The sequence below is a fragment of the Amblyomma mixtum genome, chromosome 5 (genome assembly GCF_055824585.1).
Source record: "Amblyomma mixtum isolate Tamu chromosome 5, ASM5582458v1, whole genome shotgun sequence".
Classification (NCBI taxonomy): domain Eukaryota; kingdom Metazoa; phylum Arthropoda; class Arachnida; order Ixodida; family Ixodidae; genus Amblyomma; species Amblyomma mixtum.
This window is the reverse complement of record NC_143016.1, coordinates 21,952,151-22,194,340: the sequence shown is the minus strand read 5'-3', so window position 1 is coordinate 22,194,340 and position 242,190 is coordinate 21,952,151. Positions and strand designations below refer to the sequence as shown.

Sequence of the window (242,190 nt, the reverse complement as noted above, 5' to 3'; positions counted from 1 at the left end):
ACCCACGACCTCCGAATTACGCGTCCGGTGCTCTACCTCTGAGCTACGGCGACGGCTGTCAAATTTTCTGCTTTCGGGGGTATTTATGTTTACAAATAACCTAACCTTGAGAGTGTTCACTAGCGCCACCCACGTTCGTAAGCGGCGGATGTAGAACGCCCTTAGTTACCGCAGGGGTGACATAGAACGTCATCGAACGGCGAGGGTGGAAGCTGTGTGAGAGCCCTCTTATGGCGTCAAGGCTGCCAGAACCGAGGCCCTCGCTTATGAGAGAAGCCAACAGCCGCAGAAACCAAGGGACACAGGGGATTTTTTTAATTTATTTATTTATTTTGTGGTGTTGATCAACTTAGAATATTACTGAATATGTCATCGCTTAAAGCTAATTGATTAGAAAAGCAGAAGAAAAAACAACCACATGCCGCCGGTGGGATATATCTGTTCAAACCTTTTGCATCAATTTTATTTACCCTATTTCATTGCACGTCCCCTTATGTTAAAAATGGACACACACGGTTTCAATTAAAAACATTCGCAGAAAAGTTATCACAGCTCGCGTAACACTATATTGAGCAAAAAGCTGCTTTTAGAAAAACGAAGATGAGGTTTTTAACAATGTCAAAGATATAAAAATAATTATGTCGAAGCATGAAATGCACCATACTCCTGTATGGGGCACTCCTAAGACACAGTGAGGTCTTATATTTTCTGCGTTACTGCTCTTCTCTTTTTTCTTACTCCTTTTAGGCAGTTATATCTGATGGACACTAAGCCCTTTGTATCTACTGGTAATAATTGGTGATGCAAACCCTCCTGATTAATAGCTTGTTAATTCTTTATGATATCCGTACTATACCTGCTTCAAATATTGAAGTTACCTAAAACATGATGCAAGTTGGCAGCTTGCTAAATGATAAGCCCATGAAGCACTTATCTGCAAGTCGTATTTTACCGTATAAACACTTATGCAGGAGTTCTCCTGAGCACGGATCACTGACTAGAGCTTTGACATTGTTAATCATCTCGTTTTGGAAGGCTCTTTCGTGCGCTGAGCTCTCTTAACCCAATGCATCTTTAATCCACTTAAGCCCTTTGAACCAGGTGGTACAAGCTGCGCCTTTGATGATCGTGTGCAGAGGTGCGGTGAAAGCGTCTGGTTGGTGCGGCTTGATTGTTTTTTCAAAGGCCTCCTGCTTTAGTTCGTATGGCGGTGCAGTAGCAATCTGTAGCCTACCAACCATGGCATCTGTCATCTTTCCGTTACCACTGCCTTCACATACTGTCTTCAAGATTCGCACATTCCTTTTGTGGCCTTTCTCAGGTAATACATGTAATTAGCGAAGCGTAAGTATAGCAGATAACAAGAAAAAGTTAAAAATAAAATAATAGGAGAAATATTTACTTTAGCAAATTTGAATTGGCGACTTTAGAGACGACAACAATTTAGTTTCGGTTTTAAGATACACGTGTAAAAGTTCTACAACTGTCTGTAACTTCCAAGTGAAGCGAGGTACGGATATAATTTCTTTCAGAACCTATTTCAGAATAATTAGGGATGTTTGAAACATAATATGTAGAAAATCGGTATTTTATACAAAAATTATTGAGATGTTGGAAGGCAGCATTTCTAAGGGCGAATGCAACCTGCCGTATTTCCGGCATTCTGAGTATTTGACGCTGCACGTACCGGTTTGTGCAATTACTTTTATATTTCGAAGCCGCAATCGCCGTATTGTACTAGCTACACAAGCAAGTAGAATGTTTTTGCTTCAGTATACGCTGACGCGTGTCAAGATGAGCAAAAACTACCAAAAACGACTAGTTCAACACACACACAGCAAAAAGAAGCAATTACCAGTCCACGACAGCGGAACTCCTCGACTTTTATTTGTTCTTCCGTGGCGCACAAATACCACTGCGTGATGAAGTGCACGGAGCCCGCAACTTCGCATTCCATCTCACACCACGAGTTTAATGGACGCTTAAAGGCAGCCCACGTTAATGAGATCGCGAATGCGCATTTGTGCGCCTAGGTGAACGTAGTTTGCTTTTCTTTCTCGCGTCCTTCCAGCTGTTTTCTGTCTTCTTCTGGCAGCTTCTCCTGGCTTGCGAAGAATGTTCCCCCTCGGGAAGGTTGCGATGTGGAACTGCGTGCGAGACACAGCATCGCTTATCTTAGTTCATGAGCCGTAGTGTGTGGCTGAAAAGCTAAGCACCGCAGTTCCTATTTCTGTTAAAACTTCTCAGACAGCGCATACCGAAATGTGATGAACCGCCTCAAGAAAACTTCCGCCCAAGAAAACTTCCGCCCAGAAACGCAATGCCGTTTTCGGGTGGCAGTGCTTTCGGCCAGAAAATTCACGAAATACCTCTGGAATTGAAAGCTACTCTAATTGACTGAACATCGTTGGCCTTGATAGCGTTCCGACGTAACCTTGAATATTTATTTTACCCCTCCAAAGAGTACGTTGAAGGTATCATTTGTATAGAATAAAAGTACACCGAGAAAGACAAACAATATCTTTGTCCCACATGCCTCAGAGCAATCGTTGACTGAAGCCTATAATGTGTTCCGTTATTCGACCTGAACATGTGATACGTCTGTCTGGAATCCTGAAAGTTCAGTTTGGCGGCATGGAAAGGTTGCATAATATTAACAGCTAAACAAATTTCAGTTCGCACTAATGATTCCAAATCAATGAGCTCATTAGACCAACAAGCCTGGATCGAATGAATGTATACTTTAGATTCGTCTTTAAGGTTTCTGTAGCAAACAAGGAAATACTACATAAGGACCACTTGACAGTTGCGAATGCAAAAACTACATTTCGCAAAAGTTTCTGGCAGCATTTACTAAAACGTAGTGCTAGTTCGAATTGCAAGCTCAGTACTTGTGATTGCTCTCTAAGTAGTGCAACAATGACACATTATCGTGTAAGGAATCGGGTTACCAACACAACATATGCAATTACTTTTTGTTTTTCGCGCAGTATATGCCAGGTGTTCCAGGCAAGACCGCGATTAATTTTTACAAATAGGCTTTTCGAGCAAATAGGATGGCTTTTGCGGCATAATAATATCGTGTTGACGGGCGTCAGAAGAAAGGTTATTTATTTTAACTAGTCACCTGGTTAACTAAGTTCTAATATTTAACATTTTTTTAACTATTACAGATAGGCACCAGGCTGAAGTAATATATTTGTAGCTGGCCATCAGTAACAGTCATATTAGTTTTTTAGAATTTCGAAAACGCGGTTACACTCGGCGCTGTGGCGCAACAAATTTCGGCACTTTCATGGGTGACTCGAAACTCGCGCGCCGGCGGAGCGGCCCTTTGCGCGAAACGCCTTCAGTCTTATTCGGGCTTTGGTTATTTTCTCTGGAATGATTTTAGCGGCGGGCAACTGCTTCTACAATGTTCCAGATTGTTGCACAGGTGCTGCAGGCGCCTTATCTCGAACGTTTGTCAGCAGATCCCGGGCTTTTCATAGGTTACCATATGCTAATGAAACTTGCGCTGTAGGTTCTTCTCTCATTTCCGACTACATCCATGAAGTTTGGCAAGGATGCCAAACTTGCCACCTTTCATACCGGCACAAACCAATTCTAAAGTTTGGTTTTCCGTGGTCTTAGTTTGAATTTTTACGAGCAACACTGCATTTTCGACGTCACAAGTATTCTTGGCACGTTAATACCCGCTCCGTACTAAACTAACAAAAGTTTGAAGCCTGAATTAGGCAGTCCCGTCCCTTTGCGAAACAAATCATCGTTTCAGTTTCTACTTCATACATTCAACGCGCGTACGAACATTTCTGGCAGTTTGTGGCGTCATCGCGGCATCACGAGAACCATCGTCCCTGGTCACGAACAGAGTTTCGGTTTGCTTTTTCGTATTCCGTATTTTGAATAACGGTTTCTTGTGGCGGAGAGAAATGACTTGCCTTCTGTAGTGGCTGCCATCACAACCACGTGACAAACGTGGGACGCTCCCAAGGAGGAAAACAAACTCGGGAGGGAGTCTGACGCCATGCTACCAGCCTTCGCAAGCTAATTAGCGTCAGCTGCTCACTCTATAGACGCGGGTCCGGTCCCGGCCGCGGCAGTCGCATTTCGAAGAAGGCAAAACGCTAGAGTACCGTGTGCTGTGCAACGTCAGTGCACGTTAAAGAACCCCAGGCGGCCGAAATTTCCGGAGCCCATCACTAGGAACGACGTCCCTCATAGCCCGAGTCGTTTTGGGACGTTACACGCCCATAAACCAAAGCAGGAGTGACAGGCAGGGAGACATGATCTCGCCAATGCTATTCACCGCCTGTTCACAAGAGTTGTTCCGAGGCCTGGATTACGAGCAGTTCGGGGTAAGAGTTCATAGAGAATACCTCAGTAATCTACCATTCGATGATGGCATTGCCTTAGGGGTGTGCGAATATTCGAAATTTTCGAATATAGTTCGAATATTATATTTTTAGTATTCGTATTCGATTCGAAGCCCAAGTATTCGTGTTGTTTCGAATATTCGACACGACGCGAATATTCGTATCTAGCCGAATATTCTATTGCGTGCACCGGCGTTCATTTCGGTCCGCAAGTCCTATCGACAGAGACATAAGAACATGGCGGCGCCAGAGCAATGCGTAACGTTGGGCCATGCAGTAGCTGACTGCACTGGTGAGCTTCTTTGTGGCTATAGACCAGATTTTTGAGCCTCTCCTGGGCGCGGCCATTTTGCACCGACTGGCGCGCCGCGGTGCGGGCGTTTCGTTGGGGACTGCGGGGCTGCGGCAGTTCCGCGGCCGCGCCTGCATATAGCCGCGCTTCGGGCGCTAAAAAAACATTGTCGAGCATACTTACGCTGCGTGGCTGTGTTGCAGGAAGCATTTACGTTATCAAGGCGATAACATTGACGCGTTTTAATGACATTTAGTTTGACATTCAGGTTAATTGTGCCGGCGCTTAGAACGCGCTCGTGCTTAATCGAATTCCGTCTTGGTGCTCCACCGCAAAGAAACTTTTTATTCAATATCAAGAATTAGGTGTGAGGCTAGTATGCAGTTCCAATTCCCATGCACTCTTATTCCTTCCTGCCGTCCATAAAGCTCCCCCCCCCCCCCCCCCCCCTTCCACAAACGGCTTTCTTGTCGCCGCGCCAGTTTATCAACAAATTACCGCTGTGAGCTCAACTGAGTCGCAGCGCCAACAGAAAACAAATTTTGTCATGGTTTATGCAACCTGGTGCATAAAAACGTACTTCCGCTTAATTTATAAAAGCTTGAATAGATATGAGCAGCTAATCCAGCTTTCACTAATTCTGAGGTCCGAAGTCGCGTTATTTTATTCAGGAGCTCTCGCCGCGTGTGAGAGCGTTGCGTAGGCGTTTGGCTAAGTGTGGAAAATGTAATGAAATCGCGCATATTTTCCTATGAATAATGTAGATACCGCACCGCTGCGGTGGCTCAGTGGTTACGGCTCTCTGCTCTGGCCCAAAAGACGCGGGTTCGATCCCGGCCGCGGCGGCCGAATTTCGAAGGAGGCGAAATTCTAGAGGCGCGTGTACTGTGCGATGTCAGTGCACGTTAAAGAACCCCAGGTGGTCGAAATTTCCGGAGCCCTTCACTACGGCGTCCCTCATAGCCTGAGTCGCTTTGGAACGTAAAACCTTAATAAACCAAACCAAGCTAAGGTAGATACCAACAGCAGAAAGATACTATAGATAAACCTTTACCCCCCAGATACCTCTGACATGTGTGCGGAAAAAGCAGCTGAAATCGGTAGCGGTCGTGCTTACAATCCTGTGCATGAAATGTTCTGAATGGGAACAAGAGCAAGCTCAGCGCAAGAATGCTGAACACGTACTGGTGATCGAAAACACGCGCTCCGTCGGGACAACCTTCAGTCTGCAGCTCGCCTATCCAGTTACTACTCCACTGAGTCAAGTCAATAGATCTACATTCTAATGCATAATATTATCATAGATGATATCGCACGTAAAAGGCGACAACAAACGACACGGCAGCGCAGAAATCTGCTTCGAAGTGCCGGTTTCCAGTCCGTACACTACCTGGTCGACTACCCTCGGATGTCACGTTAACGAGTAACTGCGCACAAGATAACCGCAGCACTGTCTGGAAGAGGGCAAATGTGAGTAGTGACGCACAGCACACACCCTCATACGTTAGCTGATGGAGCACAAAACGGCAGAAGCGAACACGTAAACATGCGTTCTATGCGCGGCGCCGGCGCGACCCGCAGTCCCTCGGGCCGCGCGCGCCGACAGAAGCCGACTGGCGTCGAGAGTAGGCGCGCGTCCGCAGCCTGCGTGCGAGGGTAAAAAAATCTGGTCTATACCTGCGAAGCTGGTATAGTCAGAGCTGTGCACGAAATACCTCGCAATACGTGCCAGTTCAGTGCCAATTGAGAGGGCATTTTCTGTGGCTGGAGAAGTCGTTTCAGCTAAGAGGGATCTACTTCTGCCTGACCATGTGGAGCAGCCGGTTTTCCTTCACGACAACCTTTTATGTTCATCCCAGCAACGCGCTTTTGGCTTATGGCAAGCTAGCCTTGATCAATGCTGTGTACTAGCCATCTTCTCTGATATTTCCGCTCTTCTAAAAACAATGTTCGAGACTTTGATACTTTTTGTGCAGCCACACACACCTTTTGTGCTCAATACATCACTGATAGTTGAACTGTGATGTTCTTGGGAGCTTAAATAAGTGTTTTGTTGTGGTTAAATGCGTCTGTCCTTGATTATTCGATATTCGATTCGATATTCGGAACCAAGTATTCGTATTCGATTCGTATTCGAAAAATTTGATATTCGCACACCCCTACATTGCCTTGCTAAGTCACTCAGAAGATGAACTGCGAAGCATGATCAACGAGACAGGCAGAGGAGAACGGCTGGTCCAAAAATTAACATGCAGAAAACCAAAGTAATGGTCAACAGTCTTGCAAGGCAACAGCAGTTAACAGTTGGTAGCGAAGCGCTGGAAGTGGTAACGGAATAAGTCTACTTAGGGCAGCTAGTGACCGCTGATCCAGATCATGAGAGGAAAATAACTAGAAGAATGGGATGGAGCGCATATGGCAGGTTCTCTCAAATCATGAATGGCAGTTTACCAATCTCGCTCAAGAGAAAAGTATAAAACAGCAGTATCTTACCTGTACTCACCTATGGGGCAGAAACATGGAGGCTAACGAGAAGGGTTCAGCTTAAAATAAGGACAACAGAGTGAGCTATGGAAAGAAAAATGATAGTTGTAACGTTACAAGACCACAAGCAGGCAGAGTGGATGAGGGAACAAACACACGTTAATGACATCCAAGTCGAAATCAAGAGGAAGAAATGGGCTTGGGCAGGGCATGCATGCAATGCGAAGGCAAGATAACCACTGGTACTTAAGGGCAACGTGGAATCCAAGAGAAGGCAAGCATAGCAAGGGGCAGCAGAAAGTAAGGTGGGCGGATGAGATTAATAAGTTTGCGAAGATATGGTGACTGCCACTGGAAGGACAGGGTTAACTGGAGAGACATGGCAGAAGCCTTTGTACTGCAGTGGGCATAGTCAGGCTGATGACGATGACGATGAAATGAAACCAAACCAAGTGCCCATGAAGCTAGTCCCTCTCCCGTATCTCGCTCTCAGAGTCAGTCCCTAACATTTTGGTGTTGGTATGTTTTAGTGCGCGCGTCTGCACGGCCATGGCGTGGGTGTCTACAGCAAGGAGGTTGAGCTACAATCACTTTGTCACGATCATCCATACATGCACGCGCAGCAGCTATCACATGATGTGATCATGGTGGAACCAACTCTCCTCGTTTTACTCTTCATGACTAGGCTTCAAGGTTATCGCCGGACGCTCCCGCCAGTTTTTCTTCTACCATGCGTAAGCTGAGGGAACTCCTTTCGCGGCTTGCTTTCCGAAGGGGTTTGCCACCAAGCACATTGAAGTGGTTCACATATACAGAGAATTGCGTTTTTATGTGCGGGAATTTAAAAAATTCCTGTGAGCAAACTACTGGCCTAATCGAGAGCAAACTTCGCTCACGGGGTAGCATATTATGGTCTACGTTATTTGAGATGTAAATAAACGTCGATACTTGCCTGCATTTCCTGAAATTAAGAAGAAACTGCTGTCAACTGCGAGAAAAGCTGTCGCAGACGAGAGCTATACGCGAGCCGAACAGCTGGTTTGACAGGGCACGCCATCTGCCGGAAGGCGAGGCAAACGCGTCAAACCAGCTGCTCGGCTCGCGTATAGCTCTCGTCTGCGACAGCTTTTCTCGCAGTTGACAGCAGTTTCTTCTTAATTTCAGGAAATGCAGGCAAGTACCGACGTTTGTATTGAGCGGCATTGCCATCGCTTTGTGTGTGTGCTCTTGGTGCTCGACCTCTCAAATAACGTAGACCATAATATGCTACCCCGTGAGCGAAGTTTGCTCTCGATTGGGCCAGTAGTTTGCTCACAGGAATTTTTTTAATTCCCGCACCATAAAAACGGAATTCTCTGTATATAAGTACCTACACAGTTTCGCAAGTATGGCCAAGTGGTCTAAAGAGTCATATGGATCAGCGCTGGCATTGGCTGGACTAGCTTTCGGAATGCACAAAAAGTTTGTTTTATTTTTGATATATAAAAACATCTGGAATGATAACAGCGTTTGCGGTCGCGGCACATTCTTGGTGTGCACATTGCAAAAGGGCACTCAGGAACATTTGGTGATCATTTCTCATCCCTCATACTCAATAGAGCAGTCATGGAGTGAAACAAATTGGCGGTAGGCGCCCAATGCACGTGCCCTGGAGCAAATGTAAATGTTTTTCTTCGCCATTTCGGGCAGTGCCCACTGTGAGGTGCTCTAGTTTCATGTTCAGACACCTAGATTGCGACATTACCTAACCAGATGTCAACGCAGGCATAGTCATCATCCCCGGGGCCCTGATGTAGACACTAGTAAAAAACGTTTGGAGGAATGGTGGCTTAAAAGCAGAAGAATGACTTCAAGATACAAGTTCAGATTTTAGAACTTGTATAATGTAGCAGCAAATAGAATTACTACTTAAAAAAAAGAAATTTCCAGGTACAAGTACCTTTACAAGTTTGACAGATTGGTTAGAAAAACAAAGAAAAATAATACCGAGCATAGTGGCAGTTGTCTCCCCCTTCCCCTCCCCATTTTCAAAGGGGATGCGTCTAACATCCATCCATGTACTATCGCGCTCAATATGAGTTGCAACGCGCAATCATCGACCGGGGCTCGTTCCGCGGTGTGCCTCCTCCAAACAGTCGCTCGGAATTCTGGGATAGTACATGTGGTAAGCACTTCATGAGGAGCATAGGCTGTACAACTATCTCTGTAAAAGCCCAAGCATAGTTCAAGCCATACTTGTTGAAAAGGCATGCACAAACGCAACAGCAAAGGAGTAGAGACCAATATACGAGACTACAGCGTTTAATCAGTACACCGCACACTGCGGATTGTGCAGGATTATTTACATTCACATACTGGCACCGGCACATTGTAAGAAGTGGTTTTATACACTGCAGCCTTTTGTAGGAAATGTACTGTCAACTCCACATCCACCTGAGAGGTGCAGAATGCGCAGGGTGTTTACAAAATTATCGTGAAAAACAGAGGACTGAGTGAATGCACTGAGCTGCCGTAGTAAAGCTGAAGAGAAGATAAAAATCTGAAAATGAGAGAAAAATTACTTATTTTTAAAAATGAAATGAAACTAAACTTTAGGCAAGAGAAATACAAAGCTACCAATCATTGCAAAACATATCAAACAAGAAAGAACAACAAAAATAAGGTGATACGGCCAATTCACCGCAGTTTGTACAGAAAAGATGCCTTGCACAAAGAAAACTGAGAAAAATGTGCACAGCCACTTCAGGTATGTTGGAAGAGCTGACTCTGAATGTGCTTAAAAAGCAAGCACTGCTCCTCCACTGCTGCCTGGTAGGAAATGAATGGCATTGTTTGAACAAATCTATCACAAATGGAGGATTGTGGAATGCTGCAATGCATGATTAAAAGTATTACATGCAATACAAGAAGTGCAAAAACATAATACAGGAGAGCAGGAAAGTGCAGTTCACCTGCACATCAGAAATACTGTGCATTTTTGATGGGGGAGATTCAGGAGGGTGCTTCCGTACGCAAAGTGCTACACAAAGAGTATGAACGCCTCCTAGCAGGGAGATGACGAAAGTAACAACCAAAAAGAAATGTTGAGGCGAGGGCACACACTTTGCAGCTGCAAAACGTATGCCTCCTATCTCTGGAATGCTTATCGTATGTCCACAGCAACACTGCTATGGCACACATAAACACACACACTAACCCTGACTAGCTGTGTGCTCAGTAATCAATGCATAAACAAAAAAATTCTGTCAGTGATCCTTTAGCACATAATCACCTGAACCCTCTGTTAGTTCCCAGGCAATTATTCTTTGTATACATACAAGGTATATTTATATAATATATATAGATCTATGTATAAATTTCTTTACAACCTAAATACATACAAAAATACTATAAAGACCTTCCTGAGGTAAATAGGCACACTAGACACACACCCAGCACACATCAAAAGGAAGTTGAGAGCAACCATTAAAAGCTACACACAGCTGCGAAGTGTCGTACTGGACGCGAAAGCTAAAAGAGCCAAGTGATTAGCAGGTTAATGTCAACAGTGTATGCACCTACAGTAGCCCTTTACCAGTGAGTAAAGGGTTAGCATAAATAAAAAGCAAGACCCCTTTTCATCTCTTCTTGCATCGCAACTGACAAAATGTAGTAAGAGTGCGTATTAGCAGATTGACAGCCTTGCTCTTTTGGCACTTTGAGGAAGAAGAAATTAGCATCATAAAGATTCATCTGAATCAACTTCCTCTATCAATTACCAAGAATTAAAAGAACTGTTTCTCACTTCTGAAAAGAAGGAAGTCTTAACAGCCGAAACTGCCACATATTACTTTTGTCTTCACGTTTCACGTTCCTCCACAGAGCAGTAAAACATGAGTCCCTAAAACCTGCTTCTGCACTTTCACTATTCTCTAGATCTTACCCTATCCAACATTTAAGACAACACCACATGTTAACATAGGGCAATCCCCTAACATGACATACAATCTGGCAACAAAGACAATATAATTACATAGACTCTGATGTGCAACTGGCACCACATTTTCTCTGGTGTTCATTTCTTTTCCCTAACAATCAATTATTTCATGTCGCTCCATATGCTACACATACTACAAGTGCAAAAGAGGCTTCATGCCAAGCAAGTATAGCTATGACTAAGATACAGTAATACTATACTAGTTGAAAGTGCAAGTAGACTATTTTCAAAACACAGAGCAGTCAGGCGATTCACAACGCCTAACAAGCCCTCATCAGCTGACTGGCAGAACGAAAGAAATTGTGCAAAGCTGTGGCCTCGATTGTTCCATAAATATGCCACGTTAGTGCGAAGCAAGAGTTGAAAAACGCGAACAAGCAACTGTACAACAACTTTTGCACGAGACGCATTTGCGAAAGCAACCGTGTGGTTGGCTGCGAAAGGTTATAGAATGCAAGAGCCACTGATGTCAATATTAAGTTTTAGTTTCCTTCCTACTGCTTAAATTTTGAGCACACCACCCCAGCTATCCCAGATCAAAGTCCTTCCCCCAGATAACAGCATAATGCTTTAAAATTCCACTTCAACAATTCTTGCCCAATAGACAAGAGAATTCAGTTCATTGAGAGCTTCTGTAATCCAAAAACTTTCATAGCCAAGATATGTACACAGACACAGCAACGTGAAACAAAAAAAAAGAAAGCAAGCATCTTCATGATGCTTCATCTTCAAGATGCTTGCTGTAAATTGGCATTTTAAATGTCTCTGTAGTGGCACCCCAACACAAAAGTGAGTTTACGAGCAATAAGTGACCATAAAATTCCTCCAAGGATAAGACACCCTATGCCCACATAAGGCTGCATGTTAGCCCATCACTACTCTCAAAACAATTCAACCAAAAGGACAACCCCTTTAATGTGAATGGTATTTAGAAACATTGCCAACCCTCCTTGAACATGGTACACAACCAACAGAAAATGCTCGTGTCACGGTCTCGAGACATGTGATGCAGTTTGTTCCAAACGTTTTGTGGCACAAAGGTGCAATGCATACCTGCAAAATGTAGTTGAAGAAGGTCCTCAACTATTATCATTGCTTCAGAATGCAAATAAACTAAGGCAAAGTCTTGCTTTGAGTGAACTACAGGTAAGCAATGACAACTTTGCACAAGCACATTTTCTCAATGCATGCAGCTGCAAATAAATGCACACACAAAGAAAACAAAAAAGTAGCAGTCTCTTCTTATTTGAAATGGCAACACTGATTGTGCTTAATGTGAAACAGTTTTGCAACTCAGCAATACTCATCCCAAGGACTGATGAACACTGTGCTATGGTGATAAGAAAGAACTTCTAAATAAAATCGAGTGCTTCTTTCTCAAGAAAAAAAGAAAAAATACAAGCTCAACTTTATAGCTGACCTTGGAACACAAAAAAATACTGAAGACAACAATAAAATAAAAAAAAATGATCTGTTAAACTGATGTGTTGGGAATGCATGTTGGCGGTTATGTGCACAATAATCAAGTGGAACGATGGCAAGGCAAGGCACAGCGACAAGTCATTGCTGCTGCCCCTAAGACTTTGCAGTGCTGTTGGGATGCCCCTCGTGGAGTGGGGGGAACTCCTCGGTGACTGAACTGTCCGAAAGCAGTCCCTGCTCCACCCTGCGGTCCCAGTACGAGGTGCGCTGGAGAATCCCACGGGAGCCCGCAACTCGAGGTCGACGCTTTCCACCCGACGACTGCCGCGGAGCACCGCCACCACCGCCAAGCGACGAGCTGGTGGAGCTCTCGTCGGACGCATAGCCAGGGGTCACGTCCCCTCCTCCCGCTGTTTCCATGGCCAAAGAAAAGGTCACGTTAGAAGCCATGCCAACAAGGCACACTGAGACAACGACAGACGTGGAGCACAAGCAGCACAAGCACTAGACTAGACAGCATATACAAGCATAGCGCGTATATGCGTGTGCAATGCTGTCTGTTAGCTGTTGTTTTGCTGTTTCAACTCCTAATTCTCACTCCTGCTGAGAAAAGGCAGCCATGCCACCCATGGCAAATCATACAACAGCAGCAGTCCATCGCATCACACTCCAACTGCTGGCCCTCTCACACTTCTGTAAACCTAAAATGACTCGGCAACCATGACTTCAATCTGTACAGCTCACTGTTTCACTAGGTTTAGGGTTGTCATGTGAGCATTTATTGTTTTTTGTTTTCCCTTCCTTTTCTGTGCTAAAGTAGACCATGAAGCTGTACGGCCGAGGCCCAGTGCATCTTTGCACACAGTATTCGAATACCATTTTGGCTCTGGGGTGCAAAAAAACCTCATCGAGCAGGCCCTTACTACAGAGGACACACTAATGCCATGGGAATGCACATTCTGTATCCTGTCCCAGCGTAAAAACAAGGGTGCATTGCTCTGCAAATTTGCCCTTAAACATCAAGCAAGCAGCAACCACGCATGGCAGAAAAGCAGGCAGATGAGGCCAAGGAAGTGGCGGACGTCCTTGTACACATTGTAATCTTCCTCAACTCCACTGTACATGTTTCTATCAATAAGCAACTTAAGGGCAGACAAAGGTCTTGAAATGAATATTTTTGTTATAAAGATATCGCAATGAAATCATGTTGTATATGAGTTTCTTCTTCCTGTTTTCTAAAATATAATTAGTTTCAGTATATCTCAATTAGTTCCCATATTATGAGAAAATAACTGAAGCCTAATTAGTTGAATTCTTAAGGATCATTAAGACACTTTGTCAAATTTTTTTATTTCGATTGAAACGGGGTTGTAGCCAAAGAACTGCCATCTGGAGCTGTGCTAATTATATTGTTATTGAAGTACCTCTACAAAGATGTTAAGTTTTGTCTAAGCACCATAACTATGAAGTAGGTGACATTATGTTCACAAAATTTGAAATGTTTGACTCAGCCAAACAAAAACAGCATAGCTGTACAGTTCAGTTCTTTCTGAATTCAACAGTATAAGATTAATTAAAATTGCACCTTAAAAGCATAACAAAAACTTTTGTAAGGTTAGCCACGTTGGCAAAAAAAATGAAGCTGAGAAAATCACATTTCAAGTGCACGCGCCAGCCATTTGGAGGTCATTGTAGAGGCCACAAAAAGCAGTGGAATGCAGACGTTCCAAACGTATCTCACAGTAGTGAGTAATACCAGGTAGCGGGGAAGGGGTCCAGCTTACGAACGAAACCAATATGGCGGCCATCAAGGACGCGGTTGTGGAAAGCGATGGGTGTGAAGTCCTGCCACATATCACTCTGAAATCATTATTTCCGTGCTTTATAGGCGAACCCGCATCTTCCCTCAAATAAATTGATCTCTCTTAGTTCGAAGTGGCCCATTCAAGAGTCGTGATAAGCAAGGCAAAGATTGGTTTATTGGTTTATTGGGGTTTAATGTCCTGAAGCAACTCAGGCTATGAGGTACGCCGTAGTGAAGGGCTCAGGAAATTTCAACCACTTGGGGTTCTTTAATGTGCACTGACATCGCACAGTACACGGGCCTCTAGAATTTTGCCTTCATCGAAATTCAGCTGCCGCGGCTGGGATCGAACCTGCGTCTTTCAGGTCAGCAGCCGAGCGCCGTAACCACTTAGCCACCACGGCGGGGCAAGGCAAAGAGGCAGGACTCACCTCCACCAACAAGAAGAAACAGCCCCATTCACTTCTAAAAATATATACTACAGAAGTTTTACACTGTCAACTACAGGAGGTGGTGGTGTTACTTATTTTAAGATGCTGCAGAATATTGAACTGAATTGAATTTATTTTGTCCAGAACTGGAAGGATTTCCATAACAGTTCCAATATTCCATAACAGTGCTGCCATTTGCACAATTGAAGTGTCTATATTACTTGTATTACAGTAAGCTGCAATTCTATTTTGTGTGTACTCCTGTTGTGTGCAATACTAGTTTGCACAATGAAAACTTGCAAACAACTAATTTAGACATTAAAAATTCCAAAAGCCCCTCAAAGGCGAACTGTGCAAAATAAATGCAGAGAAAGATCAAAATTTGAGGCTAGTGCTCACTGAATTTCGCCAAATTTATAGACACAAAGAAGTCAAATTATTAACTGCAGGACATTATTACTGGTGGGTATTACACTCTGGAGCCTAAAATTGAAGACCTACATATCTTCCCCCATCATGCACATTTTCTCTTGACCAGTGCCTGATCAAATAAATGCAGAGCAGTTTACGTACATTACAGAAGCCATTGTGCAAAGTTATGCTGACCTTGAACATTACAGAAATGGCAAACAAAATTGCAATCAAATGCCTTCCTTAAAAAGGCTGGTTACCAAGTGTTGCAAGTGATGGGGATAATTTATAGGAATAATTTAGCAGCTGGCCAGATTACAGACAACAGCATAATTAAACGGCCAGTGTGTATAACCTCATCCGAATTTTCTCAGAAAAAGACTGATTCTAAGCCACTGAGTACAACTTCATCCAAATTTTCTTCTTAAAAAAAAAAAAACAGATTCTATGGATTCTTTTTTGGGTGCACTCATGTTTGACCGGCTGCAAAAGACACATTTACTGCTGTGAAAATTGCGTTTAAATGTTCTCCTGCAACTCAATTCATACTCGTGACACCTACGGTAGAAAATACTTTGTAATCACTGTTTTTAAGTGAATGGCACTATAGCCTGGCCTCTGGCATCCAGCCTCAAAAAACTATGCTAATTCAAGCAGTTTACTTAAAAAATTAGCTGGTGATGGAGGCATCTGTATTTCATTTTTTTTTTCTCCTTGCATATAAATGCTACATTTTTGATGTGAGGGAGCTCTTTGTGATTAAAATGCAGTAATCTATTGATGCAGGCCAGCTTTAATTTTTCTCAGCATCCGTTTAAGGAGTTAATAGATATTGTCTGGTAATGCAGTTCATTAGAAGGCATTCCTTATGAGAGTCAGCGTCATCTTGCAGGATAGTGAGAAAGCCCTTGTTGAATTAGAAGTCATGAAGATCCTTAAAGATAAGAGTGCATTGCACCTTAATGACTAGAAAATGCTTGTTGCTGCGCACAAGTTCTATTTCTACGTAAGAAAAAAAATTGCCTCTTTTTACATTTTGGTTTTACATAGAGTAGTTCTTATTTTGTATGTCTCACAATTCTTCACTCAACAATGAATGTTTTGCTGCATAGCTACAACACTACAAGGCGTTCGCAGTTGACTGTCTAAAGACAGACAAACTACATGGCAATAGCCATGTGCCTTCAGGATGACAGGGGAAATAAAAGAAAACAATGCCAAACCTGCAACGTTACTGTTGTTGCCATTGTTGGGTGGCGGCGCTTGCAAAGTTTGGTCACAGATGGTTGTCGACGCAGGTGGGGACGCTGGCGACTTGACAACGGTGCGGTTCATCTGGCGCGGAACTAGATTTCGTTGAGCATGCTCCCTAAACTCCCGAGGCAAGCTGCGTGCAGTCAGGCTGTGCACCTGAACAAAGGAGAATGAGCAAACCTAGAATGACTCAACTCAGACGGCAAGCCTTCAGGTGGCAGTCAGAGAAAAACAATTCAGGCACACAGATTTCAATGAGCCATGACACAGTGTTGGACACTGGTAGCAACTGCCCATTTGGAACCACTGGGCAAACAGAAAAACAGATTTCATGCTCTTGAAGACTATATCGAACACAACAGGACAGAATTAAAATGCAAAACAAACAAAGTTTCACAAACATGGCACTGAGCATTTAAAGCGTGGAGCATGCATAGCTGCAATTATTTGAGATGCATGTGCAGGAAACAGGGGCACAAGAGTATAGTAGCAACAAGGACTGCCCTCCATGCAGTGCATAATCCAAGAAGAGATTTAGAAGTGATGGCAAGAACCACTTAAACTTTAGGTGTATTATTTAACTTTTACTTAAATGTTTTTACACTGGTTAAAACTATAAAGAGGATGCCTTTACTACATCATTACGTAGTGTTATGACACTAACCAAAATAACATGGCCTAAGTTCCTTTGCTAAAATTTCAATCTATATCATCAGTAAAGCTGCAATGTAAAGAAAGAAATAACAGTCAAATTACACAGGCGTGCAAGCACACTAAACGACAACATGAAGAAAAAGCAAACAAAAACAAAACTGAACAATGGTAAGTATAAGGGCTCGTGCACATAAGCCTGTGCATGTGTGACAAGGCGGCCTTTGCAAGAGAGCAGCACAGAGACAAACGGGGCTTCAACACAGGGGCTTCAACAAGTGTCGGGAGGCAGGCATGCGGCCAAAGCAAAACACACACACATTTAATAAAGCATTGCTACGAACCAGGCTTTTTCTTGGCAGAGGCTGAAAAAGGCAATGTGTTCAGGTTAAAAAGCTGCAGAGGTGCCTTTAGCATTAGCAAAGCTTGCAAATGTGCGTATATGTATGTCGAAGGCGCACTGCGACTGACCTGAGGTCTTACTGAAGGTTCATCAGAATCCTGCAAGTCATGAACCACATATGGACACCTGTTAGCAACAAGGCTACACAGGGCGCAAGGCACAGATTGTTAGTGTAATAAGAGCACCCAACAAATTTAGCGGACCCCGCTACACCGCGCTTTGACATAACCCAACAACTCAGCCCACCCCGAGGCAACAGAAAAAGTAAACACTGTTTTGACATCAGGCAAGCAATAGAACATTTACGATCATGGCTGAAAATGTCTTGGGTAACTTCACCACACGTACATACCAAACATTTTTTTTTACATCGCCACAAGTTTGCCTTTTTCTTTTTTCGCATGTGATGCACTCATAGTGATACTGAAAATAGCCATAAAAAAAAAAGAAATTGTTTCCAAACACTGAAGAGTGCTACTGCTCTCCAAGAACCGGCCATACTTTGTGCTCAGCATTTATGTGCAGGCCTTCACTGGCTGGATTTACTTCCCGGCCGAGCGCGGTCACTTATATAGCTTCTCACAAGCCAAAAAAAAAAAAAAACACTACCTGCGAATACATTAGCTCACTACCAACACACATTACTCTCAAAAACTGTTCAAATGGGCATCACCTTCTTAATTGACCAGGCATCTTGATTCTTGGCTGAAGGATGGCGTTCTTTTTGAGCCGAGCCTCCCTGGCCATTCAGGGCCTTCTCCTCAAGAATCACCTTCTTGTCAGGAAAAATGCTCTGTGGGGTAATTGAAATATATGCAAGCATAATGTCTAAACATAAAATTTCTTGCATAAAACTGTTAGAAATGCAAAGGAAAACAGCTAGGTTTCTAAACAGAAATCACAAAAGAAAATCAGCCACTCCCACATCAGGAGATGCCCCACAGAATGCAAGGTATAGCTGCCAGCAAAAGTTTACGGGTTCACTTGATTAGCAACAAATTTATTGAGCACAGCCTTGTGACAAGAGTAACCTGGTAATGATAACTACTAGCAGGTGGACCATAAACGTTCTCCCCTCATACGTGCAGACATTTCAGTTAACTGGTTTGCATGACTGTGCCAAAATAATTTTCTTGCACACACCCTCATCCCGAAAATTTTGCTGCCGACTGGACATTGTCAAACAAGACATGTACCTAAGTTTAATCTCGGTAATTAAAACTCACTTAATTCCAAACTCCAATTTATTCTCACTGACATTTTGGTGACATTAAAATCAGGCATATGATGCTAGCTCCCCTTCATTTGAATTCCACAAAATTCAAATTTTTTGGGCCTCCTTCAAGTTAATATATATACATTAATATATATTAATACAACATTACACGCGCGCACGCACGCACACGCACGCACGCACGTGCGTGCGTGCATGTGTGTGTGTGTATATACATATATAACAAGACTAACAGCACTACTGAATGTGAACATGCACCTCCATCCCTAACATTAAAACATGTACAGAAAAACATCAGCATCATGACACAGAGCTCTGAAAGAGAGTGATGAGATGGCGACAATTAGATACAGCATGACAAAGCATATGCGGGGTGCAGAAGCCAGTTAAGACGAAATGACAGTTATGAATTACCCACCACCAGAAAAAAAAAGAAAAAAGCTGCACCAGGGAACCACAATTGCATAACACATTGTATGAGCACTACACATCTAAGCCCGAGACTCAGGTGTGAAAGCGAAAACAGCAAAACACCAAAAAGGTGGATGGAAAAGGACCAAGTTCTGCCTTGACCTAGGAAAGTACCCACTACAAGCAAAGCCAAGCATGGGTGCTCATGGGGTTTTTTTTTTTTTATAAGAAGCAAGGGATTGCAAGCAAGGAGTACCATCAAAAGACCCAAACCATGACATAATGAATGTTGTGAAGCTGTATGGAGATAAATGTTTTGCTAAAGCCAATGTTTAGTCCACATCAAAAACAGAGACGGCATTTTAATGATGGAGCCGGTGTGCCATAAAGGTACTATCATCACACAAGCCTAAGGACAAAGACACCATAAGATGTTTCTTCTGTATGAGGAAAGAGCAATGAGACAAGCCAGCAGGCAGCTGGAAAGCTTTCCCATTTCTAGACAGCTGCATGAAACCTTGCATGAAAGCATCAGGTAGCTTTGATTCGAAATTGGACACTAAGCTCATATAGATGACAAGCAGGAAACCATCCCAGAAAGCGGAATGTGCAGCAGCAGCAGCATAGGAGAGGGAAACTGGCAAAGGAAGGCATGCTCCCACCAGCAGCTAAGCAAAAGATGCGCATGCTGACAATGACAGTGAACAAAAATTGTCTTTTAAGATGGCTGATGATTGCAAACTTGCTCAGAACTTAGTCAGCCTCCAATGTTGATTGTGTTAACATAGTCTGTTCATATTTTCTAGCTTTAAAGACCGAAAAGCCTAACACACCGAAAGCCTAGCAAGTTAACTGTGAGCTTTACAAAACTAAGCAGCCCTACATCCACAATTCTGGAAAGCTACCCTCATCTGCTTTCTCAATTATCCACAATAATAGGCATAAATAAGCGAACAATGCATGCTCAACAAGACCTCCCGAGTCCAACACCGAAACTGCCAAAGCCAACACGTTTGAAGGCACACCTGAAACTCTTGGCCAGGACTGGGAAGACTCTCAGGGTTGGAGCCATCGACCGCCGACTGAGCCGACTGGCTGGCAAACTTGAGTACCAGTTCCCTCACCGAGGGCAGAGAAGGGTTGCTCAACTCCGCTCCTACTTCTTCTTCACCTTCTGACCTCCGACGACGACGCCCCGTCCCATTGACAGTATCAAAGGCACCCATGCTGGAACCCTGGTGGCAAGGAGCCATCAGAAATGTCGCATCCCTTCCACTCTACTCAAGAAATGACTGCTGGAGCCCGCACATCATTAGAGAAAAAAAAATAAGAAACAAAATAAAAGAGCACCCCATTCGCATTACTGCAAAACAAATGACGCACATTTTGAAACAAAACAAATATTTACAAATATTTTTTAGCTTAAACAGCACATCCAGGCCTCAAGACAGCCAATTCGTTGGTTTTCCAATGAAAAGCACGAATGGTAAATTTCCCCCATTCACCCACGCACGCACATACGCACATGCATCATTCGTGATCCCATCCTCTGAACAGTGTTGTCGCTTGTTCGTCGCTCTCCTTCTATGTTGCCGCGTGTGACCTTAATTTTTTCTGGATGGTTACGGCCGCTTTTACCAGCCGTTGTGGTCCAGTGTGGTAGTACACACAATATTTTTACAAACCAACAAATTAGTTGGAAACCGTAATATTCAAACACAAGGATTTATGAAATCAAAACCCTGAGGATCATGGAATCATTGAGTTTCAAAGACGCACATGACACAAAACATCCAGAAAAAAAAAATTAAATACATTAGTACTGCTGGCAATACCTGTCTCCTTGAAAATGGTGGTTGACGTGCTACCAAGCTCACAGTTTCGTGAAATATTCTTCGCTACATTTGCTAGCTGCCACAAGAAATCCCCCTATTTGAAAATGACGGATGATAAATTAACTTGAAACAAAGACTATAGACAGACTACAGACAGAAACTCACAGATGTGTCGTCCATATTGAGGTGAGGAGTACTGACGGCAGCTGTGAGCGTCCGCACTTGTGCTGTCGGACGAAACGCCTTCCTGGGGCTCGAGTAGACCTGGAAAAGTGGCCAAGTGGATAAAGGTTGAAATGAAGTTTCAGGCCAAACTCTAGTCTTCCCACACAGCGTGCAGGGTAAAATGTTCTTATTAGGCAAATGCTGCACAGATATGAGTGAAGTTCAAAGCGTTCAAAAGACTCAAGTTCATATCTAGCGATGCACAAAAGCCAGATTTCAAACTGAGCCTTTGATTATCTCAAGAATACTGCTTAAAATTTTGGTACACACATTTCTACAACTTGTGAGAAAACAGTTTCCGTAAATTATATCTGTTAACACACTTGGAACATACAGAATTGACTTCTTCAACTGCACTGCATGTGAAAGTGTTGCATTAATTAGTACACGGGTGTCACAGAACTCATCCGTAAAATAAAAGCGCAATGTTGAGTCAATACAAAGTATTAGTAGGCAGTGAACTCCTAGTTAACTTGAACGTAATGAAAACATCCACCTTACTCAAATGGGCACTTTAGTCCCACCAAAATCAAATTATAATTTGGGGCTCCCTTTAACTTGAACTCCCCATAGTTCACATAAGTTTTTAGATTCAGAGTTCACATTGTCAAGGGTTAACTGTACTACTCAACGATAAGAAACACTGCTGAAGGAAGTATTTCGGCTACGGTTTCACCAATGTCACATAGAATGCTTTAGTGGTATGCTGCTGGTAAACAAAGTACTGCAAGGAACAAAAATTTAAAGCCAATTTTAATATTGCGGAGTCCCTTCAGTCCATCGATACCAACCTGTTCCTCAAATGAATGCAGGGTTTCCTCGGGATCCCCAACAGATGTCAATGATTTTGCGCTTTGCAATGATGATCTTCGTGCTGATGAAGCTTCCACTTGTGCCACAAGCTTTGGATTGTTGATGTAATAATCACGCAAATAGGATGACGGCAGCACTGGGGAGCAGAAACCATCTTCGTCGGCATCATCTTCGTGTGGTGTATCAAAAGATGACCCTGTCATAGCAGTGGCCAGAGAATCTCGGCGACTCTCAGCACGCCTTGACAAGTTTTCCACGCTGTAAGGGTTGTTCGGCAAAGGTACGGCATTTAGCCATTTTGCATGCTCACGCTCTGCAATCGTACCTGTTGTAGAAGGACAGCACAAAAAATAAATTCCTATTAATACACCTTACAAGAAAGACATGAGAATCGTGCTACTCGTCATGCCTCTTCAAGAAAGCATCGCACAGAGGGGAAACAAAAATTTCAAGAGAACCAACCAGGCTTTGGAGGTGCATTCAGCACTTCAACTGATGGAACAAGCTCGGTCTGCTCATCAACGTTCTTGAATGTTGATGTGTCATCGTAAGTGAGAGAGTTTTCCTCACTTGGAACCTGAAAAAAGCCATATGCCTGAGTAAAATGCTAAACCAGACAGCCTAAGCACATATTCCAGCAAGGCAATTTCTTCTCTTGCTTGTTCCTTTTCCTTTTCTCTCAGCTATGCCTTGCTTTGCTTAGTTCACAAACCAATGGAAGAATATATAAGAGAGTTAGGGTCAGTCACTGTAGGTACAGATTTTCGCAACCGCACTTCTGAAATTCAAATATGCTCGCATCACCAGAAAATGGACTCGGCAAGCTGCTGTGTCAAAGGAGAGAGAAGTAGACTCAAAGCGCACACAGATGAGGAAGAACTGAAGAAGACGGGGAACAACGTTGTGTTGGTCTTCTTCACTGTCAGTTCCCATCTGTGAGCACTGCTTGACGCTACACCATGGAATACCAACTTGAACAACAAAAGACTGTTCTCATACTGATGTAAGCTCGACAATATTTATTTTTTTCTGCCCGTTCCAAAAGCTCCCAATCCTCCAAGTGCACGCTACTGTCATTCAATCTCACCAGCAAGGAATTAAGACTACGGCTGAAGGCACGATACCCACAAAGACAGCATAGTCTACAGTAGCTATACTTATATGTATTTCAGTTGCTACAGGTAAACCTTATTACTGCCCTGTTGAGGTTATCACTCAGCTCTGGGGACTTGTTTACTTCCTACTATGCCAAGCATAGTGGTGAGATGTAGAGAAGTGAACTATGTCAAAGAGCTCAAAGAATAAACGAGGCCGTATATACACCCTTATAGCACTAGAATGTAAAAGCTAATCCTCTTAGAAAAAATTCCCTCTTGGTGCACAGCAAACGGCAAAAAACGCCAAAATGCCAAGCTTTTAAATGAGAAGTACACAGCCAAGTAATTGGGAGTTGCTATTACCATCAACAGGGGTGATGCTATGCAGAGCACTTATGGATAAAATGTTGGGAGTTTACGCATGACTCTCCTTTTAACATTCCCCATTTCACATATAAAAATTAAAGAAAACGCCATATATTTGGCCGAGTCTGTCAGACAAGCATTACAATAAACTTTTAATTTACTGACTTCTGCATTTAATCACTGGCTCCTAAGCATGCAAAAACTATGTTTCAACATTTTCCATGCTTCTTTCAATCAGTAAACCCTCTTTAACTCGAAATCATAAAAACCATGAAAAATTTAGACACACAAGCAGAGTTCTGAAATTTTCGGCTTACATACCGAGCTTTACATACTGCTATCCCATAGGCACCTTTTATGTACACAGAGAAGATCGGGAATGAATGCAATGCAGATCTGGCATTGCTACAAGGCCAATTCAATGGCGATCGAACCCAACGCAACTTGGCTCCAAGCTGGTTCCTGAAGCGCGACTAAGGGCTGCTACCATCATGCTCGGGAAACAATCAAATACAAAATAAAAATGAAATGTGCAGGAAGGTAGCCATACAACAGTACAAAATTTTAAAATGTTTTATTTTTTTTTTCCAGTGCAGCCTAATTTCCAACATTGCGTTCGCATTCTCAAAGCTTGCCTGGGAAACAAACACGGCACCCACGTGCACGAGCCAGTGGCAGAGTGATTGGCATGTGTCTCATCACAAGTGGTTTGCTTACTTTTCCTTCATTACAAACACATTTGTTTGCCAACATTTATACGACCATATGAGCATCTAGTGCCACCTGTCATTTAGCAGGCCAACTCGCCGATCAGGATCGAGTTAGAACGTGCAATAGTGTTGGAAGTGGAGCACACTCCGAACTTCAATTGGGATCGGACTCAATTGGGACTGGACTCAATTGGGACTGGACTCAATTGGGACTGGACTCAATTGGGACTGGACTCAATTGGGACTGGACTCAATTGGGACTGGACTCAATTGGGACTGGACTCAATTGGGATCGGACTCAATTGGGATCAGAAGTGTCTGTGTAACAGCAATAGTATTTTACAGTGGAAACCCCACTACAAAAAAATAAATAAATAAAAGTCCCGTGACATCCTTGTCGGCCTGCCGCATCGCAAGTGCGCAATCGTGCCGATATTGCAACAGATGGCGGCAATACATATCTGCCACTACCTCCACTGCCGCTACCTCCACTGCCGCTACCTTCACTGCTACTCATACAGTGAAAGATGGAAGGTGGGGTGAGGGCACCCGGTCCGCACACAGTCTCTCGCAGCCTGGCCAGTCGACATTGCCCAGGGAAATGGACTTGAGCTGTCCTTAACCTGCGCCGCCTAAGCCTGTGACGAAGGTGCCCGCCATTGGCACCAATCGTGTGAAGTACAACGCGGTACAAAATGTATGTCAGCAAGGGGTGCATGTTGCAGCACGCCCAACTTTGGGGCGTAACTTGGCCATGCAGGATGCACGCTGATGGCAGTTTCTTCGAATTTTCACTAGCCAGACCTCAAGGAATCAAATTTCGTCACAAAGGCATTTTGAGAAAAGCGGTGACAAATGCCTGATGCCTACTGCACAGCATGAAAAATTTTCACTGAACGATATTTCGAGATATGCATGTTCGAGTTAACGAGGGTTTACTCACCATCTCTCCAGAAGCAAATAAACCTGTAACCCAGTTGTCATGCTATTTTTTCATGTAGGGGAGGTGAAAGCAGTGCCGGCGGCTTCACCACAAACACACAGCTCGTTACTTCCACGTTATGTGCCACGCTCTACTGACCACCGCAAGCACCCAGATCAAAAGCCATGGTCACACAACCTCAAGGCTCAAGACAAAAAAGGAGGAAAACAAATGTGTTAATAGCACTGAGTCAGCTTTACCTTAGCAGGCTGCATCGCTGCTTGGCGCTCAGCCCACGTGCGCTGAATGACCAGAGGTGGGTACCGCCCGATTGGTGGCTGCTGCCACACGGGATTTCAAAACCGTGCAAGGTTAGTGCAAAACCGGCGAGCCCAGGCAAAACCTACACCACACCCGAGACACAAAACAGCAACCAAAGTGCAGAAAAGGCAAAGCAAGCATGCAACAGCTGAGCAAGACACCCCAACCCAGTGTAAGCCACAAAAAGCATAAGCCAATTATGCAACTCTAAGAAAAACTGGCTCAGAAAACAACGTAAATGCGGTGCAGAGCAAACCTGCGTTTTTACATTTTTTGTGCAGCTGTAGCAGTAGTCGGCTCATATGCCTACAGCTTATGAGGACTAGGTGTAAATGTGGCCAAATCAGCTCAGTGAAACAGAAGGGTACTCTGAGGACCCACTGCCTGTATAACAATTTCGGCTACCCCAAAGCTGAGAGGTATGCAGTCAGCACACATTAATAAGCTTATATCATGAGTTTCAGCCTTCTCCCTTTTGTCACTCCACATATAAACCTTAAAACACAATGGGACACCTAAATTCAGCAGGTATAGGACGGACTTCTTCACTTATGAGTCACTATCCAGACCGAATAGTCCGACCTGGACATTGTCATCAATACTTCATCATCAGCCCTTGCACTGGCTACAAACAAACATGTGACAATCCCAATAGGTAGTGTGAACACAGGACACTGCAGCCATCCTTACCACACTGCTACAGCTATAAAGAATCTATCAAACAGCCTGGATAAAACAGGCATCTAAAATGTGCAACGCGCGAGCACAACAGCATGTACACGCAAGACATGAAAAATTTTCAGGAATAAATTCTAGTTTTGCTGCATCTTCCTGCTTTTAAAGTGAGCTTTAAAAGTTTTAAGATCTGATATGTGAGAGAGTTCTCTCAGTTTGGCACTTGAAACAAACAAATCTGTTCAAAAGAGGAAAAAAAAAACTGAGCCCAAAGCAGCTTAGCAAGGAAACGTTTGCCACCAACAAACGCAGCGATCACCAGAACCCTTAATGAAGCTCATTACAAGCAAAGGTTGCTGTACAGCATGCATGTAAGAAACAAATATCAGCGCTCACAATCACATACAGAGCAGGAGTACCCTAGCTATGCCTTCAAGTACACTGCAGAGAAACCTTGTTCCCATACATCAGCTGAACCAACACGACAGCACATTCGCACCAAATTGAGGCAAAGCAATTCTTATGAAAAACGATGCCTACAAATGCTTGCTGCTTTCAGTCCATTATTTTTCACAAATAATAAGTGTAATGGTATGAGCTTCAAACGCAGCATTTACATTGTAATAACGAAAGCCCCTCCCCCCCGAACCTAACAGACACTGCATGTTTAGTTAAGGCAGCTAATGGTAACACTTAGAACAAAAAACTAACCAAAGCCAACTTTTCAGGCTATCATGTTTTAAATTTTTTTAAAATTTGTTTTAACTTCATGCCCTTAAATTTCAATATTCAATATTCATTTCACACGTAGCTGTGCACTGTGAAATCTTTTACAGCAAAGTATCTTTTGCCAAACTTAAGAAAAAATCTTCCCGTTATTTCCAGATTGTTTTCTAGACCTCACCTCCAATTCTGAGGCCCTGTCATGAGACATTTACTGCCTAAAAGTGTTTCTTACTATTTGTATTATGTGCATGTCTATTAAAACTATTTTAAGCTAGATGCTATGAATTTCTGAAAGTTAGATAATGTTGAATAAACCTGATCTCACTGGCCTGGTACAGCCATTCCATGCTAAAATTTTATTTAAATGTGCCTGTTTCAGCCAAATGCAAGGCTCCCTTTAATACACGCAGAGTATAGAAAAAAAATACACACCTTCAATGATAGCACATTATACTAAGTAATTTCCACGCACTCCATGTAGTGTATACAACTGTCAAACAAGCAAACAAAAAAATGCAAGCACTGCGATTCTATCTCTTTTACCCCAGGCTTCAGAATCACGCAAGCACTGTAAACATGCAAAGCTTGAGCACATTTTGAAGATTAAGAGAAGAAACGTAATAGCAAGAAAAGCTTACATTTTCGACTTCGACTTTTTCTGTTGTTTTCTTCAAAACATGAGAGAACTGATGATTTGTGCAGGAGCCAGCTTCTTTAGCTGGCCGCTTGGAGGTTTGCTTCACCTTCAAGTCAGCTAATGCAAGAAGAAAACAAAACAAAAATAGGCATGCAGTTCCCTTTCTACACTTGTTTTTGTTCACAGAAAACATGGGATCCCTCACCAACCAAGAAAAGCTTGTGAGGATGATGCTTAAAAAGTAATAAAAACATGCACTTACATATGCGGAAGGTGATAGAGCTTCGAGCCTTGCCTACACTGTTTTCAGCCACGGCGATGTACTCTGCTTCATCTTCAGACGTTGGGCTTTGCACCCTCAGACACCATTCGCCATAGCCCTTGTTCTCTGCCACACAAGAAAGAACACACAGCAACAAGAGATCAATTTTACGCACCAGTATTACAAGAACAAATTCACTGTGTTGAAGACACATGCACAATGCAGACAATTGCATGCCTAACCACGAACTGAGTACATCAACTCTAGATCGGAGTGCTCATGCACTGAAAGCCTCGTTATCTTGAATCTACATTAACGTTCACTCACTCTGCACACTGACATGAAGCCTTTATTTTAAGCACAATTTAATCCAAGTCCTCCTTGTGCACAAAATAAGGAAGAATAAGAAGGAAAAATGCTGCTTGAGAAATAGCACCATGAAACACAGACAAAAATGTTCAGTGGTGCACCAAACCTTTCCACGTTTCTCAGCACAGCTTGGTTAAAGTTAACCTGCAACCCATATTCTAAAAACTACTGCAGCAAACCAAACCCAGGCTAAATAGAATGAACAAGCAAACAGAATAACGCTTGATTCAACATAAACTTCATTCACCATTTATTCACCATCAAAATGCTAAAAAAGTTTTGAACAAGGAAAAATTAGTTCAAGCCTGCACTTTTCAATGTGAAACTAAAAAAAGTAAGTTCGCAGTAAATCACATGTGATCAGAACTTATGTTGCAGAATGGCACTAAACAAAGCATCTCCAGAAACTAGTCACTGAATAAAGTCAGCTCGGTTTTGATTTAGGTTCGGTTAGGTTAGGTGGCTACCAGGAACAAGAACATAAAAGCAGGTCAACTCCATTGTTGCGAGGATTTCCTTTGTGGGGCATTTGCTGCTTTGTTCTCTGGTTGTGTCTGACTACACAAAGCTTAATCTGATAATCTGGAGAGTAAATTGTAACCCATATACAACTGTCCCAAACTTTTTGCACCATCAGCAACAATCTAAAATGCCAAAGGAAAACACTACCACCAGACAAGAACATAAAAATATTAGCTGCTGGAGAAAAAATACATGCAGTGCCTATTTATCCTTCCATGCCATCTTTGCACCATCAAGATAGTGGAGTGCAATGACAGTCTGCCTCAAATAAAATTTTCTCATTTTGCTGCTCCGATTCCACTTTTCTTCGCATTTTATGCAGCATTGACAGCACACACAGAAACACATCAGCCTTCCAACATGCAGCAAATGCATTGTGACCCCCTTACAGAAAGCCTCAAACATTTTTTATACAGCAACACATTAGCCTCCCAATATGTAGCAAATGTCTTGAGCCACACAACAGAGAATTGCAGATGAAATGCAGACCAAAAGTAACCCGAAAGAATGAAAAGAAGTAATAGGAAAGACAGCAGACGTACACTCAGCCCTTGATGAGAAAAGCTAGACAGCAGTCAGCAGCAGCCAGGAAGGAAGGAAAGAGGAAAGACATATGAAAGGACAGGTTTGCATCCATAAAACAGGCATCTGAAAAACAGCTTCACTAGAGGCACGAGCCAAAACAAGCAAGTTAGAACAGCACTTCATATCATAAAACATTAAGGAATGCAGGTTACCTCAACTGAATATTTCCAAGATATAATTTTATCACATTATCAAAAGGTACATTCATTAACTTCTAAAACTTTCACTGAATTTCACTGTTTTTCACTGTCTATACTTGATATGTTATCAGCCAGTAAACCATCAGCATTAGCCTCTACTTTTACTACTGACTTCCATTAAGCAGAGGCATGGGTTTCAAAATGGAAAATTTTTATTAGAGATATCATAATGAAATTAGGTGTTTGACTAGTATTTGGTATTGCTCCTATTTTCAAAAATATAATTAGTTTCACTATATCTCGTTACTTTATATATTATGAGAAACTAACTGAAGCCTAATTAGGCAATTTCCCACGGGTTGTTAAGACACTTTCCCTCAATGTTTTTCTATTTCTGACTGAAATGGAGCTTTAGCCAAAGTCCTGCCATGCAGAGCAGTGCTAGTATGCATATCCCCTTCGGGCGCCGTGTCCACGATTGTGGACGCGAACTTCGCGCGCGCTGGTGTGTAAAAATACAACCAAAAGCACTTTTTTGAATGTACTAAGACACGCCCCTTGAGCCACTTTAACGGACATGTGGCGCCATCCCACGGGATGTCAACAAAATGCTGTCGAAAAAGCGCGGGAAAGTATGGACGCGTCTACCTTCTACGGAGCGAAGAGTAAGTACTTCTAGTTTTCTTCCGTTTTTCACTATTCCAAATACAAACTCACCGAAATATTGGCATTTACGTATCAATGTAAGGTCCTGTGAATGTGAAACAGCTGCATTCATCCTTCTTGTGAAGAAATTCAGCCCTGCATGCAGTTCCAGAAGTTAGCGTCCACATTTGTGGACACGGCGCCTCAAATCCGCCTTTCCTAACACACGCTTTTTCCTGAGTTCACGGCGTTGCTCACGCGCTGAAATGAAGAAAACCTCTCTTTTTCCAGGTATATCCAAGCATGCTACTGAAAGAAGGCGCCTGGATGATGACACAGCCGAAAATATATTTAGAAGAATTCAAGACGGTGATATTTCTGACGCAGATCTTTCTGATGACGAGTACACCGAGCAGGACACACAAACTACGGTAATTTTGTCTGTTTTATATGTTTAGTTAGAAAATAATGTGGCGTATGTTGTGTTTTTTCCTCAGACTCCTACAACAAATGGCACTGCCCAGAGTGCATTGTTATTGCCTGGAACATCAAGCACGCAGGACAAGCAAGTGCCAGATGTGCCATCGAAGAAGATGAAGACCTTGAACTGGGTTGAACAACCTCTTCAACCTGGGAACACGAACTGCACCTACCAGCTTCAAGGTGGATCAATCCCTGAGGACCCATTGGCATACTTCAGCCGGTATTTCTCACCCATGCTTTTTCGCGATCTAGCCACATTCACTAACATGTACGTCCTGCAGAAAGACGGGAATGTGCTTGGGACTTCTGAGGAAGAAATCAAAATTTTTTTTGGAATCCTAATGCTCATGGGAGTTCTAAAATTCCCAAGAATTCCTGCCATAGCTGAATCCATGACAGCAAAGCGATTTTTTAGGATTAGAGCCGCGCTTCACATCACGGACTCGAACGCTCCACGGGACCCAAACAGCCAGGACAAGTTCTGGAAAGTGCGCCCTATCATAGAGGCAGTGAGGTCACGGTGCTTGCAGCTAGAACCCTTGGGGCACAACAGTATAGATGAGCAGATGGTTCCATTCACTGGCCGTGTCCCCGCCAAACAGTTTGTTAAAGGAAAGCCAAACCCAGAAGGGGTGAAAGTGTTTGTCCGCTGCAGCGCCGATGGCTTAGCACATGACCTCGAGCTATACCAAGGGAAGGGAACAGGGGTCAGTGCACAGCATTCACACCTCGGACTTGGCGGATCGGTTGTCATGCGTCTTGTGGAAGCAATGCCTAAGGAAAAGAACCTGAAGTGCTTCATGGACAACTACTTCACCTCAGTGCCATTATTCCTGGAGCTGAAGCAAATTGGCATTCTCGCCAGCGGGACGATCCGAGCCAACCGACTGCTCAAGTGTCCCTTAAAAAGTGACAAAGAAATGAAGAAAGAAGGACGGGGAAGCATGGATCAGAAGGTTTCCGCGAATGGAGACATTGCCATTGTGAGATGGCAGGATAATGGAGTCGTCAATATGGCATCCACACAAATTGGAATTGGGAATGTGGGAAAAGTAAAGCGATGGAGCGAAGCAACAAAGCAACATATTGAAATTGACTGCCCAGAAGTTATTGTGCAGTACAACGCATACATGGGAGGTGTTGATAAACTTGACTTTGTGATGTCACTGTACCCGCTTACGGCAAGAACCAGAAAGTGGCCAGTGAGGGTTATTTCTCACTTTCTGTCTTTTGCGTTGTGCAACAGCTGGATAGAATATCTACGAGACGCGAGTGCCGAGAAGCTTCCACAGAAAAGTACCTTGGATATGATGGCATTCCAGAGAGACATTGTTAACAGCCTCATCGTATGCAGCAGAACAACCCCGAAAAAGCGCGGTCGGCCAAGCAGTGAGTGCCCAGAGCCTGTTGCGAAGAAGGCTAGCCCGCATTTGCTACCCACCGCAACCATCAGGTACGATGGCTACAGTCACTGGCCAGAGCATGTCAGCACACCAAACGCGCAGCGCTGCCGCCGTGAGGGATGCACAGCGAAGTGTAGGATTCGCTGCCGAAAGTGCCACATTTTCTTTTGCCTCTCAGCTCAGAATGACTGCTTTTACCTTTTTCACAACAAGTAGATTCTAAAGTGCTTGATTTTGTTCACAAATCAAGCAATAAACCTTTACCCATGTTTTGTGCCCCACGTCATGCTGAGAACACTGTCGCACTTTCTTTTAGTTGTGTGCCATATTTTTTCTGTACTGAGGCGCTGTGTCCACAAATGTGGACACTCTAAAATTCTAAGAAAGAATAAAGTTTTTGTTTCAGTCTTTTAAAGACTCGTCATTTGCAGCTTGGAGAACACAAAATTGTGCTCACATATTTTATTTGTGTCACAGATTTTTTTCGCGCCTGAAGGGGATATTGTTCCTGAGGTACATCATATAAAAATTTTCAATTATGTAGAAGCACCATAATTATGACATAATTATGGTGGAATTATAGTTCACAATATTTGATATGTTTGACTGTCACACAAAAAATATCACAGCTCCACAGTTTGTTTTTTCTGAATTCAACAATACAAGATTAATAACATGGATAAGTCTATTCATGTTGGCAAAAATATGCAAGTAAAACATATGAACGGTGAGGCTTGACTCTATATGTAAAGCTGGCAACGAAACTTTGCAGGATGCGGGTAGGAGGAAGAAAATTTATTTCAGCACAATGTATTATGTAAGGCAGTCGCCTAAAATTCCTGCAAGTATGAGGGGATGCACATGTTCCATTTGGTGGTAGACGACTGGACCACCAGACAGTGCAACAATGACCAAATGCAAACCAAAAGCATTCTGGAAGTGTGCTGTACATGTCCCTGCACTCTGCACCCTGCAACCTGCACCCTGCACCCTGCAACCTGCACCCTGCAACCTGCACCCTGCAACCTGCACCCTGCAACCTGCACCCTGCAGCCTGCACCCTGCAACCTGCAACCTGCACTCTACACCCTACACTCTACACCCTACACCCTACACCCTACACTCTGCACTCTGCACCCTGCACCCTGCACCCTGCACTCTGCACTCTGCACTCTGCACCCTGCACTCTGCACTCTGCACCCTGCACTCTGCACCCTGCACCCTGCACTCTGCACCCTGCACTCAGCACCCTGCACCCTGCACTCTGCACCCTGCACTCTGCACCCTGCACCCTGTACTCTGCACCCTGCACACTGCACCCTGCACACTGCACCCTGCTCAAAAGTTGAAATAATGAAAGAGCTGGAAGTCAGCAGAAGCTTTCCCACCAAAAATTGAATCAACAAGACTGTGATAATACTAAGAATCCAGGAAAAAATGCACTCTTTTAATTGAATGCAGAAGGCAGCATAGGTGTCAAGTCCACACACTCACCTACACAGAACCTGTCCTCTTCACTGTCAGGAAGGGGCAGGTCGTCACGCAGAAACCAAACTCGTGGCTCGGGGTAGCCACTCACAGTGCAAGAAATCTGCACCCAGGGATCTCCGGTCAGCTCCACCACGTGCGGAGCTACCGTGAAGTCGGGTGCATTCGTGGCACGGCTCGTGGCTGCAGCAAAGGATAACGACAAACTCTGTGATAACCTGAATGACGATGTTCAGCCCATGGAACATAGAAGCACTCGTGACTCGAGCAAAGGCAAATGACACATCATAATAAAGAAAACATCACTTCTTTAGGAAATGAGATGCTAGCCATAAATTCAATGCAATTTCAGTGCTAATGAGCTAGTACAGTGGTTATCGCCTGGCTGTTTCCCTTATCAAACAAAAATGACCATTAAAGATCGCAGAGTCGTTGACGTCCCAGAAAACTGCTCGCTTTAGCGAACAAGCATGTGAGCCATTCTGGAACTAAGCCACACGTCACAATAAAGACACCCACCTCTAACTGCCAGGGCAAAGTCGCACCAGACCTCGTCCTTGTCGGTATAGGCAACAGCAGAGTAGCTGCCTTCGTCACTCTTGCTCACGTCGTAAAGCTCCAACATGTACTCCTTTCCACGAATTTTCGTTATACGGCAGTGGTCGTTTGGCACCAGCTGCTCTCGGCCATGAAACCAGGCCACACCTGCAGAAAGGATTTGGCAGCATTTTGAAACATCACACTCTGCCACCAATGGCAGTGTACTGTGCACAAAATGTTGAAGAAGAAAGGCAAAACCCAAGCACTTGCCTAGCAGCTTGGGTGTTGACACTTCACAAACAAACTTGGCAATCTTCCCTGAGTGCAAACTTGTCCTTGCTTCTGGCTGCAGACTGAAGCGCAGAGAGGGGTCCTTGCACTGTTTTCTTGCACCGGGTTCAGCATATGTGGGGACTCTTAACTGCTTTAAAATTATCTTGGCGGCAGAAATGTGCTCTTTTTTGTCTTTCTTGGGAGTTGATGTTAATGGCCTCGCAGAAGAAGTCCTGGCGCCTTGCGTCTGCAGCGAAGCTCTGAGCTGTGGCTTTGGCTTCGGAAAACTCCTCTCATCCGTCTGATCCTCAGCCAAGGACTTGTACTTCCAGTTGGTCTAAATTTGGAATAAGAAGGCAGAAGACATCAAAAACAGAAGAATCAGTAAATTCCTCAGCAGACATAAAAGAGGAGACTAAAGTGTAGTTACAATAATGAACTGCTCCTTTGACGAAAGATTTTACAAAAGAAATAATTTATTCCAGCTATTACCGGAGCATCTGCAGATTTTGTTGGAGCAGCCCGAAGTTTGGCACTGCTAGCCACAGTAGCTGTTTTGGCAGGCTCCTTTTCAAAGACATCTGATGCAGCTGTTGCGGTCGAGTCCTCTTCAGAGTCTGATGCACTGGACAACTCCAGAGAACCAACAGAGAGTTTTTCCGACATTTCAGATAGCTCATCAAGGTCCCTGCAAGAAACAAACATACAAAAGATGGGCACCCTTTTTAAGTCAAATTATGGACAATCAAAAAATCCATGCATTACACTAAGGAAGCACCATCACTGAAGAAAAAGAAAAGCACAAGCATGGACGAAAGCGCAGTAGCTGACCATGCACACAGTTTACTCAACTTGTCATGAAAAACTATGTGACCTATGAGCTCCTGTGTTCAAGCACACATGATGGAAGCACTAGCACATTTTTATGGAAAAACTTTGTCATTTGTGTGCATCGGACTATGAGTCAAGCAAGTGCACAATAGAATACTGCGTGTTCAAAATCAGCCCGAAGGAGAAAGACAGTCACCTAGCTAGGCCCAGCTGTTGTTTTAAATGCAGAGCTGAGGGCCATAGATTGAAAGACTGCAACGGTAACATGCATCGTTTGCAGTGTGAAGGCAGGTATGTGAACTCCATCTGCAACCAGACCTATCGCTCCAGTAAAAGCTGCACCAGTAAGAACATCGAAAGCATGCAAGCTGCAACATGAGGCACCCAGTAGTCAAATGGACCTGCAAGTGCTGCTGCAAATGTTTTGAGCAAGGTTGCCGACCAATAACTCGTCCTCTACTTCAGGAGCATCTTTGACAACAGCAGTCAGAGGATCTTCACAGGAGAAGATGTATCCATGAAGTTTAGGCCTGTATCCTTCACAATCCATCGATTTGGCTATCAAGGTCCCTTTCAGGCGTGCTATGGGATCACTAAAGGGGAAGCTAAATTTGAGGCACTGTGGAATTGTGTGCAGGGATGGATTTATGGGTCACTCTTAGAAAACTGGTTCGAGGGGGAGGGGGTTCCATTTAAACCATGTACTGCTTCAGATTTTTTTTTTCTTCCATCAAAAAAGCGGGGCTCAGCACGCGGTTTTTCTATGTAAAATTTCCAGTTTGTCACCCAATTTTCCATTCAATTTCAATCAATTCATTTCAGTCATCAAATCCCGGTATTCCCCCAGTTTATCTAGTACAGTGAAAGCTCGTTAATTTGAACCTCGATAATTCGAACTTTCGGATAATTCGAACTACACTACTTGGTCCGGCCAAGCTCCATAGAGATCTGTGTATAAAAAAGCCCGTTAATTCGAAAGCGAGCCGGTTCCGCTACAGATAATTCGAACTTCACGCCGCCGCGTCTGGGCGGCTTGGCACACAGCACGTGGCCAAAAAAAAAAGCACCTCCGCATAGTTAGAGGCTGCGCGCGTCCTAAACGCGCGTTCTAAACGGGGAGGGAAGATGGAACTAGATAAAACCGTGGAAGAGTGGGAAAGCTTAAATGGCGCCATCACTGGCGTGGCGGCCGGCGGCACCGGAGGGTAGGGGTTGGCGACCGCGGTGGCGGCTGCCTATACCGCGCAACCTCCGGAACTCGCAACTACTCGTTAATTCGAGCCCTGTTAATTCGGAAATACGGATAAGTACTGTCAGCGCGGTCCCAGCCAAAGCCCATGAAAGGCTATGAATTCGGACGGGCGCTACAAATTACGTGCGAAAAAATTTTTTTCTTTGCGAGTGTCGTCCATCCTTCCACCCATCAGTCGCCAATGGAAGCACGCGGTCCGCCGCGATCATGACGCCGGCTTTTAGCATCGTTCCCTGCAAAAGGCGTTTGCTGCTAACCTGCTATTGCGCGTTCCAATGATTGAGTGGCGTCCGCCCCAAAATCTCCCGTCACGATAAGGCGAACCTACTGAAAACGAGGCTTGCACCCCCGGACAAGCGCTGGCACTCTGCCAAAGTTTGCTTCCCCCCTTGCTAGAGCTAACGTCAAAAGTAAACACACTGTGATGTTATCGCTGCGCAGCATCATGGCACACTGCCAAGAAATGCGTTGTGGACCATGACTGAGCGGAACGGAGGGCAGCGTTAACGACTGACGCTTTTTTTTTTTTCCAATTCTTAGGCAAAAATACCGCGTGGGTGGGTTCATTATGCGAGTGGGTTCACTATGCGAGTAAATACGGTGCATATACTGTAATGTAAATGGTTCTTGTCAGTTTTTTCGCGGCCATTCGATAATTCGAACATCGAATAATTCGAACTTTTTTCCCGGTCCCGTGAAGTTCGAATTAACGAGCTTTTACTGTATTTCCACCCATATGCTTTCGCTGCTCTCACCTTAAGCAGCTACGTTTGTTGTAATAAAAGGCTGGCACTCATTCTTAACCCCTCAAAATCACTGTGGCTCTCAAAGCTAGCTTGCAAAGACAGGAGACTTTCAAATGTTCCGATTTAAAAAAACCTTTAGGCATTTACCAAGTCGGGTGCTTTCTGGGAGCCTACAGGAAATTTAACTTATCCAAACGTCAATGGAAAGTTCCCGTTGGAGCGTATTCCTGCTTCCTAGCCGCACTTGGCCCAGAGGCGCCTGCACTGCTTGTTACCTGCTTCCCAGTCGCACCCGGCCACTGCCATCATCCGCTGGGTTGGGAATGACCATGTTGATGGGGTCGTAGTAGGCAGCGTAGCGGCCGCCCCGGAAGGCGCCCAGCGCAGCACTGCGCTTGCGCTGCCGAAACAGCCAGTTGTCCTCCCAGTCCTGCACACACGTGGTCCACACACGGGCAGGTGCGTTTTCATCACTGCCCTCAGCACCCCTCCCCTGCCCATCGACGTCATCCCTTTCTTCTTCCTCCTCAGAGTCCAGGGCATATGGCATCACAATGTCCACACCCATCTCAGGAAATGGAACCTGTGTTACAAAAGGAAGAAAAAAATAACACAGAACCGGAAATATGCGACTGAAAAGAGCAGCTCATACAGCTGCATGTGCAGCAATTTTTGAAAACACATTTGAATCTTGCAAAAAAATAAAAAGCCAGCAGACAAGGCTTTGCCCCCAAGTCATATTTACTTGGTATTTAGTACCTCTGCCTCATTTTCAAATGGTGAGTATCTATTATGTCTCTGAATTTGTAGATTCCTTACGATATTTACCTATAATGCTTTCGTAGTAGGCAGCCTTTCAAAAAGAGTATTTGTATAAATGAACACGCGAATTTCGATTTCGCCACCCAACCTGGCACAAGACAGCCCATAGTAGGATACAACTTTTGGTAACAATGGGCCACGGTCCGCGGCACCCAGTACTACTCCGCTAGCCAATCACAACAGTAAACGAGCCATCACGAAATTATGCAGATTTTGAGTTACCAGGAGCCTTTTTAATACACTTGATGCTGACTGGACTAAAGCATATCAGTTTCAATAAACCAGAAGTCTGAATAAAGCGAATTCAAATAAAACAAGATCTGCAGTAATAATCTCGGGACTTTGCGTGCAAAACATCCACACATGTGCAATTTCAAAATGCTTCCAAAATGTCAAATCATCAACCTCAAATTGCAAACAGCGAAAAAAGAAAAAAAAAGAAAAGAAAAGAACAAAGTTCACAACACAGAGGCACCAACCCTGTGCTCTCGAGACAAGTCCAGGGTGAAAGGGACTTGCATGCCTGCAGCATTGGCACACTCCTCGGGATCAGACAGAGCTCGGTTCCTCTCATCATCAGATTCTGTGTAAGCCTCTGTAATCTCCTCCTCAATTTTCTCTTCAATCTGTGGATAAAAAAAAAAAAAAAGAACCCACATTTTCCACAAAAAACTGCCTACCAAAGCAAAGATGTGCGAAGGCTGGTGCCATTGCGGCCACATTTTTTTCAACAAAGTAACTGATGCAGAGGCTCGGAGGATATGGCATTGTGCTGCGGAGCTGAAGCTAGCGGGCTAAACTCCAGAAGAAACAAAAAAAAAACGCTCTTGCACTGAGGTTTTAATGCATACTACAGAACCCCAAGTGGTTGAAATTGATCTGAAGCCCACTGCTAAAGTATGCCTTACAGCATACGGTATACCACATCCACACAACAATCTATGAATTTATTTGCCAACGGTAGATTACTTTCTTACTTTAGATTTGTGCCTCTCTAATAGCGTTACCAGTTCATGTAACATTTCTTGCTTGTCTGCTCTGCATTCTCACTGCACTTTTCGGATACACATTTTTCCATCTTAAAGTCACCTTTTTGGACACTCTTGCGTGAATGCATGGTCTTACACAGACTAAAGCTAAAATGAGATCTGATTACGCGTTTAATGTACGTATATGCTGCCTAAACTCGCCAAATGATAGGATATCTCGAAACATTTTAACTTCAACATATCTCTCAAAGTTTCTAGCACTATTGAATCCACACACAGTGGGCCCCACTTATTTGTTACTCCTTTTTTTCTGAAGCACTTGGGAAACGCTTCAGGTACTGAGAGACCTCTCATTTCAAGAAAAGGGCTCCAATTTAACAGTTACTAATGCGTAACCTGGAGGAGCCAAATTTCTCTATGCAGTAAAAGGTTTTTAAGAAATGCTGAAACCACTGCTTTTCAGTCATAGAAGCTTGCAGCCATCAATTCAACCCTGGTATTCTTGCAGACTAAACAGTCAAATTCCTTTCAAGGATATCAGTTGCCACTATTGCACTTACTGAGAATATCCCATTTCCACAACGTGCAACCAGTAGGATAAAACTAAGATATTGTATATATTTGAAGGCTAAAGTTACTTTTAAACTCGGCAACTCGTCAAACAAACCCAAACATAAATTAAGAACAATTACCATTATAAAGCTGCAGAGTCATAATGTAATCTTTTATTATACATCAGCAAGAAACAGTTGTCAATGAACAAGTACCTGCTTGACTAAACTGTGCCCTCAGTAAACATGTCATCCACACTCTGATGTAATAGCATCGCTGACACAACCTAAATTTACTTGGTAAAACTGTAGCGATAACAATGAAATCTCTGTACTCCATTCAGCACCACAACAATTACAGTCGAGCCCACTTATAATGTCCACAGTTATAATGAACACTCACTTATTACAAATGAGGGTGGTACTACCCTCAAAATATGCATTAGAGCAATGGAACTGCACCTCAGATACAACAAACAAACAAACAACCGTGGCGCCACACCTCGGTTAGCATGAACAAAGAGGCACCGCAAATTCGGCCCAACAACCGAAAAATCCACGCATCTGGTAAAAGCGGACTTTGAAGAGTGCCTCCGAGAACCTGTGACATCAGGCCTCGAAAAGAATGTGAGGAACTGAAAATGCAATAAGAAAGGCAAGACGCTGCCGACAAAGCGAATCAGTTTTACAAAATGGTGCAACAAAAATGAATGCCTTGAAGGGCGACATCTGCGCTGGTGGAAGGCGGCAAACTGTCACGTTAGCTAGCTTGTGCCCATGAGGATGAATGGCTGCCACCGGCAGCTGTCCTCTGTCATCGAAAACTAACTGTGGTGACAATACTATTCTTGCTACTGAATGAAAAGCGTAAGATTAACCAGCAGGACATGGGCGTTGTTCACGCAATCAAGGTGTCCTAGCATCAGCATTACAATAAAACATATGATGATAGCAACTGAACTGACATGCTGGGTGAAGCCATTCCTGTTTGGATAGCTTTATTCGCTGCCATGGAAATGATTAAGGCAGTGTGCATGGGACTGGCAGCAGAGTGCATAGGAAATTGCTTGCGTAAAGCATGGTTCAATGGCCAAGAAACGACTGAAGACGTTGTTAAACATCTGCATGATTAAACAGATGTGGTTTGGTAACAACGCGTCGTTGATGCAGACACGGCAGGACATGACTGCACTGGGGATGACTTACTGACGTGCGGATCATGATGCGAGCAGAGGAAAATGATACATTGTTGAAGCCATTGTATGTGAAGTATGAGCACTTCTCGACTGACAAGAATCTGATGACAAGGAGGCCAACCTGCCACCGGTTGTAGTGAATAATTTAACTGCAATTAGTTAAATCGTGTTGTTAAAGCAGCTTGTTGCTTGGCCTTGGCAAGAAACACACATATGACCACTCTGCAAAGCTTGGAAAGTGCCATGATATGATCTGCTTCAAAGGAGCTGATTCGCATAATGCTCTTTACAAAGAAACAAATGCCAGTTTCGTTGGATTTCGTATTTCTGGCTACAAAATGAAAAGTTCAGTTACTATGAACCTCGGATACGTAATCCGTGCGACCATAAAGTTCGTTATAAGTGGGCTCGACTGCAGTGCCTTTACACATTACAGCAGCTTGAATTAACAGCAGGAATGCAAGAAGCAGGCACAATTAGACACATGAAACTCACAACATATTTGAACGGGTCCTCTTTAACACGTGACCAAAAGAATTCATCGGACTCCGTTTCTTCAGTGAACTCCTCCTCTTCTTGACCTGAATCCGACAATGGAATGTCCGACTGGCAGCCAACATCAATATGATCTGTAAGTGAAGCATGTAAACATAAAGGAAGTCAGCTCAGTAACAGCAGAGTGAAACGACAGCACTATGTGCTCTTGTAGACAAGCATAACTCTAGTATGATACAACAGTAGCAGCAGCCTCAAATTCACACCGCTAAGGCAAAAGACACAAACAAATTTGTTTTATGCACTGAAATACAGCCTACTACTAAGACTTCTCTCTACTAGATTGAGGAGGTTGATGATTGTGCATTTTAACCTGCACCGCTATACTTCATTTCACACTTAGCGTGCACTGTTGCGGAAGCTATGCGAGTACTGTGCCCGCAAAAGCATATCACTCCGCCGTGTATCATTTGTACTTCTTGAAGCCTCGGTGAGGGTTTTGTCAAAAACATGGCACGGTTTAAGACGACATGCTTAGCATTGCAAATCATGGGCAAGGCAGGTAGGCGTTCAGCTATTCAACCCTTTCGCTATAACTTTTGCTGATGATGAAGTCATTTTTGGGCCTGCATGCCAGCCATGTATCACTTTGCCACATATCTTTCATACTCCTCCAGGTCTCAGTGATGGGCTGGACGGAAACGTGATAAGAAGTAAAACGAAGCGCAGGAAAAGTGCATTAGAGGAAGTGCAGGCTGTCAGTCGTGGTATTTAAGCTTTGTTACAATGATAGATTTTTAGGCACATGGTGGATAAGTGACGAATTACTTTTCGGGCGTGGACATAGCCAGCACGAAGAGGTGCGCTAGCTTTTCAGTGCGGCATGCTAGGCATAAAACGAAGTATAGTTGCTCTCAGTTTTTCCATAGACGAAAGTCAAGTAAATTCAGGCTGCCCATAAACAATGCTCCACTGCCTATCTAAGATAGCTCCCCACCTTTCTTAGCTGTCCTGATGATGTCAGGCTCACAGGCATTCTTCAGGTCACCAGGCGTGGCACTACTTGAGTACTTGCGCTGAGCTATTTCAATGGCCTGTGAGAAGAATGCAAAACACAAATGCCTGGTCACACAACACAAAGTGTTGTGGCACAGATTGTATTATGCCATACAGTACGCACGCCAACACACCTTGTTGATGATCGCAACGACAAGAAGCTCCTCGTAGGTCTCGCACACAATGTCGTCGCCATCCTCGCTGCCAGAAGCATCGGAGCAAGCAGATGCATTTTTCTTTTTTGGCTTGCACTCCTCCTTGAGCAACAAAGAAATTTTGCCAAAGTTAAAAACCTTGAACAGAAACTTAAAGGGACACTGAGGAGAAATTGAAGTTGGCTTGTATCGACAGAATACCAGCTCCTGATTACAAAAACGCCACTCATACTGACAACAAAGCTCTTGTAACGTAGAAAAGAGCAAGAACCAAAATACAGGTATCGCCGCCACAGGCCAAACTCGCAAGTACAAGCGTGATGACGTCATAGGACAAAACAGTGTTGCTAGAACCAATGGTTCTAGCAACTCTAGGACCCGAGAAGCCACAAATCCCTGAGGCGCAGCCAATGCATGCGCAAATGTCCTTGACGTCGCCAGATGGCGCCACGTGCCCGGCAGCTACGCGCGCTCCTGAAGCATCGGGACCAATCAGCACCTGTTTTCCGGCGGTAGGCGGGCTCCCGGTATTCCGCTAACGGTAACAAGGTACACAGTATGCTAAAGGTGTCTATTTGAGAGATCTTCGTTGACGACTTCGAGAACGAGATCCATCATAACGCTGGCAAAACGCCAGTGCAAGCGTAATCGAAGCGACTGTAGCGACGGCCGCAATAGCCGATAGATGCCTTCAACGTGCAGCCGGCGGTAGCTTTCTTTTCGGCTGCTACTAGGCCGCACTGCTGGCCGCCAGAAATCACGGAGTCTGCGGTACGTCATGCGCACGTTATGTTTCACGTCACTTAGTCCTGTGTAGTCATAGGAGAATCCCAAGTTTGAATCAGAGCGGCGGGAAAAACTTTTTCAACTTCGAATCCAAATTTCTTAGAAATAAATGCATCTTTCACAGCCGGCCAAGTGGCAACAAAGCCATTACATGCCGAACTATCGGATTTTACTATAAAAAAAATATTAATAGTGCTCTCCTCAGTGTCCCTTTAAGGTTTGCCCTAATAAGACTGCCAGCAATAACCTTAAAAATCTCGGCAGAGTAGTTTAATTATACTCGTTTATGTTGTGGTTCCCAACATGTGCTGCCTGTGAATACTGCTGGCACCACTATCCATTCAGTACTTGTACAAATTAATAGAACCTCCTGCAAAGCCACTATCTTTCAATGTGTATCACCAAGAATTCTGTAGTGAAAGTTTGATTTGTGCTCTCTATTCACAAGGCTCCCAACCCACGGAAGAAAAAACTCTAATTCCAAGTACAAGCACATCTGGAGAACGCAGCCCGTTTTTCTTTGGAACTACGATATACATTGATTGTGCAAGGCAGAACGATGGAACAACTGTCAATACCTATATTCAAGGCTGACCCCCATCATACTATACACAACATACCAGAGCAAAAGCCAACAAAAAGGCCGACTGCAGGCTTACTAAAAAGGAAAGGTGAAGTGGCGCCCTTGTTTTAAATGTGCAGACTCCACTGCACCTTATGTCACAGTATGTAGTTCCAGAGGTTTCCAGTGTCAAACCTCACGGTTAATAGCCATTAATTCATTTTTCCCTCTTTCCATTTCTGCCATGTGCACTGCTAAGAATTGGCAACTGGAATATCCAATACCCAAGTGCAGTTGCAACAGCAACTGCACTTAGTTAAGCAAAGCTCATTCCTTTCCTATCACATAGTTGCCACACCCAAGCAAAATGCATGCGGTCAATTAGCTAGCTGCAAACTGGAACTTATAGGCTTACAATTGTTAGCTTACACCTGTTACGCAGAAGCTACAAAACTGATCACTTCAGAAAACATTCTATAAAAATTGTAAATTGTGGAGCTTCACGCCTCAAAGCAACACATGGGCTATGAGAGACGCCGTAGTGGAGGGCTCCTGATTAATTTGGACCACCTGGGGTTCTTTAACAGGCACTCAGATCATCCAGCATACGAGAACCTTTAGCATTTTGCCTGCATCAAAACAAGGCTGCCACAGCCGGGACCGAACCCAGGTCCTACGGCTCAATAGCCAAGCACCCTAACCACCAAGCCACAGCAGCGGGTAAGAAAACATGATATTTTCAATGGTTCAAATTTTGAAGCCCATCTAAGCTATAGGAACAACTACATACATCCCAAGCACTTAACTGCTGCTTTAGGATAAGCTGAGCCTCACAAAACATTGGAGAGGGCAGTACACAGAGCAACTCGAGCTCTCCTCTTGTGTCATGAGAAGCCAAATTTTGTTCTTCAAAAGTCTCAACGACAGAGCACTGGTACAGCTCACACCCTCTCCCTCGTGTGTCCAACAGTCGCACAGCGCTATCCAGAGAGATTGCAGTCAAAAGTACTGTCATGCAGCACAAATTACACCCCAAAATTTTAAGAGTCATTCCTCCGCTGTAGAACACCTGCACCAATGGGACCAATTACAGAAATCCCCACCAAAGATGTCACAGACACAACCAAGACTTGCTGGAAAAAAAAAAAAATTCTGCACAGCTGTGCTCAGCTACGCAAAAAACTGCAGCACAGAAGCTGCCAAAATGCATGACAGTATGCACTGCTCCAAACCTCAGTTGCTGCTAGCTTATAAGACACCATGCAAGAAGGACAAAAAATTACAAAACGCTCTGGTGCGGCGTTCTGGGTTGAAATGAAGCAGCGGTTGACTTTCTGAGTTTAAACTGCACCTTAAGAAAGCTTGCAAGTATCCACGTAAGATCTGAAAAACGGCCATGCCAACCTGCAAAAAGGGCAGAGACTCTGCATCCTTGTTCAGGTTGAATACCAGCTCCTTTAGCCTGGCGTGCGTACTGGTGGGTGTCAAGTCTCCTTCACACTGCTTACCTGTAGTCAAGATGAAAAGGTCAAGTCACTGAATCTGCTTGTGTGCATACTGCGCAAAAAATGTGTGGCCCCAACTAATATTTCTTCACTGCCCTTGGCCAGAAACCTCTCAAGGTAGAGAAACACTGCAGGTCAAACAGCCAAATACATCCCACACCCACATTGGTTTAGTGTTTTGTGCCTAACGTGCTACACAGCAACAACCAGAAAGAAAAGAGAGGAACGAAACGGCCAAGTATTAAACACCTTAATGACACTATAAAATGAGTGCCCATGAAATACTCCCCCAAAAACAAAAACACAAAAGGAGAATTGTAAGTAGGGCGCATGGCAAAACCATTTTCAATATCTTGCTGCATAGACAGAGCACTGAAGTGACAACACGACAAGAAAAAAGTTTAACAAGTCCATAATGGCTTTGGCAACCACAGACAAGAAAATTTACATCCAATATTTCCATAGCAGAGAGTTTCACAATGCCTCGACAAAAAGAAATAAAGCGACAAAAATCAAGCACGATGGCTCAAGAAGCGCAGCTAAAATGTAACACAGCAAGCTTTTCAGTGAACCATGCTTGTAGCTACCACTAGGCACGAGAAGAGCACATGGGCCAAAGACATTTCTCTTGATGAAGCCCCACAGCTTAACTACCACAAAAAAACTTGTCATGAAGCAATTTCATCTGGCTAGCAGCAATGCCTGGCAAGTTGTTTTTACAAAGCCAGAAGAAAACAAAACAAAGCTGAGCAGCAAAAGTGCACACACTCACCTTGCAAGGCAATAAGCAAGGCACGCGTAAACTGAGAAACTCCTTCCAAGAGCTTCCCTTGGTGGTCGGTGAAAACTTTTTCATCTACAGAAGTAGACACAGAGTGACACGAAATAAAGAAAAAGGGCAAAGTAAACAGCAAAAGGTGAACACCTTACACCTCAATGCCTCTGTCTACAAAAAAGAAAGCTTAAAAATTTTGCAATACTACGCAGATCAAAGAGTACAGAGGAATAAATATTTTCATGACTGAATTCCTTCACTTCCCACCCAATGATTCAGCGCCTCTTCACGACTTAATGAACTCTTTCTGTCATAACACATTGACAAAGAATACAATGCCTTGTGACCTCAAGACGAAAGACGGACAATAACGTCTTATGACGACTGAATATTTGTTTACCACTCTGACCAAAAGCGCACTCCAACAACATAACTAGGTGCTTTGATATCTCTTGGTGCTCACAGCGGCTCAATAAGAAGAACATCACTACAATTCATCTTTCACTTAGCATCTGCTGATGCTCCTTCCAAGAGCATGTATGCATGAAAGCACACAATGCAAGAGCAGAATAGACTGTAGAAAGTGGCTACTAAACTAAGGAATAACAATGAACAGCATTAACTATCAGCCAGCAGTACTACAATGCTGGCAATGGCAGCCGCATCTTATTCACCAACCAGGCAAACTACATGACAACAAGGAAACAGCTCAGAAACTGGATGAAACTCCTTTTGCAATGTTAATTAAAAGACTAGCGCATAAAACTAGGACAAAGACAGAGAAGGAGACAAGACGAGCGCTAAACATCAACTAAAGGTTTACTACACCAAACATGTACTTAAAACACTTCAGTGGCACATGCGCACACTGAGTTACAAAAAGACTAATCAAGAAGAGGCAAACTGTTTCGCAGATACATGGTTTCTTTCCTGGTCAGGGCAAGTGACGTCGTGCTTACACACTTGTCACCTTCCCTCATAATGTGATAAGCCTCACAAATCTCGCGACCTAACCTTGTGCCTCCCCTACCAAGCACACACGTGGCATCAAACGCCGGCACGCACCCGCACCGCTTACAATGCGTAGCCAAATGGCTGCCCCCCGCCAATGAATCCACCAGCGTGCGATGCTCTCGTAGCCGTTCATTTAGGCAGCGTCCAGACTGTCCCACGTAGCATCTACCGCATGAGAGGGGTATGCGGTATACAATGCCAGCAGTGCACGGAACGAACTTGCACACGTGTTTTATGGTGCATACCGGTTTCCTCTTCTCATTGACGGCTTTGCACATGCGCACCAGCTTTTCGGGGGCAGTGAACATGACGTCCACACCGCACTTCCCTCCAACTTTCCTCAGCCGGTGCGAAAGCTGGTGCACGTACGGTATAGCCGTACGCCTGAGCCTTTTGGCACTTTCTCTGGCGGCCACGCCAGAGCGGCCACCTGCCCTGACTTCCTTCAAGAGGCATTCCGCCACAGCCATCACTGTGTCGTTAGGGAAACCGGCCTTCTTCAACCGGTGCACTTGCGCTTGCAAGCTGTCCTCAATCTTATGCTGGCAGGACTTCTCGAGAGCACCCCGCAGGCAATTTTTTGCAATCCCCCGCTTTACCAATTTAGAATGGGCCGAATTATACGCTAAAATTTCTTTTTTTGTGCGAGGCTGGTACGACCAACAGATGTGCCCAGTGCCAAAGAACAAACTTAGCTCGAGGAACTGGAGGCACCCGTCCACTGGAACTTCATGCGTGAACCTCAGCTTGCCAGAACAATCACCGAAAATCTCTAAAACACTTTTTACAACCTGTGGTTTGTCGCTCTCGTTGTTAACATGCATAAACACAATAAAGTCATCCACGTACCTAAAACACTTAACAACACGCTTTTCGTCTTCAATGCACGCTGCAACGCGCTTGTCAAACTGTCCTAAAAAGATTTCACTAAGAATCGGGGCTATGCAAGACCCTATGCAAATGCCATCTTTTTGCACAAACAATCTTGCAAGCGCTTTTGCGCTTGCAAGCGCAAGTGCACCGGTTGAAGAAGGCCGGTTTCCCTAACGACACAGTGATGGCTGTGGCGGAATGCCTCTTGAAGGAAGTCAGGGCAGGTGGCCGCTCTGGCGTGGCCGCCAGAGAAAGTGCCAAAAGGCTCAGGCGTACGGCTATACCGTACGTGCACCAGCTTTCGCACCGGCTGAGGAAAGTTGGAGGGAAGTGCGGTGTGGACGTCATGTTCACTGCCCCCGAAAAGCTGGTGCGCATGTGCAAAGCCGTCAATGAGAAGAGGAAACCGGTATGCACCATAAAACACGTGTGCAAGTTCGTTCCGTGCACTGCTGGCATTGTATACCGCATACCCCTCTCATGCGGTAGATGCTACGTGGGACAGTCTGGACGCTGCCTAAATGAACGGCTACGAGAGCATCGCACGCTGGTGGATTCATTGGCGGGGGGCAGCCATTTGGCTACGCATTGTAAGCGGTGCGGGTGCGTGCCGGCGTTTGATGCCACGTGTGTGCTTGGTAGGGGAGGCACAAGGTTAGGTCGCGAGATTTGTGAGGCTTATCACATTATGAGGGAAGGTGACAAGTGTGTAAGCACGACGTCACTTGCCCTGACCAGGAAAGAAACCATGTATCTGCGAAACAGTTTGCCTCTTCTTGATTAGTCTTTTTGTAACTCAGTGTGCGCATGTGCCACTGAAGTGTTTTAAGTACATGTTTGGTGTAGCAAACCTTTAGTTGATGTTTAGCGCTCGTCTTGTCTCCTTCTCTGTCTTTGTCCTAGTTTTATGCGCTAGTCTTTTAATTAACTATGTCAAACCAACTAGCCCAGCTTTCCGCTTTGATTCCTTTTGCAAGAAAGTAATACTTTAATAATTTTCTAGAGGCGTACAGAAATTAATCTTACTGAAGCAGACAGCAAAACCAAAAAAAAAAAACACAAGGGATGAGTAAAAACATTAATTACATCACTAAATAATGCCTGCATTGAAAGCTAAACTAAGTATACAAGGTATTCAGACTTTTACAAGATGCCAACGAACCAACTACAATTTCCAGCTTTCTTTCGTAGTCTTCATTATGCATGTTTATTTACCCTGTGATGCCTGCTTCAGCTGAGATCTCCAACAGTCTACCAAAGAAGTCAAGTTACTTCTGTCACGAATCTCGTGGAGATGCAAAACAGCTGCTACTCTGGACAGAATGCAAAAGCTTGAGAAAAAAAAAACGTACATAGAGGGTGCCTGTATACATGATTCACAGATGCAGAGTCCAACGATTCCCCCAAGAGACTTTCAATAACAGATTCCACATGCTGCTGAACATCAGATTCTTCTTGCTCAGTTGCTTCCAGGTCAGATTCCTTGTCTGAAAAGATAAGAAAAAAGCCAGAGATGATGCTAAAATTATGCAAAGGTTAAAGAAAGAAGGCTACCAGCTTTAAAATAAAAAAATTAGATGCACATTACACAACAGTTGCGCAAGACCAAAAGACGGTCATCAGCTTTGACTTGAACAAGTACCAACATTTAACTGCCAAAATAGCCACGATTTGCTAAGCTTCATTTATGTGGCATTTACGATAAAAACGGAATGTTTAAAAGAAGTTTCAAGATATATCTTGAATAAGCAAATGTGAAACCTTTCTTTATATTAAAGAACTCCAAAGGCCACAAAATCTGGAAAAAGCTCTGCTGTTGAATGAGCATAGCTGCACAGCACCTCTGAAAGAGGACACTAACAAAAATTTCAAAGAGAACTTAAGCCATGCATGTTTAGCAGAAGCTTTCACAAACTGCTCTCTTAGGGAACTACCTTCCACAAACTTTTATGAGGGGCAGAGTAAGAAAAACGTAATAGGAATTTCAGACAACAAAGCTTTGTGATGCCCAGCTATCCACCACACGCTCCTCTCAATGCTCTCTGCCATGTGATTTACTCCCGCAGGCCTTCAAGAAGATGCAAGCCTGCACTGGAGCCCTATATCATGACTGGGCACTTTGGTGTCACCCATGATGTCACCAGCAGTGTCCAAGACGGCACATGGGGGGGGGGGGGGGGGGGGGGGGGGGGGGGGGAGAGGCCGCAAGACAGTTCTCCTACCCCTGAACAACAAAACACTGTACATGCCCTTGCTCTGTGGTTGCCTTCACCACTGGTAGAGAGAACACAAGCATCTTCCATCCAAATCTTAGTCCTTACACAGCAGACATTTTGGGCACAGTGAAAATGACAGTATGCACTTAATAAAAGTGTGCATGCCTGCTCAGGAAACCTTTCTGTATAAATGCCGACTGAAAGCATGTATACACAGCTCATCAATCACTTCACAAGATATGCAATCTAGACAGTATTTCTCAGAGTCTGCAAGCTGACTTGCCTGTTTTCTTTGGGCCATAAAGAGAAAGCAGGACCTTGGTACTCCCAAAATGGTTGAACTTCACCTTAACATTGTCGTAGAACCACTCGCAGGACTGCGCACGCAGGTTCCTGAGAGAAGAACAAAGAACGGTCATACCCAACTAAAGCAACAAACTTATATGCAATACAAATCAACACTTTGTTATATATTGGGCAAGACAAGCACACTAAATTCCGAAATGTCAATCTTGCCCCCATGAAATAAAGCAGCAGACAATGTGAAACCTTTTCTCAACAATAATTGTGGATTTGGTAAATGACTGTCAAATGGTCCTAAAGCAAGAGAAACCTGTGCCTGAGATTTAAAGAAAAACTGCAAACAGAAAAGGATACACCACACAATATTTTGTGCCAGCACCAAAATAAACCAGGCGTCTGTGGACTAAGAGCATTCCTTTATGATATAACATTTTCTTCAAAAAGTGGTGCACAGAAAGATTGTTTTTAATGCAACATAGAATGGCTGTTTCTCACAGCATATCTAACACATACTGTTTAACTACTAGCCCAAACAAAGGATATGTATAAGAGGATGCTCCTGTTCTCAAAAGAATGGCCATAATTATTCTGTTTTCAATTCAATTTTTTTAATTGATGACCAGATGAATCACCACAGAGATCAACCCTACTTTTGTCATATAAACAGTGCAGGTTGGTCACAAAAAAAAAAAAAAAAAATATCATGCACATAGCCCAGCAGTTTCGCACCTTGAAACATTCAAAACTTTGATGACCTGCACAAGAAAAACTAACAAAAAAAAACTAATCTTCTTGCCTCGTTAAATCTTCTCCTGCACAACTCATGCCAGCTTTTTTTATATTCAACTGAGATTCAGTATTCTCCATTGATATCGCAGCAGAAACAAGCCTCTCAAAATTGGGATGAATTCAGCGCTTCCAGAAAGTTGTGTGTTGTGTTGGGTTCTATGGAAGACTGCTTTTTTCTCGCTGTCCTCAGTTTTTCGCATTGCGCGAAAAACTGGAGTAAAGAAATGAATGAAATGAAATGAAAGCATTTAAGGTTATCATGCACCAAACACGAAGTTAGAACTGTCTGTTTATTGCATTAAATGAACTATAATTTACGAAATTTACAGTCTGTTTCATACGGTTGCTTTCTTGAGAAACCTAAAAACCATGACAAATCTATAAGCGCGCTTTCACCTAAAAGCAATATTGAGTGAAAAAAGGGATGTGCTCATTGTAAAATGAAGTAAAAAATATTTGTCACTTCTCAAGCTTTGTGTGCAAGAATAAAACATTGTTTACTCTGAGTTTGTCTCCACATTTTTAATATAGAGGTTTCTCTTGCTTTGCCAGTAAGAAGTTGTGTGTAAGGTGTGTGTGTCCAATGCAAAGTTGGCATAAAATTACTTCAATTAAATATTCCTAATGCCTACATGAGTTCCATTCTTCCAAGCACAGCCTTACGAAGTGCGGTTTGTTCTTTATTTCATTATCCCAAGCTACCTACCATTTATCCTTCAGTCTGTCTCTTGGTTTTTCCACTGCGAACTTGTGCAGCACATGTGTTTGCTTCTATTGCCACATATCCCAAATGTGAGTCACACCCACCTGTGTTATGACTTTTTGTATATATTGCATATGATGCTTCCTACCAAGTGTTCAACAGCACTTCTGGAATGTAGCACTGTGAGTACGCTGTGCTGCCTGGCCTGAAAAACTTCTGTGTAGTTCATATACTTTTCTTTAAGTCCGAGGCGTTCATGTGTGTTAATGTGAAGTCAAATACAGCGGGAAGGCTGTACCATGGTAGCAGTGGATAGTGCCTTGGAGCAATATCAGGAAGGGCATCTAATACTTCTAACTCTACGCATTTACCCTCAAAACATAGTAGCAAGGGCCTGATCGATTGGCGTGTATTGCTGAACTGCGTTCTGGGTGCCAACTTTGCAACTATGGGGTAGCAATGTAAGCCATAATGGAGAAAAGCTTGTTTAAGTGTTTCCCCACAGTGCACAGCAGTTGCAGTCCAGGAAACAATTTTATAAAGTACTTCCAGTCAATTTCAGCAATTAAATTACAAAACAGCATAAAAAAACGAGGCACACAAGTGGATGCAACAGTTCTCCAAAATCAATTTTTTGGCCCCTTTTTTTTTTCAGGTTTCAAAGCCGAATCCCCACCAAGGCATTACAAGGAACATTTACTTTACCTGCAGCATTACTGGCGACAGTATTAGTCACTAAACACTAGGATTCAAAGAACAGGTTACCATATGAACATTTCTGTCTGCATGATAACACTTCAGGCAGACAGTGCTAGTTCTCATTTTTAAGGCATCCAAAAGCAGGAGTTCCTACAGCGCCAAAGCCAGAGCAGAATCTGCCTCTCCAGGAGTGCAACAAATAGAAATAGAGACAGCTCATCATTTTTACAAATCTTTTCATGTTTACGGGTAGCTTAGACAAGCAAACGATTCATAAATAAAAACAAAAAGAGGAGTTTCAAAACTTGAGTTAGCAGGCTAGGCTAGCCACCTACTACTCTGCTTGCTTCAAGGACTCAACAAATAAACAGCCCACAAGCTTTTCAAAGTTTTGCATTTGCATTTTTTTTTTCTCCACACATTCACTTAGCCACTTTTTTTTTCCCACCCTGCTGTTCAACAAGAAGCTAAAAGTGAAAACGGAAACAATGCAGCAGCGCTGCACCAGGCCCTTACCGCTGCTGTTCGCAGATGCGGCAGTACCATCCGCGGTCCTGAGAGTCGTACGTGGCACAGTCTCGGCACACAAAGAGGCCGCACTCCCGACACACCAGCTTTCGGTTGAAGAGCAGGTTGAAGGTTGAGCCACAGTGGACGCAGCTCTTGCCCCCATCCTTGCACACCTCCCGCACATGGCCCTGCAGCTCCTCCTCCAGGCGTCTGCAGCAAGACCACAGCACTCTCACATCACTTCAGGCAACACATAGAGATAAAGGCCATGACACAGTAGCTACTAACCACCAAGACAAAAAGCGATCAGCACTACATGGGGTACATATAAGTGACTTGAATTTCAAAAAGGCACGCCACATGACCTTTAAACAAACCCAACAGGCAGATCATTGGTTTATCAGCTGACGAGACAAGCACCAATGTTTCCCACTATTACAGACATCCGAAAAAATGAAGATTTACATGAAGCAAGCAAAACTTGGACGTAATTGCAAAGTTCTAAATGTCATTCTAAAGCTTTCCCCTGATTAGCAGATGGGCACCCATCAGCATCAGTGACATTTTATACTGGTTCAAACCGCATACAACACCGACCACCAACACTTAAAGACACTCAACCTCTGATTTAAAACAGACATGCTTAGCTTCAGAAGTAGTGATAATAAAGTGCGACCATGACAAAAACAACCAGTTATCAAAACTTCAAATATATGCCAATTCAAAGTTATAGTTGTAATTTGTTGCAAGTCATCAATAACTTGTAACATGTTATACATTTTCTTTGAATTCTGTAATGCACTGATTACTTTTTTGTAAGCTGTAACATTCTCGGTAATCCAAATATTTTTTTCGGCAATGAATTAAATAGTAATCTGCCAAATTTTTTTTCTCCAAAAACAATTTGCAGCCAGTGGTATAACTTTGAGAAAATTACCTAGGGGGTAAGCACTCATGTAGCATGAAATTCGCAAACGTTAGAGCGACAACAGTCAAGCTGTAGCACACGCAAGGATGTCCACACATGCAAGTCCAAGTGGTACGCATTTGACTAGCCCTGTGTCATGTGCTTTACATTTCGGATTGCGCCACAACAGCACAGTGGAGCATCATGTTTACTGAGGTTGCGTTTTTGTCCTCTCAGAGCACGAACAACAGCGAAGCATGACGCTTTGGGTAAGATTATCGCATTTTAAAGCAATTCACTTCCCTCGGCAACGTTAAAATGCAGGCGCCAACCAAAAATAAAGAAAAACAAAACCTAAACATCTTTTTTTTCTTCACTTTATTTTTGGTTAGTGTCAGCATTTTAACGTTTTACTACGACCGTCCCCTACCAGAAGTGTTTCCATCCAACTCTAGACTTCAGCTTCAACCCCTCCGGTGAGTATATGAAGACATTTTGGAGTGTCGCTACTCATGTGTTCACAAGAAAATGTGGAAACAAATGCCAAAGAAATTACGAATGTATGTACTGCAAGAGATTGTTGATCAAGCAAGTCACACCAGCTCGTTCTCATCGGTGTATATTTGTGCTTGCCAATAAAAGGTGAATGAAAAATATATATGACATAATAGCAATAAATTACTACCCTGTAACTGTTCAGTTACTTTTAAAGGGCTGTAACCGACCTCTGAAATCAGATTTCAGATGAAGTCATAGTAATTGTAATCAGTTACTTATTTTCGGTACATGCACACGACTGTTCAAAACCTTGTCTGCAAGAAAGCAGACCATGCACAAGACATAACAGCACTACACAGGCATTCAGAGAACTCGTATATTTTACAAGCCCTGAAGCGGTTCAAGCTTAAACATAACCATAAATTCCTTTTTGATACTTTTGTTTGTTTCAGCATGATGCTTGCACATTCTAGATAGTTTCCACAGATAGTTTCCACCTCCGCACACAACGAATAAACAAAAAACAGCATACTGTGTGTGTTGTAGGCATCTCAAAACTTTCCTACCACAAGGAAGTTGAGAGCAGAAAAGGACATGAGACAAAAATAAACAACAATGAAAATGATAGCTTTAAATGTTGTTCAGAGCAGATGCAACAAGGGCAAACACTACTGACAAATGCCACGAAACAAACAACTGCACAGCTTTTGAAAAGGCACTGCAGGAATACGCAGTTTCAGCAAGCAGCATTAGCAAAATAGAAAAGGTGTTTCAAGTGGCAACGCCACAATAACTACTAAGCATAAAACCTGCATAGAAGCCATGCAAATTATGCACATCAGTGATGAGTGCTTTCTCGGAAAAGAAAGGCAGCAAGATAAAAATCTAAAACAACAGGATCAAAGCGAGGCAATTAGTATATATCATGCTAATTACCATATGTAAGTAATGCATGATTGCTGCTTTTTCTTGTCAGGCAGCATCGCATTAGGAATAAAACAGAAACTACTAGAAGAAAATAAAATAAGACCAAGCAAGTACTGAAGATAGCACACACACGAGAAACTAGGTCATCAGTGAGAATGCATTATACAAGATCCCATTTCCGTCCCAAACGCATCACCTGCCTGCAGACAGGTGTGTTTCAATATGAAAGAAGCAAGACCCTTACGTTTGCGGCACAGGTCCTTCCATGGCCAATTTATATTCATAAATAAATAATATCCTAAAAAATAAACCCCTCCACCAACAAGCTCACGACAGCAATCGTACCAGACGAAACCCTTGTGCTAGGCTGGATCAAACGATTCTCCGCAGACTGCCACTGTGTTTTTTTGCCCCTATATTTCACCACCTCTTCCCTCCTCTCCCCCCAGACCTGTCACTTGTTTGCTGCCAACAGGCATCGCCCCACAGCTGTTGCGGGTCGTGCTTTGATGGCATTCCTTTTCTTTTTTTCCTGCTGTGTCCTTTTATGTCCTCGGTTTGTGCTTTCTTTCCTTTTCTGCTTGTGCATGCCTTAAGTGATAATGAGCAGCAACCCTTGTACCCTGAAGGAAACTCACAAGGACCAGCTGCGCGGCTGTGCGGTTGCTATCGTCGACAAATTAAACATCTGCGTGTCCTGCGCAATGGCAGTGATTGGCGAGCATCACAGGATAGCCCGCTTTCTATGCCAGACAAGTTCCACAGGCGCCCTGAATACTCGCTGCCTTTCAAGGCGCAAAACAATTGGAAAAGCTGATTGGCGCTCGCTCTGGATAATGAATCAAAACAGTACGGCACAACCTGATGAGTCAACACAACAGGAATGAATAGCTGTGCAGTGTCTGAAAGCTTCGTCTCATTTTTGGCGCTCACCTCACATGTGGTGCAAGGAATAGCATAATCTACATCTAACAAGATGCTTATTAATAAATAAAGCTAAACCAAATACAGTTCTTTTTTTCACCACTGAATCTGCGACAAACAACAGACGTGAAGGCGCACTAAAACCAGTCGTTGATCTTTGTATTTATTCTTCAATGAACCCATTCCTCGGCATCAAATAACAAAATACATTTTCTGGAGCATGAAGTTAGATGGAAAGCACGTTCATCAAAGCATAATAAGCCAGTGCTGTTTTCAAACATGACCACAAGGAATGAGACTGCACTATCTTCTTTGCACGAGACAGGGATGTGGAATCCTAGCTGCAACACAATATCCTTTGGGGAACCTTACAGAGCTTGGAATGCAAAGCATCCAGCAACAACAAGGATTAAACCAAAGGTTGACTGCGTCGTAAACCCCACGTGTTGTCCACATAACACATGCGCCCTGAACCAGCAATCAGAGATAGCAGGCACTGTCCACAGAGGATAACATACTTGAAGGTATGCCACCAAGATAAGAGTGAAACGGATCTCCTCCAAGCAAACAAGCATGTCATGAGACACTGCGATATGCATGCTATGCATGTGATAAAGACGTGAAAGCGGGAAACACTTTCAAGTCTGTGGTGCAATCAATGAGCCTCGCGAGTGCTCAGTTGTTTACAGAAAATCTAGGCTCTCTCGTTGGAGAAGCAAGAGGTGCACTGAGGTAGCCACATACAAAATCGCGGACTGCTACATTCAATTCCAACATGTGTGCATACATCATCATCCGCAGCAAGGGTGCATCCACTGCAGGACAAAGAGTTCTCACTCCTGATATTCTCCAAATATTCCAGTTCCATGCTGGCCATGGGTGCCCGTCCCAGGAACTTTCTATCCCTGTCTCTGGACCTGACTTTCAGCCTCCCCCAGCTACGTTCTCCTCTCCTTGGAGTCCCCTCTATGACTCCAATAGACCATTAGTTACCTATTAACCACTAAATTAGCATTAACTGCAGATTGGGCCTAGGTCCATTCTTTTCCTTCTTGATTTCAGCCATATGTATGTGTGTACTGCCCGAAAGTAATTTAGTCCTTCACACCTGGCACCATCTGCCAAACTTTAGCACCCCGCTCTACATTTACCACACTGATTTTGTAGATTAAAGCAACTCTTTAAGCGTCATAACAAAGTCAGTCAATACCAAGTTACCTCCTTGAATACCAAACATGCAGATTTCACAAAAAAAAAACAAAGCTTTTGGAAGAGGGAACAAAACATAAATGTTAAGTGGTTGTGGCAACTTATCACAGTTTTCCACACTACAAACAATTGATCACACTTTGCGACACACAAGTGAAATGGCTGATCGTTATAAACTGCAAAAAGTAACCCTAAATGCAGCACGCAGCAAGATAATTGCTTGGGGCTGCTAAGTGGCCACCGTCTAATAAGCTCAAAAACACAGTGGCAAATGCCCCTCAAGGGGCACCCCCCAGCCAAAAGCATAGAACAATTGTTACGGCAGGTGCAAAAGGATTAACCACAGTGCCATGACAGTTGGTCGACACCACTGGCTGCAGGGCCTCTTTTAGGGTGCTCTGCCACTGCATCCTACAGTTGTACGCGACTTCAGCTCTTTCTGAAGAATATTCGAATAAAAGATGGCAAGAAAAAACAAACTATAGCCCCATAAAAAAAGGAGCCTCCCCAATTAGAACATGTTTTGATAAATCCTCATACTTGAAGTCACAAATTGCCGCACTGTGGCAAAGAAAGAAATATTTGTTCATTCGATTTTCAAGTCGAGGCCACTATAGTCCGCAGCGAAGTGAAGCTCCGACCACGTTTAGGACCACCACATAGAACTCATCCATGACAAAAATGTAGTCCACTGTTAAAACATTTCGTTTTACCTTTTTTCGGCTTTTCTTGTTACAGTTTTCAGCAATGATGCCCCCTGACGGCAGCCAGCCATTACCACACCTCTTTTATTAGGCAGCTTTGTGCATCACACAAACAGCAGGACAGTTATAAGGGGCTTAACTATTTGATTTTGATGCTACTAGAGAAAAAGCCCTTCGTGAATTCTTTCCTACCCCCTTAAAAGTACACCTTCCAGCACAGTGAACAAGGAATTTTTTCGCAGAAAAAAAAAAGACGTCAAAAAGATATGCATGCATACAATCAAAACAGTGCCTCAAGAACTACTATTCCAGTGAAATAATGCCCGAACTAACTGAATGCATTTCAAACTATATGCTCAATACAACAGCAACTGGCAACAACTGCACAACTCCAGGAAATGACCTTGACAAAAAGAAAGTGACGCACAAGGAAAACTCGACAGTTTCTTTTCCTCCTTGGATACTATCGATTAGTGGCAACGTACCAGAGATAACCACAGCTACCTAAATGGGCAGGAACGTAATCCAAAACCTGATTAGCACCTTATTAGTGCGTATTCTAGCAGATAAAAACATGCGCGGTGTCTAGCATGCTACTCTCTTCAAGTTCCGTGATTTTTCCATCTTTTCCCTGACTACTTCAGTCAATTATTCCCTTACCAATGGTGGAAATACAGTGGCTTATATGATAATGGACAGCATACATCATCCATTCACAGCAAAAGGACTACTGAAACTGCAAGCATTGCAATGAAAACAGATTTGCCCTATCTCTTTGAGAACAACGATTTTTTTTTGAAAGGCATCCAGCTTTACGCTGTGACTTATGATGCAATCATTGCTTCTCTTCCAGTTTTTTAGTAAGGGTGGCTACCCTTTTTCTTTTCTTCCTAGCATCTGATTTTTCCACTAAATGTGCCCGAATTTTTTTCTTTTGTTATGAAGCAGATAAGAGTAACAAAAATTGCTGCAAATAAAATCAAGTATTCCTCAATAGTTCAAATACTGAAACAGATAGTTTAAATTAAAAGACAAATGGGTTTCCAAAAATGCCGTGGCGAACAGGAACAGGGACTTGCACACAAATATATTATACCCCTGCTACACGGGCGTTTCGAATGCCTTCCAACCGAACGTCATTCGACTCGAATGCCAAACGTGCGCTGCTACACGACGTTTTTGAACGACATTCGGTTGGAATGACTTTCCAGTCGAAGGAGCTCCGCGGAGACATTCCAGATTTTGGAATGCCTTCGAAACGCGAACACAGCCCGAACCAACCAATAGCCGCCGCCGCCGCCGTCTCTTCGCCCCGCCCACCGCCGCGCGACTGCTTTCGGCTCTGCGGTTGTTCATTTCGATACCCGCTACTCGCTTTTTTCTGCTGTTTGTTTAGCAAATAGTTCGTGTTCCGTCTAGGTGAGTGCTTGCAGATAATAGTACACCAATGAACATTTACCGCGTGAGCATGAAATTTCCCCAGGAGTGCGCCGATGAGGACGACTGCAGTCATACTGCTGTTTACATTGGTTTACATCGCTTCGTATGAACAGCTTGTGCTCGTTTGCAAGACACAAAACGAAATATGCGCTTTAGTTCTATTAAATAATCTCTTCTCTTCTGTACCGGTTGTACGCGTGCTTGTTTACGCAGTGCGACAATCTGTGGGAAGCGCCGACACGATCGCTCGCCTGAGAAACACTTGACAGCCGGGTTGTTGACATCGGATGATCGGCGCTTCTCGCTAATTTTCCCGGCTTCCTCCAACATGCCCAGTACTTTATTTTAAGCTACTTTATCCAGAAGTATATTTGGTGACCGTTCGCGTTAACTGAAATGGCCTAACTTGTTAGTTACAAGCTAGCGACGGCGACGACTGCTGCTGGCCGTAAAGCACTGCTCGGCAGCTCGTGTCACACCGCCGCTTCCCGTTCATCGTATGCGCGTCCTGCGATGTAAGCAATAGTTGATTTCATGTCCCTGTTGTCAAAACTACACTCGTTGACCATTTGCATTCGCTAAAACTTGTGAATTCATTCTTCACAACCACCGCAATCACCGATCCAACCCTGCGGATTCGCTAGGCCTAGTCGTCGCTGAAGGGAACGGAGTCGTCGTCGACTGAAATTAATTTGGCAAGTGGTTACCGCTATCGAGTGTCCAAGTGTGCACATGTGAAATATAGCCGTTCGTTTCGCTTATTTCCAATGCGGATAATGTATAAGCGCGCATGTATTCGCACTGTCCCCTCATCAGCGTGTTTTCGCTCAGCCGCCGAACTCCCGAGGGCATATGAAGGCTGACCGTCCGCCGATCGGATTCGTCGGTGTCGTTTAGCCAAAAAACTTGTCCCACTACAATATTAAAGTGAACTGGGTAGTTCACTATAATCACATGATGCTGTTCACCGTGATAGTGCCGTCGTCGGACTAGTGTGACCGTCGTCGTCGTTGTACACTGAAAACGAGCCGAGAATTTCGAATGCGTTTGGAAAGTGCCGTGTAGCACCGCGGGAGTCCGTCGAGTTCGAATGCCATTCCAAGTCTCGAATGCCATTCGACTCAGATGTCATTCGAAAGTGCCCGTGTAGCACAGGTATTACTCCTCCTCATCATTTGTCACATCCCGGTTCCAGATTAGAAGCGTGAACTGCTGGGCAAGTTGGTCCTGCGTCCTTTTTTGCTGGTGTTTCTCACTTGGTTCCAGATTAATCTGTGAAAATTACTTCTCAACACAGCTGAGTTTACTCAAGAGCAACAACCAGTACAAAACGAACCAGTATATGCATTGCTCACTCGTGGCCAGCATGAAAAGAACAGCTAACATGCTCAAAACAAAGAATGTAATGCCAAAGTGATAGGACCACATGCTGGGCACTCGCTGTTATGTACCAATTCACAACAGACCATAGTACTTATTTCTGTCAGGCCTTTTTCCTGACTGCATCAATTTTTTTAATGGTAACCCTGACAAATCCCCGATTTTTTCAGGTGCTCAAAATTCACCTGATAATTCCAGGTTTCCCAGGTCTCTAGACATCCTATGTGAAGCAGGTCATGATGAGCAGAAAAGCCAGAAGCCCAAAGGTATAGGTGGCACAGTTGCCTCAGCCCTTTCTTTTAGGTCATTGGATATTTTTACTCCAAAGCTTAATATACTCAGACAACCTAACATCACGCTCAGTATCCATATCATACTTTATAACATGGTGTATGTCCCAGTATGTCAGTGCTGCGAAAACTATCTACTCACTTCTAAGATCTCCTAAACAAAGAGGACTGCCACGATGGAATCTCCAAATCAGAAATAGGTATTGTGCTGATGTCATACAGATACAGACAAGGCATTTGTATGAATTATATGTATGAAGCATTTGTATGAAGTATGAGACATTTGCCCATAGGACTAGTGACATTCTATGGAAAGTATTGGCAATCTCATTTCTGCCACCACCAGAAGTCCTTTGTTGAGCTTGATTACAATGACAACCATCACTGCAACAAGGACAGCCATCTTCGTAGAATACAAGATGTACAGCTGCTGCAAGCTGAAGCCTAGAATAATTCCACAAGGGCCAGGACACAAAGTAGATGATCATGAAAAGGTGCCTTTGAGTGAATACAAGGCAATCAAAAGGAAAATGCAACTTATGACAGTACCCAAGCACAGCAGCTACCCCTGCATGAAAATCGATTTTGTTTTTCCATTACTCATGGCTCAAAATTTTTAGCAGGTCAATGACATCGCACAAATAGCGTCACGCTGAGTCTCGTGATCATTACAACCAGGAGCTCTGAACTCTGAGCTCAGTCAATCTTGGGACTGGGCAATGCGGACAATGTACAGCTGTTCCAAAACGGATGCGTTGCACGTCACGTTGCACGTCAAGTTGCATGTCAAGTGAGCTGCTATCGGAAAAGGCAGCAGGATAAGACATATGCAAATGGGCCGAACCCCGCTACGCCCAGTGTTCTGCCAACACTGGGCCGCCTCGTTCTCTCTGCAGAGGCGGCCATCACTAGGAAGAGAGTGTTGAGGACGCAAGCTGTGACAAACGGTGGCGCAAAAAAATAGGCGGGCAGCCAGCGTCGCATGAAGCGAAAATAAAGGCATCTTGCCACCGAGCCTCGTCACGGCTGGAAGTACGAAACGCCGTTTCTTGGGAAACAAGAATCCAGAATGAAATAAATATAAAAAAAGTCGTGGTAGGCGCGAGGAAGCGAGGCAGGAGAAAGTGGTGCGGGAAGTTAAGACTACGCACAGCACAGCGCAGGGGGGAGAAAAAGAAAAAGAAAGAAAGGAACAGCAAAAGGCGGTAGCGAAGCGCCTGCTGCGCAAACGTATGCGGCGTCGCGCACGTTTAATTTTTCCTCCCTTCCTTCCTCTTTTTCCGTCTACATCGCCGTGCACGGCGCGGGCTGCGCGCGGCTCAGCCACCGAATTCTTTCGGCTCTCGGTTGCCGGCGTTGCAGGGCCTCTTTTTAATACCTGTCGGTCATTGACAAGCCGATTTCAATTGCCTTCGTCGACGCAGTTCATGCCTCGCATACAGCGCGGCCGGTTTTTCCTTGATTCGCACAGCACATGCATGATGCCATGCATAATTTCGTTAGCGCCCAGCGGCAGCCGATGCAATGTGCTAGAGTTCTCCGTCAAAATGAAGCCACTGGAGCAGGTGTCCCCAGCTGCCCGCGCGGCCGCACGTCACACGGTTCCATCGCGCAGGCGCTGTGGACAGCCATACAGTCCTGACAATTAAACATAACATTTTTGCAGCAATAACTGCATCAATGATCACGATTATCGGCACCGTCGTCGCCGTAGTAGTAGTCAAAATCCAATGACGCCACTACTCCAGTATCACCCCAGCAAACCAAAAACCTCTCAGAGACGTCTAGCTGGACGTATCTGAGAGGTTTTTGGTTTGCTGGGACGTCGTTAAAACAAAGCAACGACGCTCTCACCTTGGTGGACAATTAGAACGTGCCCCTGTGGTCATGTGAGCTAGTCTATAGGGAGCAGGCTACTGCTATTGTTGCTTCTTTCTTTCGAGAGAGGTTAAATTGAAATTCGAGCTGCCTTTACTATTACTACCCTTCGAACCACCGCCTTCAATATCGCCCGCAATTCTTACTACAGCACCCACAACCCAATGTGTCGCTGTTTCAATATACACCTATTTTAGGGGTGCAAGGGTGTGATTACACACAGATGAAAACACCCTGACGGGTGCAATTTTTTTTTTTTTTACGATGTACTTTTAGCATAGGCTAGGCCGAGAGGCCGATTCCAGCTGTAAAGGGGGCGTGGCAGCGCTTGTGACGAAGAAAGGAGAAAATTACGATTAGTATCGCATGGTTACATTGCCCCTGTAAAACAACAGCTTCCAGTAGAAAATCCCATAAATGGAGTGTCTTCCCTCAGCATCGATACGGTTCCGAAAACCCCGAAACCTAAGGGTCAAGACCCCGGTATGAACCCTAAACCAACATCCCCTACGTACGGTGCAGGACGTGTTTACTGGACCCGGTCACCCCGGGCCGGAAAGAGACGGCGCGTCACCAGCGCCGCCGCCAAGGTTAGAAACGACATTCGTTTGCAGCAGCGCCTGTCGGAAAGAGCGACGAATAACGATTCCCCGCCGATTACCGGCCTGCCTAATGACGGGAGGCAGAGAGAGAGACCCGAAGGCAGCAGCACGCAGCGTGCGCGTGGTCGAGCGGCACGGCAAAACGAAAAACGCGGATGCAAATGTGTGGGAAGAGGACGCCCGCCGCCGGGACGAGAGCGCATCGCATCGCTGATGGCGCGACCTCGGCAATCGGAACCTGCCCCGGGGTGCACGGAGGAGATTTATGAAACACGGGGCTCCACTTCCCGCGTTGGGTCAACGCCGCGGCGCGCTCCGCCATCGAACGAACGGTCCTCGCCGGGCTTGCGAAAGCGCGCGAAACGCGAGAAGAAAGAAAACAAAACAAAACAAAAAGAAAGCACGGCGACGGCATCTGGTGCGGAAAAGCGGGAATGCAGAACTTACTCGCGCCGAGTAAGCGGACGCAGCGGTGCATGACGGCATGTTCTACCACCGCACACACTAACACATATCAGGTATGCAGGAGGCGGCGGGCCAGCTGCCGCGAGCCGAATGTAACGGGGGTGACGCGACACAAATAAGCGGCTTCCTTTGCCCGCATATAACGCTGCTTCCCTCCCTGAGAAAAGCAAACGCGCCGGCGAAAGTAAACCGACAGGCTGGGGCAAAATGTATGACATCACATTCGCGGGTAGGGGAAGAAGGGCCTCCTGACAGGTGACATCAACTTCGGCAACCAGCGTAAAGATAGAGGAAAAAGAAGCGCACGTGCGTTTACAGGGGGGACACGGAAAGACTGGATTGATGATCCCCTGGCGCTAAGCTCTGCGTCTGCGGTACGGTGAAGGACGCGGAAAGCAGGATGACAAAAAAAAAATCTTTCCGCGGCGGACACGTCGTACCCCACAGCAACCAAAATCACTACCAAGAAAATATTGGAGATGCTGACACAGATACCTGAAGTAGGCTTTTCCGCACGTCACGCAATAAACGCTACGGGACTCAACCAGACCTTCGATAAAAGTTGCGGAAAGAGATGTGCCAAGGACTTCCTTTAAGAGGCGAAGTTTTAAAAATGGACACAGATGCTACAAGAAGACAGAAAGCACCTCGCATTATGCTCAAACTGTATTTCGACCGGCCACTCCCGAAGTATCCGCTAGAATATATTACAGGTGAGCATTTATATGTGGTCTTGCTGAGCACTCGTATTTTTTGACACGGAACGTTTAGTATGGGTCACAGCGAGTTTCCTCCGGCTCACAGAGCCAGAACTAGAATTTTCCCGAATTCTTGTATTGCGTAAATACAGTCGAATCTCGTTATAACGAAGTTGAAGGGGCCCGGCGATTACGTCGTTATGGCCGTTGCTTCGTTATAGCCCGTGTTCACGGAGCTTCCAAGAATCGTCATTCCTTCGTTACATACATTATTCGTTATAGCGAGGCTCGACTGTATAACGAACGATCTCAACGTAAACTCCGATTCAATCGCGTCAACAGCCAGGTGAACATGTCCTAATTTCAAAGCTGCCTGAGGTATTTCCAAAGCAGTGCTAGTCTCGTCCGTATTTCCGTCAAGGCAGCTCTCCAGGTAATCCCCCAGCTGCATAAAGAAAAACGGCAAGGAAAGAAAGCGTCTGCCGCACAAGATAAGAACCATTGTGGATGTCAGTAATTCTTCCAAGAGCTTGCGGGAAAAGCCTGAGGTATTTCCGAATGCGAGAATATGTACTTCAATTATAAAGAACATCTACTTTCTATGTACGTATGCTAAAATTTCAACAAGATCTCCGTACCTTTCGGCGTTGTGCCCAAGCAAATGGTATCCCAGATTACCGGAACGTTCTGTTACGGACCATTTCAGAATCGGAACGTCACGGCCAGACGTTCTAGAGACGTGCCCGTTGCCTGGTCGGAGGACAGCTTATTCAGTCGCTACGATCACAGGTCTCGGGCTGTTTCGATACCACCAAACATCCCGCTACTCCCTCCACACGCTTAGAAGCAGCCATAAGGGTATACGATTGGCCCTGTCTGCCCCAAAACAAATGCTAAGGCATCTCGACGACGAAACAGCACTTTTTTTTGGCCGGCTGCTCTCACCGGCTACTCTTGGCATCGGCCTCTTTGAGCGCCGCCACCAGAGACGAGGTCCACCGGAGGGCAAGGCTGATCAGCGACGTCCAGCGGGCAACCAGCAGCCACGCGAAACCGGCACCGGCACGCACCCACAGGCGAGGACTGGCCAGGACCACCACCCACGTGATAATCCACGAGCGGCTGCCGCCGCCGCATACTTCGGATGCCTTGGAGAGACGCCGCGACGGTGCACTCTTGAGCTTTTCGGGCGAAGACGTCAGCGCAGGCAGCGGCGCGCCGTTCGGGCGCGCGGCCTCCTCCTCTTGGGCCGGCAAGACGAGCCGGTCGCGCCGCAGGGCCCCCGCCAGCAGCGAGCCCAGCACGAACCTGAACGCTCCCCAAAGGCCCCACCCGAGATCCCAGAGCCGGATGCTCCGCCGCTGCTGCTGCTGTTGCTGCGGCCGGCGCCGAGACACTTCCATCTTCTCTACCGCAGAAGACCGCCGTCGCGGATGGCGCCACCGGACAGGCGACAATATCGGCGAGCACAAGCACCACAGGAGGCGACGCTGGGCATCTTCTCTCGTCAGTGCGCGTCAAGGATGCGGCGACGATGCGGGCGTGCCCGTGTGTACGTACGCGCACCTTGCTAGCCGATAACGAAAAGCGCGCGGCGAGGCGAAGACTCTGCCAGCGAACCAGCGCGCGAGACCGAAAGCGAAGTCTTTCTCGCGCGTGTACCTTGCCCGTCGTCCTCCTCCTCGCTCCGACCACGGAGAGACGCCGCCACCACGGCAGAGAGCTATTTCCCTTCTCGGCTGCTCCCCCGTTTGTTCCTCCCTTGCATCGCCGCTTTTCTCTCTGTTTATTCGTGCTGCTGCGAGGAGCCGCTGAACCGACTGAACTTTTCTATTTGTTCTTTCCTCCCCAGCCGCCGCGGGGAGGTGGGCGGGGAGGCGCGCGCACCTCGCTCGCCGATGTGAAGGTCGAACGGACGAGAAGAGGAGCGACGCGAGAGGGCAGCCCTCGGCGCCACACCGGGCACCACGATCGCCGACGACGATGCCGGGGGCCAAAGCACCCTCCCTCTTCCAACTCCGTGCTCCCGAGAGCGCACGTGCGCGCACTGCCACCACCAGAGCGGGGGAGGAGGAGTCCGGGAAGTTTTCCTCATCTCGTTCTTCTCGCTAATGCCGTCGTCGGCCGACGTCGTGACGCTCGGGACCCACTGGCTCGCCGCAGCACCGCCGTCAGGGAAGACGACGACGCTTGTCGCCGAAGCAATTACACCGCCACCACCGCCGTCGCTCGGAGGCTACCAACCACCCTTTTGTCGTCGCCCCCCGGTTGCCCAAAAGGAAAGGGGGGGAGACGAAAAGATCGTAAAGAAGAGGCGGTCTCTCGCTCTACCGCCAGCGTCGATGCAGCGTTTTGAGGAAGAAAGAGCCGCTCCGGCCGACCTAAACAACGGAAAAACGAACTCCACTCCCCCGCTCACGCGAACACCTCTTTCTGTCTCTCTCCCTCTCCCACTCTTTCCACGCATCTAAGAGAAGCACCCCCACCCACCTTGCACATCCCTCCTTTCAGTTTCGCACCGGCGCCTTTTTCTATTTACGTAACGTCTTCCATGTAATGCGGTACCACTTTCGGAACGTCTTGAATACGGACACGCCTGGGTGCATTCTTCGCAGCCGTGGTGAAAATGAAGAAAAAAAGTAGAGGGGGGAGGGGGGGTCGAGCGAAGTATCCGAAATTAGGCAGTGATGGCAGCTGCGCTTCGTACTCGGCGGGAAAAGAAGCATACAGCTTTCATTGAAAGACTGCGCGTCCTTGAGCACAGTACAAGCTCTCCGTAGTCTACATATGTATCCTGCCAGTCAACGTAAAGCAACCCGCTAGGTGCTAAGTGAACGCACATCGTCTCTGTTGCGTATTTCCGGGGACATCATAACGAACTGACACTGGTCGGCAGTGGGCGCGCTATGTTGTATATGTAGTTCAGTCAGCGCCGAGAGATAACGCCGCGGACAGGCAACCCGGCCCAGAATCTTGTCCGGCGTTCCTTGGGTTGTTCCCTACATGGGCCGAACAAAGCCAGAAGGGGCCGTGTTACAGAGGAAAGTCCAAGCGATAACCGTCTTCGGGGGCGAAAAACAAGAATATTACGCGTTCATATGAGCGCCCAAGTACTGGAAAACACGGCTCCGAAGGCCAGCCAGATCGAACACAACGACGGCGTTATTTTCGGGAACGGGACTTTTTGAACGTCATTACCGAACAGGCGTCGGGCGAGCGACGGTAATACAGCCACGCTCAGTACAGTCCCGCCTCTGTATCTTAACGAGCACGGGGCATCCAGCGAGTATTATTGCGTTGTGTGCCGCCGTCCGGGCGCAGGACCTCCTCCTCAGCGCGCTGCTGCGTGGCAGATAAGGAAAAAGAAAACACCGGCGAATACTGTGGGGCTCCCTTTCGGGCTAACGGGTCAATCTTATCTAAACTCGCCCCGCGACCGGGCAGGGTCGTGGCGGTACGAACGCCGTCGCCCGGCGTGCGATCGTTGCCGTCACGCCTGGACGGCGGGCGCGGACGTGGACGTCAGGATGCTGACAAACTCGAGGATGCACGCGGCGTTTGAGATGCGGGAAAAAAAAAAAAAAAACGAACAAGAGGCCGCGTACCGACGCCGGCACACATACATACGGCACTCAAAGAAAGAAAAAAAAAACGGGGACCTCGTAATCGTAAACGAAAAGAGGAACAACGAAAAGGTGCTCCGGCTGAGTCAGTGCTGTCATCCAGACGACTCCCCGTTATAAACATATGGCAGAGGAGGTATGGAGCATACGTACGAGTTGTTTCGCTTTATAGTGTACTTGTCTGCCGTACGGGCCTCTTCGAGATGGCAGAATGCGCGGTAACCCTCAAGGCTGGCTTCAGCAGACGAGTCGGAGGCCGACCCGTCTTCCTCGGCGCATTGCCTGCAGCTCAGCCGCAAGTGATGGTCGTCCCACTGAATCCGGCTGGTGAGAACAGTCCGTGGTCGCGAGCAACGCATATCGGGCGCCTCGCAGGCACTATACACAGTTTGCGGTCGTCCGTCGCTAGGACAAACAGCGCGCGCGGTGGCAGAAAAGGAACTTTACAAACGACGGTCGACGCGGAAGCGCTATGTTCTCGGCAAATGCGACATCGATCATCCATTCTGGTGGTTTACAAGTTCCGAGAGAGAGAGCTTTAAACTACACGTATGTAACGGCCTTCAATACATGTCAAACAGAGACAGACAAAAAATATAAAAAGTACCGGAAGAAGGAGGGGGCGGAGGGTGTTATTAATGTCAACGAACGGGCTGCAGAAGCGTACAGCTAGAGCAAGGGGGACAAGCGTTCTTAGGAGATTCCGAAATGTCACTCTACATCACAGAACAGCGGATGAGTGCATCTCGAAAGCCAGATGACATGTGCGTGAGTGATAATTGTTTCAACACCTTCGCTCTTTTCGTCCCAGCGTGCCGCACTAGGCGGGGAGTGAAACCCCAAGAGAAAGAATACAACAGACAAGGACGTCGGGTTCTCGGTAACTCAGCTGCTCCAGCAAAGGCGCAGAATGCAGCGGTGCAGCTTCTCTTTTTCACCCAGAGTACACAGCCGAAACCGGAAACACACAGCAACTCATTACTCGTTCAAGAATATGCTCCCTCGCGAGAGCAATGTTTGGCAACGGTTTTATATTGGAAGGGAATCGAAAAGCGCACGATCGCCGAAAAATTCTCTATAAAGGTACGCTCTCCAATAAAAAAAGGGCAAGGAACCCAGGCATTTCCTTCGTGAAAAACCGAAGCGATTTAGAAATGCGCTACCCCGTACGTCAACATTAGTAACATCCCTAACGTTCCGAGGGCCTGTGATTCCGCAGTCCTAGGGAGTCTCTTTTGCATTCAAAGCGCTCAAACAGCATTTCTTTTAGCTATACCCATGCACTCAATCTGTACTACAAGTCTACAGGCGCAGACCACGGCGGCAGTTCTAGATTAAAACAGTCACAAGGGTACATTGCTGTAGGGCGAACATCTCCAACGCACGAAATGCTAAGCAACACAACCTTAATAAAAAAAATATTCTCAAACAACCTCCCCCTCAACGAATGCATCCACCGATAGGCCTTTACTTAAAAAACCACGCAACCATGCACAGACGGCACTGAATTTTCCAGGAGGTAAATAACGTTACCGACAACACCACTTTGTTAAACCGAAGGGACAAACGATTCTCGTCGCTTTGATTCATAGCATCGACGCATTTACCGAGCATCTAATGAGCAGTCATTTTCGCGCTGTTCCGAGCCAAAATTTTCTTATGCCGTCGAGGCCAAGACAGGAGAAGGAAGCGAAGAAGCCTCTTTAAGCCGGTTTATCTTCCTTTTTTTTTCCCCCTCGAGCCACAAATACTTCCAGACTATTAGCCCTCTTCCAGCGCGAAGAAGAGCTAGCCAGAGTCATTTTCTGTTGCGACACACTACGACACCAACGCAGTTCACCCTGCACAGAGACATCTATATGCAACGGCCACTGTAAAAACGCATTACGGTTTCTTCACACTTGGGTGGCACACACACAAACACACGGTTTCAAAGGCACACCACTCATTTACCTCCCACTAAGTGAGTCCGACTTTTTTCTTTTAGCTCTAACGACGTTAAATTGTCTTGAGTAATGCCGCTGTGTCGTCATTACACGGTCAACCTCGTCCCTCCGCGTTGCTTTCTATAGACACGAGGCCACACGCCCATGAGCTTTATTTTTCTCTTCGAGAATACACGAAGCGACGGAGAAGTGACGGAGACGGATTTCTCTCGCAGGGCACATCCTCAAGTGCTCTGACCCCGAGCCGCCATTGTATGCCGTCAGCTGAGCAGCAGCGAGCGCCGGCAAACCACATCTCCGAGCGTCGCTCGGCGTTCTATTGTCAATCTATACCGCCGTGCGCTGCGCACGCTGCTTGTGCATCTGTACCTCCCGCCAGACGTCCGCATCGGTCTCAACCTCACCCCTCACCGCCCCCTCCCGAAGACAATGCCGCCGGCGGAGTTCGGCTGCAGAAGGGCAGTCGGCGACGGCGTCACGTGTAATAACGACGTCTTCATCTCTCTCGCCGATCTGAGCCGCCTATAGGTGCACGATGCGTACGTACATCCACATGGGCACCCACAGCGAATCCTCTGTAGTCACCCGCCCAAAAGGACACACCGACAGGCGAAGTCATGCGCCCGGTGCTGGCGCACGCGGCGATCGTTTGCGACGGGAAGCCCCGTCTGGTCCATCGGGAAGAACTCACTCGGCGGTGGACATCACATAAAGCAGCATCCACGAGGAAGGCGGAGCAGAACGAGCAGAAATCGCGAACACGCGCGCCTCGTAAAAACGCGTGCATCTATAGCTCTCGCGCGGAATTGAGGAACGAGGAAATCGGCATCGCGCATGAACAGCGCACCGCTTACGCCCTCGTATACCAGATCACCGCTGCTGCAAAGTACGTCGTCGATGCAGAAAAAAAAAAAAAAAAAACGAAAGGGAGCGACGACTGCTGAAATGCGCAGTTTCTATAACCACGCGACTGTAAATGGCGACAGGGCCTATTTCGGGAGTGGAACAAGCACTGTGACCAAAGCGGGACGTGGCGCAAGGCAGTTTAGTTCACCGCGGCAGTTTCACCGAACAGCTGGTCGAGCAGAAAGCCAGAGGAGCACTGACGATCGCATCCAAAGCGCCTGACGAAGTCTAAATAGATAACCAACGAATGGATGTGCAATTCACCACACTGAAACGAGCGGTAAATGAATTTCAAGGGTAAAGGCCGCCCGCCACACGAAGGCTCGTGTACAAAAAGACCCGAGTCACAGCGTCCGCCATATTGCGGTGCCAGTAAGTCACGCCCGCTCGACGCAGAGAGTACGTTATGGAGTACGTCATTCGTGGGCGCGTAGTTTCTGCATGCTCTGAGGATTATCCGTCCTCCGACAATAGAGCAAACTAAAAGAGACGAACTCCTTGCGTTTTGCACAACGAATGCTCAGGCGTTTGCTGCAGCAAGGAGCCAGCGCAATACGGCGCTCAACCGATCCAGGTGTTGTCAGGTGAATTCCCCTTATGACGGTACTCATGCTCTAACGCAATGCTCGGGCTGCGCCCAGCAAGGAACAAGCTGAGACAACCTCTTCTTCCCCTCTCTCTCGCGATGGAAATAATGACTGAAGGAGAGGAATTCGAGGAATCGAGAGGAATTCGAGGAACTTCAACATGCAAAATAACGTTATACCATATGTTCGGGAAAGTTACCATTTCTTAGCCGCTAAAAATGGTCGCCCAGAAAAGGTCGCGCTATCTTTTTGTGAAGCACGGTATAACTGAAGGCCAGCTAGACCGATTGTGTGCAAACCTCAAGCCCAATCGTCGTAAACTTAGATGATGAACGCCAAACGCAAACCCCGATCCCGTGGCACCGCAGCAACAGGGAGGCAAAAATACACCCCGCGCGTGGCTAAACTCTGCAGCTGAGGCAGTTCTCCAAACAACCGGCGAGGTTAACAAATAAAAAATCTTCCGGGCGACGCTTCCACAGAACAAACGCAATAAATATAGCTGGTCAGCACAATCGAGCCGCCTACATATGCAAACTACACACGTTTTATTTCCCGCCCCGCTGTCTTTTTTTATTATTATTGCGCGCGTGCGCTTCGCTCTAACTCACAATAGGCGTAAATGTCGAGCAGGGAGGAGAGGGGGGGGGGGGGGAGCTGGGTTAGCTGCCACGCGCACAACGCTGTACAGCTGCAGCGCGCCTGACGTCGCCACGAGCGACGTCAGAGCGCGCTGTGACGCCAATGAACTCCGACGGAAAGAACAAGAAAAAAAAGCGAAGACCGAAGGCACGACGCAACCGCATGCTTTTAATATGCGTTCAAGGAACTGCTCCTTCGTGCGGTCGCGACGCGGCCAGCAGCTACGGGGCAGCTCGAGATAAAAGAAAGCTAAACGGGGGCTTTTAGGTAATGCCGTCACGACTTCTGACGCCACGGCGACACCGATAAGACGATTATCATGGAAATTGCCAGCCGCTCTGCGGGACCTCGCGGCTCCACCGCGGGTGCATTGGAAAGAGCCAGGCAACTGCATGACGGCCGGGCTCGGCTGTGCGCGAGGAGAGTCACGACGCGCTCATCGCACAGTTTAATGTGTTTCGCCGCGAAGAACTCTCCGCAGCAGTGTGTATGTACACACACACAAGCGAAAAGCACAACAGGCGCCGTTCACTTCACCCTAACACGCAATACCTTCTCCCGCCGTAAGTAAAGCTGCCTTTTCTCACAATCGCGGTCCAGGTACAGAGGACTGCGTTCACGTAACAGCTCTCCACACGTGACTGGTCGGTTATCGCACACATGCACAGGCCATTGTGACAGCCAACAAGAAAGAATTCGACCAATTATGACGCACACTTAAAGAGACACTGAAGGGAAATCCTAAACTATAGGATGAAAGTCCCGAAACCCTTTAACATCCAAACCGCCTGCGAAAAATGAGCGCAGTTACGTCATTTCTACGAAGCAATTGTAGTGGAGATCTCCGACCGACCAGAGGCGCCGCTCCCAAAGACCGGAGACGGGCTGTCAGAAAGTGAAAACCGAAAGTCAGCCGTCACGGCGGCAATGTGCAAGCGCAGGCCGCCTCAACCCCCCTCTCCACTCCCCAGCCATCGGCCGATGCTCTCCCCTGCATTGCCTGCAGCTGTGTATCGCTGCAACGCAAGCGTACGGTAGAAATAGGCTCCGTGGGTGTGAAAGAAACAACGCGAAGTTATCGAGGGCAGCCGCAGACGCTATTGTAAAGTGAAGTACACGTAAGCTTCGAGGAATCCTCAAAAGCATGCGAGCAGCAGATGCGCTCTAATGTATTTCATTCTACCACATATCAGAAAAACTGCACGCACATTGTTCATCAAACGGCGTGCTTGTTAAATACGCAGTTAAGCATGGCCGCAGACGAGCCTTATGATTGACGCCGCTGTGGTCGTTGCGATTTCTAGGTTCGTAAATTGCTCCCTGTGGGCTGTAAGCGGAAACGAATCAGAATATCTTCCGCCAAACTAATCTGCCGCCTCTGTCGGCAAAGAAGGTTGTGTTTGGTTTAATGGCGCATAGGCAACTCAGGCCATCATGCGCCAAACCCAATGTCGGCAGGGAAGGCACGCATAACCTTGACGAAAAGAGATATCAGCTGGTTGGATGCCCTTCTTGTGAAAGCGCGAGTACTGTTAATAAGTCAGCTGCACATCGCATCTCTATGCTAAAGCTTCGCCGTAGAGAATGAGCACTTGAATCAAATGCGCTAAACTCGGGCCTTGCGTGCCGGCGCCTCACGTACTGCATGCACGGTGACTCGCGCTGGGAAACATTTTTTGTTTAACCCGTTTACTGCGTCGTGGGTCACCGATGGGTCACGTGTATTCATGCTGTGCTGCCACGGTATACTGCGTCGCGCGATGAAACCGTGGAGCAACTCATACTTTTCAGTCTCAGAAAAGCACACGTCAGGTCGCTATCACCATATAGTTGTCGGTTCCAAGAAGATGGCTTCTCCGGTGGCTCACTCGTGGGTCATGCTGCACCCGCGAAAATTAAAGCGTGGCCCTCCAGTGGGCCGCGACGCGCAGAGATTACGGCTCCGAAAATCGCTGGATCAGTGAACGCGTTAAAGGGCAACTGAAGAGGTTTTAGAATTCGATGAGTTTGAACGAGCCGAACGCGTGAAACTTGCAGGTAAAGCATGCGAAATCTTTTTTTGTGCTAGGATTTGAAATGGTGACGTAATCGCCGACTAAAGGGGCATCGGCGTTCAGGCTTCTCTGCAGAGCACAGCGACAGGCAGAGGCCCCAGTTATGACGTCACGTACGGCGGTGCCAGGTTTCCAGCAAAGAAGCGGTTGTTTAAAGGAAGAAAACGAATGCCATCGAAGGTGAAGCTCACAAAGCATTGTTTGACGGCATCGGAAGACGCACAGCAGCATGTACAATGGACATCTGATATTTTGGCTCCTATGACGTCACCACGAGTTTCATCGCACTTCTCCAACGCAGTGAGGTGAAGCCTGAACATCGTCGCGGTTTTAATCGGTGATCACGTCGCCATTTTAAACGCTAGCGCAAAACTACTTTGTAGGCATTACCAAGAAGCTTCAGAGATTCGAATTCTCAAATAACCTCGAATTCTCAGAAAACCATTTCACCTTCCCTTTAATGACACAAATGAGAGGTGATTGTGCTTGCGTGTGACACGCCTCATATTTTTCAGCATAGGCACATCTGCCTTTCCACCGTGCATAAAAAGAAGAAGACCACCCGCTCGCACGGCGCTTCACACGTTGGCGACTTGCATGCATGTTCGGGTCTGCATGAGCGCGTACTAAAAAAAAAAAACAAAAAAAAAACAGACACTTTGCAATTTCAGAACACCCGCAGCCGGCACGAAGTGATTCGACGGTTGAAGTGAGAACGAAACCGCTTCACCGGCCGCCCAGCTATCACAACAGAGCGCGAATGCCGTTGACCACTTGCGGTTCTGAACTTGGTACACGTATACAACGGCCACAAGCAAGCCTGAGCGCACAGAATGCGAGGCGAAAGAATCGGCTTTCGTTTTTGCGCTTAGCCTACTTCTCCGTCGCCCGTTTTGCGCTGTTTTGATTACAAGACTCGCCGCGTTGCTTGGCTACGCTCGTCGCGCCACTTTCCTTGTGTTTCGACGGTAATTGCCCGTTGACGGCGAAACAGCGTTCCTCGACCATTGCCCACATCCCGACCAGCAAGCTCTGTAACCAGCTCGTGAACGTGAAAGATAGACTGCAGATTGAAGGGTATTCAGGCGTTATATAGCAGATGCTGACTGCCCCCAGGTGTACATTGGTGAGACAGGAAAGTTCACAAGACGGCTCAATGAACACAAACGTGACGAAAGAAATAATAAGCACGTGATTAAAGCCATTGCACAGCATGTGCAAGAACATGGTCACGCGATTGACTGGGACCACGCCACTGTCGTCGCGAAGGAAAGGAACGTGTCATCTCGGCGGCTGCTGGAATCTCAAATCATCCAGTCGACACCATGAACCGGATTGCAAGGAAATATGCCACCAATCTACGCATGCTCGTTACGTCATGTGTTGCGTATATAAGTCGCGGCGCTTCCTGTCCCGCTCAGTGATCAAGGAACACGTACGAGGTTCCGAAACATCTCAAAAATTTCTTGACTTGGTCAGTGACCGTATTCTTTTTCCTTTAGCGTTCCTCGAGAAAGCGCATAAATACGTCACCGACCGCAGTTGTACGATTTTACACGTGATGGAGCCATTTGTACTTCGCTTTTACAATTTTCTGGTTTATAGAGAATTTGCTTCCGGTAAAAATGATATAACTGCACATGACGTCATCTATCACTCCAACCTGAATTAGTAGTCCTCTTTAGTGTTATTTCAGTGTTCTTTTAAATGAGAAGCCCTGTCCACCTTGCCTCAGGTATCGAAAACGGAGCGAGACCGCCTCCCGCAGTATCTTTCTTCATTCTCTTCCTGTGCCACGAAGTGATCTGACTGATTTGGAGAAAATGAAGTATACAGGCAAACCCAGGACAGTCAAAGCTCGTTATAACGAAACGGTTTATAACGAAATAATGGATATAACGAAGGAATGACGATTCCCCTTCGAAGCTCGGTAAACACGGGCTATAACGAAGGTAAGGCTATAACGAAGTAATCGCCCGGTCCCTTCAGCTTCGTTATAACGAGGCAGTTTTTTTTTTGACACACTGATGCACACAAGGTAGCATGCACGCACGCACGCACGCACGCACCTAGAGTAACTCTACACGCACCCGCACTCAAAACATGTCCACAATCCACACAAACAAATAACACACTCTTCGGAGTAACAGGGAAATAGCGTTACAAGTTCCGCGATCAAAGTATGCGCTAACCGACGCGCCTGCAAGAAGCGACACGTCCCCCCGCGCCCGAGCGACCCAGTGCTATCCACGGCGGAGAAAACTGTCGGGCGTGAAAGGAAAGAAATAGCGCAGATTCCTCGGAGCCAGCTGCATGAGCACACTGTGTGTGGAGAGCAGGCGGGAGAGACGTATACGCCAGCGCCGAGGATTCACGCACGCTTGTGCACGGACGCAGTGATACGCGCGGGTCGTCCGTCAAACGTTGACACACACACACACGGGAGCACATGCGAGGAGAGTGGTTTAGCGCTCGCCCCACTGCGGCGGCGGCGTCGTCAGCGCGGAAACGAACCGCGACGAGTACGTTTCGCGACACTCCCACGCTTGGCTGGACTCGAATGCGGACGGGGCGATCTCGTCTGAGTGAGCTTGAGCGAGGGAAATAGTGGGGTAGAAAACGAATTTCCCCCGCCCACAGTCGCACCGAAAAACAGACTCTGCGTGAGATGCATTAGTATACCGTGTCATGTCTGGCAACTATGGTCAACCCCTGCAGTTTCAGCTCAGCAATAAAATTAATCACTCATTATTTAAGAAATTAATTGTTTCTGGCGTCGTGAACGGGCTCTGTCCATTGTGGAAACCTTGACACTGGAGCGTTGGAGCATTTCGCGTCTAAAGAAACGAGACGCATCGAAGTTCCTCCCGTTTAAAGGGGAGCAAAGCTTCTTTTTAACAGCACCTTCAATAAGTAACAGAAACAGGTTTTTCTTGAAAAATTCTGCAAAGCCACGTTAGGGTAGGAATGAATGACACCCGATGAAAAGGACAAATTTTTTTATTATTAATACGACTTTAAACCATTTTAAACACAAAACGATTTCCGGAAAGACAGTTTCGAAAGTTACGTAGTCAAAGGGCAAAAGCCCTTCCCTGCTCGTCGTCCAGGCAAAAATTCACTGGCACGATTCGGGGCGAGTATTTTCACACGCCAAAGGCCGTAGGCACCAACAGGAAGCGGAAAAAAAATATCGCCAACGACTCCTCGCCCCTTTCGACAACGTAGAAGTGAGAGCGAAGGCTGGACCGCAAAACCACGTGACCAAACAAGGCGTGACGGCGCGTGATAAAAGGCGGAACGACGTTGCCTGCGATGCTGTATAACACACACAAAAGAAAGAAAAATTAGGGGGACACTTAAGCTCCGAGTTAAGGATATATAATGCGATAGCGGCCTGTGGTCCTCTCTAATTACACGCATACTCATTAGCATACAGTCCACTATAAGTGAAAGGCCCTAAACCCCCGCTTGTTCTCAAGCCCCACAAACGTGCCTTGCGTGCGCTATCGACGCTAGCGTGTCTGGCTCGCCACTCAAGGGGCTGTGGTATCGAGTCCCGCCTAAAACCGAACATTCTTGAAGTTTCTTTATAAAGTAATTGATTTTGCTTAAAGCCCGCCATTTGAGACATGCGGCGACCTTTCATTCCCATTGCATGTGACGTTTTAATCACTTTTATTCCACGCGTGACGTCACGTTTAACGGCAGCGTTGTGTGTATGTGGGAGGGAGTGAAATTCCCGCGCGAGGTCATGTGGTGTGACGTCACGATTCTGTCGACTAGACAAGATTTTTGACTCACGGTCAACGCCAACGACACTTTTTTTGCGACACGGCACCCTCGAGCTATCGCTTAAAACGACGAGGAAGTATCAGCAATGATCCGCTTCGCTCGCAAACAGATCGAGGCTGTCGCGAATTCGCCACACCGCGTATAAAACTAGACACGCGCGGAACAATAGCGGCCGGCGACAGTTATTATTTGACAATATACACGCAGCTTGAGAAACCGGCCGGCGGCCTCTTCCCATTGTACTTCCGCGGCAAGAAAAAAGGTTTTCAGCTTTCTTTTCTCTCTCTCTCTCTCTTTCTCTCTCTCTCGTCTGCTTGGCCTCCTGTTCTTTGTCCTCCCTCGCCGCAGTAGATTTACGATCGGTAAGGAAGAAAAAAAAATCATAAACCGCGTTGCTCGTCAGAGGAACGGATACACAAAGACACCCCCCGCAAGCGCACGAGGGAACACAAAGAAACGAGCGATGTCTCAAAGCGGTCTACTTACTAGGAGTGAATTCGCGTAGGCGAAGTCAGCAGGCTTCAGTGGGCTATAAATCTCATTTTGTGAGCACTTTAACGCAGCTTAACATTTGGGCCCTTCGCAATTATAGCCCCCCTATTTGTTCGACGCAGAACCCTGCTGCCTTAACCAAGGAATTGGCGAATCCATAAAAAAAAAATTCTAATTTCGCGCCCCAGTTACTGAATTAGTGACACGCGTGACGTCGTGCTTTATTTTTTTATGGTTCGCGTTACATTATCTGAGACCCATCTTAAAAAAAGGAAAAGCTCCAAAACACCCCTTCCCACCGTAGTCAGTTCCTTCTTGAAACCCGTAAGTGAGATGCAGCGAACCAATCTGCACACGTAATGACATCCACACCCGTAGTGCGGAAGAGGTGCGCGGCGAGTCACCAAAGGTATACTTCGACGTTTGCTGTATTTTCTCTCATTATAAAGCAGAGCATTACAAACCTCACACTTAGTCAGGAGCGGAGCCTCATCCCAAACAACGTTTGCCACCGGCCTTCAAACCATTGAAATAAAAATCAGGGGGAACACATAAGCTCCTCACTAAAGGCAGGACGCGACAGCGTTGACGGTTATTTGCTGTTTTTCCTTTCTTAATTAATCATTTTTAATTGCACGTACTCACCAGCATACACCAGTAAACCGATTAGACCATGCAATACACCACAAGACACACACGGTCTCCCTTCAACCAAGTAGAACAAACATGTCTCAACAGCCTGGGGATAGCGTGTCACACTCAAAACCAAGGGCCATGGGCTCGATTAACAACTAATTACCCCTATCTTCTTTCCAGTGTAATTAACATGTTTTACATCCTTACATGCCATGACATTCCAGCCATGCTACGACCTCAGGACTTAAGTTTTAATCACTTTCAATCCACAGCTGAACGTGTGACGTCACAGCCCCCTCGACCTATTCTGAATTAGTGCGATAACGCACACGGCTTTTCCTCCGAAAGTAAGCTCTAACACCGTCACGTTAAAATTTATTGGAAAGTGTACTAGTGATAACGCGGGCGATCAGGCTTGTAGCATGTGCATTGAACGTGGCTGCCACGTACGAGTTTACGATGGAGTTGCCACGTGACGGCGTTTCGACGCATTTGCAGGCGTCTTTTCGGCCCCGCGTCCCACCTCATCCGATGGTCACGAAGTCAGCGCAAGGCACGGGCTAGGTGCTCGGAGGGAGGGTGTTACGTGATTGCAGATGCTGGATGGCCACGACAACTACTACGGCTAGGCCGGGAACGTCAATTCGCCTTAACAACTAGAGCTGTAAAACATGCACAACAGGTAGGTTGAGTCGGGAATCGAACAGTATATATACAGCTTCCACGAACGCTGCGCTATCGGTTAAGCCACCATCCATCCCCACCAGCGCTCGTTTTCCTTACTACCACACGGGAGAAAAACACGCTTGACCCGCGCAGGGCCGGCCGCTCGTTTTTCACATAACCAGGTCACATTACGGCGATCCCACACTACGAGCTCCCCTGTGCTCTGGAAGAGCGTCTATCGAAACATGGAGATAAGCAAACGTGTGCCAAGAACTCTAACAATCGGGAGGTTGACTAATAGCTCCGCGTGTACAGATTATAGCCTGGGCACCAACGCCTCCTGGAGGCGTTGTCTGGGCACCAACGCACGTACTGTTCACCCATAAAGAGACTCCTATAGTCGTGGAGCAGTGGCTCCGCAAGGCCGATCCATCATACGGCTCTTCCAAACACCGAACAATCCTATACACGGAAAAGGTCACACGGCACTCCGAAGTTTTCCCTTATACGGCACAAGCCGACCGCTGTAAACGGCGTAGTGTCGGTGTCCTTTTCTTGGAGAACGAAGAGAGGGGAGATGGTGTATCAGAACACAGCACCGCGACGCAAAACGAAGCAGCGGTCAGTGCGTGGTTATTTGCGGCCTCAGCCTGTACCCGAATATGTGCAAACGCTCGAATAAACGCAGTGAGAAAGGCGATGACGGCTGTGGGTGTGCACCTCAGATCGAAAATGCCGACTGTCGCCGTAATTTCCTGCTTACTGCCGGCTACGGCGTACGCCGCGCTACCTTCTTTATAGCTGGTGTCACCCTTTTAAACGCAGCCGTTTTTAAAGCCTGCACTTAAACCAGGTTGAAAGTGGGATGCGAGTATAGCTGGGCGAAGCGGCACACGTTCACCCAACACAGATTCACGCGCGATCAAAAGGCGAAGGAGTCGACTCATGCGCATAGGCATGGAGTCTTTCGCGTCTGAATGCTCGACGGATAAAGTGTGTCGGGTTGTTCGCGGGCCCAGCAGTCGCGAGTGTTTCTATAGTGAAGTGCACTGGTACAAAAATAAGATCTTTCATCAGCTTAAGACATGCTTCTCCATACTTATTCGCGCCCAGTGAAACTCGCAGTATTTTTACCCGCCTGAAAACATGCATCACAGCAAAAAACGGGACCAGCAAAAGAATGGCTCCTGACAACGTACCGTTTCTGGAATTTTAATGTCGCTATACTGACAATATTTGCTGCGTATCTTCACGATTATACGACTGTGCACCGAGCATTTCTCTCTCTAACATTGTTTGCTGCCCTGACTTTTAGCGCAATTATGTCGCAACAATCGGGACTGACAAAGCATGAGCTCGCCAGTTCCATGCGCTGTCGCTAGGATTCGATGCAATCGCTCTTCGACTTACGCACCATGGGTGGGAAAAGGGTCTCCTCCACGATGAGTCGACCGAATGCCACGCGACAGCATAGGCGACAGGTATACACATGTGCGACTCCGAATTTTAAAACTTATCGGCGAATGCTCCCTTTATTTTTATTTTTTATTTTTTTTTCGCAGAGGCGCACTTCAAGGTTGTGAAATCGTGCGCGCTAGCTGTCTTCGGGGCGCAGTGAAGTCTTCGTAGATAACACTCCGCGCAACACGCGAAGAATGGAGCCCCCGATAACGCGAGACCACAGCGCGGCTAATGAAGGCCGAGCGTGTTACCCATTAATAGGGAAGCCCGTCGAGCAATGTAGTGCGAAATACATCGCTCTAATAAGACAATCGCTTTGCAAAGACATCGGAAGGCGACCGCGCCCCGAGACGCCGCAGAGTTCTAACCGAGTAGCGCTCGGTCTGAGACAATAGCGAGAGTCGCACACGCAGACCTGAAGTCAACAACGAACAAGGAAGAGGAAAACAAACAAAGTGGGAGAGAAAATAAATGAATCCAGACCGCGCTTCGGTTGGCGCGTTTTTTCCTGCTCCTTGTTTTTGCGGGAACCTTCGGCGACGGACACACTTATAAGCAACCAAGTCACACGCGCTTCGAAAGGAGCCGCCCAAGATACAACAGAGGACGGTGAGAATAGGGGCGAGGGGGAACGTTGGAGGCCGCGTAATAGCCACGTAAGACTGTCGCGTCGCCAGCAACGCAACAAGAAGTCGCTCCGCGTCGCGCTTCCACGAAAAAAAAAAAAATAAAGCACAGCTTATCAGTAATTAGCACACCCCGCAAAGGGAACAGAGAAGGTGGCATATGTGACGGACCGCAACAAATAAATGGAAAATAAAACTGCACAGCAGATAAGCGACAAGAAGAAAAGAAACAAACAAAAATAAAAAGCTCAAACCTCCGGAATAGCTATTGCTGAGTGAGAGATCTCCAAACTACAAGAACATGGTATGAGCCGGCTGCTCTTGATCACCAACGCATGCAGCGCTGAGCGAAAGCGAAGGCCCAAGCTCCTCGGTGCCGAGCGGCCGATACGCGGTCCAAAGGCCAAGGACCCGAATCGCAAGGACAAAACAAAGAGCGTGGAGTGGGGGGGGGGGGGGGTGGGGGGGGGGGGGGAGCCAGCTCGTTTATATCCAAGGGCCCGTGCGCGCATGCTGTGAAGTGGCTGGCGAACGGGCACGAGGCACGCGCAGAGCTTATCGTCCGTCTCTCTCTCTGATACACATCCCAGCCACCACTCGACGATGCAAGCCGACCGTTATACGGCGGCCATGGCTCAGCAATGGAGAGAGAGAGGTGGGCGCCCAGACCTATAACTGGTTCAACACCAGAAGAACACACACAGCCCGAGCGCGAGATAGCATCGGACGCACACCACCGCCGCAGCCAGAGCTGTGTGTACACACGCGAGCGAGCAGTGCGCTCGGCGTGATGAACAACACACGGCCGACTGGCTAGCCAGCCAACACCACCGCGGCGGCGGCGGCCCAAAAAGTGTGCCACAAAAACGCGCCAGCCAGCCAGCCAGTCGAGCGGCGGCCGGCCAGCCCGACCGAGCGCTACTGTGCGGTCGAAGGGCCAGCGGCCTCGAGGGAGCGAAAGGAAAAACAAACGGCCGCCGGGCGTTGTCCGCCGTTGTACTACGCCTCGTCCGAAGGAAAACAGGAGCTCCCCCTCACCTCAGCTCAGCTCTACGCGCAGGAAACACAGCGTGCAAGTGCCCACGTACAAAGCGCTGTAGCCGGCGGCAGACAATGCATGCAGGTGCGGCGCGAGCGAGAAGAAGCAAAAGTCACCGCCGCCGGTCGGAGACGGCACGTGCGCGTAAAAGCGGAAGATTTATCATTCACTTAAGGCCCGGTGGCCGCATTTCGGTGGAGGCTAAATGCAAACAACGCCGGGGTGCTTTTCTTTCGACCTGAGGTGGTGGTCGAAGTCAATCGGGATATTTCCACCACATGCGGAGACTCTTTCCTCTCTCCCTCCTTTCGCGACTCGGGAAAACCTAAGCAGCGCAAACAACACGACGACGACAGCGAAAGAAAGACGAAAACACGCGCTGACTACTACCAACTGAAGCGCGGTTTATCTGCGCAAGCAATATATATCGATGGAAAACCTGCGTTGCAAGTACGCCCCTCGCTCAAAAATATGCCCGCTACCTTTCCAACCCGCGCACTCAAAGGTAGTTAAACGCAGTATCGCCACCGCTGCTATGAGGAACACACATAGAAGATCATACCCACATGAAGTTGGCCCCAGTTTTGATTTACAAATGATGAGGTTGGAAGCGGCGAGTCTTTCCTCGGTCATTCTCAAATACCTGGCAAAAGTGCTACTGAGAGAAGTGCGCCTATAGGCAAAAGGAAGCGCGACAGTGTAAAGAATTCTGAAACAAAAACCGCCATGATTCCCTACGCACAGTCGTGGTCAAAAGTCTTAATGCCACAGAGTTGAGCCGCAGCGAAATGAATGTTCCTAGAATGCTCCGTGTAGCGGATCATTCAAAACACAGCAGGAAGCTTCTCTACAGCAAGAAGAAACCTCCTGCTGGCATTTCAAGGTCATCCGATCTTTAATAGTGCCGTAATTGCTCTGTTATGCGGATGAAGAGAAAAGCATTTGGCCTTAAAAGACTTTTGACCAAGACTGTACTTGCTGTGTCCTACCAGCTAAAGGCGGCTGGAAAATAGCGCTGGCATCCGGGTTGTCTTTTCCGCTCAAAGCAAGCCAGGCGGACTTTGCCGAAAAGTGAATTGCAAAGGACAAAAACGACCGTCTTGCACTATACAGCATGAACCCCCCCCCCCCCCCCCCCCCCCCCCATGCACTATACAGCATGAAACCCGCCATGTTCCTTGCCAGAAAGGTGTAGTTTACGAGACATCGCATGAATGTGGTCGCACGTATGTCGGTCAGACAGGACGCTGCCTTAATGACCAGTTGCGTGAGCACGCTAATTCAATGAAGACCGGCACAGGACGCAATCTCCCGATCCACTGCAAGCGGCGTGAAACCGGCGGCTCCAAGCTTCACCAGACGCGCGTTCTAAGAAGTTATCAGGAAAAAACAGCCAGAGAAATTCACGAAGCTTTCACCATCGGAAAGAGAGGAACCAATTGCGTCAGCACGCTTCAATCGCGCTTATCGATAAGGAACTGCACTGTCTGACCTCCTAGGTCCCTTAATCTGTGTCATAATCATTTTGGTTTTTAATTATTTAGTAAACACGTGGTGTCTGTAATCATTTCCTTTTTCCCATCAGTACGCAGGGTGTTTTCAACGAGTTACATGCACTGGAGAGGCTGCTTTGCCTGCAAGCTTCTCGGAAGCTCGTGTATGTTGAAGCGATGTAGGAAAAATTTGTTGGGCCACAGCGCCGTGGGTAAGCGCGTTTTCGAAATTCTAGAAACTGATATGGATTACGGTGGGGTACAGGCCTCTCAATAAATAAGAAGAACTATTCAATATTAGTTAACCAGCCTGCTAGTTAGCCAGTCTTAGCATTGTCAGCGGTGTAGTACATCAGAATACAGCTATGCCGTAAAAAAAGCGCTCTTCTAACTCAAACTGACTATTTCTAAAATTTCTGTAAAGGTCTATAGGTGAAACACTCTGTATATTGCTTACGCAGATAAACCACACAGCTGTTAGTAGTAAAGCGCCAGTTTCTGTCTCCTTTTCTCTGTCGTGGTCGTGCTGTCTGCGCTGCTTTGGTTTTCCGAGATGAAGCTGGTCGGCGTTCCTGGCCTGGTGTGCAGACGCGTGTGCGTATGGGCTCCGGCCATTTCTGCTATTTTGACCGACTTTTGACCTTCCGCCGAATCTTATTGTGTCTCCCGAAGTTCACGAAGGTGCTCGGCACCTGCCCAGCCCAATTTCGGGACCGGCACTCCGTTTTTGTGACCTGCATGGACACTTGTTTCCACCGAGTCCAGCGCCAGCCTCGCTAAGCCTACCGCCGCTGGCGATAGGCTCTGCTTCGCAGCCGGGCCCAGTGCTTCGCCAAGCATGGACGTCGTCACCGTGGAGGGGGAGGATCTAGCCCCTCAAGATTATATACCCACGGACTGGACCTACGTAGCCCGCTGCTACGAACGCGGCTCCGCCGCCGCTTCATCGAAACGCACTCCCAAGCCACCGCTGACGGAAACGCCTTCCGCGTCCGCCCACCATACCGCGTCCCAGCAGCTACCTCCCTCCACGTCACGTAAGCTACCTCGAGGTGCACCGACACTGCCACGTCTCCCTCTTGAAGACTTTAAAGTCATCATTCGCCCTCGCGGGGGCCTCAATCTGCGTTCCTGGGGCGAGAACGCTCTTCGCAGAGCAATCACCTCAAGCCTTCGTTTGACTTACTCCGATACCGCAGAGGACCGCCTTCGGGTGAATTTCGTTCACAACACCCTCACCTTTAGCACCCCGAACCGGGACCGCGCCATCACTTACACGAAGCTACAGGAAATCATCCTGGGCCCGACAACCTACCCAGTTGCCACCTATTTGGCCCCACCAGGCGCATACGTCCGAGGTATCATTCACCACCAGTACGTGGATGAGACCCAGGAGGAAATCATGGAGTACTTGATACCCCGGAATCCAGAACACTGCATTCTCTACGCCCGCCGTTTAGGCAAGACCCAATCTATTGTCATCACTTTCGCAGGGACAAAGGTCCCCCGCCAAGTCTCCTACGCAGGAAGTGCTGTGCGCTGCTACATCTTCAAGAACAAAGTGGAAGCCTGCCTTAACTGTCGCAAAACGGGACACCGAGAGGACGTTTGCCCGTCTCCCAAGCTCTCCAAGTGTCCTCACTGCGGAGTTTGCGACCCTGACGAAACCCATGAATGCACCCCCACTTGTATAGTTTGTTCTGGTCCTCACCAGACTGGTTCCTCCAAGTGTAAACGCCGCTACAAAGTGCCTGCTGCCGTACTGAAACGCCAGCTACAAGCTGACTCAGACAGTGCCTCCACCTCCCATCGTTCCCGATCCCGGACCCGTCGCCAAGGGTCTGGAAACACCTCGGCCAAAATGGATTCTAACCGCTCCTCCTCCTCTTACCGGCGCTCCAGCCGGAATCGCTCCCAGTCCTTCCCACCCCTGGACTCCAAGTCGTCTCCTCACCGAGAGCCCTCCACGAAAAACCAGGTGAGCTGGGCAGCTGCGGCTTCTCACTCTCAGCAATCTCAGTCTCGTGATTCAGAGCTGCAAGCCCTGCGCGACGAGATAACAGCCCTTAAAGCTAGCAATCATAGACTCCAACAACAAAACGCTTCATTAAAGCGTCCACCCTTTGCACCCGATCCACCACCTCAAACAAATGCCACTCTACCACTTCAACCTGTTCCTACCATCTCACCTCAGGCGCCCCCGTCTACTCCCCCGCAACCCAAAGATACTACCTCTAGTCCTCCCTCTAAACGGAAAGCTACCTCCCGCTCAGAACGCTATGTTAATTTTGCCGACCTTGAGGATTTTGAGGCTCGCCTAGAGGAAAACTTAGAGGCTAAAATTGATGCTAAGCTCGAAGCGAAACTTGCTGAGTTCTCCCAAAAAATCCAACAGCAAATGCTCCAGTTCCAACAACAAATGCAGCAGCAAATCCAACAACAACTTAACACCCTCATGCAACAGATCCAAACACGCGTCACAGGCCTTGAAGCTAGGGAAGACGCAACGGCCGCCCTCCACACGACGCGCGTTAAACCATACGGTCGCTTGCCGCACGCTCCCACCACCCTACCCATTTTAGCTTTAGCCACACTTCACCATGGCGCCCCGCCACCTACTTAATGTGTGGCAATGGAACTGCAGGGGGTTTCGCCGCAAGCGAGGCAACCTGCAGCAGTATGTCCAAAGTTCCGACATCCCCCCTGATATCATCGCCTTTCAGGAAACTCATGGCCCAGTGAAACTACCTGGCTATAAACCATACTCCCCCCTAGATGTCACCACTCCCGACACCGCTATTTTGGTTCAGCGCAACCTGACGGCCGTCCAACACTCCTTAGACGACGTTGGGGTAGACTGCGTCTTGCTCGAACTCCTCCCTCGTAAAAGGGGCGACCAAGGCCTCTTCATTCTTAACTTTTATAGCCCTCCAAGAGACAGAAGACGCAACTTCACCACCCTTCTTTCCCGGGTCAACAGGCTTGCGCACCATTCTGGTCTCTTCATTGTAGGAGATTTCAATGCCCACCACCCCGCTTGGGGTTACCGCACCGCCAACCGAAAGGGTAACACACTGTGGTTGCGAGCACAGGAACTGGGCTTCACCCTTGTTACTGACCCTCACACTCCCACCCGCGTAGGAAACAGCGTTTCTGTTGACACTTCACCTGATCTGACATTCTGCAAAAACGTACGGTTCGATCAGTGGCTGAACACTGGGAATACCCTCGGCAGCGACCACTATCTCCTCGCGACCACCCTCAGCATGTCCCCGTTCCGCCGGAGAGGTCGCCCGACCCTAATCACGGATTGGGACAAGTTTCGTTCCCTACGCGCTCAGAACGCCCCTACCCGGATTAATAACCTGGACGAGTGGATCTCCAAACTGCAGGCAGATGTCTCTGCTACTACTCAAGAATCACCTATCACGGCTGATCAATCCAATACAGACAGCCGTCTCCTCCACCTATGGCAGGCCCGCGAAAGCCTTCAAAACCGTTGGAAAAAACAGCGCCACAATAGAACGCTTCGGCGTAGAGTAGCTCAGATAGACAAACAGATTGAGGCGCACGCTATCGCACTGACTACCCAGCAATGGGGTCAAGTTTGTGACAACATGCGTGGACAGCTCGGGCTAACTCGCACCTGGCACCTTCTCCGTTACCTTTTAGACCCAGACGGTTGCAAAACATCCAAACGAGACACCATTTCCCGCATAGTCCATCAACACCCCGGCTCAGACCAGGATCTTCTCGATGAACTTCGTGTACGCTATCTCAATACTACTTCCCCGGACCCTCTCCCCCTCTACATGGGCGGTGCCAACCCTGCCCTCGATCAGGAGATTTCGGAAGCTGAGGTAAGATTCGCTCTCACTCAGCTCCGTCCTAACTCTGCCCCGGGACCGGACGGCATTTCCAACAAAACTCTCCGTAATTTAGATGACCCGTCCATTGAGGCCCTCACTGCCTTTATGAATGATTGCTGGAGAGAGGGTAAAATCCCCGCAGCATGGAAACATGCACGCGTGACTTTCATACCGAAGCCAGGCAAACAACTAGCTCTCGAAAACCTCCGCCCCATCTCCCTCACTTCCTGTGCTGGGAAACTGATGGAGCACGTCATTCTCAACCGTCTCAATAATTACGTTGAAGATAACCATCTCCTACCTCGCACCATGTTTGGCTTCCGCTCAAATCTCTCTACGCAAGACATTATGATCCAGCTCTCACGAGAGATACTGTGCCCCTCTACCAGAGCGGGCACAAAGGCTATTCTAGGGCTTGATTTAACTAAAGCATTTGACAGCGTCTCGCACCGAGCTATTCTCACTAACCTCTCCCTGTTAAATCCTGGTCACCGTACCTACGAGTATATACGTACTTTCCTCTCTGGTCGTACAGCTGCACTTAGCTTTGGCTCTCTCCTCTCAGACCCTATAAACCTCTGTAGCAATGGCACCCCCCAGGGATCCGTTCTCTCCCCATTTCTTTTCAATGTCGCCTTGCTCACGCTACCTTCTAAATTAGACGCTATCCCCCGGCTATCCCATACCTTATACGCAGACGACATTACCCTCTGGGTTTCAACAGGCAACGATGCTGAGGTCGAATCCGCACTTCAACAAGCGGTCGATGTCATTGAGCGCCATGTAGCCGCAGCCGACCTCTCGTGCTCCCCTCATAAATCCGAGCTGTTGCTCATCCGAGGTCAACCCGGCCTCCACGGCCATCCTCCCATCTGCATTACTGCTAGTGGTCCGCCCATACGCGAAGTATCCACCATTAAGGTATTAAGGCTCCTCATCCAGAGCAATCGGAAAAACACCGACACTCTAGCTAAACTTACAGTCTCTGTATCGCCGACCATTCGTCTAATTCGTCGCATTGCTAATAAACATAGAGGCATGCGAGAGGCTGACCTCCGACGTCTTGTTCAGGCGTTTGTTATCAGTCGCCTCACATATACCCTCCCTTACCTCTACCTTAGCTGCCAGGAACAGGACCGCGTTGACTGCCTTATTCGACAGGCTTACAAGGCGGCTCTTCATCTCCCCCACCGGACCCCCACGTATAAACTACTGGCATTAGGGGTCTACAACACTGTGACGGAGCTCTCGGAAGCTCATCTCACTTCTCAGTACGAGCGTCTCACTCACACCTCCACGGGACGTCACATACTCGACAAGCTTGGAATACGCTTCGAAACAACAGCACCCGACAGGGTCCAGCTTGCACACCATATCCACAGTAACCTTATCGTTACCCCTCTTCCTAAAAATATGCACCCAGAGTATCATGTCGCTCGCCGCAAGCACAGGGCTAAGTCTCTGCACAAAAAATATTTAACAGATCAGACAGCAGTCTATGTCGACGCCGCTGAATACCCCGACCGCGAAGCTTTTTCGCTCGCGGTTGTAAACTACTGTGGACGGCCGCTAGTTGCGTGCTCCATTTCCGTCAGATTGCCTGAAGAGGCCGAGGAGGCGGCCATAGCCTTGGCGATGGTCTCCACCTCTGCAGAAACCATCTTCAGCGACTCTAAATCGGCGATTCGTAGTTTCGCCAAAGGCCGGGTCTCCCCTGTCACCCTCTCTCTCCTCCACTCCACCAAACTTCAACTCCGCCCGATCCAATTGATCTGGTTCCCTGCGCACTCGTCGCATCCAGGCAACGAGGCGGCCCACAATTACGCCCGAGGATTCGTCGACCGGGTTGTGGTGTCGCCCGTCCTGCGGACAGCGAGAGATCGTATGGTCACATTTCATGACATAACCATGCACTACCGCTTAGGTAGACTTCTATATCCCCCCGCACATAGTTCTCTCACCAAACCCCAAGAAGTTGCGTGGAGGCAACTCCAAACGAACACCTTCCCCAACCCCGCGATATATGCCCACATATACCCTGGGGTCTACTCCCCTTCCTGTCAAATGTGTGGCCAACATGCCACTCTACCCCACATACTCTGCGCTTGCCCTCGGGACTACCCCCCTAGAGGCTTGCAGCTCTCGAATCCAGACCAGTGGGAGGCCGCATTGCTCAGCTCCGACTTGGACACACAGATCCGGGTTGTGACAAGAGCCCTAGAAGTCGCCGAACGCCACGGGCTCATGGCCACTTGATGGGGCTATAACCCCACACCGTCAGATACATCTGTCGACGAAAATAAAGTTTATCCTCCTCCTCCTCCGAGATGAACCAACTAGCCCAAACTGCCACTCTACATCACTTCACGACTCCTCTCCTGCAAAGCTTCTCTCAAGGCGCAGTCCAGGTGTCCACAGTGGGTGAAACAGTTACTGCGCCTCTTACAAAACTTAATTTTTTACATCGGGTCTGCGTTTAAAAGCTAGAGACAGAAAACCCGTGGTCAGCGACGCCGGCTCGGCGTTGTGGAAATCCCCGTTCTCGACCCGACCTTGTTTCCCGCATGGTCCGAGCCGTGTACACCCGCTCAGGGAGCGGGGCGAGGGGATATAACAGCGGAGAAAAAAGCCAAAGCAACAATAAACGCGGCTGTCGCGAAGCGATTACAGCAGAAAAACGCAGAAGGAAGGAAAGAGAGAAAAATGAACGCTTCCAGCCGAGACGACGACGGGCCTCGTGCGTAAGAGGAAAAACGCGCGCCAGCCAACGCGCGCGCGGCAGCCGCCGAAATGCCCCGTCGCTGCTCCGCAAACGGCGCGTAATATACGCGTTGCACCGCAGTACGCATACCCGCACAGAGGCCCGACCGGTCGTCGCTGCTGGCCATCGCCCGTTTCTTCTACGGCTGCGCGCACGAGCACGTTTGGCCGAAGCGCGCGCTGCGTGTTTGCAGTGTGTGTGTGTGTGTGCATCGCCAAGAAAAAGAAATAAATGGGAGAAAGCCGCCACGTTTGTCTCGAAATCGAAGCTCAGCTCGCTCCCTTTAGCTGCGAGTCAGATGAGAAAGAACGGGGGAGGTAAACGCACGGTGTAAACACGCGCAGAGGCGGCTGGCCGCGAGCGAACAAACAAAAAGGGAAGCCGACCGAGCGGCGCGTCGACCTCGGCAGGGCCACCCCGAAGGTGACACAAAACGATTCACGTTCGAGTAGGCACGCGGACAGAAAAACGACGCGGACCGGCAAGGTTAGCCCGAATTGCGGAGAAAGAAACAGGGAGCAAAGAGAGAGAATCTTCGCGGAGAAAACCGGCAAAAGCATAGGAGCACCGACACGGTGGGACCCGCGCAGTAGTAAGCAAGCAAGGGGGACGACCTTCGACAACCTTAGCCCAGATCTGGTTCGATCTCCGCGCGCAGGGAACGGGAACACGAACTGCGCTCGACACAGAAAGAGAGAGGAGTCGAAAGCGAAGTGACTTTGGGTCGCAGACCGATTACCGTCGCGGCGAGGCTGCAGGCAGTCGGCAGTACGGCACAGCGAAAACTAGACGGCTAGAAAAGAGCAAAAGTTTTAAACATGTAACAAGACGGCGGCCGTATTCGCTGCTTCGCAAAAGATGCCGCCGTCCGTATGCGCGTCGCAAGCCGTCGCAATCTTCGATGCCGAAATGGATACGGACGCGCGCGAGGATTAGTTAACCTCTACGAAACGGGGCAACGCTTAGGCACTTTGTTCTGAAAAGCTGTGACCGAAGTTAACCTCTGCAGAGTGCCTTTTTTTTTTTTCAGTGATTCCTTTCCTTTTTTCCTGTATGTTGCGACAGCCTGTGCACTGTAATCAGTGAACGAAGCACGACTGAATTCAAACCACCGGGCAAGTATTCGTTCTTTTCTCTTTTTTTTTCTTTCTAAAGCGACGATGCAGCGCGTATGCAAAAGTGGTCCATCAGAGAGCGCTGTTACCGCAGCCCTGTAAGGTGTGCGCTAGAAGGCGGTGAGAAAATATGCTTTCGTTGGGATTATTCTCACTCGGACCGCACAAAGTAATGGAAATTGATATGCACCACACGGGTAAACGGAGGACTCGGCAATGACAGCAGGCAAAACAGCAGGCAATGACGCCGTTTTGCGCCAACGCAATCAAGAGCACACGTGGAAACAGCCAGTTGAGTAGTGGCGACTTATATACCGTACGTGGCCGGTAACCTGAACCACCATGCTTCAAAAAAGAAAGTAAATAAACAAAAAAGGAAGCGAAGCGACGAGCACGGGTGAAACCAACTGCGTGTCGACGGCAATCGCGTAGCGTCAAAGCATTTTTGATATCGTTTCCCAGTTATCAGCAAAAACTACTCCCTCACTCCAAATTAGTATTATAATTATTTGGAAAATTACACAGCGCGTCCAAAAATACCTGACTGCGTTAACTGCGGCAATTTAACTATCCTACTCGTGGTTCCTTATTGCCAGCTTAAGCCCGCAAAGTTGCGAAAAGCAGCCCACGTGATTTCGATCAAAAGAGAGCTATGAGGCGCCACTGCAGGTAACAGCGCGTCAAAGCAAGCGACTTCGTACAAAAGTTGGTAGCACGTACGAAAAGTACTGTACAGGCAGCAAAAGCCGAAGGCTAAAAATACGCAGAAGTCGAACAAGGTGCCGAACGGTGAGCAATGTCCAGAACGCAGAGCAGGCGACCTTCATCATGGTCTTCGTAAGAGCTGAAGGATGGGTCACGGCAGTCAGCTCCACTATTAACAAGCACCACCGGTATACGGTAGCGCACACGACGGGGCTGAAATGCCGTCTCTGCGGCCTGTCCCTGGCTTGCAGCGCAACGCCAGGAAGGTCAGCTCGATCCCCTTCGCTCACTGACCCGACGTTTCCGGCCGAAAGCACTCCGGCCTTTTCAACTCGGATTCGGACTGGCACGCGCAACTGATGTCTACCAGTAGGAGTAAAGCTTACCACACGTCAATTCATCGAGTGCACTGTAGGCGCAAAAAGCTTTTGGGAGCTTATGCAAGTATACAGCAGTGCACAAGCTGCACACACGAGCGGCCAAGTGCCAGCTGAGGGTGCAAATTGGTAAAAATTTAAATTGGTTTTTCAGGAAAGGAAAAGGCGCAGTATCTGTCACGTATCTCGGCGGACACCTGAACCGCGCCGTAAGGGAAGGGCGGGAGGTAGGAATGAAAGAAGAAAGAGAGAAAGAGGTGCCGTAGTGGAGGTCTCCGGAATAATTTCGACCACCTGGGGATCTTTAACGTGCACTGACATCGCACAGCACACGGGCGCCTCTTGCGTTGCGCCTCCATCGAAACGCGGCCGCCGCGGTCGGGTTCGAACCCGAGTACTCCGGCTCGGTAGACGAGCGCCTTACCACTGAGCCACCGCGGCGGGTTTGGCTTTTTCACAAATTCGTCATCCCGCTAACTTTTGGCGCCGACAGTGCGGTTTGGTATTGTCGCTAGCTTCGCACCTGTCGGTACGCGCCTACTCCTTCACTACTGCGTTCACCATGCCTTCCACTACTACGGCGTTCAGCGTTCACTGCGGCGAAGCACAACCAAACACCCGCCGCACCCGGCGAGTCATGCTACGTGCTCCACCGCTGCAGAGGAGGAAACAAGCGTCAACCTGCAGGAACGGCAACCGTGCTTCTACCCCGGCAGCGATCTCTGTTGGGGTACAGTGCGTAGAGCACTGGTCTACGGAGAGCGCGATGGGCTTCACTGCGGTGCAAGCCCTACAGCACCCCCGCAGTCGTGCACGTGCACTCACCCGAGTCGCTCCTTCTCCCGCGCCCGCAACTCGAGGTCGCGCTGGATGACGGAGAGGATGCGCTCGCACTCCTCCTGGCTCAGGTGCGACAGGTTCAGCCTCCGGCCCATGGTCGGCCCCCACATTCACATGGCACACCTGCGAAGAAGCACCACCACGGGACGGAAAGGTCAGCGCACAGCCTCCCCGCACGGAGGTATACGAAACGCACAACCGCCGCAGAAACAAGGCGAATGACGCGCGGATACCCAGTGCGGTGTCAGTCACCAGAATGGCAGTCGCCACAAAAACGCAGATATTCGTTGAGATTAAATTTTTTTCATAGTATTTATCATTACAAGACTGGCATAAACCGTGGCTTGTATATCATGCACCGCACTGTTTCGCTACGGCAAACACAAAAAACCTACGTGCGCTGATACTAAGGTGCAAGTTATCAAAGAACCTCGGGTGGTCGAAGTAATCGATATCACTGATCACGACCATCGATGAACATGTGTACTGCCACATGGACTGAAGGAGCCAGCCGGAATGTGAAAGAAATCGCGCTTGCACGAGCGAGGGTGCAAAAGCAACAAGAATTTACTTCCCGCTACACAGCTCCTACCACAACCTCCCACATCCGTCGCCGTCGTGAAAAAAAAAAAAAAGAAACAGTAGGGATTGAAACGAGCGGATAAGAAAAATCGCGCTACGATTGCCAAGGTTTGCTCTCAGCGCTTATTCGGTGTTGCCTTTTTGGTCCGGCCTCACCTCGCCACAGTAGATGTATGCGCCTGATGGTGCAGTACGTAACATCCCCACGCATAAAAAAGAAAAGGACGTAATACCGGCAGGAAGCAGCGAAGGTTGCTTTACTGCGAATCCTGCCTCCAGCTGCAGTTCCGCGCAACTCATGCAGCTTCGCGGGCACGATTCTGACAACGCGTAGTGTGCAATTCGCGCGCTATCGACGCGGGACGCGCGAATTCCTCGCCGCGGAAGCCCCGCGAGAATGCTCGCGACAATCGGGCAGCGCAATCCGCCTATCTCGAGGTGCGACGCCCTCCGACCACACGGCGACAAAGGGGGAACATAAAATTGCGCACATTCCGCCGTTTTGCGCTGAGGTATACGCTCCACCAGAGGTCAGACACAGCAGCTCAGAAAATTTCCCCCGCAGTGCTAGGAATTTCGATGTAAACCACGACGTACGCATTTGGTCTCTGTTGTCAAAGAAGATGAAGAGAATATGAAGCTCCGCCGAGCTGCACAAGGTCGGCGCCGAGTGCCCGTTCTCCGCGCTGCCCTTTTGTTCGGTCGTTCGCAAACTGAAACCATTTGCCTTTCCTTTGAGCGGACCTCCTACCAATTTATACAATTTTTGTGTTGGGCAAGCTGCACATTTGTGTATTTGGAACACTGCATAGTGTTTTTAACACTGTATTGTGAAATACGCAATACACTGTGTGTATTTCGAACGCCAGCCGTGTCACTAAGATAAGTTTAACATGCATCTAGCACGCTTTCTTCGCACAGGTTACTCAAATTTGCTTCTCTTCTTAATTAGCCTGCTCTCGCTTACCTTAGATAACTAGTTAACCCCACTTGATACCAAGCGGTAATCATGCAAACAATTTTTAACTAGATAAGGCGCTGCGTATGCAACTGTGTACATGGCGAATCTGCGTTTTTCCTGGAAGCAGAGATGTATTTGTTCCTGACTAATTTACCACTTTTACATTCACAACTGTGTGCTTTTTCATCTTACGCAGCAAATAACATTTCTCGAAACAGTCAGCTTGGTATAGCAGGCACATTGACATTAGCTGCCGCAGTGACTCGTTGGTCATGATGCCCGGCTGCTGACTCGAAGGATGCAGGTTCGATCCCGGCCGCGGTGGTCGCATCTCGATGGCAGGCGAAATGCTAGAGTCCCGTGTGCTGTGCGATCTCAGCGCACGCTAAAGAACCCCCCTATTCTAAAGCTCGCTATTATCTTTTTTTTTTTTCTAACATGAGCATCTTAGAAGAAGAAAAAAAAAAGTACGTGATCCGCTGATCCGTCGAGTACTCATGTGACAAGTCTGCGTGATGTTTGGACGTTACAATTTCCATCCATTATGAGACTGTGTGGAACTCTGTGCAAGTCTTTAAAAAAAAAAAAAGTCTTCTCTTGCGTGTTCTGCGTTCCAAACTTAATCTGGCCTCCTTAAGTACTGAAATGACTATTTACGTCTTTCTTTCTCCCATTTTTCAGTCTGAAGAGAAATGGCGAGCGGTGCATCTTTGGAATCCACTGTCCCAACTTGCTCCACTCCTTCGTTACACTGCTATCTCCTCTCTCTCTCTCACTAGTTTCCATTTCCAGAACATTGACCACATCCCAGCAAAGCAGAGGAGAAACACCGTATTCGCACAAAAAACGAACGAACGCATCGCTCTGTACGACAAAAAGCAGTCCTCCAAACCTCTGGCGAGCTTATCCGGAAACATTCTGCCTCTTCACGGCGTGAGTGCCACATCAAGGCTGCAGCCTGGCATTGAGCTGCAGACCCTTCGCGAGTTATCGCCGCTATACACATAGAGTGGCCGCGACAACCTGACGCGCTGCGAGTTAAAAAAACTTCGCTCGGAGAGCCAACGGCATGCGCCAGGAAAAAAAAAAAAAAAGTTTAAAACAAAAATAAAAAAACTCGCTTCCAACGACGATGTATGTATGCCAACGACGTCAGGAACAGTTGTAGCGTCATTTTAACCAGCCGGTATGCCGAGCCGGAATTCTGAGTCACAGCTCCCGGGCCTTGGGTTGGATAGCCGCATGCATGGATGCACGGGAGAGCATAGATCTCTGCAAAAAGCGCTCCCAACGCGTTGCCACAGTCGAAAGCACGGGGGGTAAGCGCGTAGCACGAAGGTTTTACGCGTGCAGGCATGTTCTGACCACTGTGTTCAAACGGTGCAAAGATGAACGCGAGCGTTCTACACGTGCCCGCCACAGTCCTCCATTTCTAGAACACGTGTTCTGACCCCTGCGCGCAAACAATGAGACCTGGCTTCGCTCAGCGTTCCGTAGCACTGAAGCAGCAGCTCGCGACTGTTGCTGTGGGCGAAAAGCTACGAGCACGAGGCGACTGTTTCTGCAAGTGTTTTGCCCAGACACGCTTGCGAGTCAACCGCCCAGCTCTGGAAGTATAGCCTCTCATTCGTTGATTTAATCCCATGCCAGCCAGAGGCGAATTCCTGGGGCACTAGTGAAGGAGGAGGTTTGAAAGAGGAAAGGGGGTCCAGTGCGGTCCTCATTGTACAGTTCCTTACCCCGGACAGCTAGCCAAAGAAAGTAGTTCTCTGTAATGGCCGTCTGTGGGAGTATTAATATATCGACTAGTAAACAGCAAGATTGGCACCAAAACTAGCGCATGCAGAAACGACGTGGCGCGGCCCGATATACTATAACTGGCAACCTAGTAAGGCAGCGTGGCAAACACCGAACAGAAAAACGTTAATGCGCCGTTCGTCGCAGAAAAGTACAAGTCCAGGCTACCACGGCAACGAGGCAAACCGCAATGGAGGGGAAATAAATATTTTCGAAAAGCCGGTTGCCGAGCACGGTAGACCGCGCTTGTTGCGCTCGCCATTTTGTGTCTTCAGGGTCACGTGGTACGTGAGCTAAGCGTTCAAATCTCTGAACTTGACAACTGCGCACCCCCCCCCCCCCCCCCCCTCTCGCTGCGTGGCAAAGTGGAGTAAGCGGCAGTGAATTATTTCTCCGGCACGTTTTCCGAATGTAACCCTGTGCTGGGGACTGCGCTCCACATGGCTGGATTGTGTCCAATTGTTGCACAACTGCCACACTTTAGCGCTAGCCACGGGAAGTTAAAAGCCCATTTCTTTGTTCACGGTCTTGATTAAAAACTCCGGACGGAACTCGAACGGGGAACCTGAGCTGAAACCATAACAAAGACGATAGGTCGGCGAGATTCTGCGCCACGCACGAACCACGGCGGGAGTCAGTAAGCGAGACTCCGTGTATCCGAAAGTTGTATTTTTCTTTCTTGTATATCTGCCCCCCCCCCCCCCCTGCATCCAGTTCTTGCTGCGAAATACATCTCCGCGCGTATACTGTACGAGAACCTTGTCTCCTATGTCCTCACGAAGCACTGCCAAAGAATACGGAGAAGCCTTCGTCCGACCATTACCGAGAACCACCGCTACCAAAACCTTACAGCAAAATTCGCTCTAAAGATTCGAGTTTGATGTACTGATGTGCCATTCGCGGAAGTATCCCTTTTTCATGGAACTGAGCGGTAAACTCTGACAAAAAGGGAATATTTACGGAGTTCCGAGTAAATTTTAAAACCAAAACTGTCTCACTTTTCGCAAAATGACGGAGTTTTCCAGCTGCTGCAGGTTGAAAAAGAAAAAAACAAAAGATCTGAAATGGGGAATTGCACGTCAACTGAGAGAGAATGTTCGGTTGCGACATGTACGACGAAGTAATAAATCAATTTCAATCAAGCAAAATCAATCAAGGAAAAGGAAAGGAAAATATGTGTCTCTCCTCTAGCATACAGGAAACATCTGAAATTTTATGGTCATGCGCAGTAAATGCTTAAAAAAAAGTATTTTGGGATTCATATCGCCACCAAAACGCGATAATACTTTCTACCACAGATCCTATAACTGTACCATGCATTTAATCACTGCCTGTCATCTTGGAGAAATACACTACACTTGTATGGACCACCTTCAGCGCCTGCAAAACCAGAACTCCAACTAAGACCTTCACAGCCCATTTCACTCATTCTACAGAACTGTAAATTAATATAAGCAACCTTTTGCGTCGGCACCTATTCAATCATAAACTTTCACTCATGTTCCTTCTCATTCATCGTGATGTATCAGCTTCGCCACCCACCATTTTCCAATACGGATAATACATACCAGACTCAGAAGTCTGAACGACTCAATAATGACCCCGAGGTATGCACAAATTATTAAAAGTTGACAGTCACGCTTGCCGGGTTAGCGTCATGGAATAGCATACGTTACGAAAGCAAGTCGTCTGATACACGTCATTTCTCATCGCGTTCCTAAAAACGACTTCATAAATCACAGTTGATATTGAAGTTGTGCTTTGTGTACTTAATAATTTGTGACCACAAAATATTTATTGTCACCTTCTAAAATATTCCATTATTCCGTGCCTTTTCATTTGTATGTATCTTAAGTTATTCATGTTTTTTGTAATACTATACACACACTGCTGCTCTGCATGCTCCCTATTCTATATTATTGCCACTCTCTTTGTACTAGCAGGTCCCCCAGATAATTTCACGACTGCCGGACGTCCTAAGGCATTCCATACTATATATAATCTTATGTACAATGAATATTGAACAAACTTGAACAGAGTACAGTGCGAAGGGGTGTCCCAATTCGGCGCCCGACTACGGTACCTTCTCCTGAATATAAATTTTGGGCAACACGCTATTCATGCAATGAAATAAATCGCTTCTTCACGCACAGTGACTGAGCTCCGGCGCATGTGCATCCTCTGCTTCGTTATCTAAATGAACGACTTTGCGAAACAACGGACTGGGCTCGGTTCAGTCCGTGTCCGCACTGGCTCCAATGATGAGTGCCGCTCTGACGTGTCCGAACAGATCGACAAACGTTGCGGCACTGATCTTGGGCTTCCACCCCCCCCCCCCCCCCCCCCCAAAAAAAAAAAAAAAATTCCTGGCTACGTGACTGCTCTAAGCATACCTTTAATTGAGGTCAGGTCTTGTCGAGCTACAGTTACGGCCTGCGACTAAATAGTTAAGAATGGTCATATACCTTGCGTATAAAAGTGGGGAGATATCGCATGATCGTCTACGCTCACCCTGTACATATCAGCGCGCAAGAGGAAAAGGACGTCGAGAAGCCTCGGCAACTTCCCGATGTCCACATAGTGTGGCGCGACCATAGCATGACCATAGTGTGACACTGCGTCACCACGCCCGCATGTCAGGCGCATGGTGATGCACTCACGCCATCTGGGACAAGGAAGACCAAACGACGGAGACAGACGAATGCGCCAAGGTCAAGCGGATACCCAGACGTTGCGGCTTTTTCTTCGCGCCACTCGCGCAGAGCCGTGGTGCTCATCCGAACGGACTTTCTCTTCATCAACCCCAAACCACTCCCATCCACTTCTATAATGATAATAATACGCACCCCCCCCCCCCCCACGCACACACACACGCACACACACACCTCCAGTCGACGATCACCATAAAGATTCCATGAAGTACGCCGCGGTGAAGGGAACTTCCTGATACAAATACTCTCCGTGTCGAGTATGTTTCTGGACACCTCACTGTGCGAACTTCAAGAGTATCTACCTCCATGTTTTACAGTGCTGGCGCCAGTGATGAAACCGTCAAATAAACGGATTAGAACAGCGCAAGCGAATGTACATCCGCAATCAAAAGTGTATGGAACACAATATAAGGAAGAATAAAAATCTGACAGCACGGTTAGCACTCCTGTTAAGGTATTTGTACTTCACGATATGTTGAGGTACAGAATATGAGAGCGACCTCCCATCTGTGCAATTCTAGGGCGCTCTTTTTAGGTTTCCACACATAGTCGTTTTGCGTCTAGGTATGCTTTACAGACCGCTGCTCTAGAATGATCCTCTCCTCGGGCAGTGCTTTTCACAGCAGCTGTCGCAGACGGACCGGGCTACATTCCTCCTCTCTCGAAATTCCCTTCCTCCTCTTTCCAAGATAAAAACATTCCGGATGGTTACCATGGTACGCATTCCTACTATTTTGCCATAGCCTCCTCCTCCTCATCTCACTGTACACTCATTCCACGGCAACGCTCCGGTTGGTCTCCACGGCAACCACGTATACCAGGTGCGCCTTCTCACGCTTTCGCCGTATACCCTCCTTCCAGGGTAGCCATCTTCTGGATGGGGATTCCTCCCTCTCCCGATATCCTAATCCGCCCACGGTAACCACACACCGGTAACGCATTTCTCCGCTCCCGTGATATCTTCCTCCTTGCACGGTAAACGCCCCTCCCCCCACCCATCTTGAGTGGTTCCCAGGGCAACGCACCCCCCGCTACGCCGACGACAACGACAGACGACATACTGCTACGATGCGATACACAAGAACCGGCGCTTAACAGCAGCCGCTGCAAAATTAATTTCATCCCAGTCTTTGCACGCAGCCTAGCTGGGTCTATAAATATAACGATTCCTTTCCGAAACAATTCCATTTTTGAATTTCCCGCCCTTCGCCTCTAGCTGAAGAGACGCCACGCCTCATGCTTCAGCCAACAACGACGAGTGAACGCGGGTCGTGGCGTCACTTCAGCCAATGTTGAAGCGCGGGAAATTACAAAATGGCACGAAATCGGTTGCAGAATCGTCAAGTAATATTATACAGCCCTGAAATGGATATTTTCGCCCTAGTTCTGATTTCGCGAATCACACAATGCGTCATTCAACACCAAGCAAAGCGACACGTTACCATTCAACGACATTACCAAACGGTTAGCTACAGTGTTCAAAGGCTTTCGGATTGCAGTGCAAGAAAGTTGAGTGAGCTCAGAAAATCCTCGATAAGGCAACGAGATGCGACTTCGTGCGTCTCCCTCTCTCCTTACCCCGGTTTTTAACGAAAGCGGGAGGGAGGAGTAAATAAGAACGGCGACGTGACCACCCGCTGACGCCGCGCCGTGTCGTCGAACGTGCCGCGAATGAACAAGGCTCACTGCGCTTCCAGCCGCAAGGCGCGCTGGTGTCCGATGGAGCCGGCGCGGACGACGCAATCGCCGCGTCCACACCATCCTTTGCGGAGCGAGAAACAACAAAAGGAAAAGAGCAACGGGGAAACGAAGGAGCGACCCCAGCGGCTTGCACAAGGCATGCAGCGGCAGGCTCCAATTGCTATGCTCATGCGACGGCTGTCTCGGAGTGCCTCAGAAGAGAGCCTCTACACCTGTAATTGCTGTTCCGCCTACGGAGGGATTAGCGGCCCTCTCCTTGACTCTTCACTGCTTTTTTTTTTTCTTTTTTCACAACTCCATGACCCAGCTCAGCCGCGTTTGCACCGGCCTTGACTGGTCCTGTCCGCTACGGGCAAGGGCGAGCGTTGGCATTTGCATCTTGGCGAAGCGATATTGAGCGCGTCTACACCGCGTGAATGCGGAAGAATATGGAGTCGCTGCTATTACCGCGGTGCAGCCAAGCTTACCTACTTCCAAGTGGAGGGACGTACAGAGAGAGAGTCCTTCGCCTTAACGGCGGTCAAGGTATTTTTTTTTTTTGTAATACCGTTAGAAACAAAGCAACTTTTCTGCATTTCACGCTCCACCGTGGCTGGTGGCAGCCGCGGTTCAGAGCAGCGCAAGAGAAACAAAAAAAAAAAAAGAAATGACCCGATGCCCAAATCCAAGCACTTGCGGGAAACAAGTGCTGCATCTCAATTAAAAAATAAGCAGAGCAAGCATGCTAGTCGACTGAAAAACTTGGTAAAGTATGCGACACAACCCACTCGCTCGGTCGTGAGGCAGATGAACTCTAAGCTCGGCGAAACCAGGCGTACTACTCCTCTCATTTACCTCGGTTCTCACGAACTGCTTGCACTTCATTTCTGCGAGCATATTCTGCACTCATTAAATTTGTGGCGCTAACGTGGTGTTCCCGTGAGTGACGCCGACCCACAGGTTCGCTGTCGTACCGCGCATGCGACATAGGAAAAGTAACAACTGTGAAAGAACCCAGTAATTTATCGGCGCTATTTGCAGGTTAATGCTGAAATAACAACGTTTAAAAACAAAGCAGCCGAACAAAAAAAGACAAGCCAGTCTGTTTCGACGAGATTGAACAGCGTTCTTGACATGTAAACTGCATGGGGCCGAGCCTTCAACAACGTACGCACTTATTAAGCCTCATTTCGAAGGGGCAACACGGCGCGAACGGGAACAGTCGACGAAGTACTAAAGTGTACACATTACAAGCTCTGTACCTCGTCCACTGTCCCCGCTCGCGCTGTGTTCGTCCTTCAAAACGAACGCTCCGTCCCCCCACGCTACCAACCTGCCATGCTACTCATTGAACTGTCTTGGCACATGTTTACTGAGAAATGAGAGAAAGCTGTAGCAGCGACGGCTCCGTCTGATAAGATATGAGGTATCAAAACGCGGTGTTGTTCTCGCCACGCAATCGCAACTCGACATTTACAACACACGCTACAGGTAGGTGACAACGAATGCTGGCAATAATTACCGCAGTCGTAGCTTGTACACCCTCCCTTACTTACTATAGTTGAATTGTTAGACACGAAAGAATGCAAACAAATGCAACAGCCACAGCAGAAAGCAGAGATAAAACGGTCTGAAAATACTCGAGTATCGTTACTGCGGTGGCCCATGCTTGTCGCCGTTGTTTTTCGTACAACTTCCCCAGGAATCGGTATAGCATACACAATCGCATATCGTTCTTTCGTGTTCCGTGTGCTGTTGTAGCAGTCCAGGACGAGACAGTACATAGGGCCTACGCTTCGCTTCGCCGCAACAGCTCCTGTAATCGCGAAAATACCGCGTGGCGCAGCTGAGCTCGCCCGTCGCACGTGCACAGCTCCGGCAGCGCCCCGATATGTCACGGTTCGTCGCCAGGGGAGGAATGCGGCGCTGCCACCGTGCGACCAAAGTTGAGCTTCGGTTCCTTCACTAGGCTCAAAAGACGTCCAGTATTTCCCAGGCACTACGACTGAGGCACTGACACCAGCGAAACATTTTCTTTTGCCTCAGTTCCCAAACGACCCTTCTGAAAGTTCAGAGCCCTGCAAAGCCGGAAAAAGGACGGGACACCGCGGTCGGCGTGATGCTGTCCTGCGGTTACCATGGCATATAAAGCCTACAGTACTAAGAAAAACATAGACGCTCGAACTTTTAAAAATATACAAACTGTGGGAAAAGGTGCCGTATGTAGCTACCATCATCATCAGCCTGACTACTCCCACTGCAGGGCGAAGACCTCTCCCATGTCTCTCCAATTAACCCTGTCCTGTGCCAGTAGCGGCCACCGTATACCCGCAAACGTCTTAATCTCATCCGCCCACCTAACTTTCTGCCGTCCCCTGCCACGTTAGCCTTCTCTTGGAATCCACTCCGTTACCCTTAATGTTCTATATCCCCTCTATTTTAACCGGCTTCCCACTGAAATACTGTTATTATACAGTCACCTAAAGAGACCAACTCTAATGTAAAATCCTGACTAATTATTTCTACAACGCTGTAAGTTCTCCATTCAAACGAATGTTAAAAAACATTCTAAAAGTTTCGCTGACATGCCTTGTGAGGCTCGATTGTCTTTAGTTGTGTCCTTTGAACCCGTGTATTATTTTTCAGAGTGCGCAAGTGCGATTGCTGTTCCCAATAAAGTATATTTCTTTGTGTTTTATTTTACTGAGCTTTGGGTTTTATACAATTTTCGTGTTTCCTTATGTTACAAACCATATCAGTTTGTCGCTGCTGAGTGTACACTTCTTATGGTTGCCGCTGCCCGCACACAAGCGCTCTCTGTTTCGCTTCCGCCGGCACACGTTTTTCATGTTTGTTTTGTTTATTGGGGTTTAACGTCCCAAAGCGACTCAGGCTATGAGGGACGCCGTAGTGAAGGGCTCCGGAATTTTCGACCACCTGGGGCTCTTTCATGCGTAATTGTGAGAAATAAACATAAGTCTATGTACGCGAATGTGTATACCGAGCGCTAGTGTATACACGTGTACAATCATGGCTAGCCTCACGCGCTTTCTGACCGCTACCATGCAGTGGATTCATGTTGAAACGGGGAAATGGCGGAGCACGTTAACGAATCCAAGACATGCTGTCATCCAAAGAGCAGGTGAACAAAATTTAAAACCACATCAATTGCTCAGTTTTACGTCTTGTCCGTCTCATTACACCACCTCCGACACGCGTAGACGGTCGCTTCTAGCAAGCTAAGAACAGCGGGGTCAGTGACCTGCACAGGAAGCAACAAAGTAACAAGTAAACTAACGTCAGTCCTTTGCTCTCTCTCTCTCTCTTTGCCGAAGCGTTCCTTTTCCGAGTTAAAAGCACCGCACTGTCATTCCACTCCTTCATGCAGTTTTAAAGAGTTGACTGTAACGCGTGCCGCTGAAAGCTAGTAATGACGCTGCATGCTCCAACAGTGACGTTTGAGTGCTTTGTAGCCAGACTGTATAAAGCGATCGCGATGACTTCTTACAAGAGATAAATGTCATGAACGCGATGCTGACAGCACTATGGAAAGCACTTTTCAGTAACTCTACAGAGCAATGCACACACGCTGTAGACGGGGTTAAGAGGATATCGTTAGCGAATGATAGAATCGCAGCGGTACCACACAATGGGAATTAATGCGGGAGCATGACGACGATCGAGGCATTGACACTGCTTTAGCCGCCGACAGTTCGAACACATTATTGCTGCGAAACATAGCAATTAAATCCAATTAAAGTACTCGGCACTGCTCCAATGATTGAATAAGAAAAGGCAGTCTGAAAAGGAACACAGAAGACACGGCGTAAGATGCCACCGACAATGGCCATTGTGATGTCGGCAACTATTTCAGGCCACACAGATTCTGAAGCTCGCCTGATCTTCATGCACAGAAACGCCACATAAATGTTCGATCAATCCGATCGATCTAACTCTAGCCTCCAAATGTTAATGCGCAAAATGAGGCATCCACACGATGAGCCGGTTCAGCGAACGCGCGATTAAATATCGCGCGGATAGGCACCGATCTTTATTGAAATGAGTCTACGGCGCCCGTGAAAGACCCTCACGTGGCAGAAATGAATCTCAAGCCCTACACCATGGCGCCGGGCGTCAGAGCCCGCCAAATTGACTGGGTACGAAAAAAAAATTGATGAAAAAAAAATCTGCAGAAAGACGCCTGAGGCTACAATTTCTTCCCTACAAATTTCTGTCCATTCGAACTGGCTGGTATGTTTTCGATGCGCACCGAAGAACAGCGCAGCAAGGCGACGCCGAGAGTTCCCATACGACTTGTAAATGCATGCGTGGGAGACGGGGGATGAAAGGCTCGCTGTCAGAACGTTACACCAGAGTGAACTCGGAATGCGATAAGCGCAGAAAAAGAAAAAGGAAGCCCGCGAGGCTTCGCACGCAGCGACCCGCGCGGTGCGGAAACATGATCCGCCAGCCGGTTCCAACTGTTTGCCGCGAGTTACTAGACAGACGAAACAAAAAAAAAAGTAATAAACGACAGCCCGTACGCCGTTCGCAGGAAATGAGAATATCCCTACGCACGCGAAACGCTTCCATGAAGCCGAAAGTTTGAGCGTTGGTTTCAGTCAAGGCTGCGCAACGTAAACAGAGGCGCGCAGAAAATAAACTGGAAAACGCAAAAAGCAGGCGTCCCGTCACGTCTTTGAGATTTTGAACACTTCATGGCTGCTTTCCACGCGCACCAAGTGAGCTAGCCGCGCGCGCCGGCAGTCCTGGCGGCCAATGTCCTTGGCTCCCCGCGTGCAGGTGTTTATACCGGGAGGGCAAGGGATCCCGCGGACATTTGCATCCGCCGGCTGGCGCCGATACACCCACTTAGCAGTGCTCGTAGTACAATGCTCACGACGTGCGGCAAATCGCCCAAAGGCGCGCGTGAGAACGGTCAGTCCTCGAACCTCGCACGCGTAAGATAAGGCTACCGTTCACAAACCGAGGCAGCGATCTGTGTCAATGACATCGACCCGCATATCAATCCGTCCACGGGCCGGCACAGAAACCAAAACAAGCTGCCACGGGCTGCGAGACTGGCCCTTGTTTCTTTTCGGGCCGGGATGTGATGAGCACGGGACGATATTATGCCGCTTCGTTCCGCTGCTTCGGGACACCGCACGCGTGCATATGCATCCGCGGAAAAGCGAACGCGCGGAGCGCGCGATTGCGCACTCTGGCTATGCAAATGACCGCATGCACAGCATTCAGCACAAGGTTACGGGAGCAGGGAACGACACCGAAATAGAAAGGACTAGAGCAGAGCCCTCTAATCACAGTCGCTCAGTAAGTGGCAGCCAGCAGCTAAGAGCGGCGCAGGGCGGAAACAGTATACCTGCGGACGTCTGGCTCGGCTGTTCGTGACGGGCCGCCCCGCCAGGACATCACGATTCTCACGCCAGAGGCAAAGGAACACCGATTTTTACACAAGCGACGGAGTAACAGCAAACGACGCTTCAAATCGACGGAGCACAGCGCGAGCCGCGTCCAACCCGGACGTGGCTCCGCGTGAGGCGATACTGATGGGCCGCTCACAAGGCGGGTCTGTGTCCGTTCCTCAAGTTACAAAAACCACAGCCGAGAAGTTCAATGCCAGTTCGCCAACGTAGCACGGCCTCGAAGTGGCCTACGGCATACAGCTAGTAGCGCAAAGTTGTGCGGCCAACTGAGATGGCCTGTCTATCGAGCGACCATCGCATAACCCAAAAACCTCTGTGCCCCTCTGCTGAGAGCTGTTTTTATTCTTGTTTTTAGCGTCCACGCAACGACGAGCGTAAAAAAAAAGGTAAGAAACGGCGTTGTCGTTGACCCTCAGGTGTGCCGGGAACAGAAAACATCGAACATTTTCTCTCCGAACGGTGCGCAGGCGGCACGCTGAAGCCCTGTGAGAATGACAAGCAGCAAGTCGACCAGAAGCCTGAGGACGTGGATTTCACGCATCTCGCCTGAGGGGGATGTCCTTTGCCAGAGCTCGCATTCCCGGAGGATGGCGATACTGCCAATACGGAAATTCATTCGACTTACCACGAATATGGCGCAGTCCGATGCAAGCCCCGGTTCGAAATCGGCAGTCAGAATCTCCGAGCTCCGTGTTCACCGCTGTTTATGGCATCTGCGGCTCGGTTTTCAAAGCATTCGACCCCCACACCTGTTGCATCTTTCGCGTTCACACGGTTTTCCGCATTGTTCCCCAGTGGGCGCCACATTCTGACCCCCTCACACATATGAAACCCTCTCTCTTTAAGCAGCAGCCCACATATACCAGAGGGCGCTAGTAAGCGCACTTTTCAGTAGACAGTTTTTCTTTTTTTTACGACTGGCTTGTTTTGCCTTACAGTCTTAAACCAGTAAATAAATTGCAGTGTTAATACAAGAGCATTGCTCTGAAAATTAATTAAAGCATAAATAAGATTTATGCATAGCCTCATCCCAAACACTCATTCAGTTATTTATTCACCAACACACTAAATATTGCAGCAATGCAAGAAAACATAATTTTTGTGTAACAGCAGTAAACTATTGACAAAAAGGAATATTTACATTGTGCAGTGTATGTGCAACAATAATTTTGAACGTCTTAAAACTAACAAAACGTTGATGATGATGGTCTTTTAAAAACTTGGCTGGTGGCGCCATTAATACGCTAGTAAGAAAACTAAAGTACAGAGGCGCGCGAGGAGTTTGCAGGGAAGAGCTCTACTTTCGACGGTGGCAACAAAGGGCCGGTATACAAACGTGAAATCGGAGCACAACTTGTCTGGGCTGGGCGGGCCGTGATCTGCGTTTTGACCCGTTCTCACGCGTGAGCAGCTGATAGCCGGAACATGGACGCGGCTGCTGTTCGGCAGTTGAAAATTAAGACGGGGGTTGTAAAACGGTAAGCAGATCCTGTTTCGGCCATCTGATTGTATGTATAGTACTGTCATCGTACTACCTGCTCATTACCGCAATGAATACGTTCGGACGACAGAATCAAGTCTCGTGGTTTTGACGCCTCGCTAAAACGGAAATACCGGGCAAGTTTTGTCCGTTGTACGCGGAAGTGCTTTCACCCTTTTGTGAACGACGCCCACGCTCGCCGGTCGTTTTTTCTGAAATGGACCGACTCTTGCAGAATGACAAAGGAGAAGGCGTCCTACCTTAAGGAGGTCGAAGTTGAGAGGGAGAGGATTGCCAAGATGAAAGAAATGGGCAAGGAAGAATACGATGTGAAGCGGCAGGTGAGCGATAAGTGAACACGCATTTACCGCGCTCACGCGCGCTCCTGTGGTTGTGGCTTGCTTCCGGGCGAACACTGCTGAATGCGACGTTCGCGCGGTTGCTGCCGGTGTTTTCTCACTCCGTGACCCTTACTTTGAGGTTGTGAATGAGAATTTTCTGAATTGGTGTGACGTCGCAGGCTTGTCATTCCATGCCGAATCTAGAGAACACGGGAGGGTTTGAAATTTGTCAGATATGTAAGACAGCACAGCAAGGTGTTAACAGCTGCTGTGTTTGTCGTAGCATAGACAGGCTTGCACCGATCGCTGCTTCCTATTTCGTGACCACGAAACAAATGATTTGCAAATACCATACTCAGCTGTGCAGATGTCACATTTTTTCCTTACTTCAGTCATGCATTTATGCGCAATGTGCGTCATGCTTTAGAAACCTGACGGTGGTGTCAAAGCAGTGGTCTGGTCAGAAATTCGCACCTGCTACAGTTGTCTGAGCACGTGTTCAGATATGAATTACTTAAGCATCTGACGCTTCGCAAGGGCCCCCTTTTTCTGGCGCCTGTTATGCTGCAAAGCTCTGTGTTTATCAAAAACATGACAGAACCTTTACACCCGTTAGCCTCAATACCTTTTTCTTGTGCCTGCCTTGTTACATTGCTGTTCTCACAGGCATCTCTTATCTTTCACAAAATGCAGGTGTGGAAGCCCAATGTCATCTCGTTTCTTGATGGTTCTGCGTGGTAGTAACTGTGGCTGCTGGTATTATTATGCAGTGGTAAAAATAGATTTTGCTCTACAAGCCCCTCTTCTTAAAACCAGTTATTTGTTGGCAAGCCCTGAAGAAAGGTGGAAATGGTCTTAGAAAAGGCTATTATAAAGAAAAAATGTGTTATTAGAAAGTGCATGCAATTGGCCAATGCAAACTGAATTGATGGCAGCGAAATAGAAGGCTACTCCTGCAGGTAGGCCTCAGCTAGCCTGCAGGGCTTCTCTTGATGGTGTGCCTTATCTTATGGCAGTCAAGAATGCCTTTGCATCTGAGAAGAATAATATTGAACGGTCTCTCCCATTTTGTTTGCAATCCTCATGCTGTACTCATTTGATATGTGCTAGAGGAAATGCAAGAAAATGAACCGATTGGGCTAATAATATTTTTGTGTGCAATCCCCATGCAGTCGTGATGCAGGATTGCCCAGTTGGCAACAGCAATTGCATTTGACATATGAAAATTATATTGCCACCCTAAAATGCAGCAAGAGATGTTGTCTGGCTAGTTGGCTTGATACTTGTAATGCCATGAAAGGCTATGCACAAAAAAGACGACACGAAGACAGAAGACACGACAGGACCATCACAGTCCTGTCGTGTGTTGTCGTCCTGTCGTGTCGTATTTTTTTGCGCATAACCTTTCATGGCACTAAAATGCAGCTTTGACTGGTTGCACCACTCTGAAGTGGTCTTCTTTGTTTCTCTTTTTTTATATATATAGTTACTTGCTGATTCTTTAGGGGCACAGCCACCAGGGCATCCTTTGTGGTCACTCTTGTTCACCGATATAAAATCTAGAGCTCGCTTCCTTAAGTGGGTATTTCGGTATTTGTCGTGAGTAAGAATGAAATGGACATTGTTGATGGGCTGCAATATTGGTAAACACTGAAAATGTCATTTTAGAGCAGTCTATTGCCAAAGTTTTATTTTGTGCTGTGTAGTTGGCATTTATGGCATATTGGTACTTGTGACGGAGATGGTACAGTCAGGGACAAAAGTCTCCGGACCACGTGTTCCTCTAACGAAGCCGATAGCTCTGCTATTAGTCGGCGGCTGGAGACTACACTTGTGGAGGTAAAAGTTAAATTTTTGTTCTTTCATCTCCACAAGTGCGGTCTCCAGCCGCTGTCTGATAGTAGAGCTATAAGCTTCGTTTGAGGAACACGTGGTCCGGAGACTTTTGTCCCCGACTGTACATGTTCAGAAAATGTGGAGCTGTGGCCGTATAAACACTTGTCAAAGCCTAGGAATATACACTTCAAAGAAGTCAAACACAAATTGTTTACAGATGCCGAGTGCTTTCGGGATAGGAAAATTGAGTCAGCATTTGATTTCTGGCCAAGCACAATTCTCTAGTCCTTCCACAACACTCTTTCCCCTTGAAATTATCGGCTGTGAAAGGTCGATCTGCTGTACAAAAATTAAACAGCTGGTTTTGCATGTTTTATTTTTCTTGTTGACGGTTGTTGCTTCATATATGGAGTTTGATATAGATTATTCAAATGTTTAAATATTACATTTAAGCAGTTTCCAGTTTGAACGTTGTGTTCTCATCTTAGACTTATTATTGCATGGCATCTGGATTTTTGTGTATTATTAGGGATGGAACTGTTGGTGTCCTCCTGTAAGCACTGTCTAATATTCTTGGCTTGATACCCATTTTCATACAGGAAGAAGTAATCAAGGAAGGCCTTGCCATGATTCCACACACTCATAAAAAGTTGTTGATAGCCTATAATGATCTAAAGGAAGCCCTGGTAAGTAATGGTTGCATGCATCAAACAGTTTCAGCCATTGCTGAACTGAAAAGAAACGTAATACAGAAAGCTTGTGCTGTCCCCCAAGCATTACGTGAATGCTGACACAATACCCTCAAGCCACTCCTGTGCATGCAGTATTGACTTCTTAGTATGCAAAAATGCTTTCCATATATATATTTATTGGAAGTCGTAATGGCATAAATAGATTAGAATATGAGATGTTTGAATTTAAAGAAATGCACGAGCAGAAGTGAGCCATCTTGCAGCACAGGTGTCAGCCGTGACAAAACCTCACACTCACGGCAGATATTCTCTGTTGAGAAATACTGGCATCACTTGAACATCAGTAATAGGACATCAATGCTCTAGTTGGTTACAACTCAAGAATGCAGCAACAAATGTTCCTCAAAGAAGGCAACGGCATTTGACTGATTGTCATGACCTCGCAGTTAACCCCCTTGCACCTGACAGTCACCTCTGATGTCTCAGTATACTCCACGATAGCTTTTCCTGGCAGTGGAGTGGAGTCAGCAGGGTTGAAACATACCCTTTCTTCCTTTGCAGCAGAATGTAGTCCCCACTTGCAGTGATTAGGCTTCTTTTAGAACATAGTATGTTGTTAATCTTCGTTATTTAAAGGTGCACTGAAGAGGAATCTGAACTCGCCTTTTTGCCGCGGGAACTCATTCTACACGTTCCAAGCATTCTTAGTAACTTCGACTTATTGCCCTGTGTGGCCGATTTCTCTAATTAAATCGAATTAACGTCCGGCTCCCCCCTTTATTTTTGAATTCTCCCTCGTACGGTGGGCGGAGTCGACCAACGCGTGGAGTGCCTTTCAGCCAGCTCCGTGGAGGCTTTGCTTTCGCTTTATGTTGTTTTTTAGGTTTCCGTGAATAAATAGTTTCATTCGCTGATAATATAGCCGCAAAATAAGCCCGCAGAAATAAAAATACGCGCGGACTATTTGCTTCTGCAGATTACTACGTATTACTCCGCTGATGGTTGAGCGGCAAGCCGCCATGGGACTGGGTAAAAGGCACTCCGCACGTTGGTCGACTCCGCCCACCGTACGAGGGAGAATTAAAAAAAAAAAAAGGTGGGAGCCGGACATTAATTCGATTTAATTAGGGAAATCGGCCACACAGGTCAATAAATTGAAGTTTCTAAGAATGCTCAGAACGTGTATATTGAGCTCCCACGGCAAAAAGACGAGTTCAGATTCCTCTTCAGTGCACCTTTAAGGCATATTTCTAACAGTAGTGCCAAATTTCAAGTCGAAAGTCAAAGAAAAAATTGGAGAATGCTTAAGCTTTGTCGTTAAGGGTAGAATGCAGTAACGTAATCAGGTCCCATTTACATTGCCTACTCAGTTACCTAATTAGCATAATCATAATTACTCATGTATGCATCATTACATGTCTCTAAGACACTCCACTTAGTCAAAGACCACAGCACCACATTCACTAGGTTCACCATTATTCAGTTTGAAGCAACTAGCCTTCGTGGCCTATGGGTAGCATGCCTGTTCGCAGTCTGAAGGTCTTAGGTTCTATTTTCATCAAAACCCAAGTTAACCCAATTTTCTTTCCAGCTCAATTTTATTGATTCTGTGCTTCTGTCGGGATTTTTCACTCACGGCCAATGGTGACAGTGGCTTCTCTGCAACATCGGACCCTTAATGCTATCGCTTTTAGAAGTCCTTTGATTAGAAAGAATTTGCTAGGCTACAGTCGGACTGCAGTGACTAGGGCACGCTCTTTGGTACAGCCTGCGCATTGGCGACGGTCACAATAGCTCGGGTCGTGATGACCCTATCCCTCCTGGCCCCTCTCGCCCTGCTAGCTACTGTGGTGGAAAGTGCTGCACACTTGGTTTCATGCCTTCGCGCTATTGTTCGCAAGGGGCAGTATGCCAAAATAAGAAGAAAGAAAGGTGGAGGGTTGCTGTACTTCGTCGTGGAGTGACAAGTGTTGAAAGTACAGCTTAAGTGAATGCAGAGGGGAATGCAGGTTCAACAGGAGCAAATTTTGTTAGCTGCTCTCATCCTGTCTGAATTTTTTGACACGGTAGGCCACATCGAGGAGGGCACATAAACTCGCTCAGTTGCTACATTGTGTTGTCATGAACACTCGAGCCAACTGATGCACTTGTACACATAGCAGAGAACCCACAGTCTCGCATGAAAATTGGCAAGCCGTTTCCAGTGACATACTCACTCCGTCCACCATCTTGCATTAGCCGCCGTGGTGGCCCAGCAGTTATGGTGCTCGGCTGCTGATCTGAAAGACGCGGGTTCGATCCCGGCCGCGGCGGCTGAATTTCGATGGAGGAGAAATTCTAGGGGCCCGTGTGCTGTGCGATGTCAGTGCACATTAAAGAACCCCAGGTGGTCGAAATTTCCGGAGCTCTTGCATGTCTGCGTATGTCTTTTAAAAGATGGATATTGGTTAGGTGCATTCAGATGTCGCGCAGCTACCATGTCCGCGGCCACTCAGCCGTGTCGCTCCAGCAGGTCAGGAAGCTCCGCCCCCTGGAAAATTCCAGTGTGCTTCAGCAGCTGGCGATTGGGCTGTGTATGTGGGGCCGGCGGAGGATTGCCGATTTTTCAGCTTGAAAAAAGTGACAAGTGGAGGGAAAGGCACGAAGACGCTGAAATTCAAATTTTGGCTACAGAAAACGTAGCTTCTACAAAATGCATTAAAAATATTCTTGCTAAAGGATATTCGTGAAGTGGCATCCTTTAACATCGCAGGAATACCACAACTTTATTGAGATCCCCTTTAACAACAACTTATTTAATGAAGATATGCTGGTTGGGTGTGCTGGTACAGATTTCCGGAGAGATTGGAATATTCCAGACATCAGGAGCTCTGTTGGAAGAGGTGAACAAACAACATTTTAACGAAATATCAACAACATTTCCTTTGCGGTCCATATCAGGGACGGATTTATAGAAAGGGAAAGAGAGTAAATGTTTTATTTGGGTCGGAAATTTTAGTTGCAGATAGGTGGAGCCCTTAGTCCTGGACCCCTGAGTCTGCTGTGTCAATTTTGGCCTGGTCGATCAGCTTTTGCTGCTCTTTCAGGCTCTAGCTGGACAGCGTTGCCTCCCACTGCTCTGTTGTAGCATTCTGTATTTTGGAAGCTGCCGTTGTATTTTGGCAGTCCTGTGTAGTATGATGTAGAGTCAGTTTGTCCCTGCACCAGGAGCAATATGCTGTGATATTGTGCAGAGCGAACTTTGTTTATAATGTTGAGATTAAGAGTTGTGTTTGCCGGTAATAAACTCCAGTGAACCAACTGTTTTAGACTACAGAAAAGCTTTTTTCTTTTTTGCAGCCGCATTGTTTTCTGTGGTGTTGTCAGTGTGTGCTTCTAGCAAGATTAATTCAAAATACTGATGACGAGGCTGCAGAAAGCTGGAACAGGGTATAGGTAGCTTCCCAGCACTGTTCGCCTTGCAGAAAACAGTGACTTAAGTCTGAGCTTGTGGTGGCAAAGAACAGAGGGAGACGCTATGTATTAAGCGTTCGCGAAGGCACAAGTGCCACAAAGTTCACAGGCTGCTGCGTCGAATAGTGTGCATATTGTAAATACAATTTTCCTGCTATTAATCTGTGCAGATCTTTTTCTTGACAGTGTGCAGTATTGAGGTTCGCTTACTTGTGAAAAAGGTTCAGGTTCTGAGTTCACTTAGCCTATGACCAAAACTGAATTCTCAGTTTGAAAAGCCTGTCATGTCCAGTGTTCTTGCTATGCAATTTACCATCACTCTGTGCAGGAGTTTTCCGTCTGTTCTCAGCTGTTCAGGAAGGAACAACAAAGGCCAACGCTGCCAGCAAGCCCTATGGCACGATCTCGTATGGCTATAATATGCGAGTAGCTCAGCTTTATGGCTATATGATTATAGGATGCTCTGTACACTCAAGTCTAATTCATTTTTTTGGTGATAACAAACCTAAGTGTCATCAGATCCTTACTCGCAAAGGAGTCAAAAATCAGCTTAGTGAGTGCATAAAACATGTGCAGGCCTGCGGCCTGAGGCTTGATTGCTTACTAGCATGCATACATATTTTTAAGCTAATCTGCAGCGCGGCAAATTTGGTATAGCACAGCAAAAGCACCACGGCGCGTTGCTTGCGAGTGGCCGGTCTGCCTGCGGAGGAGGGGTAGGGTGACAGCGCCCCGATCATGCAGCAGTGACAGACAGGAAATGCCTCCAGTGAGCAGACCGCACAGTGCTTGCACCGTCACCGCTCCAGTCCAGTCGTGACTAGGCGCGTTTAGTTACTAGGAGCCTCCATAGAGGGCACCAGCTGCCCCAGCGACAGAATGAAGGTGCTGCCAAACTATTTGACAGAATGCCAGTTATGGACACTATGTGCATGTAGCCTTTTCTTTACTGTTAAGAAAAAGCTACCGCCGAGTGCGCCAAGTGCAGAGAGGTTAACCACAACATGACGCTCCTTTGGTCGGAGGGCCCCCCTGTGAGGTGCATTTGCTGCAGCGTTCTTGAGTTTTATCCAACTATAGATACTGTGTGGAGACAATGTTGATTTAGAATTAATGGTGTATCGTAATCGCCTTTGCTATTCTCTGTTTAAAAAGAGACTTCCTGAGTTTCTCTTCTTTTTTTTTTTTTTGTATAGCAGAATGTGCTTCAAATGATTTGTGCATGGTTGCATTACTGTAGTTATTACCTTGTTTTTGTATAAATAAGGTCATCTTTGTCTCTAGCTTGGGACTTGTTACTGTTTCCAGTTCTCAGGGCCTCAGATTATAAACATTTTTTAGTTCAGTTTACCAATTTGAATCATGTGGCAAGGAGGTGCACACACTTATACAGGGACTGTAAACCCCAAAGTGATGTGTCTGTGCCAAAGAGTCGCACTTCCTTATGCTGAATTCCAATGGCAGATCGAGACCGCTCCGTCGGATCACGTACAGAGCGCGTCGGAGCGCGTAGATTTGCCACCTCCCAGTTTGCGATTGGAATGCCAGTGATCCCTCGGGAGCGCGACGCCAGCGCCGCAGCGGCGACCGCGGAAACTAGGCGCGCCGCCGGAGCGGACGCCCTGCCAGCTTCGTGTCCGAGTGCGACAGGAGTTGCGCGAGGCGCGATCTCCGCGTTGACAGACGCCGTCTCGGCGAAACAAAAAGGAGGTAGTACGAAGGCCGTAATGAAAAAACCAAAACCAAAGCGTATGTACAGGATGGTCCACCCTCCGTGAACACGCGAGTATGCGGCCGCGGTCTTCGGAGAGCCGGTGAGCCTGTCCCTACCGTTCACGAAAGAAGTGGCGGACGACGCGCAGGCAAGTCGCTCGCTGCTCGATTTTCCAGCCTTGCGACTGCGAGACGCAAGCCGCTGAACCAATCAGCGAGACAGTCGAGCTTTCGGCAACGACGCCGCCCGCGGACACGCCGAGCGACGAACTGCGCTGCCCCCCGGCCAACGTTTCTCCCTGGCTGCCGTAGTCGTCGCTAAGCCTAACTGTTTTTCATCGATGCCGCAGCTGAGGGCGCTTCGGAATTGGCCAGCGCTGTAGTAAAGGTGCTACTCGCGTCACCGTTTTACTGTGTTCCTCGTCTCATAATAAAATAAAGACATGATCGATTTCTGCGACGCCTCCAACAGCGGAGCTAGCAGACAGCAGGCCAGCCGCACTGGGCATCAGGAAGAAATTTGCTTGTATCGCAGTTATCACTTCTACCAGCAACTCGGTATTGGCCAACGATCCTCAAAAATGATTCATTTTTCACATTCCTCTACTCCAGGGCTTGTTATGAACGCGAACAAAGAATATTAGCTCATTTTTCTAACGCCGGCGGCAGGCATATACAGGCCGGCAGCTTCACACTCGCTGTCCGTTTCAGACGAATCTTCACTGCTGGACTCTGAGCTTTCAGTGCCCGAGTCGGAACTGTCACTTCCATGAAGCAAAATTAGTGCCGCACGGCTCGAAGCAAGATCATTGCCGTCCACTGTTGAGTGGAAAGTGCCCGTCTGTCCCGGCTCGCCCGGCTCACCACGTAGCGACGACAGGAACGAAGCGGCTGCTGCCGGTCGCGACAGGAAGTAGACGCGGCGGAAAAGAAAACGTCACGCGAGGTTCCGGTCAAATCCGCCGATTTCGGCAGATCAAGGATCGCTGCTCCACGGAGCGATCCGGGATTTACGCCTGATCCCGATCTGCCATTGGAACATACAACTCGCGCTCCCATTTTACCATTGGAATACGACTGATCCAAACCGAGCAGAAAAACTTGATCCCGATCTGCCATTGGAATTCACCATTAGACTTGTTGGTTTCACAACTTTGTAACTTTGTATTTCTTGCCACACACCTAGGCGCTGATAGAGAGAAATGGAAGATGAACACAGCTTTGTGTTTGTCTTGCGTTTGTCTTTGTGTTTGCTGTGTATATCCATGCCTTGGTGGTGCGGTGTAATGTCATGTAAGCAATTTCACTGAAATACGAGCTTTGTTAAGAGAAGAAACACAACAAACATCAAGTACCTGTGGTGAATCACGATACACTTCTCCGTGCAACTGGGAGTGGAAGATTTTGAAACAAACAAGCAAGCACCTTGTAAATTGGTTGCCAAGGTACTGCTCGGCTTAGAGTGGTTCGTTCTGAGATAATGTTTAAATGGTGAACTGTAAAAAAAAGAAAATCATGAAAATGACAGGGGGAAAAAAAAAAGCAGTGGTCACAAAAGCAGCAAGCCTGGAGCATGGAGCATAAAATCGTGACGCAAGATAAAAATCTATTTTCACCTCGGTCAAATATTTAGGGGAATCCCCCTAGACATCTTCATGTTATCCAGCTAAATAAACAGCTTCCTCTGCCAAGTAACTGGGAAGGTACTGCAATAAAGAAATTGAGTTTAAACGTATTACACATGGCAGGCGAAGTGGCTGTTGTTTTTAATTCATATTTGTACGTCCAGCCTAACATTCTACTTGTTTATTTGTTTTCATAGGAGAATTCTCAAGACCTTTCGGAAAGTGAAGAATACCTTGCTGCCAAAGAAGCACTGGAACAGGCACAGCTGGCATTAGAATCTCCTTAATTTATCAGTTTTGCATAGTTTGTAAAATATAAAAAAAGGCCACCCACAGTTCCTGCTTTTGCCTTTTGTCTTTTTTAAGAAGCCTTTTCTACACCTGCCTAAATAATATTCAGAATGCTCAGGGTGGAGCGTTACTGTGTCCTCTATATCCGCCTTTTTTATTTTTATTTTTTATCTCAGCTGCACTATGTCAAAAGGTGGACTCTCAGTGCAGGAGTAATTTCTTGGAACATGTTACTAGTTAGCTAAAATTGTTGAGAAATTTTTACAGCTAAAGCTGATAACCGTGGTGATTGCACTGCTTACACAAGCTTGTCAAAAAGAAAACGTTGCAAATGCTGGAAAAATAAACTATATTGAAAAAGCACATTCCAAGGCTGATTTCCCCCATTGCACATTTTTGCTGATAAAAAACAAATTGAATATCCTGAGGCTGGTGCAGCAGATGCTATGGGAACACCACATGCGGCACAGTGAAAAAAATTACCATCTTAAAGTGCATACTTTCTAGAATTCATCAGAAGGGTCATTCTTGTTGGGAAGACGGGGAGGGTTATGTGTAACAGTATGTATCTTAGGCCCACTGTTTACTTTGGGTAAGGGGAGTGGCAGAGACTGGGAGAAAGAAGGCGCAAAATGGTATCATAATGACATGCACTGCTCACAATGTTTAGGGCATTGTGCACTGGTCCTCTCATGCGCAAGCTAGCTCAAGAGGCTCAACAGCATCACTATGTGCCTCAGTGGCATATCAAGGCTAGTCTCGCACAGAGTACTTGAAGTGCACATTGCACACCTGTTTCAAAGATTTGCATCCAGGCCAGTCCTCCACAAGCACCAAAGTAGAGCTTTCACTCTGCGCTATCCTTTGCTGATTTCAGTCATTTCTGTCCAGGTACCAGAGAGAGCCTTATATGGGGACAGGTGTCCAATCTTTTGGCAATACTAACTTCAAGCACACTTCTCATTTGCTTACTGAGAGCACTTGCAAATGATGTATTCTCTGGTATATTGTAAAGAATGGAGTAGCCTTTGAGAATATGTCTGACATTTTGGTAATATGTTTTTATTCAAACTGTTATGTTTTACTTAAATAGGCTCATCTTGGTTAGACTTGGACCTGCACTTGGTACCCACCTGGTAGCATATTTTCATTTCAAAGCATCTTTCACATAGTTCTCGTGGATTATTTAAAATTTCTAATTGTGGTGTTCAGTTTCTGCAAAGCATTGGCTGTGTGAGCTTTTCTACAACCGTTCAGGTTGATTGTGCAGACAGTTATTCTGAGGAGGTCTGTATACCCGAGCGGATTTACCGTGTACCATTTTGCAGTAAATGCACTTAAATTAGTGGCTTTAGTTTTGAGTCACTATGGGTCTGCATAGGGTTCTAATTATTCACCTAGAATTGTCAACACCTGTGGCGCAGAGTTGCACAATTGATTCAGAATCAGAATATGACATGGTTACTTTGCAACCTGTGCAGTAAAAGACTGACTTCACTGAAGTTCTGCACAAGATGCACAAAATGTGAAGTGTTCCTGGGATTGGCTAAATGGTTTGCCATGCTTCAAAATAACTGAAGCATGCCTCCTCTTCACAAGATCAAAATAAATGAATGAGCAATATACTGATTAGTGATTATGCAAAGATAGCTTTGCTTCACTTCATTTGTGGCCTGGTGCCGGAAATACGAGGCATGTGCTGCTCTGCTTATTTCGGGGAACTGCTGCTCCCCTCTGCATATGCAAAGCTCGTAGACACACTAAGACAGTGCACATTCATTCATATGGAATATCCTGCATTCTGTACTACTATCATAGAAAAGTGTGAATATGCAGACCCATGTCAGCCTTTGACAGGAAGGCTCTAAGAAGCATATGCTATGCATACTTGACTTATTTGGATGGCTTAATTTCGCCAGAATATATTATGCACTAATGTCAAGTTAACAGGCAGTACACGTTTTCTTTCCTTGAGCATGCACAGAATGACATTTATTCAATGCACTAAGCATGTGCCATAGCAAGTGAAGAAATGGAGCAAGGACTGTGAGACACTGATAGGCAATGAAAGCTAAAGCCTCAGTTCTGCGATGTGGGTGAACATGCACTTGGTTCAAAATGGCAGGGCCTATGACGGGCTAGCCGTGGTGCATTTATGTCCAGCTGCGACGAACACTGACTCAACACCACTGTGTAGTGAGAGGGGGGCAGGCTAGTCGAGCTTGAATACATTCTGGAACTCATGGTAAATAGTCTGAACGAGAACGTTCGGTGGACCGCAATCTCCGCGGTAGTCGTCGCTAGACACATCCCAGACCATGACGCCCGCCAGCGACCGGTTGCGCACGTACTCTGCCTTAGCCATGAGGCTCTGCGGGTCTTCGTAAGCAACCCACTGGTCGTCGGAGTATGCGTACGGGCACTCGGCACCGGCTTCCCATACTCGCGTCCAGTTCTCGAAGACAAGGTGCCGGCAGATCTCGAAGTAGCTGAGCACCCCCGGACACCTCGTGAAGAGGCCCGGGATGCCCTCGGGTCGCCCTGCGAGCAGCATGGAGCCCGGCTTGTGGTCGGACTTCTCATCCAGCGTATACGAGATCCCGTCCAGGGACACGCTGACCACCATCTTGTGCACTGGAACGCCGCTGGCCAACGCCCGCTGTATGGCGGTCTCGAAGTCTGCTGTCACGTTCTGAGGCGCCGCCCGGTGTCGCATAGGGCTTGGGAACTCGGCGAAGACGTCGCCGCGGAACCCGTGTGCCACGACGACGGCGTAGTCTACGTACGAGCATATCTTGCCGCCCAGCAGCGGCTGGTTGAATACCTCCGTCTCTGGCTCGAAGACGACAACCAGCGTGAGGCCGTGGCGCTCGAAGTGTACCCAGAGCTTCTGCAGCAGCACGATGAGACCGCGCCGGTCCTGGTCGGCAGGTCCGCCGCTGAACATGCGGTGAATGACGAGGCCGTCGAAGCCGTTGCCCAGCGTCCAGCGGAGCACGGCGCTGCAGAACTGCACAGTCGCGTGCATGGATTCGGCAGCGTATCGGAACAGGCCGTTGTTCACCTCGTACTCTCCGACGGACACGAGGATCTTGAGAGCGGGCCGTTCCTTCTTTATCCGCACCATCTCTCGGTACAGGCTGGGATGGGTGATCTTGTGTGTGTAGTCGAAGTGGAGCATGTCATCGGACCAGTCGGCGGCGCCGGACAGCGGGAAGACAACGTGTGAGCACAAGTTTGAGGGCACCTGCGCACCAGACAGTGGTGTAATTAGCAGGAGGGAGCGAGGGAGAGCCACGAGGCAAGCGCCCGTCCTGCTCTCACCATATCTTGCTCAGACACCCATATGTTCTCATTACCCGCTTCAGACCCGCAAGTTTTTAGCGAGGTAGCGTTAACTGGGCTCCCATTCTGCAGAAAATCCAGAGTCGTCGTCGTCATCAGTATTGTGAGCGAAAAGTCCCCGGAGAAGCAACCTTGGTCACGTGACCTTATGGCGTCGTCACAACTTGCCCACCGTGGCAGGTGGCAGTAAGAGGCTGATCGGGAAGAGCAACCTGGGTACCACAAGCCCCACCGGTAGCAGCAACTGCCATCGCAGGGGAATGGAGCATCGCTTAACCTCAGGAGCAATTAATGATCGGTCGCGAGCGGTTTAAGTTGTACAAGTCCCACATGTGGCAGCGCCTGCCATCACAGGGCAGTGGCGCATCGCTTAACCACTGCCCCACGGGTGGTATGAGGACTCCCAGATATCTGTGAATGTAAAGTCGAGTGAACAATTCCGCATATACAGGCATATAAATTTTTTAATGCCGTGTTCATACCTTTTTGATGTACGCATTTTGCTTAATTAATGATATGTATATGATGACGAATCGAAATGAAAGGATTGTTACAAGTAAATTTGTTAACTCAGCTTTTAGTTATCACAGGCTCGTGGTTGCAGTTAGGTTTGTAGCTGACCGGTGGTGATAGCCACGCCAGTTTTCATAATTTCAAAAGTGCGATGCGTTCGGCGCTGAGGCGTCGTAAACTTCCTAAACTTGAATATTCATGCTCAATCTGAGACCCCCAACAAATTAACCTAGCCAAAACCCTTGAGTACGTCCAGAGCCGCGCGATAAGATTCGTATATTCTGATTACTCATATCATACGAGCGTAACAGCATTGAATCCCGTCGAAAAATAGCCAGACTCTGCCTTTTCCACAAGTTTTATCATTCGCATTTCAGCCAATCCGTTATCACCCCTGCATACCGCCTTTCACTTCGCATCAGTCATCCGAAAGCTGTTCGTACACCTCGAGCATCTACTGCGCACCTGAAATCATTCTTCGCCCAGACCGCAAGAGACTGGAACGACCTCCCCGCTGAAGCTTTCATCCATCCTGGCCTGAATACTTCAAATCATTCATCACTGACTTTTTTTCAATGATATGTATGCCCACCCCTTATGTAATGCCCCTAGTGGGCCTTTGAGGTACTAATAAATAAATAAATAAATCCTGGCCATTCGAAATCATTCGAAAATCGCGCGGCTTTGGAGTGCGTGTATTCACACCCACAAGTACACGGTGTCACTCGGCGACGCCCGTGTTTCGAGGCCTTCTCGGTCCCGCCCGAGCTGTGGAGGGAGGGGAGAGCAGCAAGCAGTGGCCCAAGCGGGAATGAGGCGGTGGATGTGACATATAAGCCAAGTAGTTTGGTTTGGTTTGGTTTATGGGGTTTAACGTCCCAAAGCGACTAAGGCTATGAGAGACGCCGTAGTGGAGGGCTCCGGAAATTTCGACCACCTGGGGTTCTTTAAAGTGCACCGACATCGCACAGTACACGGGCCTCTAGAATTTCTCCTCCAAAGAAATTCAACCGCCGCGGCCGGAATCGAACCCAAGTAGACAAACTTCATAAGCACTTCTTGCACTGTTCTGAGGTAAGTTCAACATGGATTCCGGGCCCGGTGCATATTCAGTGCCGCCGACAAATGAAGCTGAGTGGCGACGAATGAACGCCCGGCGTGCGGGGTAGAGGGCTCCGGACTAATTTCGTACGCGTGGCTTTCTTGAAAGTCGAAACTGCGGTATACGGGGAGGGGGGGGGGGGGGTGATTTTGCGTTTAATCGCCGTCGAAATGCGTTCGCAGATGTCCGGTTCGAACCTGCGACCTCGTGCTCAGTACCAGGAAAAGCCACCGCGGCGGATGACCGCACAGTTAAGCTTTCATACCTGTTCAAAAGTGTACGTCATGGGTGCTGGCCGCTGGAAGCTCGACGAATTGACCATGCACATAACCAAGGGTTTGTCCGGTCCTTCGTACGCCTGCCGGCCCATGCGGGTTTTTGGGCGCATGTCCACCTGCGTATCGCGAAAGACGCTCTCAACGCCAAAGAACCAATCAGCTGATCGGAAACTAGTAGTTGCCAGCACTGCAGATTCAGTAACTATTCACTATTCATTAGTGTTCATTAGTGTAACTGGCTTCTGATGACTCAGAATGAGGTTTCAGCCTTTCACGTTGCTGTGTATTCGGGCACACTTGCTTGTATTAGTATTATCCTTGGTACTGTGCGAAAACAACGACATGTAGTTTTCATCTAGCTTCAGGCTTGCGTAATTACGTGACGATCCTGTTCGGCCAGCAACAGTGGCGCCAGCCCGACGATTTACCTGTGGGAGTGCGTCGGACTGCAGCAAATATCTAGACCTCGATATGAGCACCAACAGTACTGCCCCGGGCCATCACTCGCGCCAGGGCACGGAGAGGGGCACGCTCCTACCCCTGTGGGCTCTTGCGCGCACCGCCAACGTAGACAGCCGAACGTGATCTCTCCTCCCCTACTCGCCTTCTCTAAACTAGGCTCCCGAGCCGTCCTCATACCAAAAACGGGACTCGGTCGATAAATCTAACTGTTCCTATATACCTGCCCAGCTGTCCGCCCTGCGACACGACCAGACGCCAGCTTGCGCAAGCAACGCCTCGCTGAGGTCTCGCAGGCGCTCCGCGCAGGGTCGCCGTTACGAGAGGGCTGGCGCGCAGGCGAGAGAGAGAGGCAGTGGAGGGGCGCGCGTACGTACCTGGTAGGTCTTTTCGCGGCGCATTGTGGTGAGGAGGATGCCAGGAAGAACGAAGATGAAGACGACAACGAAGATGAGGCAAGCACTGGCGGTATGCACCAGTGCGCTGTTGATGAACGGGTCGCCGAGGTCCACTGCCTGCTGGCTGCCGCGCAGCCCCACCAACGTTGTCTCTTCGTTTTCCATGGCGTCTTAGGCCTCACCGGCACCGCATAAGCCTGTTCCAGGGACTGGCCATCTTGCGAGCGACCTCCGAACGCGGCGATGATGACGCTCCTCTGTCCGCCCCATGCACGAGCAGCGGCTGCACGGGCAGCGGCTGCACGAGCCCAGGGGAAGCGATCGGATTGGCTTATTGGGATCGGCGATGCACCAACTGGCGCAATGCAGGTGCAGGACACGAGGCGCGAGGAGCAGCACGACAGTGCAGCCTTTTCCCGTCGTCTTCCTCTTCCTTGGAGGTCCCCGTTCAGCGGCAATCCCGGCGTCGGCGGTCTGTCGAGAAAAGCAGGTGGCCCACCTGCCGCCTTGATCACGTGGCCTGTGACGTCATCATGACCTGCCCACCGTGGCAGGTGGCAAACTGCCCATCGGATTGTGATCAAACTGCACACGTCTCACAAGCCCCACCGCTAGCTGTGCTTGAAAGTCACTAGCTGGTGTAGTGGCGCATCGCTTAACCGCGCTGCAGCACTGCGATCCATGTAAAGACTTAATTGTGACGTTGACAACAATTAACACCATTAACGTGTATAGGCTAGTTGGCTTTTGTTCATTCTTGATTTTAAAGTCGTCGAAAAACAGGACGAAACACAAAGGAATACGACAGGACAGGCGCTCCGTCCTGTCGTCTTCCTTCGTACTCTGTACTGTTTTCTTTGTTTTTTTTTGCACCTTTAAATCCATTAACTTAGCTTCGTTGCACCCAATTCAAGTTTTCCCAGTATTGCTATGGATGGGCCTCATTCGAGGCTGTCGCCTCAATTTTGTCTCGTATAGGCCGCAGAAAAGCCCGATTTATCTTCACACATAGCAGTGTAGTATACTGTATATATATCTATCAGACTTTTATTACGTACTAAACAGTTTGTTCGTGTCTTCCACGGTACACGTGGTCAATTTGTTCGCAGCGGAGTGGGAGCTGCAGCGCGAGGCAACTGCTTCCACAAGTGGGCTTTCTCACGCTGACAACCATGGAGAGACAAATCGCAACAAGTGGCTCTCACGTCGGGGGCCAGGTATAATCGCCCCACCTGGGGGCCAAGCCGTCCCGCTATGCCTGACTAATTCCAATTATGGCAGTAAAGTTTATTCATTCACTCTCATGCGATCACCTGAATCGCACAGCTGGAAGCCATCATCTCGCCTTCGCAGCTTTCGACTGTCCACAAATAGCGAGGCAGAGTATAGCCACGGTTTAGCGGTACATGAAACCCTTACGATCTACCACGGTCAGGCTAGAGCAGTCCGGTCGTGGTTGCACCAGTACAGAATAGCATTTTTACCTCGTCGCTTCCATATGCACGCAAGGAAATGTCACACCAATCAGACCTCACGCAACCAATGTTGGGACAGGTTCCTCGTCGTGGCTCCGTGTTCCCGAAATGCTCGTAACACTGCCACATAAAGTAGCGCTGCATGTTCCGCTGCCTCCACAGTTTTTATATCAGCTTGCTGCATACGTGCTTCTGTGTTTGCAAGACGACTGTGTGTGCGACGCGTCGATTTTACTTGAGAGACGAGTGCCAGCCAGCATGTGCGTGGACATATAAATTGCATGGGGGTCACCCCATGCAACTCGGTGTATGATGGCATTGCCTTCCAATCGCCTTCTACCCCTCCCTTTACTATCTCTTTCCCCCACGTGTGAAGTAGGCCTCGATTACCTTATAGACGGCTGATGTATCCACCCTTTCCTTTCTTTTCCTGCCCATCCCTCCTCATTTTGACGTCCGCAACCCCAGCTTCATCCTTACGCTCCTTAATAACGACTCTGTAGTCGCGGATACAACTCAAGAATGGAGCGGCTTTTCCCCGTCAAAGGGCCCCCCTTCCAGGCAATGGATTCGGCCGATTCTCATGAGCCTGATAACGTGGCAATGCAGGGAGTGGCAGAATAAAGGGGATGGTCCCCTCCCTGCATTGTCACGCTAGTAGGTCCACGAGAATCGGCCGACGCCATTGGCTGGAAGGGGGCGCTTTGTCGGGGAAAAGACGCTTCACTCTATAGTCGGACACAACTCAAGGAGGAAGCTTCAAACACCCCTCAAAGAAGGACCTCCAGCCATTGACATCAACCGATTGCCATGACGTCGCAGTTAATCCCATTTCACGGAGGCATCTGCCATTAACCTGCGATATCATGCAAAGAGATTCAACTCGACGTCATGACAAACGGTCGAAAGCACTGGCTGGAGGTCGACCTTTGAGGACCATTTGCCGTTTCGTTTTGGAGTAGCGCCCCCCAACGAAATCAGACTACATATTTATCTCCGACGGCATAGGGCCCAAGGATAAGCAACATTTCTAAAACGGAGCGAACAGGACACGGACGAAGAAGGAAGCAAACGTACAACACCGTGGCCTAATTCGGTTAGGCATTAATAGCGCTCCATACCTCGTAAGAAAGCGATCCGCTTCCTAGGCTTCCTCCTTAACCAGATAAGCGACGCCAAGGAATGTCGGTACTGAACTATCACACAGATAATCAAAATTCACCAAATGCTGTACACGAGTGTCCAAAAGGAACTGCAGCCTGAAAGAGCACGTACCAACCAAGAAAAGTAGTCGAAGCACAGGTAAACCCAAGAGTGATGTACCAGCTTCCGTACATAACACTTACCCTCACGCAAAAAAAGAAAGCAGCCAGAAACCGCACTTCGTAAGTGCACCAGACTCATTTTACGAGTACCGCGTTTCGCAGCCAATCATTTGGACGCGACAGGCACTTACAACATATTCGAAGACGGGATCGAAATGCACAAACATGCCCAGCTTCAACGACTCTAAACCTGTAAGCAGGGACGGGCATACTTCGACACCAAGGGTACGACATAACACACCTCCCTGCCATTCCTCCACCCTCCGCCTTATGGGACACATTAGCTGCAGGTCCTCCCTGCAGACAAACAAAGAGTGCAGGCATGAGCAGGCGCCCTACATGGCAGCACAATATGAACACTCCATTACTACAACTTGCGATACGGACGCTATGTATCGAACAGCCAGGTGGTCGTCATAACAACACGTTTTCCCATGCTGAAAACAAATTGGGAGTATATATCCTCTCCTACTGACGTAGAAATTATAGCCATATTGCTGAAGTCATAACAACCGCCTATCACAACTTTCACAAGAACAGCAAGACATGCATGGACCGACAGGCAAGGCGCCTGCCATGCTTTCTTAGAAAACAGCCCATACCACCACACATTAACTCCATCCTACAAGACCTCCAAGCTCAGCCTCGCTTACACGCCACTCTGCAATGGGTTCTCGGCTACGAGTGCCTGGCAGGGAATCTATAAGAGCGCATGCGCTATCCAGCGCTGATGTAGATTCGGGACCTGCTCCCATCTGGCCAGAGGACTACGACGCATGGCGCCATCGGAAACAACTTCACTAAGAAATCACGTAAACGCTCAAGAATCAAGGCACAGCATTAACCTGCCCATCCAAACACACGTGAGGAAGGCAGGATGGTCCGCCGCAACGAGGCACACACAACCTGAAGACGCGACTATAAAGACTGCGCTCGTGGTCTATCCGGAACGACAACTTTCATGTCCCAAAAAGCAAACCCTTTGAGATTGGCCGCACACCAAAGCCAACAAACAAAACACGCTAACTTCATCCCATAGCATCCCATATTTTACTTCTCAGTACTACTGACCGTCGCATTATCAATTAATTTTAGTTTCCATGTTCAAGCGCAATTTCGAGAAAAAATAGGGACAAACTTTCGCCTCTTCTTTCCTCTTTTATGCGCATTGTTTTTTATGCACTGAACAGATATTGAATATTCTATGTATACGTTTTTGCTATTCGTATTCGCTTCCTATGCGTTTTTTTTTTACACCATCATCGTTGTCTGAAACAACTCCAAGTTCCCGTACTACGATCATCTCGCTGTCCACACAAACTCAACCTGCTCCCTGTCAGCCTATACCCTATTACTACTCCCTTTCCTCTCTAAATGCTCCTCTTTCTATCAGTTCACCGCCTTTGTCTTGGCCACTCCCCCGTAGTGGGTTTGTGTCATTTTATTTGAGGCCAACCAACAACCCTTACGCACATTTCAGTGCCGGTCCCGCCGTTTCGACCAATTTTCCTTTGTTGTGATAAAGGATCCTCGCCCAACGAGCCGACGGGAGGCGACGAAGACGAAGAAGAAGCACCGCCGCAGGCTGGAGGGCCCATCAGGGACGCCGCTGAATAAGCGACCACCGGAGAGAGACCACGAAGCGCCGAGATGCGCAAGACCCCGGCCGCGACTCCGGCTGCCTCGACCAGGCCTTCGCTGCATGCAGGAGGTCGCCTGGCACGGCCATCTCCGCCCTCGCCCTACTACTCCTCCTACTACACCTTGGGCTATTTGGAGGAGCGGCCGAGCATCCTCGCCTTCTACTTGGTTATCTTCCTCACGACTCTGATCATCGGGGGATTCGCCATGGCGCTCTTCTTCGGTGGGTACATCGCTGCAGCAAAGCCGCGTCGCGCACACTGCCTATAGGCTTAGAGGAGGTACAGCCCTGGTCAAAAGTCTTCACGTCACAAAAACCAAAGGGTCTTGAAAGGCGAGGATTCTCCTCACTTTGCGAAGTTTTAGAGTTTGGGGGGCCCCGTAAGTGCAGCGCCACATGGCTGGTCACACACTGATTCTTGGATCGGGAGAGTGGAATCGGATACAGCTCAAACGAAGAAGCCCCTCCAGCTAACGGCGTCGACCGATTCTGAACCCTGAACGATTCTCCCCCTTTCCCCCTTGATCGATCTCCATGGTCTCCCAGCGTGAAATCGCAGGGGGTGGCAGACGATTGGGGAATGGATGGATGGAAAAACTTTATTTTCGTCAAAGAGCATGTGTGGACGATTCCGTGTTTAATGGCCATCAACCCATGGCTGATGGCGACCTGGGTGGCCCACTCCACGGCCCTGGTCTGGACGACCGGGTCTGAGCTGGCCAACACGGCCTCCCACTGCTCGAGGGAAGGATCACGCATAATATCCGCCGGTGGCGGTGCTATGCTGCAGCTCCATAATATGTGGCCATAGGTTGCCAGTTCCTGACACCATTTGCACTCCGGCTGAATGTCCGGGTAGATTTTGCTCAACACGTATGGGTTGAAGAAACATCTAGTCTGCAATCGTCGCCAGACGCATTCCTGCGCCTTCACCAATTACTTGTCCGGGGGTGGGTAAATTCTCCGCTCAAGTCTGAAATGGTTAGTAATGTCATGAAAGGATAACAGCCCATCTCTCGTGGACCTTCCCGGGACGTGCGGCTCACCTACTCGGCTGACGAAACCTCGAGCATTCATGTGAGCCGTCTCGTTCCCAGGGTTCCCAGAGTGTGCAGGTACCCAGGCAATCTCCGCCTCCGTAGTCCCTCGCTCCGTGGCCCGATTCAGCAATCGCGCCGCTGTGACAGATATTCTGCCCCTCGCCAAATTTCGGATGGTTGTTTTTGAATCGCTGAAGATCAGGTCAGCATTACTACTAGTTATAGCTAGTGCTATCGCCGCTTCCTCTGCAGTTTCTGGGGAGCGGGTTTTGACTTATCCAGAGGCGATCAAGCGTCCTCGCCCGTCCACCACCGCAATTGCAAATGCGTCCTTGTCCTTATACTCGGCGACATCTACATAGACTGCCCCGTTGTACTTCCCGTACTTAGCCTGTAAAGCTTTTGCTCTTGCCTTCCTGCGGTCCTCGTGATGTATTGGATGCATGTTCTTGGGCAAAGGTTTTATGCACAAGCCCTTGTGCATTTCCCGCCTCATCTGAATTTTCGTGTCACCGGCTGGAACGTCAACTCCAATGCCGATCCTTTCCAATATGTCCCTTCCTGCTTTTGTTTTTGAAAGCCTACTGAGCTGCATCACTAAGTGCGCCTCCCGTAGTTCTCCTAGGGTGTTGTGCACCCCTAATCCCAGCAGCCTTTCGGTAGACGCATTGTGAGGCAACCCAAGGGCCGCTTTATACGCCTGCCTAATCATAGCCTCCACCTTTCCTTTTTCCGCCGCGTCCAACTTCAAATAAGGCGTCGCATACACTATTCTACTCAGCACAAACGCCTGCACTAGCTTACACAAGTCCTTTTCCTTAACACCTCTCTTACGATTGGCGATTCTCCTGATTAGCCGCACGGTAGCATTGACCGTATTTTTCGGACTTCGAAAGGACTCGCTATTCTTCCTGTTGGCCTGCAGATACATACCCAGGATCCTGATCGTTTGGTTGGGGAATAACCGCGGCGTAATCGAAATCGGTTTACACCCTACTGGCTGGAGGGCGTCTCCCTTGAGGGGCATCTGCCACTTCGTTCTGGAGTACGTTGTATCGCTGGTGCCACACGGTGACTGCCGCACTGGATTACGCCACCCGCTCGCATGATGTGAGCAGGTCAGCGGCGGTTAGAAATCTCGCTGGATATTAGTTATGAGATTGGTTTAGTTTAGTTTAGTTTAGTTTATTTTAGTTTATGGGGTTTAACGTCCCAAAGCGACTAAGGCTATGAGAGACGCCGTAGTGGAGGGCTCCGGAAATTTCGACCACCTGGGGTTCTTTAACGTGCACTGACATCGCACTGTACACGGGCCTTTAGAATTTCTCCTCCAAAGAAATTCTAGCCGCCGCGGCCGGGATCGAACCCGCGTCTTTTGGGTCAGCAGCCGAGCACCATAACCGCTGAGCCACCGCGGCGGCTGTTAGTTATGAGATTGGTTTGGTTTTATGGGGTTTAACGTCCCAAAGCGACAAGGCTATGAGAGACGCCGTAGTGAAGGGCTCCGGAAATTTCGACCACCTGGGGTTCTTTAACGTGCATTGACATCGCACAGTACACGGGCCTCTAGAATTTCTCCTCCAAAGAAATTCCGCCGCCGCGGCCGGCATCGAACCCGCGTCTTTCGGGTCAGCAGCCGAGCACCATAACCATTGAGCCACCGCGGCGGCTGTTAGTTACGAGAAAACGAAAAGTCAGAAGAACAAATTGTACAAATCCAACGAGCACACAGTGCCGTACACGTGTACAGAAATATCACGCGTTTTGTTTGTCCTACCTAGAATGATTAAAATCTGATTACAATAACAGCCATCAACTTCGAATTCCTGCGCTCCTGAGGATACTAGCATTTTAAAACTGAACGGTTTAGTCTCTCCAAAGCAGGCCTGCGCTCCTGAGGATACTAGCATTTTAAAACTGAACGGTTTAGTCTCTCCAAAGCAGGAGGCCATTGTGACGCCTTAAGACAATGGCACCGCTTTTGTGTCGGTTACGTGGTGGTGGCGTCGGTTACAGACAAAAATCTCGCTGCTTTGTGAACCATCGTGCACGCATTTTCGCAATCTGTGGTCGTCATGGCAACTCACTTGATTTCTGCATTTGTCTTGTAACGGCACGCTATTCTCGATTGCGCAGCTTTAGCACTAATTAAAACGACGCAGTAAATTATTCCGTTATCAGTCAGCGAAATACGAGCGATTTCATGTTAAGTATTTAAGCTATGAAGACGGTAATCAATTTTTTGGCGCTTGTACGCGTTTAGAAATTTCGGAACCACGCATTGCGCGTGAAGTAAGGGTCGAGCCAATGTTCTCCAGCGTGTAACTCGAACACGTACCGCATAACAGCCAATTATAGTGCGCCGTTCTCAATTTCCACAAACGCTGAGTGACTTGGTAACTCGCTCTTCGCAGCGTACGCACGCGAACTCGCACGTCCACGAGTGATCCCGGGAACCACCAAGACGGCGACGAACGATACGAGCGAACAGGAGCAGGCCATCGTCGCAAGCGCCCTTCCGAACCCGACTGCCATATCCAAGCTCCCCGCGCGTCGAGGCGGCGTCGCAGTCACAAGCAGCAGTCCGCTGCCAAAAGCCTCTAACCGTAGCTCGAAGACCCATCCCAGGAGGCGCCACAAGACGACGTCGTCTGAGAGGCCAAAGCACAACGTCACTGCGGAGAGGGCGCGACGCGGGGAGGACTTGACAACAGCCTCTGATGGGTCGGACCGCACGCTGAACGAGTCCGCTCCCAGTCGAATCGACCAGACGGCAGTGACAGGACCAACAGAGCTGTCCAGCTCGGTGACGCCGGAGCAGCTAACCGCCAACACCACCGACACCACTGACACCACATTCTCCACACCCGGTCCAGCTCCCGTCACCGCCACGCCGCTCGGCAAGTGGCCAGGACTTATCTATGATGTGCCTCCCGCTGACGAGACAAACGCGACAGGCCCGAGCTTGAGTTACGATCCTGAGGAGATAGCTGGCGGTCGTGACACCGACTCGACCAGCTCCACGTTCTCCGCACCCGGTCCAGCTCCCGTCACCACCACGCCTATCGGGAAGGAATCAGGTTTTTTCGGTGAAGTAGTTCCCGTTGACACCAATGCGATAGGCGCGACCTTAAATTATGATCCTGACGAGATAGCCGGTCGTGAAATCGATTCGACCAGCACCACCTCCTCCGCACCCGGCTCAGCCGCCGCCAATGGGTTGGCGACGCCGGTTGAAGAGTGGGGAAGATTTTACGAAGATGAGATTGGCGTCAATGGGACGAAAATAGAAAGTTCGATTTTGGCGGGCCAAATTGGCTAGCTTGTCTCGACCAAGAAAATGGCGGTGCAACGCCGCGACAACGCTGTACGAAGGCGATGGAGAATTGGAAGACTTACTGACACGGCCACCGAAACGATTACCGTTTTGTGGACTAACAATGAGCAGACTTTTGAAATAGTGACTTTAGGGGACACTTTTGCTTATGTATACAACAAGGACAGTTATTGTTTTTGTTCTGAAAAGAAAAAAAGATACGTACAACTCTGAAACAACGCACGCTTCGCGAAATAAGCAATGTGTTAAACCCCATAAACCAAACCAAACCAGCAATGTGTCCGAACTCGTCGAAATAACCTGCGTACCTTATCAGCTCTATTTTATTTTCTGCCAAATTGTGACTGTTGCAAGAGCTGGAATGAATGATTGGTCAGAAACTAAAAAAGCTGTGTGTACACCACATGAAGGAAAACTCATTAAAACGTTAAACGCCGACGGTGCCGCATTAAGACATAATAACTAACCACACATCGATGGTACCTGTCTTCTTTAAACGTCATCGACGTGGAATGCCTATGCTCTGTTTGGCGCGGAATTCACATGTTGGGCAGAACCACCGCCAACTTTGGTAAGCACTACAAAGCATTTCGATCACGCGAGTTGAGGGCCGACCAAGATCAACCAATTTCTAGTCTGAAGGCAGTGGATTACATATGATTAGTTTTGAAGGAAGACCTTTGCGTCCAAGCAAATCTATGCTAGCTTTTCTTTTATTTTTTTACTGTTTTTGTTTTTCGCCTTAGTAGTCCCAGAAGTTCATAAGCTGACCTGGGGAAGTTCACTCCTGCCATTTTTACTGAAAGCGATTAGCTTTAACATTGCACATGAAAATTTACAATTTAGTGTCCGCGTTGTACAGAAACCAGGATCAATGCATTTTCTTGTCATGTCAGTTAACGCGACAAACAAGCAGCGTAGCTTATGCTTTGCAAACCTTTAAAAAGTTAACCATTGGGACTGCGCATTTCACACATCGCAGGGTTTTAGGTTTTCTTTGAGATTTCGAGGTTCAGCTCACACTAGAGAGAAATCCCTGACAAGCATTAAAAATCGGCCGCTCACTGCGTAAGTAGCGTGTATAACCATGAGGCGTCTTCAATTGATGTAAACATTCTCACCCAAAACAGGACGTCGTCAGGACATTTTGAGTGCGTTGTGAGATGTGCACCTGTTCCCAGTCGAAGGGTTACCAAATTCGTGGAACCGCGGACGCACGACGGAGGCTCGGTGGCTGATCTATTGTTGCCGGAGGCACCGCCGCCAGAGCGCTCGTTCCGTCTCCGTCTTGCCTTCCTACCACAGATATCTTCCCAGCGCACAGCTTTGTGGACTGCTCGGTGTTTGAATGCCTGCAGTAGTCATTTTTGTGGCCCGTGGACGTTTTTTTTTTTTTTTGTACCTTCTCGTGTCCCTAATTGCCAGTCATTCGCTCTGCTCATGTACCGTCCTTGTCAAAAGTAACCAGGCTGCATGGTTTGCCTCTAGCTTGTATAGTGGAGCCTTTGTGGCTTTCCTTAAGATCAAAAGTTGTTACAAGGTGACAAGACCCCCAGTCCTTACTTCTAACGACCATTCCAGCTTCAGGGAAGCTGTAAGGGCTCTACTGTACGAGCTAGAAGCAAAACATGCAGCCTGGTTACTTATGACAAAGACTGTACACAGCTTATTGTGAGGACGCAGGTGTACGGTGGCCGATCGGTACGCGATGCGGCGCCAATGGATCGTTTGAGCTTTGGGTACTCAGAAGAGGCCCCTGGTTAGGCTGTAGTTGCAACTGGGCGCTTGACCCCTCGACGACAGCTTTCTTCTTTTTTTTTTTTTTCACAAAGAACCTTGAGTGGTTGTTCCCGAGGCATACGTGTGTCCCGTAAGCACGTGTGCGGAAAAGGAAACGTAGAGGAAGGCAGAGGTTCCGAATGAATTCAGTGCTGTTTGTATGTGTGCTCGGAACCCCTCCTTTCCCAAGTATTTGGTTAGCCGATATCCTTTCCCCAGTCTTTGATTAGCTGACGGAAACTTTATTTTCCTTTCCCTAACCATCGATTGGTGAGAAGTGTCGCCTGACTGATTATTGGTTGCTGTCCCCGCCAAGGGTGGAGACAGAGGGCTTAAATCTGAGTGCTCTGGGTTAAGCGGGGGCTGATTTCGTCTAATCAACGGTTCAGTCATGCTGTAAATAGTTTTCTCCTTGCTCGTTTCTTCTTGTTATTCATGTGTAAATAAATAGCTAACCTTTTTTTCCTGCCGTCGAGTAATGTGAATGTTTGCGAGTCCGAACCAACAATCTATCAAAAAAACCAAACTCAACTTGCGTCATTGCCAAAACGTCCTCAAAAGGATGTCTTCAGTTCGTACGCTGCTAGACGACATGACGAAAAATTCTCAAATGTCCTACAATTAAACGTCCTCTCGCAGGAGAATATAGCGACATTGTACTACAACCAAGCCCGCTTTATCTCGCACATGCGGCTTTTATTTTATAGAAGTCCAGGGACTAATTAAGAGAAATTTGTGCGCAATGCTGACCCAAGAAATGGTGTGTTTTCAGGATATATGCTAGATATATTTAAGCATGACTTATCCATACGTTTCTGGTGGTATTGAACTTGGGTTTCTGACCCACAGTAGATGTACTTGTCTAAGCGACTTTGCAGCTGAGGTGGCAAGTCCAGAAAGAGGTATACCTATCGCTGCATGAAACGACTGCACAGACAGCAATCCGTGGGCAAAAAGATGGCGATCAAACCAGTCAGTCTTCCTAAGCGCGGCCAAACTTTTACGAAATCAGTTCTTGTAAAAATACAGCACAAAAGAAGGAAAAGAAAGCTGTTTTGCAATTTTTGTGAATGCTGCAATAAGCAAGCAAATAATAACGCGCGTCCTCTACGCCAAGGAGGAAGAACAGCGACTTCTGGTCGCCCAGGCGGTCGACATGCTCGGCCTGTAAATTATGGCCGAATAAAGGTCTTTTACTACTACTTCCGTCTTATGTCCAGAAAACAAACCAGAAAGGTCTTGCGGGGAAATTATGGGGATCCAAGATCAAACTGTGCCTAACAGAATGTAAAAAAATAAATAAATGAGGCCAGACCACAGGATCAGGTGAGGACTTGTTGAGGACCAGCAGAGAACACACGACGACGCAACGTTCTCAAAGATTCTCGGGACGTCCTGAGGGGTAGTTGTCTAGGAAATTAACTCTCACCACATTTGAACTCACATTGATGTCCTACCGGATACAAGGCTAATCCCAAAGCGTTTGACTGCCTCAATAATGTGAAGCATTCGTTTTTTTTTTTATTTGTGCGCTTTATGGAACGGAAATACAGCAGTTGCTAAGCCGGCTGCGCCACCTAAAACAAAGAGCCAGGGGAAGAACGCGCGGTAGCGCAACCTAATAAATTACCTGCTGCAATGTGCTACAAATAGCGCAGGATGTATTATCGGCACCATATGAAAAGTGAACCAGCGGCAGATTTATGGGTAGCTCTTGGAAGGGATGGTTGGGCGGGGGAGAAGGGGATGAGATCCCATTTTAAACCATGTATTTCTTGGATTTTTTTTTTGTCGAAAAATATAGGCGCCAGCATCGTTTTCCTATGAAAAATTTCTCGCTTAAAGGGAGTGACGCCTCCAGAACAAACCCCCACCCCCCTCCCCGCCCTCAAATCCGCTCCTGGCGTGAACGGATGAATCTCGATGTTACTCTGAAGACACAATTTTCACAATCACTTTGTATAGTGCACATAGCAACCACTTCAGAATTATCCACGCTATAGTATTTAATCTTTCTTAACTAAAATATTTGCGTTTAACTAAGTATTGCAAGAATTGCAGCGCAGCGTGATCAATTCTAGTTCATATCAGCAGTCGCGCTATCTGTGGCAAATATAAATACGTTAATACTGCGTACATTGCTTCGAAATGTTTTCTCCACAAACGGCAGAGTTCTCTTGCTGAGACTCTTTTAGGGTACATGAAGTGCGTAAATGTAGCGAACTTGTCTTTTTAGGCAGGCGGATGAAGAACAAAGCTTTTTAACGAGCAAGACTGGTAGCCGTAATCGCAAGCACGTACAATTAGCCATCGTCAAATTCTTTACGACTAGAGAGGACGCGCTCAGCTCATATAGGCGGCGAATCTTGCATTTTGTCCAGCAAAACAATCGCCGTCGTGCTCTCATATTCATGAATCAACATAACTAGAAAATGCACTAATATCGTCAAATGTTTAATGCGTTTATTCATTTCGAAGACAATACTCGTGAGCGGCTCCTGCGGAAACCGCAGCGCGCACGTCAGAAAATTATGCGTAAAAACGATGCGCCTCGACTAGCTGCCGCTGCGGCACAAATATACGACGTGATATTGTCCTTTGAGGCTGACGGCATTTCTTGTAGCACATCGAAAGCCTACACGATATGCCTGCACCGCAAACTTTCCCAAGAACACACTTCCAAACGACTGGGGCGACGGTTGAGGTGACGGCGCCTCATGGATGGGTGGAAGATATATAAGAGCGTCCCCCTTTGAATCTCGCGGTGATGGTAGTTGCCACCATGCTCATCTAGGGACTAAAGCCCCTAGCTTTTTTTAAAAAAGCTCATAAAGGCACTTTACTAAGGACCCCAGAGCGCAGCGCTCAATTTTGTAAGGAGGCCACTCCTCTCAATGGCGAGCGCGCCACGCTTTCCACACCTCCGCTTCTAGACACCGTACCAGTACGTTACAACAGCTATACTGAAAGGTGTCCTCTTACACCTAGGTGCCCGTCCATCACAACGAATCTATGAATCCCACGCCACATGCCCAGATAGGCGATCCGAAGACTTTTTAAGCTCCAGCCACAGCCCAGGCGCCGCTGAGGTTGCGCAGAGCGTCGCATTGCTAACGACCTAGGACGCAGCAATAGGCATTCGCTTCGCACTCGCTCATTCCGTCAAATATTGTAATTCGAGCTGTTGCCGCAGTGGAAATTCGCGCATGGCCACTCTTGAACTTCCAGTAAACACTAGCCGTTAAAAAAAAAAAAAACGCGCTAGTGATGGAAATCTACGAATATAGCAATAACTTCAGTCAACGCTCACAAGTGTTGACCAAAAAGAAAAGACACATAAGATAGCGGTCTTGGTAAACATAAAATGAGTTTATTGTCCAACATGGCAGCGTAAAAACGCGATACATAGGCACAGGTTGTAAAAGAGTATAAAAACTATGGGGACGCGTAAGCCACCTTAAAAGTGGAATGCGATAGCATTAGATTTCGTCGCAGCTTCTGTTCAAACTTCTGTGCGTGTTTGCGTCAGTTTCTTTGCAACTGTAGGTCCATCAACCGTCAGATTCGGACTGCTAGCCGCCGTAGCAGGTATCCGCTATGCTGTGAAAGTTCCGAAATTTGCATACATCAATCTGCCCGATTTTTTATGTCGATTCCTTATCTAAAACTAGGTTGCGCACAGTCCGGTGGGCAGGTTGTTCTGACGTCACAAGGCCACGGGAACTATCTCGCCCAGTCATTAATTTAACTGCCACCTGCCACGGTGGGCGGGGTAGTGATGACGTCTCTCTCAACCAATCATGGAGGCCCATCAGGACATGTGATAACGTCACAAGGTCACGTGACCTCTTTCGACCAATCCGCGAATTTCCTGACACCGGACATCACCGGGTTTTTGGTATGACGACAACTCTAATGCTATCGCATTAAATGGGGATGCAACTAATGCTGAAGACTGCAGACGTAGAAGCAATCGGCAAAACCTGCCATAAAAAAGGAGCACTGGCAATAAAGGAATCGGCATACCGTGCGAAGCCGTTTCTCTTTTCCTCTCTGCTTATGACATACTGGTTATAGCGCGCTACTCCACAACATAAATGGCGGACCCTAAAGAAGCAACGCATTATATTATATCCGGCACTGCACTTCAGACTTTAGGAAAGGTCTACACTATAGTACGGCCAGTTGTCAACGAACCATTCGGTGCTCAGCTGTAGTGGGCCAGCCAACCGCAACCGTCAAGGGCTCGAATTAATGTTCAGTTACGAATCTACAGGGTTCACGGAGAGCGACGCAGTGGATTCCGCCTGAGCAGTACAGAGGGTGTAGGTGCTTTCCCTTCGGTTAACTGAACGTCCCCGGAAATTCCGCTCAGGACGTCTGTGCGCGGAGCTCGTCAACGCCGGAAGCAATTTGGCACAGTCAAGCGCACAAGATAAACGGGCGTCCGGTACAACTTCCTTTCAGCCAATGCACAGCGGTGGCATATGCGAAAACTGCACGTATAAGTTGTGCCAGATATAAACGTGACTAGCACAGAAAATAAATGCCTTTCGTCAACACGCGCACGGCGCAAACAATGCCATACAGAGACAACGACTTTCAGCAACAAATGCGTGGCATAAAAGGTGCCGCTCAAAAGCATGCATAATGCCTGCCATCAACACGCATATCATGTTTGAACATGAAAACATCAACAATGACTTTCGTCAACACGTGCGTAGCCGGTAAAAGATGCCACACACAGACAGAAAAATGTAAAAGCACACGTAAGCGAAGTAAAACAACATTACGAGTACAGATCTACACGGTCGAGTATCACGGCACATCATGAGTAAGAAAGAGCCCAAAGAACTTCGATTGCATGAAGCTCTTGACAACGTTGCAATCGCGCGCTTGAGTACAATAGATCGTGTATAACAGTAAATAGGAAGACCACTTATGAAGAAGGCCACGAAGTATATCTAGTGATTCTAAACAAGTGTTCAGATTACAAATATGTCCCTTGATAACATCGATTTCGCCAACCTCATATTGCAATCATAGATATCCAGAAACGTGGACAAGTCCATTGCAGAAATAGACAAAATAGGATAATGCAGCTGAGTATACAGTTAAAGTTATCCAGCTAAAATAATAAATGTTACAACAAAGGCGAGGCTGAAGTTTGTTACGTATCGCGTATAATTAAGCTACCTAAGTTCGTAAAATTAAATGCTGTGTTTAAATTTCCAAATCACACATTGCGTTCAGAAAAATTGAGTAAGGTAGCAGGGCCCATCACATAATACTTTGCAGCAAGAAACTCAATAACACATTCATCAAAGAGAGCTAACTGGATCAGATGCATGTAGGTACCTGTCACAATAGTCACCAGGTAAAAAAAAAAAAACAGGCCTAGTTCGCGACTGCCTCAGCTCACGAACACGGATCCTTCCGCTCCTCAGATACCTGTAGTTGATTCATGGGGGTTGCTCCCAGACTCGCCGTACGAAAGAATACGGTTGTTTACCTAACAATTCAGCAGGAACTTCTCCAACGACAGACTGTACTTTACTATTTGGTTATATATAAATATGACCTCAAAACGTTTTGTCAAACGTTGCCGAACTAAAAGGCGCAGAAGCAAGTAAACGGCCCACAAAGATGACAGGAAGAGATGCGCCGCGATCTGATTAAATAGCCTCTGTCACCGGCGGTACATATTGGCAGTCTTGATGGAACAGCGCAAAACATCGGGACAAGAGACAAGCGCTGGACAAGAGACAAGCGCTGCTTGACAAGATGTTTTGCGCTGTTCCATCAAGAATGATTAACCAACATGCCCAAGCTGCTGTCCTGGCTGATATTGGCAGTAACTGAACAAAGAGCGAATTATCAAACGACGCTGCAACGATCGTCGACAACCGGATCGCCTGGCGAGATCTTTGTTCTGTGCATAAGGGTACAAGTTTAGCATGCATACCGAAAGCTTCAAGGCAACGCATGTAGGATTTCACCTCTGGCAAGTTACAACACAACTAGCCTCGGTATTTTTAACGTTGCATGGCTGCTACTTCTTGGTTCTCAATACTGAAATTCACAGCCGTGGGTGATGCCGCAACATAAAGCGCAAGGGAAATACTGCATAAGGGAGCAAACACCGGTGGGTTGCTTTAACAGCGTCTGGTTGTTACAACCGCGCACAGCCGCTCTAAGGAAGGGGCTTCCTTGACCAGCTTTCTGCACAGACTGCTTAATACTGTGGGCTTAAAAGGGAAGACATTACATGCAAAGAGTTAAAAACGCCGAGCAAACTCCCCGGTTTTGATGCGGTACAATGTCGTCACGCGTCTTACGCAGGTCCAAAAAAGAAAGCGCGATCCTTTCGCCATTAAAAATGAGTACCTATTGTGGTCATACCGGTGGGCAAACATTGAGCAACTGCTGCAAGAACGCGAACGCACAAATGAACATTCACTTCTCTCTGCAAGGAGCACAAAAGACCGAAAACGCATCGACGCCGGCTTTACCATCCCCACAAAAAAAGTTACGCACGCCACCGTCGTTACGCAAACCTGGTTTACGTCAGGCATTCCTGAAATCCTACCTTGGTGAAAGAGCTTGGGAAAATAAACAGCAGCAGGACTCGAAGTTAACGGTAAACCTACGTCTTTCAGCGGCCACTATATATGCATGCACACGATGATTCTGCGTCACCACCATCGTGCGACATGGGAAGACCGAGAAAAAATATGGCTCAGACAAGCCTGCGCGAAGATTAGCCAAGTTGTTCAAGACAAAAATCGCCGTCGGTGGCCCAAGTCTTGGCAGAACAGAGGCCAAGGCAAGCGCACAAGGGCCCGAAAGAGGCATCTGCGATCAATGCCGCGATAGTCTGTACACCCTTCCAATTTTTTAACGGTATCACACGAGCATCGACCGTTGGCTTGATCAGCGCCATATTACGGAACAAATCGAAAAACTCGCCGAGAGTTGCCGCATGCGCACGAAGACCAACCAGCTCACGGTGGCCGCCGTCTGCTAGGCTGTTGCAGGAGCTGCGCGCCGCCCCCGACCTTTTCCTTCGATCGTAATACTGCTGGCATACGCGCAGCCGACATTCAGGAGAAGCCACGTGCCGCCCAGCTGCAAACAGCTTTACTCAGAATTTCTCGAATGAACCTTGCGATGAATCTTTCGTTTGCTCTTGCTTTGTTTGCAGTTGTATGCGGACATGGCTATGGCCCATATAGGATATAAAAAATAGGATATATGGCCGATAACAGGAGATAAAAAATGCCAGGCAGGGCGGTAAGCGAAGGAAAGGGTTGGGGGCAGCGCGCAACTCCAGGAACAACCTGGCAGATGACGGCTGTAACGTCTTGGGCTTCGTGCACATGCGGCAACTCGGCAAGTTTGCCAATTCGTGCCGCCATAGGGCGTTGATCAAGCCAACGGTCGATGCTCGCGTGACACCGTTAAAAAATTGGACGGATACGTCGAGCAGAGGCGAATTTAGCTTGTCGCTTTGACCAACACGCATAACGTCTTGCCTCCGAGTACAGGGGACTTTTCTTTCGGGATAAGCGGCGGCATCGCGCCAAACTATGGACAGGTTTTGAAATACCATGCCAGTCATTTGGGCAACCGTAGATACGAATGTTTCCGGCATTCCGGTTAACACCGTGAAAGAGATATCATAGCAAAGCGTAGCTAACAGAGAGGCCACGGCGCAGATGACAGAACCCTGCCCTGTGTGTGCTTCGACCTACAGCAAGGTGCGCCCGCGAGCGCGCCTCTCAGCGCCTGAAGTTTCGCGTGAGCAGCTCGTGGTGGCGTTGTGCGATGATCGCGGCCAGCGTGCGCTCCGAGGCTACGCTGGTCCATTTGGATCCAAGGCACATCTCGTATTGAGCGGCGGCAAGGTCCCGGCTGCAGTGCACAGGGTGGAAGACGTGCACCAGGCCCGGGTCCGGGGCGCGCACGACGGTCAAGTTGGAGGTCACCACGCGGTCGAACAAGTCCACGTCCTCCTTGCCCCAGCCGCGGATACTCACGTCCAGGCCACCGACGGCCTCCAGGTCGGACTTATAGATGGCCGCGATGCCGAAGCCGAACTGGCGCCAGTAGCCCTCGTCGGGGGCCACACGGGGCGGATCCCCGCCTGCGGCGCCCGTGTACGCCGGGTCGTACTGGCTGAAAACGATAGGGAAGTAAGCGCTGCGGCGGCGAGCCGTGTGTGCGCGTACCCGGCGCAGCACGCCCGCGTCGAACGTCATGTCGACGTCGATGAAGAACAGCAGTTCGTCCTCCTGGAAGCGCGACGCGCCCAGTTCGAGCGCCGCGGCTCGCGAGAACTCACCCCCGCTGCCGGGCAGGAACTCGACGCGCTCCTTGTCGTAGTCTGCGCCTAGCACTCGCTCGGCTGACGCCGTGCCTTCCAGGTCGTCGGCCTCCGCGGCGGTGTCTCTGTACTGCACCACGAGAAGGGTGCACGCGTCCTCCGCGTCCAGGCACACATCGCGGAATACGCGTAAGAAGCGCTCGAAGGCGGCTTGCCGACCGCACAGCGGAAGAACGAAGCGGATCATGGCCCGTTGGGACTCGTCCGGCTGGGTAATGTCCCGAATCCGTAGCTGCGTGAACGGCTGCTGGACGTAGGCGTGGCGGCGCACGGGCAGCGTCATCTTGCGGCCGCGGTACTTGCGGTACGTGAGCAGAAGGTCCAGCACGTAGTCGGCGCCGTGCAGAGGGTCGACGCGCAGGTAGCCATAGAGCACGTCCTTGAACTCGATCACGCGACCCCGCTGCTTGGAGTACCGGTTTGTGAGCTCCATCAGGTCGCTGATGACGTTGTTGATGCTGATCTCGTAGTACGACTCGATGCGTCGACGTGGGTTTGTCACCTGTTGTGTAACAAATATTGCGCTATAACATGCTGCTGGAATGATGCCAGTAAAGTAAAAGCACGTGGAAAGCGACGTTAATGAGAAGATTTAGCGACATGGCTTCTGCCCATGCTTACATAATTTTGCATGATAAGACCACATTGAAAAAACCATTTGGCGCAACAAGCAGTCAACACCCCTGACAAACGGTTGCCTCCACTGATTTTTGTCTGCTGGCTTCACACTGAAAGAAGCCAATGCAAAAGGAAGCCAGCCATGTAGGATCAAACCCAATTTACTTTGTTGGAACTCCATGAAATGCACTGCATGAAAATATGCACACGTGGAGGAAGAAACAGGCAGTACACACAGCTGGGCTTACTTTTGGAAATTTCTTGTGAGCCAGACGCGTGTGTAATCATGCTCTGCTTCATTCCTTAGAAGCAATATTATGCCAAAGAAATAAAACTATATGAACTCACATAAAAAGAGTACTTAGTACAAATTATGCTGTTCAATAGAACACAATTCAATAAAAGATCATGTAAGCCTGCAAGCAGTGCATGCCTCTCGCTGCTTGAGTCAGCTGTTATATGATTATTAAAAAAAAAAAAAAGCACACATGGATGAACAAGCTTCAAGATTTACCAGATACAGTCACTTTCCTGCTACACTCCCCCATCCAATAACTATGCCACAGGGCAATTGTGATTGAAATAAAGGTATTAAATCAATAAGTCTATTAATAGCAGTCCTCAACACTTCTGCACCTATTTGTTGTGGCAAACTGAATTGTCGCCCAAATCCCGCTTTATCGGGCACTGCACAAAACATGCGAAAAACATTTCCAGACACAAGTGGGGCCCGTATTGAGTATTTCTCTGAACAATTACTTGGCATCGGCTTCGAAGCAACAAAGTTTTAGCGGCGACGTGCCAATCATCGCTGATACCCGGGCCCTCAGCCCACTGCTTCTCAGATGAAGTTTGCAGTTGTGTTTTTGCGGTGCGGTCGCGAGGTTTGACCATTTGGTAGTGCATGTGGTGTGCTTGACAGTGTTGACTTCCTGCTGGTTCCATACGGTCAAGATCACAAATCAGAACACAATTTATGTTGACCAGACGGCAGCCATGATCAAAGCAGCTGCATCTGGTGCAAAGCCTTCAGTCTGGTGTACTCATTCTCCTCTAGACACTGCTGTCATGGTGTCAAATGTTGTAACCAGCATGCTCGCGCATCATGCGAGGAAGCTAGCTGGAACACATACTCATGACGAAATCACCGCCACGACTCTGAATGCCTTTTCCCGACACCTACGACACGATTCCTGAAGGAACCGTTTTCTAGGTGCTGAGACCTATGCAGGCCATGCTAAAAACGCCAAGACGTCATATATTAAGTTGTAGTACCTATATTTGGCAGCAATGGGGCTCCGTGCGTGTGTTGAAGGCTCCCTCAACAAAGACCAGCAGCATACTAAATGCCAACTATGCTGCTAATGGTCTAGATGCTGGCAGGAAGCCCACCTGTATGCTGCAGATGCATCTAAGCTCACCTATGATAGTAACGAGGCAACGGCTATGACGTGGAAATCGCGGCATCACTTTGACTTCATATATAACGAAGTTGAACTGTACGATATCTGGAGGCCCATAACAAATATTTATTTCGTATGCACGCATCTGAACAGCGGCACTGCAACTCTCGGACAACTCTTACAATGGTGTGACCGTGCTTGCGTATCCAATTCCTGACTTTGTTTCCCGAGAACAACCTTTATTTGCATCTATTTCTTTGTACTGACTACGTGTAGGTATTCAACAGGGCCTTACTTGATCAGAGTAGAGGCTCTTTGAAAAGAAGTCCCATGTTAGGAGGTCTTGAATTTCTCCTGGGAAGTACTTGGTAAGCGAAGGCATCTCGGAGAGTGCTGATGATCCATTCACAATGCCTTTGCACCATGGTGATGCAGCCTGTTGGCAAAAAATACCTACCACTCAGACAAAAAAAAAAAACTCTTTAATATAAAAAGCAGAATCATCCGAGGTCTGTCGCCAACTGTCAACTAACTCCTGCATGAGAGGTGTCTACACAAATGACTTTCAAGAACATTTAAGGAACTCCCAAAATTTTCACTACCCTCAGAGGCCAAGAAGCAACAGTCGTAGCCATATCATACCCTACCCACTACCCAGCTGCACCTAATTTATATATTTAATACTGCACGCTCCAGAAACTACGCAGGAGGGTAAATATTACATAAATATGCCCCTAAAAGTATGTAAAACCAGAGAGATATACATAAAAAAAACCAACAGCTCACAAAAAAGAGAAGTTCGCTTAGAATATACAAGCTGTCAATCAATTATACACAATGAACACAGTGCTTAGAATTGCCACTGCAAGGCCAACCTGAATAAAATTCTCACTGTACAACACGTGAACACTACAATTTTCAGCCACGGTGAACAATGGTGATGGTGGAACTGTTTAAAAGAAAGTTCCCCCAATTCTGCTATCACTTTAAAATTCGATTAATTTGTTCTACCTGCCAGTTTCATGAAGCATCCCTCAAGCACCCGCTTCCCAAACAGCCAGAGTACCAGGACCCTAAATAAGACTTACCTGTATCGGCGATACACATCCACCATAGTTTTGAGCAGCCCAGCGTATCTCCCTCAGAAGCTGTAGTGATCGATGCCTCAGCTCTTGGGCACGAAAACCGCCAAAATATGCATGCACCTTGTACATTTCACGAGGATCTTTGATCGGGTGCAGTGTGAGGGACCGGTGCACTTCACGTCGCCTGACACGACCTTTCAGAGCCACCTCTCCAAAAAAATTGTGGTAAAATATGGTCTGCATCTGTAACAAAAAAAAAGGTCAATCAAGTAAATGGTAAACAAAATTATTATAAAATTACTTCATAACATTGCTCACTTTCATTCAAGCCAAATAGGGAACCAAGTTTAGAGTTATCATATGATTGCTATCATTTGTTACTTTTTTTTTACACCTTTATGCACCACTCATCAACTCAATCAAACCAGATGTGGTACCTCATAGGACCAAGTGCAAGGTATGCCGACATGCCGCCTCACGCAACGCCCAACTTCAACATCTTCATGGGTTGAGTAAAGGTGCTTCAGGCATGTTGAGATGTGTGGAACAAGGCGTCGAAGAGTCTCCCTGCTGAAAAGTACACCGGGACCACCCATGCAGAAGTTTTCATCAGGCTCAAGACTTAACTGGCCAAATTCTTCTTTGTTCCCAAGACCAGCTTGACCAATGTACTGCGGTTTACCTGCAGTTGGAGATATATGAAAGAAATGGCAAGAAGCTTCTAATTAGCAATGTTTGATGAGCTGAGAGTTATACAGCTGCAAGAAATTGTTACATACGGTGAAAATGAAAAGTATACCTGCTGCCAGCTATAAATAGCGGATAACGCTATGGGTGTTTTATAATTTACACAGATGATGGCTAATGCCCCATATCGACCAAAATGAGTAAAGATCTACGATGCCAAGCAAACTATATGCTCTTTTGCAACTGCAATGTGCAGATAACGGACTTGTTCCTTAGGTCATAACCTCAGATCTTGTGCCTCGAGCATCATGCATACATTGTGGCATTAGAAGGTTTCGGTATGAACAAGTTGAAGCATTTTAGCTTTGAAATTGCAAATGTGAAGAGTACTGTGATAGTAAGCACGCATCTGTCGAACCCACAATATGAATTTCGGTCCTGAGTCACGTCACAGGAAAGCGGATCGCATTAGAATAAATAACTTACTCGAGTTGACAGAGCGGAGAAAGCGCTCCAGCCTCTCGACGTGCACGTAAACGTCGTCGTCGCACCTCATGAACCATTCATACTGGTCAATGTAGTGATCGTGCATGTACTTGAGCATAAGAAATGACTTTTTCTGCGGCGGGTACGAGTCATCAACGCCACGAAGAGCGACCAGCGGCAGCTTCTCCTCACCGTCCCAACGTGAGGTGCCACTCGAGAAAAAAGCGAGCCTGCCACTCAGTGCTTTGCCCCAAGTGCGCTGGATTGCAAGGGCTCGCGTAGAGAGGTACTTCTCCGCAGTCATCACGCCGACGAAGAGAAGGCGAGACTTTGGTGCGCCCTGGGTTCGCTGGAAAGGCGATGTATCGCAGAAGTTTTCGCTGTTGAGCCATAGTAAAATCTGGCTCGTGATCACGAAACCGATCAGAGTACCGGCGAGCAAACTGATCGCCGAGGAGAGCGCCCCGGGTCCGGCACCCTTCATCGTACTTGGTACGCAAGCGACGGGCCCACGCAGACGCCTCAAATTTATAGTAAGTGGACTAAACACAGAACAAACTTTTTCGCACTTCTAGCTATGTCACACATCAGCCACGACGACGCTGACATCAACAAGTAAGCAAAGAAAAACTTTGTTGCAGGCGACAACACACGCGAGCGCCGCGCGACAGGAGCAAGAAAACAAAAACAAGCAAAGTTTCATTTTCGTCATTGTTTCCAGACGAAGTTGCGTCGCGCTCCACGTTTGACTTCATATGTGTGCGGTTTATCCCTTCCTCATTGGAGAGTGAGAAGTTTAACAAAATTCAACGTTTCGCTTTTCACTTTGCGTATTTAGCAAAAGGCATGGGGGCGGCCAACGTTATTAAACTGCGGCTTCCTGTGACGGTTATGCATTGCTGTAGCCAAAACAACGCAATAAATATTTTCAGTAAGTTAAGCTGCAACAACGCACAGATGTGCATTTTACTTTTTATAATAACAGGTGGATCGATGATCTGTGACTATATATCATGGGTGAACTCACACTCAAAACAGTATGTATGATTAGCAGAGTCCAAGAAGTGAACTGCAGCCACAATGCAGAACTTGCGATTTACATTACGTGGCCAATCTTGGCTGTCCTTGTACTACTGCACCCACCAATGATTGCTCATGCCAATGAAAAGCACCATTGGCCATATGCTGAGCAGCAGCTGAAGTGACTAATAAGCTTAAGAAGGACTTCCGTGGCTCACCAGCAGCAACTAGTGGCCTTTGGCACAACTTCTGCAGCACCACAGAGTAGGCCCAGGTTATACACAATAATCTGAACAGTAGTTTTGCACATGATCTGTGCAAAGAACAGACTATGTGGTCAGACTTTGCAGTTGAAAGAGAAAATTGACAAAAGGACAGACCCAATATGATAACATACTTAAAATCCTTTTATTTATCTGCTACAAAACATAACTACCAGTGGACATGCTCTCAAGTCCTGAGCACCTTAGAAAGCTTAAAAAACAAGACATTTGCAAGAAAAAAAAATCTGATTCGGTCATAGCACTTATGCTGACTATGGCACATGTTGTGCCTTTTCATTTTACGAAACAAAGGTACACATACAACAGTACAAAACATGTGCATACATTAAGGTCATGATCTGTGGAAACGCACTGCAAATAACAACGTGCTCAAGTTACACATCTAAAAAATCTGCTGTGAAAATATATTAAGCCTCTTGTCAAGTTAACAAATGTTTGCAGGCGCTGTGCATTATTACAGAGGCACAGATCGAATATAGATCTCTAAACACGCTGGCCACAGCATCGGAGTGGAAATGTCTAACTGCAGAAAGCAGATCACCGTGGTGGCACCCATCAGAATGCACAAAACATAAGGGCCAAGAGTGAAGCCCGCTTAGGCTGGATGTATAGTTTGGTCTTGGATGGATCCTTAGTATGTGGTGTTAAAGAACAGCAAGTCTCCGGAAATCGAGAGCCTTTTCACACGGCAGTATTGCAGCTTTGTTGCCGTTGGTGCAGCATGGCAACTTGGAAACGATGTATTCCGCTGACCCTCGGATCACGTGGTGTGAGACGTATGTCCTGTGTGTGTGGTGTTCAGTTGGTAGGCATGTGTAAGTGGCATTGTTCTAACTTGGCACACTTTTAAAAACCTTGAGACCACACTGCTGGCTTGTAAAAAGCCGGCAGGAATATCACATTTGCATCACAGGTGGCCCACTAAAAAGACTTTACTGCTGTCGGTCCATGCACTGGATGTCAGCTGCAGTGCAGCACAAAACAACGGGTTCGAAAATGAGTGATGCCCTCAATAACAGACAGCCCTTCTGGAGGACTGTGTCTCAACAGTATGATGAGAGTAATGTGCTTTGCTGTTCAACAATATCATGCTATCATCAGTCATAGGAGATTTCTTACGTACACAAGCAACCGTCTTACAATCCTCCCCAGTGGAATAAAAGTTGTACAGGTACTTAACAACGGTTGCACACTTGAATGCAGCCACTTGTGTCGTTTATACCCGTCTAAAAGCCACTAATTGGCCAGAAGCCAAAGAAGATGAACACGGTGCCTCATGACAACAGGCTGGCATGGAATGAGCAATTGGCAGATGACTGTTGAACAATGCCTTCAAACCACAAGTGGCTGCAACATATGCACGCTATGTCCTGGCATAACCCTGAAGCTCTTGTAAAGAGCACATGTAGCTCCGGACATCTCCCACTTCATCTTGGACAGGAGACTGAAGGGTGGCCAGCGCCCAAGTCCGCTGCAGGCTTAGGGAGACCTCAGTTTCTAGATGTTTCACGTCAGTGGGGCGCAGCTCGCTGTAGTAAGGTCCCCCACCACTGCTCCCGGAGACGCAGTCTGCTGGAATGACCAACTCCTTCAGCTGCGGACCCCGCAACCGTGCCACAGCTATGAGGTCCATGTCTGCTATCTCGTGCCCTGCATGCATGGAAAAGGCAAAGGTTCACAATTAATGTTCAAAAAGACTGTTTGCAATGTGTAATAAAAACTCATGCATGCATATGATGCAATAACCACTGTAATTAGTGGTCAGTGTTTCTCTCATGCCTATGAGAAATGAACCATACCAGCAGGTAATAAAACTGCAGTCATTACCGCTAAGTCATACGGTGGCAGGCTAATGAGTCAGTAACGGATATCAGCAGCTGATCATTAACTACTTTATATCTGACAAGCCACACAGTTAAGTCGTGAATGATATACAACATCACAAAAGGAAAGGCACAGGAAACAAGTATTCTGCCATTTTTCAGCCAGTGTGCAATGTTTCATCACCAACATCGCAGCTTCTTTTTGACATAAAATATTATAGTGCACTCAGATGCCGCAACATGAGATGACCAACGTGCAACTCACCAACTAATTTGAGACTGCTAAGGCGATGGCAACGCCACGCCAGCATCACCACGGGGCTCTCAGCTCGTACTGCAAATGTGCGCTGCGGGATTCCTTCACTACCAGAGAAGGAACTCACGACGACGACTGCCTCCACTGTGTCAGCATATTGTGCAGATAGTAGATCCAAGACATCACTCCGAAATCCGCCACTGAAGTAGGACTGAAACCTGGCTAATGGAATGGCAGCACAGAGAAGGCTCTTGATGGCGCTCCATGGCTCACAGGTGTGTAGTAGTGTGATTGTGACGCGAAGCTTTGGGCATCGCCGGCCAAGTTCAATCCATGAGCCTTCACAAACAGTCTGCTGGTCATCAAGGCCGTGAACATGCAGCACCAGCTTTGAAAGCACCCCTCGTTCACTGAGCAGCAAAAGGAACTGGTCACAGACGTAATCATAGTCAATGCTCAGAGCCGTGAGGAATTCGAATTGGTGCAAGTGCCGCAAATGGACCTCAGGAATGGGATAGTGGTCGGGGTCTTCCTTCACGCTGGCGAGGTAGAGCTGAGAGAGCGATCGTCGTTGATGTAAGCTTAGCAGTGTCAGGAAGCTATCTGAATGGTGGAATATGTCCTCCAGGCATCCGAGAGAGAAGTGCTCCAAGTGGTTCGTGGTGCAGATGACTTGCCTGATAGCCTCAATAAACCTGCGCCAAAACAAACGTTGCAGCTTTTATTACAAGACCTACAGCAATAGTAACGAAGTCTTTACAGCTGAAAATCGCGCATTAACTTGGCGCGTCTGGTTACAACTCCACAAGGCATTGTCCTGAGAGGGCCAGTACATATTACGGCGCCCGATCAAAAATGTCGTTCTCTCTCAGTTTTCTCAGGCGGCGGGCTCCTAACATTCGTTGCAAGCTCTATGTAACCCAACCCGACCTGAGCATAACGTCTAAGCAGGCTGTTTCGCCAACACATATGGTAGGCAATATGTCATCTAGACTACCTTATTTGCGCGAAAGTCAGTGGGTGACATCTAACGTGTCACATTTTGTTAAGCTCTCGCAGTTTACCCCTGAGCAACAATACCACTGCGCTGAAGGTCGAGTAACCTCACGTGACAGCTTTCTACTCAGACGACCGGACACCGCCGAGTAAAATTAAAAAAAAAAAAAAAGTAAGGCAAAGCAAGCGGACTATTTTTGGTTGCGACTTCGCTCTAAGCACGGCTCAGGTCGCATTGAGGCCGTCAGCTTTTGAACAAACTTCCAGCAGGCACACTTTCAGCGCCGATTAACAGCGCCTGACGCTCGCTCACCTGTCGTAGACGGCGATGGTTTCGTTTTCATTGCCTGTGCACGTCGGGCCGTCGCTGGGGCGTAGAGGCCAGGCGACAACGCAGGCAGTCGGACGGAGACAGAGCGATGCCAGTTGACGGTTTTCTCCGAGAAATGCAAGAACAGCGACGCATTGCTGAACGATCTGTGGGCTTGTACAGTCGAACTCCAGGGTGAAATGACGCACAAAGCGCCCGCATTTTCTGGACAGAAACTCGGCCTGACGCCAGGCGTTTCGCTTGCGGCTTAAGCGGATCGTAAGCGTTGTCCAAAATCGTGGATGGAAAAGGCATTCCCGCCATGCCCGACATGTAGAGGAAGCCTTTAATTTGTCCCTGAATGACAAATACTCGTAAATTTCGACTAGGACAACAGATGGCAAGGCAGCAAAGTCCCCGCGAGCCCACCCCACCGACATTACAATGCGGACCCACAGCCCACATGGAAACTGCGACTGCTGAGACCTTGCTCCACCTGCTGCAAGCAGCTTTTCTGTGTACAAGGCGCCAGGGACCCAGCTTAAATTAGGAACTACTAAATTGCTGTAATACAGTTTTAAATTTTGTGCAATGTAAGAAAAGAAAGTTAATTTATAATTTTATAGTGCGGGTTGTGCGTGTGTGGCGGCGCTAACATTCAACCAAGACGCTTCTTTTTGTTGTTCAGTTCGCTTGGATGCTTGCGATGACGAAATATTGTGCGCGTTTACCATTAATCCTGTCACATACGAATGCACCGCCTTCCATCGCTTATATTTTGAATAGGGCGTGTTCCCGATGTACGTACACGAGGGTTGATCGTTGCAGTGCGCAAGTGATGCCAGCGTTGGGACGATAACCTCTGCTACACTGCTGCCTGCGGAAGATGTATGGACTACGGCGTGTTCTCCGGCGACAATGCTGGGCCCTGTTGGTTCAGTGTCATGCGAAAGCAAGTTTGTCATCTGCATTGAAACCGCTGTGCGCCTTCGCTGCCGACGAAAAATGTGTTAGTTTATCGCCACTCCACTAGAAACGTGCTTGCCAAGCCGCTTTTGCTGCGTCGTTTTGTGAGAGTGCCTTGTGACTCGGCTTTAGCAATAAGATGTTCGAGTTTGCGTGCGTCTCATATTTGCGATAGTCTCATGATGCCTGATTTGTAGCCACATCAAGCGCACTATTGGAGCTCATATTCTCAGTACTGCTTTTTTTCTTTTATTTGGTCTCGTTATACTCTGAGAGAACTGCTTGCTAGTCCACAACAGTAAAGAGAAAATTTTTCATAATGCGTTCTGCGTTAACAACCGAGATCTGGTTGTTACTGGTGTTTCAGACTGTGCCTGCGACCTTAAGCCATTTGCGCCAACTGAGTAGCCACTGCAGAAGTTCATGGCGAACATTCTCATCAAACGGAGACAACAATGAGTATGACACCAATGCATATGCAGCTCGACTCAAAAACAAAATGTTACTGTGCGCAGCTAATGTTATATCCTCTGCAAAATGTTTTCAGGCCTTCCATGTCTGAAGTCGAGTACGAGGCCCTGACAAAAGAGGCTTTGGAAACTCTCGCTGAAAAGTTTGATGAAGTAATTGAAGATCTTTGTGATGTCCCTGAAGCGGACCTTGCATTGAGTGTGAGTAACGCTTGCACATTTCATATATATTCGTGCAGATGCTAATAGGTAGTAAAAACATATGCTTTTCTTCTGCATAGGATGGTGTTTTGACAGTACACCTAGGGCGCAAATATGGCACCTATGTCATCAATAAACAGACGCCAAACAGGCAAATCTGGCTTTCTTCGCCCATCAGGTATTAACTTGAGTGTGCAGTCTTCATAATATATACTTTTCGGATTTCTCAGTTGGGAAAGGTGAAGAATGTAAAGAAACATGCATTGCTTTTTCAGTGGTCCAAAGAGGTACGACTTCATTGGAAACAAATGGGTGTACAAGCATGATGGCGTGTCTCTCTGTGATCTTCTGGAAAGTGAGATATCTTCGTTACTAAAGAAGCCTGTGAAGTTTGATTGCAATATTTGAAAAAGTTATACCTTAGATTTTATAACTTTTCTTACTGCATATTTATTGTAAATAAAGGTCTGTTAGTCATGATTCCAAGTTGTCCATTAATATGTTTTACTTGCTGCTGATCAGTTTCTCCTTAACGAATTCAGCTTTAGTGCATGAGTGCACAAAAGTTGGTGTTTGTGAAATCTGCTAGCAATGCACTTTTTGAGCTGTCCATAACTGTCCTGTGTGCTTCACAGAGCAAACACATTCTTGAGTGAAATAGCATGTATTATTACGAGTTATGAATGAAATAACATGTATGTATTACCTTCATGGGCATGATACTATGCGGATCATATTACTTTCACAAGTGAGGATGCTATCTTTTATTTCTTTTATTAGAGAACTAGCTCTCGTAATTATTAGAAGGTGTATTCTTTTGTTTTGTGCTTTCATTTTGTGAAAAGCCCCACCACGGTGGCTCAGTGGTTATGGCACTCGGCTGCTGACCCGAAAGACGCGGGTTCGATCCCGGCCGCGGCGGCCGAATTTCGATGAAGGCGAAATTCTAGAGGCCCGTGTGCTGTGCGATGTCAGTGCACGTTAAAGAACCCCAGGTGGTCGAAATTTTCGGAGCCCTTCAATACGGTGTCCCTCAGAGCCTGAGTTGCTTCGAGACGTTAAACCCCAATAAACCAACCAATAAACCAATCATTTTGTGAAGAAAAATGCAACTCATTCAAAATTGTTGTAGAACCAGGGTTCTGATAGCACGGTGATGGTAGTAGTGGTTTTAATAAACAAAACAGCAATGACCTGTCATTAATGGTCCCTTCAGTGACAAAGCAGAGCAGGGTGCCAAAGTGGTACCTTTCAGGCAGCTTTTCATTTGTTTGAACCCTGGAAGTAAATTGAAATAGTTGAGGGCACTCCTTAAACTGGTTTTTCCAAACCTATTTCATCATCAACCCAACTACGTACACTGCCGGACAAAGGCCTCTGTGATATCGCTCTAATAAACCCTGTCTTGTAGCATCCACTTTTGACATTATATCTGCAGACTTGCTGATCTCGTGCATCCCTATGACACTCTCGCCCCTACTACATTTTCCATCCCTTGGAATCCACCCTGTTACTTTATGGGACCATTGGATGTCTACTTTCTGCATTACATGTCATGCCTCTGCCCACGCCCATTTCCTTTTCGTGATCTCGGCTCAGATAACTCACATTTGTTCCCTTACACAATCTCCTCCTGTCTCTTAATGTTGTCCTTATCATATTACTTTACATAAACTCACATTTGTTCCCTTACACAGTCTCCTCCTGTCTCTTAATGTTGTCCTTATCATATTACTTTACATAAACTCACATTTGTTCCCTTACACAATCTCCTCCTGTCTTTTAATGTTGTCCTTATCATATTACCTTACATAAACTCACATTTTATTCCCTTACACAGTCACTTCCTGTCTCCTAATGTTGTCCTAATCATATTACTTTACAGAGCAGGGTGCCAAATTGGTACCTTTCAGGCAGCTTTTGATTTGTTTGAACCCTGGAAGTAAATTGAAGTAGTTGAGGGCACTCCTTAAACTGGTTTTTCCAAACCTATTTCATCATCAACCCAACTGTGTCCACTGCAGGACAAAGGCCACTTTGATATCGCTCTAATAAACCCTGTCCTGTATCATCCACTTTTGACATTATATCTGCAGACTTGCTAATCTCGTGCATCCATATGACACTCTTGCCCCTACTACATTTTCCATCCCTTGGAATCCCCCCTGTTATTTTATGGGACCATTGGATGTCTACTTTCTGCATTACATGTCATGCCTCTGCCCACACCCATTTCCTTTTCGTGATCTTGGCTCAGATAACTCACATTTGTTCCCTTACACAGTCTCTTCCTGTCTCTTAATGCTGTCCTAATCATATTACTTTACATAAACTCACATATGTTCCCTTACACAGTCTCTTCCTGTCTCTTAATGTTGTCCTAATCATATTACTTTACATAAACTCACATTTGTTCCCTTACACAGTCTCTTCCTGTCTCTTAATGTTGTCCTTATCATATTACTTTACATAGCTAGCTTGCTACGCTGTCTCGGTTTCAAGCCTTTTCATGAACCTCCACAATTATTATACAGGGTGTTTTGCCAAACACTTCATAAGTTTAAAAAATAGGCCTTTGAGTTAACAAAGCATTTTCTTGTGTATAACATTGTCACCAGTGGCGGCCACCACAAAACAGCTGCACCTGTTAGCTAGCCATCTGATTAACTAAATTCTAAAAATTTTTATAGTCAACTCCCGAACTGTCCCGGAAATTCGAATTTCAGCCGCATCTCCCGACTGTAGGAACATGATCTTATTTCTCCCGAGAAGTGACTGCGCGATTTTTGTTAGGAATTATTTTCTCCGAAGAAAAAAACGCTGTCACATACTTGTTTTCTGGTCAAAGCCAACGTGACCGCAGCTGCCACAGCCGCCGGTAAATTTTTGGGACTTTTATGACGAGCTCCTTTCTGTGGGACTAATGCATGTTTCTGACCAATTATCTGAAAGGACGAGGTCCGAAATTCGGGTTCTCGAAATGAACAGCTTGTCCCTGGCGCCGTTTCTGTGGTTCGAGAACCGTCATGTCGGATTTTCGCTTGGTTTAGTGCGTTTCTATTAGCCTTTTTGGCGCATTTCCGGGACACTCGCCGTTTTCCTCGTTGTGAGAAAGTGAAAGGCAGGCGTACGTGGCGGGTTCGACTCCGAGGGCATGGTGGTCACCAGAGACAGTTTGCGTCCTCGCATTGGATAAAATAAACGATACAGTGCATATCATCTGCGCCGCTTAAGATGGGCACCGTTGAAACCGGCAAGCTTACGCGCATACGCTCGGCGCCCATTTTCGTGCCCTGTTCATTTTCGGAATTACGAAATGCGTGGTTTTGTCGCGCTAGTTAGAACCCTCGGAAATAGCTAGGGGGATCCAGAGGTTGCCGGGGCATGATATGACTCTCCCGAAGTTCGGAAAACCTGCAGCGGAAAGTTTCTGAAGCGAGCGAAGTCTTGTAAACAAAGTCGTGGTGGAACACGGACAGAAGGGAAGAAACAATGACGGGACATGCGCTGACTTCAACTGAGCTTTATTACAGGCAATTGGAATATATACGTACATCACATAGATATAGTCACTCTTAAAATAAATCTGCAGTCCCCTGGACGCGTGCACATACTTCAATTTGGAAGTTGCCATTGTGTCGGGCCCGCTCAGTTATGCTTGGACATCGATTTTGGTCCAAATCGGCCAAGGTCAAATTTCGGACGTGGCTCGGGCCAAATTTGGAGGTTGCCTTCGTGTCGGGCACGGTAAGTTATGGTTGGACATCGTTTTTGGTCCAAAGCGGCCAGGGTCAAATTTCGAGGGGGGCCTAGGACAAATTCTTGCCGCTTGGCGTCTATGGCAACGAGCGCTGCACAAGCAGGATGCACGATGCACAAGCGAGATTTCTGCTCGGCTATGACGATCGTATGACTGTTTTTGCACTAAAAGAATTTTGGCTCTTTTCACGCGCCAAATCAAAACCATGGAGCAGAGGAGCGCTAGCAGCCATGCCTACAAATGCCAGTCATCCGGCGACGCACGTGTCATGTGCTCTTTTCACAGCACGCCGCATCCAGTCCAGCCGTGGAGCGGCAGTGGGGCTTACTTCCATTTGCCCGTTTGCGATAGACTTTCAGTTTTAAGACAATGGAATGTTTGTGGACGATGAGGCTTATTGCTAGTATTCTGAACTGCCGCATATTTTCTCGACACATTTAATGTAGTTCTTGGTCTTTAGATTCGTCCGTTCATAAATACGACTTTATTGCTTGTGTAAAGTGAAGTAATTTGTTAATCACTGTCATCAGTGTTGGAGTCATAAAAGTTGGTAAGTCATGCGCAACACATCATTGTGTTGTAAACAAATCTTGTTTTCTGTAATTCTCTGCCCACTTTTATGTCTAAAGCACCACGTTTTTATTACAATTTGGCAAAAAAAAAACCCTAGCTTCGAGACCGCTGCCGCTGGCCTTCAGGGTCTAGAACTTGAACCCTATATTCTGCATCCGGACAGCAACACCTCGAGCTTATAGCTGTCGCCGAATCTCGGAAAGTGTGTAGGCCCATTAGCAAGCTGATTTATCAAGGCTGAACGTTCGGCACCGTGCACAGAAATCGGTTTTCTCTTTACAATCTGCCGCCAGAATTTCCTACTTCTGCAGCAAATACTGTGCACATGCGGCTGGAACTCGACTGCTCTGCGTAAAGAGGTAGAAGAGAAAACGGCACTGGTACAATAGTAAGCGTGTACAAGGTTCTTGCTGCTGTTCTGATGCCTGAGTACACAGATCTCGCACTGTGCACGCCTACTGTGTCACGCCAATTACAGCTTATTGGCGGCTAGCCTTCATCACCTTTCAGCGTTCAGCAAAAGGCGACGAATTTGCGACTCGTTTCCTCTCAATGGAGGGTCAAGCGCAGCTGGTTCCTGAGCTGCGCTAGTGTCGCGAACACGAGGATTCAAAGCGGAACCGACATAGAGAGACCGACAGCGCGGCGGCCATAGCGCCGGCTGCCCGATGTCCCCTCAAGGGCAGCCATATTGAATCACCAGTAGCGCCCCCTGTAACCTGTAAAAGTTGCAATCACGGTGGTTGCGATGCTTGGATCGTCCATTCCTCTTATGTCTTTCCCTCTCTTCATCACCCTCCCCACGTGTAGGACAGCTAGTTGATCTCCCTTGCTTTCCTTTCTTCTGTATTTCACTTTCTCCCCCCTCATACCCAATGCACGTGGTGTCGGTGGACCGCACCACCTCCGCAACTAGAAACTACGCCGTGGTCTTGCCAGGCTGCGCAAATGCATGACATCTTGCCCAGGGGTAGATTTGAGTCACTCTTGGAGGCGGCGACCCCACTTGAACCAGTCGAGCCCACTTATAGCGGCTGCACTTAGAACGAACGCTCGCTTATTACGAACGAGGGTGGAGCTACCATCAATTAAAATATGTGTTAGGGCTATGGCACTGCGTCTCAGATAAAATGAACAATGTGACTGCATCACTTGGTTATAACGAATGAGAAGGCGCCGTAAACTCGCTCCCTCAGTCGAAACACGCGCTTTCCGTCAACGCGGTGACCGAAGAGCGTCTCTCAGCTAGGATGGTGATCAACTGATATTAGCAGTTTGAGAAGTTTGAATACCAGTGATGATGATATGCATTGCTGGCCTACACGGTCACGTGACGTGCGTCGCTTGTCAGATCGGATTAGCGCCTTCTGCTCTGTTGCCGTGTGCAGACAGCGCGCAGACGGCAGGCAGTCTGCGTTACCATTGTGTAGAGCGGTCCAGCAATGCGCACCGATCACAGGAACCTGAAATAAAACAGTAGACGATGGTTTTCGGGTAAAGTGCTAGTTCTCGCCAAAGGTTTTTAGGTATATGCGGTTCTCAATACGCGCAAAAGTTGTTTCAAGGACCTCGGACCTCGGCTATTCGAAATGTGTTTGCAAGCTAGGCCCCACAGTATGCGTACCCATGTATAGAATTCTATTGCATTGAACCGTAAATGTTGTGTAAAACCTTTATTCTGTTGTGCGGAAGTAGTACTTGTCCATGCAAAGTAAAAACAGTTTCCTTTCATGCATGTATTTAAAAAAAAAAAAGTTTCTTTTTATGCACGTATTAAAAAAAAAGTTTCCTTTTATGCATATATTTACATGCCTTGTCTTTCCGTGTACCTTGCGTTGTTACCAGTGTATGAAGTAACCATCATAGTCGCTAGCAAACTGCCTCTTTGTAGGGGTGGCGAGGCTTGTCAAGCGGTCGTAATGACTGCTTTTTTCTTGCCGCCCTCAGTTTTTGTAAAAAAAAGCTGAAATAAAGTGATTGATAGTAGCTGTGGCGAAGCGTCGCTTATTTGGAGCACAACGCGCTGCGCACAACCGGAGAGTGGTTACCACAGGAACTATCCGGGGGGCTACCGTGGAAGGAGGAGGGTATCGGGAGAGCGGAGGAATCCCCAACCAGAGGACGGTTACTGTGGAAGGAGGAAGGTATGGCGAGAGCGTAAGAAGGCGCAATAGGTCGGTGGTTGCCACGGAAACCACCCGAAGAGTAGTTACTCTAGAGAGACGAGGAGAGTTACCATGCAAGAAGGCTTTACGGCGAGAACGTAGGAAGGCGAAACTGAAGGGCGGTTACCCCGGGAACCGTCCGGAAGGTAGTTACCAGGACTGTGTGGCGAGAGCGAAGGAATCTCCAACCAGAGAATTGTTACCCTGGAAGGGGTTGGGTTTGACGAGAGCATAAGAATGCGCCACCGGTCAGTGGTTGCCACGGAAACCACCCGAATGGTAGTTACCCGAAAGGGCGAGGAGGGTAACCGTGGCAGGATGAGGGTATGGCGAGAACATGGGAAGGCGCAACCAGAGGGCGATTACGACGCTAACCATCCGGAACGTGGTTACCGTAGAAGGAGGAGGAAGGGTACGGCGAGAGTGGAGGAATGTGGCACGGTCCATCTGCAGCAGCTGCAGCGAAACGCGCCGCCCGAGGAGAGGTTCATCGGCGGCGCTGCGCTTCTAGAGCAGAGGACCAGATAGGAGACCTAGACGGAAACCGACTATGTGTGGAAACCTAAAAAGAGCGCCCTAGAACTGTATAGATGTGACGTCGCTCTAATATTATCACAACATATCGTAAATCATAAATACCTTAACAGCTGTCGCTGACCTCGCGTTAAACAGTGGTAAGCGCCCTGGCAATTTTATTTAAAGAAATAGGCGCCGCTTTTGTGTGTACGTTCTGACTGTTTAGAGCAAGTCCATTGCTACGAACTTCGGATACAACGAACGCAATCCTTGTGACCGTCAGGTTCGTTATAAGTGGGCTCGACTTGGACTTTTTAGAGCGCAGCTTTTAGGCACCCGTTCCTGCGTTCCGCGTCGTAGTCGTAGACGGCGTAACACGCCACCTGACAGGCGACGTGTGACAGGTGGCATGTTGGCAGGTAGTAGCAGAGCGAAGCGCCGCGTGCCATGGCGAGAGCGGAGGAATGGACAGCCAGAAGGTGGCTGCCACGGGAAGATCACGGAGGCGAGCAAGTAACGCCACCTGCCAGATGTGGCAGGTGGCGTGACAATACGTAAAGAGCTGCGCTCAAATTTCGCATTACCGACTATCGTAATCGTCTGTCCATGTTTTTGTCGGAACAATGCAGTTCAGCATGATTTTCCTATTTTCTCGTCTGAGGTGTGATGTGGTTCCGCCCCCCACAAATCCGCCCCTGATCCTGCATACACAGTGTTATTCCAACGGCCGGCATCAAGAGGGCCAGGTCAAACCGAATATGCCGCAGGCACTGAAGTGGCTGCGATGTGAGTCGCAAGGATAAGGTTATTTCCTTTCCTTTGAGTGTTTATTTCCTTTCCATTTATTCCTGTCTATGGTCGCCACATTACCCTCAGTGGGCTCAGGCACCTGCCCGAAAACAATAGTTTGTCCTCAGCCTGCAGTGTACTTCAGCAGACACGTCCGTTTGAACCCCGTGATCCCCATAGTCGGTTCGGCGAGCTGGTCTGGAAGCGCCTAGAAAACCCAGCAGTGAGATGAAGAAGACAACGACGAGGATGGAGGCAGACGCCTGCATGGCCGGGCAGCGTCGTCGGCGGTGATCAGCGTGGTGGCGGGGAGGGCCATGCCCTGGCTGCGCCGGCGCCCGCGGACATGGTGCCCCGAAGGTGGATGACCACGCTGGCCGCGCTCACGACGCTCATGACGTCCAGCAACGAGCCGTTGCCGAACGAGGCGACGACGCTGCCGCTGCGCGCAGCCCGACCGGCCAAGCACCTGGTAGCCCAGTCCGCGCTGCCTCAGGTGGCGTTGGAGAAGCGGGAAGAACCAGGCGGGAAGATACGCTGGCCCGACCTGATGACCGCATTGCAGGTGCGGCCACACGATCGCTAGTACATGCCATCGTGCCACCTGCGCCTGGCCCTCACTCACTGATATTCCAGTCCCTTGATCTATAACGCTGTACATACCGAAGACCAACGTTCAAATTAAGACGAATAGCCTGGCCACAAGACATAGATAATTATGTTTGTACACAGCATACTGTTACGATATGCAGCGTTACGATATGACTAGAGCGTTGTATTGTAGCGGTGCTGTCGACGACGACGACGGCGTTACAGCTAGTGCTGGCGTGGCTTGTGCGTGCTCCCTGACTGCGGACTGTTGCACCTTTTGCTCAGTTAATTCCCGTAATAATATGCTGAGTGAAACTGAAGAGTTTTGCAGCGATGCAGCAGTCGAGTTGTACATTGTCGAATAGGAACAGTTGCGAGTAAAAAAAGATTAGTACAATGACGCCAGCGAAGAGGCGAAAATCGCACCGCGCGGCTGGCGCCTGTGCCGGGCTTTGCCAACACGCCTAACCCTTTTGTTACCAGCCTGTTCGTAACCGCAGCGCCGAGCGTTGATATCGGCTGCTCCGGTGGCACGTCACTAGCGCTAATCTATTTTACTCGCAACTGTCGATAATCACTGTGCACGCCTAGTAGCACAGGCAGGTTCTGGCTACGAATATTAATGAAGAAACCGTTGTCCTTCAATAGCTTTGAACAGCTCTGAAGAAACTGTGAAATGTGCTGAAGGGACTGAGTGCGGTTCCCGTATGTTTAGGGGTCATGGTGTCTAAAAAAACCCTATGGTTACCATGCCTGTAACAACGCTACCTTCATATCTCATATGTGTAATTTATATACTACTGCTTTGCCATATATATTCTGTTCTACTTGAATCACCTGACGCTAATTTCACGTCAAATTTGTTATTCTTGTTATTTTTGTGCTCTTGTTATGCTTTTCTATGCTTACATGCTTTTGTATGACTGTTTCACATCACTGTCTTCCGCCCCCCCCCCCCCTTATGTAATGTCCCAGACGGGATCTTTAAGGGTTCAATAAATGATGATGATGATGATGATTCGCGCGATCCTGTCGTGCAGCACGTTAGCACCCGCCGCCCGTTTGCGGGCTCTCGCCTCCCAAGCAGATGTTAACATACTCACGACTCCGTTAAAAGATTTGCAGACATCTTAAAGCCCGCTCTTTCACCTTGGTATAGGGATCTCTCCCAGTAGCGTCCAAGTTAAAATTCGATCCTGGCAAACTGTTTGGATGCCAGCAGGGCGTAATTCATACGTCTCTTTCAAGTGGTTTGCCCCCATCCTCAGCAAGGCGTTCACACGAGCTAGCTGCATCCAGACTGCCCGTTTTGTGGCGGCCGAGAGGACACCGCGCACCTCTTCTCACAACGTCTGATTCAAGGAACCCTCCAATTTGCGTTGCGTGGCTGTCTTGTTTAGACTTCCAGGCGTGCTGTATCAGACTCTCTACCCGTTGCCGTTTCAGAGGTCATGTCGTTAAGCAGTTTGTCATTTTGCTTGTCGCGTGGTTCTAACAAGTTTGGTTGGCAAGATGTGCCGCTGCTTATAGTCGCAGTAACCGGGCCTTCATGAAGCGCTCGCAAGGGTACGGAAAGAGGTCTGGTTGCGCTTGCGCCGCGACCAGCGTCACCTCAGCGAGGAAAAGTTTGTAGATTTGTGGTGTCTGGATTATCTGGAGATGCAGATTATCTGGAGGTGCAATCTGAGTTACAATATGCGCCACACTCAGGAAACGGTGGTCCTTCTTGACACTCCAGGTGCAAAGAAGGTTCGGCTGCTCCGTCGGCTTGCTGTCACGGTGGTGATCCAGGCTAATCTCGTTTAGTTGCAACACCCTCGAGCGCGTCATCATCGTACGACAGCTAATAATTGTGGCTTTTCGATTAAAGGAAATGGCGCAGTAACTGTCTCATATCTCGGCGGACACCTCAACCGCGCTGTGAGGAAAGGGAGGAAGGTTGGAATGAAAGAAGAAAGAGAGAAAGAGGTGCCGTAGTGGAGGTCTCCGGAATAATTTCGACCCCCTGGGGATCTTTAACGTGCATTCACATCGCACAGCACACGGGCGCCTTTTGCGTTGCTCCTCCATCAAAACACGGCCGCCGCGGTCGGGGTCCGAAACCCGGGTTCTACGACTCAGTAGCAGAGCACCCTGACCACTCAGTCACCGCGCTGGATGGCTGGACACCTCCCGTGTCTGGGCTGGGCCGTTGCCCTGAACCGAAAACCTCCTCCTCCTTCACCAATGGAGTGGGGTGGGAGATGATTGGCATGCCGGGAATGGCGTAAGGATGCTGATGGGTCGTTAGGGTATGCATGACTTTGGGCACGGCGCTTTTGGGTACCAGGGCTCCTTTCCTTCTGACAACGGCCTTGCCCTTTCCTCACAATCTTCACTCCCGCCCATGGGCGTCCGGAGGGGGGGGCAAGGGGGGGCGGCTGCACCCCCCTGGAAAATCACTCACTCGAACCGTGAGTGATGGCCGCACGCCAGGGGCGGTGGTGCGCTCAGTCAAAAGGGTAAAAGCAGCCCCGCATGGTCACATCTGCGAAATGCCGCGTCCGGACGTGCGTCGTTCCGCCGTTTTCAAACCACGCCATCGTTAGCTCTACTGAAGGGCGACCTGTTCCAGACATACAGCGGCACCGGCGAGCATGTGTTTCGAGCCGCCTTGAGATGGGTGTCTGTTTCTTTGATCTCTAGAGAGATAGCGACACGGAGGCAGACAGTGCACGGGGCATCTTGTTTTCGCCTATCGTTACGCCGGTCACCGATGAATTCTTAAGGAGGGAAGGTAAAATCAGCCGTGTCCACCCCCGCTTTGTCGGGCTGCTCAGGGGCAAGCAGGCGATGAGTTGGCGCCGCCGCCGCTCGCTGTCTCCTCCGATCCACGGGTAGCGCAGTTCGGTAGAAGCGCCGCTTTTGAGAATCTCCGGCAAAGGGGATTAGCTGCTTTTGTTCACGGCGACGCAGTCTCCCGAGGCGCCCCCACACCAGCGTTCTTTGCGTCTTCTGCGAAAACCAGCGCCTTTGGTCAACGCAGCCCGATGGCGCCTGCCTGGCTCGCCTGTCACCTCTGGCTGGGCCTCAAATCACAACAGCGCCCATGTACTGTGCGTGTCAGTGCATGGTAAAGAGACCCAGGTGGTCGACATTACCCGGAACTCTGTACTACTCCATCCCTCATAGCCTGAGTCGTTTTGGGGCTCTGAACCCCATAAAAACACAAAAACAAATTTTCCGACTGGAGTGGCGAGTGTCCCTTCCCCTCGGAAGTTCCGCGGCGTTCCTTTCACCCCCAAAGTGCGCATTCGGGGATACTGCGGCAAGTAAGCCCTTGCACGTGTGCGCGCCTCTGTGTTTGTGCTTGGGTGTTTTTAGTGGCCGGTTGTCAGCGAAGCTGAGAACAACCAAGACAGCGGACGAGAAAACGACGAGCGGAGAGCAGTGTGTGTGCGGTTGCTCGACTGTGCGGATGCGCAAGCAAGATGGAGCGAGGTGTATGAAGCTGCGAGCGTGCATTTATCTTGTAAATAAGTTTTCGTTGTATATATAGTCATCTTTTGTTTTCAACGTACGCGTTCAACAGTTTTTCCAATCAATGTGTATGATGAGTGTGCACCGAGAGCGTCTAATGAAGCACAGAAGTGAATTTATCACACGTGTAATTACGCAATTCGCCCAGAAAAATCCGAGGCGCCTACAGTTGCTGTTCAAGGAAGACTGACTGAGTGACTGTAGTTGCGTGTTTGTGAACATATTGTGCTGTGTGCTGGTCATCAATCCGGGTGAGTCGAGAACCCGTATGCAGCAAGACTGAGCACTCTTCTCCACGAAGTGATATAGCATCTTTTTGCATTTTTATTAATTTTAGTTGTTTCTTCGTTGGTAAACTCCAATGTACCTCTCCTAGCCGCGCTTTAATTTGCTGTTTGTAATTTTTCTTTCATTTGTGCATTTTGTTTAATTTTTATTTATATATAAATAAATAAATTTACTCCGCAAATAGCGCCTTTCTGCTACGAACATACCCCCCCCCCCCCCCCCCCCCGGGGCACCAACGGGCCCCCCCCCCCTGCAAAAAATTCTGCGGACGCCCTTGCCCCGCCTTCCTCTGTTTTGCAATCAAGTTATCACAGCGTATTCTTTTTTTTTTCAGGAAAGAAGCAATAAGTACCTCACTTCTCGGTGGACACTTAAACCTCAAAGTGAGGGAAGGGATAGAGAAGGGAATGAAAGAGAAAGGTGCGCTGTAGTTGAAGGGCTTAGGAATAATTTAGGTCACACATTACAATGAAAAAAAAAAAAAATTCGCCTCCAAAATGCGCTCAACAGTGCCGAAGAGAAAGGAGAAAGGGCCGGCGCTCATACGCGCCAACCGGATGTCGCAAGTACAGCTTTTACTGTATAAAGTCCGGTTAGTACTATCAGTGATCTTCTCGTCTATCTTCAAAGCTCAGTTGAACCTCTTAAATTCGTGGAATTACATCTGCACGCAAAGTGTAGGTGGATTTCACGCGGAGACGCATAGGAACTGAAATTTCAGTACACGAAACTCATTTGGATCTTTCTCCTATCGCGTAATTTGTAGTTCACATGGCTTCGGCGCGTAGAAGTATTTTCTTTTTGTCGCATTACCTGTTTACAGATACTACGGCGGTTTCACTGCATATGTCCTCCGCAGATTAACGACCGTACTCAGTGCGAGTATGACTCCATCGAAGGGGGGCCTTTAGTGATTCGAGCACAGGCGGAGAGGGATTAAAGGGAGAGAGAGGGAGAAAGCGGCTGGCGGCCTGTTTTACACATCGTGTTAAACAAAGGGGAAAATAATTTTTAAAGGTCGTTGTTTTTCTCAATTTATGACACAGACTTGAAGCATTGAACGATCCCCACGATCTGCCGGTGTGCTTGTTGTTGTGTGTTGTTGCATAGCCTTGGAGCTGAGTGGTGAGGTCTATACTGACTCGTGGTGTGAGAACACGGGTCTCATTTTCCTTCAAGCCTTTGTGTAATGCAAACGGGTAGTTTCTTGAGCGATATAGCTATTTCATGCCGATTGAAGGCAGTGGTGTGTAGCGTGTCAGTGAATGGTAATGAAAGCGAAGAAACCATACGTAATGTGCATGTTCCTTAATGCATTACCTGCCCCCTCCGGTGAGGGCACAACTTCTCCTTCGTAGCAAGTAATATCTGTGCTATATAAAAACTTGACAGAGCGAAGAAAAACAATATATACAGACCCAACATACGATGAGACCCTTACAGATCTTGTGAAGTCCCGTACAGACATAAAGGGACCTCCGAGGGCCACACAGCAATTGCGGCCATAAATTTATGCATAGGACGTCCCTGGTACAATTTTTGCACTTCCTAGGGATATCTAATCACCTGCGACGCAACTTTTCACTCGCATGGTAGAAGCATGCATGGTTATAGACCCTTACAAAAAATTTTAGACACTTTACAGACAGCCATAGACTTCTCTCTTAAAGTCTATAGACTCTCTACAGACAAATCCTAGAGAACAGTCAATACAAATTCTCTAGAAAGCCTATACACAATCTATAGATTTGTGATCATACACTTTTAATAGACTTGTCTATAGAAAGGCTATAGACTATTGTCACGAAGTGGGAGCACGCCACCAGTGGGCTCCACACTCTCTGTTACCAATTCTAGGGGAGGAGAGCCAAACACCTCCACCCAGGTGCCAGATCTTAAGCAGGACCGAGTGGCTATAACCGGCGATAGGTACACGCCTGACCAGCCGCTGACCGGAGGCACGACACAGGAGTCGGGAATGGGAGCGAATAGAATTTAATTAACAAAGAGAACAACACTTTCACCAATTCATCAAGAATAACACAGCGTAAACACAGGACAGACGGAACAAATTTTAGATTTGACACACAGTATCAAATATGACAGGCGAGGGGAAATACAAATACAAGGCACTTTTAAAGGAAAGAATTTAGGGTATAGTTCGTAAATGTGGGAGTGGCGGGGGCTTAGCTGTTCGGGTATAGGCGTCGGGGTGTCGATGTCGGGTCCCCGGAGTCGCTACTCGTTGCCCAGACACTTCGCGACGAGCCGACCACCTCTCGGCTGACACTTCACACACGCGCGCGGTTAGCCAGCACACCGCCACATCCAAGATCTCCACCTCGACTGCTCTCCGTCACTTTCCACAGTCCCCCCGTAGTGTCCCCCTCTCTCCCTCACCATCCCCAGACAGCCCGGGGTCCGGGACCGACGAATCAGAGGCGGCGACGAAACGTAAACTATCGCGCCGAAACGTCCCGCGCCGAGCCCCGGCTGGCCTCGCAGACGCCCGAGCCGGAATTCCGCGTACAGGAGGTCACTGGCCAGACAACTGCTTTCTCACCGTCGGAGACCAGACAGCGAGAAGTGTGTGCGTGAGGAGGGGGGGGGGGGGGGGGGGTGTCGCGCGTGGGGATGCTTAGAACGGAGTCCCCGCCGCCGGGCTCAACCGCCGCTGGGGAAAATCGCAACTGGCGCGAACTCTGTTTCAATTATGAATAGACAAAAAGAAATCTCTATAGGAAGACAATAGAGTCTATTAGAGATCTATAGACTATAAGTATAGACTTTATAGACCATAACTATATAACTTTACCTTATAGACTATAACTTTATAGACTATATACTTTTTAGACTTTAGATTTTTAAAAGGGGAGCGCCGAATTCATTTTTTCGCTCGCTCTCTCGTATTTTGCGATGCTGTCATGAAGATGAATTTCGTTGGGCTTTGTGCGCGGCTTGCAGGTGCTGGTGACGGTGGCCACCATCTCCGCGCTGGTGCTGGGCTTGTCCTGTTACGCTTGCCACAACAGCCAGGGCGGCAGCAGCAGCCAGGAGCGCCGCCGCGGGGGCTACGCGAGGATCGCCGGCGGAAACGCGGCCGACGGCCTCCGCACACTGCGCCTGTCACCCATCGGCATGGCGTCCAGATTCAACCGCGAAAACTGGGCCTCCATCTCGCTCGTCAACCTGCTCAACAACTACCCCACGCGGGACGTCGAAGCGTGTCGCGGCGCCAACGACGACGGGGCGGAGGACAGCGGAACGAGCGATGTAACTTGAACGCGCGGACAAAATGGAAAAGAATACGTTATTACGCCAATTAAAGCAGCTAGAAAGCACTGTCAGAATTGCGTTCCTTTCAGATATTCCCACCTTTTGTCTTATTTCGCCTCACGATCACAAGATCAAGAGGCAGCGTATAATAGACCGGAGATGATGCGCACCAGAATGGAACGTCTTGTTCCAATGTGGTTTATAGTTTCATTAGAAACAACCTTAACGATTTTTTCTCCGCATTCTTTTTATTTGTGGTCAGTATTGCAGAAAACAAAAATATACGCACGTGATCTAAAATGCAAGGATTTAGAGCCGCATTTCTCGTGGTTTATGAGTGGAGACATTTTGAAAAAAGCCGTAGATGTTTTCTAGCTTTGCGACAAATGAGAAGACTGCTTTCTGCACTCTTTGTGCATGCTGAAATTTACAAGAAGAAAAAATTATTATTGCTACCGGTATTTGAGCATTATTTTTAGGATAAACAGCTGTGAGTAAGTATACGAGTGAACGCACACGACCATGATCTCGAGAACAACCAAAGGCAGAGCTAGGATGCTTTGATGTGCAGCGAACGAGTGAAACTGCACAAAGAGAACGGGACGAAAATGTTCATAGGCCTTATAAGCTAGTTGTTTTCATAAATAAAATCAGTTGGAAGTCTGCGCCTTGTCTGTGCTTATGTGTGTCTTTCGTTCCGTTCTCGTGGCGCAGTTTTATTCGTTCACTTCAAAGGCAGAATGTTGCCAGCTGATGTCACTGTGCACGAAAAAAAAAAAGACATGTGGTATGGGCGTACGCTGGATTGTGCGAATTTTATCCCGTACGCTAGATGCCTTACTAAGCGTAGCTTCGAGCGCTGAGCTAACGTCAACATCGCTGGCTGTCTATCACAGGAGAATGTCGTACGCATCTGCGTTGAAAACTTGCACACGACTACCAACAATGGCGCTAGCATTCGTGCGTGAAAGTCATTGATTAAACAGCGAGAAAACAAACACGACCCGAGTCGCAGACCGGCGAGTCGAATTAAAGTGGTTCAGATTTCGTCGCGCGCTCGAGTCCACGCGCTCGGCGATCATTGTTCGAACACTTTTCGCAGCATCCCACAGAGGGCAGCACTCTCATTCGAGAAACTCATTTCGAGCGCGTTGTTCGCACCACTTTTAGCGAGCGGCATTACTCCTTTGGCTGCGCTCACGCAGGGACCGCCGAGCGGCATGAAGCCGAGCGCGAGCGACGAAAGCGCGAGGACCGCACGCCGGTGACTTTGTCAACCGAATGACCCGTTGGGTGGGTTCCGGAGGCGAGCGTTCGCTATGTCGCCGTCAGCTGGGACGACTGTAGCGCCACCTTGAGAAGGTACGCAGCTTTTGTTTTCGGTTTTGCGCAGCTCGACGCTGCTTAGCTTGAGCGACCCTACAGCGACAGGTGGTTTGGTCGATGGCAAAGCAGATTAAGGATCGGGTGTCGCCACCGCGCCAGACGCGAGCCCGCGCTGCAAGCCGCAGAGAGCACGCGTTTCAGTTTAGTTTTTTTTTTTATCTGCGTTTTTTTTTTCAATTACTTTTTTCGTTTGGTGAAATATGACGTATCCACACGCGCCGAGTAAGCTGCGTAGCATTGGCGCCAAAATACTGAAAAAAAAAATTAAAGTAAAACTTGTTCTTCCTCGACAGCGCACGCAGTATGCGCGATATTACCATACCAGCTGTCGATCAGAAAATCATGTTTTGCGTGTTAGTGTTGTTGAAACACAAAGAAGCAAAACTGTTGCCAGGCAGAAAGGTGTTCCTAGAGCCGTTAATTTCCATGAACAATCGCGAAAGACCGAGAAGGAGTGCGGTAATTAAAAGCACAGCCTGTCGCTGTGCAGAACATTTGCGCGAAGGAATAAAAGCAAAGGCGAACAAAGAGTTGATGGAAGGAGGCGCCGCCACGTGAACGGGGACCCTTCGCGTTGAATAAGTAACGTCTTCATTGTGCTCCAGAATGCGGAATAGAGCGCTGCCACAGCCGCCTGGTGACCTCGACGCGTTCAGAAATAGTCGCCTCGCTGTCCGTGCACGACGGCGAGTGAGGACAGGCCACCGAGGAGGGGAAGAAGTAATGCGATGACAGGATTGTGGGAGCGTAAAATAAAATTGAGCGTGATGATGAGCTCGGCAAGTCGATAAAGCAAGGCGCGAAGTGGGCCGCCGATGGCCCACTCATCTACCTGTCGCTCGCGTCCCTGGCGTCGAGGTTAGCCCCGAGAATTCAACATGGCGGCAAATCGATGAGCGAGTGTCGCGCGAGTAAGAAAGGGGCGAGAGGAGTGGGGACGCGTTAGGGAAAACGGGAGAGATGGAATGGGGAAAGGAAAGGCGCTCTGCCTTCTCGAGCACGTGGTCGGCAAGTGGTTTTTCCAGAGGCCCTGTTGCCACTCCATATTTTGCGGAATTCATAATGGTTCGTCGAAGCTCAGGCAGTCGTATGACAGCAAAAAAGCTGCAGTCTCCATTTCGAATGTTGCGTGGACGCTGCAGATTTGCAATTCTATGTGTAGCAAAAATGTTGGAGAAGGCTAATGGAAAAAAAATGAAAATTCATCAAGACAAATATTCAGACTTTGAAAGCCAGCCACGACATGTAGTGAACAAGTTAGACGGCACCGCGTTGCGTCCCATATGAAGGATGACGACAAACGAGAAGTCATTAATATGAATTTAGGCTATAGAGGCTGGTACAAAAGGAGGAAAACAGATGGCTCGTGAGCAGGTGGCAGGTGACACGCTCGGCTAGCTATGTAAGAACTTCAACAGAGTGCCGCTGAGTTCCGAGAAGTGGAAACAAAACTGCGCTTCAAAACATAAAGATAAATCTAATAAGGCTTCTGGCTTTTTGTCGCTGTTCCTTGACGTGAAGTGACAATGGTACAGAACCCGAACCCCTCGTCACCGTTGGCGTAGCTATAATACTAAGCACACCTGGACCATGATATGACCAAAGCCGGCACATCCTCTAGACCCCCTCCAGACGTCAAAGCTTTCGATTGCGACATACCGTGACGCGTCGCCTGCACTCACCCCTGAAAAATTGTCCTATACAAAAGTTGTCGAGTATGTATCCGCGGCGTACAGGAAGAATATCCGCCTGGCACTCAAGAGGATCGCGGTTCGAATCCCGGGGCCGTGCAATTCTCAACGATATCATAATGTCGAGGGAAGGGAATAACCAAGTCTGGGATGCAGCAATTCCGGCGACCACAGACAACGCACCCTCTCACCTGAACAGAATTTGACCACGCTGGTGTTGTACTTGGCCGTCACCTAGTATATGGGTATACCAATTAACCCTCGACTCTCAGTCCCTAGTGGCTGCTGAGCAAATAACCAAGGAGGCTTTCCGACCTGTGACACAGCGGAACGTGCTAAGAATCTCTGGCTCCGCACAGGTCACCATTCGAAACTGAAGCTGGGGGGACGTTTAGCGCTAGAACCTTACACAGTAAGGATAGCCTAGCAGTGCTGTTCGAGGTTAGGTTAGAGATGAGGTTAGGAAGACAGGTGAATCGTACGAATACACCGCGAGAGTTAAATAACTGGCAGAGTAAGAATCGGGGGTGGAGTGCATTTGGCAGGCACTCTGAGGCGATGAATAGCAGTTTACCAGTATCCCTCAAGAAGATGGTTTAGTTTGGTTTATTATGGTTTAACGTCCCGAAGCAACTCGGGCTATGAGGGACGCCGTAGTGAAGGGCTCCGAAAATTTCGACCACCTGGGGTTCTTTAACGTGCACTGACATCGCACAGCACACGGGCCTCTAGAATTTCGCCTTCATCGAAATTCGGCCGCCGCGGCCGGGATCGAACCCGCGTCTTTCGGGTCAGCAGCCGAGTGCCGTAACCACTGAGCCACCGCGTCGGGTCCCCCTCAAGAAGAAAGTATACATATAACAGCTGTACCTTACCGGTACCAACCCATGTGGCAGAAATGTGGAGGCTAAAGAAAATAATTTAAATTTGAGGGCAGAGCAGCGAGCTGTGGAAAAGATAATGATAGGTGTAACTTTAAGAGGCAGTAAGAGAGCTGAGTGGGTAAGGAAACAAACGGGAGTTAATGACATCCAGTCGAAATCGAGGGGAAGTGGGCACGGGCATGTATAATGAGAAAATAAGATAACCGATGGTAACGGAGTGGATTCCGAAAGAAGGCAAGCGTAACAGGGGAGCGGCAGAGTCAGGTCGGTGGATGAGACTAGGGGGTTTGCGGCAATAAGCTGGCAGCAGCTGGCAGAGAACAGGGTTCATTGGAGGAATATGGGGGGGGGGACATTTTTCCTGCAGTGGACGTAGTTATGCTGCTGCTGATAACGACGATTACGACAAAAGGCGTGAAAATAATTGTACAGATGATAGAATCGGCGGTGAAAGCAACCACCTTCCTTCGATTACGGGATTGTAATCGGTAAGCAATGTGGCGTCGGCCTTACGTGTGGCAAATAAGTGACAACGGACTGTACTTCTTCTGGACTCTTGCTAACACGTGCGGAACGCTCGCATTGCAACTTGCTCTATGCTTGCAGCAGGTGCACGCAACGCTCCAGCAAGAAGGCACGAGAGAAGCGTTGCTTTCAAATGTCTGTTGAAAATTGAGCCCATTTACCCTCCACCCCATAATGCGCAGGAACACAGCAGTGTGTGTTCGTTGAACGGGTTCGGCTCCCACCACGATGTACACTGTACGAACTGCGGGCCATACTGAGATTGTAGACTGTTCGTGCGCAGATTGTTCTGCACAACACAATTAAGCTCTCGTTACCGTCTTATTGGCTTTAATTCGACTTGGAGGCGATCCGACACAGACTAGACACGAACCAACCTCGTGCACTAATGCCGAATAGTAGTTCTGTAAATGTGGCTTCAGGTTTGCAAAACTTCTCCCATGTATGCGCTCGTAAGAAGACAAGTCCTGTCGTCGAAGCGCAGTCCGGATACAACGGACATCTTTTTCAGATAACGCGAGTCCGTTGCAGCGAACTTTGACAGCATGAAGTGATTTCACTGATATAAGAATGGGCTCAGTACAACTGTGTTAACTGGTGATTGTAACCGTTACAGTATAGAACTGCTAGACGTAATTTATACTGCGGTCAAAATCACAGTTGCTATAAAGATCGTCACAGTTAACTCAGCATATCCTGCTGCTTCGCTCATTTTCCCTCATTCAATTTTTCCTAAGTATTCGAGCTATTTTATTCATAATTGTTCACCGAACGCATCTATTTGCTTCGGCTTCACTTCGAACCTGAAAATTCTCCCGTGCCTACCAAACAGCTATCTTTTTCTCATCTACCATGAGGTGGGTGCAGAGTTTCCGACCCATCATGGGCCAGCCACCGCTAATCAATCGTGCCTTTGTTTTCTAAATCTGGCCTCAAAGTTCTTCTTCTCTCGGTTTTCCTAGCGTTTCAAAAAATATAACAGAAGTTGATTGAATGAAACTTGTCAGTGAGATTTTTAACGTCACTCTCGCTGCCTGTGCGCGTAATGACCGATTTCCGAAAATTAATGCGAAAATGTGACTCTTCTTTTTTTTTTCTCCTTTGCAGGAAGCTGCTGGACGCAACCGGGGACTAAAATGTACGTGCATTTCTCGTCACACCGTTGAAAAGTTGACACCACACTGTTGACATCACGAAGCGTACGGTGCAAAGTACGACACGAGACACACGCTGAAAGAAGACGATCACGAAACTACGCACATCGCTGTTCCGCGTTCTTCTTCCTAAACTGTGTGTCTCGCATCGTGCAGTAGTCTTCATGGTCTTTCCGGACCTTCTATCCTTCCAAAACGTTTTGAAGCAATTGAAAACCCGAGTCACTCTTCGGAAGCGCTATACCGAGCCATGAGGAAGAGGAGGAGGTAGAAGAGGAAAGGCAGGGAGGTTCACCGGAAGAATAATCGGTTTCCTACCCTACACGGGGGGAAGGGGGTGCTGTGGAACTTTGCTGCGTTGTGAAAGAATATAGTAATGTGCCGATACAAGACTTTAGCTGTGGCGAACAGCCATACTCTCATGTGCTCAAACGCGCATGAACCTACAAGCGCAGATACGTAAACATAACCAAACTTTTTAGTCAGCTTATTCACGCTGGCGCCTGGCCAAAGCGTACCCGTAATGGCCTTCGCGCTGCAAGGGTAACGAGCCGAGCCGCTGCATAGACGCTGCAATAAGCTTTGGCTTCACAAGCACCGTACATGATCTCCCATTAACGTTATTACCCTGACCAACGCAAGAAAACGCAAATAGGAATAGTTAATTTAGAACGTCTTAACGCCCGGCGTCTCTGTATTTCCTTCTCCGTTTATTTTTTTTTTTACTTTGTGCCTCCTTCCGTCTGCTGTGTAAGATTCCTCTTAACGCGTAGAAACAAGAAATACATGCTATTTTTTTCTTTTACTGGCTTAGTTATGAAAGCTTGATGAAGAAAACTGGAGATTTTTTTCTGGCCTCCATGATAACATCAACAGCTTAGAGCCGTCTACTGCCGGAAATGTCTTATTTATGGCACGTATATATAATATGCCGTGCAGCAACGAGCGCGATGATGGGGCGCAAATAATCGCAGGCTTTCCTCTCTGGCTATGTAGCTATTTTTACACCACAACTTCAGAGACACAAAAACGAAGTTTAAGGACGTAAGAGTGGTGTTTATTGAAATAATGTCAGGCAGTTCGGTAATATAAAAATGCGCACTTGCCTGAAAAGTGTACCAGGCTTCATACGAACTGAGCTTAATTTTGCATTGGCTGAGTCCTGGGTTTTACGATACGCCGTGGCTATACCTTTAAGCCCATTCAACCGGTAAAGATTATTAACCACACGTTTTTTTTTAAAAAAACAGCCCCAGCCAAACAGCGTCGAAGAAAAGTCGAAGAGGAAGCGTACAGGGGTGCAATCCAGGAACGGAGTATGTACCGTTAAAATTCCAGCTAGGCCTGTCGAATAATGGCGCACTATACGGAAGGCACGTTTCGTGTGCTACGGGCAAGTGCTGCCATTCTTCCCTTTTGAGTCTAGTGCGGGGTGACGGTGCTTCATGCTTTGTTCTTTCGAGCAATCCATTCGGGCAGAGATACTTCGGAGTGCGCATACACATATGACCCTACGACGAAAGTTTTAGTGTTAGCTTGAAGCTAGCCTATTATCGGCGAAGTCCTGACACCTGTTTTTCAATAACCTGCAAACATACATTTCTCCGGCGACGCAGCTGATAGTGATACATGGCCTAAGGGAGTCAGCCTAAGACTACGCCGAGCGGTCACGGCTTGTAAGACGTTCCTCGATCGGTCGCCTCTTTTCCACTTTGAAGCTTATCTCGGCGGAAGGCTTCGCGAGTACCCATCAGTGTTGCGCAAACAAAGTAGCAACTAATCGATGGAACGGAACGCCACGAGAAAGGGTAGGGGGCTGGTGTCGATCGAACGGTGCATCGTATACGAGGCCCCCTGCCTCCCTGCGGCGTGGGCTCTTGTTTGTGCCTCCTCGGAGCGCGTCACATCACACTGGCTGCGCCTGTTGAAAGCAACTCGAGCGTAAGCGTCCTCCATGCGTCGCCGAGCTGCCCCCTGCAGCCTAAGTCAATGGCAGGCGGCTGTGTAATTACGAAGCACTGATATACAGAATTAGACCCCGGTGATCGATACAGACTGTCCTGAAACACACGCCAAACACCAATCCAAAAGGAGCTTCTCCCCGCCCCCACCCCAACCGTTTATTGTTTAGCTCAAACCCTGTCTTCCCTCCTAACAGCGCCCTCGACTTTAGCAACAAGTTGCAAGCTTTCACCACATACCACCGAAGCCTTCGCATAACCATAGAAAATTGAAATCCTATAGATAAATCCTGTTAGATCCCGCGCCAAACTCCCGACGGCGCAGTGCCCGGCTTTCCCCTTCCTTCCAGTTAACGAAACAGCGCAGATATCCTGCTGTTAGCGTTTGTCAACCATGCAAGTCTGATAAGGTTGGCCTTTTACTACGCGTTCATTATGGTTTCGAGAAGCCATATAGTTCAAGGCCGTTTTCGCGTTCAGCATATCTTCCAGCCAACGTGCGTTTTGCGCTTGCCAACGATTTATTGGTTTTTTTTTTTTTTGCATGCATGCTCTACATACACGGGGTGTGCAGAGCGCAGTAAGCCACCGATGTATTCGCAACACACACAAAGCTCCGTAGCAGGGGCAGGAATGGTTAATGCAGTGCTAGAGCTGGAAGTGACCATCGAAATCGAAATGTGCAAGCTTTTTTTTAAAGCGATGTTGATTGATGTTGATGTGCAAGCTTCTCCTATTTATTTTATTTTATTTATTGATACTGTCAGCCGTAGGCCGTTACAGGGTGGAAACAGATACATATGTAACTTAAGTCACACAGCCACAAGTATGAACAGTGCACAATTCAAAACAGTCAAATTGAAAACGACAATCGTCGCAACACAGCTGTCCTGCACTGCAGATACAGATTGGTTTTGCGTGAAGACAAAAAAAAATTGTTTTTGTCCTGCATCCTATTTATGTTTCTTCTCCTATCCGATAACACGCCACTATTGATCCACAGACTGCGACATATATTACTAGCGTTAAAATACACACAAAGGACAGAGAGCAGAAACACGCAGGACAGACGCTAGCGTCTGTCCTGTGTGTTTCTGCTCTCTGTCCTTTGTGGGTATTTTAACGCTAGTAATATGTCGCAGTTTGCGGATCAAAAGCACCAACTAGCCCAACTTTACTCTTTAATCACGCCACTATTACGCGCTTGAGGAATTTGTAATAAAGCTACGAAGCTTTTATGCCCAGTGCGTGGTATTGAAGTGACATGACTATACTTTGTTTGAACCACATTTAAAAAAAAAAGAAATTGGCGAACCTATTTGTGAGCGCTATCACTGTAGCAGTGACGTTTCGGACGTTTCGTAGCACATTCTAGGACGAGTTATCCAGTCCAACCCACCGGATGCAGACGGCTATCGGCAGGTCTTACATACTGGGTCCGCTGGGAAGCCGATCCGGCAATAGAAAATTTCTCGCTATGGGGTTGGGGAAGTGCAAACATTGTACAGGTCACAATTTCGCAGGTAAAGACAGTATACGCTGTCCGGGTTACTGCATACACTGTAAGTGTAAGCTTCGGCTATGTCCACATTATTTTCGATGCTTTGTCGTTTTTTGGCAGTGCTGTAAGCGCGTCTTGTGTTCTTTCCCAGACATGAGAAAAAAAAAACTACTACTACTGCTGACAATATTGTAGGTTCAGTACTAGAGCTGTGCAAAGCCGACTGTGGACGTGCACCACGCTCGCGCAGGTCGCAGCACATTCGGCTGTTCCACCGTCGGTACCAGAGCCGCGAGCAACGGCTTCTGGCCATCCAGCAGGCGGCCACGGCTGCCAGCAGGGGGCAGCACCTGTCGCGAGACATGAAAGCCCTCCTCACCAACCTGTCGCCGGCCGAGCGAAGGCTGGTCGCCATCAAGAATAACCTCCAGGTAACGCCGCCATGGCAACTGTGCTTTGCGAGCCATGGAGCGCCTTTGTGATTGTAGAACTCGAGCGGGCATCGTGGTACTATGGTACTAGTCTCATGCATCACCGAACATTAGAATAGTGCTATAAAAATGTTGTGTTTCTGTATTGTTATATACTGCATTAGAACGTTACATTTAATTTTAAAAATTATCAAATAACGTTGTATGTTATGTGGAAAAAATTGTTCAACATTACAAAAGTAAACATTATTCAGTGCTGGTTTTTACATGTTATTATAATGCCAAAAATGAACAAATCTTATATGTGATAGATAAACATTACTCTAACGTTGCTAATAAACATTGTTTTAATAGTCTTCTAAAATAATGTTGAAATCATAACTATAAACAACATTACAAATATATCGCAAGCACTGAATCCCAGAACTTGTTTTACTGCTCTTTCAATTGGCAGTACTTTTCAACTAAATATATTTGATCGCGTCTGCTATAGATTGCATGCAAAGTCCCATTATTCTGTTAGAAAGCTTTGCTTATTACCCATTCTCACTATCACTCATATATATGGGATACCCCTCAGTAATGGCCGTATAAGTTTGACTCTGCGGTATTCGTTCGGAAGTGAGTGTATGAGTTGCCTGTTGTGCTGTGTTGTGGAGCTCACGTGTCGCTCTCGTAGGTAGTCTTTGCAAAGCATTGTGAACCTTCACAACTGACGGGCTTGCATTGCATGCATGTGCAGAGTTAAAAATCATTTTCGAGAATGTTGCATTTATGTTTGAATGTTTACTTAATGCTAGGGAAAGGTAATTCAAATCTTAATTTCTAATATTGCATATACGTTAAAGAAAAAAAGACAATAAAAACATTGAATTCGCGTGCGACCAAAACAAAAGTAACATTGTTGTAATGTTTCGGTGCTACCTCGGTGGTGCAGACATGGTCTGTCCAATACAGAGACGTTCTGCTTACGCGCACTCGCCGCGGCCGAGTCATTTAGCTTGGCCGTTTTTGATCACAAGGATTAAGAATAAAAGACGACGTAATGAGCTGTCGGAAAATGTAATTAACTTTTTCCGACACCGGGCTCTGACTCAGTGCGGTTGTGTGCAGTCCTTGCGTGAGCCGTGCAGGCGCAAAACGTGGACGCTATATTAAACTTGTAACTGCGCACCGGTTTGGACTACTCACACACTCGCTATAACACTGTAGATAGTGAAAAGGTGTTTTCATCTGGTTCAGTCAGAATACAGAATAATATGGTCGTAGCTGTACATGTATGCACGGAGTTCATATTGTTGCTGGTTCACAGTCTCCGGCGCTGTTCTGTCTTCGTATTTACGGACTACTTCAAGTATCAATGCTATTTCCCCCCTGCCATATCTCCGTTTTTCCCATCTTCATTGTTAAAAGACATCTTACTATTTTTTTTCCTCGCTTTTCGCCGTCGTTGAGTGAGCAGGTGCAGGCGGTCTTTCAAAGCATCGCATTGTGAAACGGTTGTGTTCTGCGCTCCTTCAGCTCAAGCTATATACCGCGTATAATCGCATGGCACGCACGTGAGCTGCCAGCATTGAGGCGGTCGCTCCTATATTCTTCAACTGGTGCGTGCTGATCTCGTACATTCAGCGAAAGTCTACTGCCAGAAAACCTTTTCTCAGGATCACTGAAAAGTTTCGTACCTTCATAACTCTCCATTTCCATCCTGGCGGGGGAGGGAGGGGAGTTACACGGAACGGGAAAGGAAAGGCGAGGCGGAGATGGACGGCCGGTTTCTATAGCTCACAGCAAGAGCACTGCTCCGCTCAAAGCAATAAAAAAGGATAACAATATAGAGCCGAAGCCGAATACGAAAGTGCCGCTTCACTGAGGTGCAGCGCCCTCTTCGGCTCTTACGTGACAGGCATCCTCAAGGAGAGGGAAAGCGTGCCCACATGCATACAATGCGGAGAAATCCGCTGGTTGGAAGCGTGTGCAGAAACCGAACACGAAAGTATAGAATCAAGTCACATCGGTCGCGCACATGGTAACATCTCCACTCTGTAGAATTCGAACTCCCACAATGCCAACCTCCCAAATGTGAACAGTGGTGAATATCAACTTGGAGTGAGATTTACGCGGGATACTGAACTCGAGAGTACCGTACATTAACTTGTCGCAAGATAATGTAACGACATGCCAACAACGAACAGAGCAGAGCAGTTGTCTTCGCGGGGTGACGTGCTTATCTCAAGCAAGTATGTACGACGTACAGTCTTTGCCAAAAGTAACCAGGCTGCATGGTTTTGCTTCTCAGTCATATATTTAAACTATTACGTCAGCCCTCAAGCTCTAAATCTCTGCATGGTAAGGAGAACCCCTGCCCTCACCTTTAAAGAACTTTTTTTGATATTTAGGGAAGCAGTAAGGGTTCTACACGAATGAGCAGCAAACCATGCACTTTTTGGCAAAGGCCGTACGTACCATACAGTTTACATGTAAACGTCTAAAATGTCGGAAGAATAAGCACCCAGTCATTGAGCGTTTTCGAGAAGAGTGAGCACATTGCTTAACTTTATAATTGCTGATGCACATTGAGCCAGACCAAGCTTCTCTCAAGAACAGTGCACATGTACGCATACGTAACACTTCGATAACTAAAACGGAATCGATGGCTGATATACATGAGGTCAATATGGGAAAACGGTTAAATAGGCGAGAAAAGTAAGGTATACCATACATATCACGCAGTAATGCTAGCACGTTCATTGACAAAGCAAGGCGCGCGTCGACACCGGCGATATAAGCTTCGCGCGTTCCAGCGAAAAATGAATGCACCAACATCAAAACAGGAGGCGGGAAGCCGAAAAAGATGTGAAACCTGGCTCGAGGCGCGTAATACACACGTTTTGAGGCCACCCTAATCATTCTATATAAGTGACAAGACCGCGCCTTTGTGTTAAGCAGGCCACAACTCGTACGGCAGATGACAAGAGCGTTCGCAAAGATTGAGGACGTCCATTTGTTCACCTTTGTTGCACGTTTGGCCAAGTGCAGTGGCTTGACAGGTGAACGGACCCGCGGCCTGTCGCAAGAGGCGTGTAGTTGGGCCTTGAAGCCAATTACTAAGACGCTGGAAGACAAAGCAGCAACGGGGTTAACTCTCAAGCGTAGCTCATTGCGGAAGGAACCGCACGGGGCGAGGTATGCGTTGGAGAAGCTCTCACTGTCGTCCACGGCGTCCTTAAGCAGACAGGCGAAGGTCTAAGTTGCCGTTCTGATAACAGTAGGCTTAGTTTATGTTCTGGTACTCAAATGAGAAAAAGAGAAAAGTTATGACGTGGAAATAATGAAGCCCTTCGTATCAAACTCGTTACAGACTGTACAAATGCTACAGCAAGATTTCGTTGATGCATGCTCATAAAAGAATATGATAAATCTTTCGCAGCATACCGCTTTTCTCGGTCCATTCCTCAAAGCAGAAGTCGAAGCGAGGGCTGCCAGATATGGACAAGGCGTGCTGTAAGATCACTGACAGCAAAAGCGAACGTCCCAGTTAAGCCACCTAAACTTCAAACGGGCCCAACTGTTTCATCATCAGACGATACAATAATTTTGAAGTGTGACGTTAGCTTGTTGTTTGTGCCCTATTAACTGTGCGCCGTTTTGTTTATTACCTTTCATAAATCAGCCAAACGAACTAATTTACACATCAACATTGCAATTTCTCAACACATTTATTCCTACATTTCTGCGATGCGGGCAAGTAACGATGAAATGCTAGAAGTTCATTTTTATTCGCTGGCCATATTACAGCGCTGACGCAAACAGACCCCAGATGTGCTTACTATTCTCAGATGGAAATTTGAGCGCGACTGTTCAGTGGGCTACGGCTGAGAGGAATAGAAAGCAAGCTAATAATTAGACTCGTTTACTTTTTTTTTTTTTTGACCGTGAGAATGGCGAATTTTACACTGACGCGGGAAGCCCGCGAAACGCGGCGCACTTTAGGCTGTGCTGCGCGGAATCAGCGACTGCATGCAGTGTTCGCCGTATGCAGCAAAGTTGGAAGAGAGGTGCGTCACAGAGCTGCACAACGGGACAGCCTTGGACAGCCAGCTACGCAAGCGACATTTGATGGCCCGAGTGCAGCTGTCGCACAGCTCGGTCACTATGCTTCTGACGTCCGCTCCCACTGGGCCTGCCACTTTGTACTCACTAGAGCTAAAACCTGCTCTGGATTTACAATATATCTGTCTACGTCGCACCGGTGTTCAAAAAGGTTCCGTTCAGAGCGTAGACAGAATTTTGTAAGGCGAAATCCTTACATGGGGCATTGTAACGAAACCCGGCGGCGTCGGAGACCACGAAAAGTGGTCCACAAAATCACCATTGACGTCAGCAAAGACAATTCTGAAGGTGCGGTGAATCAAACCAAGGACCTTCAGATTGCGATACGAGCACACAACACATAGGCCACAAAACCGCGTTGCTCTTTGACTTAGTGTATGCGTTCCCGACTGTATGCTATGAGTAGGTGAGTCATTAGGAAGGAATAAATATCTAAATTAAAAATTAATGCTTTCTCCTTCAAAGCACGCAAGTAGTTTTAAATGCCCTGCGTAACTTTTCTTGCCCCGGTGGCGTTGAGGTGTGCTCGCCATTTTTACGCTATTCCCCATAACGAGCATGCACACGCGCTGTTGGCGAGATTGATCACGGCATAGCTTGTCCAATGCCAGCGTGCATGACACGGCCAGACAGTCTTGGGCTGGCAGTATCGCGGTGCCGGTGGAAACGCTCTTTTTCGATCACCATCAGCTTTTTTCAGTTCTGGCGTATCAAAATAAACTACGAAAGTAACGGATGGATGCTCGACTACTAGAGATCGTCCGCTGCCCGCCCCCTTTCACACATATATAGAACCCTTATTCCGCTCAAGGTACAACCCTGGACATATTAGAGGTATACATATGCATAGTAGACATGAGGGGAATACATATGAGCGGTGGACGGTACAGAGCGAGCTCAAGCAGGGTACGAGGTTATGGTACATGATGGAGTTACATGATGGGTATACCGACTGCTTCTGACTACAGTGACACCTCTGGGTGCACCTTCTTTCCTGCAATAGCGAAACCTGTTGCGTCGTTTGGAGGTGCCCTCGACTAGATGCGCGCGATGGAGGCAAGGGTGAGGACGTACCGCATGCCGGTACTGTGTATGGCAATGGTCCGTAACCCATCCGGATTACTGTTGGACTCCCTCCCACACGATACGCCTGCCCCGGTGGTTCACCGGATGCGACGTTCCTGCTGAGCCCAATATCGCGGGATCGACTCCCGGCTGCGGTGGCCGCATTCTGATGGATGCAAAATGAATGCTAGTGTGCTGTGTGATGCCTTCAGGTGGTCCGAAGTGCTACTGGTGGTAGAAATTAGTCGGAGGCCCCCCACTGCGGCGTTTTTCATGGGATGCTGGGAGCTCGGGACACCGAAGCTCAACACACCGTGCCATGTATACATCCCGCATGTGGTACATCGCACCTCCCGCAGGTGTCTCCAGGCCAGGCGGTGCCGTTCCGGCGGGTGCGGTCGCAGTCTGTGATGTTCCAGGCAGACCCGATCCGCCGCAGCCCCGTGGCGGTGCGCGCGCGCTCGCTGTCGGTCAGCGACTTCGCCGAGCGGCCGCGCGTCCACTCGGTCGGCGCAGGATTCGGCGAGCGGCTGACGGCGCACGAAGAGGACGACAGGTTCCGGGCGTACGCGCGCCAGGTGTACGTACTGTTCGCTGTGCTGGCTGCGGTCGTGGCCGCCGTCGCCTGCTACACCTTCCAGAGGATCCGCCTCCGCCGCGACCAGCCGCCGTCGGACGACGCGGCGCAACGACTCGACTTATGAACGGTACCTTGCAAGAGGACTCGACTCACCGTCAGTGGCTGCTACCGTACACTAATGGGCTCATACTCAGTAGCAGCAGCGCACGCGGTACATATGCCGGACGCTTGAGCCCATCCTTTCTTCTTTTGTTCGTGTCCGTTACGTGTCCGCTGACGTCGCAGAATGTTTCGACCAGCAACGCGGGGTGCGCCTTCGCCACGGACATTGAGGTGACCTCTGTGGGATGGCGGCCCAAAGACAGTCAATCTGGATTGCAGAAAGTAAGGCTGCTGCTGCTGGTGACATTGTTAAGCATGCAAGCTGTTGTGCTACCAGACCTGTTTCGATGTCATGCACACACAGAGGTTTGATGTACAGTCCCCGTAAAAAGTATACAGCCCATGGGGTTTGCTTCAAAGCTGTTTAGCGCGGCTCCCTAGCGCATCCAGCAGTCCAAAGCTTGGGAGGATCGAGGACGCGAAGCCATTCTCTTTTCGAGAGATTATGGCCGCTGAGGGTGCGTCACGAAGCACGCTGCAGGCCTCGAAAGCAAACCCCTTGGGCTGCATACTTTTGACGGAGCCTGTACGTGGGTTCATCACCGTCGTCCCGGCGGCGTCACATTTGCGCACACTAGCTGTTTAATGATTCCCCCTGGTGTTTTGTTACGCTATATGAAGGTACGCAAGGGCGCCATAAGTAAGGAAGCAGCTGCACCGACGGTGTTCTTTCTTGCCGCACAATAATCGTCTTTTCCAGGATTGTAACGCACTGTCCCTGCCGGCCTAACATCTTTGCTTCTCTGCTTACTGCTATCGACTTTAGTCAGGTTAGGGGCGCAGGAGACTGGCCGCCTTGGTCGGTCCGTTTCTGTACCGTCTGTGATGTTCAGTGCTCGTAAGGTCGTGTGTTGTATAAGATTATTACCAGAATGCTTGTTTCAAAGCCACGACCTGCGCATTCTGACGTGAGCGCTGTACACCCGTTTACTGTGCCTATCCTCATCGATGTGATGTCGCATCATCCTCTAGCAATACCTCTCAGCTCATGCACGTAACTTAATTGCATGGACATATCTGCTATATCTTGACGCTTACACGCTGTCGTGTTCTGCGATGGTCGCGGTGAGCACAATGCGACAGTATTATGCGGCACGTGTATGCCGTAAGACTTCGGAAACGTTGAAGTGCGCGTACACATGCAGCGTTTTACCGTACTTCCACTTTTTCTTCTTTATTTAAGCTTTCCTATTACTGCATGCATGATGTAGTGCTCTTTACCAAACCTGCTACGGCGCTGCCGTACACCACTGCGCCTTACCTGTGCCGCGGGCGTACCTTGCTTCTGTTTCACGTCCACTTCACCGTATGTACTTATTCCTTTGTCCCTTAGATAGGTTGTTCCTTCCAGGCTTCCCCTCCTTAACATTTTTTCCTTAAATTTATGTCGTGCTCGTTCTTTTTGATAGCCAGCACACACGTTTAGGTTCTTAGAAGCAAACGTGTGTGGTCCGCGTTTGAGCAGCAACTTCGCATCCACATGGGATGCAGAAGTTCGGCACTCAAGGCTGTTGAGTTATGCCAGGCGTTTCAGGGAAGTCCGCTACTATTTCTTAGAAATAGGGTTTTTGTGGTAAAGAGAAGCTTTTTGTGCCATATACCAATACCAGTGTTGGCGGACGTCGAATCATATGTTACCTGATTACCTAAATTCTAATCGTGAACATTCTAAATATTACAGATGGGTAGCTAATTTCAATTAGCGACTTGTAGCCGGCCGTTAGTAGTGGCCATATCAGTTTTTAACAGTTCGAAAGAGCGTTTGCCCTCGTCGCTGTGGCTCGGCAAATTTGAGCGGTTTATCGCGCCATTCGAAAACAGCGCGCCTGCGGTAAGCGCAGAGTGACGTCCATCCAATCGGGACACTCCGTGACGCACGTACCACGTGACATTTAGTTAATCACTTTCGGTATTATGACTCAACTGCTTTTTGACGTCCGCCAAATAGCATCCCTTTACCTCAAAAAACCTACTTTTATGAATTAGTGGCGGGCTTCCCTGAAACATCTGGTGTGTTATGCATGCCATCCCCGACAAAGCGAAGCGTGCATTCTGTACACGTGACGTCTGCATGCAAGCTAAGTTTTCCGCGAGCGCCAGAGCGTTTATGCCTTTCTCCATCGTTCTTCACTCGTCAGAACACATATATGATACTGTATCCCATGCAAATTTTGTCCGAACAGTGCTCTTGCATACTGCTGCTCCGACTATGTATACAGTGGCTATCAAAAGCTGCGAGCTACGTCTGCCTTTATTATTTTTTGCTTTGCGAGAATTGAAAGCTCCCCTAAACAGCCTCTAAACAGAGAAAAGCCAGCGCCGGCGGTATACCGAAAGGTTCTGGCGACTGAAGGGTTGACAGGTTCTTTTACTTCAGTGCTTTCATCCCCGAAAATGCAAGTTTTTGTTGTTCCCTGTGTCGAGCGCTCCGCCTACTTGTCTCATCGCTTGTTCAAATATGGGCAGAGTTGGTTGGAGACCACTCCAGCACATGAAGAGAGGAGGAGTTTCCAAGATCACAGGCACCGAGATGCTGTCGTTTCGCGCCAAAAGCAAACTAGCGACGCCGAAACAAGGCCTATATCGATGCCCGCCGGCTGAAATCGACCGCACGGGCCAGCAAAATACCACGCATGCCGAGCAAACAGTGGCCGGCAGCCGAGTTTGCACATCGGCCGCCTGTCTTGTTTCCTCTCTCTCTGTCATATTTGCGCGACCAAGAAAGGCTTGCAACGCGTCGCCGGACAAAGCTCGAGACGCTGGATAATTTTTCAAGCAGCTTCGTGCAATTCTCCGAACGCGTCAGGGACAACGCTCTCTAGCCAACGCAGAACACAGGTAACGACCGGCGAAAAATCGAAGCGGCTTTTGTAGACAAAGCTGTTGCTCTAGACTCTGCCGACGAAATCGAATTAGCCACGGGCCGTCGCTCGGCGAAGCGTTCACTTCAGAGGCCAGTTACGAGAAAGCAAGGGAGCAGAAAACATGGAGGAAAAACGTAATGTCTATATATAGAACAGATATCCACGTCTGTGTTGAAGGAGAACAGCAAACGATGCATTTGGTTTCAGACGTTTGAAGGTTTTCTCACGCCCCGAGCGTTTTGATGACAATTGTGCCATTCATACAGCTGCGCCTCGAAAACCGCCTTTAACGTAGGAGGTAGATCGCCTATGTCAGTTACGTCGCAATCCCTACAACTAGCTTAACTCAAACTCGAACAAATGCGCTCTCGGTACAGCGTGCCGCTCCGTAATTTGACGACCGGCACAAAAAAGGCTGAGGCTTAACTTGGTTAAGCCTGGAGAATGCGAAGCATCATCGTGTCGCGTAATTTGGAGGCGCACAAGCACAGCGACGGCGCGAGGTGGGCCCCCGTTTCTCCACTGTCATGACGTCATGTATCACGTGATTTGAAGGCGCACAACCACAGCGACGGCGCGAGGTGGGCCCCCGTTTCTCCACTGTCATGACGTCATCGTGTCACGTGGTGTGGCACCATCGTGTCACGTAATTTGGAGGCGCACAACCACAGCGACGGCGCGAGGTGGGCCCCCGTTTCTCTGCTGTCGTGACGTCATGTATCACGTGATTTAAAGGCGCATAACCACGGTGAAGGGCTGAAGTGGTAGCTAAAGTAGTATGCTTCGCATAAAACGTCTCAGGCTCAGCGCAATCGTAAGCATCTGTATCACTGTGGAACAAAAAGGGTCGGCAGCTGTAATCAAATGCTGCACCGTCCCGGCTTTCGCGATGTCTTTCAGGCCCTTAAGCTGCAACGCGGATAATGCCCAGCTGCGTGCTACTCTCTACGAGTCTGCCGAAATGCACAGGTAGAAGCAATACGAGAGGCAACATGGTAGCGCGTGGCATCCGCGCTTGGTAAAGTGCTACCGCCGATATATCCGACGAGAATGGGCGGCATCAGGGGCATGCACAGGAAGAGCAGCAGCCCATGTTTACTGGCCACGCGCCTTTGGCGCCGATTCTCGCCGCCTATCGGCGACAGCGGTCCGCGAAGTGCGGCGGCCGCGCGCTACCGTGTTCTCTCGTTTTTAGCATGCTGCATACCGGAGACGTACTAGCGGTGACGTTTACCGGTTTACCGGATGCGCACGCGCAGTGGCCTCGGCTGGCCGCCACCCACGTCAATGCGCATGCGCAGGAGTCATGCAGTAAACCGGCATACATCTCCGCTAGCAAGACTCCGGTATGCTAAAAAAGTCTATTGCTTCTACCTGTACCCGCTGTATTAATAAACACACAACCTGACGTCTAACAAAGGCTGCACACTGAAGAAAAAAATTAATTCAAAGTTAAACCTGATTAGTGACTTCAGTCAACAGTTCTGATCAAAAGAAGTTCAAAGCAGCACCCCGCTAGTTAAGTTAATTTTCATTCAATCTCAAAATGAGCTACCACCAACGAGCTACCACACACGAGGTAGCTGTCGTGGCCTTCAGCTTATCTGAAGGCCATTACTAGAGCAGAATGAAACCGTACACTTTCCTTCACGAGATTCGGGCACCGCAGGCGAAAAAGCACCGTCGCACCCTCTTCTCCAAAAAAGAACAGTCCTTATCTTCTATTTTCTACCTCCTCTTTAAATTGGTTCCCTGCTCATCTTTTGAATGACACCGACACTGTCACCTTCTCACCATAAAACATTGCGAAATTCCACAGGCAGGCTTTTCCATGCACATTATTCGTGAACGCATGCTTTCCATTTTATTTGTTTCAAGAGCAACCTCTGTGATACTCGACAAGGGAAGAAAAGCCAGAATTAAGAGAGGAATGCTTTCTAGGGTAGACGTGCAGGCTAGTTGGTGAACCATGATTCTTTAAAACAGCGCAAAAGACCATGAATAAATTTCCATGAATAAATTTAGTTGTAAGTCAGCGCTGTGTGTGTCTTTTCTATCTGTGTCCCTGTCTTTTGCGCTGTTTTAAAGAAAAATGCTTTCTGTTCCTGCCAGCCTGGATACGAAAAAACAAACGGTGGCTAAGCGCACTGCTAAAGAAATATTGAGATGTAGTATTGTGTAGTATTGCACATACCACACGGAGCCCTCAAGCGTGCTAACCCGTTTCTGTTATGAGTTTTCCGAATTTGTTTGCGATGATGTCATCCGAACGCTAAGGCATGTTACAGAATACAGAAATTCCGGCACTGCGTTCATGCCAAGTTCTCGCATGAGTATTCAGGAACAAGAGAACCAGTATGACTCAAGTGGGCATTATCAGCCACAACATATTTTGCTTATTTAGCTCAACTATGTGCCACCGATTCACACGTTTATTAAAAGTGTATCTACCAAACGTGCTTTTTTTTTCTTCTGCAAAGCACTGGTCAGTGAAACTGAATGCATGTAAATATGTGCCACTGTATATGTGCTTGTTTGAAGAGTGGCTTACCTGCCTCTAGGTGTGAAATGAACCACACCAGAACTGACATGCAGTTGTATACACATTTTGGAGACGACAAAGGTCTATAGGAAGCAGAACACACATGATGGTGACTGCTTCATGTGCTGCCCTCTGTAAATGCAAGTAACTTATTGCTGAGGAGTGCAAGTTGTGAGCAGTATTTCACTCACTGTGTAATGTGCGTATGCTGTTGTGAAGCCTTAGCATGAATACCTTGCCACAATGTCACAGTAACTTAGTTAACCGAAAAACCTTAGGTCATTATATCTGTACATACGCAGCAGAAACAAAAGCAGGGAAAGCATACAAACCAAAGTGCAATTTTCAGTGCTACTACAATAGTTTTTAACAGAAGGTTGTGTGCATCACAATATTGTTCGATATGACTAACTGGCTCGGCATTTACAGCAAGAACAGCTAGAATGAAAAAACAACCAAATTCGCAACAGGCAAACTTCTGCATATAAAAATCGCCAACATAACTTTTACGCAAGCACATGTGTTTGGCATTATGTTCTCCCTTTCCCTTGTATGGAAGAATTGAGAACAGTTTTTGAAAAAGCAGGACTCTGTGGCGAGGCATTCATATGCCTGTAAAATGTCTGCCTTTTGGTGTTCACTATGCACGCGACTTCCTGTCGCATCCCGCTCACGAGGATTCCGTCACTGCATGCTCACGAGTGTGTTGTATTCACCAGCTGTTTTCCTCTTTTGCGATGCTACCTGTTTTTAATGTGTACAGACAACTGGTGCAACTTGTCGGTTCGCACATGTGCGCACCAATGTCTACCGAAGTTACTGTTTTTTGGCACAGAAGCCACGTTTCTGACTTTATAAAATGAATATATATATATATATATATATGTATATATATATACATATACTATAAAACTGGATGTTTAAAAGTGCCCGAGGCAAATATCTTTTTGTATTTAGTCATGTTGCTGTACAGCAAGTATTTTTATTTCAGTGCATTTCAAATAAATTAAAAATAAAGAAACTCCCACATGTGTACAGTTTTCCTTGTTCCTGCTACTACCAAGCACACACAGAATGACAGAAAAATTCCATCACTGTGCTTGGAAAATTACCAAAGTGTGCCCCAGTTAAGTAGGGTGAGTCTTGAAGTTTGGTACAGACAAATTTGACTGTGTATCATCGCCAAAGAAATGGTCCTTGTCGCAACACAGTTTAATCTTCACCAAGCAGGAAAACAAGAGATGAGAGCAAAGCACCACGTCTGTTAAAATATGAGCTCCTTCAGAAGGTTTAACTCCAGAAGTGCAAGTCCTGTTTCACAGTCTCCCTGTTCTCTCGCCTCTGTCTGGTCACTGCACTGGCTTCACCTTTCACAACAATCTTCTTTTTCAATGCACGCTCCCTTTTAGTCAGCTGCTTTTTTATGCGTGCTTTGATTTCTTCAGGGGCTATTGTAGTGCAGCTTGTGACACTAAAGGTCCTTACACTCTTAACATCCTCATTCTTATCAAGTGCGATTTCAGACTGCATGCTTACCAGGTCTGGAACTAAATCTTCCTCATCATCTGTCTCTTTCTGTTTCTCTTTTGAACCTTCCAATGACAACGATGACAGGGCAGCACTGGGTAACTGTGCTTCTGTCACATGGCTGCTTTCTTCCATTCCTTCCGCTGTTTTGCTAGACGTGGTTCCTTGGTGGTCCATGGAAAGCTTGTCATTGTTGCACGGCAGACTTTCTGAGGTCCCACTCTTGTCAGGCTGAAGCTGGGCGTCAGCAATAAAGCGCTCCATCATGCAGCTGGTGCTTTTCTGCCCTTTTGTGCTTGTGCCAAGATTTTTTTCAGAAGAGGTGGACAGATGCAAGTCATCAGTGTCATTCGAGGCTTCCTTCTCATCATCACCAGAATCATCTTCCACGTCTTCTTTCATCTGCTGAACAGCCTATAAGTAGGTTTTTATAAAAACTCCACCCTCAACAACAGCTAATATATCACAGCAAAACCTCAAACACACTCAGTAATGTGAAGCTGGAAGTCATGAAATAACTGAAACAAACAAGTAATAACACTGCTGTAAGCTAATAGAATTTAAGCTCTAACCTTGGCCTGTAAAAATGCCTTGAAAGGATATTCTAAGGCACGAACTTTAAGAAACAAAGGAAGGTGCCACCAGCATTAAAATGGAGCACAGACAACAAATTATCGTATATTGCCACGCATAAGTCGACTTTTTTTTTTTTATGTTCTTCCAAAGTTGGGGCGTTGACTTATATGCGGAGTCTTAAAGTCTGCTTATATGCGGGGTCAAAAGTAATTTCGACCGAATCACGGATAACATCACGCCCCGTGCAATCGTAATTCCATCATAGTTGTCAGACACGGTGCGAAAGTGGATCAGCTTAAAAAAAACTAATTTAATTGAGATATGCACCAAAGGTTTGTTTTAATATGATAGCAACTTACTATCGACAAACCCTGGGCGTTCCACGGAAATACGGCCAAAGTTGGGCGGGCTGGCAATGTTTGATACAAATGGGAAAGCTACAAATTACATCCAATACAAAACTAGACCACACGTGACCAGTCACATGAGCCGAGAAGCATTTTCGCGTGTTGTTCTGCAACGTTGTTGTGTGCCTGCCACCATTCCTGCACGTCGCACCGCCTATGTGACAGCTAACAGCGGTGTATGTATTTTGTGTCAATGCCCGACGGACGCCTTGCAAGATGCCGCCGCAAGCTCGGCAACAGTACAGCGCGGCTTTCAAGCGGCAAGTGATCCTCTACCCAGAGTCGGAAAACAACTTCGCTGCGGGGCAGAAGTTCAACGTCTCAGAAAAGTGCGTGAGAGGCTGGAGAAAATAAAGAAGCAAGCTTTTTGCGTGCGCTGCTACACGCCGTTCCTTTCACGGGCCGAAGTCCGGCCAATACCCTGCCGTTGAGGAGGTGGTTCGAGATTGGGTTAACGACCAGAGAAGCAAGAGCCTGAGTGTTTGCTACAACGACACTGAAACAAAGGCACCCGCTGTCATGGAGGAGATGTACAGTCTTTGTCAAAAGTAACCAGGCTGCATGGTTTGCTTCTAGCTCGTACAATGGAGCCCTTACAGCTTCCCCGAAGCTGAAATGGTCGTTAAAGGTAAGGACTGGGGGTCTTCTTACCTTCCAATACTTTTTGATCTTTAGGAAAGCCACATGGGCTCCACTATGCAAGCTAGAAGCAAACCATGCAGGCTGGTTACTTTTGACAAAGACTGTACATTCCGCGTACCGAGTTAAAGTGTCTAAGAAGTGGGTGACGAATTTCATGAAGAGGAACAGCCTAAGCCTAAGGCGACAAACCGTATGCCAACGGTTGCCCTAAGCCTGCGAAGAAAAACGGAGCGCCTTTCTGCGCTACGTGAATGACCTGAGGGCAACACATTCATTTCTGCTTGGTCAAATAGGCAACGGTGACCAGACTCCAGTCTGGTTTGACATGCCTAGCAATAGGACCGTGTCCGCAAAAGGGGAGCGCCAGGTCCGCCTGCCGACACCTGCCACCGCCTTCTGGCGGCACGCACAACCATTTCACGGTCATGTCATGCTGTACGGCCGATGGGCACAAGTTACCTCCATTCCTTCGGTTCAAGAGAAAAACGATTCCGACGAAGGAAAAGTTCCTGCCAAAAGTCATCGTGCGGGTGAATGAGAAGGCATTTTTTAATGATGAAATGGTCCTCGAATAGTTTCATCTCGTGTGGTGCAGGCATCGGGGGCACTGCTGAATCCCCGCAGCATGCTCATCCTGGACTCTTTCTCCGGACACATAACCGACCGCGGCAGCGTCGACCTAAATTCGGAGTCTAACTTTTTTTTGCCCAAAGGGGGTCGCGAGTTGAGGGGTCGACTTATAATTGGCAATATACGGTAATTCAAACCATAAAAAGGACTAACACAGAATCTAATCCATCACCTTGACATATATAAAAATGCCTTGGCAAATTTCAACCACAACCATTGATTGGAACAATTTATTACGACTTCAATGTTGGCTGGCAAGCACCTTTGACATTTCTATCCACATGGATATCAACAACAAACGATGTACAACCCAAGAAAACAAATTATGACGGCTTATGTCCTACTATTAACAAACAGTGACACGGAACATGACAGGCTGCTTGCTAGCACATGCAGTAGGCATGAGAAAAAAAAAAAAAAGACATGCAATTAACTATCCACGTGGCATTCTGGCTTTCCAAATTCATAACTATGATTGGTATTATGTCAGCAGGAACATTTCAAAGCAAGATCACAGACACCCAAAAAACTATGTCTAAACCCCTTTAAAAACGATCCTCTTAGCTCCATTACTGTAACTTGCAATGTCACCCAGGCGAAAATCGTAACTGGTCCCAGTTGGATACCAAATGGATGCGACTGGAATTCAGCTGGGAGCCAACTGGAAACAACTGGAATCAACTGAGAAATTGTTCCTTAAACCACTTTGACCAGTTACGATTTTCGCCTGGGAAAGCAAAATGAGAGAAATACATTCCATACCTCATCAAGTTCTTCCTTGACCTCCTTTGAGAAGCCACTGGCAGCTGTTTCAAGATCAAGAGTGTCATCTCTCCTGGAAATTGCATTCAAAGCCACTCTTGTTAAGAGACCTGGGCTACCACCCCATCTGGCACTGGATTGCGGGAGGTGCCTGCCAACACCTGCTTGCAAGAATCAAAGCACACATTCTCCCAACAGTCCAAAAGTCACCTGCCTCCAAGGGCCATGAAAAGATCTGTAGATGTGACCTCTGCTTTCCTAGTAATGACATACAAAATATGAGCTTGAGATGATGTTCTGAAATATACCAGAATTTACCAGGCCGTGCTAACATACCTTTCTTTAGGTTATAAAGTCTTGCTCTGCTTCCCAATAACTCTTTCCTTACAGTGGGAAAAGAGCCAATTTCAGGATGGTGCGACCAAAAAGCTTATTCCGGCATAAATGAAAAAACTTTGCTTCATTGCAGCAAATAAAAGCGTAGCTAATACACCTTTCTTTTATGGAAAGAAAAAAACCCAGGATATGCACTACTTACGAAGAAAAAAAAATCTTTGAACAGAAAAATCTAAGCGACTCGCATGAATATTTACAAAATATTGAATACTATATTCAGTCAGAACATGGAATAAAAAACCTAGAATATATGTTTGATGTGTTACTATCTCAGAAATGAGTACTTCAGGTTACAGAACTCTTCATGCTAAACTTTCTGATAAGTAAAGAAAAAATTTCACTGCCTGCATGAAGCACTTTAGGCTACTCCACAATGCAATGCCAAGATCGACTCTGAGATGTCTTGGAGAAACTCGATCCACTACACTGCTTGAGGCAAGGAATTATTCAGAACATGCCTGGTGCCTCCAGAGAAGCTCGGAAAGCAGCGAATCTCCTCAGCAATGGTAAAAACGAAAGTTAAGGCATCTGTCAACAGTCTGGGTTGGGTGGAGCAGTCATCTCTGCTTGAACTAAAATCAGACGAATGGATAGGATCTTTTCACACAAAGCTACCGCTCGCATCTAGCAAGTGAAGTGACAATGCTGCAGAATCGTGAGAACAGCACCACTGCTAAGTAGGGTCAGCGTGAGATGAGGACGCCACCATGTATGCCACACTTGCCGTGATCACTCTGTGCTGACAGGATTTACAAGAAGCTTAAAAACACTCCCTCATACAGCAAACGACAACAACCAAATACAAAAGTGAAATACAGTTCGTTTGCAACATACCAGATGGTGCTACATGATGAAAAAAAACAAAAAACGGTGCCAATTATGTTTTACACGCTCTTTCGTGCCATTGATCAAATTTATCGATTTGAATACATGCAGTAAAGAAAGAGTTGAAAGGTGACAAGGTGATTAAACATGCTTTTCTGCAGCATAGCAAGTAATTTATGAGAGCCCAAGTATGCATATTTGTAGCCAAACACCAGTACCTCGCAGACATTTCAACAAAACAGACAGATCTTGGGTAACTGCAAAAATAAAAAGAACTGCGAAATCTGTCAGGGGACTTACTCAATATCAGTGAATTTGGGATAGAGTTCACTTTCATATCCAAAGCGTTTCTTGAAGAACTCTCTTACGCAGTTGACATCCCGATCAAAGTACCTGAAACAGCAGAACAAAGAATATTGGCAGATAGGCTGAACAAATTAAAAGCCTGCTTTCAGGTGCTGTAGGCCATACTGACACATAGTGCAATAGACCAATGCAAAAAATCACTCCGATACTAATTCAAACTTAAAGGACCAGAGATATTTATTTGAATTTTCACAAGTATGAATTCCCAGAAGTGCACCTTATTATGATTCAAAATTGTTTTTGTGGTTTTACGGGGTTCAGCGTCCCAAAGTGAGTCAGGCTATGTGGGATGCTGTATTGCAGACCCTAGGATAGTTTCGATTACTTGGGGTTCGTTATGGTGCACCGACGTCCCATAGTACACGGCCCTCTAGCATATTGCGCTGCCTTCTTTCCACATTCATAGCCTGCTTTTCTTTCCGTGCACACCGTGTGCTTCGCCTCATGAAGCCAAGGCCTTTGGCTTCTTCTCACAGATTACAAGACTGGCAGTGAAGCCAACTAAAAATAAATAAATAAGATAAGCGCCGTTTTGAAGTTTTTTATATATATTTTTCTCCAACTGTTGGTCTTGTGATTACTGTTTAGAGTCTGAGACTCTGAGATGTCCCAGACTGCAAGCGTGCTATGAGGTCCTCATTTCACAGGAAATACGTTGCCATGGCCTTTACTACATATGAAAAGTACAGTCGTCTATGGAAGGTGAAATGAGACTGCAGTTTCACTTTACTAAATCCAAATTTACTCTATATTATAGCGGACGAAATGGGTTTTATACAGGTGAGGGCTCGACGGAACACAGCTAGCCGCAAACAGCTCAGAGCCCAGATCAGTCTGCGCACGCCTCCCTCTTCTTCCTCCAAGTCCTCAGTAAGCTGCTACGCGGCGTAACAATATATATAACCAGAAGACCTTTTCATTCGGAATTTTACATTAAACTCTGCCCTTGCAAAAGCACAGCTTGCAATCCGGCCTTTAGTTTGCAGCCATGATAGCATAAAAAAAAAGAGTTCATTACACTAACAACCCTACAAAGAAAATACCACTGAAGAGAAATGACAAGTCAAACTCTGTGCAGCCTTTCTGAAACATATTGTGACGAATATTATTCGCAGAATTATTCGCAGAACTAAAAAAGTTATCCGCCGGTCAAACTCAACTAATCTCCGAAGTGCAAGGCCTTAAAAACCAGCTTATATCCACTGACGGTGCTATAGCTGGTTTAAGTAAGCGCATGTCCGATCTTGAGACACGTTTGGAAGCCATGACAGCCATAAAATCCGAGTTAGAAATTATACAATCTGAAAATACTCGGCTATCTCGTCAGATTGAAACCCTCGAGGCCCGCATTGACGATAGTGAAAATAGATCCCGCCGTAACAACCTCATATTTTATGGAATTCCCGATTCTAACCCCTCCGAAACGTTTGCGGACTCTGAGGGAGAGGTCATTTGTCACTGCGCTCAACACTTGAGCTTAACCATTCATCCTGAGGAAGTAGAACGTGCCCACCGACTCGGCCGCCATGAACCCAACCGCTCTCGACCAATAATAGTCAAATTTATTTCATACAAAATCAAAGACACGATACTCTCTAACGGCCGCAAATTTAAAGGAACGAAATTCAGTGTCGGCGAAGACTTCTCCCACAGAGTTCGTAGCGTCCGCAAGCAGCTAGTCACCTTTGCTAAAGCTAATTCCGACAAATTTGCCCTACGCTACAAAACCTTGCATATCGGTCCCAGGCGCTACGTTTTTGATGAGATCTCGCAAACTGTGAAAGAAATAACAATCGCTACACCACAATCAGATTAGCAATCATCTCTTCGCAAACAACTAAAAACCCGCCCCAAAAATGTTCCCCTGTCCGCTGTGTTCACCAACATACGTAGTTTCCTTTCCAAGCGCGAACTTATTTCCAATATTGTCTTGTCATCTAGCAGCAATCTACTGATACTAACCGAAACCTGGTTGAACGGTGCCATCACAGACAGCGAAGTACTAACTGACTTGCCAGACTTCCAAGTCTTTCGGAAAGACCGCCAGGACTCACGAGGAGGGGGAGTACTGATAGCGGTGAGCCAGCAGTTATCAATGTCGATAATTGACGACTCGTCCGACCTGGAAATCTTATGGCTCCACTGCCACGCTGTACCACACACGATTTTACTCGGTGTCTGTTATAGGGCTCCACATAACTCTCGTGATTTTTCCTGTCAGCTTAATAATTCCGTAAGTAAACTTATCACGAAGCACCCTAACGCACACATCTTCCTCTTTGGCGACTTTAATTTTCCTAATATTGATTGGCAGCACCAGCCCGCACCGACAACTAATAATGGCGAAGCGAGGGAATTTCTAGATTTCTGCTACAATTTTAACCTTACTCAAGTAATATCCAAACCTACGCGCGTAACACAAAACTGTGCGAACATTTTAGACCTATTACTGACTAATTGCCCAGATAGCGTTCAGCCCATTACGTACCTCCCTGAGATTAGTGATCACAAAACTATGCATGTCAACATCGACCTTAAAGCAATTAGGCGCCCAAAATACAATAAAACAATCCGCCTTTACAACAAAGGTAATTATGATATAATGAATGCCGAACTGACAGCGTTTTTCGTAAGTTTTTCCTCAAGTTTTCATTCACGAAGTATTCATGAGAACTGGCTAGCATTTAAGAATAAACTTCATGCCCTAGTCAATGAATTCATTCCCCAAATAACTTTCCACGCTAATCCACACAAACCATGGTTTACTAAAAGTCTTAAAAGGTTGGAAAATAAAAAGAAGCGCCTGTTCCGCTCAGCAAGAGCCTGTGGAACGCAAAGCGCATGGGCGAAGTACCGCGCTGCGGAAAAATCGTATCAAACTGCTATCCATGACGCCAAGCACAACTTTTTTAATCAAGACCTTCCTAACATGCTCAGCGATAACCCCAGGAAGTTCTGGCAAGCCGTTAACCCTCATCATGAACACGCGATTACCCTCAAAGACGAATCAGGCGCGGCTATGACCGACTCTGAGTGCGCTACTTTATTCAACGCAGCGTTCTCATCCGTCTTTACTAATGAAACCGAAACGCAACTTCATACATCTAATTTACTCTTTGAGCATGCTATGCCGGTAGTCGCATTTTCCTCACTGGGTATTGCGTCCTTAATTAGAAACATGAAAATCTCATCTTCATCTGGTGTAGACAATATTAACTCGAAACTTCTAAAGAACACTAGTGATATTTGTGCCGAGTTCTTATGCTTACTTTTTACCCAGTCACTCTCAACAGGACAACTACCGGACGATTGGAAAACTGGAAAGGTCGTTCCAGTCTACAAATCAGGTAACAAAGATTCGCCGTTAAATTACCGACCCATTTCCCTAACTAGCGTACCCTGCAAACTAATGGAACACGTCATCTATACTCATATCATAAACTTCCTCGACTCGAACAATTTTTTCCATTCGTCTCAACACGGCTTTCGGAAAGGTTTTTCTTGTGAAACGCAGCTAGCCCTATTCATTCATGATTTACATGCTAATCTCGATTCTAACCTACAGACCGACGCCATTTTCCTGGATTTTGCAAAAGCATTCGACAAGGTACCTCATAAACGCTTAATCCTAAAACTTTCCCGTTTGAACTTGCCCCCCGACATAGTAAAATGGATAGAAGAATTCCTGACTAATCGCTCACAGTTTGTCGTTGTTAACAATCAAAATTCCAATCCGCTACCAGTAACATCAGGAGTCCCTCAAGGTTCTGTACTAGGCCCGCTTCTATTCCTAATTTATATTAATGACTTACCGACCAATGTGTGCTCTAATATTCGCATGTTTGCTGACGACTGCGTTGTTTATCGCACAGTTACTAACGCCTCCGACCCAACATACCTTCAAGATGACCTAAACCGCATACAGGAATGGTGCGACCGTTGGCTAATGGAACTGAACCCTCATAAATGTAAACGTTTGTCCTTCCACCGCCGCCGTAACCCGCTTGATTTCCCATATGTAGTCGCTAACGTTCACCTGCAGTCCGTTTAATCATACAAATACCTAGGCGTCACGCTGTGTAACAACTTATCATGGGCTACACACGTTACTAACGTCATTTCCTCGGCTAATAAAACTCTCGGATTCTTACGACGTCATCTTCGCCACGCCCCACAACAGGTAAAATTACTAGCATATAAATCTCTTGTCAGGTCAAAGTTAGATTACGCATCGCCAGTTTGGAACCCTCATCAAGTTTACCTTATCAATGCACTCGAGTCACTTCAAAACAGAGCAGCCAGATTCATTCATTCCTCCTATTCGTACGATATCAGTGTAACATCTTTAAAAGCGGAATCCAGTTTAGCGCCCCTTTCACTTCGTCGTCGTATTTCTAGCCTCTGCCTATACCATAAATTTTTCCATAGTTCGCTGCGCTGCGCTCCCTACATTGCCCCGCCAGCCGGCATATCCCACCACATTCGTCATCCTTTCCAAGTGTTTCGCCCCCGTGCCCGTACTGTTACCTGTGCCGCTTCTTTTTTTCACCGTGTTTCTGTAGACTGGAACGACCTCTCCAATGACATCGCTACCATCTCATGCCCATCCACATTCGCCGAAGCTGTTACCAACCATTTTTCAACATAACACTTGTTCATGTGACTGTATGTACCCACCCCTTATGTAATACCCCCAGTGGGTCTTTAAGGTATTAAAATGAAATGAAATGAAATAAGACGAAGCTGGTAGTGGCGTGTCCATTAAATCATCTCTCTGCCATTGCTCCTTGGGTCTAATTTTTCGGCTGGCCGTCACGTAACATTTCATGGAGCCTGCGGGTTATTGCCCAGCTGTCATCCTCCTGATCATCATGCTTCGGACGTGGTTCCTGGTCTGCGTCGCCCGGCAGTGCCCCAGCAACCCAGACCCGAACCAATCTCGCTCGTCGCTCCCTCGCCCCGTCACCCTCCCCGATCACGATGAATTGTACCCGATGCAAGGCCCCAACCTACTGACCCCACCAACCCGAGACAACGCTCACATGTGAAGACACTGTTCCCCTGCTCCTGCCGTTCGGCGCGTCAAGGGGCCTCGACCGTCGGCTCCTGGTGACCTGCGGCTCGGATGCTACGTGGATTGGGACTCATTTGCTCATCTCTCTCATCCTGACAGCCAGCACAACGCCACCTTGCCAACTCTGTTGTACCGTCCTCTCAAGCACATCACCATTTTGCGCACATCTTCATCAGTGTCTTTCATTCACAATCGGGACGATCGCTTGGTGGCCCCATGTAGTGCAATGAAGAAGACTAAGCTGACAGTGGCACGGCCATTAAATCCTCTCTTTGCAATCGTTCATTGTGTTTCATTCTTCGGCTGGACGCTGCGTAACGTTAATGATAATTGAAAGGTTCCAACTACTTTTTGCCCCAATTTCTCTATATTCCTCCAATAATGCTTTAGGTCGAAACAAAATGAGAATTTACACAAAGAAGTGAGATAGCTGTGCAGCTAATTGACCTCCAAACTTGCAAGGCAGAGTGTGACATTCCAACTCTTTCACAACAAGAGACCTCAATAATTGTAGCAGTTTACGTCACTCTGATGCTGGCATGCATTTTTTTTCCATTGACTACACGCTTTCAAGGAAATGCTTGAGTTGCGGAAATACTCTCCCTTCTAGAGCATTTGGATGCAATCAAATTTCATCCTAGATGCCCTCGAGGATGCTAAAAAATGCATGGTGGGGTCCATCCCTTAAAGGAAAGACCCAAGTCAGACATCAATAGCAAACGAGGAACATAGGCATAATTCCCGTCATCGCATCAATTTAGTTTCACATTTCACATTTGCCACGCATTTAGACTGCTTTTCATGCTCACAGAGCTGCGAAGTGACTTAACCAAAAACACAAATTGAATGCACACATAAAGATGAAATATAAAAAAAGATTACCAAACGCATGAAACCATGCATGAGCAAAGAGAATACTACGTGCAAACCCAATTAAATGAACACGAATGGCAAAAAAATTATTTACACCGTCTTGCCTTCCAGATGGTCCGATGTTTTAGGGAACACTTCCAAGGTAGAGTAGATTAGTAATAAGGGAGTAATTACTCAGTAGCATCCACCCAATTGTAGTCATAGGGCTACAAAGGAAAGCTTTACAGCTTCCACAGAAACTCCATAGTTGAAGAAACAAAAATTGGCAGTGGCTTAGCTCAGCTATGCCAGGATATACAGGCAGTCATTCTACCAGCTTAGCTAACCAGGATGGCTAGCATATGGTAAGGCGAGAGCAAATTGATCAACCAACATGAAATGGGAATGGTGTTGGTTGTCCATATGTGATGCTTCAGGACATTGCTCCCCACCTGATACCATCATGCTGATACCAGTTAAATTAAAGGAGCCAGCGCAGATGCAGCCACATGTCAGGGAACATACATGAGGCTAGATGGATCGTGCTGTGCCAAGTGTTGTACTTGCCGTGATTTTTTTGGATCAGCTTAGAAGAATATTCAAAGCAGAGCAGGTTCAACATCACCACTCTTTCATTCATCTCAATCGAAAGTGTTAGTATAGGCCCGAGTAATGAACTGACCGGGCTTGTAAAATGCTGCCCAAGTATTTGTCGTCACTAAGAACTGGGGTGATGTGGAATGAGCTTTGTTGCCAATGAAATGTCTTGTGCTAGCACATGAATCTATCAATTCCCTTTTTTGACACATCACGACCACGCTTCACGTCAACTGGTTCAATTCCAGCACAGCGCTCAACAGGAATCACGTTTCCTTGCACAAGTGACAGCTACAATTGCAACTATGCTACAAAAAACATCCCATCTTTCTTGTCCCATAGTTCTCCGCCGTTCACTTCAGTCCACATCACACCCCAACATGACAGTAAAAGTTAAAAGAGTTCACACTATACTTTGTGTAATGTTTTTAAACGTGAATTTACCCAGTTCAGATCTGCAAATTACATGCATCAAACATGCAATTTGCAGAAATCAGTGCAGAAAACAATGTACACATCGTGTATGCTCTCTTTGCGCCACGAGCGTTGCGGGAGCCCTCCTCTTACTGCCAGCACACATATTATGCTCATCGCGTCTGCGATCACCTCGTTCCTGCTGCCCCGTGCCATGAGCAGTACACTTTCCGATATTTTAGTGCACTACAGTACTACAAAGAAAATGAAAACTATCTGCATTCAGAAAACAAAAAAATGCGATGTGAAGCTTAACAAACCACTGTGCATTGGGATGAGATGTGGACATCATTTGAGGAAAATCGATCAGTGTTGGTTTGTCTTCACTGCTGAGCATCAAGTTGAATTCATTGAAGTCTCCATGTATGAGACCACAGTTGCCCAGCCTCACAAGCAGGTCCATGAGCTGGTCGTACAACTGTGCGGGGTCATCCAAGTCATGGACCTGGCATCTGTAAGAGTGATGGTAGACTTTCAGCGCAAAACACATTGCTGCTAGTTGCAACTAAACACTTTTTCATCAACAGTCAGAAAGCAGGCAATTGTTCATGAGGCACTTCACTGAAAAACAATAACTGTACTTTAAACTGGTAGCAGATGGTCTTTAGCATATGAGTAGGGTTTATGATCAATGTTTCTAGAAGCAAAAGTGGCCCATGAAAGTGCCCATTTTAACTCTTTCGTTACCAAACCACTATGTATAAATACTCAGCGTTCAACAAGATTCGAAGCATGATTTCAGTGCTACCGGGGCCATCAAGGACTTGTTGCGCTAACTAGTGGGTTGTTTACATGCTCAAATTTCATTTCTGGCGCAGGTCGTATTTTTTGCCTCAAGACGGCAGTTTGTAAAACACCTTGAAGTTGAAGTTCCTGTATAGTGAGCTCTTAGGACAGCGTCAGCCACAGAAACTGTGCGCTCGCAAAAATCTCACTTCGCACAATTCTGCTGCATGTGCAGCAATTTTTTCGATGCATCAAGCAGCAGCAACTTTGACGACAATATTGCATCATCGGATTTTGGTTCTGAAGAAGAAACTTCGCAACTTTGGCATGAAATGCGGACACCTGTCTGTCCGTAGGTTTCATTTTCCAATTCTTGTCTGTTTTCTAGTTCCTGGAGCCAGTTTACACATTACATGGATGTCATGAATGATGTTTCTGGTTCCTGTAGTGTCTCGACATCATGTGGGCAAGCTTTAATTCCATCTTCCCAAAAAAGAATAGACTTCTGGCCCAGCAGAAATCAGAGCACTGACGTCAGACTGATGCTCCGTAATAGCCAAAAGCTGTTCATGGAAGCTGTGGATGTCTCGTGACCAGTCCTAAATTGTCGAAATGTCTTCCAGAATAGTTCCTTATAAAAGCAAAGCATTGCAGAGCATTTTCAAGCAATTTTTAGTAAAATCTCATTATAACGAACACAGACATTACGTATTACTGGCTATATTGAACTGTTCCTAAATATTTTTAACAAGCATATGCATTTTTTACTTTATACATCGCACACAGTTTGCCATAAAACGGACATAATGAACTGCCGAGCACCAAACTGAGCCCGCTCGGATGGCAGGCAGCAGGCTTTGCCTCACTTAGTGGCGGTGCAGCAAGAGTTAGCGCAGTGGTTCACGCTTTATCTCGCATTTGCCAACAGTGCCACAGAAGATATAGCGGCGACAAAAGCTGGTAGCCAGGCAGTCGGCACCCGTCCGCTTAGCCTGTTTTCTTAGTACAGAAAGAGTTAGCAGTGAAGCAGTGCAGGCTGCTGATAAAATTTTAGAAAAATGGCTGATGCTTTTTACTTAACCTTCTCAGGAAAAGTACTTACAACGGGTGTCCATTGATGAGTTCCATGAGGATGCAGTGGCGATTGAATCCGACTGGCACAGGTACGGGAAACCCTCTGTCATGCAGGGCCTGAAAATTTACAAGAATGAAACTAGCGGCCTTTTGACATAAACACAAAAGGAATCCACAGTTAAGTAAGAATAATTTAATTTCGACGAAAGAAAGACGACAAAAAGTGTCCAGATGGCAGCAAAATATGCCCGCACCTTCATGAAGGCAAACTCCTTCACAGCCGCCAATCGTGACAGGTAGAGCCAAGACGCTTTGTTCCGGTGCTTGTGGTAATCTCTTTTTTCTTTCAGTTTCCGGAAGCACACCCGTCCCAACCTGCACATGTTGTAGGGTTAAAAGACAGAATGGAGACAAAGATAAACTGAAATAATAACGCTTGCAAAGGAATCCTAAGACAAGCTAATAAAATAAATCTGAGGGATTCCACCAAAGCACATGGATGAAAATGAACCAGCCAGGCATACAAAACTAATGCTCTTTCAGTAACCTGCCTCAAATGCACAATTCACTATGATTTCACACATAGCCTAGTTCAAAGTATTTAAGTATGAGTTCACACAGGGCTGCGAATTGCACAAGATTCACGATGAGTTCATGCTATATTTTGTGAAATGTTTTTAACTGTGAATTTACCTAGTTCAGATCTGCAAATTACATGCATCAAACAATTCTGTAGGAATTATTGCATGTTAACTTTGTTAAAAAACAACTCCAGTCTTTCCTCTGACCCTTGTGCACCGTGGTGTGGATTATGCCTAGGTTCGTATTAAGTTCTACGACCAGAAAAAATTTGAAAAAATCTGCATGTATATTTGAACACCTTGCTTCACAAAAATAATATAAATGGTTCAAAAAATTTACCAATTTACACAAGCCACACTCTTCTACGCAGCCCTATTCTTAAAAAAAAAAAAAACATGATTATGCCCAATTATTTTATTTATCATCTGAAGCTGTTTCTGCAACAAAAATTCAGCAACAGTGTCCTTTGTACAACAGCCCACCCCATGAGAAAAGAAAAAGTTACAGCACCAGACAGCACTGCCGAGGCATATCACAGAACTTTGTGACGTCCACCTTTGTGTGTTGTGCTGGAAAGTGATACTCTTTACGGGGCACGAAATGGCCCTACCACTCTGTCCAGCAGGGATTTAAAATGTAGCCATTGTCACTGTCTTCGTGAAAATAGCTCTAGACGCTTAAAAAATAGTTTGAAAAGTCGTGTGCACAATTCCAGACACCGTGCTGCAAAGGGGTTATGTGTAAATGTGGTGGACATTAGGGGTCCACCGTCAACAGACAGATTATTTTGAGTCACTTATAGCAAGTACCATAAGCTAAACATTTGGTTGTGGCAGCATGTGAAAAAGGTGCTGAGCAAAAGGATAATTTGCAAGAAGAACAAAGACATTTCTACAATCTTTGTTGCCACTTTTAACAGCCACAGACAACCCGGGCCATCTAGATTGGAGTTATTGTTTTCCTCCATTCAAGGCTCCCTTCAGAAATATTTATTGCTAAAATGACTTGCCGGCTGATCTTGAGCACCAGGTCTCTTCCTTCTTCATCTGAGGCCAGATAGATATCTGAAAGTAGTTTGCTGGAGTTATGGCTTGGGGCCTGTGTTTCTAGAACACGTACGCACTACATACTTGGTCGCAAAATTCCTTGGACAATGCTTGTTTAAGAGGTTTGTTTTTACCCGAGAGTGAGAGAGATAAAAACCAAAACCGGTACAGAAAAATTCCTTGGTTTGCACCATTATTTCTTATTTCTAATCACACAGTTTTCCATATGCCTAAACCAAAACAGGTGCAAAAATTATCACTGAAACACATCATACAGCTTTCATGAGCAAACAATTACGCACTACCTGAACACTACATCTGTACTCATTACTAGTATTAAAAAATTAACAGACCAACCAAACTGCGGTCATCGAAATAAAAATGAAAACAATGGGATTCGCTTATTATACCACCTTCAAACAGGCAGTTTCAATGCCCACTGAGTCAATGTACAGTCTTTGTCAAAAGTAACCAGGCTGCATGGTTTGCTTCTAGCTCGTACAGTGGAGCCCTTACAGCTTCCCTGAAGCTGAAATGGTCGTTAAAGGTAAGGACTGGGGGTCTTCTTACCTTCCAACACCTTGCAATCTTTAGGAAAGCCACAAGGGCTCCACTATACAAGCTAGAAGCAAACCATGCAGCCTGGTTACTTTTGACAAAGACTGTACATCGAACTCAATGGGGATTGGCCAGTGCTGCACTGCGGTTTTCAATGACCACTGAACTCCATGGGGGTTCGCGTATGGCCACAGGAATCTCAAAGGCCATTGCGAACAGCCTCACACTCACCATATGTTGAAAAGACAAGACATAATAATAACAATATATTTATTTGCCATCATCAAAACTCGAAATATTGAAAAATATCATTTTTTCATTTGCAGAACTTTAGATTATGCCATTAACCACTTCATAACGTAATCTTTATTCGGAAGCCAAAACGGCAGCTCCGCTATGGTAAGATGCAGATGGTCAGGCGTGAACAAACCAACCCTGCTTAGGTTGTGTGGCATGCATCTGCATTTTGCTCATTTTAAACTCCAGTGCACTTAGCAAGAACCAAGGCCAAGAAGTCCCCCACAAGTACAAAATGACAATAGCTATGAACGCGACAAAGACAGTCATAGATCTGCAGCAACTTCGTGGCGAAAAATGAATGCTTCTGAAATGAAAGTTACATCCTGGTTACATCGCTGATCACTGCAGCCTCGCCATCACTGTATCAGGATTGTGCCAGACTTATTTGAATAGCTTTTCCCAAACAAACTTCCAAGCAAAAATAGCACTTACTCCAATATTCGTCTCGTTTTATTCTTCTTCACTTTGTATGTTTACTCAGTGTTGCTACCACTAGCGCCATGTGTCTGATCACATACTCACTACTCAATGACCATTGAAATTAGCCGTTAAGCAGCAATGCATCTCGATGGCCATCGAAAATTCCGATCGCCACTGTCTCGCCACTGAATGCCCGTGTATTATAAGTTTATAAGTGGAACACATGACATACAGCTAGTATTCAATACACAAAAGCTTTCAGTAACATATATTAATGCTTGCTACGCATCGAGGTCTGTGGTGCGATTAAAATGTAGTTTTGCTTCACAGTCTAACGGGAAATAGAAAACGGCACCCACCAGATTCTTTGCCAACGCCAATCTGGTTGCCAACGGAATGTACAAGGCCTTGTGAACACAAAGTCTTTAGTGCGAGGTAATCATACCCAGCGTTGGTCAGGCGGTAACCATCATCTGTCCAGGAACACAAAAGTTATTCGTTCACTAATGCACTGAGACAAAAAAATGAAAATAAACAACGGGAAGTTCCACATAAAACACCAGAACGAAAATGCATGCTTTACTTACACCTCTTGCCACGTTCGTAGGATAGAAGTTTCTGTTTGCACAGTTCCCGAAGGTGCTTATGACATCCTCCGTGTTTGAGGTTCGCAATGGTAGCCACAAGTGCTCCAGGAACAAGTTCATGATTTTTCATTCCCATTTCAACCTGCAAATAAAGAGAAAACATTGCTAAAGGTGATCGGAACCACGTGAAAGGATGTATTGGAAGGCATCTTTCACGCGCACGGTATGCTCATCGGTCTGTTTACTGCCTGATTCATGTTTTTAAACAGAGCCACTGCGCCAAGCTCACCACCGGGTAATAATACAGCTTTACATCCACGCTTCTTTAGAATAACAAACAGGTGCAGCAAACATTTGGAGCCAAAAAACGAACTTTCTTACCGCCGTCAAGACTCTGAAGTCCTCGGACGACATGTAACGCAGCATGGTAAGGTTGAGTTTTCCCATTGTTAGTCTGCTGACTTGTCTTGAACTGAAATGCAGCCCTGTGTTTAATCCACTTCAAGGTTCACGCACCCAGACGGATACACATAAAAATTTGGGGCCAGCGACTCGCAACTCGCCTTCACCTTGCCTTTACACCTTGCCAGCCATGCTTTGCAGCCTTTGCAGCAACGTTGCTTTGCAGCTTACACGAGCGAGCGTTAGAGGATTGGATTTTAGCTTGGATTGGATAATAGCTGCTAATAGATTTTCTAAAACAATAGATCTTATAATACAATTCAATTACTTCGACAAAAACTTTTTACTATTTAACAATTATGCGAATATTATTTAGAGTAGTTTAGTAGCATGTTGGAAAATAAGAACTGAAACGACGCGCGAGCTTGAGGCAAAAAAAAAAAAGGAAAACATGGCGGCTGAGGGGTAATAGACGATATGCGAAATGCGCAGCGCCATCTCTCGGCGCTCCGAGAACTAAGTCCTCCATGTTGGTACGGTACAGAAAACGAAACCGCTGCCCAGCGTTGTGTTAAAACGGCTGCGCTTCGTTTGAAAAGTAAAATGCCGATGCAGTGTTGCGCTACCCTCTCCACCGTGAAAAGACACTACGATGTGTGCCAGAACTAGGTGCGTTCCAGCTTTACGCTTTTCTATTTTTTTTACTCCGTCCCAACGCTTTAGTAACACAAAACGCCATGCGAGGTATCATGTGTCAGCACGCGGGTCAGTGCGCAGCTTTCGCTTTCTGCGCTGATTTTTGACAAATCTCTCGAGGTGATTTGCGTTTAAATTAAGATAACGACCACAGCATTTGTTGTCCCTGATCAAAATTAGCAGCCGATTTCGTGCATTTATCTACTCTCCGGTCGGGCGTGAATATATATATAGACGCATACTTGAACAACGTAATAGAGAAGGTAATTTTTTTGAGCGGGCCAATCGCTCGTGCCGTGGCGAAATAAGTTCACTCGAAGAACCATATGCCGATTACTGCTATAGTTTGCTACGTGTTCAGTTAAGTTTTTCCCGTGTTCAATTAGTTTTAGAAGGGCGAGCAAACATCTCTGGACCATACGCATATGTTATGCGCGTTAAGGAGTCTTTGTGAAGCAATACACCCTACGTATAAAAACTGAGGTGCGAATGCTTTATTTCTTGAGCATTCCTATACCTTCGATATCTGCGGCGACGAAAATCTAAAAAAAAAAGAAGCGAATAATATAACTACTTTATTATGAAGGAGGGACGCATTTCTAACCTAGAAAGTACGTGCAACAGTGTCCTGAAAACGCTTCAGGCCATCAGATTTTATTATCGTTGTGGCAAGTTCGATCCAACAGCTTGCTTCGCAACAAAGCCATTTGTCCAAGTTTGGGAGTAAGCAATTAAGTTTCGGAAGCAACCGACAATGCTAATTTCGCCCCTGCACACACAGCTTGACCAGCGTATCGAGTCCGTGCATGCACCTACAGCTGTAGCATCTTTCTCTAATCAAGCCGCCGAGTTGGCTCAGTGCTTATCTGAAAAAAAAAAAGCTGCGTATTTGCTTACAATATTTTGAATTATATGTGCATGCCTACTTTCCTCTTGTTAATGTCGACTGACTGCGTCTTAAGCAGGACGCGGTTTCAACGAATTGTGGCGAAAATCAACCGAGGCCGGGCTCTGAAACGGTGACGTTGAAAACCGCGGATGCGCATGCACATTACAGTAAAGGAATCGAATTACGCAGCTGGTCGAGGGTCTTGTGTGATCATACTGCAATGCACGAAGCTCCTGGCGTCGGCGCGAACGAAAGTTCGCACTGTCACAGAAGTTTGTCAACACACGTGCGCACTCACCGCAAAATAACCGCTCGCTACCCTACCAGATGAATTCGCGTCCACCTGGGAATAAAATAGCCATGATAATGCGTGATGCTTGAACTGGTGCTTTAATGCGAGCATTAAAACGACAACAGCACACGGTCACGGTTCGACTTTCCAACCCACTTCCGAGTGCCGATTATTGCGATCATCAGCGCCAGACTTCAAGCGAAGCTGAGGACGCGGTAGGAGTAAGCTGGCGCTTATTGAAAGCACCTACATTTGGTCAAAGATCAGCTGTGAAAACAACGCAGCAGCTGAAGCTTGCCTGTTGAAATTCCACTCGCAAGAAGAAAGTACGCATAGCAAACGATGCACCAGCCCGACGAGCTCGACCGCGCCAAGAAACCGGAAGTTGTGGGCGCGTTGTTGCCAGACCGCCAAGCAATTTCGCATATCGTCTATTGCAAATTGTTACGGTCCGGTGATACCGGTGTCAACGTTTGTCTTTGCAGCGAGCTACAACTTCCCGAAACATGGCAACTCGTTGTACATCGTCGACATCTACGTCTTTAAAGCACCCGTCTTCGTTTTCAGGATCGATAAACAGGCGCGTCGTTCTCAAGTCTCGTCCAGGCGTTGACGGCGAGCCGCAGCTCAGCAATTTTGCTACGGAGCAGTGTGCCACCCCGGAGGAGTTTATTGACGGAGAAGTTCTTGTCCGCAGCGTTTTCCTTTCCATCGATCCTGCCCTGCGATGCCGAATGAATGAAAACACTGGCGTGCATTACCTGACGCCTTGGCTGATTGGGCGCTGCGTCGAAGGTATGGGCGGCGTTGGCGTAATAGAAAAATCTCACAGCCCTCTTCTTGAGAAGGGTGATATTGTTTGCAGAGCCATGTCATGGCCTTGGCAGCTTTATTTCAAGACAACAGCGGACTCTCTACAGAAACTGGACTTGGAGGAACTCGGTGGTGACGTCTCCGTTGTGCTCACGTGTCTGGGTCTCACGGGACTCACGGCGTTGCTAGGACTGCGCGAAAAAGGTGGCATCAAGCCGTCCACCAACCAGACTTGCGTAGTGTCTGCAGCCGCTGGCGCTTGCGGATCGCTGGCAGGCCAGATTGCCAAGCTGGAAGGCTGTGCGAAAGTCGTGGGCATATGCGGCTCTGATGAAAAGTGCGACTTCCTGACCAAAACGCTGAAATTCGACGCAGCTATTAATTATAAAACTGAAGACGTGGACAAGAGGCTAAAGGAAATATGCCCCGAAGGCGTTCAGGTATGGCGAATTTATCTGCACCCTATTTGGGCATAGCCACCGGATGAGCAAAATTTTTTTCTCTGAGTATTTGACCAGTCGCTCTGCAAACTTCGTGCCAAATTGTGTAGCACTCTCTACACTGCATTGTACTGTAGTCTTGCTGGGTCATCGTGAGACTTGGGGAAGGGCAAAAGCAAATGCCGTATCCGCCATTTGAAAAGTAACGTGGCTCCTAACTGGTGGCACTATTGGCAGTTGCTGTATGGCATCTTGAAGCCTTATTTGTGCAATATGTAGTTTCAGATTGACGACTTTGTATTAGTGTGGCATTCGTGCCTTGCATAACGTTGCTGCATTACGCTAATAGTGAAAGCACTTGGTTTCTTTCAGACATGTCTTTTCCACACTGTTAACTCAAGAACATCTACATGCAGGTGTACTTCGACAACGTTGGTGGCGCCGTCAGTGACGCTGTCATTCGAAACATGACTCAAGACTCAAACATTGTCCTGTGCGGCCAGATTGCTGCCTACAACAAGACTGTGCACTACCCGCCACCTTTAGATGGATTGATCCAGAAAATCATCAAGGACAGGCACATCACCCGTGACCGGTTTCTAGTGCTCCAGTATGAAGAAAAGTTTGAAGAGTCACTTGCCCAACTGAAGACTTGGCTAAAAGAGGGGAAGCTGATCGTGAGGCACACTGTTGAAACGGGCCTTGAAAACGCTCCTCAAGCATTCATCAACATGATGAAAGGAGGAAACATTGGGAAACAAGTGGTCCTTGTCAGTGACATTTAGTGAAAATATGTGTGGGGACCAGTCATGACTACAACATTCATGACAGTGGGGCAGAACTTATATTGGTGACCACTAGTGGTAGTGCACCGAAGTGTGACTTCCACTGTTTGTTGGTTGTGTGCATCTGAGGGTCCAACTTAACTTCACTGTTGCCTTTCTATTTTCTGCAGCACTCCTGTTACAGCATGAGTCATGTTCATGTAACAGCTTGCAGAACTGGCTGCAACTTCTGTAACAGGCATGGGTTAAAATCTCCTGTAAAACTAACGTGTATCGTTGCCTTCATTGTGGTTCTTGACTTCTGCTACAACTGCACTTATGCTTCAAGTTTCTTAGTGCTGGTTCTTTATATTGACTTTAACCGGTAGACAAATGTCATGAGCTATTCTTTGTCATCGATCTCTCTGAAACTTATCCGGTGAGACAGGTACTGCACATAGGCAGCCAAAGAAGTAAACTGAGGCAGTAGGGGCAAGCGTAACTGTAATGTGAGGGCTTCAGACAACACGCTCGGCGTCCACCTTTCCGGTGCTCTCAAACCGATCCCGCCAAACCGCGAGACCGCCGACGGAAACCACGCTCGATCGGCTCCTCCTCTCCAGATAAACACGCCGAACGTCACCTCGGGTTCGACGATTGCCCAAGGTAGGCAGGTAACCTGAGCCACTCCAAAACACGCTGCTTGCTTCAGACACAACTCGGGGCGTCGCGATAAGCGGCTCAAAAGATAACGTATCCGGGACCAGACCTCAGCACTGGCCGATGGGCGGATGACAAACGGCGTAGCGTCGTAGAAGCTAGAACCGTTGTAGCTACTGAAGTTCCTTAGCGTGTTCCGCTGGCCTTAAACGGCTACTAGTTGTGTATAGTAATCGGGCGTCCTTTTGGAAACAAGATGACTGCCGGTGTGATGCGGACAAAAGACTTCCTTTGGGTTGCCGTGTGCTTCGCGATTGCCGCCTGCGCTACGTCCGACCCGCGAAACGCACAGGTGAGTAGAGTAGAGCGCGTTTGCAGCTGTATGCGGCATCTAAGGACGAAACTTACTGCCATGTCGCGTTTAACGACAAAAACGGCTTCTCCAATTCTTTCTGGTGCATCACACTGCGCCAGGTGAACATGGCGGCAGCACATTTTATTTTTGTTTCCTTCGCTGACGCGCAACTATTCCTGTTTGCTTGTGATAAATGTAGGTGTGCTAGCGAAGCAGCCTTCGCACCTTGTGCTTGATCGTCTGGTTTCCATTCGGACGTCAATCTCAGCACTGATTAGGGATAAAGGTTATTCAGGCACACTTCCGGCTTGCACCGCATGTACTGTACGTCCGTGGTGGTAATGGTCATACAAAACAGCATGGTGCCGCATTTGGCCTGTCGAGAAAAAGCATCATCATCACTACACCGTCATGAGGCAACTGCACGATCGGCCCTAATAGATATGCGCATTGCGTCAGCACGTGCATTGATCATATGTCAACCCATTGCGGTATGCGGCGATAAGCTGTTTCGTCGCGATAAGGTGGCTGTGTCGCGTTCTTATTCCCACTTTGGATTTAACAGCGCGAGTCGAGGCACGTGAGGGATTCCTTTGCTTTGAATGAAATAACCATAACATAAAACAGACTGCGTGGTCACGAGGTTTCTCGAACAATAAAGAGTGGCAGAGTGATTAAGTCGGACACTTATTCGAGTCTCGCATGCCGATATCACGTATTTTCAAGACAAGCTGAACATCTCTGCTCCTCATTTCGCCATTATAGACTACGAAGACGGCATAATTAAGGTTTGATACATGTGGAAATTCCATAAAAGAGGAACTGCATTGAAGCTCCGATTGTTGCATGGGGTGTCCAGGGTAGGCTCCTGGAAAGTATACTGAGCAGCGCTTTTATACGCATTTGTTGAACGTGTGCCAAACATCGGGCGCCAATAGCACCTCATGTGTTTGCCGCAGGCAAGCCATATTCGCCGGTTGCACTTTGCCTGCATTTTACTGCTCCGCTGTCGACAGTGCTTCTCGATTCTCTTTGTTCAGCTTATCTTCATTGTCAGCTTTGGAATTTGGCACAGGGCCTACCCACTCAGCGTCGCTGGTGGGTCCAAAAGGGAAGTGCATATTCTCTGTCGTATACGGCTCAAAAGTAAAGCTGCCCTTGCGCGCTTCGCTTGCCGTTTAGGCTTAACACTTGCTTTGATATGAAAGGCGTTTCTCATTTTTGTTACACTGATATTAAACACCGAAATTGAAGCTAAATCTGAACGCACCTCAGAGTGGCTCTGCGAACCGCGGGGCGCCAGACAGGCTCATCGGAAGACGCTACGTGTCTAAGTAGAGAATTATGCTTCTTGAGGCCAATGCCATTTGAAGTCTAGTCGAAGGGAACACGAATATGCACACGTGGAGGTGTCGCATAAAAAAAAGAAAGCGAGTCTGAGTGGCGCATACCCAAGGGAGCGAAACTATACTATACCGAGTGTTTCACCTAACATGTTCCATAGTTTTTAAAATAGAGTTTTTGAGTTAGAAGAACGCTTTTTTCGGTATAGCACTGTCAGCGGTGCAGCGCATCAGAATACAGCTTCCCTTGTCTGCTCATATACACTCTAAACACGAATACGCCTCTGTGGGAGTAAAAAAGGAGTAAGCTGTCCTCTAGCGCACTTTGTTTTAGGGGCAGGGCATTCTTATCAAGCCCTGGGGTAGATTTCCATCACTACAAATACGGAATATTTACTGTTGGCAGTGGAAACAAATTCCCTCTTTAAAACATGCGAAGCTCAATCAGTTAAAGGGAAACTGCATAGGTTTTAGAAATCAACGAGCTTAAGAGGGTCGAATGTGTGAAACCTGCAGGTAAAGCATGCGAAGTCTTTTTGGGCTAGCACTTGAAATAGTGAAGTAATCGCCGACTAAACTCCGGACGCCATTCCAGCTTCTCCGCAGCGCACAACGCCAAGTGGGGGGCGCATGATGATGTCATCGAAGGTATGGGTACATTTCCAACGCACAAACGCGTGCTTTGAAGGAAAAAAACCAACGCCACCGAAGGCGAACCCTGCCGAGAGTTGTTTGGCAGCGTCTAACGCGTCAGGGCAGGGTGTGGCTGACGACAGTGGTAATTTGAAATCATACCTTCCATGACGTCACGCTGAGTTTCCCTGCACTTCTCCGGTGCATTGAGGAGAAGCGCAAAATTCAATCTTCGATTACGTCACTATTTTAAATGCTAGTGAAAAAACACTTGGCATGCTCTACCTACAGCATATAAAGATCTGTATCCTTGAATGTCGCGAAATTCTCAAAAAAGTGCTGCAGTTGCCCTTTAAGAAGATTTTAACCGACATTTCAATCTTCTCTATTTGATAACCTCAAGACCTCCGGTGCCGAGTTCTCCTCCATTGCTAACTGCATCAAGTTACTGTGCTTTGCGTTGGAAATATGTTGTCAAGACTAAGCATTCCGTATATTTAGTAAGCGAAATCTGTCTCGGCACTTGGGCAGCATACCATGCTCCTGTAAGGCAGTGCACTATAGTAGGATGCAACTTAAAAAAAAACAGCACTGGGCCGCGGTCCGTGGCGTCCTGTATTACTCCGCTGGCCAATCGCAACTGTAAACAAAGTCAGCTTTTTAATGTTTCTCTATATCAAACAATCCATGTATCAAAATTCTAGAGCTCATAATTTTTTTTCTTGTGATAAGCTTCTTGTTGACGTAACAAGAAGCGTTTAAGCAGCGGACTACTTTTTCGTCGTGGAGGAATTCTGTGCGCGAAGGCTGAATGTGGGCGGAGCTTCACTGCAGACTTAAGTTGTATCCGACTGTAGCTTGCTTTCTTTTTACTCCCATATAGGATAATTCGTGTTTAGAGTGTAATACGGTAATTAAAAGTTAACTTTCAATATCAGTGGATACATAAAGTTTGCAGTGAAGCTCCGCCCACACTCAGGTCCGCGCCGCACAGAATTCCTCCACGACAAAAAAATATAGTCCGCAGTTAAAAGTTTACATTTTACCTAAACAAGAAGCCGATCACAAGAAAAAAAAATGGGACCTGGTTTGTTTAATAAAGTCAAACATTAAAAAGATTTCGTTTACTGTTGCGATTGGCTAGCAGAGTAATACGGTAATACAGGACGCCGCGGACCGTAGCCCAGTGTTAACAATTGTTATAATGTTACAATGTTACAATATTACAAGGTGTATCCTACTATAGTTAGCACGTCTTAGCTGCATTTCGATGCGCTGCACCGCTGCAAATACTATGCCGTAAAAAGCGCTTTTCTAACTCAAAAAACCTATTTAAAAATTCAGAACATTTTAGGCAAAACAACTGGTATAGTACTCATTGCACGCACACATTCTGGTGTATTCCGCTGCTGTCTTATCAGTTGCGGAACCGCAGAATATTTGTTCTTCCTCTCAAGCAATTGTCCGCTTGGAAAAGGGACCATTTATGCTTCCTCGCGGATGCTTGCGGGCTTTCCATCAATACGCCTGCAATATCCAAGTGTCCGCACTGTTATCGGGACCTTTGAAGAGCTAACGATACGATAAACCCAGTGACCTTCGGGAACAAGGATAGTTCTAAACCTTTAAAGGGCAACTGCACCACTTGTGAGTATTTCACGATATTCGAGGATTCAAATCTATATGGACTGTAGGTAAAGCATGCCAAGTTTGCACTAGCATTTAAATTAGTGACGTAATCGACGATTGAATTCTGCGCTTCTCCTCAAAGCACCCAAGCAGTGCGGGGAAGTTCAGTGTGACGTCATGTACGGTGTGATTTCAAATTACCGCTGCCGTTAGCCACACCCTGCCGTGCCTCGTTGGATGATGTCACACAATGTTTGGCGGGCTTTGCCTTCGGAGGCGTTGGTTTTTTCCTTCAAAGCCGGCGTTTATGCATTGGAAATGTACCGATACCTTCCATGACGTCATCGTGCGTTCCCTACTCGGTGTTGTGCGCTGTGGAAAAGCTTGAAGGCCGTCGCGATTTTAATCGGCGATTACGTCACCATTTCAAATGTAGCCCAAAAGGACTTCGCATGCTTTACCAGCAAGTTTCACACATTCGACCCTTTTAAGCTCGTCGATTTCTGAAACCTATGCAGTTGCCCTTTAAAGTAGCAACATTGATGGCTACTTTACGCAAAAGTTTATAGGGTTCTACTAAGACTGCTCAGGCACACGGTGTACAGTGTACCGGCCACACTGCAGATCTTTGTAGCACCGCAGATGCTGTGAATCGCGCTCTTGGTGCACAGCTTCTTAGGGTCTAAGTCCTTGACGAGTGTTTCTTTTTTAAAAATTTTGCCATTTGCAGCAGTGGTACATGCCTGCCTCTGACAACAGCATGATATTCTTGTGCGGGCAGCCTTCACTCTTCATTGGCTTAGGTCTGTAGTCTAAGCCAGAATTAAAAGACTGAAATGACTACAGGGGATAATCCTTTGGGGAGCAGCTGCTTTGCCGCAGCATGCAGTTAGTTTCTGGAAAGGACAAGGCACGCCTTAATGATTACAGGAAATGTTTACCTGCTAGTTAACATAGCAGGCTATTCCAGATAAGGGTGAAACAAGGTAAGAAACTCGTGCACTCAAAACACTCGCGCACTCACAAACACGCGCACAGGATTTCCAAAGGGTTTGGATCTGACACCCCCGTCCTTAAGGTAAATTAGCAAGGCTTTTGTCCCACGTAACGCCGAGGCTGCTTCACACCAGGGACAAGTTATAGTCGTGAACAATATGAGAGGGAGCGTAGTTTTTGCCCAAAATTTAGAATTTTCTGGTTATTTCTCTATTAAATTGAGAATGGCTTTTGGATATTATACTTAAAGAGAAAAACTAGTTTGAAAACAGAAAGAAAACTGTGATTGTAACTCTTCATTACGGACCAATCAATAACAATCACTCGGCGGGGGGGGGGGGGGGGGTCGTGATGCATAGATAGAATAAGAGCCTTCAAAATTTTGGGATCGCTCGGCATTGAGATGGTTATCTACCACTGAGATTATACCACAGCCCCAAAGATTACTGCCCGGGACGACATCAGCACCGCGGGCTTTGCCCGAATGAACCGGACTACTAACGCCAGCTTTGTGACGTCTGGTAAACCGGTATAAGCCTTCGCTAATACGTCTCCGGTATGCTAAAAACGTCTATTTAGCTTAGCGGAGCAGGAAAAATCTGGTAGTCCGGTAGACGTCTCTGCTAGTATGTCTCCGCTAAGCAAATTCTGTATAATGACCGTGAATACACTTGCAGTGAAAATATATTTAGATTTGTTTTGGTTTATGGGGGTTTAACGTCCCAAAGCGACTCAGCCTATTTGAGACGCCGTAGTGAAGGGCTCTGGAAATTTCGACCATGTGGGGTTCCTTCACGTGCACTGACATCGCAGAGTACACGGGCCTCTAGAGTTTCGCCTCCATCGAAATTCGAACACCGCGGCCAGGATCGAACCCGCGTCTTTCGGGTTAGCAGCCGAGCGCCATAACCACTGAACTACCGTGGCGGCACAAACGTATTGAAATAGTTTTCCCCCCAAGGACGATACATGAGTGAACAGGTTGCCAGAGGAAATTTTCTCTGGACCTCCTTTAACTTTCAGCTAAAGTTTAGATTTTTCTTTCCACAATTTCAGTAAGGGCGGTGCCAGGGAATGGAGAGTTTTGTCTAAGTCTTCTCTAAGCTTGGATGAAGTTTGCTGGTGGTGGGCGGAGCGAACAGCAGCTTCATGGTGAAGGGTGAAGGTGCCGCGGTACAGGAAGGCAGATAATCTGTTTTTTTTTTTTTCATTTTCATTTATTTTGGGACACCATCGTTCCCGCAGGGCAACGACACGGGGGCAGTCACCAAGAGCCCCACAGATGATATCTCAAACGCCACCGAGTCTGACAACGGCACGACCTGGTGCGTTGGCCACAGTCCGGCCTTCTCCGTGGCCAGCGAGTCGTCGGACGCCGTGAAGGTTACGCTGGAGGAGCCGCCGCTCGAGGGCCAATGGACGTGCGCTTGTGCCATCAACGCGCTCGTGGCGACCCGCATGAAGGACATCGCCTGTTCGAGGGGGGACGCTGTGCGGACGTCGCCGTTCTGCCGCGGCGTCAGCGATGTCGCCACGGGCATCCACATTGGGCGCCTCACAGCCGACACGAACTACACCGTGTGCGTGCGCTACCTCTGCTCGGGGGATAACAGCAGCGAGGTTACCTGCCACGCAGTCACGACAGGTGTGTGGGCACTGACTTGGTGTATAGCTTAAAAGACAGCGACAACTGAGATACAGCTCAGCAAAACCACCAAGTTACCCGCTATCCGCCTTAACACTAATCTTTGCTGTTACTCCCCGGTGTCATAGGGCTCGATAATGAATTTCTTTCTCGGTACACTAACCGAAGATACAGTGCATTTGAGTACACTATAAAGGTAGATTTTGTATTGCGTTAAAGTTTTAGGCTGACTGAAAGATGCAGAAACTCGGCCGGCTTGCAGACTTGCAGTCTAGGTTATGCACTTTTTGATTAAAAAAGATATTCGGGACGCCTAATCGTGGACACCATAGTACACGATGTGCAGGGACCGCAGCGAAAAGCGAGCCGCAGTTCAGAGTGTTCGTCAACGCCAACGCCTCCGAGAGGTCGGCCAACGTGACATGGACGACGACCGATCCCACCGTCGGCCAGTTTAGCGTGACGCTCTGGAAGGTGCCCTTGCACCGCGCGGGACAGCACGTTCCCGTCGACACCGTCACGCCAAACGCGAGCTGGTGCTCTTTCACGTCGCTGGAGCCGTACACGCTGTACAAGGCCGAAGTGAGCGCCATCGCGTCCAGACCGGTCATGGTCCTTAACGCCACCGTCTTCAGAACCCTGCCTGAAGGTGAGCCCTCGTAGCGTGTCTCCTTGTCTGACACCCTTCCTGACTAGTATTTTTCCTTGTGGGGACTGCGGCCGTTGTGTAACTGCTATAGATGTTTTTCAGTACCTTTACTAGTGGCTCTGCTAAACCCTGGTTACAGAATGCCTTCATGACTGCCGAAATTTCCAGGGAGTCGATGATACTTCGTAATCTATGTAATCTATATGATGGCGATATATAGAGGTTGTGAGAACAAAAAGTAACTGCGCAAAAGGACGGGACAAGAGAAAGAGAACCACACGGGACAAACGCAGACTGATTTTGTCCCGTGTGGTTCTCTTTCTCTTGTCCCGTCTTTTTGTGCAGTTACTTTTTGTTCTCATAACGTCATACCAACTAGCCCCTCACCGCACTCTTCTAGATATAGAGGTTGGTTGTAGTCTGCACATTTCTCTGACACCTGATTATTACTGTAGATACGGTGACAAAAACTGGAGTGGAGTACGTGATACATTTAAGCTGCTTCTTAAGGGTATGACGCGACAGCATTAATAGAAAGGTAAAAACGTAGCGCAAAGAGACAAGGACACAGAAAGACAGACAACACACGGCGCTATGTTGTCGCCGTGTTGCGCCGTGTGTCGTCGGTCTTTCTGTGTCCTTGTCTCTCTGCGCTACGTTTTTAATTTCTTTGGAGGAGAAATTCTAGAGGCCCATGTACCGTGCGATGTCAGTGCACGTTAAAGAACCCCAGGTGGTCGAAATTTCCGGAGCCCTTCACTACGGCGTCTCTCATTGCCTGGGTCGCTTTGGGACGTTAAACCCCATAAACCAAACCAAACCTTTCAAATATAAATCAACAAGCCCAAGCATATACCCTTCTGAGCATTAATAGGTCCGTTTGGCGGCCTGGTGCCCCCTTTGCGTATCACTACGCAGACACGGACACTGGGACACTGTTCTTTCTTTCACCTTCACATAATTAACCGACCCTTAAGAGTACAATGCGGTAGCATTAGATGTCTTTCCCGCGCAAGTTCTCCTTGAATGTTGCCTATGATCTGTCTACATACCACGTATATGCTGAATTGATCGTTTCCTCATTTACATTCATAGACCATTAAGAGTCCTCATACAACCACCGGCGCAGTGGTGCAGCGGTTAAGCGATACGCCACTGCCCCGGCAGGTGGCCTTTTCAATACTAACTGCTTAGTAAAAAATGTTATCTGCAAAACGCAACTTTTTGGGGGCGTGCATAAGGACCAGTACCATGAACATACATGAGGGTAAGTTCGCTTACTCGTGCTTTGGCGCCTTTCCTAATAACAAGAAGAATGTTATCAACGTATCTTGTCCTGCCATCTACAGCCTCGTTCCTCATCATGCCAAAAATTCGTTCGCCTCATATTCTGAGTGGGCTTTCGATCATACCCTCTAGTCGTACGCGCACACACGCGCGCACAGTAGCCCATACCCTGCACACCGCTTTTCCAGAGCCCTCGGCCCCGGAAAACTTCCACCTGGTGAGCGCGTCGAGCACTGCGATGACGCTGCAGTGGTCCGCCCCGCGGGAGCCTCGTGGTCCCTTGTCTGGCTACACGGTCTTCTACGGCCCCGCATGGGAGCACCAGAAGCGCAGCTCGATGGAGACGCACAACACGTCGGTGACAGTGACCCACTTGACGCCTAACACAGAGTTCGAGGTGTACGTCAAGGCCTTCAACAAGCTGCCCAACGGCACGGCGGTGGCCAGCAGTCCGACCCGCATCGAAGTCAAGACTGCCATCGGAGGTAAGTTTGAACTGGGTCAATGTCGCTGGCAATGTGTGTGTTTAGGCGCTGAAATGACGCTTTGAAATTGTGTGCGCTCTGTCTTATGAGACAAATGTCCTGGTAGCGTGAGGAAATAGTTCGATCCCGGCCACGGCGGCTGGAATTTCTTTGGAGGAGAAATTCTAGAGGCCCGTGTACTGTGCGATGTCAGTGCACGTTAAAGAACCCCAGGTGGTCGAAATTTCCGGAGCCCTTCACTACGGCGTCTCTCATAGCCTTAGTCGCTTTGGGACGTTAAACCCCATGAACCGAACCGAAATAGTCTTACGTAACTGTTTCGACACTAATCGTCATGAGCTGTTTGTTTGATAACACAAAACCTTTGACAAAAGGACAGAAACTACAAACCGGAAGTGGCAGTACAACCTCTGGGCGAGATTGCCGTGGTGAATTCCTGTGTTACTTCGTATGCTCGTAAAACCAGTTGGGCCGGCCTTTTTCTTTCAAGCTATGTAGCCGTGGGTCAATGACCTCCTCTTTTCAAGCGGCGATGATTGAGGGCAAATCCCAAAAATCCGTTATCTTAGCACATAGGTTCCCGTTTACTGCCAGTCTTATATTTGATCAAGTAAGAGACTGCCGCTGATGCCATTGGATACGTGCGAGTAGTGACGATTTTATAGTTTCTCTCGGAGCACTGAATTAAGATCGCAGCGCCTCGTTATGTCCAGACGCGACCATTCTTCAGTATCCTCGTGGTTGCTAAACAAACCTGGTTTCAATGTTTTTGATGCTGTCAGGTTGTGACCGGCTGTCCTGAACTCAATGCATCGTCCATTCTGGTGTGCGCAGCCCCTTCGAAGATTCAGAACCTGCGCGTGGTTAGCCGCTCCAAGAACTCGGTGATTGTGAGCTGGAGCGCGCCGCAAAAGGCCAACGGCCCCCTGGACGGTTACGTAGTTCACTGGTGCAACCACAGCGGGGCATCGAGCGACATCGCCTCGCTGGCGGCCATCACCAACCACTCCGAGTGCCACTCATTGCAGCCAACCAGGGAGACGCGCGCCAACGTCCGCCCCCTCACCCCGGGGTCGACGTACGTGGTCGCCGTGAGCGCCTTCAACCTCCAGGACGACCGCCACAACAGGTTCGAGAGCAGCCCCGAGACCATCGTTGTTGAGACGCTTCCAGAAGGTACGCGCGCTTACTACGCCTCGTTTAACACAAGCGCCTAAATGCCATCGTTATTCACGTGCACAATAGATGCGAATGCAAATGAAATCGGCGAATCCCTCTAGATGATCGACCTCTTCTTCTTCTCGTCCTTCATTCCTCAACACTGCGCGTCGATTTGGCCAACGCGCGAGATAATCTGAATTAGCTTAATCGCTCCTTTGTGTACTTACTGCCGTTACGCGCCTGCTGCGGCGGATATGAATGCGTACCAACTCGTCAACGTTACCTCCACCAGTCCACGTGGCAGGCAGGATTTTTACAGTTTTCATGGCTCTGGTAAAGCCCCGAAACCAGAAAGCACGGACAAAGCTTGAACTTACTGTCCCATGTCATTGACCTCAGACAAACTATGCTATTTACTCGCACAATGGACGTACAGTGGTGAGCAGCCTTGTCTAGAGCGCTTGAGCAGTGCGCACTTGGTAACAAAAACCGAAATTAGAGAGCAGCCCCTCATTACAGGGCAAAGTTTTCGTGCCTGCTTTGTTTACGAGGCTATCTGGCGCTACTTCCGTGCAAGCGTTGCAGCTGGACCCTAGAGGCTGCCACAAAATCTGGATTTGTTTGCAAGGAAATGCACCGCCCGAGCGCTCTAGACAAGGCTGCTCACCACTGTACTTTATATCTCGAAACTTTGCTGACATTTTCGGGTTATTTTGCTACGCGGGGTAATATGTTAGCAGTAATTAATATTTTGACAACAAAAGTACTCGGTTCCCTGAATGCGCTAAAAAATGCGGTAAATGACGTCAAAGCGTCGTACGTTACTTCATTCCACTGTGCACGCACCGCTCAGTCTCCTTCCTGATGTCAAAGCTGAATGATGGTAGGACCTTTTAAGAAAAAGCGTGGATATTTATCTCACCTTTCTATTGTTTTCTCTTCGGCTTTAGTCACTGTAGTCTGGACCGTTGGAGGGATCGAGGCAGGGGTGACTGACGAATTGGAAATGACCCTTGTCCTGCTGCAGACTTAATTCAGGAGGTGATGATAATAAGTCAGCAGTGAAAGTCAGCTCATCTACTTACCCCGTTGAAAGTTTGCATTTGCCGACGTAATATACAAAAACCAAAAATCAGTCTCATGCAGCGAAATCTTAAGAAGAGCTATCTTTTGTTGCCATATATGTTCACCTATGTATTTATGTTCACCTGCATATGTTCACGTACAGAGGGCAAAACGCTTGTCTAGAACACGTTCCGGGTGTGTTTCGGGCTGAATGTGCGATATCTGGCGACAACATTTGGTTTAAAATGGTTTCTATGTAAGCATGTGCAGTTAAACTCGTAGTATTTCAACGCAATTTTTTGCCTTCCTGGTCGCAGCAGTTTTGGGAGCTGCGGAACACACAGTTCGGTCGTTCTAGACATGTTTTTTGCCCTCTGCACTTATGTTCACTTCTATGCCCGCCATGGTAGCTCACAGAAACACCAAGGTTGTGAGTTCCAGCAATCAATACCCTCTTTTCTCTGAAAGTTCTGTGATAGCATCCCCCGTGCCACCGACAGCTAACCCTTATCGCGGAATGCAAATGAGTATCGCCACCACCGCGCCTCCTCGCAGCGCCGCCGGCCCTACGTGCCCTGGACGTGCGCATGGTGAGTCCGGACTCGGTGGAAGTGAACTGGGAGGCCCCTGCCCCGGGCGTGGAGGGCTACGTGGTGGCCTGGTGCCAGAACCACCGCTGCTCCGAGAAGATCGTCCCTTATACGCGACTCATCATCCACAACCTGCACGCCGACAGCGACTACAACGTGAGCGTGGTGCCCTTCCGCACAGACAGCCAGAGGAACAGGGTGACCGGGCCCCTCACCACCAAGCAGGTCACCGTCACCGACGACATCGGTATGTATCGACTGCTAAGGCAATATAATTGTGTCCTTGCTGATATAACGTGAAGCCCTATCGCAGTAATATCCCATGGCATATATGCCTTTTGGTAGTGGTGATTTAAAAATATTCTCGGAGAAAGAAGGTCTGATTTGCCCAGCCATTCCGGCTAGCGCCAACAGCGTACGCTCATGTTCTTTGTAACATAACCTAATTCCTTACATATACACAAAAGAACTTTGAAAGAGACCTCGGCTGGGTGCACCCAACGCTTCCAGGTGGTGCTGCGCCCCGCGGTCGCAGCGTCAGTTGCTGGCCGGAAGAGCATGTGGCCTTCAGTTGACCACATCGTGTATACTGAAGCTAACTTAAAGGGCAATAAAAGCCGGTAAATGCCAATGAAGAAGTTTAGCGTCGTGTAATCTATATATTCATATGTGGGCCTTTCGTTGCAGCTGCCGGCGCTGCAGTGGCGCTTTGTGCTCAGTGTTCGGTTTGAGGAAAGGAACCAGAGACGATTAGGCGCATTTTTGCGGAGTGAGAAAGTATGCGACGTGCCCTCAAGTATGAGGAACTCCAACTTCCTAAATTCATGAGGTTTAAAACAAACGGCAAACGAACTTGGGGCAGCAGTGTAAATCAGCTAAAGAAAACTGGTGTATTGGTGGAAAACGAGTCGAGAAACAGGGACCAATTTCTGCAAAGCTAGGCTTTTCGAGACTGCTGAGGATCCAAACACCTCGACAAGGAGTACTCTAATGAGCATTCTTTGTGAGCCCAGTATTTCAGACCGTAAAGCAAGGGAACGCTGACATACATCGCGTGAATGCGCTGTTTTCTCATGTTCCCTAGAGAGTTTGGATTTCTCTGTTGATGAATTCTACCGGAGTTCATATTGATCATAGCACAAAGTACTAATATAACGAAGAATTAACAAGGAAATCCTGCAGTGTTTGCTGTGTTCATTTCAGAGATAGCTGTGTAGGGGAGTATGGAAACTGCGGCGCTGTCTTTGTGGTAATCTTAACCAAACTCGTGCGCAAATTAAAAAATTCCTCCAAGTGGGTCGGGTAGTGGGTGCTCTTGAAAACGCGTGCTCTGTGTTCCACACTCATATAAATGGTCCATGGACTGTCTATAGACAAAACTCTTCCAACAGTATATGACCATAAATCTATAGATTGTCTGTAGGCTGGCTATAGTATTTGAATTGCCTATAGGCTGTTCTCTAGGATTTGTCTATAGACTGTATAGACAAAAGCTTATGGACAGTCTATAGAATGCCTAAAAAAAATTTTGTAAGGGCAGATAGGCCTGACTCACATTAGCAGAGGGGGTGGGGCATACAACAGTTTCCATCGTCTCGGGAGAGGACAAGTACCGGAAGTTTTTCTTTGACGGGTTAATCAGAGAGATATGGGAGAGGCCTTTGCCCTGCAGTGAGCGTAATCAGGCTGATGATGATGGTGACGAAGAAAACAGTCTCTCAAGAATTGAAAAAAAAAAAGCAAATTCTCCACCATACACGAGGACATCATCATCACACGCGTCAGCATCGCACAGTGCCACTTGACGTCATATGAGCACGTACTCGTACGAAGCACGTTTTCAACTAATACTATCGCACCCATGTGCTCTGCCCTCATACAAGCGGCCCACGAGAATCCACGACTCCGTGTCATTACTGAAAAAAAAAAAAAAAAAAAGCTTAGCAAGACTCCTCCGAAGCTGAAAGCTGAGACTGAAGTGTTTTTTCTCCCTTTGCAGATTCAGACCTGGCCAACGGCTACCTCGTGGGTACCATCGTGTGCTCGGTGATCATCGCCTTGCTGGGGCTGGGAATCTTCATTTTCTGTCGCAAAAAGAAAGGAAGGCAAGTGCAATCTCATAGCAGGAGCCGCACTTGTGGCATCACCAGCTTTGCTGCTGCATAGAACATAAAATTTCGTCGTTCCGCGCCAGAAAATGGGTAGATGCATGTTGCAAAGCCTGTTATGTTTCTAGGGCTGTGCACGTATGCTGCACTGAATACTATAGGAAACTGCTAAGTCGAGGTTTAGATAATCCTGACTGATCGTGACCGTAGCCCCGCAGACGCTGTTCCACACAGCCGTGCAGCACTGCTTACGGGAGCAGTTTCAAACGTGGATAAATTGCAGGTTTGCTGCAGCAGCTCGTTGGATACGTTCGATATATCTTCCTTGAGGAGGTTTATTGTCTGGGTCACCTCATTTGCGGCTTGCAGAGAGAGTTCCACAAGTTTGCTAATCTCGATGGTGCATATTTAGCAGCGAAAGAGTGGTAAACGCACTCCGCTTGAAGAATCAGGCTTAGGAAGAAATCGAGTAATGCTCACGATTCATGTCCAGATCATGCGACGAAGAAGCCACTCGTTTAACACGCATTGTACAGATAATTAAGATTTTTTTATAAATAGGCGACAGAAGGAAACATCAGACACAGAACACACGACACACAGATGCCGATTTGTTAGTCTCATGTTTTCTCCTCTGTCAGCAGTTTTTTTTAGTCTTTCCGAAAAATATAACCAAACAAAACAAAAACACTCGAGTGTGCTCTAAATGACACTGTAACTGTGAAGTATGCAGTTCTTACAATGCTGCAGACACAGAACATACGAGACACAGATGCCGATTTGTCTCATGTTTTCGCCTCTGTCAGCAGTTTTTGTTAGTCTTTCCGTAAAATATAAAACAAAATCACTCGAGTGTGCTCTAAATGGCACTGTAGCTGTGAAGTATGCGGTTCTTAAAATACTCGGAAAACCATAAAGGTTGCATGAACATGCACGAAATACTATTTACACTGGCTATTTGGCGCCTCCAGCAGACATTTTAATCTCGTTTTCCGCGACTCCATGCGCATTCAACACTAAAATTAGTGATCATCCTGAGATATAATACGTACTGTCGATATTCCAGCTGGATGAGATTTTTTTAACGGTTTACAGCACAGTGGATACACGAGCAGTCTCCGTGGCGTAGGAACTTATGTGAAATAAATGATTGATCTACGTGACACCAAAAGACGGAACAGCTACGTACAGCTGGGTATAGATTACAATGCAGTGCAAAGAGCACATCTACCTGCAGAGAACCTATCATGCACGAGTACTTCGGTTAACTGCAATACTACATAGCACAAGCACTTCACACATCTCTTCGCTCTCCTGAATCTTACAGGTCACCTTCATTTATATACACCCCAGGAAGGCTGTCCTCATGAGGGCTAGTGGTAGACTGTTGCTTAACAAGGTTATTGAAATCAATGTTGGCTTTTTATTAGTTTTGTAGGGCACATAGTCGAGTAAATTCATACCAGTATATAGAGCTCTGTTAGCTGAAAACCTAAATCAGTGTCACAGCTCTAAAATAAGCTCAGGTAGCAGCTGTCACTTTATCCGCATAGCCCTCCCATTCAAAGTCTACTTTCAATCTGCACATCCGTGCGACGTACCTTAGATTGATAGCTGTGCAAGATATGTCAATAGCTTGGGTCCAGCTGGAGAAATTTCAGCTTTGTCCAACAACAAACTGGAAATAATTGTTTGCATTTCTATCCCTAAAAGCTATATTTGTCCGGAACTTTGAGCAAGCGTATGAAAGTAACGTAGGAAAATGGCAGCAGGGTCGAACCTATTTTATTTAGAAGTCATTCCCCAGGATTAGTATATATGTTTCTTTAAAAAAAAATAAGATTGACGAAAGATGTGTGGAAAGACTCACTTAATTTCCTTCGATGCCATTGAAATATTGCTGTGCGTAGTCTAAGACCGATGTAGATGCAACATCAGGAGTACAGTTTGTTTTTTTTTTCTCAAGAAAGGTTGGTGAGCTAGACGTCTAGTAGATGTTGCCTATGGGCGTAAACGGTTACACTCAATGGGGACGTCGCTGGGAGATGTACGCTTTTGCTGGGTAAGCACGGTCATCGTGTACGCTATAACTGCTCACGTCCTCGCGTGTTGGAAGAGCAGCGCTCGAGGCAAGCAACGTAGGTGTCTGCCGACAGAAGTATTTGGTGGATGCAGGGGACCCCAGCTTTACAAGAGGATGAGCTCCTTGGACAACGACGATGACGACATCGGTAAGCGAGCACTTCACTTTGCATTGCTTCTCGTGTTAACTGCAGCGCGCATTTCTTTCTCTCTGTTTGCAGTCTTCATGAAGACCGTTCCCGGGAGAACTTAAACCCGCGAGACCATCTGCTGGAAACTGCGACAAAAAAAAAAAATGTCTTCTTGTGTTTCAGTCTACCCTGAATCTTCAAGCATAAAAAGCAGTTACAAAACTGACTCCCTTCGGAACAAGCGCCGTCGCCTCAGCGCATGTATTTATATATAGCCGGTAAAAATGGAGTTAGCAAGGCGCAGTTCGATAGAAGCTTATGCGCACAACATGATCTCCTCTCCAAACATTAACACAAAAACGCTACACAAATGCGTCCCGCGACGACAATAAGATGAACATGAATTGTAAATGTGCGAAATCGAACGTTATGAATATAAGCACTGACTACACCTATAATAAAAAATATTTGGCGCCGATACAGGCTATATACAAATAGGTCCAAGGAAGCTGGAAGTGTGATCAAAGATAAAATAAAAAAAATGCAGTAGGAGCGAGAAGGGGAAGAAGAAAAAAAAACTGGAAGGTCCTTCAGGCTGGTATGGCGACAGCGTCCTCGTGGTTGGGCCTGCCGAAGAGCAGCCTCTTGATAGAGTCGGCCGCTATGATGAAGCTCCAAAGGACAACCGTGAAGGCGCAGAAGCAGGCTACCAAGTAGTAGAGGCCGTTGTACGAGCCGTGCCGGTCCTTGAAGTAGCCTGCGCGCCGTTTGAGCATCGATTCACACCAGATGCAAGGAGATCAACTTGCATATTACGCAGCACATATGATTATTTTTTATTGACCCGGCTTAAAGCATGGCAATGTTCCGCGTATGCCTAGAAGAGGATCTCACTGGTTGTCGCCCGAGTATTGAAGCTTATTGCGTCCTCGGCTGAATACTATATGCAAATATCTAACGGAAGGAGTGTTTCGGTTCCCGTTAGGAAATTAAGAAAATCTGTTTTCCTACTTATTTTTATAGTTTTATTTTAAAGAGTGAGTGACAAGTTTGAAGTAGGTTTCGGCTGTTTCTCGAAGTATACGTTTTGGCATTATGTCTATTATTCATATTACTATCTAGATTTGTTTACAAAGTGTGAAAACACACAACCTTCGTGAGCCGTACTGAGCAGCCTTATGCACAAACGGAATACATCGCGCACAAGAGGCGCGATTACGCGCGAATTGAGTCTCTAAACAGCTGCCGTTCATCACCTGTGGCTAATGCGATATCTATGTGCTGATTGCATTGCGCTCGCGAATAGGCGAATCGCGCTGAAGACTAAGTGAAGTCGGTCAGATGTGTTTTTTTTCTTTTTATCCACACATGTGTCTCTTTTAATGCAATAAATACGTTTTGTAACGTCTGAGTACCCTGTCTTCTATTGTTCGCATCCTTCGTGAAATGATAAGTGGAAAACCAGCGGGAAGGACGCGTTCACAAGCAGAAGTACACGTGACAAAACCAGCGTTGTCATGTGTACTTCTCCTGCTTGTGAACGCGTCATTTCCGATGGTTTTCCACTTATCATGCACCAACTGGCCCAACAAGCCGCGCTTCTTCAATTCGTGAAATGAGTGCGCGCGTATTGCCATCATCATCATGATCATCATCAGTCGAGTGGAGTCCATTAAAAGACAAATATGCCTCCCCTCATGAGCTTTACGTACTCCTTTCTGGCGCCAGGCCCGTCCATGTTCTTCCGGCAAATTTATTCATCTTGGCTGTCTCGCAATCTGACCCCCCCCCCCCCCCCCCCCCTCATTCTGATTGCGTTTTGTTTTCCCTTTGTATGCCATCTGACACGCCGGTCGCCAGTAACCCTTGCCCATTTCTACCTTTTTTTAAATTTTACTGAATATCCCAATCTGGAGACTGTTCGGTGAACTTCGTATTATAGGGAAATTATCTGTTAAACAGATAATTTGCCCTGCACTCTTCATCAACGCCTCCTCAGCAGATCGAGCAGACCCGGCGTCGCGTGGTGTTTATGAGATTTTTCGCTTTCTTTTCGTCTATAATTGCAACACAAGTCGGCTGTCGCTTCGCGATCGCTCACCGATGAGCATGGGCCTGAAGAGCGTGGCCATGCCCATGGTCAGACGATGCAGGCCGTACGTGAGCGGCAGGTGATGGTCGCCCAGGTGATCGGCCAGCAGCACGGGCATTGCGGCGATGGTGCCGCCGTTGTTGAGCCCGAACACCAGCGCCACCACAAGCATGTGCGCCACACTCGCCAACCGCGTCAGCAGCACGTAGCACACGCCCTGCGTGCACCAGCCAGTGAGGGGCCATTCTCTTCAGTGCACGACATTTGGATGCATGTAGCCCTCTATCGTAGTGGGGTCTGTACACAAGCTAACTCGTCGTAACCGAGTAACGGATATAGAGGAGTAACTAACAAACAAATGCAATTGCGAATAAGCACGGGAGACGCTCCCAGAGAAGACCATATGCGTTCTGTCGAGGCCCTTTTCTTCTGCGTCTTCTACTTTTTCTTCCAAGCTCACCTGAATAGTATGGGCATAAACTACCCTCCCATCTCAGCGATCTTGTATGTAAGTACGCTGCCAGGAATACGCAGTGCACTTTTTTGACTCTGCATTGTTACCCAAGTGAGTTCCGTAAGTGTGCAGGTTTTAGAATGCATTCTCGCATAAAAAAAAAAAAAACGGGTGGTTCCACAATTCTTTTCGAAACCGGATATAGAAATCAAAGTATTCATTATCTTGCAAAAGAAATGAGCTTTATAAAATAACGAATAGAATGCACTGTATGAAGGCGAAAAAGAAAACGCGTTCATTTCTTGCTCCACTGTTCAGCGTGAACCGGTCGCCAGCGTGCTTCGGCGTTTATTCAAGGTGGCGGGTGCAATATGGATGCGGGCTTTAAAATTTCATCGAGTGCTCAGTCTCTGACACGCCATTTAACTGGCTTCATGCACAGAAGTATAAGCAGCCCCTGATATGTAATATTACGGTGAATGATGTAATGAACTTATTTAACGAGGCAGTGACTATAGCGGAGCAATTCCATGGCCTTGAAAGTAGTTCGGACGGCGCGAAAACAACAAAGACAAAGGAGACACGAATACAACAGGACGGGCGCCAACTTGCAACTAAAGTTTATTGCACCAGACCCCTACATTTTATGCATCACCACAGCCATATCTCGCAAGCCTATCACACAACAAAACGAAATTGTCATCAAAAGTCCGAACACCGGAAGTAGGCGCAACTATTACAGACAGATATGCGTTCTGCACTATACACATGATAACATTTTCCTTATTTTATAAGTCTCAAGATTAGAAGAGCGCGCAACCCACATGAAAGCAATTCATTCTCAAAAGAAAAACGCACGCTTGAACAAGGCAACCAGAGCGCAAACTCAACAATCTTGATTTAACACAATTGTGATAATGAAAGAAAGCAACAACAAACGCGGAAAATTTTTGGTGAACATGAAAACTTAAACCTTCGGGGAAACCCCCCAGCGTCAAAGAACTATTTCTAGCGTCAAAATTTAAAACCATTGAGAAAACCTCCCAGCGTCAAAGAAATTTGTAAACGTTAAAATCTAAAGACAGCCTTCTAGAAAAGCCACCTCAGCGTCGCTAATTGAAATTGAAGGCCTACTCACGCATGCGCTTCCCGCTTTCTTAATAAAAAATGCCTCCACTACTTCCCGCTCAAATCTGTCTTTACCGCTCTTCAAAAAAACTGTTTTGCTCAATTCCGGACTACACCCTTTGCAAGTCTTGCAGTGGTCTGCAAGGAAACTTCCATGTTGTTGGCGCACATTTCGCATGTGTTCGCTGGCACGTTCATTAAAACATCGACCGGTTTGCCCTACGTACACAAGACCGCAGCTTAGAGGAATCTGATATACCACTTGTGATCTGCATTTCGTGAACTGTTTTTGATGTTTAATAGGGCAAACCGGTCGTTTCTTCTCCGGTTTTGACATAGTGCAAATCTTTGACAACTTTGATTAAACATCAAAAACAGTTCACGAAATGCAGATCACAAGTGGTATATCAGATTCCTCTAAGCTGCGGTCTTGTGTACATAGGGCAAACCGGTCGATGTTTTAATGAACGTGCCAGCTAACACATGCGGAATGTGCGCCAACAACATGGAAGTTTCCTTGCAGACCACTGCAAGACTTGCAAAGGGTGTAGTCCGGAATTGAGCAAAACAGTTTTTTTGAAGAGCGGTAAAGACAGATTTGAGCGGGAAGTAGTGCAGGCATTTTTTATTAAGAAAGCGGGAAGCGCATGCGTGAGTAGGCCTTCAATTTCAATTAGCGACGCTGAGGTGGCTTTTCTAGAAGGCTGTCTTTAGATTTTAACGTTTACAAATTTCTTTGACGCTGGGAGGTTTTCTCAGTGGTTTTAAATTTTGACGCTAGAAATAGTTCTTTGACGCTGGGGGGTTTCCCCGAAGGTTTAAGTTTTCATGTTCACCAAAAATTTCCCGCGTTTGTTGTTGGTCTTTCTTTCATTATCACAATTGTGTTAAATCAGGATTGTTGAGTTTGCGCTCTGGTTGTCTTGTTCAAGCGTGCGTTTTTCTTTTGAGAATGAATTGCTTTCATGTGGGTTGCGCGCTCTTCTAATCTTGAGACTTATAAAATAAGGAAAATGTTATCATGTGTATAGTGCAGAACGCATATCTGTCTGTAATAGTTGCGCCTACTTCCGGTGTTCGGACTTTTGATGACAATTTCGTTTTGTTGTGTGATAGGCTTGCGAGATATGGCTGGGGTGATGCATAAAATGTAGGGGTCTGGTGCAATAAACTTTAGTTGCAAGTTGGCGCCCGTCCTGTTGTATTCGTGTCTCCTTTTGTCTTTGTTGTTTTCGCGCCGTCCGAACTACTTTCAAGATATGAACCAACTAGCCCAAATCAAAGTACTTCTTGAGCATATTCCATGGCCACTGGACCTCGTTAGGACAATTTTTCAGCCTATGTAGTACACGTTAACACTTCTTCTTGGGCGAGTTGGTGCATACTTGATTTGAAGAAAATAGCGCCAGAGCATGCAAACCACGAAAAGACAAAGGACGAGACACAAAGCGCTAACTCACAACTAATTTTATTGAAACCAGGCAGCGCCTTTACATGGCGAAGTTTCACTGAAAAAGAGGGAGGGGAAAAAGTTTCACTTTTTCAGTGAAACTTCGCCATATAAAGGCGCTGCCTGGTTTCAATAAAATTAGTTGTGAGTTAGCGCTTTGTGTCTCGTCCTTGTCTTTTCGTGGTTTGCATGCTCTGGCGCTATTTTCTTCAAATCAAGTAGTACACGTACAGGGTTTGTTGAAAGTTCCCAGGCCACAGGGTCTGTTTCTAAGGCGAAAGCCTCGTTGTCGACAGAAGGTTGTCAGCAGAGGTGTCACGCTTTCCTAGTCAGACCAGAGAAAAAAAAAAAATCTCTGCACGATGGGATTCGAACTACCACCCTTCCGTTCCGCAGCCGAGCGTGCTAATGGCTACGCTACTTCCTGCCAACGCATATGTAGTTCTTGTCTGGGACGCTGGAGGGTGTTTGCACCAAGGCGTCGAATCAGACGGATGCCTCCCAAACGCCCTCCAGTGTTTCCAGCATTTAAGATTCACAAACAATTGTGTACTTAATTAACATCTTAACCACACATCAGTGACACAAGCAGCAACACCGCGCTAAAAGCTTTCGCCTCACCGCACATTAGGTCAACAAAGTGCCCCCCTGAATTTTTTTAGCAGTATAGCTAGACAGTTACGACACTTCCGAAGCTCAATATCTCTGTAGAGGGTAGCAGAAGTATCGTTCTGACCTCTGAGAACCCTGATAGTTTTAGCGGCATCTTAAGTGCCAGGATATACCGATGAAAAGCAGACCCGTGACCAACTCTGTACATAGCCTATAGCGGTGGCAAGAGTTCGCGATGTCACGTGTGGGCACGCGCCTGTACATATAATATAGTTTTAGCTTGCGGGATTCTCGATCCACTTCCCTTGCGAGGTGCCTTCTGTGCATGCGCATGTTCAACCACCTTGGGCATGCAGAGGTGGCGACTGCAGCAGAGGATCACGCAGTGGTTAAGATTTTTTATGGTACTAGGACAAGACTCAACTGGAGACTCGTGCACGCATGCACAGCTTTGCAAAACCTTTCGGGAAGCAATCAGAGCTTAGGTGCAGCCAGAATTAAGGCATCCAAAGAAGAAGCAAACAGACCTTGAAACCAACAGGGGGCAGCGAGTTCATGATGAGGTGATGAGTGCCAACAGGTGGCAAAGAGGGCATCATGCACCACCAGGACCTTTAATTTGACGTCGCAGCGGACTTGAGTTACGATTCTCGGCGTCACGCGGACGCGCATGCGGAAATCATTGCGCCGAGCGCCACATGCGTTCGCTCTACGTGGCCTGCCATTGTGTTATACCAGTACGTCTAGGCCCAGAACCTCACTACTGCCAATAGCTCAGTGGCATCCTTATCTGTCGGGACTCCATTTAGCATTTCTATTCAGGCACAGAATCCCCTGCGGCTTAGAACGCGCTCAGCTGTTCCGAGTATTAGCCGCAGAGCTAGTCCAGATAGCATAGATGTGCGGCACAAACTGGCAGCATTATTTCGCCAAATGGCTGCGCGCCATTTCAGCCACAAAAATGGCAATTCCGGACACGTCTGGAGCCGGCAATATTGCAGGAAGGCCCTCACTTTTTTCGAACTATAGCTGGTACATTGAAGGAAGCCACCGGCGGTCTTTGCGGGTTTGAAAATGATGATAAACTTTGAAAGAATGCTTGGAGCTCTGAACTTGTACAGCCAGATGACTTGTAATATTCCTTTCAATATTTGTACAAGTTATGGTTGTGCACTGAGGCCCATCAAAAGTAGGGAAGGGCTATCCGGGCTGAAACCCTCCACGCTTTTCCGGACCTCTGGGTAATGCGAGTGAACCGATGTTTGAGCAACACTATACTTCCGCATCTACACGCTGAAAACCCGGACACACAGTTTCTCTTACCTTGCCTGTTTTATATGTCTCTATATCTAGCTTTTGATTCAACCTTTCCCTTTTTCACAGTGGTGTGGTTTAGATGACCTGCATGCGACAGGTAGTTACGGCACCTTTTCCTGTTCGCACCTCTGAGAACCCCTGACTACTTGTGCCACTCATTCCCAGATATCAAAACGTATACAGACATCTCAAAACCAATTTCTTTCACTCTATTTCGTCGTATTATGGTTTCTAAAGGCAGTGATTCTTTAAGCGCCTGGTGGCGAAATCATGAGGCCAAACGGCATACATCTCTTCCCTTTTACTAGCAATCTTGCATTGGGAAGTTTGCGCATAGACACAGTATTAATAATCACGCTCTGCGTATGGCCCTGCAATCAAGCACCTTTGAAGTGCGGGCCCACACTCAAACTTCGAGGTGCCCAAGCTTTACCTGAATAGCGAAGTTGACAACCAGCAGCTGCTCCCGGGTAATAAAGCGGCGGTCAGTTATGTACCCCGTGAAGAGGCGGCTGAGGAAGTCACCCACGGCCATGGCGGAGATTAGCAGGGCACCGTCCTCGTTGGAGGCCTGCGCCGCGCCCATCGCGTGGTCTACGATGGTTATGAGGTAGGTGCTGAACACGTAGCCGTACGCCATGCCCGTCACCATGAGAACCCCGAACATCGGCTCCCACAGGAAGCCCAGCACCTGCGCCGTGGGCCGCGAGATTCGAATGCAACAACAAAGACGACACGTCCACGTGAGAAAGAGGACCAGCGGGCGTGAACTGGATTAGGTATCTATAGAAGCGAAAGTGTCCCAGCAAAGACATGTGCGCAGCTGAACGAAGAGGTGTACTATAGGAATATCATTGGTCGGACCAACGTTTATACTGTCAGGCGTAAGTCTGGACTTTCCACTGTCTGACGTGCGCGTTTCATTCGCTGGTTCAGTTGCACCAAATAGCGCGCTACTAGAGGGAGCTAGAGCGCGAGGCCTTCTTCTCAAGCCCTGTTCCAACTCGCCCGAGACATGCCTGCAAGAGTCATATCAATTAAGCTTAGCCCGTTTAGGGATGGTGTTGTAGCCTTTGACTCGCTTTTATTTCCGAACTGAACTGTCACAACCTGTGCTTACACAGTCCTTCGAGCGCCAGCAGCGCAGTACGCGTTCGGCCGTTGTTCAGCGCATCGAACATCTAAGGCGGTTTCTCACCCCCGGTCGTCGCCGTGGGCGCTTTCGTGTGGAGTGCGGTAGCGCGGATACCACGATGCCGCTCTCCCACAGGAGCACGTCGGTGGAGAAGTACAGGTCGGTGAGTGGGGTCTTGCTCTCGGGGCTTCCTACAGCGGAGCCGCAGCGGCTGCCGCGCTGCTCCACGCTGCCACTGCTGTCGCTGGTGCTGCTCCAGAGCGTGCACTGCGGAGCACGCGGGTAGGTGGGCGTCGAGTGCAGCACGATGGCGCCGGCCATCACGTTGAGCACGAGCCCGCCAATGATGAGCATGGTGCCCTGCAGGCCATACGCGTCCAGCAGCCACCCGATGAAGGGCGGCAGGAGGGCGCTACTGAGCGCAGCTCCGGCGAAGCTCACGCCGCTCGCCGAGGCCCGGTACTTGTCGAAGTAACGGTTCAGCACCACCACGTTCGCGGGCACCATAATGCCGGAGCCGGTGCCTGCGTGGCCGCGGAATATGGTGGTGCGGTGCCCCGTCTGTTTCGCACAAAACATGATAGAGTGGAAGGCAGCCGCTGATTTGTTCACAGTGGAGAACAAAGACGTAGAAGTGTGAGTGAACAAGGCAAGAGCGGTTGATAGTTGGTGCTTCACAGTGGAGATATCGCGCTGAATTGATACGCGTGGTTCACTGAGCGTGGCTTGTTGGAGCTTCACAGTGGAGATATCGCGCTGAACTGATACGCGTGGTTCACTGAGCGTGGTTTGTTGGTGCTTCACAGTGTAGATATCGCGCTGAACTGATACGCCTGGTTCACTCTTCACAGTGAATGAACCATCTTACTACACGACCCTGGTAAGGATTGTGAATCCTTGTGTGTTACGCAGAACCCTGAGCGTGCTCAGTGGCATTTAGGACATAGCGACCTGTCGTGATAGGCAAGGCCCGAGAACGATGCGATGGTGCGGTACACACGGTGGTGGGACAACACGGTTCTGACATGTGGCGGGTATCGGATTAAGGAGGAGGAGTGTGATTTTTGTTGGGCAAGAGGACAAGTCCAGTATGCGTGTTTCAGGTTAATCACTGCAGAACTGAAAACGGGGAACTCCAGGTCGGTTAATAAAGTGGTGGGCTATTAGTTAGCAAGGAAGTGAGTGAATGTGCGTGGCGAGTGTATATTTACGGTTAGCGTTTCTCAGCGATGCCACGGCGGAGTAAAGGACCATGGTTCGAGCGTTCGGTATACTGCAGCTCTATGGCAAGAGTTTTGTGACTGACTCCTCCACACATCAGAACTCGCTGCTGGCTGAGCTGGCATTTTCTCTTCATGGGATATTTTCTCCGCAATCTAGGATGAATACGTAGACAAAAGCTGTCTCAGCACAAGAGGTGCTCAACGTTCCGCCTGTCCGTATCGCTACTTCCCTGCAACTATCAAAGCGCTATCTGATGATTACTGTGACAATCGGCCGAAAGGAATCAATTACAGGACAAAGGCTTATCTCGATGCTCTTCATATACCCACTCCCCACGCCAATCGACCTGCATATTTCCACCTTCGTTTCATTTATTTTTATTTTTTGGCGCCTCCGGGTGTGGTTCCTTTCAGAGTGGTAGTATTTTCATTCCATCACACGTGCTGCTCAAGCCCGCCTGTCACCCTTATTGCAGCCTGGTTCTGCAATGTGAGTCTCGTATATCAGCGTCCCCCAAACAAGCTCCATATATGCAGCAGAAGTAAGCCAATAAGTTCAGTGACAGCCGTCTGCGCAAGGCAATTATTTGCTCCAATAGTATAATTTTTTTCACCTTTTCAGGTAGCCGCAACCTATCGAATGTACTTTGTATTTCAGATGGAAGCGGCGTCCTCTTCCTTTGAGAGTCAAGGGATCGCAAGCATCTTACCTGACGTTTTTAAGAGATAAAATATGCGCAGATTATGAAGCTGGGCGCCTCAACGTCACGGCGAACCGCGCTTTGACATTGAGGTTGTCTTGCCTGGGTTCAGCTGAAAAATGTCTCATGCGTTTTCGTATCTGTACCAGCAGCAGAGCATGAGGCGCAAGTTCGTGTGCAAAACATAGTAGTAAAAAGCCGCTTAGAGCACGAAACAACAAACGTATTATAAGCGCACACCCACCGAAGCCAAAGCCAATCAGTATAATGTAGGCCGTAGGCTCATTCCAGATGAAGCAGCCGATGGCGCCTGCCGATGCCACGAGTGTGGCTCCCATATTCAGCAATCGGGTGTCCCAGTACCTCACTAGAACGCCGGACACGAAGCCTGCACAAAGCAAGGGTGCACATAACTGACGATGATTAACTGTTGCCAAATCCTTTCCTCTTGAAGAGAAAACGACTTCGAGTTCCGTCCCGTTACAGGTTCAGCGCCCTGGTTATTCCGGTCGAGAAAGCTATAATCTGATAGTAACGACAACTAAAATTAGGCTAACGGTTAATGTGGGTTTGACGTCCCAAAACGACTCAGGCTATGAGGGGCGCCGTAGTGAAGGGCTCCGGAAATTTCGACCGCCTGGGGTTCTTTAACGTGCACTGACATCGCGCAGTACAGGGGCGTTTAGAATTTCACCTTCATCGAAGTTCGACCGCCACGGCCGGGATCGAACCCGCGTCTTTCGGGTCAGCAGCCGAGTACCATAACCACTGAGCCACCGCGGCGGCCTTCGACTTATTCCAGGTATCACGCCCACTAACCTCGCGACCTCTATGGGTATTTCGTTTCTTGCTCACCCTGTCACTACCGCGAAAGCGTTAGCGGAAGAAGGGCTTTACCCTGCGCCGAGTTTGTGGTAGTGCAGAGCTCGAAGGGCCACGCGGCTTCCTGGCGAGAGATGCCGAAGTTGGACACGAGGCCGACCAGGAGGACGCCGGAGCTGCGGAAGATGATGGCGCTCCACACCTGGACCCAGAAGCACATGGCCGCCATGAACCAGGCGTAGCGGCTGTCCACAAGATGCAGCGCTGGCATGGCCGTCCTCAGAGCCTGGAACCTGCACCGCGCTCGTACGACACGTTCTGCTTTCTTCTTTGTCTTCTACTCTCGTGTCCCAGCACGCGCGCACTGTCATAGTGTCACATAATGTTGACAGCAGTCCGGAGAGCAGGAAGACAGCGAAAATGGCTTCTAAACAAAATTCTTCATTTGGGCTGACTTGCGCCTGCAAAGAATGAGTCGGCGGCGGCGGTGGTGGTGGTGAAAACTTTTAATTACTGAAATAGAGTTTG

The 242,190-nt window shown here is 47.4% G+C and overlaps 14 protein-coding genes across 23 annotated transcripts; 8 read left to right on the top strand and 6 right to left on the bottom strand.

Annotated features, from left to right (window-relative positions):
• Positions 1–9,437: 9,437 nt before the first annotated feature.
• On the bottom strand, positions 9,438–108,527 carry LOC149341525 (uncharacterized). 9 transcript variants are annotated; one of them, XM_089543625.1, is made up of 28 exons: positions 108,370–108,527; positions 94,555–94,692; positions 53,021–53,224; positions 50,294–50,403; positions 49,147–49,281; positions 45,905–45,988; positions 45,032–45,135; positions 42,259–42,381; positions 42,066–42,162; positions 41,069–41,202; positions 38,317–38,463; positions 37,291–37,598; positions 34,679–34,874; positions 34,184–34,523; positions 33,893–34,078; positions 33,380–33,556; positions 27,739–27,864; positions 27,478–27,593; positions 25,378–25,458; positions 22,485–22,599; positions 22,001–22,347; positions 21,150–21,248; positions 20,175–20,384; positions 18,178–18,297; positions 17,573–17,602; positions 17,446–17,466; positions 16,420–16,606; positions 9,438–12,960 (listed from the first exon to the last, which is right to left on the bottom strand). In XM_089543625.1, the coding sequence occupies exons 2-28, from the start codon at positions 94,677–94,679 to the stop codon at positions 12,704–12,706; spliced, it is 4,179 nt and encodes a 1,392-aa protein (XP_089399751.1). In that variant the 5' UTR covers positions 94,680–94,692; positions 108,370–108,527; the 3' UTR covers positions 9,438–12,703. The 9 variants fall into 9 exon arrangements, with proteins under 9 accessions (XP_089399751.1, XP_089399752.1, XP_089399744.1 ...); XM_089543626.1 differs by lacking the exon at positions 108,370–108,527 and adding an exon at positions 95,385–95,403; XM_089543618.1 differs by lacking the exons at positions 94,555–94,692; positions 108,370–108,527 and adding an exon at positions 65,882–66,866.
• A 483-nt stretch (positions 108,528–109,010) lies between these two features.
• Positions 109,011–119,540, top strand: LOC149341524 (tubulin-specific chaperone A-like). 2 transcript variants are annotated; one of them, XM_089543616.1, is made up of 4 exons: positions 109,011–109,222; positions 109,460–109,565; positions 112,001–112,087; positions 119,082–119,540. In XM_089543616.1, the coding sequence occupies exons 1-4, from the start codon at positions 109,170–109,172 to the stop codon at positions 119,169–119,171; spliced, it is 336 nt and encodes a 111-aa protein (XP_089399742.1). In that variant the 5' UTR covers positions 109,011–109,169; the 3' UTR covers positions 119,172–119,540. The 2 variants fall into 2 exon arrangements, with proteins under 2 accessions (XP_089399742.1, XP_089399743.1); XM_089543617.1 differs by having other exon boundaries at positions 109,222–109,361.
• A 1,667-nt stretch (positions 119,541–121,207) lies between these two features.
• On the bottom strand, positions 121,208–125,747 carry LOC149341523 (chitinase-3-like protein 1). Its single transcript, XM_089541984.1, has 3 exons — positions 125,250–125,747; positions 124,401–124,529; positions 121,208–122,422 (listed from the first exon to the last, which is right to left on the bottom strand). The coding sequence occupies exons 1-3, from the start codon at positions 125,433–125,435 to the stop codon at positions 121,388–121,390; spliced, it is 1,350 nt and encodes a 449-aa protein (XP_089398110.1). The 5' UTR covers positions 125,436–125,747; the 3' UTR covers positions 121,208–121,387.
• Positions 125,748–129,720: 3,973 nt separating this feature from the next.
• LOC149341522 (uncharacterized) lies at positions 129,721–134,121 on the top strand. Its single transcript, XM_089541983.1, has 2 exons — positions 129,721–129,934; positions 133,167–134,121. The coding sequence occupies exons 1-2, from the start codon at positions 129,721–129,723 to the stop codon at positions 134,072–134,074; spliced, it is 1,122 nt and encodes a 373-aa protein (XP_089398109.1). The 3' UTR covers positions 134,075–134,121.
• A 7,549-nt stretch (positions 134,122–141,670) lies between these two features.
• LOC149341521 (chondroitin sulfate synthase 1-like) lies at positions 141,671–149,215 on the bottom strand. Its single transcript, XM_089543615.1, has 5 exons — positions 148,534–149,215; positions 147,798–148,042; positions 147,364–147,603; positions 146,571–146,711; positions 141,671–144,756 (listed from the first exon to the last, which is right to left on the bottom strand). The coding sequence occupies exons 1-5, from the start codon at positions 149,015–149,017 to the stop codon at positions 143,650–143,652; spliced, it is 2,217 nt and encodes a 738-aa protein (XP_089399741.1). The 5' UTR covers positions 149,018–149,215; the 3' UTR covers positions 141,671–143,649.
• Positions 149,216–149,942: 727 nt separating this feature from the next.
• On the bottom strand, positions 149,943–153,719 carry LOC149341520 (F-box only protein 33). Its single transcript, XM_089543612.1, has 3 exons — positions 153,226–153,719; positions 151,926–152,611; positions 149,943–151,487 (listed from the first exon to the last, which is right to left on the bottom strand). Exons 1-3 carry the CDS (start codon positions 153,660–153,662, stop codon positions 151,201–151,203), a joined length of 1,410 nt encoding a protein of 469 aa, XP_089399738.1. The 5' UTR covers positions 153,663–153,719; the 3' UTR covers positions 149,943–151,200.
• A 196-nt stretch (positions 153,720–153,915) lies between these two features.
• fh (frataxin) lies at positions 153,916–155,339 on the top strand. Its single transcript, XM_089543613.1, has 5 exons — positions 153,916–154,231; positions 154,556–154,647; positions 154,736–154,859; positions 154,940–155,037; positions 155,135–155,339. The coding sequence occupies exons 1-5, from the start codon at positions 154,109–154,111 to the stop codon at positions 155,265–155,267; spliced, it is 570 nt and encodes a 189-aa protein (XP_089399739.1). The 5' UTR covers positions 153,916–154,108; the 3' UTR covers positions 155,268–155,339.
• Positions 155,340–162,861: 7,522 nt separating this feature from the next.
• On the top strand, positions 162,862–170,428 carry LOC149341518 (uncharacterized). The gene is made up of 2 exons (XM_089543614.1): positions 162,862–163,227; positions 170,025–170,428. The coding sequence occupies exons 1-2, from the start codon at positions 163,009–163,011 to the stop codon at positions 170,340–170,342; spliced, it is 537 nt and encodes a 178-aa protein (XP_089399740.1). The 5' UTR covers positions 162,862–163,008; the 3' UTR covers positions 170,343–170,428.
• Positions 170,429–171,537: 1,109 nt separating this feature from the next.
• On the top strand, positions 171,538–192,029 carry LOC149341517 (uncharacterized). The gene is made up of 4 exons (XM_089543610.1): positions 171,538–171,698; positions 175,930–175,960; positions 179,689–179,869; positions 185,404–192,029. Coding segments are annotated over exons 2-4 (528 nt in total). The 5' UTR covers positions 171,538–171,698; positions 175,930–175,958; the 3' UTR covers positions 185,749–192,029.
• A 360-nt stretch (positions 192,030–192,389) lies between these two features.
• RIOK2 (RIO kinase 2) lies at positions 192,390–210,217 on the bottom strand. The gene is made up of 10 exons (XM_089543609.1): positions 209,995–210,217; positions 209,614–209,755; positions 209,386–209,499; positions 207,712–207,766; positions 206,375–206,495; positions 206,149–206,237; positions 204,581–204,772; positions 197,258–197,350; positions 195,737–195,809; positions 192,390–193,133 (listed from the first exon to the last, which is right to left on the bottom strand). The coding sequence occupies exons 1-10, from the start codon at positions 210,058–210,060 to the stop codon at positions 192,483–192,485; spliced, it is 1,596 nt and encodes a 531-aa protein (XP_089399735.1). The 5' UTR covers positions 210,061–210,217; the 3' UTR covers positions 192,390–192,482.
• Positions 198,019–199,661, top strand: LOC149341516 (uncharacterized). The gene is made up of 2 exons (XM_089542761.1): positions 198,019–198,025; positions 198,439–199,661. The coding sequence occupies exons 1-2, from the start codon at positions 198,019–198,021 to the stop codon at positions 199,137–199,139; spliced, it is 708 nt and encodes a 235-aa protein (XP_089398887.1). The 3' UTR covers positions 199,140–199,661.
• A 2,114-nt stretch (positions 210,218–212,331) lies between the features above and the next one.
• LOC149341514 (prostaglandin reductase 2-like) lies at positions 212,332–214,197 on the top strand. The gene is made up of 2 exons (XM_089543608.1): positions 212,332–213,145; positions 213,562–214,197. Exons 1-2 carry the CDS (start codon positions 212,399–212,401, stop codon positions 213,928–213,930), a joined length of 1,116 nt encoding a protein of 371 aa, XP_089399734.1. The 5' UTR covers positions 212,332–212,398; the 3' UTR covers positions 213,931–214,197.
• Positions 214,198–214,613: 416 nt separating this feature from the next.
• Positions 214,614–232,139, top strand: LOC149341513 (phosphatidylinositol phosphatase PTPRQ-like). The gene is made up of 9 exons (XM_089543607.1): positions 214,614–214,921; positions 220,771–221,170; positions 221,517–221,819; positions 223,295–223,591; positions 224,426–224,767; positions 226,373–226,654; positions 228,407–228,512; positions 230,691–230,746; positions 230,819–232,139. The coding sequence occupies exons 1-9, from the start codon at positions 214,826–214,828 to the stop codon at positions 230,848–230,850; spliced, it is 1,914 nt and encodes a 637-aa protein (XP_089399733.1). The 5' UTR covers positions 214,614–214,825; the 3' UTR covers positions 230,851–232,139.
• Positions 232,140–232,785: 646 nt separating this feature from the next.
• On the bottom strand, positions 232,786–241,933 carry LOC149341512 (monocarboxylate transporter 12-like). Its single transcript, XM_089546674.1, has 5 exons — positions 241,738–241,933; positions 241,085–241,228; positions 238,980–239,440; positions 238,215–238,472; positions 232,786–233,037 (listed from the first exon to the last, which is right to left on the bottom strand). The coding sequence occupies exons 1-5, from the start codon at positions 241,931–241,933 to the stop codon at positions 232,786–232,788; spliced, it is 1,311 nt and encodes a 436-aa protein (XP_089402800.1).
• Positions 241,934–242,190: the final 257 nt, after the last annotated feature.

Bases quoted from the DNA above. Each gene is read 5' to 3' on its own strand.
- LOC149341525 (XM_089543618.1), bottom strand. From the start codon at position 66,339: ATGGAAGTGTCTCGGCGCCGGCCGCAGCAACAGCAGCAGCAGCGGCGG. The intron at 45,989-49,146 runs GTACGTTTTTTT...CTACTTCTGTAG, and splicing joins TGTATACAGGCACCCTCTAT to ATGAAAAAGTTTTCACCGAC. The intron at 38,464-41,068 runs GTGAGTTTCATG...TTTTATCCACAG, and splicing joins AGGACCCGTTCAAATATGTT to ATTGAAGAGAAAATTGAGGA.
- LOC149341524 (XM_089543616.1), top strand. From the start codon at position 109,170: ATGGACGCGGCTGCTGTTCGGCAGTTGAAAATTAAGACGGGGGTTGTA. The intron at 109,223-109,459 runs GTAAGCAGATCC...CGACTCTTGCAG, and splicing joins AAGACGGGGGTTGTAAAACG to AATGACAAAGGAGAAGGCGT. The intron at 112,088-119,081 runs GTAAGTAATGGT...TTGTTTTCATAG, and splicing joins ATGATCTAAAGGAAGCCCTG to GAGAATTCTCAAGACCTTTC.
- LOC149341523 (XM_089541984.1), bottom strand. From the start codon at position 125,435: ATGGAAAACGAAGAGACAACGTTGGTGGGGCTGCGCGGCAGCCAGCAG. The intron at 124,530-125,249 runs GTACGTACGCGC...CGCGATACGCAG, and splicing joins GCCGCGAAAAGACCTACCAG to GTGGACATGCGCCCAAAAAC. The intron at 122,423-124,400 runs GTATGAAAGCTT...TCTGGTGCGCAG, and splicing joins TGACGTACACTTTTGAACAG to GTGCCCTCAAACTTGTGCTC.
- LOC149341522 (XM_089541983.1), top strand. From the start codon at position 129,721: ATGCGCAAGACCCCGGCCGCGACTCCGGCTGCCTCGACCAGGCCTTCG. The intron at 129,935-133,166 runs GTGGGTACATCG...CGCTCTTCGCAG, and splicing joins CGCCATGGCGCTCTTCTTCG to CGTACGCACGCGAACTCGCA.
- LOC149341521 (XM_089543615.1), bottom strand. From the start codon at position 149,017: ATGAAGGGTGCCGGACCCGGGGCGCTCTCCTCGGCGATCAGTTTGCTC. The intron at 148,043-148,533 runs GTAAGTTATTTA...CTCCAACTGCAG, and splicing joins TCTCCGCTCTGTCAACTCGA to GTAAACCGCAGTACATTGGT. The intron at 147,604-147,797 runs GTACCACATCTG...TTTTTGTTACAG, and splicing joins CTTGCACTTGGTCCTATGAG to ATGCAGACCATATTTTACCA.
- LOC149341520 (XM_089543612.1), bottom strand. From the start codon at position 153,662: ATGTCGGTGGGGTGGGCTCGCGGGGACTTTGCTGCCTTGCCATCTGTT. The intron at 152,612-153,225 runs GTGAGCGAGCGT...GTTTTGGCGCAG, and splicing joins ACCATCGCCGTCTACGACAG to GTTTATTGAGGCTATCAGGC. The intron at 151,488-151,925 runs GTGAGTTGCACG...CCATGCATGCAG, and splicing joins TAGCAGTCTCAAATTAGTTG to GGCACGAGATAGCAGACATG.
- fh (XM_089543613.1), top strand. From the start codon at position 154,109: ATGTATGGACTACGGCGTGTTCTCCGGCGACAATGCTGGGCCCTGTTG. The intron at 154,232-154,555 runs GTTAGTTTATCG...CTGGTGTTTCAG, and splicing joins TCGCTGCCGACGAAAAATGT to ACTGTGCCTGCGACCTTAAG. The intron at 154,648-154,735 runs GTATGACACCAA...AAATGTTTTCAG, and splicing joins TCAAACGGAGACAACAATGA to GCCTTCCATGTCTGAAGTCG.
- LOC149341518 (XM_089543614.1), top strand. From the start codon at position 163,009: ATGGTGCCCCGAAGGTGGATGACCACGCTGGCCGCGCTCACGACGCTC. The intron at 163,228-170,024 runs GTGCGGCCACAC...CGCGGCTTGCAG, and splicing joins ACCTGATGACCGCATTGCAG to GTGCTGGTGACGGTGGCCAC.
- LOC149341517 (XM_089543610.1), top strand. The intron at 179,870-185,403 runs GTAACGCCGCCA...CACCTCCCGCAG, and splicing joins CCATCAAGAATAACCTCCAG to GTGTCTCCAGGCCAGGCGGT.
- RIOK2 (XM_089543609.1), bottom strand. From the start codon at position 210,060: ATGGGAAAACTCAACCTTACCATGCTGCGTTACATGTCGTCCGAGGAC. The intron at 209,756-209,994 runs GTAAGAAAGTTC...CTTTATTTGCAG, and splicing joins ACTTCAGAGTCTTGACGGCG to GTTGAAATGGGAATGAAAAA. The intron at 209,500-209,613 runs GTAAGTAAAGCA...GTTCCTGGACAG, and splicing joins CTACGAACGTGGCAAGAGGT to ATGATGGTTACCGCCTGACC.
- LOC149341514 (XM_089543608.1), top strand. From the start codon at position 212,399: ATGGCAACTCGTTGTACATCGTCGACATCTACGTCTTTAAAGCACCCG. The intron at 213,146-213,561 runs GTATGGCGAATT...ATCTACATGCAG, and splicing joins TATGCCCCGAAGGCGTTCAG to GTGTACTTCGACAACGTTGG.
- LOC149341513 (XM_089543607.1), top strand. From the start codon at position 214,826: ATGACTGCCGGTGTGATGCGGACAAAAGACTTCCTTTGGGTTGCCGTG. The intron at 221,171-221,516 runs GTGTGTGGGCAC...CACGATGTGCAG, and splicing joins CTGCCACGCAGTCACGACAG to GGACCGCAGCGAAAAGCGAG. The intron at 226,655-228,406 runs GTATGTATCGAC...CTCCCTTTGCAG, and splicing joins CACCGTCACCGACGACATCG to ATTCAGACCTGGCCAACGGC.
- LOC149341512 (XM_089546674.1), bottom strand. From the start codon at position 241,933: ATGCCAGCGCTGCATCTTGTGGACAGCCGCTACGCCTGGTTCATGGCG. The intron at 238,473-238,979 runs GTGAGAAACCGC...CCCACGGCGCAG, and splicing joins GCCCACGGCGACGACCGGGG to GTGCTGGGCTTCCTGTGGGA. The intron at 233,038-238,214 runs GTAAAGCTTGGG...TGGTGCACGCAG, and splicing joins TTGTCAACTTCGCTATTCAG to GGCGTGTGCTACGTGCTGCT.